Source organism: Podarcis pityusensis, assembly GCF_964106645.2.
Source record: "Podarcis pityusensis genome assembly, chromosome: 10".
In the NCBI taxonomy this organism is placed as follows: domain Eukaryota; kingdom Metazoa; phylum Chordata; class Lepidosauria; order Squamata; family Lacertidae; genus Podarcis; species Podarcis pityusensis.
In genome coordinates this window covers 45445605-45669731 of record NC_138035.1, presented here as the reverse complement: position 1 = coordinate 45669731, position 224127 = coordinate 45445605, and the positions used below count along the sequence as shown (strand labels likewise).

Here is a 224127-nt window from a genome sequence, read left to right as displayed (position 1 = left end):
GACACAAATTTGGAGAAGCGTGACTTTGAAGGACGGCTGTGTTTCAGTTCACATTTTGTTTCAGAAAGTGCAGATTTGGCAGCCTTTAAATGCAAACTGAGTCTCATTTCGCCCCTACCCATGTATAATCCTGAGGTACCTTGCACCCTTGGCTCTAGCTAATTATCTCATCTTTAGCTAATACTACTTTCACATATCTGTAAAGATAGGTGTGTCAATTTCCGTAGCACTCACATCCAGAGGGGAGATTTCTGCACTGCAGGTTGAACACTGAAGTACTCAGCTGAAATGGCAGGAAATGTTTCAGGGAAAGGCCCTATGCACTCACCAATGGCCTCACACCACTTTCTGCCAGCTGAGGAGATGGCCCAGAGCCAGCCCTACCATTAGACAGAGTGGGGAGGGCACCTTTAACAGCTGATGCTGGGTTGGGTACAAGTGGTAAGGTGTTGGAGGATAAAGCTATGTGTGCTGTAATGAGTCCTGTCCTATAGACCGTCGGAAACTAGTCTGCTGCCCCCTGGTGCACTGGAGGGCACGGTAAGGCTCAGATGCCAATGAGATAATTATCTTTTGTACATGGAATTAGGGAGGGGGTCAATTTGTCCTTCACCTCAAGCAGAAAAGACATCTTGGATTAGGCCTAGGTAGACCAGGGGAAGGAGCATATTTCAGGGAACTGCCGGAAGTAAAATGCCCAGGGTGGGGTATTCTGAGATGAGTATCACTTCAACATGAAGCTAAGAGACAGACCTGAGTTTCATGGGCTTGCTGAGGGAGAAAATTGGCTGGTAATCGGTGAAATAACATGAGGAAAATATAGACATCTTTAAATATTTTGTATCAAGTTTATTGGTTGGATGAAGCAAGGGTAACATAACTGCTTTAGAAACTCATTATCAAATCCTATGCTGAGACTCCTCAGTTCTTGCCAAATGGGGGGTTCCAGCGATACTTTTTTGTCTTTACAAACTGATCACTGCGAAGATAAAAAGAAGAAAACACCAAGATCCTCATGGTCCATTCTAGTTTGTGTTCCCCTGAACACCCATCCATCTCATTACAATAAATGGAACTTGTGTTTTGTTTTTTTTAAAAAAAGCTTTCGGTAAAAGACAGGCAAATATTTAAAATTCTTACCATTTAGTATATGTTACAAAGTTTCTCTTTTTTTAAAATGAAAACGACTCACGAGATTTACAAATACACCGGATTCTGTCCAGGAGCAAAAAGCAGCTTCTAAGACAATCGACAGTATCAAATATATACATCAACATTGAAAAAAAGACACTGGGCTCAATCCACTGGAAATGTCACTTGTGCAAGCCCCAATGAAGCGAAAGAGAAGTTCACAAGGGTACAGCAACCTTGAATGAAACACAGGATTTCTTTTATAACGTTTATTTGTTTCAGTCAGGCTCACACAGGAAACACTCCCTTTGTGTGGCCGCCATTGTGTTCCACAATGCTTTACAGAATTTACTATACACACTTAAATATCTAAGAGTACTTGGGAGTTGTCGTATAAGACAACTTAGGAGCTGTCATATAAAATACCTAACTGATTTTGAATAGTTTCAAAAACAATGGGCTTTTCTTCTGAATGCTTTTTAAAAAATATTTGTTTCCATTTGAAGCCAATAATTGACCAAGAATCATAATTGGCAAGAATCATAAAAGGCTCGGAATAAAGTTTACCACATAATAGGTAATAGCACTTAACAGGTACAGTAGAACACCTGACAGCCTATTCACAAGACAGACTTTTTGTTGTTGTTGCAAACGTTAAAGCATTTGTACAGATTTCTTCAGTGGAATTTCCTAGGTCCATCTATCGTAGAACATACAAACATACGTTACATACATTCTGTGTGGCAGATCCCACTAATACAGAAACAAATCCTCCATAAGATATATATGTGAAATCCAAATGTAACATCAGTACATTAACCTTCATTTAAAAACTGGTTCAGGGAACTCACAATACATTCAAGACAAAGGTCTGTCAATCTTGTATGCTTTTGTTTTTAACCATCCACATTCCTTTTACAAGTTGGCTGCAGCACCACTCCTCTTCACGGCTGTAAACTCCTTGAAGAAGTTGCTGGTAGGTAATGAATCAAATTACCCCAAGAGAGATCAACATATTTGCTTCTTCCTTCTTGGTTTCACTGGACAGCTTCAGCAGATGGCCTGCTTTCGTACAGGTTCAGCGCATGATGCACAAATTCATACTGTTCACTGGTTTGGACCATTCCACCTCTGGGGAGAAAAGGGGGGAGGTAGAAAGAGAGTGGCAAGTACCTTTAGTGACAGAATAGTTCCCACCACCCCAGAGAGCTTAAAGAGGTATCACTGCTAATGGCATGGAAATTCAGATGCTATTGAGCTCCAGTTCCCATCAGGTCCAGTCAGCATGGCCAATAAGGATACTGGGAGCATCTCCTGGTATGTCCCACAGAGGAACTTACGGTCTCCAAACAAAAACATCCTGAAGATCCCAGGCCACAGAGAGGTTAGGCTGGCCTCAACTAGAGCCAGGGCTTTTTCGGCTGTGGCTCCAATCTGGTGGAACACTCTGTCACAAGAGACTAGGGCCCTGCAGGATTTGACATCTTTCCACAGGGCCTGCAAGACAGAGCTGTTCCACCAGGCCTTTGGTCAGGGCACAGCCTGACTCCCTCCTTTGGCAATCTTCACAGAACTTTAGCCTAATGGTTGCCATCAATTTGAGTTGAATTAATTTTATAATGAAATGATTTTAGAATGTTGTACTATTTTATTGTTGTTAGCCGCCCTGAGCCCGGCTTCGGCTGGGGAGGGCGGGATATAAATAATAATAATAATAATAATAATAATAATTATTCCAACAAATATTTGGAGAGTCAGAGGTTTCTCATCTCTGGCTTATGGTCTGTAGGTTCACATTACTTTTCATTTCTGTCTAACGAGGTTTCACATGGGGTTCTGTATCAGGCCCAAATACAGTAATGAGCAGAAACTTAATGTTAAAGATGGATGTTTGCAGACAATCTGCTGCATTTTATATTTCACGCTATGAAAATCTAAAATTACACCGTCAGATTTTGCTTCCTCTTTTTGCAACGTGCAGTGCCTCAGCCATCGAACTATTTATTCCAAATTAATTTGGACGGAGCAACGTGCGTCTTAAAATGTAGCAGCAAATCAAACCTGGCTCCCAGTGTCAATGCATTTTCATTCTTACACTAAATATGTGACCTATTGTGACCGTAGGGGCACATGTACAAAGTGCAGGTTTTCCTGTCCTTTTTCTAACGCCTCCCAGACTTCCTGCCTTACCAGCTGACACAGAAGAAATTCTGCAGCAGTGACTCACCGACTGCAGCATTCGGCAGTGCCATTCTTATTTGCTTTTGACCATAAAAGTATAGCGTGTGGACACCTATGACAAATGTGTTAAAAGTCACTGCAAAAGTACCCTGGAGTTTCTGCACCGCTATCAAACAAGGACCCATACTAAAAGGGAAGGCAGGGAAAGAATTAAGTACTACCACCACCACCACCACTTGTCTGCTGAAAATTGTAGTCTGCTGAAGTTGCTTTTTAATATTTTTCTTCAAAAACTCCAAGCTAGGGATGGGTGAATCTGTCCATTTCACTTTGTCTCCATTTCTACTTTTTCCTGCCCTAAGCTCTGTTTGCTGTAGTTATGCATTGGTTTGTGTTAAAAAGCAACAACAGAAAAGACCTCACAAAAATTATTCAGCATTTTAGTGTGCATTTCTACTAATATACATATCTTCGCAGGCTGTTTTGTCTAATAAACACATTTCTGCAAGCAAATTTCCTAATATAATGCATTTTTGTACTTTATATCCATCGGTGCATGCATTTTAAAGCATACTGTCCCCACAAATACCTATTTTTGTACACATATTTTGGTTTGGGAAATGCATCATAAAATTTCAGAGATGTGCAAATTTGGAAGGATATCCAAGTTTTGGCTCACATATCATATCCGAAAGTGTGAATTAGGTATTGCAAAACAAACCAAATTTATCTCCATTCCTACTCCAAATGAATTTATTGAGTCTTTATTATACACAAAAGTGAGTTTGTTCCTAGAATGATTCCCTAAGCGCCAAACTAGATATGATGATGGCAATGCATGAACGAATCTCCATCTCTTTGATGTTTCAGCAAATAGTGTTGGATGGGAGAAATGACCAGGACTGGGACTGCAGATGGATTTTGCATGTGGCGTCATCTTACCTGTCCAAACGAAGTTGGCAGACAATGCTTAATGCGTCAACAACTCCTTCTTCCTTCAGCTGATGACAACCAATTGCTGTAGCAATGAAACATCCAGTCCTTCCTATTCCAGCACTGAAAGTTAAAAAAAGAAAAAAAAGCCACATCAAAAATCAAAGGGACTAAAATGTCAGTCATTATCATCTTCCCATGGAGAAGAAGGAATGGTGAGCCACAGGGTAATCTTACTGGTTCATATTTCACCCCCCCCCGCACCTAGCAGAAAATATTAATGCTTGGTGAATTAGTAGATTGGCATTTTCTGGTTTCTATTCTGTAAAAACACATATGGCCCTGATTATGTTGAGGCAGGGTTTTTCTTTAAAATGGTTCTTTCGTTGGTTTTAATATATCCTTATAAACTCAGTTTGAAATCATCCCCCCCGCCCAATATTATGAGGGATGATCAGGGCCAGATTTAGGTTTGATGAGGTCATAAGCTACTGAAGGTAATGGGGCCCTTTATATGTCCAGCTGTCCTTTGTCAACAATAAATTGCCACTGTTTTTTTGTGTTGAATATATGGTAATTTATGGACCTAATAGGTATCTAAAGCCATTTGCATATGTTGCCATGCAACCAGTCCATGCAGAATGTAGGTACCCTATATATAGAAATGAGCAAACCAGTAATATTTTAGGGAGCAGGCTAGCAGGCGGGGCCCATTACTTACATCATAGGAGCCTACACAACACAAATGCTGTATGTAGGTTTTATTTTATTTGTTTTTATCTTATATTTTGGAAATGTACCTCCAGGTTTTTTCCCCTTTGATTTTTTGGGGGACCCCCAAGAGAATGGGGCCCTAATCTATAGCTTGCTTAGCTTATACGTAAATCTGGCACTGGGATGATCTTGCCTTCTAGTCATACAAGACTATAGCGTTTGAAATCATAAAAAAGAGGAAAATTGTTTTCCAAAAAGAGGAGCAGAATTTAGACACTGTTAATACTGACAAGGAGTGACACATGTGCCATTTCCTCAAAGCATGAAAGGTGTGCTTCAGTCTGCCAATTTCCCTCCTAGTTTTCTAGCTTTGCTTATGTTTCAGTTTGCTCCTTTCATAACTGAGCAGCGATCCACAGCACAAAATTGTAATGGTTTCCTGCCCCAGCATGGTGGGAATGTGCAATTGCACATTTCTCTGCTTTATTAAAAATTAGCATATAGAGATATGCTGAGGGGAAAGTTGAGGCAATACCTTGGCAGAACAGCAACGGTGTAAAGGTAAACACATTTCTGCGACTGCAATTCTAATTCAGTAGAAATGTTGTTAGCTACATTGGGATGGGGATAACCAGTACAAGCTTTCTATCTTCCTATCAAGTGGTATCAGGAAAATGAGAAGATGGCAGCAAACAGTGACTTTACATAGTGATTTGGTTTCTGAATCCCCCCCAGCACCCCTATAGAAATTCTGCTTCACTGAATTTGCAAGAGAAACAACTTTTTAAAAAGAAAGAAAGAAAGAAAGAAAGCAAATTACCTGCAATGCACAATTACAGGTCCTCTACCAACGGATCCCACCCTGTCCTCTTCAACATCCAGCATGAGCTGTAGAAGGGGCTGAGCACTATCTGGAGTTTTGTGGTCTGGCCAGGATGTGTACCAGTAATGTTTGACATGTCTTGAAAGGCTTCCTTGCTGAAAATAAACGTGTACACTGGTGATGAACCACGAATAGTGCTTTCTTAATTGTATTACTCATTAAAAGAAGACACAAGCAGATATGGTAAGAAGAAGAAGAGTTTGAATTTGATATCCCGCCTTTCACTCCCTTTAAGAAGTCTCAAAGTGGCTAACATTCTCCTTTCCCTTCCTCCCCCACAACAAACACTCTGTGAGGTGAGTGGGGCTGAGAGACTTCAGAGAAGTGTGACTTGCCCAAGGTCACCCAGCAGCTGCATGTGGAGGAGCGGAGACGTGAACCCGGTTCCCCAGATTACGAGACTACCGCTCTTAACCATTACACCACACTGGCTCACCACTGGTAGGAGACAATAAATGACCAGAACTTGTATTACCTTTAATGTAAGGTTACGGACAGTGTAATTCTCACATTCTTGCACACTGTTAACAAGAACTTCCACTTTTCCATATATCCCTCTCTTCTCCGGCCAATAGAGCACACATTTCTGGAAAAGAGAAATTTTAAAATGCTTGATTAAAAACAAACAAACCCTGTTTTGCTTGATAGTGGCGATGGAATAATTCCCTTGTTAGAACTGCTAATATTTCAATGTAATTTTTAATATAAATGCCAATATTTCCAATATTGTCCTTATTTCCCATGGGCAGTTCCATTTTCTGGAACCTGACCCTGTTTTGTCCCCTCTTTGCCTTTTGGGGAGATGTTGCAGGTGACTTTTTAAAAATGTCATTTGAGTTCAATGGTACTTACCCTAAGGTAGGGTTTTCTTTGTTTGTTTGTGGTGTGTGTGTATCTTGTCTCCAGCCCACACCTACATAAAATGCATGTGCAGACACACTACAGCACACCTAGAGCACATACTAGCATTTCACACCTTAGTGAGACTCACTTTGAATTTTTGGAAACAGATTTTATGACAATTCATGTTCTCCACCCTCTACACACCTTTAATCGAGACTTTCCCATCCTTTGGTCTCCAGATGTTGTTGACCTACAACTCCCATCATAGCCAGTGCTGAGAGGTGATGGGGGTTGAGGTCCAACAACACCTGGAGGGCAATCCAGTGATCCAAGCCAATGGTTTATGATGCCAGAAAAAATAGTCAATCATGGCCTTTCCCTGTGAACTTTAGATGCAAACCTTGAATTCAAATGCATGTGCATATATTCATAATACATTTTAATTACTTTGCAAATTTATTACAATTGCCTTTACACGCCTTGTTTTGTGAATAGATAACAGAAGGTGTGTGTGGGGGGAACCAACATATAATTTGTGAAAAAGAAATGTTACAGATCAGAAATAGGAGCTCTGCATGTTCAAAATTCATTTAGCTAATACATAGAATATTGCCTGACTTCTTTTCCATTGAGTTTTCATAAACGTCCAGTTTCCCCACACATTCTTCAGCTGTTAGCAGCTTCTTCTTCTTTAACTGCCTACATGTTTTTAAAAGCCCCATTATTATACCAGTGCCTATGAAATTATTTTATTTAAATCTCATGCTGCACATAAATGTCTTGATTAAAAACCAATTGCTATATTAAGGCTGCAATCCTCTCCGCATGGAACTGGAAGTAAGTCCTATTATAAAAAAGAGACTAAGCATGACTCTTTCTAAAAAATAAATTATGTGGCGGGTGGAGCTGTGGGTTAAATCACAGAGCCTAGGGCTTGCCAATCAGAAGGTTGGCGGTTTGAATCCCCGTGACGGGGTGAGCTCCCGTTGCTCGGTCCCTGCTCCTGCCGACCGAGCAGTTTGAAAGCACGTCAAAGTGCAAGCAGATAAATAGGTACCACTCTGGCGAGAAGGTAAACGGTGTTTCCGTGCGCTGCTCTGGTTCGCCAGGAGCGGCTTAGTCATGCTGGCCTCATGACCTGGAAGCTGTATGCCGGCTCCCTTGGCCAATAAAGCGAGATGAGCACCGCAACCCCAGAGTCAGTCATGACTGGACCTAATGGTCAGGGGTCCCTTTACCTTTACAGTGCAATTCTATATTGACTATTTAGAAATAAGTCCTACTGAGTTCAGCTGAGGTTAAAAAGGTAAAGGAAAAGGTACCCCTGCCCGTACAGGCCGGTCTTGACAGACTCTAGGGTTGTGCGCTCATCTCACTCTAGAGGCCGGGAGCCAGTGCTGTCCGCAGACACTTCCGGGTCACGTGGCCAGCGTGACGAAGCTGCTCTAGCGAACCGGCACCAGAGCAGCACACGGAAACGCCGTTTACCTTCCCGCTATAAAGCGGTACCTATTTATCTACTTGCACTTAAGGGTGCTTTCGAACTGCTAGGTGGGCAGGAGCTGGGACCGAACGACGGGAGCTCACCCTGCCGCGGGGATTCGAACCGCCGACCATGCGATCGGCAAGTCCTAGGCGCTGAGGTTTTACCCACAGCGCCACCCGCGTCCTACTCTTAGGTAAATGTGTATAGGATTGCAGCCTAAAAGACTAATTTTTTTAACTTTGTATTCTTATTACAGGTAGGTAGCCGTGTTGGTCTGCCGTAGTTGAAACAAAATAAAAAAATTCCTTCCAGTAGCACCTTAGAGACCAACTAAGTTTGTTATTGGTATGAGCTTTCAGATCTGAAGAAGTGTGCATGCACACGAAAGCTCATACCAATAACAAACTTAGTTGGTCTCTAAGGTGCTACTGGAAGGAATTCTTTTATTTTTTATTCTTATGTGCATGAAAATACTTTTTACCCACTGTTGCTGTATGCACCTCTTTTTTAAAACAAACACACACTTAAGTTTTTGAAAAAGCTGAGAAACTTCTCGCTAATTTTGTGCCTCCTGAGTGTCCCCTGAAAAGATTGTCCTAGGGAACCCCAGTTACCACTTTTCTATTTCTGGAACAGCTTAACAACAAGGAAAAACAACAACAACAAAGCCAACCAACAGACCAAAACAACAGGCGAAACTTTTCTTGCCCCTATGTCTTTGAGCTAGGAAGCCCTCATACAGCTGCTGAAGGTGTAAAAGCCACACCAGAGAGGGGAAAATTTGCAACATTCCTCTTGTGGATTCATTTTGCAAGTTATTTTGGATTGTAATTGCAGATCATTTCTCCATGAAACCTGCAGGTTTGAGAACTAGACTCCGGGCTAGTTTCATTTCATGGCATTGCTTCTGCATTGTTGTACAACTGCAGTAAAAATGGTTAAATTGTTGAACATTTCACTGCTGCCTTTTCCCTTGTCCCCCCCCCCCAACAGCGCCATGATAAATTTCTCATAACCCAGGTACTTTATTCATGGCACTTATCTGTAACTGCAAACATGCATTTCCCCCGCTTTGGGGAAATGAAAACCACAGATATCTGTACATCCCTACGTAATAATTGGCTTGCTATTGAAAACCAAGGCAGGTCCTTTTTATTGGTTTATCCACTTTTTTCCCTTTCTATCTAGTTTTGTACCTAGCATTTAAGGAACATTATTATTATTATTATTATTATTATTATTACAGCAATACTGGTGCACCTGCTAGTGAATAGATTAATCACTAGTGAAAAGCAGGCCTAAGTCCATTAGTAAAAGGTAAGAGTGAAAGTGAATATATATACCGAGGAAATTGTCTCAGTGACAGGATCAGCATTTCTCCCCATAAAGGACAATGGAGTGATTTACAAGTTCAAGAAATACATAGAAAGCAGCCAAATGCATTAGTTCAAAATTGGCTTGAAAAAAAACCTGAGACCGGACTAGAAACAAAAGGCTAAGGGAGGAGTCTTATCTTCAGTCCACAGTAACGAATGTAACCCATCAGGTTCTGGAACTCCAAGATTTGAAAAAGCACGGGAAAACATTCAGGGAAGCCACCCAAGGAGGGGAAAACCTCCACAAAACAACACAACGAGGAATGAGCATGCTCAATAGGCATGGAATGCTGACTAATGGGCAAAGGGAGATTGAAAACCGGGGGGGGGGGGCTGGGTGTGAAATGGAGTGGCTGCCAACTTGAATAGGAGCACCTCACACTGATGGTGATGCTCTTAGGCCTGTTTGGGAGTCCACTGCCGTTACGGCTCTTATGTAAAAACTGCTACTGATAACAACATAATGTTGCTGCTCTTTTGTCTCCCTCTTTCATATAGATATTGTATGCTTTTTGATTCTGTTGTGTTGTGTTGCCTGCCCTGAGTTCTTTGAATGAGAGGCAGACTATTAATGGTCTAAATTAATAAAGAATGCTCCAATTGGCTGCCGTAAAGTCTCATTGAAAGCCACTAGAGATGCGGATGGGGTGCCTGCACTCTCTCCTCTGGCGAATATGGATTTAGCAGTAAGCCACTCAAAATGCTTGGGTTTTGGTTTTTTTGTGGGGAGTGTTGGGGTTTGTACATTTTCATCCATGCCAGTACTTTCCAAATAAAAACAACTCCCCACTCTTCTTTGAAAGTTGATGAGCAAACAAAGATATGAATCCTCATGACTTGCTAGAGTATTTCAGTGAGGCCTGATACCCTCAAGGAAGGGTCAGCTGAAACACTTTAGGCATTATATATTTCTTATTAAAGCTTTTACGCAGCTCAGCACCCTTTCGATGCTTTGTCTCTTCTCTTTTTTATTCATCAGTCCTTTTCCAGCTGCTCCTTCCTTTCTTCCCCTGTTCTCTGAATATTGGACAGACATTTAGATAGCAAAACAACCGTGTGCCCAAACCTCTGTGCTTCCAGTAGCAAATCATTCATCTACCATCGCAACAGTCCTTAATACTCTTGCCAGGGTTTCTCAGCGGAATGTCAGAAGCTCAAGTAAACACAGACTTTCTCCATATAGCCTGGGAACTACTTAAGACGTCTCCCCTTCTTTTATTAGGAGGAAATTGCCACTGTCAGTCCATGACAATGTAGATAAACAATATTGTAAGGAGCCTAGGCAATTCAGGTAAACACAGGGCTTCCTGATATGTTGGAAACCATTGGGTGTTCCTTTCAAGTCATTCTTTTCAAGCAGTGTTAGATGTAAGTGTTCAAAAATTTGGCATTTCCTTTGGGAAAATATTTCTACTTTAGGTCATGTTATAGGTTTAAGAACATAAGAAGAGCCAGCTGGATCAGGCCAGCGGCCCATCTAGTTCAGCATCCTGTTCTCACAGTGGCCAACCAGATGCTGTAGGAAACCCACAAGCAGTACCCAGCACAAGAGTGCTCTGCTTTCCTCTGGCTTCCAGCACCTGGTATCTAGAAACATTAGGCAGAACAGAGCCACCATAGCTAGTATCCACTGATAGCCTTATCCTCCATTAATCTGTCCAATCCTTTTTTAAATCCACCCAAGTTGGTGGCCATAAGCATTCTGATCAGGTCAGACAAGGATCTGTTTAATTCACGATATCTCACATGCCCTTAGAATACAATCTTTTAGATGTCCTGTAAGTATATTTTGGATAGAATAATTAAATAGATAGGTCCTCAATCAATTGCCTAGACCAGGGTTTCCCAAACTTGGGTCTCCTGCTATTTTTGGATTACAACTACCACCATCCCTAGCTATCAGGACCAGTAGTCAGGGATGATGGGAGTTGTAGTCCAAAAACAGCTGGAAACACAAGTTTGGGAAACCTTGACATAGACTCTTTTCCTGATCACAGTACCCACTTCACCCACCCTGCATGCTTCAATACAACCATGCTGTCAAGGTAGGACTTGAAGGCAGAAGTCCAGACACAAGGTATGGAGAATGAGCAGTGTGTATCTGGGTAGTGTGTATGGAGGTCCTGGGCTGCCCAGATGACCAAAAAACAAACAAAACAAAACCCTCTTGGCCTCGCTGATGTGGTCCAAAGGAAAGCAGAGCAATACACTTGGCACCAGCTTGGCTGCAGGAGTTGCCAGAAGGAGGCATAGAAGACACCATCCAACCATCTTAGGGCCTCCACTCTAAATTTGTGTAGGGTTTACGCCTTAGCTTTTTCTTCTCAAATATGTCCCGCATGGCAATGGGTTCCGATTGTATATTGCATTCATCATGATGACGTTTGGGTCTTGATCATTTGATCCCAGCACTGGCTGGTTTCCACATTGTTTTCACAAGTCGCTCATCTGAGAAATTGTACCTCATTTTTCTCCTTCAGCTTCGTGATCATAACAATGACAGGACTGTCCTCTTGCCACACCATCAGCCAGAAATCATTCACTGTATTAATCATCGGGCCCTGGGTTGCGATGAAAGCCTTCTCCTGGCCACCATAACCCTGGTTGAGAAACAAGATACCTTACATTTGAACGATTAAGAGTTAAAGATCTTCATTTGTATAAAAGAATCAGACACCTAAAAAAGAAGAGAGCTAACACTGAAAGCTTTAGCTTAAAGCACCAATAATCTAAATGCGCCCCCAGACAATCTGTTATTGTGCTTTCATTGTGATTTGCTTGCATAAAGCTCACACGAAGGTGAGGTGCTATCTTCTCTTTTCTGGGCATTTGCTCTGATTTGTTTGTGGGGAGGCTATCTGACAATGAGCATTCTTCCTGATTTTATCCTCATTTGCTTGCATGATGGTTATGTGCTTGCTGATTAATCAATCATTTATCCCATTTTTTTTTACTGCATTTCCCCGTCCAATCAGGTCCTACTCAGTGTAGACCCATTGAAATAAATGGGCCTAAGTCAGTCATGCCTGTTCATTTCAATGGGTCTACTTAGAGCAGGACTAGCATTGAATGCAACCCATGGGTTCCTGGGGTAGCCAGAGAGCAGAAGTAAAGAGAAACATGGCGGCCTTTAATTCAGCAAAGCTAGGGAACTAATGTTGGATAGTCTCCTAGGTAAACAAGAATCAAGTATTCCTAAACTGAAGGCACGGAAATGAACTTTAAGAAAGTAAATCCTCACATGATTCACACTGATTTACTTACCCGAATGTAGTTAGCATTTATGTAGGTGCTCAAAGCATCGCTTGGGTTCTTTGGTTTCAAACAGACTCTGCTTACAGGATCTGGGAGGGAAAAAACAAACTTGGAAATCAAAATGAAAATCCATTTACCTTTAAGAGCTACAGAAGCATATGAAAAGGAATAGGTGGTGAGGTGGCCAATGGTCAAGAATGATGGGAATAGCAGTCTCCCCTCTTGTGATTCCCAGCATACAGTGGAGGTAGAACATAAGCATCATGGCTTCTGGCTACCATGTCCATCAACCCCTGGAAGACCACAGGTTTACCACCCCTGATCAATGAATTTAAGTGTGGCTGCTTTCTAGAGGCGGCTGAAAATCTACAGCATCAGTTTCAATACAATTGAAGACAGACATTCAAAAGACATACTGCTAATTGATTGAGTAAATAATAATAATAACCTGTGTGTGGAGGGATTATTGTTTTCACTTATTACTATGGTAAGCATTTTTGTGTTTTTATATTGTGACCCTTGGTTGAAGGGTGGTATAGAAATTTAATGAATAAGAAGAAGAAACCTCAATGAATTTTGAAGAAAATAATGTTGCAATAAGCTATAAATACCGGGGGGGGGGGGAAGGGTCCACAACTCAAAAGAACACATGGTCCTTCCCCCCCCCAAAAAAAAGGTGTGTGTGGGGGGGGGGGGAGAAAATTCTGTCATTGTAAAATTAAGAACCATGCCACATTACGATTAGGTAACTGACCAGCCCAGGAAAGAAAGATCATAATTCAGAAGTACGGAAAACTTTTAACACAAGTCACTGGCGAACTTCACAGCAATGCACAGGGTGGGGTTGTCAGCCTACAGCCCTTTTCAAAGAAAAGCCATCATTTCACACATCCCTTGTCAGGTGCCCTAGTTCAAAAGGCACACCCAGTGTTGGGAATGGAAAGGCTGACATCAGCAAAGGACTGACGATAGGAAAAGGGAGGACTGCACCACTGGATTAAATAGCAGACGGATAAAAACATCAGTTTAAATGGACTTACTCGGAAGAATGGTCTTATAGCGGTTTTTAGTTCCGTGACTAGGGATGTCAATTTCTTTAGGATCCACAAAATTCATGGGGATTTCCTAGAGAGGAAGGAAACACACACACCCATAATCAAGTCACATTAGCCTTTATAAAGTGCCACTTACCACTTGCATGAAAGGAACCACAAAGCAGCCTTGAAAGACTATAATTTGGAGTACAGCAGCAATGGGAGGGAGGCAGGGTGCTTAGTCTTTTTCCCGCTGGCCATTTCTCCGGCTCAAAATGGCCTCTCCAAGGGTGATGGATGTGCACAGTGGAGCTGTGCCACATACTTGTCCTCCCTCTGGCTAAGTAGCTGCTGCAGAAGGGGATGGAAAGTTGCTGGGGCGGTTGGCACGGCGTAAACATGCTGGCAGAGCTAATCTGGTGTTCCTGCTGGTGCATTTGCACCGCACCTACCTTGTTGCCACCTTACTTCGTCCCGTCTCCCTCCCAGTAGGCAGCAATTTGGCCAGAAGGAGGTCAGGTAAACAGCACAGCCCCAGGGCGCTGCCCACTACTGGGTGGCAGGTGTGGAAATGTTACTGAATTCAATTTCCCTTGGGATGACTTAGCTCATCAGGACCAGTTGCATCAAGCTGCGAGAGGCTCTGCTGGCTGTATTGCATTCACAGGTGTCCACCTGGCCATTGTACAGAAGAGAGTCCCTCTGGCAGTAAGCAAGCAGTGGGCACTGATGCTGGATGGTTTCAAACAGAGGGGGGAAATGTACTTCTTGTACTCGCCGCTTTTTTGCTGTTCCAATATTGGTTGTTTGGATTTTTGGTTTTAACAGCTGGGTACGTCGGAGTATATGGTCTTGCATTATATTTAATATGTAAACCACTTTGGTAACTCATAACAGAAGGCAAAAGCAGCACAGAAACTCTCTAAAATAAATATATAAAAATAAGCTAAGTTGTAGAGTAGGGTCACAGATTTGAGCTAGTTGTGACGACAGGCCAACAGACTTACCATAAATTCAGTCTGGAGCAAATGAGAACTTGTCACTGTGTCTTGCAACTGCTGTCTTGTCAGGATCCGGCTGGCTGACTGCAGGTACTCCATGGCAACCTTTTCTCTTGGCGTCGGCACGGCTACAAAAGGTTCGATGCTGCCCAAGCTGCTCATATCCAAGGTGAGCGATACATTGGATCCTCGCCTGCATAACAAAACAAGTGATGTGTAATCAGCTCTTTTTCTCATGAGGACCTTACCTGCTATTTTAAAACTTGATCTAGGTTGCGTGTTTGCATGTGGAGTTTGGGCTGCAATCCTACTTCCTGGGCAGTAGGTCCCATTGGAGTAAACATGCATGGGATTGCACAGTACTTTCTCAGTTCCATGTTATCCAAATAGCCATGTGTGTTCTTCTGATCTCTGCCACTCTGTAAGCTCCTCCCTAAAAGCTTCCTAAGAACATCAGAAGACTGTCCATCAGCCCAGGACCTATGAGGTGCTGCTGTTGTCCTGAAGTCATTGGAAATGCAGGCAAACAAACTGGCATGGTTCTGCTCTCAGTTATCACAGCTGGGAGTCATCATCTACAGTGGTACCTCGGGTTACAGATGCTTCAGGTTACAGGCGCTTCAGGTTACAGACTCCACTAACCCAGAAATAGTACCTCGGGTTAAGAACTTTGCTTCAGGATGAGAACAGAAATTGTGCAGCGGTGGCGGGAGGCCCCATTAGCTAAAGTGGTGCTTCAGGTTAAGAACAGTTTCAGGTTAAGAACGGACCTCCAGAATGAATTAAGTTCTTAACCTGAGGTACCACTGTATTCTTATTATTTCACACTATTCATTTGCTTGTTTTTCTCTGCTATGCGTCAGGCAGATTGAAACCTAATTCACCTTAGAGCACATTGCTCCTTCCACCTAATGGACTTTGGCTCTGGACAGTTCTCTGATCTCAGGAGGTTGTGAACTCTCCTTCCTTGGAGGTTTTTAAGCAGAGGTTGGGTGGCCATCTGTCATGGATGCTTTAGCTGAGATTCCTGCATTGCAGGGGGTTGGACTAGATGACCCTCGGGTCCCTTCCAACTCTATGATTCTATGATCTTCTGGGTAAGATTTGTTTGTCCATGTGCATGTGCATGTACATAGGCAGAGGTAGGAAGAGATAGTTTCAAGTAAAAATTACCAGGGGGCATTTTTGTCACATCAGTTAAAATCATATGAACATATTGTTGGAATTGGGGATGGACAAATCTGTCAATTTTTGTTTCTCTCAATCTTATCCCCCCCCCCCCATTCTTAAATACAGTTCTCTGCTTTTCTACAGAAATTTGCACATTTTTTTTGGTAAAAAAAGTCCACAATTTAGTGTGAATTTCTCCTAATATTTCTATGCAGTTTTGACCAATATACACATATTTCTAAGCAATTCCCCCAAATACAATGCATTTCTGTCTGTTATTTTTACTAATACAGTGGTACCTCGAATGGAATCTGTTCTGGAAGTCCATTCGACTTCCAAAATGTTCATAAACCAAGCAACGGCTTCCAATTGGCTGCAGGAAGCTCTGCAGCCAATCGGAAGCTGTGTTGGACGTCAGGGTTCCAAAGAACAGTAGCAAACCAGAACACTCACTTCCGGGTTTGTGGCATTCAGGAGCCAAAACGTTTGACTCACAAGGCATTCAGAATCCAAGGTACAACTGTATATGTAATCTTCTGGATGAGATCTAAATTGCAATCAAAGTATGGTGTGAAAAGGCATGGGGCCATCACCTTTCTGAAGCTAAGCAGATCTAGGACTGTCCAACCCAGCTGAAAGAGTTCTAGAGAACCACATGTTAACCACCTTGGGAACAATGATATAATATAAATGTAAGAAATAAGTAACTTCAGTAGGTGGATCATGGCCTCACTGCAGGATCACTCCATGTAATATACAATTCTGTCACTGTTAGGTCTGTTAATTCTCATTTTATGGACTTGTCCCCTTGAAAAATATTCTGTTGCTGCCAATGTTGCCCTGCTTTTTCAGCTAATTAGCAGCTTCATGCATTGCAAAACTAACTTAGAAAAAAAAACATTTCCCCTTCTTTATATTCTGGAAACACAATCCTTCATTCTCTCTTATTTGCTGCCAAAGGATCCTTCCAATATACTCAGGTTTGTTTGATTGAATCAGCTCTCTCCTGCCATTTTGCAAGAGTGAAAATGACTTTAATTATTTGGATGTTGCTTGGGAATAATTTATCAAAGAACACTTGCTAAAAATCAGTGAGGCCAACTGAAACACTATTGCTTGCAGGTTTATATCTGTTTTAAATAAGAGCTTTGGAATTATTAATGTATCCACCAAGAAAGAGAGTTCAAAGTTGCTGACAGATGTTTGCCTTCCTCTCATAGCCTCCACACACGGCAGTTTCATAAAGAGCCGGCTGCCTCATTCTGGCACTTTCCCTCAAAGAATCATAGAGTTGTAGAGTTGGAAGGGACCAGAAGGATCGTCCAGTCAAACCTCCTGCAATGCAGGAATCTTTTGCCCAGCGTGGGGCTCAAACCCACAGCCTTGAGTTTAAGAGTCTCATGTTCTAACAGCTGAGCTATTACTTGCCTTTCTAAGGGAAACCACCCACTGATGCTAATCACATGGAACACTCTGCCAATAGAGATTCAGCAGACACCTTCTGTTTCTGTGCCTCCTAGTCTGTCAGGGTTATAGCTATTCTTACAATAGTTAGCCAATTTCTGATTTTAAAATTTTCATGGTTTTTAAGCTGGTTTTATGTGCACTATATACTGATGCCAGTTGCTCTGATATTTTTCATGAATAGAAGCATATAAATATTTTTAATCAATCAATTGTAGTCTGATGATCTGCCTATATGCACTGCTTTTTTCTGGGGGAGTATGCAGGGGGTACGCGTACCCCTAAACATTTCGTGAATCTAAGTTTGGCCTCATTGAGGGGCAGTATTTCCTATGAGTAGGAAAATGAGAGTACCCCTAAACATTTTTTAAAGAAAAAAAAGTACTGCCTACTGTACAATCACTCAGAATGTAGTGGGAGTGCATCAAAGATAAGAGAATCTTCCTTGATTTTATCCTTGCTTTTAGCAAAGTCCAGAGACATACATACATACACATATCCCGATAATACTTTACTGAGGAAACTGAACAAAAACAGTACATAACTAAGGAGAAATAAATAAATAGGTTATATCTTTCTTACTTCAGGCCTTGGACATAGCAGGGAAGCATTCAACCACAGGTACAGAGGAAAAGCTCCCTCAGAACTACACAGCCAGTCAGATTACATGCCTCCTCAGTAGGGATCATGCCACTCTGCCTGGTTGGTAAGCAACATCTTCTTCAACACCGGCTTTTGGTTAGCTGACTTACTGAGAGCAGAATTAACTCTTAGGTTACACACTGAATGATCCCCGCTGTTTCACTCCCAGCAGTTCTCATCCTTGCCGTCTAGTGGAATACAGCTCCTGCTATTTTACATAGAAAAGGGTCCCCATTTCAATACAGTGGTACCTCAGGTTAAGAACTTAATTCATTCTGGAGGTCTGTTCTTAACCTGAAACTGTTCTTAACCTGAGGTACCACTTTAGCTAATGGGGCCTCCCGCTGCCACTGTGCCACCAGAGCACGATTTCTGTTCTCATCCTGAAGCAAAGTTCTTAACCTGAGGTACTATTTCTGGGTTAGCGGAGTCTGTAACCTGAAGCGTCTGTAACCCAAGGTATTACTGTACTCCACTCTCCCAGAGCACTTTGCAAATGGGTGTGAAACTGTTCACAAGGGGGCAAATATCAGGGGGAAGAAGGTGCCCAGGCAACTAGATCCACTGCCCCCTCAGATGGTGTGGAATCTTAACTTTCTAAAAGGGTCTGCGTTTTCTTTTCCCCAGCAAGCAGAGAAAACCCATTTGTTTTGTTTTGTAACAAAGCACAATTGAAATGTTAATATTTTCTTTGGCTTTTACATTGTTATATCTGTCAGTCGTGGCAAAAGGGCTACTTCCTTTTTAGCAACAAAAAAAGAAATGTGGCCAGATCTAATTATAACTTTGAATTTATAGCTTTTTCCAGTTCAAGAGATTGATCAAGAAAACTGTGCAACAGCCCTGGTGGACAGGCGTAAATAAGGCAATTCATTGGAAACAGTTTAAGGAGATGTATGGAAAGAAACACAAGAATTATACATATAAATTTGCTATTCAAATGGTTAGGGAATAACAAAGAATTGTTCCAAATGGTATTTAACGTCAGTGTTAGGGATGCAGGTGGCACTGTGGTCTAAACTACTGAGCTTCTTGGGCTTCTTGATCGGAAGGTCAGCAGTTCGGATCCCCGCGATGGGGTGAGCTCCTGTTGCTCTGTCCCAGCTTCTGCCAACCTAGCAGTTTGAAAGCATACCAGTGCAAGTAGGTAAATAGGTACCACTGTGGTGGGTGTTGGGCATTTCCGTGCGCTCTGGCACTCATCAAGGTCCTCCATGTGCCAGTAGCAGTTTAGTCACACCTTTACCTTTCCCTAATGTCAGTGATAAGAAATGCGTCAAGGCCTTCAGCACCTCTTTGCTAAAGCTAAGCAGGTCTAAGACTGGACAGTTCCTGAATGAATGACCACCTGAGTACATCATGCATGCTGTCTTGGGTTACAGGATGAAAGAAGGATGAGATATAAATGTAAGAAGATTATGAGGCAGTTCTTCTTAGGAAGGCTTTTCTGTAGAAACTCACAAATCCTCCTAAAATTTCAGAATATTTCGCATCCTCCCCAACTGATTCACACAGCAGTTTTGAGCGAGTGAGGCAAGGGTGAATGGAAGAGACATTGAACTAGGAAATATTCTACAAGAAACTCCTCTTCTCCTTCTCGGGGGCATCCATGCTGGTGAAAACCATCAAGCCTTTAAAGGGGTTATTTCCTGCCTGTACTTTACATTTAAATCGCTTCTCTCGTCATACGTGGCTATTTCATTTGGCACCCTGCTCTCTCAATGTAGTTTAAATTTACTGCTTTCTTCCAATGCAAATTGGACTGCCATGCAAATTTTCCTTTCTTCCTTTTTTATTAATTTAAATTACACACTTATACAAAGAATTTACAATCTCATACTACAAAAAGTAAATTAAAGAAAAAACAATTAAGAAAAAAGAAAAGAAAATACAGAACAAAGAAAGAAGAAAAAGCAAATCTACCTACATAAAAAACACTTAATCTTCCTAATTTATACTTAATTAAACACTTAAATAAAAAAGACTTCTGACAAAACAAGTCCTCCAATCATTCTCATTGTACTGTTTATACTTTTTTCGCACTTTACATTTAAATCGCTTCTCTCGTCATACGTGGCTATTTCATTTGGCACCCTGCTCTCTCAATGTAGTTTAAATTCACTGCTTTCTTCCAATGCAAACTGGACTGCCATGCAAATTTTCCTTTCTCCCAATCTGTTCAAGGAATTAAACAAGGCTGACCGATGTCTAAAAGTCTCTGCCTTCTCACTTTGGTATTCCAGACAAAGGGAGGAGCCGCTTCCTTCTGCCCTCCCAGACCTCCAGGACATTTGCCGAGATTCCCCGTTGCTGCTGGGGGCTGTTTGTTAGACAGTGTCAACAGGGCAGGTGGAAGGAAGCCATTCATTAGCTGGCAGGAGGACCGATTACAGAGGAAAGGTGCTTGGCTTTGCATGTTAAGACTGCATCACAACTATGCACATCCTGATCTGGAGATTGCACTGACAGGCAAAGAGAAAGGATGGCCGAAGAGGCAAGTGTGGTGTAATGGTTAGAATGTTGGACTAGGACCTGGGCGAGAGACTTTGGGAATAATATATAGCTTACAGCTTGGGAAAAACTAAGTTTGTTATTGGTATGAGCTTTCGTGTGCATGCACACTTCTTCACATACTGTACCAATATCTGCAGAAGTGTGCATGCACACGAAAGCTCATACCAATAACAAACTTAGTTGGTCTCTAAGGTGCTACTGGAAGGATTTTTTTTCTTTTGTTTCGACTACAGGAGACCAACATGGCTATCTACCTGTAACTAGAGTTTTAAAGTTTGGGATTTAAAGTTCACGGCATGTTGAAAGAAAATTATATGAAAATGATGTGCCGATAGTATTTAACTCCTAGTAAATTAGCAAAAGTGTATAAAACATGCTCAAATGTATGCTGGAAATGCAAGGAAAAAGAAGGCACCTTTTATCATATGTGGTGGAATTGTAAGGCAGTAAAAGGATCTTGGGAAATGATATATAATGAGTTGAAAAAATGTTTAAAATAACCTTTGTTGAAAAGCCTGAAGCCTTCCGTTTAGGAATTCTAGGTGCTGAAATCCCAAAGATGCAGAGAAGACTATTATGTATGTGAGCACGGCTTCACGGATGTTACTGGCCCAGAGATGGAAAGAAGATAAAGTTCCTACCAGAGAAGAATGGCAGGTGAAGTTAATGGACTATGCTGAAATGGTGAAAATGACTGGAAGAGTCAGAAATCAGGAAGACCAAAAGTTTCATAAGGAATGGAGGAAACTTATCTGAAAGACCATTGTAAACAGTTAAAATCGTTAGTAGGATTGGAATATCATTTGTGGTTTAAGGTTGAATTCTGGACATAATGGAAGAGGTAAAGGGCTTGGATTATCATAAGAGGTGTGAGAAGAAAGGATTAATAACAGGGCCCACAAAGGGGAGGATGGAAGTCCAAGAGATTCCTTGGAATCTTGTTTTTCTGATTTATGTTTGATATATCTCTGTAATTTTTTAATTTGAAAAACCAAATCAATAAATTTTCAAGAAAGAAAGAAAGAAAAAAAGAATGTTGGACTAAGACCTGGGAGGCCCGGGTTCAAATCTCCACTTGGCTATGAAGCACACTGTGAAGGTAGAGCACTGTGAGGAAGAGAATTATGTATGCTACCTTGAGTTCTTTCGAGGAAAAGCGGGGTAGAAATGTAATAATAAAATTATTATTATTATTATTATTATTATTATTATTATTATTAAATGCTGCTTGTGCAAGCAAGTTCCAGGTGCATCTAAAAAGCACCACAAGATCCTCAACAATGAATTAAGCTGCCTGGATGTGGACCCTCTAGGTGTGTGTATATCCTGTGAATTCTGCCTTCTGTATATTTGGGGATGAATCCCGAAGGAGGATAGGTTTTTCCACAGTGTTCCCAGGATCCTTGCAATATGCTATAGCCGTTTCCATGCTCATCAGCACAAAGGTGCTAAATTGTTCTTGTTCTTTCAGTACAAGTGTAGTACACTGCCCTGTGGGGTTTGCAACCCTATTTCTGGCTCTAGGGCTCTCTGGTTCTCTCTTTCCAAACAGACTTTTAGAGAGCCTGTTTTCTAATATCAACATCATACAATGAAGCAAAGTACTTAGATATTTTGTCCTTTGCTTTCAACTGAAAATCTGTAAAATAAAAACCAAACACATTGGAATTAGCACCACAAAGGGGTTGGTGGGAGAGCAAGCGATCAGGCAAATTATCCCATTTGGGTGCGGTGGGGACACACAGAAAAAGCATGCATGCTGCACTTTAGTTTGATAGGAACAGCTCCCTAGGGCTTCTTTGTGTGTGACGTTTGTAAAGAAGAAAGCACACAGAGCATCATGTACAGAGTGTGGCATGAACATGCTTTAAAGACCGGGTAGCCAGTCTATGAACAGCGATCACAGAGAGCAGAAAGTGAAAAGCACACTGTGCAAGCACTTGTGTGCCTAGGGTGGCATGTGCCAGCTGCTGCTGAGATATGCCAGGTGGTTGTTTTTAATTAACCACCCCATTAATTCAGATGGCATGAATACATAAAACGCCAACTGGCTTAACCCTAGCAATGTCCATGCATACACTATTCACAACCACTGCACTTTTTTCAGACCAACAGCTCTGTCTTGGAAGACAGCCGAACACATTTAGGACATCATACAGGCATCTTTAAACACCCCTGACATGTGTAGGACAACTGCGATAAATTCCGTGATATACATGCATATGTGAATCCACCTGGAAGGGAGACCATTTGAGAACCGCTTTGGGTTCCATGATGGAAGAAAGGTGGGAAATGGATGGATGGATGGCCTTGCTTGTACTTAAAAAATTATCTTGAAACCGATTGTTAATTGGGACAGGACGCAGGATTTAGTGCTGACTGCTTAAGCTACTTGTTGCATTTATGGGCAAAAGACTGTGTGAAAATCGACAATTATAGGGCTATTCTAAAATTAAATAAACCACTCTTTATGGGACTTTGTTGACCAGTTAGTTAAATGTGTGAGCAGAGGGACAGGATATTATTCAAGGTATGTGTCCCTGTTAGCCTATGCCAGGGGACAATCCTTCATACAAACAGCTAACAGTGGCACATCTCCATGGACCCTGCTTCCTGATAGCAAGCCACGGAATCAGGATAGCATCTAAACAAGCTGTGTGTCTGTTGTCCCCAAGTTTTCTGACACAACTTTGGTCTTCCTTGGTTCTCCTTTCTGCTTATTGTATCTTTGCGTCTACAGCATTCTAAAACCAATTCATTATAAAATCAGTTCAAATCAAATTAATGGTAACCATTGGGCTAGAGTTCTGTGAAGATTGCCAAAGAAGGGAGTCAGGCTGTGCCCTGGCCAAAGGCCTGGTGGAACAGCTCTGTCTTGCAGGCCCTGTGGAAGGGTGTCAAGTCCCGCAGGGCCCTAGTCTCTTGTGAGAAAGTGTTCCACCAGATCGGGGCCACAGCCGAAAAAGCCCTGGCTCTGGTTGAGGCCAGCCTATCCTCTCTGTGGCCGGGACCTCCAAGGTGTTTTTGTTTGAAGACCGTAAGGTCCTCTGGGGGACATACTAGGAGAGGTGGTCCTGTAGGTGTGAGGGTCCTAGGCCGTATAGGGCTTTAAAGGTTAAAAAGGTTAAGGGAAGTGGGACCACATTACTTAGGCACCTGTATTACTTGGGCCACACAGACTGCCTTGGTTTAAAGCTGTGGCTCAATGGTCACCCACCAGGGATGTGGCAGTTGTGGGTTTCTTGCACTGGCAGAGGAGTCAACTGGATGATCTTTGTGGCTCCCTTTCAACCCTGTTGATTCTATGTCTCATGAACTGCCCAGCATCTTCAATGCCCAACTTCACACTCCAAGTCACTCATTCAGACTTCTATCATCTCAAAAAAAATAAAAATAAAAAAAAATGAAGGAAATGATTTCGACAAGTACTTCTAGACTTAAGTTTTAAGCAATCAGTATCTGGTTGGGACAGGAATCGCTCAACATCCTGTGCAGGGAAACAGCTGACATGAGAGCAATTTCAGCTTTCCCTCTTTTAATCAGGCTTTCTAAAGTACTGCCAATTCACTCCTGTACTTCCCTCGATAAGGCTGTGCTGCTGAGCAACGGGAACAACTGAACGCTTAGACAGCCTCCCATCTTTTCCTGTCAATTAGTTCTACCATCAAACTGGAATGTTATCATGTAAACCATACTTTCAGATGAAACATTGACAATAAACCCTCCCCCCAAGATTCATGCCTCTCGCTGTGTGTGTGTGTGTGTGTGTGTGTGTACACACACAACCACACCCACACCCTCACATCCGTATCAACTTCCCAACATTTTGTACTGCTCTCCTGCTGGTCCATCACTCTCTAGCATAGGGACTGGGAATCTATAGCCCTCCAGATAGTTATCCCATCAGCACCAATCAGTGTGGCCCAATAGTCAGGGATGCTGAGAGTTGGAGGGTTCCCCATCTATTGTGAACAAGAAACACAAATCAGATGGTCTGTGTGGTTAGGAGAGGACTTGATTCTCAACGACTGGAGTCACCACATTAGCAGTGGCCCTGAGTGCATGCTTTTACTTTCCCCTTGTATTAAGTGACTGGTTGCTGTTCATTCCTACATGGAAAGGTAAAGCACCGGAACAGTGCTCTCAGATGCAGCAAGGACAAAAGTATCCTTTGCTGACAGTGATTCCACAAGGAATCAGGTCTTTGTATGCAGAACACACCGGTATGCAATGTATCTGCTGAGGTGCATAGTCAGGCTTGCCCTCCCCATACAGTCTGCCATCAAGGCTGGCGTTAGCCTGGTTGATGAAGAACCAGGGGTGCTGCTGTCTACCAAGTCAGATCCATCATCTAGCTAGCTCAGCAGTGTCTACACTCTGAGGCTCCCTAGGGTTTCAGACAAGGGACAGTCCCAGTCTTGCCTGGAGATGCTGGGAAAATCCTGGAAAATCCCAGGGCTGTACCTGGGATTTTCTGCATTCAAAAGCTGATGAGACCATTATTTGCTGTGGGGAGGGTTAGGGTGGGGCTTCAGAGGAACAATTGGGAGCTTAAAGTGAGCAAGGCAGACCAATACAGACTGAACAATTATTTAATTTGTACATGCATTTAACTGCATTCACACACCCTGGTTTTCTTAATGCTGCATAGCCACAGATTGACACTATTCATCCTCCTAAAATGTTGGGGGAACGGAAAATTCTAAACTCTTTGAAAACGATTTTAGTGCTCTCGTGTCAGAAATAAGACTTATTGAGTTCAATGGGGCTTTCTCCTAGATAAGTGGGCCCTACGTTGCAGTCTAAGCTATTGCTCCTTCCCTTCCTCTCACCCCCAGCCACTTATAAATACAAGGAACCTTTTAACAAGCCACTGAGACAAATCACTGACAAGCTACCAAAACTGTCTGCCAGATGTCAGCCAGTGATTAATCTGTCTTAAGTTCAGCCAAAGGGAATAAATGCAATGGGTGGTGCAGCAAAGACAAGCGCAATCAACAACTGACTGAAGAAGGTTTCCTGTCACCTTGGGAATGATATTGATTGGCACTGCAGTTTCCTGTGTACAAGCTAAAACCAGTAGCAACGACTGTAACAAGAATCAGGTCATGATAAGAACTGTGAGCCTGCAATATGCTTACGCTTCTCTTAGGAAAAAAAGCAAAACAAAACACTGGCCTAATTTACATAAAAGGCTTTGTATTAGTGTGGTGGCAACTGCAGATTTATTTGACTCTGGAGATGCTGATGCTGTAAGTAGAATTGTCATAAAAACGAAGTGTCTCTTGGGAGTTGTCTAATCCAAAATATAACCACAGTTTATGAGCTCTTTTGAACATTGTTTCTTAGGAAAGGTGGAAGATCTCCTTTGGTATAGGACACAGCGTACAACAAAAAAGGCAATGCTCTGTGTTCAGCGGAAAGAGCTTCCTGTTGTAAATATATGAAGTCTCTGTTGTGAATATTTACTGCAGGGGTGGGGCCCTCTAGACAACCACTCTCATCATCCCTGACCATTGGCCATGCTGGCTGCAGCTGATGGGAGTTGTAGTCCAACAAAACACCTCCAGAGCCTCAAGTTCCCTGTTCCTGATTTACTGTCACAAACAGCTGTATTTCGGCCCTGAAGATACTAACCTGATGTTTTTTCTCCATTTCCCCTCAGACTGAAATAGCTGCATTGTGAATCAGTAAGAGAAAATGCCTACTTAAAACTTTAGCTTCGTTTAAATTCACTTCCCTAAATTACGATATTTCAAATTACTTTGTCTTAAGGTCTTTCGTGTGCTGAAAACATGTGCGAGGGGCTTGTGGAGTTGTGGTAGTTAGCATGACCCCTGCTGATGTCATGCGTGTCAGCCACATGCATCCACTGGCCTCACATCTGGCTGTTCCATGAGAGGAGGAATCCTAGACTAGTCAGGAGACTCCCCTTGCATGGAGGAGCCCTAGGCATGGACATCTCTTTGCACATGGGGCATTTCATAAGGCCACCAAATGCACAAACTGTAGAGAGTGGGGCCAGTACACGTGTTGCCTATTCATGCTTTCAATACTCAAGAGGAATGATCTAAAACTGGGGTTTCCCAACCTTGGGTCTCCAGCTGTTTTTGGACTACAATTCCCATCCTCCCTGACCACTGCTCCTGCTAGCTAGGGATGATGGGAGTTGTAGTCCAACAACAGCTGGAGACCCAAGATTGGGAAACCCTGATCTAATCCATAAGAACAGGGTACCTTAAGGACTGCCTGAACCCTTAAATCCCAGCTCAATCACCACCATCTGCAAAAGCATTGTGGGTTGCCCCCCATCTTGGTGAGGCTCATTTGACATCAACAGGAAACCAAGCCTTCTGCGTTACTGACCCATTCCTGTGGAATCCTCTTCCAAAAGAGATTCAGCAAATGCATTCTACAGTAACTCTGGAATGTTTGCTGGAAATGTTTCTTCGCTGCCTGACGTATGCAGATGATGAACCCCCACCCCAATAACAGTTAGCTGGTGATACAGTTTAATTTTTGTTTTTTTAATGGTATTATAATTGCCAGCACAGGTGCATAATGGTTATGGCAGGAGAAGGGAGGGCTACAATAATGTCATAGAAGACTGGTACTGGGTTGAATTAACTTTATTGATTACAGGAAAGAATAGGCTTGGCTAAGGCATTGGGCATTGATAGGAACCTGGTGGGGTTGCTTTTGTGCTGCTTTTTATGGTATTATAATTGTTGCATACTATGTTGAAATTTTCAAATGAAACTGTGGTATACAAACATTTTTATAAATAACTAAACCACAGCACTCTCCCCTCCATTGTGTCCAATCTTTGAAATACTCTTCTGAAACAACTTTTTTTGGGGGGGTTATCCCAAGCTTCTGGTTTAAACAATTGTTACTGACATTTCCCTGAAAGCAAATGCCTAAGGGTTATATTAAGCACAAAGAAAAGCATATTCATCTCAACACAATGGAGTAAATTTATCCTCCAAATCTATGCAAAGCTGTGTATTTCGGCCAGGAAATTCCAGATCCCTTCCTGTAAATATATATTAGGTTCTCATGCTTGTGAAACCATCCACAAACACTGGCTCGGTTTCATTATTCAAATTGCAGAGAGCTACACAATGCCCGAAAGTCCGTTAACAGAATGCTGAACCATAAAGGCAGGAAATGTTTAATAATAATTAGCTTATAAATAGCACAAGCAGCGATACTTAAGCCAGCAATTCTGCTCAATTAATTAAATATTAGAAAGGAAGGAATTTATCAGTACCTAAAAGGTATGAGAGCGGAAGAAACACTTGAGGCCCTGCTTTTTTCCCACAGAAGTATTTGACAAAGCAGATAGCTTGTCACAGGTGAATGGTGGCCTTTTCCAGCCTAGTCTATACCTGCTGAACTGAATGCGTTTAGAGGCTGCGCATGCCTGCGCATTAATAGGGCTCCCCACCAGGGCTGGATTTAGGTTGGATGAGGCCCTAAGCTACTGAAGGTAATGCGGCCCTTTCTATGTCCAGCTGTCCTTTGTCAACAACAAATTGTCGTTGTTTTTTTGTGTTGAATATATTCTATATGGTAATTTATGGACCTAATGGGTATCTAAAGCCATTTGCACACCACAAATAGGTGCCTACACAACACAAAACACTGTTGCTGTAGGTAGGTTTTACTTTATTTGTTTTTTATCTTATATTTTGGAAATGTACATCTAGGTTGTTTTTTCCCTTTATTTTTTTGCCCCCCCCAAAAGAGTGCGGCCCTAAGCTATAGCTTGTTTAGCTTATACGTAAATCCAGCACTGCTCCCCACATTGTAACATATAAAGGTAAAGGTAAAGCGTGTTCTCATAAAAGAGAGAGCACGTGTTGCGGATGGGGCCAGACAAAACCCCCAGTTAGTAGCCAGGCCATTGATGGCAATGGGCTGGAGCAGATTGGATGATTGTGTTACTGGGGTAAATTTGATGTTGCCAATTTAGGGGTGGGATTAATGGCTTTATATAAGCAGGGTCCACAGCTTTCTCTTTCTCTTTCGCTGTGGACATCGGATCTCCCGCCCGCCCTCCCTTGTTTGGGCTTGCGCTTTGACCTTGCTCTGCCTGTCATGGGGTCGTTCGCATTGGTGCGGGGGCCCAGTAGGAATTTTTCCAATTGGCTGATTAGTGCGTGCCTTTTGGGTTTTGCCTACTGCTTAGCAAATCGTCACAACTTGTAAGGTTGGCGGTTAGGCATTGGTTAAAATTGGTTGGTGGAGGGGTATGGATTGGCTGTGCCTGCCCCTCCAATGCTGCTGCTGACGGGTATTCCGTTAAAGGAATTCTGAAGCTTACCATCCCCTTCGTCCAAACCCTGACGGCAGGGTGCGGGCCGCGTAAGCTTCAAGGAGCATGCGCGGAGTAGCTGAGGGCCTGTGTCGCAGCTCCAGCTGACTCTGACCTTGTTCCTCCGGGACTGACTAGGGAGTCAGTGCTGTCCCCCAAGGCGGGAGAGGGACAGCTAGTCATAACCAATGCCTAAGCAACCACTCTCAATTTGTATGAAAATAAAGTTGTGGCCAAAATTATGCCAAAAACCTTAAACAAAAATTATGTGTGATGTCTGAGTTATTGGGGTAGGGGTTTTGGGGGACCTCAGCACGCAAAGGGACCCCTGACAGTTAGGTCCAGTATAGATTTCCCCAAATTGCAGGGCAATCCTCATAATGGGTTGCAGCCAACTAAGTTCTACTGAGAGTAGATCAATTGAAATTAACAGACCTAAGTTAGTCATGTCCATTAATTCCAATGGGTCCACTAACCTTGGATACAATCCCATGTCTATTCGAAGTCCTACTGAGCAATGAAGCTTACTCCCAGATAAGTGGGGTTAAGATTGCAGCCTCCGCCATTAACATCTGTGTTTGAAAAATAAAAACACGTGAAACGTGATAGGATAAACCCATAAATGACACCAGTCTGTGGTATTTAGATAATCTAATTAGAATTACAAGGAAGAGTGCTGCATGCTGGTCTCCTGGGATCAGTAGGCCTAGACAGGCATTGGGGACGGGGCTGACTTGAGGCCTGCAGTATCTATAGTCACTTTCTCCAGTGGGAAGTTGATCTTTGATCCTGAAAAGGTTGCTGTTATGTACTGAGCTGAATAGGATCCAAAATGCAGCAGTCTGATTGGTCCTGGAACAATAGGTTCCAAAATGCAGCAGTCTGATTGGTCCTAGAACAATAGGATTCAGAATGCAGCAGTATGATTGGTCCTAGAACAATGCAGCAGTATGACTGGTCCGCAGGAGCCACCCAATCCAGCTCCAGGTGGAAGTGAATCCACAACCTGATTGGCCTACAGGAGAATCCCGGAATTAGCCAATCACATGCAGCCCATTGTGTAAATAATGTATTTAAAGCAGATATTTTGGGGGAACTTCCATTCCCCCTCACCGCTATGAGCTGAATAAAGAGTATGAAATCCACTCTCGACTCTGAGTATATTTCAGTTGCCCACCTCTTTAACTGCTGCGGCACTCTCTCTCTCTCTCTCTACCCCAAGATATATGAACAAGGGTAAGCTAGCTGAGGCCCAAGGGAACAGATGAAGTAAAGGCAAGTCTAAGAAGGGGGAATGACCCCAGTCAATGCTGTATCTTGCTTTGTGCCAGTGTAATGGGCTGCTTCCTGATTTGTAGCCAATGGAATCCACAGAGATCAGTTGGTACCACTTAGGAATGGTTGCTGAAGGCATGCATCCTATTATCCGCTCTCTTTTTCACTGTGTAGAGATCAATATTGCCAATGCCAGATTTCCTCTGTGAACACTAGAGAATAAAATTATCACTACCCCCAATCAGCCCTGAGTGCTCACTGGAAGGACAGATCCTGAAGCTGAGACTCCAATCTTTTGGCCACCTCATGAGAAGAGAAGACTCCCTGGAAAAGACCCTGATGTTGGGAAAGATGGAGGGCACAAGGAGAAGGGGACGACAGAGGACGAGATGATTGGATAGTGTTCTCGAAGCTACCAGCATGAGTTTGACCAAACTGCGGGAGGCAGTGGAAGACAGGAGTGCCTGGCGTGCTCTGGTCCATGGGGTCACGAAGAGTCGGACATGACTAAACGACTAAACAACAACACCCCCAAACACATACACATACATGGGGGAAACAGACCTTCCCTCAGATTGCTACTACCTAGTAACTTCTCTTATGATAGTAATATTAGGCCACACTATAGTGAAAGAGAAATACAAATGGACTACTGAGCTGGTTAAAGCAGAAAGATTGCCACCAGGGGGCACGTTCTAATTTCTCGAATGAACTCTTACAAGAATTTGTAACAGATGGAACAGAAGATCCACTGACAATATTATCTTCTTCCGCTAGATGTCACTATCCACCAAGCAACAGCATCACGCCTACACCAAGGAGAACTCTATGGCAAGTTCTCAGCCCACACCATATGCACGTAAATAATACTCCGGAGTGAATTTAGTGAACTCACAAAATATTGCTAATAATCTGGAAGCTTCTAGAAGAACTAATGCCTGGTAGTATAATGAAAGATGTGGCACAATCCTGATTAATTATGTTTTCGCCACTGTACACGGTGCTTCACGGTGGCATTTTGCACAGCATTGAAGCGTCTTAAAAATAGTTAGGATAATGTGTTGGGACTGTGATTGTCCATCAGATTATATCCACTTGATATTTCCTACTTTCAATTTTTCAGACATCAGTATTTGTCTGGTTGTCTCACACACTGTCTGAGAAGGTGAATTTCAGAGCAAGATGTTCCTGGTTCAAACTTTAGGTTGGTGATGAATGACAATTCCCATCACACTGACCAGGGAGTCGAACCCATTGATCTCCATGGGGCTTACTTTTGAGTAAACATGTGTAGGACTGCACTGTGAGAAGCCTTAGGCAAGTCGCCATCACCTTAGCCTGCATCTTCAATATGTGGGATGCTAAAACTGTCCTACCTTGAAGAGTTACTATAAGGATAACTTACAATAATCTAAACCTCTGCACCTCATCCATGAGAATTTCACCCCCCCCCCCCAAATCTCTCCTTCTCAATGCTATTTATTTTCTTGTTCACTGATGGAGAATGGTTGAGAGAGATGTTGGGAGGAAACATAGTACACATTTGGGGGGGGGGGGCAGACATGCCCTTTTCTCTTCACCACACAGACAATGTCGCGTATGAGGAAACTATTTCACACGGACACCTGATTCACTTAGTTCTCTCTGCTGCACCCCACCCAATTCAGGTATGAATTGTTCAACAATGCAGTAGAGATCTGTCTGCTCATATCATATATCCCATATTAGCTAGAATTTTGTACACCTGTTTCAGACTTTGCCAGAGTGCTATTTCATATTGAAGTGTGTTAAGGGGAGCAAAATGTTCTGTAAGGATCAAAAGCCCACCCTAAGCTATATTTTAAGACTGATCTGGGGTGGAGAGGCAGGAAGCAGGGCACTTTGAAGAACACTTTATGTTGTTACTTTTTATGAACATGATAATAACAGCAATGTTTTCAACAAATGTCAAAGGGGCCACCTTTATAAGCAAAAGGATTTATGTCTCTAGCATGTATACCTAGGGCAGGGGCCTGCTAATAATCCCTCTCCAGTTTGTAAAAATAATGACTTGGCCAGAACTGTAGTTGCTCCAGAGGAAGAAAACCACATGATGTCTGAAAGGGGTGCGGGGAGCGATCTTACTCTGTTCTCTTTAAATAAAATTTGTGTCTATCTGCAGCTCAGTAATCCAGAGAGATTGTGATAGACTACTACATTTATGTGCAGATTTCAAGATCTCAAAAGAAGCTTTGGGATCACTAAATACATAATGGTTCTAATCCAACTGAGCAGATCTCCATTTACTATCTCTTTGGCAGGGAAAGGAGAGGCAGTTGTGATGGGGTACCAAAGCCAGCTCCCCATCTTTCTCCTGATTGATTGGGTCTCTCTCCAAAACGGCTGATTGGTGGAAGCTGTTATGGTTCCCCATCCAGGTACAGATATCCATGCAACCTGGGCAATATCTGTAGAATTTCCATTTCCCTCTAGAGAACCAATGGCCTTTCTTCATTGTTGACTATTTTATTGCACAGAGAAACCAGCAGGACTCCTTTATTTGAACAAAAGGGAAGCCCTTTTAAGTATTCAGAACACATCTTGTACACTGTTGCAATTTCTGACATACCTTTGATGAAAATGCATCTATTGGGGAGATGCTATTGTTTAAAAGGAATCTGTTCTTCCTAAACAGCAATGCTCTTAAATAACAATATTTTTGAGCACCCACCCACCCTCCCACCTCGCTTCTGTTGCCTGCATGCTCTTTGCATCTTTCTTTTGTCTGCTAGCTGGGCTTAGGCACTTTAGCCAACAAGAGTCACTGTGCAGCATATTGATGATTTATGAAAAGTGCTTGCACTAGAAGGTATGTTTCTAATTGATGGCTTTCCAGCAGATGTGCTGCAACCGAGGCCAGGACATAAACACAGGAAAGCAAAATGATGAAATTAACCACTCAATCCATAAAGATCACATTGCGGATTCAAAGCATGTTTGTTTTCCTCTTTGGAAGCTTCCAACCTTTTTTTTTTTACCTTTACTGATTCCAAACATTATTTCAATACTTGGCAGTTTAAGTGCAAATTATAATCTCCAAAGTACTCAAAAAATAACTTCCTTTATAGCAGGGGTGGGCAACCTGTGGCCTTCTACATCTTGCTGGAGCACAAGTCCCAGAGCGTTTGGGTAGATGGACAGCATACAAATTGAATGAATGAATAAGCTCCCATCATCTCTGCTCCTGCTTGGCTGGGACTGATGGCAAGAGGAGCACAACAACATTTGCAGGGCCACATCACTTGTCTCACCTGCTTATAACCGCAAAGGGGAACAATGGCAAACTGCATCTGGAGAGGTGTAATCCTACCTTTCTTGAAGCCCCACTGACTTGATCTTGAAAGGTGATGGGCTGGTTGAAAGGGTGGGCTTGATCTCAGGAGCACATTGCCCTTGTGGATCTACTATGACATTCACAGCTTTAGGAGCCGGTTCGGGTTGGACCATTCTGTTTGCTGCCTTGTACTCAGACGGAGTTCTCTGCAGTGGGATGGATGAAAGGTGTATTTCCTGTTTCTTGTTCTTATCTTGTCTCACCGAAAATTGTATTTTCTCTTTCAGTCGGTACAGCACCTATTGAAAACAGAGAGAAGAGCTGATTTTATCTTAAATTGGGGGGGGGGGGGAGAGAGACAAACTGGATTAAACAAGGCATCAGTCAACGGCAAAGAATGTCAGTGGCAATGTTTTAAAATGAGCATTTTGTGCTACAGATTCTTTTCAAAAGAGGTCACACCCACATTTAAAGCACATAGTCCCCCCCCCCAAGTATCATGGAAATTGTAGTTTGTTTAAAGTGCTAATAAATGTAGCTCTGTGAAGGGTAAACTGCATTTCCCAGGATCCTTTGGGATGAAGCCACGTGTTTAAAATGTGCATGCAATGTGCTTTAAATGTATGGTAGGGATGAGACCAGAATACTCAGCACTTCCTGTAAATAAACCTCAGTTTGTATTGTCTGCAGCTGAGGGTTCTTTGGGAATCATCTTCATGCCAATATCTGTCATTTCAGTTGCTTTTTGAAAAAGATAAATGAGATACAGAGGGAAGTAACTGAACCAGAATTATTGCAAAGAAAAGAAACATTGGGGCAGAATGTATAAAACATATCAAAAGATTGATCCTTTCCTTCAAACAGCAATCTTGAACAGTGCCCCATACCTCTCAATGGTGCAATCTTATGCTTGTCTATTCAGTAGTAAGCCCCATTCAGTTCAATGGACCTTACTCCCACACCAGGACCCACAGAATCTATAGATTTATTACAATCTAGGTTCCCATTTAACTCTTAAATACTCCTAGCATACACTTCAAAAAATGTAACCACTCCAATCCATCTAAGGGACATATATACAAAGGATTCTGCACGAATACCCCCCAGCTCTGGAGTCAGCAGATTTCAGGCATGTGGAATCTACATTGCTTTTTTTAGTAGTAGAACCTCAAGATCCATCAACCAGAACGGGATGCAAAAAAATAGACATTTTCAATTAAGAATTATTAGCCCGGGATTTTGTTTGGAGTATGAGAACTGCATGATCCTTGCACAGAAAAATCTACTTCTGCTCCCTGCTCCCTGCTCCCTGCCCCCAACTTCCTTTATTTCATGAGCATAAATGAAAAGGTGGGGGCATTTTTGGTGTCTAGCAGTTGGGAATAATAAACATTTGACGATATACTTCATTACTATTATTTATTATATACTTATTATATTTGCTAATTCACTTTAATTGCCCAAAAGAACCTGCAACCAACCATAACAAAGCTCTGATGCTACTTTGAACCAGTAGATCCAAAATAATAATAATAATAATAATAAAATAATAATAATAATAATAATAATAATAATAATAATACTTATACCCCACCCATCTGGCCGGGCCTCCCCAGCCACTCTGGGCGGCTTCCAACAGAATATTAAAAACACAGTAAAACATCAAACATCAAAAACTTCCATTCAAAGGGCTCCTAATCTACCCTCTGCCCTCTCCCCCCTCCAAGCTGAATGAAGAATGGTCTATGCAAAGTGTGCTGCATACATAGGGTGGTGTTCAGCATGTCCTAGTCAGAGTAGAGCCTTTGAATCTAATTAACAACTAACTTCAATAGCTCTACTCTGAGTGGGAAAATATCACCCATGGTTTCTCGCCACCAGTCGAGCTGCATAGCCATCATCTGTGAAGCCCTCTTCAAAAAGGAGTAAGTACACACAAATCAGCTGTTTAGTAGAAGGACCGATGGGCTGGATGTCATCTGTTCTACTCTTTCTCCCCATAGAGAAGAATGCTTACTGATTTTTGAGGAGGGCTCCTCATGCTCAGCAACTCTGGCTGTAAGTAAGCACACGTGCTTTGAGTTGGGCTCTACCCCTTACAAAATAAATGTGAGGCGTAAGCTGTTTTCGAGTCAGCTGCAGAAAAGCTTTAGTCGTTCCAGATGCAAACACCCAGCTTACATCAAGTCTGGCTGTGCATAATTTTTTATTGCTTTTTGTTAGTGGTTAAAGAGTGGACTGCATTATGTAAATACTTCTGGCACAAATCTGCCGGTTGGGCTTTTGAGACAAGCATGAGCTAAAGAAAATGTAAAGAAACAGACTTACCATCAGACATGTCACAATGATAACAAAGATGCTCAGAAATATGATGACAGCATAAAATCCTTCTTTGCTCCAGAGTTTACCCGATTCGTGCTTGCCTTGCAAGACGTTTTTCTTTGATTTTATAAAAACACAAAAGCAAAACAAAATGTAATTACACTGTTCTGGTTGCACACTTGAGAGCCCTTGTCAGGTAGATATGAAGGTTTTTTTAAAAAAAAACCTTTGCTGTGTTTTTCTATAATATAAAATGCTTGGATGAATCAGTTCCAATCACACTTCTAACAAATACGATACAAAAACCACCCTAACCTGTCTAAGAAGGAGACTTTATACCTTCCTTAGTGAGCACTGGAAAAGTCTTTCTACCCATGAATCGAACTGTGTCAAGTTATATAGCCAAGTCTAATTCCTTCTTGGAAATCACCAGGTTCAGCAGGTGAGAAGGTAACTGGAATTGCTTAAACTTTCGGTCGACTTGTTTTGTATCTCCGCCCACAACTCCTTCAATAGCTATATAAGGCAACCTTAATCTGTGAACCATATAGAGAACTGAAAGCAGGTGCAAATGAAATCTTAGGAGGCAGCTGATAAGCAAAGAAAGATAAGTTATAAAAATCCTGACTTAGTCTGCATCTAACCCAACTTTTCTATTATGCTGCTTCACAAGGCACTCAGTTTTCAGTAGTCAAGGCTCTTCTCTGTTGATATATCCTCAAATGGAGTGGAACTAAATTTTTGCTCAAGCTAAATTGCATTTTTCAATTGCAGTGTATGCATGCGTATTTGGGTAGTCAAAACGATGTACACTTTGTTTCAAATAAGCTAAAATTTTAATCACAAGCCTTGAAAATCTCGTGTCAAAACAAAACAGCTAAGCTTTAAGGTGCCACGAAGTTCTGTGTTAATGTTTTGATTACCTTCTGGCTGAGCCTTTGGTCTTTTCCCCATAATACGTACATTAGAAGCCCTATTCATGTATTTGGTACCTGTGGTTACCAAACACACCAAGAACATGTGTGCGGCTGCTATGACTCCTTAATGCTGCTGTGTACATCAACCACACACCATGACATGCAATTAACATCAGTCTGAAGGAGGCTGGTTAATGCCAGCTATGTGTCAGCTGGAGGAAGTGGCCAATGAACAGTTTCAGGTAGCAGGGCTCGCTCCTCACCTTCTTACTGACCTTTTCATAGGTGGGGATGGAAGAGAAATTTGATTCAGATTGCATTTAAATGCAAACTTGCCTCATTCTCATTTGCTGAAACAATACGTAGCCAACCTTCACAATTTTCTGAATTTTGCAATGCAGTTTGCAAGTGTACAGAACAAAATGCATATGCTAGGGTAATGTATGCATATAAATGCATATGTTAATGAAAATAACCCACAAAAATACATTACAGTGGTACCTTGGTTCCCGAACGGCTTAGTTGATGAACAAATCGACTCCCAAACGCAGCAAACCCAGAAGTAAGGGTCAGTTTGCGAACATTTTTCAGAAGCCGAACATCCATTTCGGCTGTCAATATTATTTCCGGGGCCAATCAGCCAATCAGAATCCATGCCTTGGTTTTCAAATGTTTTGGAAGTCAAATGGACTTTCAGAATGGATTGAGTTTGAGAACCAAGGTACCACTGTATATTACAAAACTGCTTTGCAAAAATGTGTATGTTGGGAGAAATTTGCAGTGACAAATTTTCATGAGGACTTTTTTAAAAATTGCAAACTGATGTGAAAATGTGAAAAACCAAACTTCAGACTGAAAAAGTTAGAAGCTGAGAACTGAAATTGACATATCTGTCATCGCTGCCTAATGGATAGGAAACATCTGACTAAGGCTAGAATCTAGGCATGACTAGGAGCATATGCACTATATTACTACCTTTTGAAATGGGAGTGCTTAATAAGAACACACTTGAGATACATGTTGAATAATGAGATGCAGCATGATATACTCATGATTGCTTACCTCTGGAGAGACTTCGGTAATTCCAAACTGGGATAAACTGTGGTGTAGCACATTGATATTAAGAGATCTCAAGACTTCTTCAGACGGTAGTGTTTCAGAAACGCCTTTTCTGTTTACTGGTGATACAAAGAGCTCAACACAGTTCTTCTTGCCCTAGCAGAATTAGAGAACATAAATATGAGCAGGATGCGGACCTCTAAAAAATCTCTACTAATAACAAAACATGGTTTGATTCTATGATTTGCTCTTCTTACAAGTGTTCATGAGAGACCAGAGCTGGGTGAATTCCCCTCAGTTCAAATCAGAATTATTGTATTAAGTAGAATATCTACCAAACTGAGTCCAGTTGGTATTTAGAACATCCAAATGGTACTTCAGATGTTTTAAATTTCCTCTTCCTTATACTGTGCTTAAAAGTCTCAAAATCTGGGCGCATAGTGATGATGTCATTGCTGCGCACCAGGGCAAAGGAGCCTATGGAAAAACCTAGAGTTCTCATGGGGACTTATCTGGGTCTATTTTAAAGCAGACAGATTCCTGAGGATCTAGAATTTAAATCCCATATGGATCCAAGAGAATCAAATACCCCAAATCTACTACTAGATTCACATGAATACTGGAATATGGTGCAGAGTGTGTCCATGCAGTGTCTGTGATATTAATCTGGGGTTGCAGCATCTATTAAGTGATGTTACAGTCAGTTATGTGTATGCAAATGTTTAGGAGTGAGGTGCAAGCCATCAGTGTGAAGATAAAAACCCCAAGGGCTGAATATAGAGGGTTTGAAATTCATGGATTAAATTTGGTGATTCACCTCCTTTCCTGATAATAGCTACTTATTTACAGTTTTCTAATGTGTCATGTTACCCTTAAGCAAATAATCCGAACTTGAATTCACACCATCAGAAAGACGCTACATCATACATTTGGACAACTTCAACTTCATTTAGTTTGCTCCAGCAAATTCTGACTGCCATGAAAACAGATGTTTCATCTCCCTCATAGGGGCACACATGACATGCTGTCAACCAACCACAAGTCAGTCCAGCCAGTGACAGGACCATGAACTCTCAAAGGCCAAAGTAGAACGTGGAAAACTGATCTAGTCATAATTGTAAAGTTAATAAATCTAAAGGTGAAGCTCTCACATTTGTGATTCACGTAACATTCCACGTGACATTTCTTCCGAGTCAGAAGTGGGATTGTGTTTTGCCAAATTCAGCCATGGCTCCTCCTCAGGCCATGTATGAGCTGTGCACATCCATCTTGTAGTGTTAAGAGGAGCATGTTGACTGTGTCTTATAATCCACACAACTAAATTTGGTTTTAAAATGAATCATCCCTGACTGAGGCGATATACTGCGTGTTGTACATGTGGAACACAATATAATGTCTATCACTGCCAACCTATTTCTGTGTTAAAGTGCAAGGAAAATCTCCCCATCGGACCAGTTTCACCAGGTAAGTTCTGCAGAAACGAACTGGTTAAGAACAGATGCAAAAATAACCAGAACTTTGTATATGCACTTTGAATATGTTGTGTATAACATTATATAGAGCAGGGCTGGAAAACTCCCTTTCAGCCCAAGGGCCACATTTTTAACTCCTGAGTGTCACCTGCCAATGTTGGGTGAGGCCACAGGCAAAGGCAGCCAGAGCAATTAACACTGATTTTTATTTTTGTATGGTAGGCTAGTTTCTACACATACTTTCACATCCCTCTCTATCCTTCATTCAGACAAGCAAGAGATGTTATCAGAGTTGCAGGACACATTCCAGCCAGGTGACACTTCTGAGGGCTAGATGGAGAGTTCTGGGGGGCCATATTCAGCCTCTGGAACTGAGGCTCCCCACACCTCATATACAGAGAAAAGAAGCTCAGAAATGACCCTGCATGATCCTCCTTAAATTGGTGGGTAGATGTTCTCTTCCCAAAAATCTGGAGCAAACTGCAACTGCTCATTCATAATTTGATCATTGTTTTGCTAGATGTCTGCCACATGCCTGCTAACTACACAAGGAACCAGGATGGAATCAACTGAAGAGCTGTAGCTCAGCGGTGGATTACATGCCTTTATGCAAACAAAGGCCGGGTTCAACCCCTGGCCATATTTAAGAGAAAGTCTCCTCTCTGAAAACATGGAAAGTTGTTGCCATTCAGTGGTGACAAAAACTGAACTAGGTGAGCCAGTGGTCTCACTAGAATTTGGCAGATTCTTACGAGCATTGGTGGGATACTTTTCCAGCCCAAATAGGAATTTGCCCAGGGGGGAGGTGTTGGGTGTGGTACTTCTCAACTCCATCATAGCCTCTCTGGGCATGGTGTCACTGAACCCACCCCTGGAAGATTGGCTACGTCCTACGGAAGATCTTGCACCATATCCAATGGGAGTTCAAGATGCAAATTAAAGAAAGCTGGTTGGCCATGTGGAATGTGATCATGTGACTTGACCTTCTGACTCTACAGTGGTCAGGTTCTGGGGTAATTTTGGTGCTCAGGACAATATTAGAGAAAAAAATTGTCTGTTTTCACAGTCATGCAACCTTGGTGGTATATATAAACTGGGACTCTCTAGAGAAGAATGAGCTATATGAAAGAGCTTCAGTGGCCATCAGAAGTCACCCTTGCAGTCAGCAGTTAAGGGAAATCTTTTCACTGTTTAAAGCTGTGCTGGGTTTTTATTCCCAGGACATGAAAGCTAAGAAATGCAAATTGTCACACAAAATGCTCACCACTTACAATGAGTCTGTTGATGTGCACTTGCTGCGGCAGCAGTCCTAAAGCAGCAGCTACTCCTTGGCGGAAAATCCGAAGCAATGTGATATTCAGCTTGTTTACATCCATTTGCAGAGTCTGCAAAACAAACCCCAAACAGACAAATGCTAATCTTGCTCGGCATACACAGTTCCCTGCTAATGAATGACTTTGGTGAATTGTGCAAATGCTTTTTCCCAGGACGATGACAAAGCTGCACTTTACCCAGAGGCAGAGGAGTTTAGGAGGGTCATGAAATGGCAGCAAATTGTTTAGTTATTTAATTTGTTATCATGAAGGACCTTGTGGGGGTTTCTGTTCAGGTGACCAAATAACATGACGGTCCTGCGGTCCATTGTGCCTTGACCAGAGGAGGAGGCACCATTTGCTGTCCTGCCCACAATTAGCAAAACATGGCCCTGAAATCTGTGAAGCCAATGTGTGTTTTAAATCAAGAACAAGGGGGGCTGTTGTCATTTTTCAGTGCGGGCAGATTCCAGTGTGTTGAAGGCTGCTAATTTAAAGTGTGTAACATCTCGTCTTCTCCCAACCTTCAGTTCAAGGTGAGGTCACGGAACGTTAGAAGGCTTCTTTGGCTGCAATCTTAAAAGCTTTACTCAGGAGTAAATCTCCCACAAGTCAATCAGAACAAAAGCAGCAGGGTAGTAACCCCTCTAAACAAAACAGCATTACATAAAATAAGCAAAGGTTTGTTTTTGATTACCATTTCACTTCCGAGGCATAAAGCAACTGGGTACAAAATCTGATGGCTTTACATGCTTGTTTCCTGAGCTGTGGTCCTTATGCTGAACATCCTTTTTACTGCCACTTACCACCTTCCTGAACTGAGCCCTGATATGCCTAGCATGTTCTCTGGCTGATCCTTGATGCCAATTAAGCCTTGCTGACTGCTCATTTGCCAGCTTCGACTATTCCCATCAGCTACTACTCTAAATGGCTCCCTAGAAAGAATCATCTGTTTTCTTAGGACTATAATGCACCCTTCTTGTTGTGGAAGAACTCATCCTACTTTGTAAAACGTGCAACAGATTACATCCCCCTAATCCAGCTGATCTTAATCAGGGCACATGCCGTAAGTCACCTGACATACATCATGCCCTCTTTTTGTCTGGAACAACCAGGCCTTGCCACGTGGAACCAGGCCTTCGCATGGGAAGTCAGAAATGTCTACCCCTTGGTATAGATTCTTGTAACTGAGCTTAAGTTGGTGAGACAGCAGCAGAAGGGAGAGGGCTGCAGCTTGTAGGAGTCTGGTTGTCTCTGCTGCATTTTTGCATTTTGAATCTGCTTGTAGTTATTATAGTCCCCATATGTTTCAGTTTATAGTTGTGTTCAAGAATATAGCTTATCTAATTATTCTCTGCACTGCTCTAAAACATATAATTTTTTAATAACTTTTTTGCAGTTGATTTGTGATATTTTGGGGACATCGTAAACTGCTTAAGAGTTTTCCTTTGAAATGCAAAGTGGTATATAAATTACCTAAATAAAAAAATGACCTAAATAACAACAATGCAAACTGCCCTTTACATCATGGAATAGAAAAGCAGATCACGGGCACCGAGTTCACTCTGATTTATTTATTTTTTTAAGTCACCAAAGTATTGCAGACACTTTTAATTCAACAGAGGAAGTGTTGAACTGTCCAGAGTCAGCTGACACTAATTAATCATATTATTCCTTGCTGATCTGTACTGTTTATCATTTACGGCACTTGTTCCCTAAGGGGAATACAGTTTTGAATGTGTGGTACGTGCTGTCAGCCGTGACTTTGTATGCCTAAAGGAGCGGAAGGTAAGTCACCTTGGAGGGAACACGTTCCCAATGCAATCTATTAATCTAGCTACTGCAACTGTTAGCAACAGTTTCCAGGTTGCTCTGCTTCAGGCTATAAATGCAATGGTGTTATACTGTCAAGAGGGGCCTGGAAAGGTGGAGTTAAAAACAAAGACGAACCCGTCAAGGTAAAAATCAGTGGCACCATGGAATCTGGCTGGAGTTTCTATAGAAGGGACAGGAGGACAATTAGGTGATCTGAGAAAAGGAGGGAATGCACCATCCAAACTACAAGGCATATCTCTTATATGCAGGGGCATACCTAGAGGTTAGGGACGCGGGTGGCGCTGTGGTCTAAATCACTGAGCCTCTTGGGCTTGCCAATCAGAAGGTCAGCGGTTCAAATCCCTACGATGGGGTGAGCTCCTGTTGCTCTGTCCCAACTCCTGCCTATCTAGCAGTTCGAAAGCACACGTGCAAGTAGATAAATAGATACCGCTGCGCCAGGAATGCAAACAGCGTTTCTGTTTGCTCTGGTTTCTGTCACAGTGTTCTGTTGTGCCAGAAGTGGTTTAGTCATGCTGGCCACATGAACCAGAAAGCTGTCTGTGGACAAACGCCGGCTCCCTCGACCTGAAAGCAAGATGAGTGCTTCAACCCCATAGTTGCCTTTGACTGGGCTTGACCATCTAGGGATCCTTTATCTTTTACCTTTCTACCTAGAGGTTGCTCAGGTAGGCCTCTGCCAAGGATGGAGACCCAGGGAGGGCACAAAAATTGTGCCTCTCCACTCTGGCTCCAAGTGCATGCACAGACAGATGGACTGAAGGAATTGGAGGAGGAGGAGGAGGAGGGGAGATGGAGCTGAGCAGGCCTGACCCCAGTGGCTGTGGAAGAAGTCACTGGCAGAGCACAAAAGGTGCTCCTTGCTAAGGGCGCAAGGGATGGGGGAACTGCGGATATATCTCCTTGCTAAGGGTACAAGGGAGCCTAAGTACTTTCTATGAAAGTTAATGGAAGCAATCTCAGTCGGTCTAGCATAACAGGGGAATCCACCGACCAGGTGAATTGGAAAGAATAGGGAGGTTCCCCACTTCAGACTTGGCCCTCCAACTCAAGCAGGATGACAGGGATAGTGGTGGATGTCTGTGTTTGTGCATGCTTAGCATGCTTGTCCCTGCTTACATGTAGGATTTTGAGGTAAAGTGGCCAGACTGTTGTATCGTCTCCCAACATCGCTCCTCCACAAGGGGATAATTATGGAATGAAGGAGATCTCCCCTCCCCGCTGCCAGGAGCTCTAACACAATTCAAATAAGGAACGGCTCCTTAAAAATGGCGCTTATGTTCAGCCATGAGATAAAAATGCCCTCTGTTCAGCCATGAGATAAGGACAATGGACAATGGACAACAACAGCAGGGCAGCCACTGGCTGAGCAGAGTCAAGCAGCAAGGAGACAGAGGTGCCTGTGGCCTGCCTTCATCCGCCACTGCCTCAGAGAAGAAGCAGCACCGCCTAGCTGGCTACTACCACCACTTCCTATGGTGGGTGCCTGGCAGCAAGCAGCAGGTGTGTTGCAGGCAAGCAGTGGCAGAAGCACCCCCAGGAACTGCTGCCTGAGGCAACTGCCCCACCCTGCCTCACAGACAGCCCGGCCCTGATGGCTCTCATAGCTGTTGATAAAGAAGAATTCCAATACATAAAGACAGACATTTCCCTTATCTGAATAAAAGCCTTCACTTCCTTTTTTTGAAAATGGCCATTTTGACAAGCTAACCCCTTTATCCTTCCAGGCTTTGGCATTCTAGGCTAAGTCACAGAGGAGGGAAGAAAATATCCCAGAGATGATTTCTTTAGATACAGCTTGATTTCAATACTTATGCCCAACTCTGCCTTGAAAAGTTTGCTCAGATCCCGCCATCGTTTGATTTGACATTTCCTTCTGGGAGTGCAAACTAATTGAGCACAAAGTGGTGGGAAGCTGCTTGAAAGAACAGTCTGAGACATATTTCAAAGCCTGTTTTAAAAAGTTTCCACTCTTGCTGGGCGATTTTGGTTTCTCTTTTAAGCAACATGAAGTAATTGGCAAGCGTGGTCTCCCATAGAAGCAGATTGCTTATGATAAAGAGAAACATGAAGGGCATTGAGCCCAACTGTACGTTTAGGCGGCCATTCTTCACATGCTGAATGTGTAGGTATTAGGAGTACTTTACAAACACTGTGAAATCTCGCTTCGACTTCTGAAAGATGCCTGCAGTCCTCGGAATAATGTCATCTTACAAGTGTGTTTAGCACAGTAGCGTCTATTTAAAGTAAAGGTAAAGGTACCCCTGCCCGTACGGGCCAGTCTTGACAGACTCTAGGGTTGTGCGCTCATCTCACTCTAGAGGCCGGGAGCCAGCGCTGTCCGCAGACACTTCCGGGTCACGTGGCCAGCGTGACAAGCTGCATCTGGCGAGCCAGCGCAGCACACGGAACGCCGTTTACCTTCCCGCTAGTAAGCGGTCCCTATTTATCTACTTGCACCCGGGGGTGCTTTCAAACTGCTAGGTTGGCAGGCGCTGGGACCGAACGACGGGAGCGCACCCCGCCGCGTCTATTTAGATCACTTTAATTCCCCCACCCCCAACAAATTATTTGAGTATTAAAATAGGAGGAAACTATTGCTGTGGCTACATTTATAAGCCTCAGCTCAATAACCCAAGGGATGCAGATGAACTTAATGCACCCATCCAGAGCCTCTCTGCTCCTGCATTGCTTCTCCTTTTGTACAAAACGATGAACAAGCCAAGAAGCCAAAGTTTCCCATAGCTTTGAGGGATGACGAAATCAGGAACTATAGCAAATGGCTTCCAAGCAATTCAGGGTCTGGAATCCAGCTTTAGATCATGCCTTCATGTTCCAGTTTGTTTGGAAGCCATTAACCATAGCTTCCCAGTTTGGGTATTAACAAGGAACTGCGGCTTCCTGACTTCCTTTGTCACTCACATGAACGGGGAAATGTAGTAGCTGCACATGGGCATTTAAGAACATATAATCATAGAACTGTAGAGTTGGGAGGGACTCTGAGGGTCATCTAGTCCAACTGCCTGCTGGCTTAGTCAGTATTCTAATGGGAAGCTACTAATTTGCACTTTCCAAAACAAAAACAATATAAAAAGCAAGTATGGTGCTTGAGTAACCTCTACTCACGTATATGGGGCACATTCATGGAGAATAAGGCTAATAATAAGAATAAGAATAAGAATAATTTATTTATACCCCACCCACTCTTGGCGACTCCCAACAGAATATTAAAAACATGATAAAACATCAAACACTAAAACTTCCCTAAACAGGGCTGCCTCCAGATGTCTTCTAAAAGTCAGATAGTTGTTTATTTCCTTGACATCTGATGCAAAGGTGTTCCATAGGGCGGGCACCACTACCGAGAAGGCCCTCTCTGCCTGGTTCCCTGTAGCTTCACTTCTCACAGTGAGGGAACTGCCAGAAGGCCCTTGGAGCTTTACCTCAGTGCTTTAGCTCAACAATGAGGGTGGAGGCTACTAGCCACAATGGCTATGTTCTACCTTCGCCAACACAGTCAGTGTGCCTCGGAATGCCATTGGCTAGGAATCACAAGCGCTGCTGCACTCCGGTCCTGCTTTGGGGCTTCCTGCATACACCTGGTTGGCCACTCTGAGAGCAGGAGGCTGGACTAAACGGGTCTTTGGCCTAATCCAGCTGGTTCTTCTGACTGCTGTCACGACACATGCAAGAACCCCCACTAAAATGAAAGGAGGCTTTCAGCAACCTCCGCTACCCAGAGATGGTGGGTGGACCCTGATGGCTCACAAACCCCAGGGTTTTATTTGGGACTTGAAATCCGCATTTCAATTTTTCAAGGAATGACCTTGAAAGCATTGTCTTCTGCTCCGCGAAAACAGCAAAGCAACAGTATCCATTTCTGTTTAAAACAGTTCTGAGCAGAAAGCAGATGGGATGCTTCCTTCCATGTAGCACTAAAGAGCGTAAACAGAGCCAAGGCATTATTCATTCATTATGGTTTGCACGCTCCCCATGCTAGTCTGGAATCGGGCTGGTCTGCACCCTGACAGAGAAACTTAGATATTAAGGTAGCTATTGCAGAACCCCCAAAGAAGTGGTGTTCAGGGGCCACCATGTCTTTGGCATAACCTTCGTAGGTCTCAAGGTGAATGAGTTTTTAACCAGTGGCCCAGAACCCACCACCAGGGTTGGCATCACTTAAACCTAGAGGACATGGCACAGTTGGCACGTTAGTACTGAGAACCCCCTCTCGCATGCTTCCACACAGCAGATGCTTGGCAGATGTGGGCATCTTGGCTCGATTGGAACATCTGGGCTGGGTATAGGAGCAGGTATTCCACATAGAGCTTGACAGGTCCAAACAAGTACCTTGGACTTGGCTTGGCCACTGCAAACTGGCAGCCACTGCAGCTTGTTCAGAATGAGTGTAATACGTACTTGGCAAGCTGTCCTGGTGAATTTGCTGCAGTTTCCAAATGAATCCCAAAGGTGGTTCCATATAGAGTGCATTGCAATAACCCAGCTTTGAGGCTATATAGAACACCTCTTTCCAGGATTGGAAATCCTGCTCTTGCAGGATTCCTGACCATGGGGAAAGGAGGGATGTTTGCCTATGCCTGTATCTTTATGTCTCTAAGGGAGTGCCAGCCTCACTCAAGCTGCCTACACCTTTCAGATAGGACACCCAGACATGATCACACCCAGAAGCTCTACAAGAGTCAGAAGTAAATATTTTGACACAAATTAATGAAATTAAAAATGGCTCTGTAAATCATGGTCTTTCCTTTTAACAACAACAACAACCCAGTTTGAAAGTTCAATTTCATGCAACACTTTAAAAAACGCTGGGAAAGAAATTCAAATTCAAGACTGCTGTCGCCACCATTTACTTTGGTGAACCTCCTTCCTCTTTCAACATAATGAATCACAGACCAGGCTAAACTTTATATTAGGCTTAGAGGCTGGAAGCCATGTGCAAACATGAGCTAATTAACTTCCTTCTAGTTGGGGTTGTTTACCTTGTACTTTGCCCCTCTGTTTGTCTTGTTTCATGAACTCTGCAGATAAGAAAGTGAATGGAAAAGCAGGCACTTCATTTAGCAGAGAGGAAGTGTTGCTTTTGGAGTTGCTGAATGCCTCTATTTTTCTTTCTGGGTACATTTGACAGGTGGCCTTTCTCTGTCTCCTTGGTTATCCTCAAGAAAGGTACCCAAACACCTGCTTTGCTTCAGAGGTAACAGGTTGAGCCCAATGCTGTACAAGCAGAGCTTCACTCACGCAACAGAACTTCCATTTTCTCTCCTCACCATGCATAGCCCACAAAATATGCTTTGGAGGGTCCTCCTCCAACCTTCCAGAGCATATTTTGAGGGCGTGCAGAGGGCTGGAAGGGACAGAAGAGAAAATGAAAGCTCCATTGCATACTCGAAAGTTGTGCACACTGACCAATTTTTCCATTTCCTCTTTTGCAGTCTCTGAAGGAAGATGAGAGGCTGCCAATCCATGCTGGCAGTCCTGCTGTGGCTGGCACATCACATTTACCACAGATTTGTCAAATAGCAATTCATTACCCAAACTACCAAGGATTTTTTTTCTCATCCCTTAAAAAAAAACTTCCCACAAATTTTCAAGCAGAGCTAGGATTGTGTGGAATTTTCATTAAAGTGAAAAGTGCCATCCCAAGAGATCGAAAGCAGTCTGAGGAAAGCAAAGTCTCAAAGGAATTCCAAACAAAATCCCTTGTCTTCTGTTTTATCTGCTGTGGCTTTGGTTTGGAACTATATTTCCACTTAGGAACTAACTCATTTCCTGGTTTTTGAACTCCACTTACCTGGTCTTCCAAATTACCTCACGATACATGCATGACAACATAGTGTAGAACACCATTAGGGAAGTTTTTAATATTTAATGCTGTATTGTTTTTAACACTTGATTGGAAGCTGCCCAGAGTGGCTGGGGAAACTCAGGCAGATGGGCGGGGTATAAATAAGTTATTATTATTATTATTATTATTATTATTATTATTATTATTATTATTAATATTATTATTATCATTAACCTACAGTAACACAAGTCGGGTGGGGAATAATGGAGATTGTATGTATATGCCATCATGCTATTATTTGGTGACACTAGACTGCTTTGCCAGCCATGGAAATAAAATATCTGGCTGGAGTGGGGGTGGCTGAAAATAACAAGAAATTATGGACCCCTTCAGGTTATCTGTTTGTTGAGATTTCATCCTGATCTGCTTGCACAAAGCATTTGCAGAGGTTAGGCTATGTCTAGTCTTAATTGAGCATTGGTGCTAAATAGGGTGGTTATATGACTATGAGTATTCAAGCCGATTTGCTTGTGGCTATTCAGACATCTTCCCATTAATATAATTTGACCATCTCATTCTTTTCAGTGCATTTCCCTACTACTTTTTTAACTTCAAAAACCCCCACCCCATCTTGTCACCCCTCCCACAGTGGCACCCCGGGAGACCCACCCCCTCCGCCCCCCTTCCTACGTCTCTGTATACAGTGTCAGGATTTCAGCAGGAAGTTATGGGACATGCTCTGATTGGTGACAAAGCAGTATGTCCTCCTCAAAACCTTTGCAGGCCCAAAGAGTATTGAAAGCTGCCTTGATAGAATCTTTATGAGTGCACACAAAACACATGTGGAGGGGTGATCTCCCCTTCCTTGCTAATTTATAATCAATAATCAATAATTTATAATTTATAGACAATACCAAGACAAAGGCATGTAAAGCAACAAGTGTTTTGTTTGTAGACTTTTAAACTACCAATGGTTGGAGGGATGTACGAACGTTGGATGGATTTGCCCCTCTGTGAAACAATTTCCAAACAGAATATTAAACCCTACTTCATTTTGTTTGAATACATTAGAAGCACTCCACAAAACAAAGTTTCTCAGCACAATACTTTGGAATTCCCCAGATGCTAAGGATATTAGATTATCCCTGAAAATACGGCATGCCATTGCAGAAGATGGTCATTGGAGACAGGATAATGAATTACAGGGAATGGGGGATCATTTTATTTCAGACCATTTTTTAAAAATACATATAAACCATAATATTTAATAGAAATTTTTGATTTTTTCATTTATATGTCAAATTAGCCTTTCTCAGTAACAACGTTTAATTCTATTGAGGTATGGAAAAAGTAGTTATCTATATTGTAAAGGGTAAATGGGAAACGTTCTGTGTCACTCCAATTTGTTTAATAGCCTGACTGAAATCCTGGAGCCACACACAATACAAGAAAAATGCCTTAGTTGAGCTACAAATGACAGCATATGCTTGCTTTACATGTTTTAAAGTTTTTAAAGTTTTATTTTTTAATTGCATTGTTTTTATGCTCACGTTTATTTTTAACTGTATTGTTTGCCACCCTAGCCTTCTTTGAGATAAAGATTTACTAAAATAAATAATACATTTTTGGGGGTGCAAACAGGAGCAGCAGCATAAATTAAATCATTTGAACATATTATGGAACACATGGAACACATTATGGAACACAGACTGAAAATTGCATACAAATCCAAATCAAAATGCAACATTCAGATACAGAGTCTGCCTACTTCTGAGAGTTGAAGAAAATGCTTTCCCCACTTTTGAGTGAAACCGTTTTTCAACTATAGGATTTATTTGAATGAAACAATAGCAAGGCTATGAAGGGAACCATGAACCAATAGCTTCTTGAAAACACCTTGAGTATTTTGTAGGGCACTCAGGGGTCAGATGAAATGGCTTTGGGGGGGGGGCTACACCAGGGCCACTGGACTACCCATAAATGAACCAGGTAAAGTGAAAGTAAAATTTAATCCCCCCCCCCGTCAGGTTAATTTGCTTTCCTGTTATTAACACCATAGCAAACTCTAAACCACAGCTGATTCGAAGAGAACATTAAAGTGGAAAAACAATTATGCTCTTATTAAATTAGATACCTAAGAACTGGAAAATAGCACCTTTTAATCACTTGTGGTCATTTATCATCCTGGAGGCTAAAATGTAGCATTAACCACCACTGTATCAAAAATGCCCGAAGGCTGTATCTAGTAAATAAGCATTATTGCAAGTAAATCCACCGACAGGGGTGGTTCACATGAAAAGATGGCTTTGATTGAGGTACCAAAAACAGAACTCTTTCAAAAGGAGGTGGCAAGGAAGTTTAGTTGAATGAAATGGTAAAAACTGGGAGATATACCTGCACCCAGCTTGCAATATCTCGTTCAGATTATTATTATTATTTTAGTTTAATAAACTAATGCAATCAAGCTACATGGTACGCTAAACTTTTTTAAAAAATGGGTTGCCCAAATATAAAATCAAATACTATATAAAACCAGGTTTGAAGCCACTATAGTTGTGATCCTTTGCACACTTACCAGAGAGCAAGTCTCATTGAAGTAAATTGTGCTTGCTTCTGAGTAGATATGGATAGGATTGAACTGTAAAACCCGTGATATTGCAGACACCGTAATTCTTAGCCTTACTTAATATACAATTTGTTCTATTTTGTGTTATTGTTTTTTAAGGGGCAGGGAGGTTGGGGGGGGGGGGAGAGAAAAAATACAACATTGTACCTTGGATAATTTCCTGGCTTCTCTATTTTTTTCAGATCTGGCTGATGCCTCCACCTCCATGTGCAAGACACTGATTGTCTCATTTTCTCGTCAGGGTGTGATTCACTCTAACCACCCTGGTTTCTAAGCCAACAGAGAAATACAGAGCAATTCCCATTCAGTCCCTGTAAGCTCACTGCCTGCATAACTGGTCCCAGAACTGCTGAGACCGGCTCCTTTGGGATGCTGCTCAGGTGCCTGCTCCTGCTCCTGCAGTTTATCGGAACTGAAACACACAGAGACTTTTCACAAGACGAAGATCTGGGGAAGGCACAGTGTTGAATAGTCTTCATGGTGTCTTTGATGAGACAGAAGCAACAACAGAACTAAAGATTCTGGACGGAGAAAATAAAGCACAGCCCGTCATTAACCTGCGGGAATTACTGCCACAATTTAGATTCTCAGGGCTCATCCAGACTTCCTTTTGTGCCATGTTTCCAGGTACAGGTCTGTGTTTTAAAGTGGCATGTCCAAGTGTTCGGGTTTGTTGCTTGCTTTTTGCCCTGGCATTTTCCCCACGAAAACCTGCTCTTTACCACTGGATTGCAGGAAACGACAGTTCGCAGAAAACCCAAATTGCCGTTCGTTCCAATTCAATGTTAAAGGCAGTGCTTTTTTTTCCTGGGGGGATGCAGGGGTAGGTACGCATACCCCTAAACATTTTGTGAATCTAAGTTTGGCCTCATTGAGTGGTAGTATTTCTATATGAGTAGGAAAACGCATACCCCTGAACATATTTTTTTATAGAAAAAAAGCACTGGTTAAAGATAAGGGCGAATGAGCCCTCAGAGTTGCTCAAGCCCATGTGGCAAGGACAATGCCTCTCTGAAACACATGTTTGTACAATGTTCTTTACTTAACAAGTTTTGGGAGAAAGTGTTGGACTGTGTAACTATGACTGCAGAAAAAGTTAAATCTCTCAGCGGAGGATATCTTATTGAATTTTTAAATAATAATAATAATAATAAATTTTATTCATACCCTGCCCTTCCTGGCCAGAACTGGGCTCAGGACAGCTAACACCAATAAAATCATGGTAAAAACATAATAAGGGAAGGGAAAAAAAATTAAAATACAGGTTAAAACGCAATTTAAAATGCAGCCTCATTTTAAAAGTAGTCGATAGATCAAGACCATAAGGGGAGGGCAACATAAGGGTCAGACTGAATCCAAACCAAAGGCCAGGCAAAACAGCTCTGTCTTGCAGGCCCTGTGGAAAGATGTCAAGTCCCGCAGGGCCCTAGTCTCTTGTGACAGAGTGTTCCACCAAGTCGGGGACAGTACTGAAAAAGCCCTGGTCCTAGTTAAGACCAATCTAACCACCTTGCGACCTGGGACCTCCAAAATGTTGTCATTTGTGGACCTTAAGGTCCTCCGCGGGGCATACCAGGAGAGGCGGTTCCTGCAGTATGGAAATTATCAATGGGACAACGGAAATAGATTTTCCATGCCCTAATGGCAGCCAAGAGATTGATATTGAGGAACTGGAAAAAATAAAGATATGATACCCTTCAGTCAATGGACTTATGATACGACATCTCTGGCAAGTTATGAATGGACTGCTTACAGGCACAGACTCTGTATGGATAAATATGATAACATTTGGAATGCGTTTATACAAAATGTAGTAGGCTATTAGCACTTACATAAGCATTAGGACGGGACGTGGGTGGCTCTCTGGGTTAAACCACAGAGCCTAGGACTTGCCGATCAGAAGGTCGGTGGTTCGAATCCCCGCGACGGGGTGAGCTTCCGTTGCTCGGTCCCTGCTCCTGCCAACCTAGTAGTTCAAAAGCACGTCAAAGTGCAAGTAGATAAATAGGTACCACTCCAACGGGAAGGTAAATGGCGTTTCCGTGCGTTGCTCTGGTTTGCCAGAAGCAGCTTAGTCATGCTGGCCACATGACCCGGAAGCTGTACGCCGGCTCCCTCGGCCAATAAAGCGAGATGAGCGTCGCAACCCCAGAGTCGGTCACAACTGGATCTAATGGTCAGGGGTCCCTTTACCTTTACCTTTTTAAGCATTAGGACAATAACACTATACCAATTTATACAAGAATGTATGGGAATATTGTATATTGCTCTCTCTTTTTTTCTATATTTTCATTTTTATATTTATCTTTGTGGTTGTTGTTTTTCTCCCTCTCACTTTTCCTTCTTTTTTCCATATCACTTTATTTCTTTTAAATGAAATCACCTTAATAAAATATAAATATTTAAAAAAGAGTTACTCAAGTACATTTATTTCAATAGGTCTGTTCTAAGCATGTCTAATGTTGGACATCACCGAGGATGTCTGTCAAATCTCTAGCGGAGAATTGTCTACCACATGGGACTAAGTGCTCAATTTCCAGTTTGAGGCAACTTGGTTCTGTGTAGCAGTCCATCCAACCTCTTCATCCTCTGCTTTTGGGCTTCCCAGAAGCAGGCAGTTGTCCGATATAGTGGACAAAAAGAGCCCTTTTTCTATGCTAGCAGGACTCTTCTTATGAGTGGAGAGAGCCAGGTTCAAATCCTATATCAATCACTCAGCTCACTGGGTGATGCTGGGCTTGTCACTCTCTCATTTTATTCAGCATTGCTGTGAAGGTCAGATGGAGAGACCATAACCATGTGTGGTGCTCTGAGCACTTCAGAAGCCAAGGTGCAATAAAAAGTTCATAAATACATAATAATAAATATGATTCATAAGTTAAACTATTTGCAAAACATTTTGGTCTTGGTTGTATTTTGCCTTTTTTGCTGGATATATTCAAATTCTCTAAGGCACACAGCTGTGTAACTGCGTAGATTTGTGAAACCTCATTATCATAAATAGGGCTAATTTAAAATGTCCTATAAGATTTGGAAGACAATGGCTAAAAACAAATGTCTTGAATGATCAACGAAAGTCAACGCTGGACTGAGGGGGGTCATGTGAACATTTCATTGAGAATGCCAGCAGAAGTCTGGGAATTGGATCAAATGTTAAGGTATTATCGTGTTTCCTCCACTGGGAATTTTTCACTCCTTTTTTTCTACATTCAGATGCTATTCACCTGTTCTAATTAATGAGGTGATTCCACACCTCAGTTGTTGCTGCTATCATAAGTTTTTGTCTAATGTTTCTGCCTTTGTGGTGAAATGCCAAAGTAACTATGTCTGTAACAGAAAAGGGGGGAAAATATACCGGTAGATTAATAATATTCTTTCCTGAAAGGAGAAAAATATAATCCAGTTTGAAAACTGTTGTAGCCTGAAGAGACTACAGTCATGCCTCAGAAGTCAAACAGAATCCGTTTTGGAAGTCTCTTCGACTTCCGAAACATTCAACTTCCAAAGCACAGCTTCTGATTGGCTGCAGGAAGCTCCTGCAGCCAATCGGAGGCAGCGGAAGACCCATCAGACATTCGACTTCCTATATAACGTTTGAAAACTGGAACAGTCGCTTGCGGGTTTTGATCGTTCGGGAGCTAGAACGTTCAGCTCCCAAGGCGTTCAGGAGCCGAGGTACAACTGTATGGCTTGAATCTAACAGCATGAAAGTCAGTGGGCCAGTGTGTTGTGTGTTTGTGTGTGTGTGTGGTGGTCCAAGCTTTCACTCACCCCATTCCTCCTTCAGTGTCATAACCACCTCTACATTTTACCTCCCAGGCAATATTTAGGATCTTCTAAAGATTTTCATGGGTGCGGGAGACTGCGGAGGGAATTTTGTTCTATTCATAGACTTCAAGTTTGGGTCCAAGCCTAGTACTTTTATTCTGAGCGCACTGAAATAAAATTCCACTGAAAATATCCATTTCTGTGTACTGTGCCTTCTTAGGATCAGGGTGCGTGATTGTGACTACTTTACCAGGATCACGCTCAACCAACATCATCCAACAGTGATTTGGCTTTTATAGTGGATGAAGTGAAAGCTCTGTGTGTCTCGTATGCACAATATACCTCTCTGGAGTTTGTTGTTTTAGTTTCTCTAGCAAATTGGGTTAAAAATGCAAAAGTTATTGTCGCAAATCGGACATTTATTTACTATTCTCTATCACATACTCACATATATGCCCATGCAGGCTGCGTCGGCTACAAACAGCAACTCAGAGAGGAGGGGGAAGGGCGATATTCCAGCTGCTTCTAGCTTTGTAAACACATATTGACTTTATTATGGCTAATGAGCTGAATGTTAGCAATTGACACACAGCACCTGAGGAGTAGCTTGCACAGAATGCAATTTGCTCCTGGTTCCTGTAGGTGTTATTTAATTAGCACAACATCAATTTAAACCACTGAATAAGCCCCACAAAGAAAACACAGGAAATTACCAACAGTAAGACATTATCTTTCACAATTTCGTATGTTCAGAACAATCCCATATATGTTTACTGTGTTCCACCAGCTAACTCCTGGAAAAAGCGTACAAAAAATTTCAGCCAAATTGCATACTTACGTGGGGGAAAAGTGTATTGAACACAGTGGGGTTTACTTCTGAGTCTACAGAAGATAGCACTGTTAGTGTACCAAAATACGTTTCTTCACATTAGCCTCATGCCTCACCAAAAACATAGAAAAGCCAGAGAAGTATATCAGATGCAGGTAAAGGTAAAGGGACCCCTGACCATTAGGTCCAGTCGTGACCACCTCTGGGGTTGTGGCGCTCATCTCGCTTTATTGGCCAAGGGAGCCGGTGTACAGCTTCTGGGTCATGTGGCCAGCATGACTAAGCCGCTTCTGGCGAACCAGAGCAGTGCACGGAAACGCCGTTTAGCTTCCCGCCAGAGCGGTACCTATTTATCTACTTGCACTTTGACGTGCTTTCGAACTGCTAGGTTGGCAGGAGCCGGGACCGAGCAACGGGAGCTCACCCCGTTGCGGGGATTTGACCCGTCAACCTTCTGATCGGCAAGTCCTAGGCTCTGTGGTTTAACCCACAGCACCACCCGCTGTCAGATGCAGCAAACTCCAAATCCCAAGACAAAAAGGAATGCCTTGAAGAGATTTGAGAATTTCCCGAGATGAAAAGGGATTTGTATCAGGCTGCCCTAAGATTTCCCTGAAGTGTTTCCTGGTGCTTCAGGAATGTTAAGAACATAAGAAATGCCCTGCTGGATCATGTCAATAGCCCATCTAGTCCATTCAGTCTAGATTTTTTTTTTTAATTATGATTTTATGCATACCCTTATCAATTTTATTATATTTGCGTCCCAATATATGACATTGCGAAAGGATTGGAAATTTGCCACAGGGACACCAATTCCAATTGCGAATGCAATAACTAAAGTGGTTCAAATCATTAAAGGAAAAGGGGGTTAGTTGTACTGTCTGGGTACACTTTCTGACCCTGTTACATCATCCATTTTAGCAGCTGCAGCTGCTCCTAACGCTGCCCTCCTTGCTGAACATGAGCACAAACAACTCGGCAAAGATGCTTTGAGTGCAGTAGGCACGAGAGTGGTTTCCGAGAATCATTGGATACCATATGAGTTCACATGTACATATTTATCAACCAAAGGAGCATCGGTTGAAGACTTGCATGAGTAAGCACAGCCATCCCCAGTCAAATACCAAGATGACCAAGGGTTTGTATATCTCCCAATAATAGCTCAAACAAAGGGCTTTTTATTTATTCATTCCATTTATATCTCACCGTTCCTCCCAAAGGAACCAGGGAAGGTCACATGATGAGCTGTGAGAAATCAAATTATCAAGTGTGAATCAGCCTAAAGCTATGGGCAAATCTAAAGGGACTCAAGTTAAGAAACAGATTCTATGCAAGGGTAACAAGGAGACAGGAATCGTCCAAACGTCAACTCAACAATGAATGAAACTGAAGTGTGCCATCCATTAGTCAACTTTGGCTTCAACAGAACTCCTGTCTTTTCAGGAAGCCAGCCTAATGTTCCCTTGCATTTCCCCCTAAGGGCTCATTTGTGAATTTGGTGTAGTTTTGGATGCCAGCCTGCCTCCCCTGAAATACGATACATGTTATACCCTCTTGGTAGCTATGGATTACTCTTATTCATTCCCTTGCCATCTGCCACCACCCTTCTGCTCATGAAATTCATCCAAATCATTTCACAAGCACAAAAGAAAAAGTTAAAAATGGAACTCTTTAACCACACCCTGAAGAGGAGGTTGCAGAAAAGCCACCCGTGGGAGGAATTTTGGTCATTTCAGGAATCAGGGTGAACGGAAATATTATTGGGATTAGCTCTTGCCATCATTTTAGAATTTGTGGGCTCACACATTTCAGGCTATGTAGCTGCCTACCTATAGTTGTGGTAAGTCCAGCTCAGATATCCCAGTACAATTTCTTGGTGGAATTGGAGTCCTCTTCCTTACACCAGATGCCAAAAGTTTGCTGTTGCCCCAGGTTTTATGACTCACACTTACTCCCAGAGCCACTGCTGCACAGGCACACCAACTAGTGCTCTTCATTTGGGTGGGTGTACACACACACACACACACACACACACACACTCTATAACAATCCATCTATTTTCATCTACACTAACTTTTAAACTTTTGTTTTGAGTTACATGTTTTGAGGCTCCTGTCCAAAGCGAAAATATAGAGGCATTTAACAGTTTGCAGAAAAGCACCACCTTGAATAAATAATATATTAAATCCAATGAAAATAGATACCGTATTTTCCGGCGTATAAGATGACTGGGTGTATAAGATGACCCGCCAACTTTTCCAGTTAAAATATAGAGTTTGGGATATACTTGCCGTATAAGACTACCCCTCTTCCAATGCACACCAAATAAAAATTTAAAAAACCAGTCTCCAGTCTGGCTCGGAAATCCGCTCCACTTCCCAGTGGGCGGGGGCTTCTGGGGCCAATTTTCAAGCGTATTTCTGCTTCATCTAGAGAGCTTGGTGTCCTCTGAGATAATTTGCTGTTGTTTTATCCTTTGGTGGGGAGTTGCTGCAGGAGCTGCTGCTGTAGCCGGCGCATAAGACGACCCCCGACTTTTGAGAAGATTTTCCTGGGTTAAAAAGTAGTCTTATACGCCAGAAAATACAGTAATTGAGATAAACACAAAGAAATACATTTTAAGAACCTAAGTGTGCTTTCAATTCACTAGAATCCCTTTTTTAAAAAACCCCCACTTATGCCTGCTCTTCAATATCATACTTTGTTAATAGAAGAATGCATGCAAGTTTATCCTACTGGCCCAGGGATGAAATGTAAGAATGCTTTTGAATGCAACTGGATTAAGCCTTTGATTCCACATTAAGTGTAATATCTGCACAATTTAAATCACACTCATAACAGTGTGATAACATTTACAAAGTCTCATCAAAACAAAACTGCAATATTTGGGGGGATATCTTAGCAAACATTAAAAGTAACAGGGGGTGAATTACTGAGTTTGGTTGTTTTTTGAAAAGTGCTGCGAGTCTCTTTTCTTTTTAATTCTTTCGTTATGAATCAAGAAACAAGAAGTCATGCACATTTTCCCTAAGTGGTCACAGAATTAGGGGTAGAATGTAATAAATAAAAGCAGGAAAAATACAATATAATTGCAAATCTCACCACTTTAGGAAATCAAAAGCCTAAGCAAATACTGAGCTAACCAGAACATGCTTATGATTCAATCCTATGGCTAGCTGGGCAAAAAATTAAATTAGGTCAGCATCACCGGCCGAGATCTCAGCAATGAGCCGGGCTGGGGTGCTAATACGCTTGCATGCTTGATGATTAGTTACTTCTGCTCTCTGATTACATTCTGTATTCATTATTTCCAAAGAAAGATTGTACACTTTCCTGCTTGTCCATGAGGTTTTCCTGCTACCTTATATGGGTCACTCCTTAAGGGGAACTGGATTACTGACAGTTGCAATGTTAGGATATAGTTACTGTTGCATAAACCTGTCAAAGCCAATTAGTTTCTGAATTTTCTGAATGAACAGGGTTCTTTTGATGTTCTATTTTGGTTTGTGGTGTCCTCTTTTAAACCAAGTGAAATCACATTTGTATAATAGGACGTTACATATGGACCTGCTATGACAACAACAGCCATTTCTAATAGACGCTTCTCTGGTTAGTTAGTAAAGCAAATAAACACGGACAACGAAATTTTGCTTCTGGACAAGCACCACAGCAATAATAGGTAATGTATGAAAGCTGAAAATTAGAATTAAAAGCAACATTGGCAAAAAAATATTGTTACACACTAAAAGGTAAAAAGGTAAAGGACCCCTGGACGGTGATCATCTTGCTTTTAGGCCAAGGGAGCCGGCATTTGTCCACAGACAGCTTTCCAGGTCCTGTGGCCAGCATGACAAAACCGCTTCTGGCACAATGGAACACTGTGACGGAAACCAGAGCGCACAGAAACGCTGTTTACCTTCCCGCCGCAGTGGTATCTATTTATCTGCTTGCACAGGTATGCTTTCGAACTGCTAGGTTGGCAGGAGCTGGGACAGAGTGACAGGAGCTCACCCCATCACGGGAATTCGAACCATCAATCTTCTGATTGGTAAGCCCAAGAGGCTCAATGGTTTAGACCACAGCACTACCCAAATCTCCAAGCACTGCAAGATTCCAGGGGCACCAGGTGCCTGGATGGCGAGATATGGGGATGGATGTAGAAACCCCTGGCTTTTGCATAGCTACAAAACGCAAACACACAGAGATCTGCACTCTTCTGCCTCAGGATCTGCCCACCGCTAGCATGTGACCTTTGGAAGGACAACCACAAGGGAATGTGGTACTTGCATGGAAAAAGCTTATTCAGCGTACCGTATTTTTCACTCTATAGGGTGTACCGACCATAGGGCGCACCTAGTTTTTTGGGGGGGAAATGAAGGGGGAAAATTTATTTTCCCCCCCAGCCCCAAAGAGCAAAGAAGCCAAGACAGCCAGCGGGATCCATCCTGCTGGCTGTCTTGGCTTCCTCTTTAGCCACACACAATCTCTCCAGCCGAGAGAGGCTGCGCGCGGCTTTGTTTTTAGCCGCGGGGCTGGGGCGGGGGAAGCCCGAGGTTCCACCGACCCCAGCCCCCAGAGCAGGTCTGGGAGCGGCGGCAAGCGCTGCGGATAGCTGCCCAAAGCCCGGGGAGTACAGCGCTCCCCGGGCTTCGGGCTGCAGGCTGCTATCCGCAAGCCTTCGGAGCCTGGCGGGCACTCCCGCTGCGCTCCGAAGGCTTGCGGATAGCTTCCTGAAGCCTGCATTCACTCCATAGGACGCACACACATTTCTCCTTCATTTTTGGAGTGGGAAAAGTGCGTCCTATAGAGCGAAAAATACGGTATTCAGGATGGCAGCACCAGTGTTAGGGAATTCCCTCCCCATCCATATTAAACCAGCTCCCTCCAATTTAGCTTTAGAATGTTCTTGTTCAACCAGTCCTTCAAATTGTAACCAGTGTTTTTCATTATTACTTATCTGATTATTGAATTTCAAAAAATAAAAAAGTCATAACAGTGAGAAAACCTAAGGATTTTAGAGTGAGCCATTCTGTGAAACTGTTGCTTCTGCTCAATGAATGGGCAGCGCTATTTATTTTTAGTTCAAACTGAGTGCCAGAGGCTGCTTATGAGGCTAATGCCAATTTATGCACCCCAAGGGCTGCTTGCAACAGTATAAAATATATATACTGTATATACTGTAAATGAAATAATACTGAAGTAAAAGCAAATGCCTAAGGCCACAATCCTGCACACACTTACTTAGGGAGTAAACAGCAAAGTACCTGTGATGTTAAAGGTATCCTTAGAAACAAGGGCATCTTTAAAAAATAATAATAACAGGTGTGGGAGATACATTTTATTGTGATGGCAGTGTGATGGGATGGATGGCTAAGTCCTTTCTCCCTAGCCATGTTTCCTCCATGCTGCTATTAGGCTTAGGAAGTGGGATAGGGGTGAGGAACACCCTATTACTGATATATATTGCTATAGATTTTGGGAGGGGTACCTCCCTAAACCCTAGGAATTAATAAATGGTAGGTTTTTTATTATTTGGAATGTGAAAGGAGAAATGCAAGCTGCCGACGAATTCCTAAACTAGCCTATGCAAAATGACCTGGCCAAGCTAGGGCCATTAAGAAACAATACAGCGTCACTGAGAGCCAATGGCGATGCAAGAAGACTGCCCTCCCTCTTTGCTCTGAGGTGTGAACAGGGGATTTGGAAGGTTGCCAGGGTAACTGGGTGTGAGGTGACAGGAAAAGAGAGTTTTTAGCAGGGTGTTCTAGGAAAAAGAAGAAGAACAAGAACAAGAAGAAGAAGAAGAAGAAAGAAAGAAAACTGGGATCCATCTTGAGCAGGCTGGCTGAAGGCTACCTGCATGGCTGTGGGGGACAAGCCCTTCTTGAAATGACCATGTTGTAAGATCTGGTCTCCCTCCATGCAGACTGAAGGTGTAAATAGGTGAATAAACCATATTTCTTAAAGCTACAACAGTCTTCACTATATCTCAATTCACCAAGAGAACACGGACCCTGGGTAAGTGCCTGGAACCCTCAGTAATCTTGCAGAGATTGGGGGCAGCACACAACTTTTGTAACAATATATAGATTAGGCTTAGGTTTGTACCCTGTCAACTCCTCAAGGAGAGCATACACACTGCGTTGTTCTTAGATACCACAGTATCACTTCCTTACATCCCTTCTGCTGGTTTAGCATATGACAGCACCTGCTGGCAAAATGGATCCCAGCATGGGAGAATCTCTGCACTTGAGCCATATCTATCTCACTCCCTTCTCCTCCTTGCTTTTAAAATGACACATTCTTGTCCTGTGCCAAAGCACCATGTAACACGATCCCCTTACCCTTTTAGAGGCACTCCTTAGCGACTGCAAAGTTGCGTGAGTCCCATGCGTTCCCTCTCCCCAGCCCCTCGGATAATCGTGTCTCCCTCTGCGATGGGGAGACAAAGGCACTCTGTGGCAATTAGCTTTTAAGACCTTTTAGGTAAGGAAATCAAACCTAATTGAAATGCACTGTGACAGTTCTCTTGCTGCAAGTCATGTCAACATTAAAGAGGATCAGATTTAACTGATTAGTTTTCCAAAGGGCAAAGCACATTACCGAGAGCATAGACAAGGCGTCTTTGAAGTAGCGTCGTGGTGCTGGTGAAGGTCTTCAGTAAGTGGATCCCTAATGCAAATATCAAAGCCGGTTCTTAGAAAACTGGCAAAGCAATTATTCTGCATCAACACTTGGCATCGCATACTTGCATTGAAAGAAAAGAGCATCTGAATGCATGATGGAGAGCGGGGAAGGGAGGAGAAAATAGGAAGTCTCTGGCTGCGTTTACTCTGGCTCCAGCATGCTCCCACCAGCAAAGTTTGAAGCCATGCACACTTGATGGTAGCCACAATCCATATATATATCCCAATATTGCTGGTTTGTGCATTTTCTCTCAAAGCAGTGTGCAAGCACATGGCAGCTTCATGAATAGGAACAGAACGGGTGTGGCATGCATGAGGTCACGCAATTCAGGGGAAGATATCCCTGCCCTCTCTCTGCTGTGCACCAGAACATGAAAATGTGCCTTGAAACACAGAGGGGGCGGGAAATGACCTCGCAAAATTTTAAGCCACTCCATAGCCTCTGTCTTTGCACCAGTGTGATGGGGTATAATTTCAGAAACATTCTGGCTTGTTCAGAATGTAGCATTAAGTAGCTGTCCCACCAGTGCAAGGATTTCTGCTTGCACAAAGGGACTTCCCCACCCTCGAAATCCATTCTGGGGGTCTTCCCAACCATCTTGGGGAGAGTGTGGGGTGCAAGGGGGGAAGGAGATGTGGAAGTCCCATCACACAATTGGAAATCCTTGCTCTGATGAGACAGTTACTTAGCACCTTTGCAACGACACAGTGATGATCCTTTGTAGAATCACTACATTTTTATGCAGCAAAAACAGCACCACCCAGATGGAGAGAAGTATCAGCAGGCATGGGGGAGTCCCAATCTTTGCAGTCAGTGCCGGATTTACGTATAAGCTAAACAAGCTATAGCTTAGGGCCCCACTCTCTTGGGGAGGGGGGCCCAAAAAGGGGGAAAAAAAACCTGGATGTACATTTCCAAAATATAAGGTAAAAAAACAAATAAAATAAAACCTATATACAGCAACAATGGTTTGTGTTGTGTAGGGTCCTATCATGTAAGTAATGGGCCCCACCTGCTAGCCTGCTCCCTAAAATATCACATATAAAGGGCCCCATTACTTTTAGTAGCTTAGGGCCTCATCAAACCTAAATCCGGCCCTGTTTGCAGTAATACTATTTTTTAATTTTATTTTTATTTTTAAAGTATGGGGGAAATACCAAACCAGGACAAAAAACAACAGACAATGAGAACTGAAAATGCTCAGAGGCCAGGTAATGTTAACTGACTATGGGAAACAGAAAACCTGGAGTTGAGAATAGAATGGGAAATGGTGTGGCTATGAATGAGAGCACTCCACAGTATAATTTAGTGTTGCAGGTCCCACTTATTTATATCTGGCCAGGAAGGACCAAGAAATTGTGGCCAGCTTTGGAGCTGGGCATTAAGGGTTCTCCATTGGCCATTTAATTGCTCTAGATTCTTGCAATGTTTGGCTGACCCCTGTTATTGGGAAGACATTGTGTTCTGGTTCCTCCTTGCTCCTTGTCAAAGCACACCTGTCACCCCCCAATTCTCCTCCCATCATTCTTGAGCGAAATAAAACAGACAGGCAACATTTCAAATTCTACGACAAGTCCCCCTGCCAAATTGTTCTGGTCTAACAAACAATGCCTATTAAGGACCATTGTGTAAATATGATTGATCTCCAAGCATACATTTCTTGGCTTTCTTATTGCCTGCCCACCTCCGTTTTTCAATCACAGAAGCCACTTCGTATTTCAACTTCAGAGGAAGACAATGTTAAGTGTTACTGGGAGACAGTGACCTACATTTCTCAATGAATTGCAAGTTCCTGCCAGCCATTCAGGCTTGCAATGAGCAAAAATGGAATTGATTCACTAACTCAAAAAGCATTAGGATGTGTCGCTGCAGAATTATCTACCAGGCAGAAGGAGAATCCCAGACACAGGAAACACTAGCCTTCCAATAGGAGGTGTGATCTTATTCCTATGAAGCATTAGCATGGATTTGCAGTCCATTGTTCGAACCTTAAATATTTTCAAAAAAGTTCTTGGTCACTTTAAGTCTTATTAGTGCCCTGCTTTTCTTCTGTTTTACCATGCTGGGTTTGTCCTACATAGGACAATAACAGAACCTTTGGGGTGAGTGGGAAAAAGATTAATCCAATATGTGTCTCCAGGACAGAATATGAACTGTTGATGGAGACACAGAGGCAGATCTTCATGGTTCTCATTGGGTTAGCAAGCTAGAACCTGTACTTTTGTGTGTGTGTGTGTGTGTGTTTAAAGCTAGTGAGGGCCAAATTCCCTTCTGGGCAACATTCCAGAGGCCACATGCCAATGGTGGGAAAGGCCAAGGCGTGACTGGTGAGGGTGTATGGTATGGGTAGAAGACTCACTACACACTGTAAGGGTAATTTATCTATGTTAAAATTGGATCATCGGTCCCTCCTCTACTGTAGCCTAAGGCATCATTTCACATGAAAAAGGTAGCTGAAACACTATGGAATCTCTGTGGTTAAAACGAACTTTTTTGTACTTTGCACTGGGATCGGAAGTGCAAAAATTATAGATACAGTAAGCCCACAATTTGCATGGAGGTTATGTTCCACGGATCATGCCTAAAGCCAGAATCATGTACAGTCAAAATGCACTGGGTTCAACGGCAGGTGGGACTGCCAATGTCATCTTTCCCAGAACCCTACCCACTTTTTACAAACATTTTGCCACACATATAAAGCTGAATGCATACAAGTTAAATGTGCATAAATTGTGGGCTTACTGCATAGAAAAGATTGGAGCAGGCATAGGCAAACTCGGCCCTCCAGATGTTTTGGGACGACAACTCCCATCATCCCTCGCTAACAGGACCAGTGGTCAGGGAAGATGGGAGTTGTAGTCCCAAAACAGCTGGAGGGTGAGTTTGCCTATGCCTACACCACCACAGGCACTTCCACTTTCAAAATGAAGGGGCTTTCCATCTCTCTTCCACTGCCAAGCATAGAGGAGTTTCATCACAGAGATGCCAAGGGATAGAGTTACACCACTCTGTGGCCATGTGATCTTATCCTCTTAGCTTCTGAGCCATCAGCCATGTAAATTTCAACACTAGCAAAGGAGCCTTTCCCCTTCTGGATGATTTATGTGTTGTTGCCCCCTGCTGGGGAAGGAAAAAGAGGCAATGAGTGAGTTGGATAATGTGATACAGGGTAATCACTTTGTCCTGTACACCCCAAGTCAATTGCTGAGATCATTGGGGGCGACTGGACAGGGTTCCTGACACTAGATCTGAGGCTAGCGATTAGAAGCCAGCAGAATCTGTGCCGGGACTCCCATGGATGCCTTTCCCCAGGTGCGATTTACCTGAGTTAAGTGCCTTCTATTTCACTGTGCCTGCCCAATAGCACCATAGAAAGAAGCAGCAATGCGATGGGAGCTTACTCTTTTAAGGATTCACCCTCCTCAGGAAAGCGGGTGAAGCTAAGGGTGAATAGGCTGGACCCAAAGACTCTTAGGTTCACCTCTAGCCTTTGTTGGAAGACATTGCTCACTAGGAGCTTTCCATGGTGCTGAAAACACTGCCCTGCCTTGTTTCCTCCTGGTACAAGCTCCAGGTGGCTCCTGACAAAAGATTAGATTTCCAGCTTCACTCATGCAACCCTACCCACCCACCCCAATGGAGGAGTGCACTCAATGGTTAATGGAGACCTTATTAAGCACTGGGTATACTTTACAAGGAATTAGGTTTGCTAACCTCCAAGCTTTCAGAGTAAAGCCTGATATGTATAAAGGGGGGAGGGACATCAATACAAGATTTATAGAAATGGGTTTTTAGTAGGACCTCCTGCTGACTGTCACTTTGGATTACACTGACCACTCACTTGTGACTAATTTGGCTTCAATGGACTTTTCCAAGCAATATCACCCTAATGTACTTAACAGTGTCTAGAAAGGTCTAGGTGGGCAGCTTTCATCTTTCTATAATTGTGCATTACAACAATTATCCTTTAGACTCATTGCTCTGCTCGTCCACAAGACAAGGCTGTTTAACTATTATTTTTATTGTGATCCATTTAAGCAACAAATGATTAAAGAAGGTAACTATCCTCAAAAGGATCACAGATGTTTACAAGCAGCAATTACTGCCTCAGAAGGAATGATGACTATCTGGAAAATGAGTGGCCTTTGGACAGGTGAGGGCAAAAACCCCTTGGCACATTTATTATGCACAGCAACAGATATGTCATTAAGAATGCTGCCTCTGGAATTCCAGAAGCATTCTGGGATTGGAGAAACATGGAGGCAGCTGGAGTTCTTGTTCCAGTGGCCTTGAATTTAATTGTAAACATGGGAGGAGAGGTGGAGGAAGAGGAGAGGAACCCACTGCCCAACCACCAGTGGTCTCAATTCAGCAACTTTTTGAATGTTTAAAACAGGGGTTGCAAACCGAGTACCTCTTATGCAGCCTGTGAAAGGTACATATATTCTCATAATAATCCACAATGCACAAGAGGCTGCTTGACCTTGCTTCTCAGTCTTTGCACTGCTTCGGCCTCTCTGCCCTGGAATGCTCACATTTCATTGGATGCCAGGATTGGAAGTGGCTTGGTTATGTGTATTTTTTCATGGTCGGGGAGGGACAGGCATGCCCACACTTCTTGTGGTTTTGGTCTCTTTTTCAGGTCTTTTACATGTGGTAGTCATTCTGTGTTAAGCAACATCACCATGGTAGTTATTTCATGACTTGCGCCCATTGCGCTTCCTCAGAATTCCAAAATGTGCCCACTGGTATAACAACAAAAAAAGAGGTCGGTGACCCACAGTTTCAAATTTTTTAAAAAAGAAGCCACTGTTACAGAAGGATTCCTCATCCAAACTGGACCAACTAGTTTAGGGCCTTACCCTTGAAATAGCTGCCCCTATTTCACGGTGGTGTAATTGTGTAGAGAGTGCTCATCTGAAGATTTGGAGGGGCCAGAATTCACTTTAAAGGGTTGTTAAAACTATTTCCTTTTCACTAATTATCCCCTGGAGGTTCCTGTACATTTACATATATTTTTTTTAACCGTGGGTATGCCAATACTAATGTTATTAAAGTATTGATCTTGGCAGCTTGTGTCTTAATCATGAAAATCTAAGGAAACTGAGTTCAAAGAGAGGGACCGAGACCTTAAAGTGGCCACCAGTACTTGGAAGAAGAGGCTGACAAAAAGTAGAAGTTGGGAACAAGCGTGAGATCAGCAAAGTCTAACAACAGACATTTCCTGAACCTCACCAGAATCTTCATATCCGCTGGCCTTACTAGCCTAATTTGCAATGGTGCTGGTGGGGAAATCATTTGCTGAATGGATCAGCTACCCCAAGTGATCCACACTGATGTCTGTGTGCTTGGCCTTGTGCCCCTGCCCATTTCCCCCATTCTCACTCACTCTTTGCAATGAGTGGGGAGGGGATGAGTGTAATTTAATATCTCTCCTTGAAATGCCCTTGCACTTTCCATTCCCTCGCCATGTGTTTTGAAAGCATGGAAGAGAACCTAATGGCCTTAGGGGACTATTCTATCTCCTTGATGCCTGTGGCTTTCTCCCGTTAATGTTAATGGGAATTGAAAGTTGCATCCAGGAAAGAATACACCATTGCTTTTAACATGAAAAAGCAATACAGAAAAACAAGGAGTAAATGTAGTGTGTGCATAGTGTGGATATAAACCACAATAAGCTAAGAACACACTTCATATAACATGGACATTGAGATTTTAATCATAGTAAAATGACAAAACTCATGACTAGAAATAATTGCAATGCTCCAATTTCTTGCCAATGATACTTAGGAGACCAGAAAAAAAGGTTGAGTTATGTACCAGCCAAAATACATGCGAAAAGTGAAAGAAGCTTCCCAGTGAATTAATTTCTGATTTTCATTATCTCTCTTTCTGCATTATTGTATCCGCAAAAGTCAAATATTATGAACTCTAGAGACCAAGCTCATTAGTGATATATTATTTAGCATTTTAATATGCTGGAATTGTGGAAAGTACTCAACATGGCAAAAGAGAAACTCAGCTAAGGAAACGAGACTCCACAGATATTAGTAAAGCCTGTTAAGATACCTGCATATATTTAATAACTGATCATTTGCAGCACATTCCAAAATGATCAAACTATCATCACATAATGATGTGGATATTCTGCAAGTCACAATGAGGTAGAATGCACAATGAACTAGAATCGACAAAATGCAGCTTTTACAAATGTTCAGGTGTGATTAACAATAATAATAATAATAATTTTTATTTATACCCCGCCCTCCCCAGCCAAGGCTGGGCTCAGGGCGGCTAACAAGCAATAATAAAAACACGTTGAATGAATACAACTTAAAAAATTGCATTGATAAAGCCTGGAATGTAAACAACCCATTCTCGAAAAATAACTATGTTTCTAAACAATTAAAAGAAACTTAAATGAAATTTGTGTATGAGGTGTGAACATAAAGCAGCATACCAGGCTTTTTTATACTTTTCCAAAAGAGAGGTGAAATATGCTACCTGGGATGCTACTAGCTGTGCATCTTCACAATGTAGCTGCATAAATTGCTAATGGAGAGAACGCCACAAGTCAAGCTTAAAATTGGGTGGGAGGGGGGAATACAATTTGGGGGGGTAGAGGGGCTACGGAAATAACTGCAATCCTAGCTCCAGTTATCTGGGAGCATCACTGAATTTAACAGGACTGACTTCTGAGCAGACATGGCTGGGATTGTGCAGTCCATTTATTCTGAGCCAATTCAGACTCTGTCGCTAACTGACCCACTTGCCTGCATCTCTCCAAGCCCTGTATTTGACTTGCTCACCGAGAGCTGGAAAACTACATTTCCCTACACTCCTTGCACCTGATACATAACCGCAGCAGTGACCCAGACATCAGAGGCTGGAGTGAAAAGTGGTACCTCCCTTCGTTCTACCAACCTGGATAGGTTTATAAAGGGATTAGAGAAATACCTGGAAGATAAGGCTGTCCGTGGGGACTAGCCACAATGGCTATGTTCTCCCTGTACTGTTGGAGACAGCAATCCTCTCTATACCAGTCGCTGGAAACTACAAGTGTGGCGAATGCTGTCACACTCACGGACTTCCCGCAGGCATCTGCTTGACCACTGTAAGAACAGAATGCTGGCCATCAGTCCAGCAGGCCCTTCTTATGTTCTTATGTCTTCTTATTGGACTATATTAGAAGGTTGCTTATTTCCCAGCTGAGGGAGGTGCAGAACTGTCCTTTAGTATCTGACGGAGATGCAGAAAAGAACAAGAAGCTTCCCTTTCTGCCCCCTGCATAGTCATACGACGCACCTGAAGCCACTTCTTTGCTTGCTTTTACCTTATTCGCGGCACGGTTGCCTGAGCCATGGCTTTCTGTGCCTGTTGACTGAAGAAATTAATACCTGCTGTTGGAGCATCTCACTGGCTCTTTAGTGCACACAGACTTCGGGGAGATTCCTGCCCTCATTTCGAGTCCTATTGACACTCATTTTGAAGTGCACGCCGAAGAGCTCTCCAAAACTCCAGCTCTGCATGCTCAATATCTCTGCTGTTTCTCTTGGATCTCATTCTTCCCCAGTGCCAAGAGCTCACCACTGATTTTTTTAAAAAAGCATATTAACACATGCGTTTAGAAAAGAGGAAACAAGAGGTGGAGGAAAGTCAATTAAACTGGAGACCTAAAGCATCCTTGCAGCCTATCGCTGGGCTGTTGCTTTGGTTAAAGCGTGGCACAGCCTCTTCTTACCTTGCCTCCTTCCTCAGTGGTAGCAGACACTACCATGCTCAGGAGAAAAAGGAATGCAGAGGCAATAACAATAGGCAAGATCTAGAGCATGTAGCAAACTCCAGCCATCGAGATTTTGCATTTAAACGAGAAGCTATCTAATTTGCACTTCTCAAACCAATGTGCAAATGAAAACACAGCTATCCTCTGAAAACCACACTTTTCCAAATTTTATGATGTTGTTCTACAAGTCAACTGTATGGACAAAATGCACATATTAGGGGAAAATAACATACAAAAATGCATTAGAGATTGCTTGCAAGGATGTATGTGTTGGTTAAAACTGCACACAAACTTGTGTCTATTAGGAGGAATTAAAATGCTCGTGAATTTCAGGAGGGTTCTTCTGTTTGAAAAATCAAAAATTGCTGTGTGAAGAACTGAATTTAAGACTAGAAAAATGAGAAACTTAAAGAAGCAAAACTGGCAGATTCATCCATCCCTCAAAAGGCAAATTAATCGGGATACAGATTTAGACTGCCCAACACGCAATCTCAGTTGTGGACATCCCTTAAAATCTTTGCAATTTTAAGTTGTTGTCCCCAGGTAGAAGTTTAGCCATACAAGAGAGGGAACCTAAAATAAGAGGGAGTTAATTTTCTATCACCTGAAGATGGTATTGCTTTACTTTGGGGGGTGGGGTGGGAGGCGACATGCTTTCTGACCACTAAGTAATGCTTCCAAAATCGGCTTCCCTTGACTTCTTATCTTAGCAATCAGCTGAAATGAGCTTTGCTAATATAATGACCACCACATTTTTCTTTGCTTCTGTTCTGTGCTTCTCGGGGGACTGATATGCTTCAATTAAGGATTAAGAGAGATGCAAGCAAAGTGCTGGATGTTATGTTTTCAAAAAATAGGGGATCAGTCATTTTGGTTTCTTAGTCACAACTGCCCTCTGTGCAACTTAAAAGCTCTTTAGTACCAGGCAGAGACTAATCTCAATTAAGTCTGCACAACTCCTCATTAAACCCATTTTAAACTGCAGAAATTCTGGCTTAACACTGTTCTCTCTCACACACACATAATAGCAGTTGACAGGGCTTACCTGACCTCCTGTCTACCAGTCGCAGCTGGTAGGCGGAATAGGTCTCAAACTTTCTGCTGGGTTTCCCCACCCAATGCCTGCAACTCTTTCCTTCCTGATGCCTTGCCTCCCTGACAGCCCTGGAGTGTCCTGGGCCATCCAACCCCACATGAGACCATCTGCACCCAATTCGTCCAATGCCTGACTCACCCCGAGTAAGCCTGATTTGGCTCAGTACTTGGGCCTCAGCCAAATCTGGTGCACAGCCCTAATAGAAAGTTGCATTAAAGAGCGTATTTCACAGAATGCACCACTTCATATAAATAAAGCTTTTTCTGAAGCCAGGTACTATAGTCCCAAATATATAATAAACTGGAATTACATATAGAAAAATATCAGAGTTTGTGTTTCCGGTTTTTAAATGTTCAGGACAAACCTATTTCTGTCTTCTGCAGAATGTTTCCCGTAAGGCTAAAAGGCAAGAACAGTTGTGTCATCTGTGTGATTTGCTGACTGAGCCCAGTAATAGAGTGCCTATTATGAAGGTAAATTTAGTCATTCCTATAATTATGGGCTGCAGCCAGACTTTTACCACTGGGCTTATCTCTCTTGCTCCTTTTATTTTCTGTTTCTATTTACTCCAGCAACAGAGCAGCACATCTTTCTGGCCAAATGAGTGAGGATGAGTTATACCAAAAGAAGCCATATGCAAACAGTCCAAAATTCAAAAAGTGAAAATCCAGCTGCTTTTTTTTTTTTTTTTTTAGAGGGCTGAATACCAGCTATACCCGGGAAATTCCAGACATTTTGCAACCCTACCAAAATTTTGATTGCTTCGGTGACAAGGTTTGGTTTAGCATTGTTATCGCAGACAAATATCAATTCCTTAGCCTTACAAGCCAAAGTTTTCATTGTATCCCTAAATTCTAAACTTGAGCTTGGCAAATCAGATTTAAGTCTATCTCTTTATTAAGGACTAGTAAACTACTTTTTAAAAGGCTGATAGATATTCTAGAGGCTTCCAGTATGAACATAAAGGCTTTATGATGTCTAAGCTAATCTTAATCCATTTTTGTTTACCGGGCCTATATGCAAATTGCTAATGTTTAAAGACAGTCCAATTATTCAAAGCAAATTATTTTTCAAAGGCTATTTGACTTGACTTGCAACGAAACCCCTGCTATACAATTTGAAACTCTGGCTAGCTGTATAATTTCAGTGAGTGGGATGCTCAAGTATTTCTTTCCCCTCTTTATGATTTATTATTATTGCATCTCCATTTTCTTCATGAACACACAGGAAAATTGCATGTTAAACGCCACAGTTAAATTGCACCTTCTCCCCAATGTGTCTGAGTACTGGATTAGAAACTCTGGTTTTACAGATGTTTAAGATTTATATGGCCCCGACCCTGTGCTAGGCACAAACACTGAAAAGGAACGAAAACCACTCCAGGTGTTGATGTTTTCAAATGGCAACTGGAAAAATGAAGTAAATGAACAAATGTTCGCTAGAATCTAATAAGGTCAATCTATATAGGAGACGGAGAAATAAAAGTTACGTTACTATCTCAGTTCATCTGAGAATAATATCTAAAAGCAGAGATGCAAATCACATTAATCAAATCACATAAACCATATTTACCAAAATCTATCAATAGATAAATTTCTAACTACTGATTCCCTCTTAATGTTAATGACACCTTAAACCCCCAGGCTCTTTAATAATCAGTACTTACATAGTCACTCTTCATTTTTTAATGTACTTGTAGCTGGTGCTTGCCAGTATGTTCAAAGCAGTACATTAATTTGAGAGTCTTTCTTAAACTTTCAAGTTGCCTCCATACATGGTACAAAGCATGCAAAGCATCATATGCTACGAGATTACGCCACTACGGATATTCCTGGAAGCCTCAAATAGGATGATAGGATTAAAATATATAGTTAGCTCCCTGTAAATGTAAACGCATCAGCTTCATTTACATCCTATAAACCAAGGGTGACTCATTTTCCGAGGGTAGATCCTTATAGCCAAGATGACACCCTTCACACGCAAAGGGGGTGGAGATCAAGAAGCTGAGGAACCCCAAAGTTTGCCAAACGGTAGTTTACAAATTAAAACAAAGCCTAAGGAGAATAAAAAAATAAAATAAAAATCCAAATAGCCAGCAAGGATTGGACATGCTCAATTGCTATGGATTGCTGGCAGTCAAAGTAGGAAATGGAAAACTGGGGAGGCGATAGTGGAAGGGAGTGTCCTGGAAAAGGTGTATGGCACTGAATAGGAGCCCTTTACATCGCAATGTTTTGCTGCTGTTCCCACTTATTGTTGTTCTAGTAGCACATCTGTAGTAAAGTATCTGAAAGCTATTTTATTGTCATCAACGAACTGCCTATAAAAGTGCCTCCTTTTTAAAATTGTGGATTTCAGTCACTCTAAATATGCATTCTTACAGCTATGAAAATCACTGCCTTCAGTGGCACACGGATTGCATTTAAAGCCTTTTTAAAAAATGAAAACTGCATCTTCCATTCTTTTTAAAATAAAAGCATTTAAAAGAAAAAAAAAAACATTTTTGTTATTGTATGAATCAGGAGGCATGGGTAATGTTCTATCGCACTCTTCTTTTTGCTCAAGGAAAAGAGTATGCCATTTCCTTTACTCTGAAGTTAAGGTTTCCTTTTATCTCCTCGTGTTGTTATATTCTCTTTGGTCCAGCTGTCTCTTTGCAGGAAAATGTGAACCGCCGATGATTTCGTGGAAAGCAGAACGGTACAGATCTCCTGCTTATGAACAGAACGTGGTTGTCAGGAGCTGAATTAAAAAGATCCTACACTATTCACCCTCATATATTTCAGGAAAGGTCGTTTGCACAAAAGGTAATGACATCTGGAGTCCCAGAATATATATAGATTTTTCATTCTGCAAAATACTTAAGATCCCACGCTTGTTCCAAAGGAACAAACAGACTTCTTACACATCTTTTCATGGTGTGTGCTTTCACAGGGCAGGGCATCATGATGTACTGTGCACTTGAACACCTATATCTCCCATTCAATTCACCTCAGCTGGGTCATCCCTATACTACACTCACAGTACAATCCTGTAATCTCATTCAGCCAGAGCACCTCTTGACATCTTTGCAAGACGGACGGTCAAAGTCATGCATATGGTCTCTGGCTGCTGATGAGAGTTGGGTGATCTCTTGCTCTTTGTAAATCTACCCTGACTGGTACCCTACAAGTTCATGTCCAAAAGCCATTCTCTACTACTGATCTGTATAATAATAATAATAATAATAATAATAATAATAATAATACACCAGCTGAGACTGTCTCACCAGAGTGGTGCATGCTCTAGTTATCTCCCGCTTGGACTACTGCAATTCGTGCTACGTGGGGCTACCTTTCAAGGTGACCCGGAAACTGCAACTAATCCAGAATGCGGCAACAAGACTGGTGACTGGGAGTGGCCGCCGAGACCACATAACACCAGTCCTGAAAGACCTTCATTGGCTTCCAGTTCATTTCCGAGCCCAATTCAAAGTGTTGGTGTTGACCTTTAAAGCCCTAAATGGCTCCAGCCCAGTATGCCTGAAGGAGCGTCTCCACCCCCATCATCCAGCCCGGACACTGAGGTCCAGTGCCGAGGGCCTTCTGGCAGTTCCTTCACTGTGAGAAGTGAGGGAACCAGGCAGAGGGCCTTCTTGGTAGTGGCGCCCACCCTGTGGAATGTCCTCCCATCAGATGTCAAGGAAATAAACAACTATCTGACTTTTAGAAGACATCTGAAGGGAGCCCTGTTTAGGGAAGTTTTTAATGTTTGATGTTTTATCGCATTTTTAATATACTGTTGGGAGCTGCCCAAAATAATAATAATAATAATTAATAATAATAATAATAATAATTTAGAAACACATTACAGAACATTAACGATGAAGACATAATAAAAGCATACTGACAGCCTAATATTAAAATAGTCATCCTAATAACAGTCTTCTCCCCCACAGGCCATAATTTAATAGCCATAGGCTATTACCATAGGGTAAAGAGGAATGTTTTTGCCTGGTGCCTAAAGGCAAGTAATGATGGTGCCAGGTGAGCTTTAAATGTCTGGTGTGGATCTGCCCAAAGTGGAAGAGCTCAGGGACACATTTCAGCCAGGCAAAGGAGGCTGCAAAAGCAAGGGTTGTGAGGTAGCATAAGAGTCAACTCCTAGGGGTCCGAGTTCCCCTCAGCCCCCATAATAAAATATTTGAGGAGGCTGCCCCCCTCCAAGTTGATTGGCATTGCCATTCAAATGGGATGTGCACGCCATGTCTTGTGATCAATTATATGGCACGGGGCTTACCTGGGGCTCCCTAATATTTTATCCAAGTTGGCAACCCTGTGAGTTGGTGCAGTTCAGGAGGGGTGTGGCCTGGGAAGGGCCAGCTGGGGTCACATTTGTCCCTGGATGTTCCCTATCCCTAACACAGGGAATAAACAGCACCAGCACATTATTTGAATATTTGTTCTAAAAGCAATTTTCAATACAGAGCTCAAGACTTCCAATGCTGAATGCTTTCACACTTGGCAGCACAAAGCATTTATGTCAAACCGTTAGGGGTTGTTGGGGTTTTTATTTTGCTTCTCATATTCTTCACATGCCTTTAACTGGGTATTATAATCACCTATGTGTCCCTGCAGTTCTTGTATAAGCCAAGAACCACAATAAAGAGGCAATTTCTTTGGGTGGGTGCTAATGTATTTGATTTAAAATGACTTCAGGGGTAGGCTTTTAAGAGATTGCTTTGAACTAAAGGAACAAACTGCCTGGGAAACTGAGCAAAGCCCTCTCGTCACTTGTTGCCTGTCATCCCACGTAGACACGTTGCAACAATCTCCCATGGATATCTTCTGTTAAAAGGACAAAAATAGGGAGCAAATTGACAAGACCAGTGGGGCTGTGTTGGGGGAATGTGGAGGAGTGCAGCCCTGGAACTTTTTCCAGAGCAGCAAACACACTGCTCTGCTTTCCTTTGGACCACATCAGAGAGGCTATAGGGGGTGGTGGTCTTGTTGTCTGGGCAGTCCAGGACCCCCCATACACACTGCCCAGGCTTGCACACCCTGGAAAGTTGCTTCAGTGCTGCTAGTGCAGCCGCTTGACTTCACCCCTGGAGGCACACTCCATTGTCTCTTGAGACAGCCGGATGCCGCCAAGAACCCTGCTTGGAAGGATTAAGATGTCCATTTGTACATACAGCATTTTTTTGCACATTTGATCCTATGCCAGATTGCTGGACAAAAGTTGGGTCTATGCGACTCATTTACACTGACTGAATAAAGAAAGTGATTAAAGTGAAGGACACTAGACAAAGTCTAGTCCTGGTCTGTAAGTATGTTGAATATAATTAGATTTTAGACTGCAATAATTAATTAATACATTAATGGAAGTTGTCTGGCATGCTGCTAATGAATCTGCTTTCTCTCTTGTGTCGCTGTCTTGGCTTTCCCTTAAGATTCAAAAAATCCATGAGCCTTTGCACTGGACGTACATTAGCTATGATTTCCTATAAGTGTTGAGAATAAAACTGAACAGGCAATCAATAAGGATGGCTCGTAAAAAGACAAGACACATTGGTCACATTAGGACGGCACAAATGAGTCCATTACATGCAGGTTTTGCCCTGTATGGAAGAAGTTAGGAATTGCCAGCAAAGCAGGGCTTGTGTTCATTAGCCTGGGGGACTGTTCTGTTATCGGTCAAAGTCATATTATATGCAGCACAATGTAAATTGTGCCAGAAGCCATTTGCCCAAATAATTCATAATTACAAAAATACTAACAGATCACAGAAAGACCAAAGCAAGCAAACAAAAACCACTTGTACCATTCTTGGGCAAAAAGACAGCGTAGCCAATACAATTTCAAAACTGAAATCTCTGTATAATGTTGTTTTCATCTGGCATTCTTTAATTTGGCTGGTTCATACTGTATTGCTCAACTGTGTTATTTGGACCAGTTGGAAAAAAATTTGCACCCCCAAAACAGTATATTAATTCCCAAAATAATAAATAATTATGGGAGAAGGATAACTGGGGAGGGGAGAAAAGGAAAACAACTACCCAAACTGTTAATCTGAATTGAAATTTAACACAACATAGATGCATTTATGGACTAGATGAATCTCAGAGTCCCTTCCAACTCAACAGTTTGATGAGTTCCATACCATCCTCTCTCAAGTATATATCACCCAAGACTGTGGAGAATATATTCTCAAAATATTCTCCAAGAACTGATAAAGGACACAAAAGTCTATTTCAAACCCATGAGGGTAACACATATATTTATCATATATCTTCTTGACCATAGCCAATACTAATGCCTAATTATAATGTTTTATTGCATATATATTCTTAGCTCTAGTTTTCCCCATAAGGCTTCCACCATGCAGTGAACAGGACATGCATTAACTCAACCTTCGATTTCTGAAAACCTTTCACCCATCTCTTTCTGGAACACAGCCAAATAAGAATTAAGCTCCATTACCAGTTGTCAGTTAGGAGTGACCTTGAAGCAAAGGACAACAGAAGGATGATACAACATTTGTTATGGGAACCATAATATAGTACTAATAATGATAATAGAGATTCCAGCTTGGCCCCATTTGCGAAACTTGCTAACAGTCCACTAGTTTTTTTTTAAAAGGCAAGGTTTCCTTGTGCATTTACAGCCTACCAAGCTATAGGCCATTAATCATCCACAAAGTCACATCATCAGGAAGATGGTCCCCATTTTGGTCCAGATGGAACAGAAGGATCAATGTGGGGGCAGGGGCAGGGGGGACAGGGGGCAGATGATTTTGAGGGGACGTGAACCACATGCCTCAACATAGGGATTCCCATTCCATTCCCACCCTGCCTGCTGCTGCTGATCTCTGGGTCCCAGAGTCCAGCCTGGCCTTGCTGTAGTACCACAGTGCCCCTCGCTGAATGGATGCCTGACCAACATTGGGGTGATGCACCCGCCTAGGGCTGCATCGGTTGGCTGGGCTCCCCGCTGTGCAGGCTGGCGGGCAGGTGGCGCAGTGCAGCCCTGTGAGCCATCTGTGCCCCGTGCCCATCCCGCAACAGCAGCGGTGAGGGCTGGGCTGTCACAGTGGGTTTTGTATACGTGGTATGCGACACTAGTCCTTCTCAGAAAAGACCCCTTGAAGTTAATGGGCATGATTAACATGTTCATTCATTTCAATGGGTCGGATTTCAGTAGGATTTAGTTGAATACAGTCCTACGGCTCCAATCCTATGCCCACTTAGCCGGGAGCAATGCCCATTTAATCCAGTGAGGCTTGCTTCCAAGTATATGTGCATAGGACTGCACTGCACTCCACACATGATAAATTAAGAATATATTGTACTCTTATTTTTCCTCTTCATTTTATATGGAACAAGACAAAAATAAAAATAAAAATATGCCTTTGGGATGTTCTAGTGTACATTAGACTCTAAACACAATCCTTTTTGCCCTCTCTACAAAGACTGACAGCAAGCACAATGCCAGCATAATAGTTCGTCCCACAATTATCCCTGCTGAAGTGCACCGAAGGAAGCAAAAAGGAAATGAGGCCAGCAAACTTCTTTGTGCAAACAAAATACAGAACGACAGAGCTGGAGGCTCCTGGAGGTTCCTTGGATGCCATTTGGAACACGTGCCGTGCCAATTAGAATTATTCACAAAATAAAGGGAACGAGGCATCTTTCCCTAAGAAGGAAATCTGGGATCTACATGGCTTGAAGGAATCATGTTGCCATAAAATGGTCCAAACCATAAAAAGAAAATGAAGGTTTTGGGTGTTGTTGTTTTTTTTGGGGGGGGAACAATCATAGGAAGGTGAAGTTAAATGATAAGAGACATGCATGTAATGACCTACTTCCACACTGCAAGCTGCCAGAGGATATCCCTTGGTACCAGTGTGCAGTCCCAGCCCTAGCATTAGACAGAGTGAAGCAGCTGCCTCAGGTGGCAGCTGCCAAAGGTCACAGCAGCCCTTTTACTGTTCTCCCTAAATCTACAGTGCTAGCCTGTTCTATGCCCCCCTGAACTACCCTGCAACCCTCGGGTACAGTGTTGTTCTGTCACAAGTACTAAAGAAAGATTCAACTGCTAGTCCAGTTGAAGGGTGGGTGCTATCATCTTCTTCGCCTCAGGCAGCAAAACGTCTTGGGCCAGCCCTGCTAAGTGGTGTTTCTTAGCTCTGCAGGGCTATATTAAGACATGCTGAGGCTCTAAGCTTTGCCAAGTTTAGGAGGCCGCGTCATGTTAGAAATATACACATGTTTTTCGGTGACACAAAGTACGATGAAAACAGAAATATTAAACTTTTAAATTTTCATATATGAGGATTCAGTGAAAGCCAACCACCTAACAAACATAAACAACTTGCCATCAGCCTATTTGCATATAAAATACCTTTAAATGAAAACAGCTTATGAATGGCATATACAAAACTACATTATAGTTATTTATGCACAGATTTATCAACATTATATGACAAGGAATTATGTAGGAATTAAGTACATTTTTGCCATCTCACCATACCCCCCAAGTGCCCTGGAAAAAAGGGACATCCCGGTTTTCTTGTGTGAACATGGAAACCATTTTTGGTGCTGTGATCTCATGCAATTTTGCATCAGGATCTCACCCTGAAAAAGCACTTCTTGGGAGGCCACAGCTTTGGGCACCCTGCGAGCATGGCCCTGAAAAGAGGCAAATATTTTGGGCTTCGTGATCTTGTGTGGGTCATGTGACTCGAATGGGAGCACAGGTGGGAAAACCCAACATACTGGTTTAGGGACTCAAGATGTTGGAGGATATGCCTCAAAACAACATCCATTTTATAGTCTGTTTATCCTGTTTCCTTTATTAACCAATTATTTAAAACTTGAAATCTAGTTTTTTAAAATTGACTTTAGAGGCCCCTCATGATCTGAGGCTCTGAGTTGTAGTTTGCTTAGCTTACGCATAAAGCTGGCCCTGCACATGAGTCAATGAGCTATCACACAGTTCATTGGCAACAGGTGTTTTTGGCATTTTGATGAAATCGCCATTGTGTGGGAGTTGCAAAAAACTTCCACACTGAGGAGCATCTATTCCACAATAATCACCTGCCTGCAAGAGTCCTAGGGCAAAGGCCAGGCCAGAAGATCACATTTCAAAGTGCAAATAATAACACCTTTTATTTTCACTTTCTAATTTATTTTTCAAATTGCACCAGACAGTTCCCATTCAAACAGGGCAAGTTGTCAGTTTTGATTGGATTCTTCTGTTTTCAGTTCAGCCAGTTCTGTGAACATCAAATCTTCTGGGAAACTAGGAAAGCCACATTCGATCTTATATTTTATTTCAAGTGCTTCTTTTTTAAAAAAACAACAACAAAAACCTAAGGCAGTCGACTGTGAACATTTGAAAAAAAGGCACAGTTAAAGCCCAAACTTAAAGAGGAACAGTCAGTCTGAATCTGTGGGGCCTACTTATGGTATAATCAAATTCTGCTTAGGGCACTTAGAAATTGCATTGCAATTTCCTGTTGCTCCTTAATAGAAAAGGCTAAAAACATCAGATAAGAACAACATTGTCTTGCAGTAGGAAGCCCCTCAAGGTTATATGAAATTATGCCTGGGAGGGGAAAAAATCCCTCTACCTCCTATTCATACAAATAAAATGATCAGGTTTACACCAAGATGTATCCTCAGATTATCCATTAGCATAATTCCTTTATTGAGAGATTCACAAAGCAATTTTCTTTTTCTTTTTCCTTAGCTACATCCAGTTCTCAGCATCTGCAATCTGTTTCAAGGAAATGGTAATAGGGTAGCAATACAGCTTTTGGTGTTTTGTTTTTTCGTTCAGATTCTCATTTTCTAATGCAAAATTTTCACTCATAATAAGGAGGGTTGATAGCACATTCACCCACCCACCATTCCTGCTTCTACTTTGCAAATACACAAAACTGGATTGCGCTCAGAACCTTCTTGTTCTGCTGCAAGCGCTGGCAGCATTTAAAAGGAAAAAATAAGCTCGCTTTCCAGACTTTCCTACTCCATCATAATGCACTCAAAAGAAGCAATTGGATTGCAGGAGATATTATGACCTGCAATTGCTCTCATGAGTTCAAGAACCAGGAGCACTGCTAAAGTCAGGATCTAAAGGTCAGGTTTCCTTGGCAAAACCCACTCAAAGAAATGGGATCTGTAAAATAACAATTGCTGATCTGGTGGCGGGAGGGGAGAGGGGGTATCTTAGGCAACCATATTCTTTATAATAACTAGTCCCCATGCTTTAAACTCTTTCCTCCCACCCCCTTTCCCTCACATGCCATGTATTCTTAGATTGTAAACCTGAGAGCAGAGATTCCTGGATTTTTGTAAGCCACCCTAGCAAGATTGAGTAAATTGTTGAAATAAATATCATTTTATTTCAAACATTATTCCACCCTTTCCCCAATGAGCCAAGGCATCCTACACTGATCTTACCTCATTTTTCTCTCTCCTCATAATAACCTTATGAGAAGTACTATTTTTCTAGAAAAAGAGGTGCTAGAACTCACCATGAACACCTCCCTTGCTGTCTTATAATGGCGCCTGAGAGGTGCTGGAACTGAGCTCTATTGAGTTCCAGTTGAGAAAAAGCCCTGCCTATGAGGTAGGCTGGCATGAGATAGAGCAGCTGGCCCAAGTCAGGGGCGTGGGAAGTGAGTTGCGGGGGTTGCGTTCTACCCTGGGTGTCACCCTGACGGGGGGGGTGACAAAATGGCGGGTGGCACTCGTCACAGAGGGGCCTGCAGCACACACCAGAAATTCGTCTCAGTGCCCGCAGGCTCCGTGCTGTCCGCCCGCTGCCTCCCCCCCCCCCGTTGTAGGTCGGCTGAGGCCCCGCTGCACGCCCTGTCCCTATGGGTGCCACGCGTCCTGTATGGGAGCCACACACCCCATCCCTATGGTTGCTGCATGCCCTGTGGCGCCCATAGGGGCAGCACAGGGTGGCATGGGGCGCCGGGCACCCATAGGGGCAGCACAGGATGCCGAGCGCCCCGTTCTGTCCCTGTGGGCACCGCGCCCCCCGCCCCTATGGGCGGTTTGCCCTGCTCCTGGGCACGCCCCCCCAGGTGCCTGAGAGGCTTCCTCCACCACTGGCCCAAGTCACCAGCTGCAGATCTGAACCATTATCGGAGTAGGTGTGTTAATATTGTCAACCTGCCTCAGTGGCATTTTGGGTGATCAAATGGTGGTGCAACCGGGGGTTAATAAGTGAATAAATATAATGGATTCAGATAAAGACCGCCTGAGAGAACACAGGAGAAGCCCTACTATCAAAGCCTTCACTAAGATTTCCAAAAAGCAAAACTGGGTGGGGAAGCTGTGACCACCACACCCCCTGGTTGTTGTTGGATTCCAGCTCCCATCAGCCCCAGCCAGTATGGCCAATGGTCAGGCCTGATGAAAGTTGTAGTCCCAAAAAACCGCTGAAGGCCGCCAGTTCCCCAACCCTGACATAACCTCATTTCTTTGAAGGTGACTAAGGCACAGGGGAGTGTCTTTGCATATTAGTGTTACTGAAAAGGTCAGCAAGATGACAAAAAATGCTCCTGAAAAGTTCAAAGAAAAAAAGGGGGGAGAGCAAAAGAAGCAAGCAAACAAAGAGGAAAAGTGCACAGCAATAAAATGCAAATCATTTAAAAACTGCTTTGAGAGAGGAATGACTCTCTGCGGGGAAGAACCTTCAGATTCTTAAACCCAAATCTCTCCTAACCGCTCGCTGGCCCACAGCTTTCCTGGAACACGGGAGAACCCCAACTGTCAAGGCTTCCCCAAAGACATTCCTGAGGGAAATTTATTTGCGAATGATTATTCAGTTTGGCAGTTGACTCTCCTCTCCATAATTGTGCACTGAAACACTTCTCTGCCCACCCCAACGAAGCAATACTATAAGTAGAAAGTCCTCAGATATCCTCACAGAAGGGCTTGTACTCTAAATAGAGGCTAACCGGGTGCTTAATTCACACTGTTGTGCTCCAGCCATTGCTGCCCATATGGCTCTCAGTCAGGCCGGCACTCGCAGGAGAGCAGCCTTTGCTCTGCACAAATGCATTAAGTAGAGGAAGTCAGGACTCTCACTAGGCAGCTAATGGAGATTTAATAGGGCAGTTATGTAAGAGTGACCAACTGCAAATGTGCTTAATTCAGGCTTCAGGTATTTATGTAAAAAAAACAAAAACCCAAACCCCCACACAGTAGAAGAATTCAGGCCAAATCAAGGGAGCTTTCACATTCTGTTCTTCACATGTGGGGTTGCCATATAATTCATGCAAATTGCAACACATTTTCCTTTTAAAAAGCAGCTGCTGCTATGTTTATGGTAGCTGCGTTAAGCGTGCGCCTGCCTCCCACCTGCACGGCTCAGCTTTATCCACATGCGGGAAAAGAAAGGAAGTTTGGCAATTCTTTTCGTCTTTGCCAATCTGGTGCTTTGGATGCAACTCCCATCAATCTCAGTCAGCATGGATGGCCAAGGCTGATGGGAGTTGTAGTCCAAAACATCTGGAAGGCACAAGGTTGGCCAAGATTGTATCAGAGGATTTTCCACCTTATTTTCATTGACACTGGTGCTGTATCTCTAACAACTACACACAAGAGAGGCAGATGTCCTCATCACTGCATCTCCTCAGCGGCATTTCCTATAGCCTCCATATATTGCTAGGCTTCAACTCCCATAAGCCCACTCAGTGTGCCCAGTGGTCAGGGATGACCTCTCTTGGAAATGTGATAGTTTGTCCTGTATATGCTGTCTCTAGTACACCCAGGGCAACCAATGGCAAAAAAGCTTGGTCTTGAGTTGGTGGTCGTCAATTTTTTGTTTTGTTTTACACTAGGAAAGTTTGTAAATTCAAATTCATTCATCATTTTGCTCTTCGTTTCCTAGCAAGCCTTCAAGGCTTCTTACACTTCATCACCTTCTATGTAGAACAGGGTATAGCTAGGTTTGTCTAGTTTATCAGCAAGTGCAACAAAGCAGATGTTCCCAAGTTATCCTGCAGCATCGGAACAGTTTTGGTTTTGCTGAGGATCATTCAATCACACTTAACCCCTAACTTCTAAAACTTACATGGCCTCTGCCTTTTGTGCCACCAGCAGCCTAAAAACCAACAACAGGCTACACCAGGAGTAGATAACACATTGCCCTGAGGTGTGGTGAGTTACAACTCTCATTATCCCCACCAACTGTCTATGCCAGCTTGGACTGATGGGAGTTGGACTTCAATGACACCTGGATGGACACAGGTTGCTCACCTCTGGAGTAGATGGTTCTCAGCTATGATTCCAGAACTTAGAGCGAGAAAACTTACCACAGTTATCACATTAGCTGCTGGAATAGGCAGGTTTTCCACTTCCTGGTCCTCATCACCAGTCATAGCTAATAGGTTGAGAGAGGGTTCGTACGCTGGCTTAACTATGACAGCAGGGTGCAGCTTGCTTATTTTTCCATGGGAAGATAAGTGGGAATTGTGCCCATAATCCTTCCGATCACTTGTATCCAAACTTTTCTCGACACTTTGCACATGGTGGTAAATGAATATTGGCTTCCTGCTCATTCTCTGATGAATTGCCAAGAAGTGATCATTGTCTCCTGAAAAGCATCCTGTTAAAAAAAAGAAGAAGAGGAAGATAAGTCATTATTTCCCCTTACTATTTCTTGATTTAGGATGATTTAAAACAAAAACAGAAACAAGACTCTTTCAAAAAGGAAAATAGAGTAATTTTTGGTTATGCCCATTTCCTTACCACCTTGAAGTAATGAACCATATTGGGGAAATGTAGAGAAACACATTTGAATGTGGTATGCTGCGTGCCTGAAATGTTTTGTGGAGCTGTATTTGTTGCCATTGTCATTTAAACGCTCACACTATACAGCTCATAAGAAACCTTATTCTTCACTCTTTGCAAATTTGTTACATTTGCCACCATACACACTATGTGCACACTGCCTAAATCTTTGACTGGATTTGCTAAGCTCTTTCCCATCTATATGACAAGATGCATTTTTAAAAATAAAAAATCCACTTTACATACATGATGCTCTCTTCAAAATATGTTCCCAACAGCTGCAGTTAAGGAAGAGGTTTGCTCCTATCTCTGATGTAATTAACGTAATTTGTACCTTGTCTGTCGATTAAGGGGGAAACAATTATTGTTGATCAAAAACAGCCCCACACTCTTGTCTCCAGATATCAGATTTCACGGAGAGAACAAAACCAGATGGGGACTGGGAATTTAAAAAGCAAGGCAGGACTCCCACCTGGCAGTATTAGGCTCAGAGAAGGATGGATATATGGTACATCTTGTTGGAAGTGGAGGGGAAGTCAAAGGCATCGAGTTCTTGCGTTTGAGCTTTGTGAGCATCAGAAGATTTTCCAGGTCTGCCTTATTACAAGGAATTTATGCAGAAATGTAATGTAGAAGTCATGTAGCCCTTGGCAAGGAGCTATACTGGTGCCCCCCCCCATCCATTGTACCCTTGGCAAAAAGATGTTGGCTGCCCAGATCAACAAAGGAGCATCCCAGAGAGTGTGCAGGCAGGTGGGCTCCAAGCCACTCTGAGCCAAAGTGGGGAGGTGCAATTTTTGTGCCTCCCTGGGCCTGCACCCTTGGTGGGGGCAAACCTAACCAACCCCTAGGTATGTCCCTGTAGACACAAGATTGGAAAGGATTTAACACATCCAATATCATGTATGTGCTTTGCCAGATTTTACATGCAACATCTAAAGGGCATTTTCACATTAGAAATGCCTTTTAATCTAGGAAGTGTCACTGGTGAATATTGTTAAGAAAAATATCTCTGTTCCATTTTCTTTAGCATTTCACTGAAGGTAGACATTTACTGTATTGGTTTAGAGGCACAGGAAGTGCCCAAAAAAAACCCTTATTGTATTTTTAATACCAGTGATGCTTCAAACAAACCCCTTGGACACATTTATTTGGGAGCATAATGCTCGCAATGGAATGGGCTATGAAATCTGGGTGAAACTAATCCAGGTTGCCTGTGATAACAGGGAAATCCAAGAATGTTATTAAACACAGTTCCCCAATTGGGTTGGCAATTGATTTGTGGAAGTGGATGCACCAATGGCAAATTTCATTAGGTGTTACATTCCAGATGACACTGGGAGTTATGAGTTACCTCATATCAGTCTGAAAAATCAAGGAAAGGAGGTTCTAAGACCATAAACATAAGAAGAGCCCTGCTGGATCAGAACAAAAGCCTATCTAGTTTGGTTTCCTGTTCTCAGGGTGGTCAACACAGTACCTATTTTGAAGCCTGTAAATAGGACCTGAGTGCAATTGTACTCCATTTGTGATTCCAAGCAACAGGTATGCAAGACGCATGGTGCCTCCAACAGCAGAGACAGAACAGAGCCATCATGAATAGTGACCACCGAAGATCAGAGATGATGGAAGTTGTAATCCAACAACATCTGGGTGGCACAAGTTCTCCTTCTTAGCTCTTTGCCCGGGTTTTCCAAACTTGGATCTCCAGCTGTTTTTGGACTACAACTCCCATTATCCCTAGCTAGCAGGACCAGTGGCCAGGGATGGTGGGAACTGTAGTCCAAAAACAGCTGAAGATCCAAGTTTGGGAAACCCTGCTCTACACTGTGAAACAGCCCTTGTCCTACATCCACATCAGCACATAAGAAGAACCTGCTGAATCGTGCCAATGGGGTCCATCTATTCCAGCATCCTGTTCTCACAGTGGCCGCCCTGATGTCTACAGAAAGCCCAAAACCAGAACCTGAGGATTCGCAGCAACTGGCCTTCGGAAACCTACCGCTTCTGACAGTAGAGGCAGAACACAGCCACAGCAGGGGAGACAGAAGGATTGCAAAGGACTGTGAATAGATTAACCAAAAAGGAGGATGGTGTAGTCAGTGTGGTGCCCTCCTGATGGGCTGCCCTCCCATCATCCAGTGACTATGCTGGCTGGGGCTGATAGGGGATGGAGTTAATCAACCTCCGAATGGTATCATATTGGTGGCATAACAGGATGGGGTGGGTTGTGGTTTTTTGGCAATATTTTACTTTGCATATCAGCATAGACCTGTCCTTGAAAAAGACATCTCTAAATAGTGATGGGATCTCCAATAACCAAAATGGTATTTATGATATCAGGTGAAGAGTCAGAGAACTAACAGGCTGTTGCAGCTCGGGGGGTATAATCTTACGGTCTTTACCATCAGACATCAATGACATCAAATAACCCTGTGAGTTTGCTACATCGAAAAGTAACATGAGACAGAGCAATATGAACTTGCAGAAAGATCCTGCAATCTGTTTTCAGGCTGTGACTAATTAAAATCAGGATCTTACACCTACGATTTCAGTTTATAACCCCAAAATTGTATCTTCTTGAAAGGAGTGTACGGCCATTTCAGTTGCATACTCATTTACATGTACAGAATCCAAGAACTGCCAAGGAATCCTGGGATACTGAGTGTGGCCCAGGTGCCGAGAATGCTGTGTTAGAGATCCCAACCATTCCTTGCATATCTACAATTCCCAGAATTCCCTGGGGGAGGGAATGTCTCTGACACCAGCCCATAGAACAGAGATGCTCTGTGTGTGTTGAAGAATGAATTCTAGAGGGGGGGGGGAATGGTTGGCATGTCTGTAATGCTTGGCCAGTGGCTTGTGCGCATAGTGTTTAACCAGCTTTATTGGGAGCAGACCTTGAGTTGATGTAATTGTATCAGTACAAGATTTCCCAAGTATATCGTGACAATCCTGAAATGGTTACAAGATTATCCCAGAAATATTCAATTGTTTCATATCTCCCTGCTTTCAATAAAAGACAAAAGTCCATACTGTACCGTTAACTTCAGATACGGAACTGATAGGTAACAAGCAATGTAGCTTACCAGTTATTTTGTCTTTTATTCTAGATAATGAGAGGATAAGGATTTGATTACTCAACATGATTCGGAAACAAACTACACCAGGAGAGCAATTTTTGCAGTCTTTGAAGTTTTTTTTTTAATCGTTGATCAAAATATGTTTCATAAGCAACTTTTTGAGCCAGCATCCACTCTTTGAAAATATGAGCAACCCCATTGATGTAAGTGGCCTTTAAGGGCTTGAATCAAAGTCAAATGAAGTCAGTGGGAAGTCTCCCTTTGATATTAGTGGTCTTTGGATCCGGTCATATCGGTGAGATCAGAATTTGGCCTCAGAATGGCAACCCACACAAAAATCTCCTGCTTCATGAAAGGACTTGACTAATCGCTGAATGTTGCCTGCACTTTAAAAAGCACAAAACATGCTCATAATCGTTGGCTTGCACTGAGGACACAGAGTGAATGGAAGCTGTTAAGGCTTGCTTAATGTGATTCCTGTTTGTCATTATTAAGTGTGCGTGAAAAACAAAAACAAAGCAACGGAGCAGACTTTTGACTCTCGGTGTATCAGTCTGTGCTGGTGCGTGACAGAAACACAGCGTCGTGCTCCAACACCACAAGGGATGGTCCCTCAGGGCAACACAAAACTTCCTGTGGAAAACAATCACGGAAAAGAGGAAGCCACAGCTATTCTGTGCATGTGGCGTTTAAGAGGTTTTGTACAGGGCAGAATCAGCTCCAGGAGTTGGTGGATCCATGAGCCAAGCAAGTTCACTGTGTGTCCCTTTAACCTAGAAGAGGCACGGCATTCTTTCATTCTCTCTCCAGTCCTCTTTGATGGACACTGAAGCTAGTTTGTGACCCTTTTGGCCTTGGGAGCCCTAGCAATAGTCTCATCTTGCTACCCTCTTGGGCTGGCTATTTAGGGTGGGCTCCCTCTCCTATTTTACAGGAGTGTACAGAGGGAAGGTGCTTCCAAACAAACATATAGAGGAAAGATTTCAGGAGTTCCTTTCTTTTAGAATTCTTAGCTTCTCAGATTTGTACTCCACCCTAGCCAGGGCTAAAGGTAAAACTAGATATGAAGCTAAATGCATCCCTTGTTGCTGTGTCCTTAAAACAAGAAGCAGCAGAGAGCAGGGGTGGATTTTATTGGGACTATGAAACACATGGAAAGGAGTGTAACCAGGGCTTTATTTCCAGCAATAACTCACCAGAACCGAGTTTTGGCACCTCTCATGTGGGCACCATTGCCGTTATAAGAAAACAAGGGAGGTGTTCATGGTGAGTTCCAACACCTCTTTTTCTAGAAAAATAGCATTGGGTGCAACACCCTCCACTGCAGACTCTATTAGCTCTAGGAAGGAAGCTCTGTTTAGGCAAATTTTGATATCTCCCTATTTTAAGAACACATTATATGGGAAGAGGGCAGAATTATTAGACAATTTCAGACAAGTTTTTACAGTAAAAAACACTTTTGACTTGTCTTAATTTTCGGTTGCTGAGTGGAGGATGAATCATGTGAATTCAGTAACACAAAAGGAAAACTGAACATTATCATTCTCCATGTGTATGAGATCATATGGAAACACTCTCACATGCACAGACTTCAAGAATATTAAGTCTCCTGATGTAGAGTGAATTGCAGTCTGTCACTTCACTTTGGTAAGTGATGGAAAAGGCAAAATAAAACAGAGTTAAATAGCCAGAAAGTAGTTCAGTAACCTAAGAGAGGGGGTAAGGATGAATGGGTAGATGGAAGACCATGTGCAGTAGCAGCATCTGAACTTTGGTAAGTGATGGACAAGGCTGAGTATAGCAGAGTTAGTAGTGAGAAAAAATTCAGTAACCTGAGAGAGGGGGAAAGGATAGATGGATGGATGCCCAGTGCAATTGTAGCATATGAACTTTAGAACTATGATGTAAAAATAAAGGAAGCTGAAGTTCCATGGAAGAAGAAAAAAACCCCAAGAACTATGCAGTGTTTTCTGGATGCTCAAGGAGATTCCAAAACTCAGATCTTGCAAACAGCTGCAACACTCTGATCTATGGGACAGTTATGCAGGTGAGTGCTTTTCTAGTTGTGCTCAGGTGACATTTAATTCTGTGCTTTTGTAGAAAGAGAACCAGACAACAGGTTTACAACTATGTGAGCAAGCTAGGAAAAACAAAAAGAGAAACCTGTAACGAAAAAAAAATCAAGCCAAGAGTGATTGACATTTATATATATTTCAGTAGCCATTAGATATTAGATTCAGGCTTGCAGTCTAGGCACCAAACGGGCAGGTGTTCACATCAAAGAAATCTGAGTTGACACCTGTCAAGATAATTATACATAAGCATAACAATGCACCGACACTACCTCTATAGCAGCGTTAACCTCTGGAAACATACACAGCCCGTTTCAGCTGCCTAATATTCCAGGTCCTTGAGCAGCTACAAAAGGCCATCAGTTAATATTTATAACATAATTTGTTTCCCACAGAAATAATTCTTCCAGAAATGGAATTCTTCTTCCAGACTCCCAACATCCTCTCCCTTTGTTGCAAAAGTGGTCAGTTCTATTTTAGAACAGTAACCATTTTGAGTCAGTGCCATGAAAACATAGAGCCAACCAACATTTTTTGATCCCTTTGTTATACTTCCCCGATATCTTGGAAGGACTGATGTTTTCACCTCCCAGCTCAAGCCTGCCCCAAAGGGGAACAAATATTTAGTGTTGGCGCTAAGGGGCTTGCAGCTTAATTTCCCCCTGTCCCCCCCCCCCCGACAAAATCATATTGAAGTAACTGGGCAATTGCTCATGCCCTTTTGTCATTTTAGAGCAGAGCTTCTCAGCTGTTTTTGGACTACAACTCCCATCATCCCTAGCTAGCAGAACCAGCAGCCAGGGATTATGGGAATTGTAGTCCAAAAGCAGCTGGAGACCCAAGTTTGGGAAACCCTGTTTTAGAGCAAGCAATGACAACGTATACTTTGAAAAACAATCTACACCATGACTCCGACATGGTGGGAATGTGGACTGATGAAATTGTGTGTTTTGCTTGTACAGAAGGAGTATCACAGGGGTGGGGAAAATTTTTCAGTCTGAACGCCATGTCACTGCCCCATCACTTCTGGGCAGCCTTTTGAATGCTGCTTGCTGGTGGTGTGGAGGTCATAGGCAGAAGTGGGTGAAGCAACAAATACAACGTTTAGCTTTGTACACTAGTCTAGTTTTTACACACATTCAAACACTCCGTACCTTCAATCCAGACACACAAGAGGCATTGTCAGAGTTAAAATCCTAGAACTGTAGAATTGGAAGGACACCCAAGAATATTGTAGTTCAACCCCCTGTAATGCAGGAATATTTTTGCCCAAAATGAGGCTTGAACCCACAACCCTCAGATTAAGAGTCCCATGCTCTATCAACTGAGCCAGGGCATCAAGGACGCATTTTAGCCAGGCAAAAGCACTTGGATCAGTGATAGATGTGGCCTAGGGAGAAAGGCTAGACAGAGAGGCCTAAATTGTCACATTCAGCTCCCAGGATGAAGGTTTCCCACCCCTGGGGTAATATGACTGCTTCGTCACTCACTACTCAGTGAGCATCCTGGTTTTTCATTCAGCTAACTTTCAGTAGCTTCACAACATTAAATACAGGTTGACTTGGGAATTACAGTCAGGGTGAAGAATCGCACAATCCTTTCATCACACACCTCACCCCACATTCCCACTGGGACAATTTGGTCATATGAATTTTGACCTCACAGGGATGGCTTATTCCTCTTAGTGAGAGGCAAAGACACATGGTATCTGCCATTCTGTTGGCATGAATAAAATCCAGTGAATTATAATTAGTCAGCTTAATGGCAGGTTATTTCACTTTTATCCTCTGGTAATTATCTTGGGTCTATGGGGATGTTCAGGAATGGGAAACTACTTCACACCCGAGTTTCCCAACCTTGAGGAATTTCTTTTTCAGAGCCTATCTGAATGGTAGGCTCTGAAAAATAGAGGGGGGGGGGAATCAGAACCTGTCCCCTAATATGTTTTGTCTTTCTCTAAAATGAAAAAGAGAAAGAATTTCCTGTTTCCACTGAATAAAAAGATAAAATCCTTCTCATACAATCACCTGATCTCAGTGTAGTGATGGAAAAAAATCTGAGAGTATTGGCTCCTTTTGTGATTGGGTAGTCATTCTAATTGAAAGTGGGTTTCTTTTGTTTACTGTTGAAAACTGGAAAAGATTTATTTTTCTTAAGGCAGGTTCTGTCTCTTATCACCATTGTCGCTTTCCTGGTTTCTTTTCTCAATCTAGATCTGACCTACCATTCAGACCTCTGTTTCAGGTATTTTTTATGCCCTCATTCCTCAACACACACACACACACACACACACACACACACACACACTATAGCTATCAATAAAATCCATTCAATGCTCTATATAGGTTTTGAATTGACCTGACATCCCACTCGCCACCTCTTCACAGCAGATGGTGCTTCCTACTGAGAGAACAGGCTGCCTCTTCTATCCTCCTATTCAATGCACTTAACAACGAAGACTACTCCTAATAAATCAGGACTGCAAGTTTTAATCAGATTAATCAACTGGACCATTAATTGACAGTTGGAAGCAAATCTAACAAGTGAGAACTCGTGACAGAGTTGTTAATCTTTCGGTGGCTATTTTTGTCTTAGTGTCCTACTGCAATAAGGAAGAAAAAATAAAAATCTTTAAGATGCCATCTCCTCCTAACAAGGAGTGCTAACTTTTGTTTCTGAAACTACAGGTTCCCATGCCCTTTCTTCAACAGTGGGGAAAAAAGGACAGCTGGTGGGGCAGCTGAGTGGGGCTGCTTTCCTCTCCCACCTTTCAAACACCGTTCAGCACCAGGAGGAGGAAGAGGGCTACTTATAGCTCCTTCTATAAGTAAGGAGCTTGGCAGGGGCAGCCATGGCAGCAGAGCCATTTCAATGCTTCTGCAGCTGTGTCCGCACCATGCCAGGCTCACTGCTGCCTTTCCCCTCCCTCCCAAATTGGCTGCAATTTTATAGGAGCATACAGTTTCCATGTTAAACACTGGAAAAGCATGAACCTGTGGTCAACTTCCTTATTGCTGTCTTTGTGCAGAGTGTGTTCTAGTGTTTATCTTACACGTGGCATGAGGCGAAGCATGTTTACTCAGAAGAAAGTCCAGCTGAGTTCAACTGACCATGCCAGTTTGCATAAGATTGCGCCTGTAGTTTCCTGCACACCCTGCAAGGAACACCACTGTTGTTACCGCTGAACAGCCTTAGAGGACTTATACTCCAAACTCTCCCAGTCAGGGTTCAGATCCAGATTCCTCATCTTTCAAGCCTTCTCTCACATCCCTAGATCACACTGATTCTCATGAAGACAACCAAATTACTACTGTATTTACATGAATCTAATGCACCATCGAATCTAATGCAAACCTCAATTTTCAAAACCTTGAAACCAAAAAAGTATTTGCTGGCGCCATCAAATCTAATGTGTACCCTAATTTCTGTAATGTAATTTGGCCAAAAAAGATGTGTGTTACATTTGAGTAAATACAGTACATCTAACCCCAACTTCAGCTGTACAGTGGTACCTCAGGTTACATATGCTTCAGGTTACAGACTCCGCTAACCCAAAAATAGTGCTTCAGGTTAAGATCTTTGCTTCAGGATGAGAACAGAAATTGTGCTCCGGCGGCGCGGCGGCAGCAGGAGGCCCCATTAAAGTGGTACTTCAGGTTAAGAACAGTTTCAGGTTAAGAACGGACCTCCGGAACGAATTAAGTACTTAACCCGAGGTATCACTGTACTCAGCCCCACCACATAACTTGTATTCTTAAAATCTACACAGAAAGCGTACATGCATCCAGCTTTGGACTATTATGGACTTGGGTTTGGAAATTCATAGATTTCAACTGACTTCAAAGAAGAGATTCTGTGCTTCATGGTGATGTTGTTCTCTATATTCCTTCAGCATCCCATGTACCTGTTTAACCATTCCAGCTATCATTTTTAATCTTACAAGTATGAGTCAGCCACGACTGGACCTAATGGTCAGGGGTCCCTTTACCCTTTACCTTTATGTGTGCACTGATGATAATCATTATCACATCACCTGCTCCACAGGTGGGGAAGCTTTGGGCCTCTAGATGTTGCTGAACTACAGTTCCCATCATCCCAGGCCATTTTCCATGCTTGTCGGGGGTGGTGGTAATGGGAGTTACAGTTCAGCAATATCTACAGGGCCAAAAGTTCTGTTCACCTGGCCTACTCTTATGGTTTAAAACAAGGGCTGGAAACCTGTGACCCTCCACATGTTGCTAGACTGCAACTCCCATAATCCCTGAGCATTTTTACCATGCCTGCTGGGAGTTGGAGTCTATCAGCATTCAGAGGGCCACAGGTCTTCCACCCCTAGTTAAAAAGAGACATGGATAGAAGAAGTCATTTATTTACAGTGTTTTTATTCAGTCTTATTCAGGGAACCTAACCATTAAAGCAATCAATTAAAACAACAGTCATCAATAGCAAAATATACCGAGTAAATTAAAAGCATTAAAAAAAGAAGTCTTAAAAACCACAGAAACCCAGAGCCAGGAAGGGTAAAAAACAACCCTATTATAATAATCGCTATTAATCCTAAATAAATACAAATACATCTTCAGTTGGTGCCAAAAAGATAACAAACCTGGTGCCACTTGGAGGACTGAATTCTAAAGCCTACTTAGAGTTACGTCTGCTTGCAATATTTTGCTGATAATTGATGGCAGAGGAAGCAGTGCGAGTATAAAGAATGTGTACTCCCCATCTCAAACCCCATAAGTAAACGCACATATCTGATTCCATGGACAACTCTACTAAAAACTGCTTAGACAAATAGCTTGCTTTAATTATATCCCTTTTCCCAATTAAACAAACCAAAGCATAGAACATATTTACCCAAAGGATGCTTTCAAATGATGTTCAATGTCCAACTGAGTACAGAGCCATCTGGAGCTAGCATCCCTGGCATCTGTAATATCTGCTTAACAAATCCATCTCAAATGACCAGGAGGTCACATGCCAGTTGCGACAGACTCATTGCCTGCATTTCCCCTCCCCTAAATCCATTGCATCCAGAGCAAAGCTCTTCCTTGATTTTGCATATTTTAACATGCATTAAAAATATACTTTGTGAAATAATTAAATACTGCTCGGTACACTTTTAAGCAAAAATCTGACAGGCTAGAAGTCACTGAGAATAAATCACCCATATGTGTTTAACTCATGACCAAGGCAGCATTTTAGGGCTCAAAACCAAAAAGGGCTTATTTGAGCTTCTGACTATAGAGATGTATTTCACGATCAACTTTTAGGTGAAGTGGAAATCTGATATTGTGGGCAATTGGATTTCTGTGGTACACTCATGTGAATTAAGAGTTGATGGATTGGTCCCTAATGTATTCACAATCCTGACTCACTCATACACAGAATATTGATTCATTTAATGTTGCGCAAAACTTGGACATTTTCCAGAAGGTGCCTTTTTTCATCGTCCCTGAGATTCCATTGAACAGAATGGATAATCTCACTTTACAAGGAATGAATTTGGGATTATTTTCATGCATCCAAGGCTGTGTTCATGTGTTAGATATTCCGGAGCATCTGCCTTCTGCATTAACCACACTTGTTTTTGAATATAAATTTATTTTTTGCTTGTTCTTCACATGGCATTAAGTAAAATCAATGAAGCTATCGGAAGTACCATTTACTCCTATATGTACAATCCCATTAAAGGTAAAGGTAAAGGGACCCCTGACCATTAGGTCCAGTCGTGACCAACTCTGGGGTTGCAGCGCTCATCTCGTTTTATTGGCCGAGGGAGCCGGCATACAGCTTCCAGGTCATGTGGCCAGCATGACTAAGCCGCTTCTGGCGAACCAGAGCAGCGCATGGAAACGCCATTTACCTTCCCGCCGGAGTGGTACCTATTTATCTACTTGCACTTTGATGTGCTTTTGAACTGCTAGGTTGGCAGGAGCAGGGACCGAGCAACGGGAGCTCACCCCGTCACAGGGATTCGAACCGCTGACCTTCTTGATCGGCAAGTCCTAGGCTTTGTGGTTTAACCCACAGTGTCACCCCCATCCCATTAGCAATGTACAAAGCTGCCTTATACTGAATCAGACCATTGGTCCATCTACTTGAGTAGATGGACCACACTTACTGGGAGCAGCTTTCTCAAGTTTCATGTACAATGGGAAGAAATCTCCAAATATATCCCATTTCATCACTCTTCTCAGTTGACAGATAAAGATTTCCTTAGGATGATACTAAGATCTGCAGGACATGTGGAACCCAGGCCTCCTCAATCTCAGTCTCAAATCTCTGTCTGCTGGATTACAGTGGTGCTGACAGGCTATGGTCTGAAGACACATAAAGCTAGCACCTTGCTGATGCTAATCAGGTCTGGGTTTGGGTCAATGCCCTGATGGGCAACTGCTGAGGAACCTTGAGTTTCACAACAGAACAAAGGCAGGGTAGAAATGTCAGGAAATCAATCAGTGTGACTTGCACCATGCAGTGCTCATTTGATTGCTTTACCATGTGCATAAAGGCAGATTTCAACGTGCCACTGTATTGGTTTCCAACAGGGGTATGGTGGCAGCATAATAAAATATAGGTATGCTTTGAAACAACAACAACAATTATGCAACCACTCCATAGCATTTCTAAAGTGAGATTGAGTCCACTCAGCCCATATATTACCACACAAATCCCGGATTGGTCAGAATCTTCTCTACCAATATTCTTCCATCCTACAGATTTGAAGATATTTTTCAATGTAATAACACATACACCCCCCCCAATGCAGAACCACCAAGCTATTTCACATGCACACACCCTAACTAGCTTCTTCTGAAACAAAGCAAAAAATAACTTTGTAATATGTCTGCTGAGCTTTCACATAGAAAAAAAAGATAATCGTCTACATCCAGGACACTGACAAACTGGAACGTGTCCAGAGGAGGGCAACCAAAATGGTCAAAGGCCTGGAAACGATGCCTTATGAGGAATGGCTAAGGGAGCTGGGCATGTTTAGCCTGGAGAAGAGGAGGTTAATGGGTGATATGATAGCCATGTTCAAATATATAAAAGGATGTCACATAGAGGAGGGAGAAAGGTTGTTTTCTGCTGCTCCAGAGAAGCGGACACGGAGCAATGGATCCAAACTACAAGAAAGAAGATTCCACCTAAACATTAGGAAGAACTTCCTGACAGTAAGAGCTGTTCGACAGTGGAATTTGCTGCCAAGGGGTGTGGTGGAGTCTCCTTCTTTGGAGGTCTTTAAGCAGAGGCTTGACAACCATATGTCAGGAGTGCTCTGATGGTGTTTCCTGCTTGGCAGGGGGTTGGACTCGATGGCCTTTGTGGTCTCTTCCAACTCTATGATTCTATGATTCCTCCTAGCATAGATTACGTCCTAATAAAATTTCAGCAGGGAACCTTCTGCAGCAGAACAAATTTAAGGGATAATGGCTGGAAAGTGTTTAAATTAATTAATGCCGTGAAGCAGAATTCTAAACACGTTTCAAAGCAGAGTCGGCTACGCTCATTCTAAATATTCTTTTCATATGCATAGTAGACTTGCAATGTACATAGCAGTGCAAGTCCTCCTTCCCCCTAAAATAATTCTGCACTTGGAAATTGCATTCCCATAGAATGTAGTTGGCTCACACTGAGCAGTCCACCTCCGTGGTGACAAGCTCTTCTCTCAAGATAATACATTTAGTTCTTCTCTGCTTCAGTTTAGGCAGAGCTCCTGGAGCATGGTATGTAGGCAAAAGAAGATCAGCCTTCATCAAGCAGGCACTCTCCAGGCATTGTTGGACTACAGCTCCCATCAGGCCCCAGCCAGCATGGCCAACAGTCGAGGATGGTGGGAGCTGGAGTCCTGCAGCATCTGGAAGGCACCAGGATGATAAAGACTGATTAAGAAGGTGCATTTTTTTACGGCTTCTCATGCAGCTCAGGGATGGTGAACCTGCACCTCACAAACACCTTGATGTTTCTGGACTCCTGTCATTTCTGATTACGTTCGCTGGGGCCAATAGGAATTGGAGTCCAATAACATTTGGAGAACCACAGATTCCCCATCCCTGCTTTAGTTAAACCAGAAAGGGTCAGTAGAGCATATGCCAGGCATAGGCAAACTCGGCCCTCCAGATGTTTGGGGACTACAACTCCCATCATCCTTAGCTAATAGGACCAGTGGTCAGGGATGATAGGAGTTGTAGTTCCAAAACACCTGGAGGGCCAAGTTTGCCTATGCCTGGCATATGCTCTATTGCGCGGGGACTCCCTGGTCCTGAATGGGGTAACTGTGCCCCTGAAGGACCAGGTGTGCAGCCTGGCAGTCATTTTAGATTCACGGCTGTCCATGGAGGCACAGGTCAATTCTGTGTCTACCAGATCCATCTGGTATGCTGAGCCCTACCTGCCCACAGACAGTCTCTCCAGAGTGGTGCATGCTCTAGTTAGCTCCCGCTTGGACTACTGCAATGTGCTCTACATGGGGCTACCTTTGAAGGTGACTTGGAAACTACAACTAATCCAGAATGTGGCAGCTAGACTGGTGACTTCGAGTAGCCCCCGGGACCATAAAACACCGATCCAAAAGAATCTTCACTGGCTCCCAGTACGTTTCCGAGCACAATTCAAAGTGTTGGTGCTGACCTTTAAAGTCCCAAATGACCTCAGCCCAGTATACCTGAAGGAGCATCTCCACCCCCGGGACACTGAGGTCCTTCTCTGAGGGTCTCCTGGTAGTTCCCTCACTGCAAGAAGTGAAGTTACAGGGAGCCAGACAGAGGGCCTTCTCAATAGTGGCACCCTCCCTGCGGAACGCCCTCTCATCAGATGTCAAGGAAATAAAGACCTACACAACTTTTAGAAGACATCTGAAGGCAGCCCTGTATTGGGATGCTTTTAATATTTGATGATTTACCATGTTTTTATACGTACTATAAGCTGCCCAGAGTGGCTGGGGAAACCCAGGCAGATGAGCAGGGTATAAATAATAAAATTATTATGATTATTAAAAGGTCACAGATTCAATCCATCCATTTCCTGATAATGCTGGAAAGACTGCTTTCTGAAAGCCAGGAGAGCAACTTTCAGTCAGTACCAACCAGCCTGAGCCAGATAAACCACTGGCCTGAATCCATATAAGGTGGTTTCCTATGTTCCAAACCTATCTGAGCCTACTTGGGTTTTTAGATCTTCAGCAGACACTTTTCTCTGTCCTGTCACCCTCACCACACATTTGGTGAGGATATGTGAGAAGGTCTTGTCGATTGTGATTCCCAGATTGTGAAACTCCCTTCCATGGGAGTCCAGGCTGGCCCCCTCTCTGGTTTTCTTTCACCAGCAAGCAATGACTTTTTTGTTCAGAAGGGTCTTCGGCCATTAACTGACTGTTGTGACAAGATCCTTTAATGGTGGGTGTTGTACATTTTCTTCTCCTCTTGTGCTTTTGGATGCTTTCAACTTGTTTTGATTCAGTGTTGGTTTTAATATGCTACCATTTGTTTTGTGTTTTTAAGATTCCTAGCTGTTCTATGCATGTTCTTAGCTGCATCTGTTTTTTATTCTTGTTGTGAACTGCCTTGGGTCCTGCACCGATTAAAATATAGGATATAAAATAAAGTAAACTAAAACAAATCGTTGTTGGCTAGTGCTGTGCTGAAACCTGTCCCCCCAATTTCTAAAAGTTATCTTCACCTGTGAAAGAGCCTTCTGTTTTTCTACCTCACTTGCAGATTGGGTGGAGTATTGGGATTGCTTTATTCCTGTGAGGTCGATGTAGGTAGTGTGGGTGTTTTTTCATCTCGTAAAACATTTCTTCAGGGTTCTGCAGCCTACAGAGTTGCCTGTGCTTCCTGTTCTGGGGAGGAAAATAACTCAAGGGAGGAGTTCTCATGATGTATTCCCCTGGGTTTTGATTGAAGCATGGGAAGTAGGAAGGGTGGCTGCTGAGCCCCTAAGATTGGTTCACTCACTGGTTTTGTTTTTAAGGGAAGTGCTTCCTTTATTTATTTCTGTGCTGGTTTCTATAAAAGCAAACTGACTAAACAACAACAACAACAATGCACAGCTGTCAGGCACATGGTAGGCAGGGTGCTTGAACTTATGAAAAGCCTAAGCTAGGACAACATAGAGTTTTCTGGTAGCATGGCCATCTGAGGAAAGGTCATAGCCCAGTCAGTGGCAGACAATCTGCTTCTCGTGCAAAAGGTCCCAGGTTCAATTCCTGTCTGAACTCTGAAGAACTGCTGTCAGTCAGTGTCAACAATTCTGAGCCCGATGGACCAACAGCCTGGCTTCATATAAGGCAGCTTCCTCTGTCCCAAGTGTGCAGAACTTGTGGATTTGTAGAATGAAAGGACACTCACAAGCATCCTTTGGCCATGCCAGAGGTAAGGTAAGTCCTGAATTCCACTCATGAGACTTTTGCAGAAATTTGTGGTAGAATGGCTGAAAAATTCAGGATAATTTGTCAGCATAGCATTATTGTCGAGAGCTTTAATGTGACTCAATAGATTTGTTTTAGAGGCTTACCGTACATAAAGATCTTCTGAATCAATCATCTCCTAGTGGTGGTGACCAAGTTCTGATGCTGAACAAAACTACCCAAAACCTTCCCCAAATGTCCAGGGTTCAGTAAAGGACAGGGACAGATCTGCCCTATAGATGTGATTCATTGGCTGCAATCCAGCAGTTACGCAGCTTATGCCAATTCATTTTAATGAGCTGAATGGCACTCATAGCCTTTAAATAAATACTCTAATGTAAATAAATACTCCAAGGTAGGTGTTTGGCACAGTACTTGATATATCTAACAGTCTTAGATATCATTACTGCCTTCCTTAAGATCCAGCTGGTGGCGGAGATCAATGCAGGGGCAGAGGGCGGGGGCGGGGTCCCACCATTGGGCGGGAGCCCACCAGCTAATCAGTGCTGGAGGGAGGCATAGCCAAAGGAGATTTAAACCACAGCACAGCTGGGGGCCGTCCTCTCGCGCCCAAAGCTCAGTCACTTTGTTTCAATCAGCTTTCTTCTATTGCTGTTGCAATAAACCAAATGATATGGTTCTTGGATCTCTCCCATACAACAACAACAACAGGAATCAAACTTCTGGCCAATGGCATCCTGGAGCTCATCTAATCAAAGCCCACAAACCTATTTTCCTTCCTAACTTAGTGAACGCTAGAGATTTTTAAAATGTGTTGCTTATTGTTAACTCCACACTGAAAAAGTCTCCGCTTGTACCACAGAATGGGAGCCATACTGAGAACCAGAGATGTTTCAGCCGCATCTCACAGAGGGGATATAATGAGAGACTCACAGCAGCGCTAAGTGCAATGCAGCTGATGGCTATAGATGGAAACCACCATGTATAATTCATAACTGTAGTCCATGATTAGATGAATTTCACAATCTTGTTGGCCAGATTCCTCCTTTGCTGTATGCAAGAGATCCAGGAATCGTAGTTAGGTGTATCACAAGAGCAATATGGGGAAGCCCATCAAAATTTGTGTGCATAATTTCAAGCCATGCATCAGGGAGGTACAGTTTTAGACAGCACACAAGGGCTCTCTGGAGTGAAAATTACTCCATTAAAAATAATAATCCTCTCACTTAGAAAACCAGAATGTCTTGGAGAAGGCTAAGCTAGAACTCTTCCCTGACACCAAGTATTTTATGTGCAAAGTTGTTGTTGTTTTTAATAGAGAAGCATTATGAGTGCAGCTTAGACACAGGCTTACTTCCACCATGAGAACTAAAAGACACAGGATCAGAGAACTGGAAGGGACTGCAAGGGTCATGTAGTCTAACCCTCTGCAATGCATGGGGCTTGAACCCATGACCTTGAAATTAAGAGTCTCATGCTCTACCAATCCTTTGCCTAGTGGGATGTGATCCTAAACCCATTTACTTGTGGCTTACTCCAGCTAGATGGCTTATAGGGCATGACCTTAAGCACAAGACTTCATTCTTAAGAATACTGATTCATGAAATAAGATTCAAATGAAATAAATAGGACTGGGTTTCCATTGGAGTGGGCTGCACAGATCCAATCCTAAGCAAATCAAATGGCTCTTCGATTGTTACGCCTACACACTCAAAGTACGTAGATGTGCTTGTCCATGAGGAGGTGCGACTGCTCATTAAAACACACCTCCATGCCCATATATTCAGCAGACCACCAAAAAGGGCAACCTATGTGCCTATAAGCAGAGCCTATCCACCTGATGTAAAGTTCCTGACGGTGGGGAGAGCCTACACACAGGCTCTCCTTTCCTATAGTCCAGGCATGTTCAACTCCCAAGAGACTGTGATCTACTCCCACTAAAAAAAAAAAGTGGCAGTGATCTACCTACCCTCTTCTGGATTGAGCTTCAGGGGTCTTATTCTAAATATTAGCTTCCAATTTGATCTCCAAAGTAATTTTAGCCACTAAAATTTTATTTAAAAATAAAGGGCAATAGTCAGCTAAGTTTTACTCAGAGTAGACCCACTGAAATTAATAGACTTAGTCATATGCTGTCATTTCAATGGGTCTACTCTGAGTAAACTTTAGGTGACTACCATCCAAAGACATGCAAGTTTAGAATGTCCCAGCCATGGTGGAAGATCAGTTGAGGGGCATAAAAAAGGGACTTTCTCTGTGGCCACACTTAAACTCTGGAAGTATTTGCCCTGTGAGGCTCAGTTGGCACCTTCTCTTATGCCATAGGGTAGGCTTTAGGTTTATCTGATCCACAATTTGTATTATATGCTGCACCAGTCTCTGTTTCCACTATATTGTAGCTCTGAAATATTTTGCATTGTATAGTTGGTTTTAGGGTGCAACGTTGCAGTCCCCAAAAGTACATCCCAGGGGCCAGAGGTTATTGTGGAGAGAAAGGTCCACCTGTGAAGATGGAGGTCCACAGGTGGAAGCCCTCCAGGGGCAAACCATCCATACGAATGCAGAGATACAGAAAGCACTCAGGGCCTTAAGGGTTCTCACTGAACAGTCTTATAATATGTACTCAGATGTAAGTTTCACTGTTGTTCAGTGGAACTTACTCCCAGGTAAGTAGATACAGGCTTGCAGCCTCCATCATCCAACACTAACTAGATACAATTAGAGATTATAAAAATGTTGCATTAAACTAGCAGGAGTGAGAGACGGTACATCATTCCAGTATTAGACAGATGACTCAAAACTGCAATCCTAAAGGAGTTATTCCCATTGAATGCAACAGTATTTGCTTCTGAAAAGGCATGTTAAACACCTGAGTTTTATGCAATACCTGAGTTTTATGCAACAAAATGTGACCAGCTGGGGGAGGGATGCCCAACTCCAAATCAGTGTGAGCCTGTGATTAGTGAGGTATTGAGTCCGCAAGATTTTTCTTTCTTCGATTTTTCCAAACAAACCCCTTGGGCAACTAACATCTCCCCACCACACCACCACCACCAAACTGTAGCCATGTAAGACCACTCAGACAAACTGGGAGGGAAGCTCCTTAGCAGACGACATCCATTTTCATTGCAGGAAGAACTTAACAGCAATGTTTGCTGAAATGAGGTGATGCTGTGGTTTTATTAACAGAGAGTTATCTTTAAGTAATGGTCCTTCTGTTTAAAATGAGGACATTGCACTTTAAATGACGGGGATCAGTAGCCCAAGACGATTGCGATATTCTTTGAACCATCTTTCTCTTTCTGTGCAGAAATTCAAGCATATAATAACTAGTCTAAAACCGATGGCCAAGATTGAAAAGGTGTTCACGGAGTGGGGCTGTAATGCTTTAATTGCAGCGTTTTCCCGAAGGCGGCAAAGCTTTTGCTAGGTAAGCAGAGAGGGGATTTATTATCCCCGCTGTACGGCTATTGCACAAGAGAGAGCTGTCGCAGCAGGATTTCACCTTTCCTAAAATGCTACTTCCACATCCCAGCACGCATTTAAAGCGCAGCCTCCATCATGACTTGTGCGATCGCCCCTGCAAACAAACAAACAAGCCAAAAACGTGCACAGGCATAAACCTCTAGTCCTTCGATCTCTTGTTACCTGGAAGGGCAGCAGCTGAGCGTTTGCAATGCTGTGTTGTTTTGAACTACCGTATTTCTTATTAACAGAGCTCAGGACAGCGGGGACCGTATGATTGCAAGATGTAGAATTGTCTGGCCCGGTTCCCCGCTGCTTCGCATTTCTAGGTATTTCGGCTTGTCGCTGACCCTGGTGCTGAAACCCGAAAACATGCACTGTACACAGACGGACAGAGGCGCCCACACCAGACAACACCGACAGAAAACAGCCCCACCCGCTCTCCCCAAACTGCTCCTGTCTGGGCAGAAAACAGACACTTTTCCCGAACAAAAGAGGGATCTTCAGCTTTCGAGAGAAGCAGCTCCGGGCTCCTGGGGGAGAGCTCGAGGCGAATCTAGCCCAGATTACGGCGGGGCTAAGACACGTCGCCGGAGCTGCAAACCAGATGGTCTGCCTCTGCTAAAGCGAACAAGCTATTGCTCCAAATCCACCCTTTGGAACGCGCAAAAGCAAATGACCCACAAAAACGCGCAGATGAACAGCGGGGATGATCCAACGCCTCTTTGCTCGTTTTTCAGCCCCAAAACCCTTCCTGGGACGCCAATAAAGGATGGTGGCCCCGCACCCAAGGAGGGGGACCACCCAACAGGTGGTTTAATGGCCCCGATTCTCCCTCCCTCTCTCGCTCTCAAGGTGCCCGGGCGCTCAGAGAGACCCCTTCCAACCCTCCTAGCCCAAGCCTCGGCTGCTCTGCACGCCATCCTAGCACGGCCAGATTGGGTCCTCTTGCGTGTTTACCTGCAGCCTGGAGCTGGAGCAAGAGGCACGCCACGGGCAGGCAGGCTGCTGTGGTCCACATGGTGCGCGCCTGCGGCTGGGAGAGCGCCGATCTCCGCCTCGCTCGCTCTGGCCGCGCTCGGGGTTTTGCTTCCCATCAGGTTTTCCTCCTTCCTGGTTAATGAGCACGCTGGGGGAAACGGCGCGTGCGCAGCTGCGGCGAGCCTAGAGACGGCCCTCTTCGGCCGCCCGAGCCGGCTGCCAGAGGAAGGGGCTGCCCGGAGGGGCGCTTGGATGATGGCAGGCAGGCATCCAAGTGGATAGGCTCGGGGAGCTGGGAGGAGAGGGGGCATCCCTGGGTCTGGAAAGGCAGTTGAGGACAGGGAGGAAGGAGCAATGGAAGAGCCTAGAGAACAGCTCTCTCAGTCAGCTGCCACAGCTGAAGGGACCACGAGGGTCATCCAGCCCAACCCCCTGCAATGTGGAGGGATCTTATGGGACTCAAAGCCACGACCTTGAGATTTAGAGCCTCATGCTTACCCACTGAGCTATTCCACCACCCCTTATTTTCACCCATCCAGCCACCTTACATACTGTGATACACAGACAGTTGGGTTAACTCTCTGCAGTTGCCCAAGCAGTGACCACCATATTTTCCCACTCTGCCTCCGACTCCATAAAAACTGTTTCAGCCAGCTGAGCCAGCCCCACCATGAGGCAAAGTGAGAGGGCCATGTTGCAGCCACCTCAGACAGTTGAATTTGAGTGCCATGAAAGTTCAGCATATTACTACTTTACATGTAATATTATATAAAGGGGGAGAGAGGCATGTGTGGGATTTTTCTGCTTCAGTCTGTCTGTCGGTCAGGTGCATTTGTTAGAAACCACTGGCTGCTGCAGAAATGAAGTACAGTGGTACCTCGGGTTATATACGCTTCAGGTTACACATGCTTCAGGTTACAGACTCCGCTAACCCAGAAATAGTACCTCGGGTTAAGAACTTTGCTTCAGGATTAGAACAGAAATTGTGCTCCGGTGGTGCGGCGGCAGCAAGAGTCCCCATAGCTAAAGTGGTGCTTCAGGTTAAAAACAGTTTCAGGTTAAGAACGGACCTCCGGAACGAATTAAGTACTTAACCCGAGGTACCACTGTACGGTACATTTTAGCAGAGGTGGTCATCAGCACATGGCTCCCCATGTGGTAAAATTATATTTTGTCTGAGCTGTTGGGCTGCTAAGGCAAACAGCAAATGTGTCATGCATTTATTCCCATCCATGAACAAATAACAGATTTCCCCATATAATTCAAAAAGGAAATGCTGGAGAATTTCTGACTGAATTTGACTGAGTGTGCCAACATCAGAAGTAGTGGTTAAAGTGTTGTACTAGGAGCTGGGAGATCGGGGTTCATAGCCATGTTAAGTCTGGAAGCTCACTGGGTGACATTTTGGGCCAGTTGTTATATCTCAGCCTAACCTACGTCACAAGGTTTTTGTGAAGATAAAATTTGGGGATTGAGGACCATGTATGCCATCAGGAGATCCTGGGAGGAAAAGTGGCATATAAATGGAGCATCACCAGCATCATTTTCACCTTGACTAGGAGGGAGGGAATGTGTGCTAATTGCACAGTCAACCCATATCAAATGTGTTTTAAGAGTCACATGTGAGTGCACACACACACACAAAGTTGTTAGAGACATGCATAATAGCACATGCTCACTGATGGCAGGGAAGGGCTACTGCAAGACTTGCCACAGGTCCATCAGGTCCAGCACCTTTCTAGTTGCGCCCAACTCAAACTGGGTTTTGCATCTCACCTGTGTTGCCATCTCTTGTGCCAATTCCCACGCCTTCCCCAGTCAATAAACAACAACCACCTTAACTTGGGGAAAGGAGAGGCAATTACAGACAGCAGAGTCAGTCTTCACTTTCAGAAAGCCCCATAATTCCTTTCCTCATCCATAAATGACATGCAGAGCATCATTTCCAAGATTCCGAGACTACTGAGAAAGAAATTGCTTGTTGCTTCAAAAAGAGAGAGAGAGAGAGAGAGAGAGAGAGAAGAGAAGAACTTCGTTCCTCTTCTTCTTCTTCTTCTTCTTAAAAAAAAAAAAAGAAATCAGAGCAGCTGACAACATAAAATAAAATCCAATTTGCAACAATAAAATCATACCTTCAAAGGATAAAAACAAAAACGACAACATTTATTTATTTATTTATTTGACACATTTCTAGTCTGCACTTTTAACACACGGTGTTAAATCCAGGTAAAATACAAAGCTAAAAAATCTTTTTCATGAAAACAATAGAGCACCAGATGGGGGGACGACGACAGCAACAACAATTTTAATTCAAAACCAGAAAAGGATACAAACAACAACTGACCTAAAAATGTTTAATGTCAGGGGTAGCTGGGTCAGGAAGTAAGGAACCCCACAGGGTTGGCATCCCGATTGAAAAAGTCCTGCTCCGTATTTTGTCCACAAGATAGCAGGCACCTATAAGGAAATGTGCAACATTTACAGCCAAGAAAAGGCCTTGCGCGGCTTTGTTTGGAAGGGAGTAGTCTGCTGATATCTCCTCCTCATATCCCAAAGTAGAACGTTGTTGGTTATTGTTTATTATTTAGAGACCTTCAAAGTCCTCAGATCAAGCACACTGCTCAGTATATGAATCTTGTGACTACAGAGCCTTTGAGATATGTCTATCCACTTTTTGCTTAAATACCTCCGGTGAAGAAGTTCCTTATAATGCTGGGCCCCAAACCTTGCCATTTCCACCCATTTGTTCTAGTTTTGCCCTCTAAAGAAAGTCTAAAGAGAGCAGGTCTGCTTAATCTTCTATGTGACAGCACTTCAGACCCTTGAAGAGATGCCTCATGCCTCCCCTTAATTTCTCTCCTCCAAGATAAACATACCCAGGACTTCTCAACCATTCTTCGTGAGACTTGGGCCTCATCTGCACTATACATTTAAAGTGGTATCATACCACCTTAAACCATCGTGGCTTCCTGCAAAGAATCCTGGGAAGTGTGGTTGTTAATGGCGCTGAGAGATGTTAGAATACCCCTGTTCCCCTCACAGAGCTACAGTTTCCAGAGGGGTTAACAATCATTCCCTCTTCCCAAGGATGGGGAACCTGTGACCTTCTATATGTTGTTGGAATTCATTAGTATGGCTGGTAGTCAGGGCTGATGAGAGCCCAACAACAATAAGGGGAGCTACAAGTTGCTTGTCCCATATTTACTCTACCTGGCAACACCCTCCAAGGTCTCAGGGAGAAGTTTTTTCTCACTGAACGATATCTGATGCTTTTTACTAGCCTTGGGTCTTCTGCATTCAAGACATGAGGTATGGCCCCTCACCTATTTAAGATATTAGTAACTGAGAAGGATAATTACCCTTTTAAATGTTAAATATCTGATAAGAGCAGCATCTTAAAGAGCAGGTTTTATTAATGCTAGTCAATGCACCATATTTTTAAAAAAGAATATTTTCCTCAGTTATGTTCAACTCCTCTTCCTCCACTCCATAATTTGAAACCTATTCGCTTACTGCAGTGTTTTTAAAAAAAAAAAAAAAAAAACTTATGTCAAGATAAGCAGAAGCAGACGAGATAATTTCAAACTGGATTTGCAAGCTGTTGTCTGAGAAACACTTTGCAATGGTCTGTGGGAACCTGCCTGGTTAAATTCGTGCCCACTCAGTTCCTTGTTCGCCTCAGTTAAGTAACGTTCAAAGCTGTGTGACATACATTCGTTATGACTTTTTCGTATGTTCAACCACAAAGTTAACATTTGGTTGCCCATGGGAAAGAGAGTGGGCCACATACCAAAGGGCTGTCTAAATTCTCGTAAAATGCGTTTAATGTATGCATCTACATAATAAAGGACACCTGACATATGGTTTACAAATAAAGGATAGAAGTGCTAAATCTCTCCAGGAAACCACACCACAGACTTAAAACTGGTTTAACAATTCTTTCCCTATAGCAAAGCTAGGGCTAGAGATCTCAGCATATTACAGTTCCCAGAATGCTTTGTCAAGAAGCCATGGTGGTCAGAACTGTCTTAGCTCTGATGGTTGTGCCCATACAATTGTATGTCCCCAAAGTAAGGAAGTTCACAAGTGATTCGATTTATTAGACTTGTATATTGCTTTATACAAAAAAAAGTCTCAACACTAGAAGAAGAAGAGTTTGGATTTGATATCCCGCTTTATCACTACCCAAAGGAGTCTCAAAGCAGCTAACATTCTCCTTTCCCTTCCTCCCCCACAACAAACACTCTGTGAGGTGTGTGGGGCTGAGAGACTTCAGAGAAGTGTGACTGGCCCAAGGTCACCCAGCAGCTGCATGTGGAGGAGCAGGGAAGTGAACCCGGTTCCCCAGATTACAAGTCTACCTCTCTTAACCACTACACCACACTGGCTCTATAGAATACAATGGGGAAAATATTAAATGGCACAATGGTGGTACAATAACAATTGTGGAAAATGCACGCAACATAGTGACCTGGCTAACCTGTCATACTGAGCCAAATCATGTTCCTGCAGAGGAGCTCACAGCTGCTTTGCCCCCTCCCTCCCTCCTTTTTGCTACCACACTAAGCTAAGCCAAAGTTAGGCTCAACATGTCATCTGACCCTTGGCTCATGGTTAAGCTCTCTCCAGATGTGCATTGAGCTGTCACCAAGGCCTGCTCTTGATTTACCATGTGTGGTTAGTCTGGGAGAGACTTAGATCACGAGCTCAGATTTGGACAACATGCTAAACCAATCCTTGACTCGACTCAGTGTGGGAGCCATGAAGTCATGGCAAAGGCTTGTAGCGCCACCTGGTGCCTCGCTGACCTCGGTGACCTGCATGTCCGTGCCTTGCAGTGTATTAAGTGCATAACCTTATATGGCGATGGGTGGGTTAAAGCCATGACCGGATGCAGGTAACGTGAGACATTGGCAGACGGCCATGCAACAGGAGAGAACAAAGGATAATAAAAGATACCGGAGAGGAGAGAAGTTCGAAAGGAGCTGCTCATACCATCCTGAAAATATTGCTGGCTCTCTGTCTTTATTTTATGCTAAACTGCGCCATTTGTGACGGCTGGCTTCCGTCAACTCAGTGCAGTGCAACAGTACAAAGGACCTGGGAGCAGCAAGGCTTCTTTCCAAGAGATGCCCACTCATATGTTCACGCTAAACCATGGTTTGGCTTTGTGTGCCATGTGAACCAAGCCACTATTACAATAATATCATGAGAGCTCCCCACATGTGCAGCAGGATAAAAACTGCCACTGAAATGATAGTGAAGTTGGTTCCACACATGCCTTGCTGTGAAGTGTGTTGCAACAAGGGAAGTGGGTGGGATCTCAATCTTGTGAGATTTCAGTTGGAAGACTTAAAGAGGAGTTTCTGCTCTCCAGTATTGCTGCTGATCTCCTTGCCTCGTGTGCCTTTATTGTCCTATTAGCTGTGGTGCTTTATCACCAGGGATATTACTTTCTCACAGTATCAAACCTGAGAAACTCGTGGGTTGGATTATGGTGGGTTAGTGTCTTTACTGCATCGCAGGAGTAAACTCCATATCTGATGTGTCTGGTTTCCCTAGCAACTGAGCATATGAAGTTGTCTTCCCAACTAGAATTTACTTCAGTCTCCTAACTCAACGCAGCAGTTTACCTTTCTCTTGGTAATAGAGATAATCAAAAATTATAGGTCTTCTGTAATTTTCTTTAAACTGTTTGGAGAAAGGGTGGCTGGTCTTGATGAGTGGGTTCTAAGAACCTAGGACAACAAAGAAGACATGTGAAGATACATATTTTTTTTCCCACCTGCAAGTTGAAAACAGCGACATTTTCTGAGACCCTGAGCAACAGATTGATAGAGATAAGTGCATTTAGGAATCTGTCTGGTGATGATTTTGCCAGTAATTGTGTCATCCTATGCATGTTTGAGAAGTAAGCATCACTGAGTTCAATGGGACTCCCTCTTGAAAGTGCATAGTTGATTGCAACCTAAATGTGGTTTTTGGGACTATATTTAACCATGATAGGAAAACAGAATCTGTATTCAGAGGTAGTATACCTCCAAATACCTTATGTTAGAAACAAACTAGTGGGTAGGACTTCTGTCTTCATCTCCTCCTTGTCTGTTTCTCATAGCGTTCTATGGGAAACATAGTGTGTGAACATTATCCACATTGTACATCCTAGGAACTGGAGTTTACCTCTCACTGAGCTACAGTTCAAATTGTTTCATCATCTTCATCATTACAAACAAAAACCCCATCCTGCCATCTTGGTACATATATATTGACCTTGAATTACCAGTTCTCTTGGAAAGCAAACACTTAGGGGTCTGTTTCTTGAAAGCAATTTTCAGGAGTTTTACTGGTTGCAGTGATGCCTGTTTCCAGTAAGTGGCAGTAAAAGATTCATGCTCAAGTCTGTGCCATCATGAAATCCTTCAAAAAGCTGAAGGGGGGGAAAGCAGAAGTATGGCATGGACAAAGTATCTCTGCTTCTATTTGGCGCTTTTTCCCTAGAGTGAACAACCTGCTTGGAGTCAGTATGACACAAGAAAGGGCATCATAGAAGGCTTAGAGGACACACCAGTTAGGAAGCTTGACAAGCACGTCAATTGTCTCTCTCCAACAAGAACAGAACAGTCACAGGAAACTCCAGACTGTTCGGAATACAGATACAACTAATGCCAGTACCAACCAGCTACTAAACTGTGTAATGACATTATCCACACAGATGACCAGCCATCTTCAAATCTCACCCTAAAGCGCTTTAAAGAGGTGTGCTAACACTGGTGGTGATGGTGATCCTGTACTCTGATTTTATGTACCTGTCCAAGGATTTGACCCCAAGTGCAGCTAGTCCAAACCTAGCCCTCTTATTTGCTTCCCCACACTGGCTCTCCAAGTTCTCCAGTTATGGCCCAATCCACACTATACATTTAAAGCATGCGGTGTCCCCTGAAGAACCCTGGGAGCTGTAGTTTGTTAAGGGTACTGGGAATTAATCTACAGTTCCCAGAATTCTTTGGGGGGAGTCATGTGCTTTAAAAGTGTGTTGCATAGCTGTCAACTTACAGATTTGAAAATAAGGGACCAGCAGCCTTGAAAATAAGGGACCAGCAGCCAAAATAAGGGACCTGCAGCCTCACTTGTTCCAGGCACTCCAGTCTTTCTGTCCTCCTGCAGTCTGGTCAAACTCATGCTGGTAGCTTCGAGAACACTGTCCAACCAACTTTGTAACCAGAGGTTCAACTGAATAGAATCTGAATCACATGCACCACAAGGCCTATGCAGCCTCAACTTAAGATGGCTCCCCGGCCTGGCTTTGCACTGCAAAGTTTGCAGCAGCACATGCAACAAAATGGCGTCCAGCATTCAAAAAACCCCTCAGCTTGCATTAACTAGCCACACACACACAGCCTCCCCCCCCCCAAGATCTCCTTTCTTTTCCCCCCACCATGTGCCCCCGCTCCAGACAGGCCTTTTCGCTGGCAAGGGTGAGTGGGCCGTTGATGACATATCCATCCGATTCTGATCTGAGCACTCAGCACAGGTATGTTCAACTTCTGAGCCCCTCTGAGCCAAAGGCAGAAAGCCCAGCCAGCAGCCAAACGAAGCCTCAAGGAAAACCACCATCACCTCTCCACTGGGAAGCGCTGAGCAAAGGCGAGTCCCCAGGGAACGCAGCTGATTTGATCAGCACAAGGCATGCAAGCTCCACCCCCCAGTCGTTCTTAGACTTCTTATTGGGTGAGCAACACAGCCAAGCAACACAGTTGGAGCCTCCCTCCTCCCTGGCCGGCAGGGAGGGAGGGAGAGGAGCTGCTTCCTTTGAAATTTAAGGGACATCATTTAAGGGACATTTAAGGGACATCCATCAATAAGGGACAGCAGCGGGACATGGCGCTGGAATAAGGGACTGTCCCTTCAAATAAGGGACACTTGACAGCTATGGTGTGTTGGGTGTGCTTTAAATACATGGTGTGGATCTGCCGCATCTTTCACTGAGTATCAGTTTAATTTCATTACGAAAGGCATAAATATCAATCTTATTATTCTTTAAAATAAGCTGGGTATAAATAGGACAAAGATTAATGTGTATGCCAAGATGGAGTTGCTTGTTGCAATTTAGCTCATTTGATTTTCAGTAGAAACTAGTCTTAAGTGCTCCCATTACTGGGATTTTCTTCCATTCCGTCTAAATATGTTGACTACACAATTTCACAAGATTTCTTCTTGAAAAGTACAGATTTGGTCAGCTGCGAGGATGACTTAGAATGACAGCATAGCAGCCAGAGGGTGAGCGCTTTCCAACATGTCAACTTCAATGCTGTTCTGGGATTTCTGGGATTGTTCATGACAGTTTTTTGATCAAATGGTTGCGTAGGAGAACTACACAGTGTACTTAAATCCTGGAAATATGAATTGGACAAGATAATATGAACACCCATGCATTAATGGACTGGGGGAAATGGCTGCTGATTTCTACCTTATAAGAGTTGCATTCTGAAGTTGCTTTGGGGTCACAGAGGTAATTTCTCTGAATAATGACAATTATATCTGTGTGGATAATGTCATTATGCTGCTTATTACATATTTTGTCAAGAACATATACTCTCAATGAGTTCTTAGTCTTTCTCATTAATGTAGAAAAAACACATGGAAGGTGGATCAATCTAAGACAGTCTTAGTTCTTGCTTTTTTCATATTGCATTGCTACATCAGAGAAAATGTAATATTGGATTCCAGGCATTCATTAACCTTCTTTGTTAATATATGTCTTCTGGGTGGAATGCCACCTTACACAGACTCATACATCACTGAAACAGAAAGCGTTGACTATCAACAGAGAGCAGTTTCCCCCTTTGGTAAGTGTTTGGCAAAACATGTTCGTTGTTCTCTCCCGAAAGTTGGACATAAGATTCTTTAAGGTGGCATAGGCCAACTGATGGCAATTAACATGATTAATTGGACTCTCCAGATTCTCAGGCAGTTCTCTAAGAGTGCCAACAAGCATTCAGACAGAGGCGATCCAGTCAGCAGAGTGTACTTAGACTTTCAAAACTATTTCAACAAAGTACCTCACCAAAGACTCCTGAGTTAGCTTAGCAGTCATGGAGAGGTTCTCTTCTGGGTAAGGAACTGGTTAAGTAGCAGGAAGCAGGGAGTTTACATTGAATTGTATTCAACATTTTACTTCCCATTCCCTCAGTTTGGAGAAATCCTTTTTGGAGCTCTTTGTAATCTCTTTCCGTTTTAATGACCCTGAACAATTTAGTATTGTCAGCAAACCTGGCCACCTCACTGCCTACTCCTAACTCTAGATCAAGTTAAAAAGCACAGGTTCAAATTCTGATCCTTGGGGTAGACTCCACTTTCTTCTTCTCTCCATCTAGAGAACCATCCATTTATTCCTACTGTTTGCTTGCTGCAGCTTAACCAATTTCTGACCTCTCTTCCTATTCTTTGACTACTAAGTTTACTCAGGAGTCTGTGGTGAGGTATTTTGTTGAAAGTCAAAGAACTCCGTGGACAACCTTCCGGGAGCCACATGGCAGTGGTTGGTGGGACCAGAGGCAAAAGTAGGTGGAGCAATTAATGTACATTTTCCCTTTGTACAGGTGCCTAAGTTTCTACAAATACTCACACATCCTTCTCTGTCCTGCATCCAGGCAAGCAAAAAGCATTACCAGAATTCAACGAAGCTTTCCAGTCAGGGGAAAACATTCATGGAGGTTAGCAAGCTGTGCCAGTAGGGGTGTGTGGCAGTGAAGGGGTGTTGCCAGGGGGGAGTCCTGAGGCCCAGACAGAGAGGCATTGAAGACTACATTTGACCCCCCAGGCCTGAGGTTCTCCACCCTGAAACAGACCCTTACCTGGATCCCAGATGGCTCTTATGTTCTCTGCATCTCTGATTTGCAGGAAAAGCATGACTGACTTTCGTCAGGGAGTGGATACAAAAATATAGACGCTGTACTTTTTATATGGAGAATGAGACATATGTCCACATTTTTATTCTTGGCACAAACAAGCTGACATTTTCTGGCAGGTGTGAAGGCTGCATCATTCAAGGAAGCAATGCACATATCTTTAAAATGACAGCTTCCAAGCTCTCCAGTTTGCAAAAAAAGCTGACAGTTGGCAGATATCTTTGTAACTTGCCAAAATCCAAACAGATCCCCTGTGAAACATTTCATTTTTGGGGGGGAAGGGGAATGACAGATCCTGGCCTTAATGCCTCCTGGATTACTGGAGTAAACACCGTCCAAACTTTATAGCAGCCTTCTTGTTCTTCTTAATGAAAGCCAAGAAGAATCCTGAAATGATTCATAATGAAGAATGAGGTGTTTAATCCTCAATTTCAGCTCAAGGCAACTGGGAGCTCCTTCTCCAAAACAACAACAAAAAACCTCCTAGGTTTCAAAACTGCAAAGAGCTGTTGTTCCTTGGAGCAAGAAAAGGAAGCACAGAAACTGCTGGTAGTTTAGGTCAGATAAACTGATCCTGGTTACATATTGATAACAAGTCAACAGTTTATCTTCCTCTGCCACATAGAAAATCTTGAATTGGTCAGCAAATGCTGGTGTGCTGCTTGATGCAATGTTATATGTTCTTGGGAAACTCTTTAGTAAAACAGGACTCTTGTATGTTGTGTTTGCATGGTCTACTTCAGAAGGTCCAATGCAAGAGAACAGAGTGCACCTCTTTAGTCAAGAACAGCGTGATCCTGAAAGTCCTTGAGACCCATCATGCTTCTTTTAATCATTCTCGTCCAGTCCATAGGCAGAGGGTTTGGTTTAGGATAGTGCTCAGGGCCAGCCCAAGGCATTTTGGCACCTGAGGTGAACCACAAAATGGCGCCCCCTCCTTTCCAAGGTAGAAGCAAAGTTCTACATCAAAAGCAGGCAGGGGAATAAAGATCTACATTGGGATTCTGCTGCCTCTGTGGATCCTGCCACCTGAGGCAGTTGCCTCACCTTGCCTCATGGGTGCGCCAGCTCCTGATAGTGCTGTATGTTATTGCAGGAAGCATTATGCACACATGCCCACCAACACTTCATGCACACATCATTTTATTTCCTCCAGTTGTGCAGTTTTTATCCATCTCTGAGACTGTGAATTCTGTGGCTATGCGTTTCACTTTTTAATTAAGGAATATTTGGTTCCTTATAACATGGAGATTCATTACACACAAGCACATATGTGGAGTGTGACAGTGGGCTGTGGCAATGGATTATCCACCAGTGAACTAGATATAGCAACAAAAGACATGTTTCTTGGCAGCTATGCATAATGACTGGGAAATGTGTATATTGCCAAAGAGCATACAAAATGCAGTTGAGATGTATAAATTCCCCAAGGCTGGTTGGAGATTATGCACATTGCCTGGAGGATGTACAAAACCCTGTTAAGTTATGGACACTCCTCAAGGCCTTATTGGGGAGTATGCAGAGTGCCCAGGGAATATCCAAAAAGCAGCCAAGATATGCCATAGCTGTCAACGTTTCCCTTTTTTAAAGTAAAATTCCCTTATTCCAAATAGGATTCCTCGCAAGAAAAGGGAAACGTTGACAGCTATGAGATATGCACATTCCTCAAAGTGTATACGTATGCCTGGGAATTGTGTACAGTTTCTTCTTCATGGACAGATAACGTGAACATTCTTCATGAGATATAGTAAATGTGCACAATGGCTGGTTTTTATGGACATTAACCACTTAACTCATATTATCTCTAACACATACACTTACAGTTCTAGGGTTTTTTCAGGGCTTTTTTCCCTAGAAAAATAGGTGCCGGTACCCTTGAGTACCCCCTGAGGGGGGGAGAACTGGCAGTAATACAGACTTTTATAATACAGACTTTTGCCTAAAAGTCAAATTACACATTCAGAACGCCACACATTCTGTGTTATAGGAAGGCTTTCCTAAGAAGTCTTTCCAATGCATAGAAAAACTATGAGTCTGGTTGACAGCTGAGAGGAAATGCATAGCAGAGCATTTTTGCCATTGATGCAATGGTCTATATGTCATACCTTGGGTTTTGTACGATAGCCCAGAAATTCCTCACAAGGCTATTTGCCTCAAAGCATTTCTAGGCTCCCTATCTAAGGAATAATTTAGTGTCTTAGAAACATGTCACAGTGTTGGCAAGGATTTTAATATGAAGATTAGTGCTTATACTGGCACCTCTCTGACCTCGAGTGAAAGGAAAAAATGGTCCACCGCAACAGCAATGATAGCAAAGGCATCTGTGTAAAAGACAAATGGAGTCAAAGCAAGACTGCCTGACTGCCATTATATAAGCCAGGCTGTTAAAAAAAACCCAGAAGCCTTTTTGATAGGTATTTTAGGTTAAAAATTACCAAAAGGGAAATGCAAGTTATTTATGTATGTGACCACTGCGGCAAGAATTTTAATAGCTCAAAACTGGAAATCTGAAGAAATACCAACAAAAGAACAATGGCAAGAAAGATTGATGGACTATGCAGAGTTAGCAAAGTTAACTGACAAACTACATGAAAAAGATAACAGTGACTTTAGGAACCATTTACAATTTATCTGCAGAAACAACAAAAAGAAATGGACTCATTGGCAGGATTTGAATAAACTTTCACAACTTTACTGAATACAGAAATAGAGGATGACAATGCAATAACATTTAATAGTATATATACATGCAGAATGGGACGCGGGTGGCGCTGTGGGTTAAACCACAGAGCCTAGGACTTGCCGATCAGAAGGTCGGCGGTTCGAATCCCCATGACGGGGTGAGCTCCCGTTTCTCGGTCCCGGCTCCTGCCAACCTAGCAGTTTGAAAGCAGGTCAAAGTGCAAGTAGATAAATAGGTACTGCTCCAGCGGGAAGGTAAATGGCATTTCCGTGCACTGCTCTGGTTCGCCAGAAGCGGCTTAGTCAGGCTGGCCACATGACCCAGAAGCTGTATGCCGGCTCCCTTGGCCAATAAAGCGAGATGAATGCTGCAACCCCAAAGTCGGTCATGACTGGACCTAATGGTCAGGGGTCCCTTTACCTTTTATACATGCAGAATACAACAAACAATGTAACAAACCAGAAGGGGAAGATGAGGGATGTCAGGGAGGGGATTGTAAATGTAATGGTAAGGTAGGATTGGATAATGGCATATGATATTTGATATTTGCAATTACAAAATCTCAATAAAAATATTTTTTAAAAAATTATATAAGCCAGGCTGAATGAGCTACAAGTCACCAGTATACTAATATACTATTACTTGGTTATTCCTCCTAAGCAGCTTTGGATTTCCCACCCCTAATTGCACATTTATTCCAATTTGCTAGGAATCTAATTCCTAGAGAGACAGATGAGCAGATGGTGGTCCATGAGGAGGAAGGAAACTGGGAGCCAGGCATCCATCTTCAATCGAATGTCAATATGCTGAGCAAGCTTCTTGGATCTGTTACTTAAATGAAGGAATTGTTTTGTCTACATACCCTCGTAACTGAATGTGGATACCATTGTCAAAAGGAGAGGCAGAAATAACTGAAGTGAGAAAATGCAGCTTTAAGACCCAAATATTCTTCTGACGTGTTTAGGGAGTTATTTCCCTGCCTCTCTTTCCTATCTTGTATGGAATGGTTTCCCCATGTCTCAAAAGTATGTTAAAGGAAGATCTGGCAAAAAAGAAGAGATTTAAGCAGCATTTCTCAGTCATATCTGATAAAGTTATTTTTTTTCTGTCTCAGAGCTCTGCACATGTCTAAGTAATTCATAAGTGCCTCTTCGTATTAAACAATTATTATTACAGTGGTACCTCTACCACTGTAATAGTGGTAGGAAAAAAGCCCTTAATTCGTTCCGGAGGTCCGTTCTTAACCTGAAACTGTTCTTAACCTGAAGCACCACTTTAGCTAATGGGGCCTCCCACTGCTGCCACGCCGCCGCTGCACAATTTCTGTTCTCATCCTGAAGCAAAGTTCTTAACCCGAGGTACTATTTCTGGGTTAGCTGAGTCTGTAACCTGAAGCGTATGTAACCTGAAATGTATGTAACCCAAGGTACCACTGTATTTTATTAAGGAGTCCACCTTTCCACTCCATTTGATAACATGCAAATCCAAAAGAGGTCAAGGTATCACCTTCTGTTTAATCTGGGGCCAGCATCAGAGCAGCATGGATTGTCTTTGTGAAGCTTACTTTATTTAACTTTCATCTGCTCAGTTGTTGTCGCTGCATTCCTAAAATCTCTTGATCAAAGGCGTCGAAGATTTCAGCCAGCAGAAACTTTCACAAGCGCCACTTGAAGCAGTTGCACTTCCCGTCGCTGAAACTCAAATCTAAATTCGACATTGGCTATCTTTGATTTTAAAAAGTCTCCGACTCATTTTCCATCTTAACATTTGTGCATCTGAAATGCATTGCAGTATCATGTGTAAAATGTCCTCAGTCTGACTCTGGGTAGTTTATGCAGTTCCCGTAAGACCTCTGGGTGAACTTCAGAAGATATATGGATGCCACTTAAAGGAGAACATAAGCAGTCCCTCCCCCTTCCCCTTGCAAGATCATGTTATGCATAATCATATCTTGGTCTATGCTGTGAAGCAAACATTTATACTGGTCTCCTTACTGCAGCCAAAATTTTGTGCATTAGCTGTATCCTCTGCAACTGGAAGGAAACTAAACCTCATTGATCCTTCACCCTCACTGCGATACCTCCATATCTTAGGTTCCTCAAAATAAATATTAAGCTTCGTCCTGCTGCCATCTTTGAGAAATCAAATAAATCAAAAGGAATGAATTAATTTGGAATGCCGCAAAAGCAGTCGTGTTCATGTTCTAAGAATACCACACAAACAATTATAAGCTCAAGTAACACAGGCAAGAGCCTGATCTAACTAATATGATGAGCCTGTCTGGCGCCAGCCGTAGTTTTGGCGAGATGCCAGCCAGTGGCCCAACATTCTAGTCTTGCACTTCGAGTTGAAATGGTCAGAGATAAGCTGCAAAGTATTTCCTTTTGGAATAACCTCCCTGTTGGAAAGGCCAGGATTCACAAGTCACATTTTCCATACCAACCTTGTGGCACTGTCGGTGGCAAACACTGGCGGAGGAAGAGGGGTGGGGGGGAAGCGCATCGCCCCCGGCAGCACGATCCCAGTGGGATGCCATCGCGGTCCCCCCCCCCCGCTGGGCACCACGCCCCCGCAGGCAGCATGCCACGCCCCCAGGACACGCATCACACCCCTGTGGCAGTGCACCATGCCCCCCGGACATGCGCCTGCCCTGCCCCCACCTGGTCTCCGCCACTGGTGGCAAAGGATCCTTACAGGCAGGAATCTTGATGTTCACTCTGTAGTGATGTACTCCAGCATGGTTTTTAAAGAAAAACATGGAATTTTAAGTGTGAGAGGTCTCTTACAAGGTACCCAACAGCCTGGTCTAGCACTTCCTTGGTTTGCAAGAGATATTTGCTTCTGGTTACTTCGTCACATGGGACACAGGTGGCGCTATGGGTTAAACCACAGAGCCTAAGACTTGCCGATCAGAAGGTCAGCGGTTCGAATCCCCACAACAGGGTGAGCTCCCATTGCTCGGTCCCTGCTCCTGCCAACCTAGCAGTTCGAAAGCACGTCAAAGTGCAAGTAGATAAATAGGTACCGCTCCGGCGGGAAGGTAAACAGCGTTTCCGTGTGCTGCTCTGGTTCGCCAGAAGCGGCTTAGTCATGCTGGCCACATGACCTGGAAGCTATACACCAGCTCCCTCGGCCAATAAAGTGAGATGAGCGCCGCAACCCCAGAGTCAGCCACGACTGGACCTAATGGTCAGGGGTCCCTTTACCTTTACCTTACTTCATCACATCTTAGATGGTCCTTCTTCACTATCCAGCAGTGGCCTTTGCCAATCTCATGCCCTCCAGTCTTGGACTGCAGTTCCCATAGAACCAGACTGGCCAAGGGCACCAGACTGACAAAGGCTACCCTATAGTCATCTGACTGATATTTGCTAGAAACACAGAGACAAAGCATGGGCCTCATCCTGACCCCAAAAACATTTTTATCCACTGTATTTTTGTTGTTTCCCCATATTTTATTTTATTGTATTTGTATTACTCTTGTTAGCAGCTTTTAGTTGCAGTTACATCATATGGATTTGAGGAGGAGATAAATTATACACTGAATTCTCCATTAAAATCAAGTAGTCCATTTTTGTGCCTTTTTCAGAGTGCTGGCATTAACCTAGAAATACCTGAACACTTTGAGGCCAGGTTACCTCAGGTACTACCTTCTCCCATATATTCCTGCCCTAGCAGTTAGATCTTCAACAAGGACACTTCTCTGGATTCCTGCACCTAATAAAGTGAGACAGGGGGCTACTGGGGACATGGTCTTTTTGGTGGTGGCACCTCCATTCTTAAATCTCCTTCACAGAGAGGCTTGCCTGGTGCCTACATTGTGGTTCTTTCAGCACCACGTGAATACCTTTTTTATCCCCCCCCCCGGCATTTTAATGATATGCTTTAGTGCATTTTAGATCTTTAGCATTTCATACTTTTAAATTTCATTTTAAGTTTGTAGACCACCCAGAGGACATGGCTGAGGGATGGTGTATAGAAATGCCACCACCTTGAAGGGAGGGGGGAAGACAGTAAAACAATCTGTATTGATTTTAGAGTCATTATGTTCTCAGATTAGCAGAAAGGAGTTGCTAGTTGTTCTTTCTCAAAATTTCTCTTGCTAAATTATATATATATAATTAAATAATCTTTATTAATTTAAATTACACACATATAGAAAGAATTTACAAAGAATTTACAATCTCATACTACAAAAAGAAAATTAAAGAAAAACAATTAAGAAGAAAAGAAGAAAATACAGAAAAAAGAAAGAAGAAAAAGCAGATTTATGTGCATAAAAAAAACTTAATCTTCCTAATTAATACTTAAATAAACACTTAAATAAAAAATACTTCTGACAAAATGAGTCTTCCATTCGTTCTCATTGTACTGTTTATACTGTTGTTTTTTCCGCACAGTTTAGTATTATTTAATATTGTTCCCGTCTACTCCACAAACTGTATTTGTTGTGTTTACAAGTATGCTAAATGATATAGCCAAGCAAAGACTGCTACAGTTTTCAGTGAAGGAAAAGGTGGGCACATCTGGCTTGTGGTTTTTTTATTATTTGGCCCCACAAGCCTGGCTACTCGGTGAAGCATTCAAGCTGGGAGAGGACCATAGCTCAGTGATAGAGCATTTCCTTTGCATGCAGAAGGTCCCTGGTCAATCCCTGGTGTCTGCAGACAGGGCTGCCTGTCAGTGCAGACAATTCTCAACAAGATGGATGAGTGGTCTGACTCAGTATAAGGCAGCTTCCTATGTTCCTCTGCACCTTAAGCAATATTCGGTAATGTCAGATTGCTATTGCTTGTCTTCTGTTGCATCAAGCAGTGTGAGTTGATTGCTGCCTTTTCATCTCCAGATCCTGATCTCAGCCCCACGTTCTCCACTTGGAAGACACAGTGGTGGAGACAGAGGTCTCACAAACATTGAACATATATCCAAGTACTGTTATTCTTCATTAAGGACTGGTTCTCTCTGTCTCTGTCTCTCTCGCTGAGTGCATGCGTTTAAAGGCCAATACATTTCCCCTCCAGCTACATAATGAAAGTCTTGAGTTCGCATTGAAATGTAAGAATCTATTATTTCTGGGGAAGGAGAGGTTAAGTTATTCATTTGTGTCTCACAAGTATATTAGCGTCATTCCACTCCCACCTCAAATTGCGTTCGCTCACCTTTTGCGACTTCTCTCCATGGGAGCTGAAAGAGCTCTTTTAGTGGGTGGAAGATGTCTTAAAATGACACTTTCCCTATTCAGTCAGCTGACTCAGCTGTGGGTGTTTGTCAGAGTAGAAGAAGCTACAGCAGAAATTACATTTTTGTGTGTGTGTGTGTGTGTGTGTGTGTGTGTGTTGGTCTGGATATCCAGGAAAGGCCACAGGGAGGTGAATCAACCTGTAAATTTATCTGAATACATGCCCTTTTAAGGGTTCAAATGTGCCCAGGGTCACTCTGTTACCTTTTATGTAGCCTATGTGCAGGTGGTTTAGTTTGAGAGTGGGGAAAGCCTGGCTTCTTGTCCTCCTTTCAGAGCATGCCCACAGGTGCTGTGGCTGTTTGCATTGATTGCTCTTTGCACCTACCTGCAGGGTTATTTTTAGTTAATTGACAAGAGCATGTGGGCATGACCTTGGATGTGTCACAATAAATAGTTGCCTAAAAGCTAGATTGTGGAGGGCATGTTTGTGACATATCGACTCTTGCTCAGGAGGGAAAACATGCTGATCTGGAAGCAAGCATTATTTGCAGCCAGTGGTATGGCACAAATAGGTGCTTGGCACATCCTTTATCACATGTGAATGCAGGGAGTCTAAAATAAAATAAAATAGTATTGCTTACTGATTGATGCACATAATTTATATCCAGGGATATAATTTATATCCACATAATTTATATGCAGGGAGTCTAAAAAAAAATAAAAAATAGTATTGCTTACTGATTGATGCACATAATTTATATCCACCTACCTTCAACATCTATTTATAAGGTGGCTAGCCGGTAGTTAAAAAAACCACAAAACAACCAAATTACAATATAAATAATTTGCAATCCAGAATTCCTTGGAGAGATTAGCAAGTGCATAAAACTCAGCTTTTTGAAAATAAAATATCACCAAGTTAACTCACCCGACTTTTTTGCTCCTCCAGAGAACCTTTCTAGTCTTCGAATTTGTCTGCATTTCCATTTGATGTATTAGACCAGGAGTGAATCCATTGTGGGCTGGATCTGGCCCACAATGCTACTTCTGGTAGCCCACAATCAGGTGCATTTTTTGTAGTTGAAAAAAACAACAACCCATTTGATCTTCAATGAGTGGGAATATATCTATATGTGGAATTACCCATTGAGGACCAGTTATGTGAATGCTGGGAGAGGTCAGAGCTGAAACGAGACCACAGTTCATCCCTTGCTTCAGGCTGCCCTTCCCCCAAAAAAATTTCAGAGTGAGACAAGCTGTGATCGCTCAACGTAGATAACTTTCTGCTCTGGAGTGGCATACAGATACTTGACTATAATGAATTGTAGTATAAACATGACTAGACACTACTACTACTAGTAATAATAATAATAATAATAATAATAATAATAATAATGCCCTGCCCATCTGACTGGGTTGCCCCAGCACTCTGAACAGCTTCCAACATATATAAAAACATAACAAAACATTACACATTAAAAGCTTCCCTACACAGGGCTGCCTTCAGATGTCTTCCAAAGGTTATCCAGTTACTCATCTCCTTGACATCTGATGGGAGGGTGTTCCACAGGGTGGGCACCACTACTGATAAGGTCCTCTGCCTGGTTCCCTGTAGCTTCGCTTCTTGCTGTTAGGGAACTGCCAGAAGGCCCTCAGAGCTAGACCTCAGTGTCCAGGCTGAATGATGGGGGTAGAGATGCTCCTTCGGGTAGTTATTGGCTTCAGTCCCCTATTTGTTAATAGGAAGGCACTGATTATCTTACATCCATTTGCACAGCCATCTACCTCAGCGTTAAGGCAAGATGGTCTCTGTTGACAGACCCATGTAAAGGTGATTCCCCCTCCTTCTAGTTTATGGAACTAGAATTGGCCACTTACAGTTTTGTCATTTCCGCTGATAAATGAATCCTCAACTGTGGCAGCCCAGCATCAAAGTACCTCACCACCAGATGTTGCCCTTCAAGCCTGATGCTACGGAAGGCCTAGTATGGTGAAGCAGAACAAAACTCAACCGCCATTGCCCCAGTGACTTAGTCAAGCTGTGTCTGTCTCTGTATGTAAAAGTGTACATAAAGGAAAGGTTATCCGCAGTTCATTATTTCAAGGTTCATTAATGCCGGCTGGCTTCTTACATTAGTTGTTAACTTGGATACACAAAGATGGCCGAGGTGTTTTGACTAATTTTAGCCAGCACAAATCAGAGCAACCGACTCTTTGCAAACCTTGTAAAAGCTAGACAAGAGGTTATCTGCCAACACACAGCCTATTCAGTCCTTCACAGTGTTTGCTGTTTACTTTGACTATATATCAAATGAACATAAATCACAGCCTGCGACTCAGATGCCTGGTATAGGATCTCCTTGTAAACGACAGGAAATCATTCGCTGCTCTATAAACATAGGTCTTTTTTCCCATTCCAGTTATTGTAAAAGAAGAAGAATAAAAAGATATCTGAGCACTGGCATTAAAAACCAAGTAACAGCAAACAATCAGACCTGTGACTCCCAGTCATTTGTTTGTCAGCAAGAGAGTTCAATATTTGACGAATGAAAGTAGCCTTGAAGTTAAGTTGATAAGATGCACTTGAAAGCATTGAATAACCTCATACAGATTTTTTTTCGTTCTTTGAAAGAACTCATCTCATTTCATAAATAATGCATGATATTTCGATTTTGACTAATAGGTCCTGGTAAGACTCAGTTGCACTTTAAGGAATCCATTAGCAACTGTGTGCTGTTGACTATGCTATGCTGATTTTTTTAAATTTGGTGTGTACAAGATACAGCTGTGTTCTTTTTTAATTTACACACACACACACACACACACACACACACACACACACATAGACAGAGGAACTAGACATAAAAATGCAACTCATATGAGTCTGAGACTGTTATCACATTATATCCAGATTCCGTTGCAAGAGATCAATCAATCAATCAATCAATCAATCTTTATTGCGGTCAAAGACCAGATAGCAATGCTAACAGCAACAACATATGCCACAGATATGTTATAATATAGTGATGTTATTAGGAATGGGTCAGAAATTCAACTCAGCTCACAGTGTCCTGCCTGGCATCCATCTGCCTCGGGAAGCAACAGAGGAGTGTGCCTTTGGAAGTGAAGTCAAGCAGTTGGACAGTTGCAGTGCCTGCTGTGGCTGTAGAGACCGATATAGGAGAGACATGTTTTGTTGCAGCTGGGGCAGAGGAAGGCATCCAGTTGTGCTGCTGCAGATGCGCCATGGCGTTTCTTCTCTCTGCGCTCCTCCCAGAGGTCAGTCCTCCTCTGGTCACTACTATGGATGCACAACTTGTCTGTTTATAGGCACGGTGGCCATCTGCAAGGGATTCCCACATGGGATTCCCACATGGTGGCGAAACTTTCCCCACATTTAAAGGCAAAACTACCTAATTCACACTTTCTCAAGCAATACACAAATCAAAACCTTTCAAAATTCTCTCTTCTCCAAATTTTGCAATGCAGTTCTCCAGACAAGTAATGTGTACAAAAAGCCCTACACTAGTTTAAAGTGTGCATTAAACATGTATATACTGGTGAAAATAGCATACAAAGATGCATTATATAAGGGGAAATTGCTTTCAAAAACATATACAAAACTGCATACAAAATGGATATATTAGAAGAAGTCTACACCACACTGCTGAAAAAATTTCATGAGGATTTTTCTTAAAAGAAAAAAACACACACGAATGGATGTGGAAATGTGAATAAATGAATTGAAAGAGAAACAATGAGAAACGGAGAGCAACAGAAATGGATACAGTTGCCCATCCCTAGTTATTTAGACAGTAGTTGTTAGGAATTGTTTCCTGAAGAAAAGTGCATCTTCAAACATAATAAAAGTAAAATAAGTCAGGGGGGACACACAATTCTGCCTCGCCTCCTTTGACAAATGTTGATCACAAGGACTGTAACAGTCACACACACCCTTCCCCAAAAAAGAAACAAGTTTTTTTTTAAGCATTCAAGTGGTTTGTTTTTAGTACTGGTCCCGAGTTAGCTTGCCAACCCTCACAGATTTTGAGTTGCCACTTTGATAGGCTACCATTTGCTTCTGTTCAACATGTGGTTTTCTCCGGCATATGGAAATAATATTTCGCTACACTTCATACTCCTTGTTAAACCCCAGTTTCATTGCAGATTAAGCTTCTCGCTTGGTTCTCCTATTCGCTTAAACCCACTCTGACCCTGTTAGGGCACATACCAAGGGCTGCCCGCAGAAAATTCCTCCAGAGCCTTGTGCCCGGCGCAGTGGGATTCTGCTTCACAGGTCTGCGCATTGTCTACAGTGTGGGTGGGAGAACATTTGCTGCCTTGAGCTTTTAAAACTAGGTTTGCTTACAAGAGGAACTATTTGAATGACTGAATCATTTTAGTTAGAAGGGGTAACTTTGGGATATTTGGGGTGGATGGATAGATAGATAGATAGAGATAGATAGATAGATAGATAGATAGATAGATAGATAGATAGATGATAGATGATAGATGATAGATGATAGATGATAGATGATAGATGATAGATGATAGATGATAGATGATAGATAGATAGATAGATGATAGATAGATAGATAGATAGATAGATAGATAGATAGATAGATGATAGATAGATAGATAGATGATAGATACAGTGGTACCCCAGGTTAAGAACTTAATTTGATCTGGAGCTCCGTTCTTAACCTGAAACTGTTCTTAACCTGAGGTACCACTTTAGCTAATGGGGCCTCCCGCTGCCGCCGTGCGATTTCTGTTCTCATACTGAAGCAAAGTTCTTAACCCGAGGTACTATTTCTGGGTTAGCGGAGTCTGTAACCTGAAGCGTCTGCAACCCGAGGTACCACTGTAGATAGATAGATAGATAGATAGATAGATAGACAGACAGAGACAGACAGACAGACAGATAGATGATAGATAGATATTTGCCCTTGCACAAGCAGTGCTTTGAAATGTCTTTGACCAGTTCTGAAATAAAGTTTGGGGCTCCATGGGAAAGATTCCAAAAACTGGCCCAAGGATACAACACATCACTTAGAAGAAGGTGGAGGAACTGTAATTCTCTAGATATTGCTGGACAACAACTCCCATCATCCCTAACCAATGGCCATGTTGGCTGGGGCTGATGGGAACTGGAGTTCAACATCTAAGTGGCCTTAGGTTCCTCACTCCTGACTTAGAAGATATCTCCTGACTGAAGCCTGATCAGTTAACGTTGGCTTTATAGCACCATACATTTAAAGCACCTTCTTTTCCCCAAGAATCCTCAGAACTATTGTCCCCCTTCACACAGCTTCAATTCCCAGGATTCCTGGGGGCGGGGGGAGAAGTAATGTGCTTTAAACGTATTATTTTTGGTGAATTTATTGTTGTTTGCTTCATTTATGTGTTAGATATTATAGTGTTTACAATGGTTCACTTGTCCAATGCTGTTGGGATTCTTGTGAGTTGCTTTGAGATCAACATTTGTTGCTGGAAAAGCAAAACACAAATACAGTGGTGCCTCGGTTTTCGAACGTAATTCATTCTGGAAGACCATTCGACTTCCAAAACGTTCGAAAACCAAGGTACCACTGTATCAAATCAAAGAAAGAAAGAAAGAAAGAAAGAAAGAAAGAAAGAAAGAAAGAAAGGCAGGCACAGGTGGTTTTGCAGGTATGTGTGTGCAAGTAAATACATTTATTAGGAAGGTCTCAGGATTCATGGAACCAAAAATTTAGGAAGAGAAGCATACAGGCAGGAATGCCCTGACCTAAAATCTCCAGTTTTCAGTTCAGCTTTTCTATCTCTGAGTATACAGGTGCTTGTGTGTTAATTTTTGGCAGTTTCCCTTGCCAAGTCCTGTTGGGAACTTAATTCCTGACACATTGTGGATCCCTTGTATTTTAAAAGGCTGAGTGGAAATGACATACATTGTAACTAGCAAAGGTAAGATTTGTAAAATTTTGACGTTGGCAGTGCTGACCTAAACACTCCTTTATTGCCCTGAAAACACACCTGTGTTTTTATACTTAAGCATCTTGAAACAAGCTGTGCAGAAACTGAACTTGGCAGGTTTAGCACATCAAGAACAGGGTGGCTGTTATGGGTGCCTACTGGCTATTGCCTATGCCATCACCCACCCACCCACCTTCCTCCCCCACTCCACTGCCAATTCCCCGAGTGATTTTGAAACTATTCTTTCATTTTTTCAATATCTGTTTTAGTTGATAAGCAATGAAAATACGTTCAATTGTTTTTACTGAATACTTCTTCCCTAGATTTTTAGCTGTTCTTATTTTTTATCTGTAAGCTGTCTTTAGCCCCTGTCAGGGGGAAAAGGCAGGATATAAATATATACTGCTCCCACAGCATCTGTTTAGGTTTTCCCTCATGAGTCACTGCAAGCAGCAAGAGGCTGAACATATAGGCAGACATGTACACACCAAGAGAAAGAGCTGGCTTCACTTTTGTCACCTTGCTCAGTGCATGTTGGGAACTTTGGGCAAGCATTGCTTCTTCCAAGTTTTGATCCACCAAAGTGATCCCGAAGAAGAGTTCAATAAAAGGGGAACAGCTTGGCGAACTACTACAGAACTGCAAGGCACATCTGTCAGGATCTATGATGAGTTGATCACATAAGCCAGAGAAGAAATAAGATGTCTTAAATGGTCTGTGGTGGCTGGCTATACATAACTGATACCTGCAGAGCCAGTGGGGTTTTGGGTACAGAAACTGCAGTTCCCAAACCTGGCCCTAGAGGTCAGTGACACATAAGCTGTAATCCTTGTGTGGTTTAGAAACACGGTGAGCTTTGAGGGCCATTTTCTAAGGTCCATATCACAATACCTTTGAGAATTTGTTTGTTTTTTCGTACGGGTGTCTTGCTCTTTTGATTAGCTGGTCCAGGGATAGTGCATGCAGTACAGTGGTACCTCCGGTTATGAACATAATTCGTCCCGGAGGTCCATTTGCAACCCGAAACCACTCGTAACATGAGGCATGCTTTCACTAATGGTGCCTCCCACTGCTGCCGGCGCTCAACTTCTGCTTGCATCCCAGAGCAAAGTTCGCAACAAGGGGCATCTACTTCTGGGTTACCAGAGCTCACAACCTGCAGCGTTCGCAAGGAGGACGGTACGTAACACGAGGTTCCACTGTACATGACTAGTGCTACAGTTGCGCATTGGCAAACGGCTTGCGGCAGAAAGCGGCTTGCCTCTTCTGCAAAGAGGAAATGTGTTTCCATCTCTGACTTATGTAGAGATCAAAGATTCAAGATGCCTATGTGTTGTTGTTGTTTAGTCGTTTAGTCGTGTCTGACTCTTCGTGACCCCATGGACCAGAGCACGCCAGGCACTTCTGTCTTCCACTGCCTCCCGCAGTTTGGTCAAACTCATGCTGGTAGCTTCAAAGACACTATCCAACCATCTCGTCCTCTGTCCTCCCCTGCCCCTTGTGCCCTCCATCTTTCCCAACATCAGGGTCTTTTCCAGGGAGTCTTCTCTTCTCATGAGGTGGCCAAAGTCTTGGAGCCTCAGCTTCAGGATCTGTCCTTCCAGTGAGCACTCAGGGCTGATTTCCTTCAGAATGGATAGGTTTGATCTTCTTGCAGTCCATGGGACTCTCAACACACCCCCAGTTTGTGACTGACGTAATGAAACCTCTACAGATTTAAAATATCATTGATCAAGAGGTACAAACATTGTCTGGTGGTGAGTTGCAGCGGGTTGCTCTTGCCCTCTGTCTTGGCAAGCCAGCTGATGTCTACTTGATTGATGAACCTTCTGCATACCTAGACTCAGAACAACGTCTGATGGCAGCTAGAGTTGTCAAATGTTTCATTCTCCATGCTAAAAAAAACTGCCTTTGTGGTAGAGCACAACTTCATCATGACTACCCACCTTGCAGATTGTGTCATTGTCTTTGATGGCATTCCATCCAGGTGCACAGTGGCAAACAGTCCTCAAACTCTTTTGGCTGGCATGAATAAGTTCTTGTCTCAGCTTGAGATTACTTTCAGAAGAGATCCAAACAATTACAGACCAAGAATAAACAAACTCAATTCAATCAAGGATATGGAACAGAAGAAAAGTGGAAATTACTTTTTCTTGGATGATTAAATGAAAAGTTGATCATCACTTTATAAAAATGAAAACTTTGGTATATGAAAATATGTAGAGATCCTCATCAGCACACTAGGCTGGGCGGATGTGGCCCCGAACTAAACGCTCAATCCAGTCGCATCCAGTTACTGAGAAAGGTGGATATTTTTTTTTGCTGGGAGAGGACACCATATTTTTCCTTCATCCATGGGGGTATTTCTGTTGCTGTATGGAAGTGTTGCATCACATGTGCAAACCCCCTGCTTTATTGGAAAATGTTGCATCATTAGGTGAGGACCATCCCATTTTCCTCCAACCATTGGCTGCTCTCTGTGATAAGAGTTCATGTCACTTTAACATCATCATCCAGATTTGTCTGGTCTCTAGGAGAGAGGGAGGCACCGGAAGCAGGATCACTCTGTTGTCTCTGCTTGGAGACCAGTTTCATCCGGCCTTTCCTCCCTCAACTGTTCTCTGAGAGCAGCCATTCCACGAGGCTGCGGCAGAAGGCTTTGCTGGAAGACCCATTACATTTGACGCCTGAACTCCTTCCATTCTAGTAGGTTGATGCTGGCAGAATGACAATGTAACTTGACATACTGGAGTTTGCTTTTCCCTCTGCCCTCCTACTCCCTTTTCCCTTTTGTATCATGTCTTTTAGATTGTAAGCCTGTGGGCAGTGACACATCTTATCTTTATTGATTGTATCTAAGCTAAGCTGCTCTTAAGAGCCTTTTTTTTTTTTTTTGCCGAAAAAGTGGTATAAAAAACATGCTTTCAATAAATCGATATCTTATTAGTTGCAGGATATTGTCAAGGAGTCCAGTGCAGTGAATAAAGTGGGCAAACACTTTGCACCACAGCATAGGCAGGAGTTCTTGCTCTGCATTTTAGATGTTAGTATGGCCTTAACCTGTACAATAACATTGTCTATTGGCCTTATGAAAAACACCCTTGAATGCCATTCCCTGCAATCCAAAGGGAACAACATACCAAACACATTTCAGTTCCTAGGGACAGCCGTGCACTTATCAATATTCAGTTTAAATACTCTGTTTCTAAAATTTAGATAGGGTGGGGAAAGCTATCTGCACTTTTAGAGAAGCGTTTTGTAAGCAGAGTTGTTTAAGCTGCAAAAAATGCTTTCATCATTATTCATGGCATCATGTTCCCCGGTTCCTTTTGTTTTGGATCTATGATTTTTAGGTGCGGCATTCAAGCGTGAAAACCCGTTGACTCATTTCTTTGCCTCTCTTCTAAATGCTGTCAGCTTGGCAAAAAGATAGCTCGACGGAGTGATTTCCATTATGTACTTTAGTTTCATAAAGCCAAACATGTCACCAACAACCTCCCCGTTATACATCTTTATATTCTGTTGGATAATTCAGATCACGCTCTTCTTCCTTGATCGTTTTGATTTCAGATTTCACTGCACATAAAAATATTATCTTATTTATTTTATAACGCAGGAACGTTATCTGGACACCATCATCCAGGTGACAAGAGATGGATGAAATTACCTTGTGACATTCGGATTCACAGGCAAAGCAACAAAGGAAAAAGAGGGTATATTTTGATCCAACCTGAAAGGAAATGTAAAAAGCTCTTCAACTTGTGTGCTATGAGTCATGGATGGGAACCAAGTATGGAAAAGTTTAACACTGGGAACTGAGAGGAAAGGCAATATCAACTATTTTTTAAAAAACAACAACACCCCATATGTAGGGTACTGACTTGCCAACCTCTAACACATTCTCTACGTGGCCCTCTAATAAAATGAATTATCAGAGGCAGGAGAATGCAGCTTGCTCGTGCCTTGTCTCCTCTTGTATGCAGTCTCCCCCCCCCCCCCTGTTTCAGGGCAATATATTGCTGACAATAGGATGGACCACACTAAGCCCTTAAAACAAAGATGGAGGACCAAGGTCCCTCCAGAGGCCCTTGAGCTTCAACTCCCATCAGCCCCTGCCAGTGTGGCTAATGGTCGGGGACGATGGAAACTATAGATGAGGAGCGACACGTCTCCTCCTGTCAGTCATTATAAGTACAATGACGCACCTCTTTGCTCTGGTTTTTGACTCTTGAAGTGTATAGTTTCAGGACCCACCTTATTTATGTGATTCTAAGTTGCTTCAAACTGTTTTTCTTTAATATTGCACTTTAATGTTGTAGCCTGTCCTGGGCCCTTCGTAGGAAGAACAAGTAAATCATTGCCATCATCATCATCACCACCACCACAAAAGGGCATGAAAGGATTCAGAGCTGAGACATTTATTTGTAACAGGATTAGAATCCTCGGCAGTTTTCCAGTTCAAAAATCCCAGATGTGATCACTGTGCTGAGTCTCCTGACAAAGAACACTTCAAGAGCTGGCTAAATGAACTCAATGAAATAGCCCAAGGAACAGAAACACTAGGATAGGATAGGGCAGGATGGGATAGGATAGGATAGGACAGGACAGGATGGGATACACACACACACACACACACACACACACACACACACACAGTAGAGTTGGAAGGGACCCTGAGGATCATCTGATCCAACCCCCTGCAATGCAAGAATCTCAGCTAAAGCACCCATGGCAGATGGCCACCCAACCTCTGCTTAAAAACCTCCAAGGAAGGAGACTCCATCACCTCCCTAGAGAGTCCGTTCCACTGTTGAACAGCTCTTACTGCCAGAAAGTTCTGCCATGAATGGCATGCTAAAGCTTGCCATGTATGAGCTAAATGAAATATCTAGCAGTTTCTCTCCATTCTGAAACTGCTATCAACAGTCTGATATTTGATACTTAGAAGCATATCCCTTTTACTAACATCAACTCTTTCTTCAATGAAGCGACATTGGTCCTTGGAAAAATCCAACTCAGGAACTCCTTAGCCGTGCAGGACCTACTGGCTTCAATCTTGGCGCAAGTTAAAAAATCTTTGTAGTTTGGGTTTACGGGGAGGCATATTTTACTGCCTTGACCATGTTGTAAATCACTGAAGACATTTATTAGTTTTGAATGTTCGCTCCATACCATCCAGTAAAGCAGTTAATGAAAACGCTATTGCCTGAGCCAACAGTAGCTGCAGGTGTTGTCACACAGCCAGCAAAACAGCAAGCAGAAGGTGTGCATCTCACATCTCTACTAATACCTTCAAGAGGCACATGGGAAGAGCAGGGTGCAGCAATTCAAAGCCCACTGAAGGAGGAGTTCAGAAATGCAGAAATTCAAAATCGATTCAGATCCCTTAACCCACTGTACCTTTGCCATAGAATCAAGTCTAGTTCATCAAATCCAGACATCAGGGACATATTTGGACGTCTCCTAAGAGATGCTCCACCTGTATAGATCTAGTTACAGGTAGGTAGCCGTGTTGGTCTGCTAAAGTGCTACTGGAAGGAATTTTTAAATTTTGTTTCACCTGTATAGAGTTCATCTCCTACCGCAGCACCATGGAGTAAATCTGAGCAGCAGCTTCTGGCAAGTGTGAGGCTTGACCTTCTGTATAAAGGTGAACAGTCTGAACACCTGTCTGTGGTTTAGCAGTCAGAAGAGGCTCTATGACTGCCACCTGCTGGACAACGAAGTAATCATAGAGCTTATCACGGCTACTTAGCCTAGTTTTCAAAAAAACAAACAAAACAAAAACCTACAAAATCTATAGCACCATTTCTACCCTTTCTACAAAATAGCCTCTGGGGGCAATCTGAGATATCTCCTGAAAACAGCTGAGTCTGAATGGAACACTACCTCCTTCAGCCGTTATTCAATTTATAGAATTCTTTTTCAAAAAGGAAGAATAGGATCCCAGGAACAAAATAGTAACAAAACCCAATTCCTCCCCGTCCTGCACTCAGTTTCAGCAAGAAGCATTCGTTCCTGCAGCTTCCAGCTTCAACATTTTCAGCACGCTAGAATGGCAGCTAATACAAACACCATTTGGATGGTTTGCACCACACCTGGGCAGTTTTCAACCAGCAGAAACTTCCCTGCTGCATGGCCTGTGTAGAGACAATCTGTTTACAGAAAAGCAGGGTGTGTAAACAAAATGCATTTTGGACAGCCAGTCAGCTGTGGGGTCAGGAGCATTGCATAAATATATCTGCTTGGCTGTTGCTTCACTCTCTTTCAGTCCAACACGTTGCACTAATGCCGCCTTTTTAATCTGTCTCATGTTTTTTGTTTTTTTAAAAATATGTTTTTAATCTGATACTGCGTGTACTGTTTGTTACTTTGCTATTTATTTTTTTAAAAACTGTTCAATTGTGATTCCACTCTGTCCTTTGGTGAGTCATCTTGGAAAAATGGTATTTTTAAAGGAAGGATAAAAATTTCTTAAGTAACTAAAACAAATAAATGAAACCAAACTCACACACACAGAAACACAGACACTTTCCCTATCTTTCAAATGTGGTCCGTGCCACACATGAAAACCATAAGCACATAGTTTGTAAAGTTGTTAATGAGAAACACACACACACACCCTTATATTCTAGAACAGACAAATGACGAGGCAACATTAGACTGTGTTGGTGTGTGATCTGCCAAAAAAGCTGAAAAACATCTTCATGTATGCGACAACGGCCGCGAGAGTTCTAATAGCACAAGGATGGAAGACTGAAGAAACCCCAACTAAAGAATCATGGCAAGAAAAATTGAAGGACTATGCAGAACTGGCCAAACTGACATATAAGCTACAGGACAAGGATAACTGCGACTTTAAAGATGAATGGGAACCCTTTACAGGTATTTGAAGACGCAACAAAGAGAACTGGACTCCTTGGCTGGCTTTGAATAAACATTCACAAACTTTTTATTGATAATAATCAGCTAAACAGTTTGAGGATCTATACAACTTTGTAACATGCAGAAAACAGCATTTTCAGAGAAATCAAAGACAGAGGGAAGCGAGGGGGTGGGGATGGGTGGGTTTTGTGTGGGAGGGTGGGGGGGAGGGAGGAAAAATGGGGGGGGGATAAGGATGATATGTTTTTGGATAATATGTTTTGTTTTAATTTTGGGAAAAAAATATAAAATATAGACTGTGCTGGTGTGTATTCTAAAATTCTACACTGCCATTAAAACACAATGCAGAATATTCAAGATGGCATTTCTTATGAGAAGCACTGCCCACCAACATAGAGAAAATGTTTCTTCACAAATACTCAACATCACTGCAATTATAAGGTACATAGGAGCCAACTCCTAGGGGCTGAGGGGTCTTCAGCTCCCCCCCCCAATAAAATATTTGAGAGGTCGCCCCTCCCAAAGTTGATGGGCATTGCCAATCAAATGGTGTGTGTGTGTGTGTGTGTGTGTGTGTGTGTGTGTGGCATCATGTGATCAACTATGCAGGGCGGGGCTTACCTCCCCCCCCCCCCCAATATTTTATTCAAGTTGGCATCCCTGATAAGGTAGTTTCGAAGATATTTCACTGATTCACTACTAGACAGAGATATCCAAAATATTTAGGCTGATTTTTCAAAGAGTGTTAGTCTTAGATGAATGGACTAAGGATGCAATTCTAAATAATAATAATAATAATAATAATAATAATAATAATAATAATAATAATTTATTATTATTATTAAACATAGTTACAAATGGCCCAATTAGTTCAATGGGGCTTCTTCTCAACTGAGGCTGCAACCCAATGTCCAGCTGAAAAGAGATGGGGCTTGATGGGAAGAAGTGGTGCTTAGTGGGGAGAGGGAGGTCTTAATGGAGCAGCAGAATCACCACTGTATCTGCAGCCCTTTTCCTCACACCTGCCAGGGTGGAAGATGGAGGCAGGCAGGGAAAGAACAGGACTGGCAGCTGAGTCTTACTTCAGCGCAGGACGCAAGGCATCACTCTCCACTTCCATGGCCCATTTAGCTCTTTTCTCTACACCTCACGGCTGCTTCTTGCTACCCAATATCTGTGGTGGGATCCTCATTTTGCCTAATAACAGGGCCGCTGGTACAGCTATAAAACATGAGAATGCCTCAGGTGAGCATAAGAATAGATCAGAAGCTGAGTTTTCTGTCCAGTCAGCAGAGACTTTTAAAAGCCTTGCAGATGGAATGATGCCTATTTCTATATATATATATATATATATATATATATATATATATATATACACACACGATACACTCTGTCCTTCTCTCTGCCCTTTCGAGAAGGGAAATGTGAGATTGGCAAGTTGCAGTACCAAAAATTCAGTTTTGGGAGGTAGTTGGCAAACAGAAATATATATATATATATTTCAAGTGCACTGTTATGCCAGGTGTCTTAGCTTTGTCTCTGGATCTTTTCTAGTTTTGCTGATATAATCTGGCAGGAGAATAAATGCCAGCAAATAATCAGGTTTGAATTCACAGAGAAAAACAACAACTACATGCATTTGTGTGCCCATACAGTCTGAAACAAGCCGAAAAATTATTTACAATTTTCTGTATCCCAGCATCCTTTGCCAGTACTGCTAACAGAATCTAATGACCAGAATTGCCTTTTCAAATGAGTCAGTTTGATAAATAAAACATCATTTTTACATCTGCCAAAGATTTTGGTCTACGATTAATAATTTGAACATCATGGCTGGTAAACCAATGTGTGTCTGTGATTACAGCAACCTTAAGTATAGTACATTCTGAATAAATATGCCAGAAACGATTATTTAAAAAAACACTTTTTGCAGGCTTAGCGGGGGGAAAGAGTTGTCTTTGGGTCAAGTATGAAAACCTCATTATACTTAAATACCACAGGCACTGGGAGGTAAAATACCAGAATACAGGGTGCCACTAACTCAAATATTAGTTGTGAGATTTAGATCAGTTCTTGTTCCAAATCTTGTTCTCGTCCCCCTTCCCATCCCCACTGCATGCAATTCACTTTTGCTGATCTTCTACATATGGTGTTTAAGGCAACCTTTAGGCTGCCAAGTACGCCATTATCAGAAAACTAGAAACCTAAAGCCAAAGAATGGGCTGGTTAATTCAAATAAATATGTGGAAAATTCTAAAATTATATATATAAAAAACCCCATCCATTCCAGAAAAGAGTTAGGCCCGCTTACAAATTTTCTCAAGGGCCAAAAAGTATTGTAATTGTGAGTTAAGGCACTTATCTTTAACCCCTGTCACATATAAGCAGCAAATATTGTTACAGATCTGGGGTAACAGAGTTTGGAGGTGTAAGGGCACACATAACTGCTAAACTCAATGAATGTTAGAAATTAATGAATGGTAGAATGTGGATAATATTTAGAGTATTGAAGGGAAGACGCCAGACATTATATTTAAATAAAGGCTGAGGCAATTCTTCTGTTCAGGAGATCGCTGATATAATGCCAACACAAGGAGAACTAAGTTGTCATTGTTGGCACCCATCTGTCTTGAGAAATAATGGAGTGTGCCTCCAGGGGTGAAGACAAACTGCTGCATGAGTAGCACCAAACTGACCTCCCCATGGCATAAGGCTGGGCTGCCCAAATGACAATACCCCTGCCCTCGGCCTCACTGATGTTGTCCAAAGGAAAGCAGGGCAATACGCTTGGCACCAGCTGGGCTGCAGGAGTTGCCAAACCCACATTAGCAAAATCCAGGTTCTCATCATGTATTACTTGGAAAATAAATACAACCCAGGTGGTTAAGAAAGCCCAACAGAGACTCCATCTCCCCAGAGTATTGCAGAAGAATGATGTCAATCAACAATAGAAAGTGTCCTTTCATACTGCATCACGGTGTGGTACACTGGTTTGACACCATCTGATAGGAAATGCCTACAGAGGGTGGTGAACACAGCACAAGATATTATGGGCTGTCCCGTGAATCTGCTGGATGAAATAGCGGAAGAACGTTGCCTCAGGAGAGTGAGGAAAATTCTCAGGGATGATTCACACCCTGGCCGGCACTTTCTTGATCTCCTGCCCTCAGGCAGAAGATATAGAAGCATGATTAGTCGCACCAACAGGGTAAAGAACAGCTTCTATCCGTGGGCTGTTAGGCTGCTGAATGAAAAGATAACAACAGAGCAACTGACTTTTGGGTTTGGTGGGTGTGCGTCAGTAAACGAGGGGAAATAAGACTAAGAGAGCTGAGTGGGGGAGGGGTGCTTGTGTAATCTCACTGTATACAAGTTATACAAGTGACAATAAAGTATTTCAATTATTTCAATGTATGAATTGTACTTCAGACATTATTACTTTCATTAAGACAGTCGTGGGAGCAATCATTACACTAAAATGGGTGGAAAACTTTATTACTGACTTCAGTGGTTCCAGACTCTCTCAGTTTTTTCCCCATGCATAGGATCCAGTGTTTAAATTAAGTACTATTGACATCCAGTGGAGAGTTAGAATAATCGCAGGCACATACGGTAAATTGATCATATAAAGATAATCTTTCAGGCAGGATGCATGTATATGAGAGCAAGAGAGAGGATTGAAACGCATCTAAATTGCTAAACAACCTTAAATAGCATTTGTGTCCATTTTTAATGGACAAAATACAGCACTTTTTTACTGGTGGCAGTAAGGCAGATTATAACAAAGTATTGGAAAACAGAAGAAGGAGGTACTCTGAAGGAGTGTGACTCTATCAGAGATATTTAGTTATAAACCAAAGCAACAAGACATATAGGATGACTTTAAAGCTCAGTGCTTTGGCTTTTTGCTATGGGCAAGGGATCAATTTGTTGCCGCCATCTACTGCTGTGGAAAGATCTGCTGGGATACAAGGGAAATATTATTTTGCTCAAATGACAGGAAAAGTAGTTATTTATTTACCTTTACCTCAGCTGCAGCTCTGATGTATCATGTATTGTTGATGTTACTGTTAAAAGCTAAACAAAAATACACACATGCGCGTGTATACACACACACACACACACATTTCTGAGGAAATCTGGGAATAAATAGAAATGCAAACTCCCTTCTTCCAAAGAATTTATTGCTTTGAACACTTAGATTGTTTTCAAAACCATGTCGGAGACAAGGACTCTAGAACAATTGCTTTCTTGAGTATTTGCCATCCCTTCTTTTCTACAGGGAATCCTAAAATTATGATAGATAGCTGGTGATGTTCCTAAAACAAGTTCTGTCTTGATATCTTCCCCTCAAAAGAAGATCACGAGGAAAGATGGCCCCATACAGAGAGATCCTTATTTTATTTATGCTAAGGTTTCATGCTGAACGAGGGGCTGATGGGACCACATGTCAAAGAATGCAAGCAATAAAGGGGGAGATGTTTAAGTAAACTATCATACCCCTCAATTTTTATTAAATGAAATTTATTTGAATATATGTACCACTAGCAGTCCTTATGTAGTCAAAATGGCACCATCCGTGTAAAAAGAGAGAGGCATGAGCAGGCATTTACTGGTGGATTAGCAGCCTTTACTGGTGGAAAGTGGGGAAGATATAGTTGTTTCTGGACTTTCAGGAAATCCATCTAAGGTTGTCAGCATTCCCATATGAATGTTGACGTTCACCAGATTTGGGAGATTCCATACAACTTGTATATTCCACATGTATTGAGCTTGCTAAATGGGATGCTTATTATGATGAAATTATGCACGATACATGATTCATCCATCACTCACATCACCTATCAAATCATAATGATGCTTATATGGGCTGCCTCACACACTCCATATGATATACATCACATCACCACCTTAGAACATCTGCTCTTGCCTGGACTTAAGCGCCTCACCTTCAAAAGATGCTGGCAAGTGACTCATCTTGGGTATGTTTCAAAATGATCAAGTCCCTGCGAGAATGATTGATTATTTCCAATTTCCATCTGTCTCCAGGTGTAATGTTCACGGATTCAAGAAGCTGGCGCAGTCCAGGTATGAAGCAAGTAGCCCACCTGGCTCTGTTTATACGTTTTCTTCTTCTTCTTCTCCCTCCCTCTTTCTCTCTCTTTGAATTAACGGCTGTGTAACCTAAAACCTCTATCTTCTGCTTTTTAACATTTCACACAAGGCCATTTGGGAAATTTATGGTGGTTTTTAAAAGATCGGACTTTTTCATTTGGTGTGTCACACTACAAACACAATACAGTACCTGCTAACCAGATGGTTTGGGAATTACCGGCCAAAAAAAAAAAGCAGGCAGAAGAGAGGGGGAAAGTACAATATCTCCTATATAGAAGTTGCTGCATGCCATACGCATGGGGTTCAGGTGATATTAATGGGGGGGTGTCCTGAAAAAATTGCAAGGCATTATTTTAAACACAAACAGCATTCCGCCTCCCCGTTTTACAAGTACACACAATCTAAATAAGCTTTGAACTTCCAGATCTGAGCGTTTGCAGGGGTTGACTTGTAGCAGTCGCTCAGCCAATATGACGGCAACGTTGGAATGGCTCCAGGTATTTTTAATCAGGGAAACTGCACTGCGCTGCATGAAACAGATGGGTCACGTTTGCCTTTTACATGGCTAACATTTTCTTTAACTTAATAGAAAAATCAGTACAAACCATACACTGAGTTCCAGAAGGATTTACAGCTTCCCGGCAGCACATATAGTACTGCCGTCATAACTGCAAGGCCTAATAGGATCTTGTAACGTTTTTATAGAACACAATTTATTTTTAGAGATTGTAAATGATACAATGACTGTGTCAGTATAGGGCCAATCAAACCGGTTTACTATCATATCAAAATTAATTCTGCGTTTTCTTTTCTTCCCCCCATCCCCACCCCAAGCTGGCATTAAAGCAAACCAGATGTTTCCCATGAGTAGTTAAGTATTGTTAACCACGACAAAGCAGAAAGCAAGCTTTGCAGGGACAGTCCCAGCTCTCAAATTCTCAGAGAAATGGAGGAAGGTGGTAGATTTTTACTTTCACTGCAATGTAAGGATCAGGCCCCATCTGCACTATACTGTACACTGAAAGCAACATCATACCACTTTAAACAATCATGGCTTGCTTCCCCCAAAGAATCCTGGGAAACGTAGTTGGTTAAAGAGGCTGAGAGTCGTTAGGAGACCTCCTATTCCCCTCACAGAGCTGGCCGAAGAAAAGTCTATTAAAAACACAGAATACTTTGTAGAGAGCAAACTGAAGCCTCTTGATGAGAGCATCACATTCAATGAGAGATTTTTGTAAAAAATATATTTATCGGACAAGATTTAAATACAGCTCAATCCACAAAAACCTCTAAGCAGTTTCATATCCATTGCAAATACCAATAAAATCAAAGATTGACAGCAAATGGGCATAAACATAATCAAAATATAAATAAGAGCAGAAGATTTAAAAAACATATTTAGAATAAAATGGCAGGCATATATAGAATAATATTGGCATGCCCAGTAGTTTTCAGTACCTATTTTGCCAGGCTTTCGAAGATTACTGAGATGTAGCCTGTCTTACGGGACATGGGTAGTGCTGTGGGTTAAACCCCAGGACCTAGGACTTGCCGATCAGAAGGTCGGTGGTTCGAATCCCCGCGACGGGGTGAGCTCCCGTTGTTCAGTCCCTGCTCCTGCCAACCTAGCAGTTCGAAAGCACGTCAAAGTGCAAGTAGATAAATAGGTACCACTCCGGCGGGAAGGTAAACGGCATTTCCGTGCGCTGCTCTGGTTCGCCAGAAGCAACTTAGTTATGCTGGCCACATGACCTGGAAGCTGTACGCCGATCTCCCTCGGCCAATAAAGCGAGATGAGCGCCGCAACCCCAGAGTAGGCCACAACTGGACCTAATGGTCAGGGGTCCCTTTACCTTTACCTTTTAGCCTGTCTTATTGTGGTTCTTGGTGCATCTTAATCTGTTTTTATTGTGACGTGTTTTTACTTACTTTGGTTTATTGTATTGCCTTTTAAAGCTGTGTTCTTACTGTTGTAAACCACTTTAGGATTTATATGAAGTTTTAACATCAATCAATATGCCAAGACTGCCTTTTAACAAGTCAGATAATTGGTGCACTTAGCTCAATAATGTCTTCTCTGACTGGCAGTTCTGCTGCAGAGTTTTCCCGCCCTGCCTGGAGGTGCCAAGAATTCAACCTGAACCCTTTGGTGTGGAGAGTGTATGCTCTTCAGAGCTACTAGAGCTCTTCACCAGGATTCAAAATAAAAATCTACTCCAAGACTCAAATCGGATTGAGAACTAGCTGTTAGTGAAAAAATAACAACTGTAGAATGAATTCAGGTGCTAATTTTCTTTCTAGACTAAATATGAGGAAATGGTTCCATAAGCATAACCTTCAGAGATGTTTAATGATTGTTTACAACCTACAATTAAGGGATTTACTGACGTATATATTTCTTAAATTTCTATCCTGCCCTTTCTCCCAAAGGAGACCAGAGCAGCAAACAACCAAGCATCAAAACAATACAAATAAAACAAACATTAAAAAACACCTAGAAACTTGTTAAGAACGCTGTTGAAATATAAACACTAAAATAAATTTGCATAACTTCCTCAAATTCAGAATAAGATCTTTGTTCTTTGTACTTTGTACTTTGTACTTTGTACTTTGTACTTACTTACGCGGGTGGCACTGTGGGCTAAACCACAGAGCCTAGGACTTGCCGATCAGAAGGTTGGTGGTTCGGATCCCCGCGACAGAGTGAGCTCCTGTTGCTCGGTCCCTGCTCCTGCCAACCTAGCAGTTTGAAAGCACGTCAAAGGGCAAGTAGATAAATAGGTACCGCTCCGGCGGGAAGGTAAACGGCGTTTCCGTGCGCGCTCTGGTTCACCAGAAGTGGCTTAGTCATGCTGGCCACATGACCCAGAAGCTGTACACCGGCTTCCTCAGCCAATAAAGCGAGATGAGCACCGCAACCCCAGAGTTGGTCATGATTGGACCTAATGGTCAGGGGTCCCTTTACCTTTACCTTTTTACTTACTTAGTCATTCTTCCCTTAATATTTTCCCCACTCATTCCCCCCATTTTTTAAAAATTAACACTCACCCTTCTTCCTCTTCTTCTTCACCTGCCCCTGAGCCTTTCTCTTTTACAGCTGTAGTGTTCTTTGTGTATGTGTTCAATTTTAGAATCAATTCCTAAAATATTCATCAGAAATGTAATTTAATTATGCTAGAAGTGTAATCATCATCATATTTCTTACCCACCCTTCACTGTAAGTTCATGGGATGGCATCCTTAAAATACAACATTAACAACTTTTTAAAATAATTGTATTGCTAATAATTGCTGCTGCATTCTCTCCCAGTGGTTAACATCCAATAGTTGTAGAGGTACAATTACTTGTGTGTTCTTCTATACTGTTGTGTGACTTTTCCTCTGTATGCCACTCTAATTTTATAGACATCCCAAACCACAAGATGCAGAGCACTAATAACGTCACAGGCATTAGCACAGTAGATGGTGATGGGTATGGTCAAACTAGAACCCAGCTCAGAGGACTTACCATTTTGCATCACAAGATGTCACGGAATGGTAGGGATGCCGGGGCTGGCAGGATGAGGACGACCCGGAGGAAGGCATCAGGTCAGGAGACCTCAACAGCCTCGTAGAACATGAAGATGTGACAGAAGGGCTGGGGGTCAAGGGGTCAATGGGAGAGCAGGAAGACAGCATGCAATGCTAGGAACACAGGGAAGAAGAGATCACACAGTCCTCCATCTCAGAGGGAACCAGGACGCTGGGGGAACATGACTCCTTCCAAGAGCCAGGAGGAGGATTAGGAGGTAGGAACAGCTGGAGCAGTGGTAGGAAGGAGCACCAGATTGAAAGCACATGACTCACCCCCACCTGAAGCCAATTAAGAGTCAGGCCAACAGCTGGAGCCATTGAAGCCAAGGCACACACACACATGGTGGTGAGTCTTTCCCCAGCAACTAAGGGCTATATAAGTAGAGACGTAGCAGGCACTTGGATGTTCACTTGATGTGAGAGATGCATGGGAGGAGGGACATCAGACACCGACAGAGGCAACAATGATGGAGGCAAATGAGGAGAAAATCATCTGAACGATGGAGAAGCACATGGGTTGGGCCAGGGAGCTGCTGTGTCGCTGGGTGACAGGAAAAGGCCAAGGCCATGGGTGCTTTGGGAGAACCATCGTTGCCAACATTCAGGAGCCACCTGGGATGGAAGACTGCAGCACAGCTAGCCAATACATAGGAGCCTCAGTCCTGGTGTTGGGACTGAGAAATACATCTGGGGCCAGTTTGGCATGTGGTCCACTGACCTCAGCACTTAGTAGAAGAAAGTTGTTCATGTTTGAGTTTACTTGAAGTGCCTAGAGTCAGCTTTTAAGAAAGTCAGCCCTGCTGTAGAACATGTAGCTCCAGTGGCATAGTGTGTGTGGGGGGGGGGGGACATATGGGCAGTTGCTGTTGCCCTGGGCTCAAAATTCTTAGGGGCACAGAATTTCAACACCTGGTGCTGCCTCAATACATCTGTGTGCTTCTGTCCCTGGGCTCCGTTGAAAATGCTTTCTCCATTCGAACCAGGAAGTGACCTCTCCAGACACCAGAAGGACTCTTCTCTTCTTATCTCTGTGGCTGCAATCTCCTGGGTGATGCAGATGCTGTTAGGCAGTTGAATGTGCATGTGAACTCTGTCCATCCCTCCCTCCCACCCCCCTTTGCTCAGGGCACTGACAACCCACACTGCACCTCTGTGTAGCTCCCCTCCCCTCCAAAAAAACCTCTGCCCACGAATACGTTAGAGAATTTTGAGAGTCCATTTGGACACAGCCCTATGACAAACCTACTCACCCTCTGAAGACTCGGGGCTGGCTGCAGGTTTCCCAGTTCGGTATACAGTGGTCCCTCGGGTTAAGTACTTAATTCGTTCCAGAGGTCTGTTCTTAACCTGAAACTGTTCTTAACCTGAAGCACCACTTTAGCTAATGGGGCCTCCTGCTGCTGTCGCACCACCAGAGCACGATTTCTGTTCTCATCCTGAAGCAAAGTTCTTAACCCGAGCTACTATTTCTGGGTTAGCAGAGTCTGTAATCTGAAGCATATGTAACCCGAGGTACCACTGTATACCAGCAGTGCAGAAAATCTTCACTACAATGTCCTTTTTCATGAGGGGTCGTGCGTCCCTAGAGAGTACTACTTTCAGCTCTCCTCCTGCAGTTATTGCCACACCTTACAATTATATGCTCACAATCAAATAAGTAGTGTAGCAAATGAGCCTTTTTCTGTAGCACTTGTAAGCTCACATGCTGGCAGCCAGAGCTGCTAGAGAAAGCCATGGAACGCTTTAAAACAAACGTTTAGAACTATTATTAGCGCCTGCGTTATATGGCTATTGGCTTTTTCTGCAGAGTTCTGTTCCAGAATAATTCTCAGCAATATCCATCCCAGGCTACATAAATAAGCAAACTCGAGAGGATTTGTAACCATAAAAATCTATACCACCTATGGTTTCAAAATAATATGAATGCTTGCCATATAGCAGAACACATGCCAGCTGTCTCCCTCGGAAGATTTAAAATGCATTCTTCCTCATCACCAGGTTCTCTCCAGCAGCATGAAATCCATGACAATTGAGGTCCTTCCCCCATAACTTTGTTGCAGTTGTTATAGCTAGAAAAGAAGTTTATTAAAATCAACTTGCAGTTACCTCCATCCAAAAGCTGAGCTCGGCTTTTGGGAACTCTAACAGTGAAGCCAAGTTGCACTCTGAGAAACTTATTTTTGTACATTTTTAGTTCATGGTTCCCCCCTGCCCCCCCCCCAAACCCCTCCTGAAGTGAATATTCTCAACCAAAGGCAGAGATTAATGGAACGTTTATGCCTTGTCATACATTCCAAATTTATGAACTCATAATTTAGCAACATGACTGGAGTGTCAGTCACAATATTTACAATCCTGTAAAACTGCTTACAGTGGGGAAGATTTTGTATCCCTTAAAAGAGAGATTGGTAAGCACTGGCTATGTTGTTGAAAGGGCTGCAGAAGAGTAATTAATTGAAAATTATCCACTTCAGAAAGGCACCAGGCAACCTAGATTCATTCTCATGTGGTACATATTTAAGATGCTGCACAACTCCAAAGAGTAAGTCTTTTTGCTAACATTTTGTGCTAATGAATAACACATATGATCTGTTTCCTACAGAACTCGAAGACTCTGGAATTCATATTTCACTCCTTGACATTGATGTAGGGCAAGTAATGTGTATTAACTATAAACAGAAAGAAGCTGGATGATATTGTTTTCATCTGTAACATGTAAAGTATCCAGTCTGCTCTCCTTATTACTGTCCAGCTACCTAGCAGAGATGAGCCCAGTGGGTGTGAAGACAAGATGAATTTAGCCCCACTGGGTTACAGTGTATGGTTACCAGATTTTTTTCAATGAATCTGGGGACACTTTAAAAAATAAATAAATTACATGCTTTAATATCCCTAATTACATCTATACTTCAGCTGTTTTGCTGTCTTGAGAAGTCCAGAGGAGGAGAGAAACCTGGGGGGGTGGAGTTGGAAGCAGAGTTTGAGAATACGACTGTGGAATGATCACAGAATCGCAGATTTGGAAAGGATCTCTGAGGGGCACCTAGGCCAACCCCCTGCAATGGAGGTACCTCAACACAAGCAGCCTCAACGTAAAAGAACACAAGACTTCCCTGCTCCAATTTGACTTCTGCAGTTCCCGGCCATCAGGGACACGCTCTCTCTCACGCTCAGCTGCCTGGCTCCATGCCATCTCCAGTTGGCCAAAAGGATCAAAGTCATCTCACCCCTCCGTGCCTTGCCCAGCAGAGAAACCGTGCACCTTGCGCACCCTCCTGGACAACAGTGCACTGTCCACCCATGACTCCTGAGCCTCTCTGTTCTCCTGCCTCCTTCCCCCTTCCTTTAACAGATCAGGGGAGGCTCGGGAGTCGCAGGCAAGCGGCTGTTTCCCGGAAGGGGCGCAAGGCAACTCCCGAGCCTCGCCCGATCTCCTGCCCCTTTCCCCCTTTGTTTTGAGAGTTTCACAGGGTGCGAAAGAAGAGCTTTGCACCTTGCCCAGCAGAGAAACCACACGGTACGGTCCTGGGCAACGGCCGCCCACCTGCAATCTCTCAAAATGAAGGTGGAAGGGGGCAGGAGATCGGGCGAGGCTCTGGAGTCACAGGTGTGTGGTGCGCTGTTGCCCAGGAGGAGCGTAAGGTGCACGGTTTCTCTGCTGGGCAAGGTGCAAAGCCCTTCTTTCACACTCTTCAATCCCCCCACCCACCTCTGCCTCTGCCTGTGCAAAAACTATCTTCCCACCCCTCCAGCTGCATATTACTCCAGGAGAGCAGGGTGTCACATTTCCTGGGGACATTTAATGAAATCCGGGGACATTCCGGGGACGGAATTTGTCCAGGGACAGATTTGTAAATCCGGAGACTGTCCCCGGGAAATGGGGATGTCTGGTAACCCTATTATAGTGTCACAATGGTGATTTCTATTTGGTTTGTTAGGATTCTGGGGCTTTTTAATGCTCCAAAGCATGTGAAAAAAATGACTCTGATAATCTGAAGTTCTGTTTCTCATTCTGAAATAAGAAAGAATCTTGTAGCATCTTAAAGACTAACAAATCAATTATGGCATAAACTTTTCTGGGATAGACTGTGCTTCCTGACTTGGCTCCGCTTGATGCATCTGATGAAATGGAATCTAGTCTGCAAAATTACTTTCAAAGGAAGCTGAGTACCTCTGTGCATGTTCATTCTGAAAGGTTCTTGCTGCTTATCATGGGCTTATCATGCTTTGAAGAATACTTTCTGTTTGTGCCACATTGTACTGGATTGTGCAAATTGATCTGTGAGGGATTAGACATGTAGACATGCAGTGCTGTGAGTTTGTGTTGCACTTGATTTGTTCACAGTCAGGTGCCAAATTCAAAGTGTCTATAGGCTAATTTAAATTTAAATTGGGGCTCTGGGACTGTCATTTTCTTCTTCATTGCCATCAGAATCATCTAATATAGTATATTATTACAGAAAATGTAATATAGCATCACAGGGATTACCAGGCCTTTTTTGAGCTGGAACTCACTGAAACTCAGTTCCAGCACCTCTCAGGTGAGAGTCATTGCCATTGTAAGAGAACAGGGGAGGTGTTCATGGTGAGTTCCGGCACTTCTTTTTCAAGAAAAACGGCACTGATCATTACTATTAACAGCATCTGCATGCTGCTTTCTTGTCTGAACCCCCCTCCCTATTGTGGGTAACAGATCAGATTACAATGCAATGCAATACAATACAATACAATACAATACAATACAATACAATACAATACAATACAATACACACATTTTCATGGAAGAAACCCCATTGAATGCATTGGGATCTCTTTCCCCTTACTATTTCCCTTACTTTCCCTTATTTCTAAGGGCTAACAATTATTAGGGCCGGCTCTCACATGCCTCGGTCTCTCACAGCTAAATTATAAGTCAGCACATGCAAAATTGCATTGAACATTTTGTATTGAAAAGGATTGTGTTGTGAGATTATGTAGGGTGGTAGGAAATTATTGCTGTTGGTATTAGATCAGGGATGCCTCATTCACACATGCAATCATTACTTGTCCACTACATCAAGTAGTACACATGCATGCGTGATCTGGTCCCATCAGTGCTTATCATCTGCTATCTTTCTGCTGAGCAGTTCTGACTTTTTAGATGTTTTCCCTCTTCATCTACAAAACTATTCACAATTATGTGCTTCAATGTAAATTTTTCTGACTCTGCTTTTCCACCTTGGAGTTTGCTTTGTTATGCCTCCAAATAAGAATCCCTTAGAGATCAACCTTTCCTGGTACAATCCTTTTAAGTGATGTTACAAATTGTTCTTTGGAGAGAGTCTGACCTAAGTATAGTGTCATCTTGGTCGGGATTCAATATTGAGACATAAATCAACAGCTTGCAGCAAAAATAAAATAAAATACAAGCATGATTTTAATTTGGGTCTCACCTCTTCTGGCAAAGGGAAATGCAGGTTGTTGGCTTTACTGTTCGTTTCCTTATGGTCTAATATTGTAACGATTTGCATCTATGATTTCTGCTATTGTAAATATCTAATTTCTTGGCCTCACATCTCTTCCATCTGTTTGATTTAACTGGCTTACATGAGAGCTCAGCCTAACCTTGGCTATAATCATTGTGGTGTAAAAAAACAGTGCATAGATTTATCATTCCATTGAGGATTTACTGTCAAATTCCATTTTTAGCTGTTCCAGACATTAACATTAAGCAGTGAACGTGGTTGAAGAAATTGGCCTCTTGGCACTTTAAAAATAAGTTAATTGGTAATGCAACTGTTCCCTTTCATATGCATATTGAAAGTTCATTTTTTTGGAAATTTGCTGTGCTACATTTGTTCTAATAACGTGCTGACATCTACGTTTTGATGGACTGGCTTTCTCATATGCAGCATAGCATAATGAATGCCATTCATTGATGCTGCTGCTGTAGGATGATCTCCAAGGATATGATTTTTTTGTGGCACATACTGTACTATACCTTTAATCGCAAGAACAGGGAGCTGATATTGCATCAGACCAACTATCCATTTAGCCCATCATTCTGTCTCCAAGTGTGGTAGTACGGCACCATTTCTATTTATCAATCCCTCAATTATGAAAGGATCCAACATCTTCTTCCCTGTCTCACATTGAGATAGAATGTCCTTTTTGATCATTTCCATAGGGGAAGTCATGGCAGTCCATTACAGCAGAAACTTGTGGTGCCCTAGAGTCTTAAGAAATACATTGTGTCGTGAGCTTTTGTTGATGAGATTCTGCTTCATACATCTGGTGGAGCTGATTCTGGTCCATGAAAGCAAAGGCTATGATAAATTGGTCAAGTCTTTAAAGCTGCCACTCTTCGTTCGTCTTTCTTATTATATAAACTTCATTGATTACACTTACAGTAAGAAACAATTCCCATGTCCCATCATCCAGCTGTTGTGTTCCGTCCTTCCCACGTTGCAATGAATAATTACATAAAATGAGCAGGCATCACAAGTGATAACTGGACAATATGAAGACACAGAGAGGGGTGGGGTGAGGGGAGAAATAGAAACAAGTTGTCTCTGTAAGCACAGAGCACACCTGTCTTCCACTGCCTCCCGCAGTTTGGTCAAACTCATGCTGGTAGCTTCGAGAATACTGGCCAACCATCTCATCCTCTGTCATCCCCTTCTCCTTGTGCCCTCAATCTTTCCCAGCATCAGGGTCTTTTCCAGGGAGTCTTCTCTTCTCATGAAGTGGCCAAAGTATTGGAGCCTCAACTTCAGGATCTGTCCTTCCAGTGAGCACTCAGGGCTGATTTCCTTCAGTGTGGAGAGCCAGTGTGGTGTAGTGGTTAAGAGCGGTAGTCTCGTAATCTGGGGAACCGGGTTCGTGTCTCCGCTTCTCCAAATGCAGTTGCTGGGTGACCTTGGCTAGTCACACTTCTTTGAAGTTTCTCAGCCCCACTCACCTCACAGAGTGTTTGTTGTGGGGGAGGAAGGGAAAGGAGAATGTTAGCCGCTTTGAGACTCCTTAAAGGGAGTGAAAGGTGGGATATCAAATTCAAACTCTTCTTCTTCTTCTTCTTCTTCAGAATGGATAGGTTTGATCTTCTTACAGTCCATGGGACTCTCAAGAGTCTCCTCCAGCACCATAATTCAAAAGCATCAATTCTTCAGCGATCAGCCTTCTTTATGGTCCAGCTCTCACTTCCATACATCACTACTGGGAAAACCAGGCTTGCCCTACCACCCACGAAAAGGGAGCCTTCCCTCTACTCTCCCACCACAGCTCATAGGGAAAGCCTGCTGGATCAGGCCAGTGGCCCATCTAGTCCAGCATCCTGTACTCATAATGGGCAACCAGATGAGAAACCAGCAAGTGGAACCCAAGCACAAGACCACTCTCCTGTGGTTTCCAGCAACTGGTGATATTCAGAAGCATACTGGTACTTACTTCAATCACTGCCCTATTGCCAGGCTTGGCTCTGCTCCTGTCCTGGAAAGCAAGGGTAGGTCAGAACTGTGAGGTACCTGCAGAGGAGAGAGAGGGTAGCAAAAAAGTCAGACCTGTTAATGCTGTCTCCTCTTTCCCCACGCTGAAAGGATAGTGTGGCTGTGAGATGCACAGAGCCCCCCCCCCTTTTTTAATAGTGTGTGAAGAACTCAAAGAAGGCTGTGCATCCTTACCTATGAATAAGCCACATTGAAAACTATTGGGCTTCCTTCCAGGTAAACAGAAAAGAAAACTGTACTGTTGATGTCTCAAAAACATGGAGTTTGCAGATTCCTCCGTTGCCGCTGCCCTACAACAGAGCATTATATAAATGGCCTTGTGCTGTGATTCTGTCTCTTTTCTTTGCAGCCAGCTAAGCTGCTTTTGGAGGCAGAATCTGATAATACTTAGCACCCACATCAGCAACTTCTTCTCCATCTGAAGCAATAGTCTCCAATATTTTCTATAGGGAATAGCACAATACCACTGATGTCAGTAAGTATGCAATTGGCAAGCCTCTAAGGGTAACCACAGTCCGTTTCTTTGGCAGATGAATAACCAATTGAATCTTTTCTTGGATTCATACCAATTAAATATCATAGCAACATAATCAAAACAGAGCAGCTTGAAGGCTGTGTACTCAACACAGCACAAAGGATATTTTTTGGCAAATAACTACCCTGACTTCAAAACTGGAGATACTTACCTTAGCTCTTCAGACAATTGCCATATTAGTATTGTATTAAAAATGCCAGTCCTGACTCCCTCTGAAGTGCCTTCCATTCAGTTGCTGAGTTTGATAGAAACTGTCCAATGTCTCCAATCCTGATTCTAACAGAGGAATAGGGAACTCTTTTAGATCTTGAAGGGCCTGGAAAAAGTGTGTCTTCCTCAGAGATGCCACACAAATATGGCTGTTCAGCAGTGGATGGACCCAGAATGTAGGTCTCTTGTCTTGCAAGAGGTGGGAATGGATAATTGTCATAAAAAGACTATGTCATTCCTTGACAGAGTATAGTATGAGTGGCAGAGACCCAGTTGACTGTTGTGATTCAAAGAGATTGGCAATGAGAAATGGTCTAGGAGACTTTAATGTTTAGAAATCCACTCCATGTTCTTCTAATGTTTCTTGCATATCAGAATCTGAAGCCCCTCCAGCTCAGGCTTTAGTTAGGGTTCTCTCTCTCTCTCTCTCTCTCTCTCTCTCTCCAACATCAACCTGGTGCACCTTCAAGATGTTTTGAACTACAACTCTCATCAACTCCATGCAGCATGGCTGGTGGCAATGGCACTCCTAAACATCTGAAGGGCACTAGGTTGATGGAGGATGCACTGCACAATCTCGATTCAGTCAGGCAGCCATGAAAGACTCTAGTTACATTGGCTTCAATCTAAAGAATACTTGTTTGATACTGAATTTGTTGCCATAAAACCAAGTTCTCCTTAGACCTTGTTTCTCTGTTTTCCTGGATCCCTGAATAATCTTATACATACTTTCGCCAAACCATTTCCGAAAAGGCAGCAATTGAAATAAATCTGCCCTATGTGTCCCCCTGACACACAGTGGAATTAATAGAATGCTTGACTAGTTAAAATATCAGATAAGAAGTGAAAGTTACCTTGGGTCACATCTTCAAAAGTGCTTTGACTCCCAGCACCTTTAATTTTGAATTGCTTAACCTGAGGCTTTTAAAACTGAGCCAAGTACACACAGAGTTTTGAAAACCAGTTACACAAATGTGTGTTATTCCCTTTTTTGGGTAATCTAATATCAGGGCCAAATGAAAATATCAGATTCTATCTATCTGAAATTAACCAGAAGTAACTGCAAGGGTGGCTGAGTTTTTGTCAATAGTATCTCTTAGAGTGGTGAATAGCACTATTTAGCAGGAAGAAATCCCAATGAAAATCCTCATTATTATATATTTTACATGGCTGTTTATTTGTATATATTTTAAATTTTTATATATGGATGTTTAATGATGTTTTTACGGTGGCCCACACCTGTAACGCCTAACAAAGGTTTGGTGAAGTAAGAAGTAAAAATTAGATTTGGCAAATATTTGATAGCATCATTCCTTCTTTTTCAAGAACCTTTAGAAACAAATTAGTTAGTGGAGAGGAGGAAAAGGGATAGGAACGCTGGGCTTGATTTTTTTGGAGGGGGGGTTGGAAATGGGAAATTTTTGGGAAACTTAACAGGGCTTGTTGAAAATAACAAAAAATCTCATGTGATCCCAAAATACGCATCCATCTATTCATTCTACACGATTCTAGTGTTGCATGCTTTCAATCTGATCTCTGGTGGGCCAAATAATTTGGCTGCATGGGGTATGACTTTAAAATACAGTCATTGGAAAGATACTGAAGACTAAAATACCCTCGCAGAAGATATTTACTGAAGAAGGAGCACCACACATGTGGGATGACTCCTCTGAGCTGGGTAATTTTGCTTTCATCGCTGAGTGGACTAACCTAGCATCTCCCAATGTTCCTGAACTACAGCTCCCATTATGTCTCAGCATTGGCCTTGTATTAAGAGTTCAACAACATTCAGAGGAGCACAGCCCCACCCCCTGTCCCTGTTATAAGTAAAGCATTTCCAGTTGTGAAGCTGAAGTGTGTGTGTCCAGTTTTAATTCCGAACAAAAAAGGATTCCTTGCTTATTAGAAGTCCGGAAAACAGTGCGCTGCGACAACACAATATGTGTCAAGTCAATATGCTTCATTTTGTTGACAAGTCATCTTCAAATTAAAAAAAGGTGGCAGAAGTGTACACATAGGTATGTATTGCATTACAAAGAAACCAGTGACTGATCATTAGTTTCTCTAATTTTAAACAGATTTTATTTCATAAGTCATGAAGAGTATTTATCCATTGGTGCTTCGGCTGTTATCATCACAGCTGCTTCTGGCATTTATTTGCGGGTGCCAAACCAAACATCCATCTCTCAATCTACAAAGGTTTCTCATTTGGCTGGTGGCATATTTCTGACACTTCCATGGTTTCATTTTCTCTGGATTTGGCAGTAAAGGCTCATTGAAAACACCAGACCAAGAACCTGGAAAAGAAAGATGTTTATGGTATGATTTGGCAGCTTCAGAATATCCCCCACATACAGGCAAATGCACAGCAAGAACATTTTGTTTGCAAATTTCTTGGATTTACATACAGATGAAATGTGCTATGCTGAAGACCATTTCCAAAGTAATTTTTAGAAGTATGACTTGAGAATAGTGGGATTTTAATTAAACCCTTATATACCACACTATGGGAAACTTAAATTTATTCTGAAAGATGGATTGCTTTAATGGGTGAAGACATTGCCTTCTATGGAATTTGTACTGCTGTTTTTTGCTGTAACGTAGGGAGGGAATCAAATCTCATAGTAGCTAATAAAGGTTTTTCATGCTACTTCTCTCTCAGAGAGAACCGTCCCAGAATGAAGCCCTTCGGTTCATCAGAAATGAATCACGATGTTATTCTAATGACTTGTTTAATAGTGACTTTGCCATAGAGGAAAGCTCTCACACTGAGGCAGGATGGGGGCACTCAATTTTAGCAGATCAGCCCCTTACCTAATGCATCCCTCTTCACCATTCTCCATACCATTCCAGGGAGTCCCCTTACTTCTTATGAAAGCCATTCAGCAAATACAAATATACAAAACAGACTTTTTTTAAAAAAAGAAACATACTATTTCCCTTTAAGACACACACTTTCAGGTTCAGCATGCATATGGATAAGGGGTCATCTCAGGATCAGTTTTAATTAGAAACCTGTAATTCTTTTCAATTAAAAAGAATTTAATTAGAAACCTGTAATTCTTTTCAATTATTTAATTTAATAATTTAATTAGAAACCTGTAATTCTTTTCAAGGGACGCGGGTGGCGCTGTGGGTAAAACCTCAGCGCCTAGGACTTGCCGATCGCATGGTCGGCGGTTCGAATCCCCGCGGCAGGGTGCGCTCCCGTCGTTCGGTCCCAGCGCCTGCCAACCTAGCAGTTCAAAAGCACCTCCGGGTGCAAGTAGATAAATAGGGACCGCTTACCAGCGGGAAGGTAAACGGCGTTCCGTGTGCTGCGCTGGCTCGCCAGATGCAGCTTGTCACGCTGGCCACGTGACCCGGAAGTGTCTGCGGACAGCGCTGGCTCCCGGCCTATAGAGTGAGATGAGCGCACAACCCTAGAGTCTGTCAAGACTGGCCCGTACGGGCAGGGGTACCTTTACCTTTACCTTTAATGCTTTTCAAACCTAGCTAGTAAGAAAAAGGCTGTGTGTCTGACTCCTCTAGTAGCGAAGCAAATGGGCAGCCGTGTAATTCCTCACCTCCCAGCCCACATATTTCCCACATCATTAATTACCACACAATTATCACATGATTTGTCATCAGCTCATTTTGTTAAACATTTGTTATTCCTTTTTATTAGCAGCCATTTATATTATTACATTTCACGGCTCCTTCCAGCTCCAGATGAAATTTAGTAGCAGTGGTTTAAGTGACAATACAGCTGATTTGCAGCAGTGTTTGGATACTGACAAAGGGGGAGTTGGCCATGGGCTCACAACATGCACAGGACCACATCTGGGCTAAGAGTGGAAATTGCTGGGCACCATGCATTGCATAGTGACCAGATTAAACCGGTCTGTGTGGCTCCATGAGACAGCAAGGTCACTCTTCCAAAAGAAGACCATCTGTTGTGGCTGCTGATGCTGGTGGAATTCACAGATCAAGGGCCACCAATTCGCGCCAGTCAGGAATGGCAAAAATACAAACTGATGCAGAAATGTGGTAAACTGTGTTTAAGGTGGGCAGGAAATACTAAGTGGGAGAAACTGAAATCAACAGATTGGTTCATCTCTAGCTGAGACAAACTGTTCTTTGGCTCCTCCTCTCCCAGAGGAGTCTTCTTCAGGTCAAAGGTTGGGAGTGGAGGCAGCAGGCACCAGGATGCCCCTCCTCATTTTAAACCCACACACATTTACACAAATGCCATTCTAGGGCTTCTTAGTCAGCCTAAAGTGCTGCACAAAAGTGGGGCATTTCCCCAGAGCTCCTTGGAGAAAGAGTGAGACAGAAAGAGCAAGAACAGCTGTAGATATACCTCAATGAATGCCAGCCCAAATGCTATCCCCATAACAATGACCATGTTATTCTTGAAGAACTCCATTATTACTTCTCTGCAAGGCTGAAGGATAAAAGAGACAAAAATTAATGCAAGTGAAATGTTCACTAGTAATTCATAGGCTTCTAACATGAACACTTAATGGGAATGAACCGAACTAGTGGAATCTCCCATCTTGTGCCAAATATAAGCCATTTGCGGCTTGGCACCAGAAAGGCAAAACAGTGCACAACAAATATCTATTGTCTTAAAACATATATGCAAGTTTAATCTTAATTGAATGGTTAATATGCAAAACAAGCTACCCCTGTGCACATTCATCAGGCCTTATGGAGAAAGTGAACATAATCCTTCCAGGAAGAGGGAACTATATATACACAATTTTCAACAGGCCTTGAGGAATATGCATATCTCATGTGAATTTTCAGCATTCTCTGGCTATTATATGTACATAATCTCCAAACAGGTGTTGGGAATGCATATGTGTTGATGGAGGTGACTCAGCTGGGTTCCTCTTTCCTCCTTTTTAAAGCTGGCAGTGCCGGGGGGGACAGGACCCAGAGAGGTCTGATGCTCTTCTCTGTGAAACTCATGCTATCATACCCTCCAATATCCCACTGATCAAAATCTTGTTTTTTGGTCCCAAACTCTCACGGGAGCCAGCTGATGTGCAGAAGAGTGTGAGACCACAAAAAAGCATCTTTTGGTCCAGCGTTCTGGCATGACCTAGCTGACTCACGTTAGAGCACCGGACCAAAAAATGGGACATTCCAGGATCCAATCAGAAGCCAGGATGGCTTCTGTAACTGTGATGTCCCACTCAAATCAGGATGATTGAGGAGTATGAAACCAATATCTGTTCAAGTTAATGCAGTGAAACTTCATACTAAGCCCATACGGACACACATATACGTTCATGTGTGTGTAAATAGACCATATATCACAGAAATGCCAGAAGTCTTTGACCTTCATTCCAGGGAAAGTACCTGAGTTTATAACTGATACTGGAGTTCTCAACATTCAGAAAATGGAGGTATTGGGAATTCCATCAATGAAGAAATGCAGCATACAAGCAAAATGCAACAAACACATCACATTTGTTGAAAACTGTACACTGAATGTGAAGCCATGTACAACTTAGAATTTTAAATAGCTTGTGGTATTTTCATTCTCAATTTTTTGCAGACTTTGTTTCTTCTTCTCAGCCTTCCATTAACGCATCAGGTTCTGGATAGCACGCTGTGTGCTATAGTACAGGGGAGATGCTACAGTACTGTATGTTTATATTTAATTCTGGAATGCAATACATGACTTGTTGTAATGCATAATACAGCAGCAATGATTAGGAGGAGAATTCCAAATGCGCACGCCAGAAGCAACCCATTCCAAGGTAGACAGAACACAATGTGCAATGCGCATACATTTTGTGGTGGGGCCATTACTCTTCTTCAGATATGTCACATGGCCTCTAACTAGTTCAATAAATAGGAAAATAGGACTGCAAGAAAGGCAACAGAAACATAAGTTTTCACCTTTCGAGGTAAGAGGTGACAAGTGTTTGAGGCAAGTAATACAGCAACCCTTTACCACTATGTAATTTGCCATGTTGCCATGAATATTCAAGCAGTCCAAACAACAATAACCCTCAAAGGAAAATTATGAAACACGTTTTCATTCTTCTTACCGTTGTATACTTATCTCCTTTGCAAACTGATGTCCCTGCGTCTTTAGTGTCACATTGACAGCCATTATATGTGGACTGTGCCTTTCCCCAGTCACTCTCTCCCTTAAGCAAACCACAGCATTTGTTCTATAGGAGAGGAGAAAATAAAGAGACAATGAAAGTTCCAAACTAGGCTGGATAGATAGATAGATAGATAAATAAATAAATATATTATTATTATTATTATTATTATTATTATTATTAATACCCCTCCCATCTGGCTGGATTTCCCCAGCCACTCTGGGCAGCTTCCAACAGAATATTAAAATACAATAGTCTATTAAACATTAAAAGCTTCCCTAAACAGGGCTGCCTTCAGATGTCTTCTAAAAGTCTGGTAGTTGTTTTTCTCTTTGACATCTGGTGGGAGGGTGTTCCACAGGGCGTGTGCCACTACCGATAAATGGCATGTGTCAAGATCTCAGAGAACTATTTTAAAAAACCAAACCATGTGACTAAACTTGCATATAGGGGGGAAAAGGAGAAACAATAATAATGGTACCGCGTTGAATGGCTGTTCTTCTTGCTGTTGCAGTTAAATGATACTCACCAAAAATCAATGGGAAGCAGGGAGGACTAAGTGCAACAAATAAACAGAAATTCTCAAGAGAAGCAACTTTCTCAGAATACTAACTATCCTTTTATAAGATATGTGTGAGCCAGAGAAATCACATTTTTCTTTCAGTTATCAAAATTAAAGCAGATTTCTTTTAGAATTTTGGTCCCATTTTATCCAAATGTCCACTTTTCATGAGGAGAGAAAGGTTTTGACTTTGAACTTTATTTTAAAAAAATCAGCTGGTGCCATTCTTTACAAGAATCAAGGCTCACAGCTGTTGTAGTCAATTTAATGGGGTGTTTATGTAGGGATGGGTGAATCTGCCAATTTAATCTTCTGTAATTTTCTAATTTTTCCAGTCTTTAGCTCAGTTCATCACATGTTCAAACAAACTTTTTTTTTAAGTCCTCATGAAAATTCACCAGCCTTTCAGTGCAACACAGCGAAGTTTGCAATAAAAGTTCTCAACTTAGGAAAACCCAAGAGTCCTGTGTTGCTCCCTGAGTTTTCCACAATTTCTGACCATTTGTGTATATCTGTGATGTGTATAATAATGCTTTAATCGTGTTTGTTTTAATACGTTTCTGAGACCTGTCTGCTGTGTGTGTGTGTGTGTGTGTGTGTGTGTGTTTGTTTGTTTGTTTTTGGCTATACAGTGGTACCTTGGGTTACATACGCTTCAGGTTACATACGCTTCAGGTTACAGACTCTGCTAACCCAGAAATAGTGCTTCAGGTTAAGAACTTTGCTTCAGGATAAGAACAGAAATCGTGCTCCGGCAGCTCGGTGGCAGCAGGAGGCCCCATTAGCTAAAGTGGTGCTTCAGGTTAAGAACAGTTTCAGGTTAAGAACAGACCTCCGGAACTAATTAAGTACTTAACCTGAGGTACCACTGTAACCTGTATTTAGTTGGTCAATAAAATCTAATGCATGCAACTATACACATTTGCAAAACATTTTTTCCCTAACATTATGTGCTTTTGTTTGTTGTTTCTACTTATATATGAATTTTCATGCACACCTTCTCACAGTATATGTAGCTTGTATACATTTTTCGGCTGTACAACTGTATGACAAAATTTGGAGAACCGTGAATTTTGCAGGAAAGGTGTGCTTTTGTTTGGGTATTGTTTGGGGAACTGCAAATTAGTCTGAAGCAAATTTCTCTCCCCAACTATATTTTTTATAAACTATGGGTCGTATCTAGCAGAGCCCTCCACCTGTGCAACAGAACTTCCTCCCACTCTTTTCTCTGCATGCACCTCTCCAAAAACTGAACCATAGAATCATATAATTGTACAGTTGAACGTGACCCCGAGGGTAATCTAGTCCAACTCCCTGCAATGCAGGAATCTCAACTAGATTATACATGACAGGTTGCCATCCAACCTCTGCTTTAAAATCTGGAGGATTAGGGAAACTCCTGGAGTATTTGGGAGGGCACAGAGGGAGAGAAGTGAAAAAGGAAATATCAAATATCAAAAGTCCTTGCACTAAGGAGATGACTTTTTTTTTTTTTTTATAATGATACACTAAGGAGATGACTTTCCTAGATGCAGCCCTATTTCTAGTGAATGTCTGAAGGCAGCTCCTTATAATTTCATGCACTGGTGACTGATTAAGAAGTAGAGGGCAACTAAGAGGTAATCATTTCTTTTCAACCCCAGCGTAGCTACTGCTTTAGGAATACAACCCTTATTACTAGATTAAGATGGCTTATTCCCAACATTTCTATATTGGTTTGACATTGGCTTACTATCCTTCCTCGTTTTGAAGCCATTGGCCATAGTTTCCTAGTTCAGATGAAATGGGAAACTAATTAACGGAAGGCTTCCAATTGATTTACTTGTTTGTGCAAAGAGAAGAGAGAAGGGGCTGTGTGCACACCCCAAAGTCTTGCTGGTATCTTGGCTTATTAAACCAAGATATTATCATCCAAACATGGCCATTAGGAAATACCATTTTGAAATACCAAATACCATTGCCATTTTCTTTGAAGTAGAAGGGATACCAGCCAGCAGTGGAGGAAACAGTTTAACTAAACGAGGTTAAGAGTCTGCATTCTGTAACTCTGCATTCTTCCATTCTTGTCCCCCCCCTTTCATAGTTTTGTTCAGTAGAAAGTTGGTTCCTTCAGCAGAAAGCAAAACTGAGATGTTTCAGGCACCACATAAACAAGAAGAGGAACAGTCATCCCAGCATAAACTGAAACAGATGCTTGCCATAAGTTCTTACAAAGACACTGTGATAGTTTCAAAGCCTATGTATTTGCTGCATTCAGTTCTCTAATGTGAGAAACCCAGGTCTCTCTTATGATAGGCACCTTGAAGCACTTTGGCCATGAGGAGCAATGGGTGTCTCCTAGCCACCTGCCCCTTGAGCCAGTCACTCAGTAGAAGCCCCTCTCTTACCCACCTCCCAACTTTGAACTGGCCTTGGGTGAGAGTAAGAATGAGTGAGATTTCTAAAGGCCCAAACACACTTGGGTTTAATGAACGTTTATCCTAATTCGTTTGCACAAAGTTTGTGAACAGGAGATACAAGGTTGGCTGTTTATCAAGCATTCCTTCTGATTTGTTTGCGGGGAGGTTTTACGCACAACAAGGGAGTATTACTCTACTCTATCTACTGCCTTTCCCCCATCACTTTGATTGCCACAAAAAGTCTGATTAATTTACTTATATTTAGGAAGCAGGCTTCTTGTGCACCAAATCCACTTTATTTTTACAATCTGAATGTGCTGACACATGACTGATTCCCACCTACAAAATAGCCACAGTGTGGAAGTGGTCTGACTTAATGCATGAAACTGGTCCAGATTTCAGATCCAAGGCTTGTAACAAACATAGATTTAACCATTAAACAGCTTGGTTCCCCAAGAATTAAGGGTCTAGACATATCTTGAGTCCAAGCACCAATGAGTAAGAATTTCAGCTTTTAGCATTTTTTAAAAAATGTTAATATCATGTTTGTTTTTATTTTGTCTTTAAAGTTTAAATATCTATTTAATGCATATATTTAATGCAATTAATTAAAAATAGCATATGGCTGCATTTACACTTATTGGGTTAGATTTATCGGGTGGGTTTACTTGTATTCCGAAATAAGTTAATATGACTATTGTCACAACCGACCAACCTTTTTCAATCTATTCACAAAGAGTAGAGGTTGTGTTCTTTTTCCAATTTCTTGCTATCACTATTCTTGTAACAGTTTAAAAAAACAACAACCCTCATTTGCCTTTATCTCAAATAAATCAGTAATATCATTTACCGCTTGCTCAAATTTGTGAAAACCGGCCTGGAAGTCTTGATTGTTGCCTGTAGTATCCTGCAACATTTGAACCTCCTCAGTTAAGGTCTTGTTAACAACTTCTTCAACCTAGAAAAAGGAACACAATATCAATCAGCATGTTTGATATACTTTCTTCGAAACAATTAAGCATGACTAAAAAAATGTGGTACCTTAGATTTATACACTCCTCCCAAAATACCAGCTACGATTTGAAGAAGCAGGATTATTAGTAGTCCAATGAAAAACTGTTGAGGGGAGAAACAAAAAAAGAGAACAATTAATTATCTAAAAGCAGGGTAAAGGTAAAGGTAAAGGACCCCTGACAGTTAAGTTCAGTCGTGAACGACTCTGGGGTTGCGGCGTTCATCTCGCTTTACTGGCCAAGGGAACCAATGTTTGTCTGCAGACAGTTTTTCCTGGTCATGTCAGGGTAAAGTAGATTTCTGGTAATCTGGCCATTGTATGACATATTTTGAAGTGAGGTGCAAATGTAATTAAATATATATATATTTATTAGTTGCTTGTAGGCTCCATTTTACAGTTGGCTAAGCTATTCCAAATTTTGTCATTGTTCCTTTTGCAGTTCTCCTCTTCCTAGAATTTATATATATATATAGTTTTATGATGTTGGTCTATTTGGTGACTGATCAATGCATTTATTGATTTGGTTCAAGCATATGTATAGTTTACTGTTGTCAGTCATTTGTGGGGGGGGGGTGGTGAGCAAGTGAGATACAAGCCTTTAACATAAATAAAATGGCACATAGATCTTGGTCTACCATTCTGAGTGTTATCATGATGCACCCTCCAGAATAAACACCACTGCTGATTCTGTACTTGTCGCCAGATTTGTCCTATTATACCTGTACCTAGCACTGTTCATGTGTTCAAATGTGTAGAAATGAAAGCATTAAGAGAAGACTGATGGTACTACATGTTGACTCCAGTCATCATTCATTTGCACAGCACCTGCATGCGTAGGCACCCATATGTGGAATCCATACTCTAGAAAAATGGAAGGTATGGCCTGGCACCAATTGATGGATGGTTTGAGTTTACTTATATGTCGCTTTCCCCCATAATGAGCTGTGCCCAAATCTGCTTTCAGGAAACATTCAAAAACATCCAAATACAGGAAAATGGAAAGACACATGAAAGGAACACAGAACATGTCAGTAAATTCAGAAGTGTCAAAAAGCAATAAAATAAAAGCCAAACAGAATAAATTCAGTACAGTGGTACCTCGGGTTACAGACGCTTCAGGTTACAGATGCTTCAGGTTACAGACTTTACCTCAGGATGAGAACAGAAATCGTGCAGCAGCAGCGGGAGGCCCCATTAGCTAAAGTGGTACCTCAGGTTAAGAACAGTTTCAGGTTAAGAACGGACCTCCAGAACAAATTAAGTTCTTAACCTGAGGTACCACTGTATTACAAAACAACAACAACAACAACAACAACAACAACAACAACAACAACAACCCACCTAGGCTTAAGTACATAAATACTTAAGCAAAACAAAAGTTAACCAACCAAGTTTCTGGTATTGGTCTTGCTGCACTCCAGGGAGTCTGACTTGAATTCAGTTCAGAAGGGAGGGATAGATGACATGCAACTGGCTCCCATAGTTTTACTCCAGAAGAGGCTGACAACAGGCTGTGTATGCTTCCAAGTTGTATATGCTCTGGCTGTGTCCAAACTGGGCCCTTGAAAGTGTGGTAATCAGGAGTGGTGGAGTCATTGGGTGTGACCCCAATTCATCGCCTCTGTGTAAACACTTCTGAACAGGGATTCAGAAATGTAAAAACTTCCCAGCCTTTTATTGATTCAAGAGGTACTCTTTATACATTATCCCTAATATAATGGCTTGTGAATTATGCACGCTAAACTATATATTTTTATTGTATTGTGTATATTTGTTCATTTAGATGGTACGTCTCTTGGGGTATAATTTCATGTTTTAATTGTATAGAGTCATGTGTGCTAATGGTGCTATATAAATAAATGATGATGATAATTCAATTAATAACAATAATAATCCGAGTCAAATTCCTTTACTGTATCCTTCTGTCTCATGTTTCCTTCATAGTCCACAGCTGCAAAGAAGGGAATTCTTGCCTGTCGCTTTGGAACTTTTTAGAAACACTAAATCATTTCATTGAATATACAGTGGTACCTCGGTTTTTTAACATCTCCGTTGACGAACGTTTCGGAACTCAAACGCCGAAAACCTGGAAGGAAATGCTTCCATTTTTGAACATGCCTCAGCGGTCAAATGGCTTCCGCTGAGGTACCACTAAGTTTTTCTCAAATTTCTCTGTAAACTTGCAGGCTGCCCTTTGCACCTCAGTTTTCAAACATTTTGGAAGTCCAGAACAGATTACGTTCGAAAACCGAGGTTCCACTGTAGAATGTTCCACTGTAAAATGCTCCAAATCACAGACAAAGAAAGGAGACAAGAAGTGAGCACACCTATGTAAACATTGGTGTGGAGAGGCTAGTGTTGAAGTTCCCGTTATTGAATCTCTTACCAGGAGGAGCATGCATTGGCTTTCTTTCATGGCACCACAGCAGCCGAGGAAACCCATCACCATGATGATAGCGCCCACGGCAATGAGGAGGTCAATCCCGGCAAACATGCCACTGCCTTTGTTGAATGACTGTGGAGACAGAAGCAAATATGGTAAACAGAGAAAGGACATTCTTCTTCAAAAGCAATGTGAAAGGTAATCAACAACTCTTTCCTCTAGTCTACTGTGGATGGGAACAGCGGGAAAAGGCATTTGCACCAGTGCAATTTCATGAGTTGAGCCACAGCATATATCTTACACCCAAATACCCAAAGGGCACTGCAGTATTGTTGCAGTTTAGGGCAAAGCAACTGCTACAATGCACTGTTTTGCATTGCTCAGGTATGAGTGGAGAAGGGGCACAAAGCAGCACAGGGGGCGTGGAACATTTTTCATGGCCCTATTGGCTTCAAAAAGCAGAGACACCATGTTGCCAACAAAGGTCCGTATAGATAAAGCCATGGTTTTCCCAGTAGTGATGTATGGAGGTGAGAGCTGGACCATAAAGAAGGCTGATCGCTGAAGAATTGATGCTTTTGGATTATGGTGCTGGAAGAGACTCTTGAGAGTCCCATGGACTGCAAGAAGACCAAACCTATCCATTCTGAAGGAAATAAGCCCTGAAAGCTCACTGGAAGAACAGATCCTGAAGCTGAGGGTCCAATACTTTGGCCACCTCATGAGAAGAGAAGAGAAGACTCCCTGGAAAAGACCCTGATGTTGGGAAAGATTGAGGGCACGAGGAGAAGGGGACGCAGAGGATGAGATGGTTGGACAGTGTTCTCAAAGCTACCAGCATGAGTTTGACCAAACTGCGGGAGGCAGTGGAAGACAGGAGTGCCTGGTGTGCTCTGGTCCATGGAGTCACGAAGAGTTGGACACGACTAAACGATTAAACAACAACAACAACAAATCGGCTTCAAAGGCCTGTTCACATGGGATATCCCCTCAATATGTACACATGGCTAATGGGGAATAGGAAGGTGCTTGCTCATTGCATGCCTGACTTCCATACATTCCGTGGAAGGTTGAACAGAACCTATGAATGTACGTGTGTGTGTGTGTGTGTGTGTGTGTGGGATTGTAGACTCTGCCTTTGCTGGGTCTCTCACTGCAAGAAGTGTGCCTGAATGCAAATGTGGGGCTTCTCTCGATCTGGAAGCTGAAGTTAGTGAAGATTCCTGCAGCCTGATTGCTGACAGGAGTGAGACCCTATTAAAAGTGAGATAAATTGTTGCAAAAGTAACAAAAAGTTGCAGAAAAAGAGGATAACTAAAAGAGGGAGCAGAGGGTAACTACTTTGTGACTTTAAAAGGTCTTTGATACAACGAACGGTCTGAGCGAAGTTATAAAGAAAGAAAGTCACTTCTTGGTACTTTCGGTTTTGGAAAAAACTGCGCAATGAAATAGAACTTTTGTTTCTCCATTTTAAGTTGAAGGAAGTCATCCAGCGACAAAAAATATAATAAAGGGATGGAAAGACAATATTGAACAGTAAAAAATTTTCTTATATCATTGGATACCTCTGCATTTAATTTAATTAAATTTGAACGCTTAAATATAAAAGGAAAGAAAAAAGGAGTATGTTGGAATGAGGCTATCTACCCAAGTTGTTTTTGCTTTTTTTAGTTTTTTTGTGTGAGTCCGCGGAATGAACTGAGAAAGAACAGCTTAGCTATCTGTCTTCAGTACTATATTTTTATTTGGAGCTAAGGAAAATTGGAGCTGAACTAATCACTCCTCCGTGTTTCATTTTCATTTTCATTTTTCATTTCCCATTATCGGATTAGTCTGGACTGTCAAACTAAAGATCACTCCTCTTTTTCTCTTCTCCCTCTGTTTTTACATCTGAACTTAAAAATATTACTGTTTTCACATTTGAACTCAAATATCACTCCAAAATAAGGAGACTGGCAGCCTTTATAATTATTGGTGGTCAGACTCCTTTAGATACTTCTTATTTATTTCCTACCTCTGGATACACCTGGTGCCCCTTGGACATTTCTGGATATAATTGGAACACCTATCAGCATTTTTAATAACTTTGGCCACATAATTGGATTATAATTTTGGGAATACAATATATAACCATTGGATTACAAAAATTTAGACAGTACAGCAGCATTATACGGAGGGTATTTCTTCAATAAGAAGTAGGTATGGATATAGCCTAAGTGGTGGCAAGAAGAAAGAAGAAAGGAAGTTAATTTCTTTTTGGCAGTGGGAGATTGATCTTTTAAAAGTGTGAATCTTAAAAATTTATTGGTGTTCCACCCTATAAGTATATATTTGTGAAAACTATTTTGGAAAAACTGATATACATAAATTGAGTAATATTTAGGTTTAAGTGCATGAGAATTGAGAAGGGTAAAAATTCTTATTTTTTTCTTTCGACGCCTTTTTTTTGAAAAGAAGTGATTTTATGATTTATATTCAGATTGAATATTGATTGTTATTGATCGTATATATATTGATTGTCTTTGACTGTATATCATATCAGGTGTTCGGAAATTAATTACAATGTCTCATACACAAAAGAAAGGGGGGGGAGGGAGGAACACCGGTAGAGAGGAGAGGATCAAAACAAGAAGCGGATTTTAAAGGAGAGATTTTGAAAATGTTTGCAGAGATCAATTCCAATATTAAGCAGAGTGAAAAAAATATAGAAGCAAAATTAGAGCAAATGGACAAGAGAATGGGCCAAATGGACAAAAAAAATGATGTTACAGTTAATGAACTGAAAGGGCAATTGAAGGATGTGAGTAAGTAGACACAGAATTTGGAAGATGGATTGAAAAAGACAAGATTGGAAATGAGGGAAGTGAAGAAGGAGGAAGAAAAAATAAGGACGGGAATGTCGGAAATTAATAAAACACAAGAGGAAGTCTGGGATGCGATTTCTATGAACAAACTCAGGCAGAGAGAAGTGAATTTAAGATTGAGGATGGTTCCAGAGGTGCAAAGAGAAAATATTAAAGAGAAGTTAATAAAAGAGATTGCACAATGGATGGAGATGAATGTAGATGAGGTGGCAAGATCGGTGCAAAGTGCTTTTCGAATGAAGATAAGATCGGCTAAGGCAAGAAAATTTCCGGGGGACTGCCTGATTACCTTTAAGGACAGAGAGATGAGAAATTTGATACTCCAGAAAAATAGAGAGAACAGGCTGAACATTGAAGGAAACTACATAATCATTTTGAAAGACATCCCGATCAGGCTACTTAAACGGAGAGACCCATATAAACCAACAGTTCAGATTTTAAGGAAGAATAATATAGAATTCAGATGGGAATACCCGGAAGGAATCTCTTTTATTTACAAAAGTAAAAGACATAGACTCATGAGCCCGGAAGAAATAGGAAAATTTTTAAGAAAATATAAAGAGCTGCGAAGTGATGAGGAAGAAACAAGAGAAGTGGAACCAGGAATGGAGGCGGCAGGAGGAGTGGACCCGGATGAATTAGAGGAAGAAAGAAAGAGGGAAGAAGAAGAGAAAGAAGAAGAGGTAGACGAATTATAAAATTTGTAATAAAGAATTCAAAATGGTGAAAACGGAGCTAAAGTTATGGACTTGGAATATTAATGGGATTAACGATAAAAAACGAAATAAAGTCGAACAACATTCAAAAAAGAAAAATTTGGATATCATTTGTCTACAAGAAGCTCACGTGGCAAGAAGACATAAAAAAATTTTAATTAATAAAAGACAGGGAAATGAATTTATATCTTCTGATAGGAGTAAAAAAAGAGGAGTAGTTTTGTACATCAGGAAAAAAATTGAAGCTCAACAAATTTTTAAAGATGAAGAAGGCAGAGTTATGGCAGTTCAAATTAAGTGGCAAGGAGAAAAAATTCAACCAAGAGTGATTTCGGACCATAGTGCAATAAAATTTGAACTAAAGGGTTTTGAAGAAAGAACGTTTAGATGGAGAATAAACGACTATCTTCTAGATGATCAGAAAGTAGTAGAAAATGCTCAAAAGAACCTGTCGGAATATTTTGTAAATAACTGTAATAAGGGAAGTGATGAGTGTGAAAAAGATAAACATGAGGGGGAGGTGGATAACTTATGGAGAATTGATAGTAAGGGGGGGGGGTGGAAAATGAAGACTTATGAAGAGGTGAAAGAATTTGTTTATGATTGGTTGCACTACTACCAGATTAGTGAAATGTTTAAAAAAGACTGTAAAATGTGTGGATATGAAGGAAAAGAATCAAAATTTCAAATAAGGGTATTGAATAATGAGTATAAAAATTTGTCTAAAATGTATAGAATGTTGTTGGAATGGCATACAAAAGATGAAGAGGTGAAATCAGTAATGATACACTGGGCCAGAGACTTTGGTTATAATATACAATATGATGATTGGACGAAATGATGGAATGAAAGGTTAAAATTTACGGCATGTACCGCGTTGAAGGAAAATGTAATGAAAATGGTATATAGATGGTACATAACACCAGTTAAATTAGCTAAAATGTATAAAACATGTAACAAGTGTTGGAAATGTAAAGAAAAAGAAGGAACTTTCTATCATATGTGGTGGGAATGCAAAAAGGTGAAAGGCTTCTGGGAAACGATATATAAGGAATTGAAAAAGATGTTGAGATATACATTTGTTAGAAAACCAGAAGCCTTCTTACTAGGATTGGTAGGTAATGAAATTAATAGAAAAGATTGTAAACTTTTCCAATACGCTGTAACAGCTGCAAGAATACTTCTGGCGCAAAGATGGAAGCAGGAAGAAATTCCAACTGTGGAAGAATGGAGAATGAAACTGACTGAATATGCGGAATTGGATAAACTGACTGGGAAGATTCGATATCAGAAAGACCAAAAGTTTATCGAGGACTGGGGGAAATTTACAGATTATCTGAAAAGCATATGTGATGCACAGACAACACTTGTTGGTTTTGAAGAGTCTCTGTGAAAAATTAAGAAATACTGTAAAAAAGAAAGTAGGAGAAAGGAAGAGGTTAAAGGCAATAATAAGTTCAGAAATGCGTTAACAATAGAAACAATAGAAATTTTATAAATAGAAATAATAAGTTCAGAAATGCGTTAACAATAGAAATTTTAACGAAAGATTGGCAGAGAAACTGAGGGAAGTCAAAAATTGATGAATGTGAGAGTTAATATGAGTTGATTGTATAAAAATGTTTGGAAAATGAATAAAAAATTATTATATTAAAAAAAAAGGAGTGAGACCCTGTCAGCATACGACACCACTGGTCAGAGGCTTGCACTGGTTGCCCATTTGCTACCAGGTCACATTCAAATTATTACTATCAGTTTATAAAATCCTTAACAACTTGGGACCAGTTTACCTGCGAGGTCACCTTGCTCCGTATATGCCCACTTGACCGCTTCAATTCGTGGAATGGGCACTGTTACAGAGACCACATAATACTCGTTCTGCTTTTGTAAGAAATTAATCTTTTAGTGCAGCAGAGCTCACACATTGGAACTCCCTGCCCATTGATATCACTGTATTCTTTCTGGCAGATGCTAAAAACATTTTTATTTAGACAACATATGCCTACCTAGATATCTCGATGTGTGTTTTAATCTATTTTTAGCTCATCATTGATTTTAATTATTTGGGAATGCTTTTAAAAAAGCTGCTTTCAGTGACAATATTATTGTTTTATTATTCTTTTTGGAAACAGCTTTGAGATTATTATTATTATTTCTTACAATCAAGCAGCGTAGAAATGTTCTGATGTAAATAAATATAGGGATAACGGTGCAGATTTTGGGCACCTCCAAATATCCTTTTTTTATTGCGCACGGTGATTTGTGCTCATGATGGTGTCACTGTAGTTGCAACTCTACTTCCAGGATTGCCTCTCCAGTGACTTCAGTTAGTGGAGGCACCCAAAGAAAGGTTTCAGATGATGGTGTTGGAGGATGGACAGGTTTTTAGAGGAGAAGATGACTGCATTGACTCCAGCAGCAGGCCAGTCATAGCCCTGTTTAGGGAAGTTTTTTATGTTTTATGTTTTATCGTGTTTTTAATATTCTGTTGGGAGCTGCCCAGAGTGGCTGGGGAAACCCAGCCCGATGGGTGGGGTATAAATAAGAAATATATTATTATTATTATTATTATTATTATTATTATTATTATTATTGGATTTGGCTTAAAATGTATACAGTGGTGCCTCGCAAGACGAAAAACTCGCTAGACGAAAGGGTGTTTCGTTTTTTTAGCTGCTTCGCAAGACGATTTTCCCTATGGGCTTGCTTCGCAAGACGGAAACGTCTTGCAAGTTTGTTTCCTTTTTCTTAACACCGTTAATACAGTTGCGACTTGACTTTGAGGAGCAACTCATAGAACGCGGTGTGGTAGCCTTTTTTGAGGTTTTTAAAGACTTTGGTGATTTTTGAAGCTTTTCCAAAACTTTCCTGACACCGTGCTTCGCAAGACAAAAAAAATCACAAGACGACAAAACTCGCGGAATGAATTAATTTCGTCTTGCAAGGCACCACTGTATGTATATTACTTAAAATGTAGCATGCATTCATATACTCATCTACATTCCTTATATTATGTTTAAAGTGGAAATCAGGTATCTTGTCCTTGATCACATAAATAAACTGTCTTCAGCACAGCTCTTTTTCTCTCTCTCTTCAAAAGAGCATTCAAATTAATACAACTCGAGTGCATCTCTGGATTATTCAAGATTTTAAACCTGCAATCCTATGCACAGTTGTTTGAGAGTAAATCCCAATGAACATAGTGGTACTACTTACATCCCTACCTCCCACCCCCCAAAAATCAATTGAATGATGTTTTTCATTATGTTTCTAAGAATGAAATATATTTTTGAAGCAGTGGGTAGCTGAGATAAGGCTCACACTTTAAATGAAGGAGGTTTCTCTTCACAGGAGCCCAACACATGGGACCAAGCTTTCTTCTTTCTCAAATGTGTCTTGAATCAAAAGGAGGTCAAGGCAAATTATGGATTTCTAAAATTATATTTCTAAAATTTAAAAAATGATAATTTAAAAAAACACCCATTATTTCTTGGAAAGCACAAGACTGGATGCCCAGACCATTTTGGGATCAACAAATTATGGAGAAATAATATAGAAAAATAAGGATAAATAATATGGTGAAAAACAAACTTACTTCTTGAGCATCTTTGTTCACACGCATGTAAATAGAGGCTGCCAGAATAGCACATCCACACATCTGTTTATGGAAAGACATTGATCAGCAGTGTAAACAGAATGTAAAACAATTACTTTTCAACAGATGCCTGCTTGCAAGTTCAGTGCATACAATCACATGGAGTAGATATAATAATATCATGTGTTCCAGCTCTCCAGTCTCAGTTTGCCAGGAACTGTCCCTGACTGGTGTTTTGCTCCTAATTTTCCTTTAGAGGAGGAGGAGGAGGAGGAGGAGGAGGAGGAGGAGGAGGAGAAGAAGAAGGGGAGGAGGAGGAGGAGGAGTTTGGATTTGATATCCCACTTTATCACTACCCGAAGGAGTCTCAAAGCGGCTAACAATCTCCTTCCCTTCCTCCCCCACAACAAACACTCTGTGTGGTGAGTGGGGCTGAGAAGAAGTGTGACTAGCCCAAGGCCACTCAGCAGCTGCATGTGGAAGAGCAGGGACGCGAACCCGGTTCACCAGATTACGAGCTTACCGCTCTTAACCACTACACCACACTGGCTCTTTAGAGGATGATTTGGTCAAAAATCTGACAGCATGGACCATGGACACACAGAGTCAAGTTTCCCAGGTTTCAGCCCTCTTCCAGGTGTCCAGTTAACATCTTCCTCTGGGCTTAGAGCACATGCATAGATGCAACCAGGGTGATGGGGTAGGACCTAATGGCCCCTCTCCCAACAGCAGTGCTACTGTCGCTTACCGTGACGGTCTGGTATGGGGCAGGACAGCAGAGAGGAGCAAAACTAGTGCTCCCAACAGTTTGCCCACAGTCCCAAATTTGCACCATCCCAGTAAGTGGCAGCAACACTGCTGTTGGGAGACCACTGCCACCCGACCGCATGGCCACTCCACTGTGCCGCCCATCAGCACACCGCTTCTCTTCCATCTCAGGGTCACTCCCCACCAATAACTACTTATTCACATACAGCAGGTGGATAAAAACCCTCAGCTATGTGTGGCGCGGGTTCCAGCACTGATCCTTGGTCTGAAACCATACAGTGCTTCACAAGACATGCAAACTCTGAAACGTAACGGCAGTCTGCTCCATGTGTTAGCCCAAAAGTTGATAAGTAGATCAATTCAAAATGGCAACTATGTAGTGCTGAGGTGGCAGCTCCCAGGCCTCAACCTCGGGTTGTCCTTCAGCAGCAGTGAGGAACCTGTCTAAATGTGGTCCCCTAGGCATCTCTGTTTAGCTCTCAGGACTCCCCCTGAGGCCACAGCCCTATCCAGTCCTGTTCCATGTTGTCCTCAGGTGCTTTCATCTAGATAGAATATGATTCTGAACTATCCAATGCCTCTTGCCTGTCTGGTTAGAGTGTGTGTATCTGTGTGTGGAAACCTCTGGCTTTTGTGTGGCTAGAATGCAGCCTAGAATACACAGGTACAAGTCATAGCTGTTGCTCCACCCACTTTTACAGAGGGGCTGCACAAAATCTTGGTGTGCAGATATGGCTTAAAGACTGCAGGTTGTGTGTGTGTGTGTGATTGAGTGAGTGAGAGATCATATGGTAGATAAATTCTGTACTTCTAGAGGTATCCTCATGCTTTGACAACTTACAATATGCAGGCAGCTCAAGGGCAGATTTCCACAAGCAAGACTGGATCATTAACTGTGCTTAAGTGCAGACTAACCAGAAGCCCCAGTCTGTGCAGTTGTTTGAATGGCTGATCAACAGATACCTTTCATCAGGTTCTATTAAAATTATCTGCAGCTGAGAACACAGCGGCTGTTGCCTTATCACATAGTGGAAAGGCTGTGGCTGTCTTTATTTAAAATATTGCTAACCTGCCCATCAGCATAACAGAGTTCAAGATGGATTAGAAGCATAAGGTGTGCATGGACCTCTTGCTGTCTGTCTGTCTGTCTGTCTGTCTCTCTTTGTGTGTGTGTATATATTAGTCCCTCTGAATGATTCAAAGCTGGCTCCAGATTTTGGTGGGTCCTGGCCAAGTGATTTGTAGTAGGCCCCGTACCCACCACACGGACAGGGGCCTAAACACACAACTTGCCTAAGCCTCTGATTCTTGTGGGCAGCAGAAGCGAGAGGCTAGTGCTGCAGGATGATGGGATGGCATGTATCTAGAAAAAGTGGAACCGACAAAGCTGAACGGAAAATGCAAGCTACATTCTTTTGTCCCCCAGTCAAGCTTTTCTTTTATTTACTATTCATAGAAAAGCTAGGTGCTATGGCTTGAACTTGGGACCTTTTCTGCATGCAAAGCTACAGTTCTTCTCCACAACCGTAAGTGGGGAAACAATGAGTGTGAAGAAAATAGATATAAGTTTCTGCTGGAAGGCAAGAAGTACGATGAACTAACATTGCATATACTAGAAAGCAGGTCTGTATGACAATCAGTAGGGGGGATGCATCCTGTTTTGCCTTGCCCTGCCGCCACCACATCCCTTGCCTAGGTTGTGTGGTGGCAATATGAAGCAGTGGGGCACCCGTGGGGGTGTTGCCTGAGGCGGCTGGTTCACCCTGCCTCATGGGTGGGACGGCGCTGAGAATCAGTAGAGTTCATAGATTTAAAAGAATGAATTTTGGAGATGTTATAGATGGAAAGCCAGTAGGCCATGACTAAAACAGAGATATAAGCAGGCAGAGAGAGAGAGAGAGTAGGAGAAGGATGAAGGATTATGTGTGTTGAAAGCGAGGGCTTAGGCCAAAATAAAACAAAACATTATAGTTTCAATCTGAGGAGGAAGTTACATGATAAATGTTTTAGACATAGGAATATCTCTAAATGATTTTTGTGACTGGGTACATATTGCAATATGTCTTGCTAAGAATTTGGGAATGGGATTTACTCCCAAAAGTTCATACAAGTAACAGCTCTGACCTGAAGGGTTTTAGTTCACAAATGCCTCCAGGGATATCATGAATGCATTTGCATTCTCTCATTGAAGTAACTTGAAAAGAATGAGGAAGTCATTGATTCTGAGGAAGACATTATGGGTTTTTCCAGTATGCACCAGTCATAGCTGTCAACTTTTCCCTTTTCTTGTGAGGAATCCTATTCGGAATGAGGGAATTTCCCTTAAAAAAGGGGAAACGTTGACAGCTATGGCACCAGTCAATAGACCATGGGCATTGCCAAGGGGGCAATTGCCCCCCCAATCAATAAAAATACTTAACCACCTGAGGGTTCTGCCCTCCCCTAACATAAAGCATGCCCCCCAATATAAATCCTGGCTATGCCCATGCAATAGACATACAAAATACTGAAGTTTCAACTCTGTGCCTTTCCATTCCCAAGCCACTATTACAATTAGTCCTAATTTTGGTCAAGATCTTCAGAAATCTGAGCACTAATCATCTAGAAATATCAGGAGAGATAGAAGTTTCACGCTCCTTTGGGTTGGTGGCAGATGGCTGACTGCATGCAGGTACCCAACTGGTGGTCAGTGTATTATTAGCAACATTAAAACAATGCCTTTCTTTCCCCAACACCCTTTTAATGTGCTGTCCGACCCATGTGCTTCAGTTATACCAAACTACTGAAATATAAGTCATTTTGGCCACATGAATTTAGGGGGCATTAGAAAGGCCTGGGTTCTGAGCTTGCCCTTGGAATTTCACCCTACTCCCCCACCCAATTGTGGTTTTTTAAAAGTTATGAATTGCCTTTCACCTGTATCTCAGGGTGATTTACAAACATTTTTTTAAAAAAAACAACAACAACACTAAACTAATTAATGAATTGCCTTTCACATGAGTCTCAATGCAATCTACTAACATACAACAGAAACATACAATAATAGTTTTTAAAGCACTGCCAAAGGATAGATTTAAAAACAATACAAAATGAACACCTTTACATCTTGCTAGAAAAGCATGTTGAAATGAAAGAGTCTCCAACTGTTTCCAGATAGCAAGCACCTGTTAAATATCAGCAATAATGCTGTTCTACAAATACCTCGTTATTGTTTAACTGCTGTTTCAGTATCCCTTGAATTCGCTTTGTTTCGCATGACAATCATTTTGAACAATTCAGACTTACCCAGAACAAAAAGTTGAAGATGAACATAGAGTACTTCATGCAGCTGCTGACACCAGCCATTTTTAATTTTTTAAGAAAAATTCAGCAAGATCAAGGGTGGTTATATAAAAGTAGCACTTCTTAGAACAGTTCCCCACGCTGAACTATTTCTGATCCGCGCTCTTTGAGTAATCGGCTAGACCACTTCCTTACTTTCGAAAGCAGAAAAGGAAGTTCTGAGGAGAAAAGAAGTTCAATTAGTCAAGCCGTGCATATCTTGTAGCTAAATATTAACCAGGCAATTTTAAAAAGCACCAGTCAGAGCTATCTCCAACGCCTGTGTGTGTGTGTTTTCGGTTTACAGCAGCAACATACATCACAGCTACGTATAGTCTTACTAGTCCAACGCCTGAAAAGTAAATGTACTTATTGGAGCCTGGTGAAGGTGGTGGTGGGAAAATCAGAGTGCAGAACTTTAAAGGGCTAGTGTGTTAAGACCAGATTTGAAAAATAAAAACTTAAAAGAACATGTAACAGTTTAAAGATTTTACCTTTCACCCACCTTTTGGCATAGAAGCCATATTTACTATTAGAAATGGGATACATGAAAGACATCTATATGTAACAATATTCCAAGGGGAGAACTTGGAGGTGTTTGCAGAATACAACCCCCATGCTTTTCATTCCCATTTTATGGTTTCAACTCTCTTGAAGACTTTCTTTTTTCACACAAAGGTAGGAGTTGTTTCTGAATGAACACCAGGTTTTTGCTACGGCTGTTTATTTCATATACAGTACCTCCAAAATTAACATCAAATTAAGATGGCCAGGGGTCCGGGAGCAAATCCTTAAACAATGTCCCTTTCTTCCAAAAAGGAACACATGAAATAAGGAACCACAAAATAGGGTATCTTACGTATTAAGGCACAAGTTATGTGGACTACAAAAAATAAGCTGAGCATGTGCAGTTTCACATTTTAAACTCATCACTATTTTTCTTCACATCCTGCCTTGGACCACTCACCAACTCTCAGTCCAACCTTTCTCATGTGGCTGTTGTGAAGATATATAATGAAATATAAAATGGCTGCAAAGTTATACTTAGTGCTTGTATCATGGGGATCAAATTTTGGTTCCTTTAACCAGAGCGATACATCTTTGTACTATATAGGGCATGTTTTTCTACCCTCCCCCACCTAATTTAGTACACCTCCAATGCTTCAACCAATCTTAAACTGATCTAACTGTTGCATGTTTTAGATACCTAAGTCCTGCTTGTGTTCAACTGAACTTACTCCCAGGTTAGTGTGCAGAGGGAACCACTTCCTTCAGCCTGTAGTTATTGGGAGTCTGAAGAAAGCAGAAGGAACTGCTTTCATTTTTTAAAAATGATTTGTTTCTATTTTACTTTTACAGGTAAAATAATACATCCCAGTCCAATTCCTTAAATCAAGGGGCACAGAAAAGTAGTGTACAGGCACCCCAACAGGAAATGAACCTGCTGAGCATGTTCAGGAGTGTCCAAGCTAGTTTTTACAGGTCTCTCCTGTTTTAAGTGATCCCTTCCTGCTCCCAGTTCCACTCCTGTCCATTCTTCACAAGGTCAAGCTTGCTTGAAATGGGAGGACTGGTAGGGAGAGCTGGGGAATGATTCTGCTTTTGGAAGGAGGGGTGGAAGCAATCTTCCTAGTGCTTGGCTTTTCTCAGCTTTTATGGAGAATGTTGGAAAAGCCTGCTCTCTTTTCTCAATAATTATCTTGGGATAACCTGAAAGCATTCGAAGGTGGAGCCAGAGAGGAACTCACCCATTTACAGGTAGGCTACAACTTTGACTCTTTCAGAGAAAACAAAGCCTCTCAGCTAAATGATTAACCTGAACCTGTTCAACTGTCATACAAAAGACACAGTAACCATTCTTATAAGGGACAGAGGGTACCACGCCCTTCAACGCCAAAAAAAATTCCAATCCTCTGCTAGTTTCAGTTGAGTTACGTATTTACTTTCACACCCTATTGTAAAGCCCCATTGTTTTGGTTTTTTAAATTAAAGAAAAAACTCGGCATGCCTTACGGTCCTCAGGAGCTATTCACAAGACGCTTGCTACATAAAAAGCAAAGGTGTTGGTTCGTAAGGGGGGGAAGCATCAACATTCATTTAGGCAATTTTTTAAAAATAGGGCTAACCAAAATTTCACACAAATGTGGCAAGCTTTCAAGTTCTCCAGAACTTTTCATCAGGCAAGATGCGTGCAAGGAGAAGAATGAGGAAGAAACAAAGAAAAACAAAAGCAGGCGGAATCTTGTAGCCGCGGGGTCAGCCTGTAGACTCAGTTCCAAGACTGAATAAACTCCTCCCTGGTTGGGGTGGGGGTGCCCTCATCTAATAGTAAGTGATGTGTCAAAGATAAAGGTTCATAGGGCACCTTTCTCGAATGCCGCTGAGAAAACAAAATGTGGTATACTGAATACTCCAAGTGGCTAAAACTAATCAAACTCACGATCTTGTTTTGTAAGGAAGTTGTGTCTGAATAGAGGTAACGTTCATGTTCAAAGTCTAAGAACTTCCTTGTTCTGGGCTTCCCACCCATATGACTCATATTCCTTTGTCTCTTATAGGTACAGTCAGTCACTAGATAAAGGTGTGAGGCAGCCTGCTAACCTCATAAAGATTTGGTGAGGATTTTTTTTTTACTTTCCCAAGAAAGGGCTGAGGATGTACTGCCAACCGACTGAATCTCAATCCAGATAAGACTGAGGCACTGTTAGTGGGTGGTTCCCTAGACCAGATGGGTGGGAGGTTGCCTGCTCTTGATGGGGTTACCCTTACCCTGAAGGAGCGGGTTCATAGCTTGGGGGTACTCCTGGATCCTTTGCTGTCTCTCAAGGCTCAGGTGGCCTCAGTGGCCCAGAGTGCCTTCCATCAGCTTTGGCTGGTGGCCCAGCTATGCTCCTATCTGGACAGGGATAGCCTAACTACTGCTGTCTATGCTCTGGTAACCTCAAGGTTAGATTACTGCAATGCGTTATACATAGGGCTGCCCCGAAGACAGTTCAGAAACTTCGGCGGATGAAGAATTCAGTGGCCAGGTTGCTCACCAGAGCAAGACAGTTTAAGCATATTACACTGATCCCAGTCCAACTATAAAAGGTAAAGGTACCCCTGCCCGTACGGGCCAGTCTTGCCAGACTCTAGGGTTGTGCGCTCATCTCACTCTATAGGCCGGGAGCCAGCGCTGTCCGCAGACACTTCCGGGTCACGTGGCCAGCGTGACAAGCTGCATCTGGCGAGCCAGCGCAGCACACGGAACGCCGTTTACCTTCCCGCTGGTAAGCGGTCCCTATTTATCTACTTGCACCCGGGGGTGCTTTTGAACTGCTAGGTTGGCAGGCGCTGGGACTGAACGACGGGAGCTCACCCTGCCGCGGGGATTCGAACCGCCGACCATGCGATCGGCAAGTCCTAGGCGCTGAGGTTTTACCCACCCGCGTCCCATCTAGTCCAACTATACTGGCTACCAATTAGTTTCCAGGCCCAATTCAAAGTGCTAGTTTTGACTTATAAAGCTTTAAATGGATCAGGACTGCAATACCTCAAGGACTGCCTCTTTCCATATGAACCTACCCAGATCCTGAGATCATCTTCTGAGGCCCTCCGTCATGTACCCCCTCCTCGAGAGGTTTGGAGGGTGGCAACACGAGAATGGGCCTTCTCAGCAGTGGTCCCTCATGTGTGGAATGCTCTCCCCAGGGAAGTTCACCTGGCACCTTCATTATACACCTGTAGGCCCCACGCAAAAATGTTCCTTTTTAACCAGGCCTTTGGTTGATCCGATTTACATCTTATGCCCTTTTAAAAATGTGGTTTTTTGGGGGGGGGGGTAATTGGGTTGTTGTTTTTATTTGTATTCTATATTTTGTGGTTTTATATCTTGATTTTATTAAGTGAACCGTCCTGAGACCCCCGGATATAGGGCGGTATATTATTATTATTATTATTATTAATAATAATAAATATAATAATTAATACTGAATAGCCTAATTCTGTCCCATTTCAGTCTCCCTGGCACTCAGTCATGGGCCTCTTCTGCCCTGTTTTGTGCAGTTCTTTTTAAAGAACACATGAAAAGTGTGTATTTAAATTGTACACATTTTCCATCCTTTTTTAAAAAATAATTTTAACTACAATTGCCAAAACAGTAGAGCAGCTAGAATTAATTTTTATTGAACCTTTTATTGTAAACAAAACCATAAAGGGAACATTTCCTCCCAATTCCTCCCATGGACACACTCCACACACAAACAGCTATTTCTTTCCCCTCACAAAGAGTAGCCAGCCAGCCAGATGCCAAGACAAAATTCAAGTTTTTATCACAAGTAGTGGAAGTAGGACAGCAATAGGAAATGAGCAAAGGAAATAAAATGTGCATGTGCTCATCCCTGTTACCCAGAAATATTAAAGCACGATTAGTCAATGTGGTGCCCTGGATGTTGCCAGTCTACAGGTCTCATCATCTCTGGCCATTAGCCATTCTGGTTGGGGCTGATGGAAGTTGTAACCCAACAACACTTAGAGGACACCATGTTGTCTACCCCTGCATTAAAATATAGTGTTGTTAGGGCAGTACGTTTTATGAGAAATGGTTGAAATATATGAGTTTAGCATGAAGAAGAGAGAAAAAAGGCATACACGATAACTGTCTTCAATAATTTGAAGGCCTGTAGCACAGAAGATGGAGCAGATTATTCTATATTAGTCATCTAGTGTGGGTTCTAGGGAAACCTCTGCAGGAAAACATTTGGTTAAACATGAGGATAGTAGTGGACAGCTTGGAGGGGTGGCGGCACGTACCTGACCTCCCAACAGCTGAGTTGCTGCTGCTTACTAGGAAGGACAACAGGAGGTGTAAAGTGACAGGGAGGTTGCTACCTAGTGCAAACACACCAGCAGAGCCAATTCAGTGCTCTTGCCAATGTGTTAGCACGGTGCCAACCTCCCTGCTTTCTCATCCCACCTTCCTGGTAAGCAGCAGTGACTCAGTTCTTGGAATGTAAGGTGAGAGCCATCACTTCATCATGACACCGGCTACTGCATTAGGAGAAACATCCTACTGCCAAGTGCTGTTCAATGGCGCTTCAGGAAGTGGTGGAATCTCTTTTGCTGGAGGTATTTAAGCAGAGGCTGTCAGGAATACTGTAGTTGGTGTTGTTCAGGAAGTGAGACTAGATAACTTGCAAGGTGAATCCTAAGTCAAAAATTCTATCATTCTAATATTACCACTGTTAATGGAGATATATAGAAAGTGTAATATAGCGCAGTGATTGTGAATCAGAAGAGAAGGGGTTTTGTTTAGAATTATGGTGCTGGAGGAGACTCTTGAGAGTCCCAAGGCCTTCAAGAAGATCAAACCTCTCCATTCCTAAGGAAATCAGCCCTGAGTGCTCACTGGAAGGATAGATCCTGAAACTGAGGCTCCATTATTTTGGCCACCTCATGAGAAGAGAAGACTCCCTGGAAAAGACCCTGATGTTGGGAAAGATGGAGGGCACAAGGAGAAGGGGACGACAGAGGACGAGGTGGTTGGACAGTGTTCTCAAAGCTACCAGCATGAGTTTGACCAAACTGCGGGAGGCAGTGGAGGACAGGAGTGCCTGGTGTGCTCTGGTCCAAGGGGTCACGAAGAGTCGAACACGACTAAACGACTAAACAACAGTCTGGAGAGCTTGATGAAAGGAAACACTAGGGGAGGCACAAGGGATATTTAACCACACACAGACACATCTTAGGAATGTTTGAAAGGAGTGTTAATGAATTTCCTGGGGATAATGAAGACTGGTTCTGGCGCTGCATTTCTGTACATGGAGATTTTGATCAATTGTTGTTTTGCAGAACCTTTACTTACAGTGGTGTTGCATCTTATCTGCAAGCACACCTCAAGAAACTTAATAATGAATGGGTGGCCTTCAGTACTTGGTACAGAACTGATAAGGAAATAAGGTTCACTACTGTGACTCTTCCCAGGAGAGATGAGAAATTAAGTTTTAGCACTTGGAAAGCCAACACCCTGGATACTTGGCTGGCAGCCATAGCAGTATGCTAGGTGCAGGAATAGGTAAAGGCAGAGACACCTTCCCCCTTTCATTGTTGTTTGTGGAAGGAAGTAGGCGAGGGGTTCAGTGGTTTATTGAGGGAGAGATCGGACAGCATTCAGTTGTCAGTTATATGATCAGGTGTGTAACAACCACAGTTTAAACTATAGCTCAATTTTCAAAGCCCATTTATAAGCCTGAAAATAATTCATCCCTTCACTAAGAGCAATGGATGCAGCTTCCTGGTCTGCATAGAGTGATTCATGGGTACAGAGAAGACTGCAAAAACTACCGACTGACCCTGGAGGCTCTTTGTAGAGGGCATGCCCACTATGTTCCTTCAGCACTTTGTCCTCCCAAAGGTGCACAATGACATAGTGCTGCTGAGATAGCAGCAAGAAACAATAACAAGAAAAATCAGCAGACCAGCCTGATTCAGGAAGCAATGAGTCACTGGATTTAAATCTGGAGCTGCTTAGAGTCCCGTCCCCCCCTAAAAATAGCAGTTACTAATAAATAATCTAGGATCTGGCTCACACCTTAGGGAAACTGGCAGTCTTATATGTTACATGAAGAGCTGGTTCTTGCACTATGCACCATATAGATGAAGTAGTATGTGACGCAAGGGCAGGCGTCACAATAATGGGACATGTGGGTGTACAGGCACACTGCCTGTGCCCCAACTCACAGAATCGTAGAGTAGGAAGGGGCCCTGAGGATCATCTAGTCCAACCGCCTACAATGCAGGAATATGCAGCTGTCCTTTACGGGGATCAAAATGTCAACATTGGCATTATCAGCATCATACTGAGCTATGTATGTACAGTGATGGCTACATCCATACTTAAGGTAAAAAGGTGAAGGGACCCCTGACCATTAGGTCCAGTCATGGCCGACTCTGGGGTTGCAGCGCTCATCTTGCTTTACTGGCCGAGGGAGCCAGCGTACAGCTTCCGGGTCATGTGGCCAGCATGACTAAGCCGCTTCTGGCGGACCAGAGCAGCGCACGGAAATGCCGTTTACCTTCCCGCCGGAGCGGTACCTATTTATCTATTTGCACTTTGATGTGCTTTCGAACTGCTAGGTTGACAGGAGCAGGGACTGAGCAACGGGAGCTCACCCCGTCGTGGGGATTCGAACCGCCGACCTTCTGATCGGCAAGTCCTAGGCTCTGTGGTTTAACCCACAGTGCCACCTGCATCCCTTTCGCAGCTGTCCTTTACGGGGATCAAAATGTCAACCTTGGCATTATCAGCATCATACTGAGCTATGTATGTACAGTGATGGCTATGTCCATACTTAACCACGCATGTAAAAATGAGTTTCCCAAAGGAGTGAACTGGCCCTAAGTCACTACACAGTGAAATTACTCCATCTTAACTCACTTGTGAATTGCAAGCAGCGCAGTCGGGCCTAGGAGCAAAATAGTGGCAAGCACCTTATAAACAAAGGTGGGTGGTGAGTGAAGGAAAAACCTCACAAGTTGCGAATGTTCGAGTAATGGGGAAAGAAATAATTGCCATTCAAAATAAACGTGCATAAATGACATTCTGTCCAGCCACACACACTTTGTTTAGTCAATGATTGATTATTTAGTTTGTCTGGTCTCCATATTTATGACAGGAAGAGCTTTGCCAACTGGAGCTGTTGATTAGGTATGTGCAACAACAAATAAAAATAATACGAAGTCAGCTGGAAAAATGTGTTTCTCACTTAGCTAAACTATTGTGGCCAGAGTAAAAAGCTGAGGCATTTGATGGAAAACTTTTATCGCTATAAAAAATCTCCCATAGATGCACTGCACACACTGTGCAGCCCACATTCCTTCCTCGAGCCTCCAAAAAGTAAACTAATTGGAATTGGAGAGTGCTAATCTTGGGGAATTAAACAAAGAGTTGGCTCTTGCAAGTGGTGAATAAACCTGTGAGAGAGCAAGAACACAGAAATAAAGAAGAATCATCAATCACGTCGGTGTAAGGCAGAGAGAAGCGTTTTGAAAGGGGCAGGAGAATCTGGAAAATGTTATGAGGAAAGTGAATGCAAGAAAGTGCTCAAGAACTGTGCTCATAACCAGCACTGGTTATGGTGGAAGGATCCAAGCACCCCACAGCAAAGTGGGCTCCCTCATACGTCGCAACCACACATAGTCACCTGCCTATTCACTTCCCTTGGCTTATCTGGAAGCAGCAGCTGTAACAGGGAAATAGGGATGTGCATATATGTCCAATTTTGGTTTCTTTCAGTTCCATTTTTTTTTCTAATCTCAAGTCCCCTTCACATTTCCCCATCAGTTTGCTTTTTCTAAAGTCCTCATGAAAATTAATCAACCTTGTGATTCTAATACCTTCTCATATATATCTATATTTATGTTCCCTTTTGCCTAATACACAAATTTTCACAAGCAGTCTTCCCATATATGGTACCTATTATATTATTTTCAGTAATATATGCATTTATCAGCACGCTTCACACACAAACATATGCATTTTTGTACATCTAACTTGGCTGGAAAACTGCATTGCAAAATTCAGAGATGGCAGAATTTCAAAGAATGACCCTGTTTCAGTTTGCGTTTTGTTTCAGAATTAGATAGGTTTGCCTTTAAATGTGAATTGAATTCCTTTCCCATCCCTGCTGGGAAGGTACCCACCATTTATATTTCCCATAATTCAGTAGTACACTGGGAGATTTAAAATGGCAGGCAGTTTGGCATTGGTGCCATCCCTGACAAGAACAGACAAGAAGGGATCAAGAACTGAACTGTTAATTATTATCAAATATCCTCTCCTGGATGAGGGTGGAGCTCTGAAATTTGTTTTGAATATTTGGCATTAGGCCTGCCATGTAAAGTCACAATAAATAAGAAAATGCCTCTGAGCATGTATAGATTAGTAATTTCCCTTCGTGTCAGGCTCCACACAGCTCATCTGAGCTTGTGGGGGAAGTAATGTAAGCAAAGGAACCCATGAAGTCTAGAAGTTAACTAATATCAATATGGCACAATTGCAAACATCCTCATGGTGAGAAACATGTGTCAATCATGGACATAGAAAGTTCACAAATGTCACATTTACAATGTATGCAGATACATCAAGCCCTTCAGCCTTTCATAAGCACTTGTCACAATCGATTTTTAAAAGCATCTGTTTTAATAATCATATTGCGAAAGAATGAGAGCGTTTGAGCTTATATGCCAAGGCAGAGCAGGCCTTTTGTCCCTCTGAGAGCTCTGAGGGATGGCAACATTCAGAAGGTGCCTTGCTCCCATTATTTCACACTATGACAGAAGCCCTTAAGCTATCTTAAAGGGACAGAAGCTCTGCCGCTCTTAGCATACAGGCTTCTAGGCTCTGCCAGCCACTCTGAAAGGTTTGAATGCAAGGGCTATAATCATGGCTGATGTGACTGGATGGCAGTGGAAGTAAACTTTTTTTTAAAGCCAGATCACAGTACTACTAAGATGCAGTAGATGGCAGAATAAAACACAAAAAGGGTACTAATGGAACAGGTATTTGGTGACTGCGAAAAAGCACGGTAACGAAAAAAGAGAAGCGGAGGCTACTCCACATCTGGTCCTTCAAAGCAACATTCAACAACATGGGGTCCTCCAATTTAAGCATGAATCCAGAAACTATAATCTCCTAAATTGTAAAATACATGTTAAAAGGGGGGGGGGGGTGTAAGTCTTATATAGTGTTCATATATATAAAGATTATATCTTATGTGGAAGGATGTGTGGATCCAGAATTGGCCTCCACAGTCACTTATGGACTCACTGTTAAGACTATGTTCATGGAAGTCAATCTTACTCGGCTATGAGTGATTGCCAGAGAGGAAGAAGAAGATATATACATATATGGCACTTTTTGTTGTAATTTGTTACACACCCTTTACCCCAAGGTCCCAGGCTGGGTTGCAACAATTAAAACACAATATTAATACTTCAACACTATTTGCTACGATGCCCTTTATATACTGTATATATATATACAGTGGTGCCCCGCAAGACGAATGCCTCGCAAGACGGAAAACCCGCTAGATGAAAGGGTTTTCCGTTTTCAATGCACTTCGCAGGACGAATTTCCCTATGGGCTTGCTTCGCAAGACGAAAATGTCTTGCGAGTCTTGAGATTTTTTTTTCGCTTCCCCCCCCTTTTCTAAGCCGCTAAGCCTTTAATAGCCTTTTAGCAGCTAATACGCTAATCCGCTAAGCCTTTAATAGCCGCTAAACCGCTAATAGCGCTAAGCCGCTAATAGGGTTGCTTCGAAGACGAAAAAACCGCTAGACGAAGATACTCGCGGAATGGATTAATTTCGTCTTGCGAGGCACCACTGTACTATCCCCTAATAAAAAAATCCCTTGATTACATCCTTCATTCTCTTTCCAGCTGACCTCCGCTTGAGCAAATCTCTATTTTGCTGGCTGGCAATAATGTATCTATTACTGCACTGACTGCAAAATTTGCCTTGGCTGCAAGTAAGTTGAGAGCCAGGCACCAAGACAAGTACCAAAATGGGGAGTATGAGTTGTGGGGGTCACGAAGAGTCGGACACGACTAAATGACCAAACAACAACAACAAACTTACGCAGGTGTGATTTTTTGCAGTTTTGTGTGTCTGTTCCTCTGTTGTTGCAGTGCAGTTTTAAACCAATTATTTGTATTCTATACATTGTGGCTTGTGTCGATTTGTGATGGGTTATAGCTTTTAGCCATAAATATTATGCATTCATTCATTCAATATTAATACTGAAACACAATATAACATAATAACAGATTTAAATAACTTAAAATTACAAAATTTAAGGTGGGTCCCTATCCTAAAAATATACACTTCAAGTGCCAACAGCCATGTACATCTTCAGCATCCAGCGAAAGTGTATAGTAAAGGTCCCATGTGTACCTCTGTGTGAATGGGAGTTCTGCAGCTTACAGGCCACCACAGATAATGCTCTATCGGAGGGTGGTGTAACAACCAAGCGGGCTCCCTCAGCTGATCCTAGCACCCAAGAGGGAAGGAGGCAGTCTTTCAGATATTTGGGGCCTGGTATATTTAAGGTGGGACGCGGGTGGCGCTGTGGGTAAAACCTCAGCGCCTAGGACTTGCCGATTGCATGCTCAGCGGTTCGAATCCCCGCGGCGGGGTGTGCTCCCGTCGTTCGGTCCCAGCGCCTGCCAACCTAGCAGTTCGAAAGCACCCCTAAGTGCAAGTAGATAAATAGGGACTGCTTACCAGCGGGAAGGTAAACGGCGTTCCATGTGCTGTGCTGGCTCGCCAGATGCAGCTTGTCACGCTGGCCACGTGACCCGGAAGTGTCTGCGGACAGCGCTGGCTCCCGGCCTATAGAGTGAGATGAGCGCACAACCCTAGAGTCTGTCAAGACTGGCCCGTATGGGCAGGGGTACCTTTACCTTTATCTTTATATTTAAGGTAGGGACGTGGGTGGCGCTGTGGGTTAAACCACAGAGCCTAGGGCTTGCCGATCAGAAGATCGGTGGTTCGAATCCCCGCAATGGGGTGAGCTCCCGTTGCTCGGTCCTTGTTCCTGCCAACCTAGCAGTTCAAAAGCACATCAAAGTGCAAGTAGATAAATAGGTACCGCTCCGGCAGGAAGGTAAATGGCGTTTCTGTGCACTGCTCTGGTTCGCCAGAAGCGGCTTAGTCATGCTGGCCACATGACCCGGAAGCTGTACGCCGGCTCCCTTGGCCAATAAAGCAAGATGAGTACTGCAACCCCAGAGTCGGCCACGACTGGACCTAACGGTCAGGGGTCCCTTTACCTTTACTATATTTAAGGTATTTAAATAGTAACTTGAAATGGGCCCAGAAATGAACTGGCACCTGTTTTAAAAGAGCTTACATGTTTACATGGGAACCCCAACTAGCAATGTGGGTGCTGCATTTTGGACCAACTCAGGTTTTTGAGTCATCTTCAAGTGCGTTACAATAATCCAATCTACGGTTCAAGAATCCAGAGCGTGGAGTTCAGTGGACAAGTCATCTTTCTCCAATAGGAACCGTAGCTGGTGAACCAACCAGAATTGGGGAAAAAGCATCCCTAGCCACTTGAGCCTCCAGTGAAAGGACTGAATCCAGGAGCACCTCCAAACTATGGACCTGATCCTTCAAAATGAGACCAATCCCATCCGGAGAAGGCCTTCTCCCTACCTCCTGGACAGGAAGACTTGGGACGCATAACACCTCTGTCTTTTCCACATACAGCTTCAGTTTATTGCCCAACATTGTGAAGCTCATACATACCTTCAGGATTCATGCCTCAGTCTGTGGTTCAGAATTCAAAGTCAGCTTGTTTTTCCTCATCTGTCTCACCGCTGCGTCTGAGGACAGGTCCAAGAACTGCATGACTTTTCCCAATTCACATGTTATGGAAAAATAGAGCTGAGTGTCACCAGCAGATCAATGTCGCCTTGCCCCCAAATCCTAAAAACCTATTCTAGCGGCTTGTAAAGAAAGCAGGGAAGATCTGTGGCTGAGTCCTGGATTCAGGGCATAAGTGGTGTTAGGGACACATTGTGCCCAACTCATCCCTGACTGAGCAAATAACTTCAGACAACTCTGTCTTCATACAGATATTAAATAGGATTGAAGACAAGATAGTGTCTCTTCATATAAAACTGGCACAATTTTATATGAATGTAAAATGAGAAACTCTATTTATAGTTGTGCAGTGACGTATGAGTAGCTCATGTTCTGTCAGACAACTATGCTGGATGTTAATTTTACTTTCAGTTGAAGAGCTCTCAACAGTGGCGTTTTGAAAAGTTTGCTCCTTTAATCAGCTAAGGGGTTGTTCATTTTGCTTCCCTTTGAAAGCCTTTCAGGAGAAAGGGTTTGAAAGAATACGAAGGAAAATGAAGAAGGGAAAGTATTTTTAACTTTCCAAAGGAGTATTAACTAGTAGAGATTAAAGAACAGAAGATCTGAAACAACTTGATGGTGTCTTTTCAAGTGAATGTGAGTAGGTTTTACACATTCACATATGCCCTACAGGTGCACTCGTCCGCTGAACCCAAACCAAAATACAAAGTGTGTCGTTTACTATAAAATGAATTGAACAAGTTCAGTCTCTTGTAATCATAGAGGTACCACAAGGGTCATCTAGTCCAACCCTCTTAGTAACGTACAGTACTCATAATAAAAAGGTAAAGGTAAAGGGACCCCTGACCATTAGGTCCAGTCGTGATCAACTCTGGGGCTGCGGTACTCATCTCGCTTTATTGGCCAAGGGAGCCGTCGTACAGATTCCGAGTCATGTGGCCAGCATGACTAAGCCACTTCTGGCGAACCAGAGCAGCGCACGGAAACGCCGTTTACCTTCCCGCTGGAGCGGTACCTATTTATGTACTTGAACTTTGCTGTGCTTTCGAACTGCTAGGTGGGCAGGGGCAGGGACCGAGCAATGGGAGCTCACCCCGTCGCGGGGATTCGAACTGCCAATCTTCTGATTGGCAAGTCCTAGGCTCTGTGGTTTAACCCACAGCACCACCCGTGTCCCTGTACTCATAATACTTGCTGCAATTGTTTTGCCACTGGAGCAAACTGAGATGCAAAATGCTTGATATTTACCACTGGCATTCCTGGAGCAACCATCACCATACCTTGCCCAGAACCGTGAAAAATAACTTATAGTTTAATATAAATCCATCTTTTCTTGCTTCTGGGCAGATATTGGCTAGCAGCACTTGAGAAGTTGTTGACCAATGATGAGATAAATAGTAAGAACATAAAATCATAAGGGGGAAATAATTGTGCAGGGGAATGAACGAGGGAACTGTGTTTCTTATGTGTCAAAAACCAGCACAACAGGTATCCTGGTATAATTTCCATGCAACAAAGGGTTAAAACCTAAATAAAGGATTTTTACCTCTCATTGTGGACTGTTTGTCTGGAATTCATTGTTGCCTCAAACTGCAATAGTCTGAATTGATTATTTATTGATGACTAGTGAAATTGGGCAATTTTTGAAGGTTGTGGGGTTCTTGAAATGTACCAGTAAATGTCCAAATTTCTTTGGGGTACTTGCCAACTTTAATAGCATTGTTGACTTCATAGAAATGAGGATGAAGTTTGTACATTAGTTATGCCAAAAATATCTGCTTGGCCTTGACAAATGGAAGATTTTTTTTTAAATCTCACTCTCTGGCCTAGTAATGACAAGAACTACCAGTAATATCAATATTTGAGTTTCTGACATTTATTGTAACTTATAGTCGAGCACAGTTTAAATCACAGCTGAGAACATTCAAGAACTTATTATGACAAGATCTTTAATTTACTGGCCAGTTTTTTTGAGGGAAAGGTGTGTGTGCCAGAGATCCACATTTAAACTTTGGATTGTTTTGCATTTTCAGTTCAAGTCACAAATACCTCCCACTTCTGTCTCCATTTTGTTCTTTTGTGAGGACCTTGTTAACTTTTATAAAGAGAAAGCTCGCCAGATCATCCTGACCTTTCCAAATCTACCTCTCCCTCCTATTCTTTCTCTCTTTTATTTTTCTCCCCCACTCCCACTACCTTTCTTAGACCTTTGCCTTGACCCCAGTACGCCCAGCTCGTAAATGCTATCAGAACCTTCTCAAGACTTCTTCAAAGGATGTAAATTACTTCCTTTTCTCACCATTCATCAGTGCTTTGAAATATATTGAAACCACTAACCACTAACCACAACCCCTCACATGTTATCTTCTTCTTCTTTATTTGTCAATATAGCTTTCAGAGTTATGAATTTCACGTTGCTTAATAAAAACCATATGTAACATTTGTACTATGCAGTGCTGCATCTTAGGGCCAAACTACACGTGAAATGGAAGATCTGGGATTAGGTCTCCCAGTATTTTCTTCTTTACTGGATTTTTTTTTTTAAAGTTCTGGAGGAAAAGGGGTGGTTTGGACTGAGAACATAAGGTAGGGGAAAGAGGTCCCAAGCCAGTGCAAACTATCCCCTGGTGGCACTATTCACTGCAGAGGGGGAAATATACAGGTTCTGTCTATCCCACACCACTCTGGCTGCAAGTAGCCGCTCAGGAGGCTAATTTGCATCAGATAATGGGAATGGTGGGGGGTGAACTCTCCTCCCTGCCACCACAGCTCCAATGTGATTGAGTCCTACTCAGAAATAGTGAGTGTCTGGAAGCACTCTCAGAATCCTGTTATGGATGCAGGGCAAATAACATCTCAGGAAGAATATTCATTTCTACGCTTCACTTTCACTTTAGAGACTATGAACATTTGAAGTCAGACTATTGGTACATCTTTCTGACTGACAGTGGGTCTCCAAGGTCTCAGACAGAGGTCTTTTCCAGGTCTGCGAGCTGAGCGGCTGTGATATGGAGTTGCCAGTTACTGAACTTAGAACCTGGTGTGTGCAAAACATGTATCTTGCCAATGACCCACAGGCCTTCCCCCAAACTACAAGAGAATTAGAGCCCATGGAGTTAACAACAGCAGAGAAGGCAATAGCAGCTACTTTGTCCCCTCAGCAACTCAACTCAAAGTCAGGTCTGGAGAACCTGTGGCCCTCCAGATTTTGCTGGACTCCAGCTTCTATCAGTCCCAGCCAACTTGGTCAATGGTGTGGGATGATGGGAGCTGTGGTCCATCAACAAAGACCACAAGTTCCCCATCGCTGCTGTGGCATAAGTGAAAGCAACTGCAGTGTCCATGAGGTTAGACTTGCCCTTTGTGGCTAGTCATAAATGAGATCACCATTGACTCATGCGCCAACCTTACTATTACAGAGAATGGGGTAAGAAAATAGTTCAGGATTTTTACATGGTTCAGTGGGTGTCTATTTATAGCAAGAATGGTGCAGTGGGCTTTGCCATAAAACATAGCCATAACATATAGATGGATCAGCTGAATCCATGTGGTAGTAAAGCGGGGAAATACCTTTTAAAAGTTGGACTATTGTTTCGGAAAGATATCTAAATCTATGTCAACCTTTTGGCTCTTGAGATATCTGGAAAACTTGCAAAATTAAGTTCTCCCATGAGAAACATAATCCTTCTTTGATTCAGAGAGGCCAATAAAAATACCACAAAGCAGTCTGTTTTGCTTTCTTCTCCTAACTGAAAGTACAAAATGAATTAAAACTTCCAAAGTGTTTAGCTCTTTCTTTTTTTCAACTATCCCAAACTCTACCCATATTTAGAACTCCATGTTTGATCTAGGCAGCTGACATCATGAGAAGATGATTCCCATTAATGTCAAACACCAGATCATGATATATATCCTCACCAACCTCAATATTTACAATATCAAGCAGGGGGGAAATAGATCACCCTAATCAGAGAGAATATCACCCTAAGCCATTTGCTGGCACCCACAGTCCTTTTATCAATATATGAGTATCAGCACTTTGGTTTGGAAAATATGCATGCACACACACACATAGCCAGCCAGAACAAATTCTTGCCATTGGCGCTTTTGGTGTGGAGTTTCCTCCGTTTCCCTGGGCACATTTGATCTTGGCTGTAATACTGGTCTGAGTTCAGAAAAGTCTGTTGTTCAGCTTTCCCTCGCAGCTCCTGCCATTGTGCCATCTGTTTAGTTTTAAAGCAGAGGTAAAAAATCACAAAGCGAGATCCTTTGTGCATCATTATAGCCAAGTGGCTTGATATCTTGGCAGCCTGGTTAGCCAGACTTTCATCCCACTGTACCCAGGGATCCAGCAATGTGATAGTCTTTTGAATATAGGATTTCCACTTTCCTGTCAGAGAGAAAAAGACAACAGATAAAGGTGGATTGAACCTGATTAAAACCAAAGCTAGGAAGTCAGTGTGTTTCTGTTGAAACTATAATGGATTTTTTTTTCCAGAATCAAGAATTTTACTGAATTCTGGATCCCCTAAAATTGTAAAAATATATTATTATTCATACTGATTATTTAGAAGGGAAATTCCTGTCCTGCACAGTGCTGTGACCTGGAACCTTCTGTAAAAAAATGTAATTGTGGTTTGAGAAAACAGTTATAGGTACCAGAAAGCAGATGTCAAGACCTGTGGAAAGTGAGTCATGAAGCAGAAATACAGGAACTGTACAGGCTGAGGGGAAGCTGTGGCAGCCTAGATATGGCTAACAGAAGTTAGGTTTCTACCTCTGCTAAAGCCGAGTTTACTGGGACCTATACAGTGTTGATGATAAGAAAAACCCCGAGGTAAGAGACACCACCTTGCCCTACTGTCTCAGAGAAATCATTAGTGTTTCAGGGTCATTATAAAGACATATTAGCTGCAAAGCAACTGTGTTTTGTTGCTGAATTAGACCCAGTACATGTGATCTCAAGACATCCGAAGGGTGGCAACACGAGAACAGGCCTTCTCTGCAGTGGCTCCCCATCTGTGGAATGCTCTCCCCAGAGAGGTTCGTCTGGCGCCTTCATGATACAACTTTAGGTGCCAGGCAAAAATTTTCCTTTTTAAACAGGCCTTGGGTTGATTTGATTGACATCCTATGCCCTTTTTAAAATGTAGTTTGGGGGTTTTGGGGGGGGGAGGAAGGGGTTGTTGTTTTTATTTTGATTATATATTTTGTGGTTTTATATTTTGATTTTGTTCTGCGAACCACTCTGAGACCTCCAGGTATAGGGTGGTATATAAATTCAGTAAATAATAATAATAATAATAATAATCTCAAAGCGCTGCTTTGGCACAAAGTGCAGTCCTTGTCAGTGGTAGTGAGCTGCAAGCTTTCTTTCTTCTTGACTATCCTGCATTAAGAAACAGGTGGTTTTTTATTTTCATATGTACAAAACAAAACAAAAGAATAAAACGAAGTCCAGGTGCAAGAAATGTTTTTTTTTTATAATAAACTGAATTTCTAATAGGCAAAATTTCTAAAACCTGGAGTTCTTCTTCCTCGTTTTTTTGACTCTTAGTGGTGCTATCCCAGTTTGGTGGTTGCTTTTTTGTTATGTGGCCATGGATTGCTTGCTTACTGTTGGGGAAAACATTTCATCGTAATTATTAAATAGAATAAGAAAAGGGAATTTACTGGGAGCAGGACAACCTTGCATAGCTGTCTGGATACACTAGCAAAGCCAATGCACAATTTCAACCTTAGCCCTGCTCTGCTGTCACCCTGCCCAGGTTAGCGTTAGGGTTACCAATATCAGGAGAGAGGCTCCTGAGCTCTGCCCTGCTACCCAGGCTGCCTCTGCTTCTGCACAGACATGCCTAAGATGGATACGGGAGGATTAACATTCCGCAACATTCCTCTTGTGTTATTTTCTTTTTAAATTGCCACAGATCTCTGGCAATCTCTAGCACGGATTCAAACATCTCTGTCAGGGAACTGACATCGGAGCTAGAGGTAGAGGGAAGGCTCTCTGATGATGCTGGAGAAGGGCCCAGCAGGGAGAGAGGCAGCTCAGCAGATGGGGAAGCAATTCAGTGCAACACCAGGAATAAGGAGGGGCAGATGGGGGAATCGGCGAGAGGGCTCCCAGACTCTTCACCGGACACCAGCGGGGAGAGCACTGGTCCTTCGCTACCCACGCCCTCCCTGCGCAGAAGACTTCCGCGCAGAAAAAGTAGGAGGAGACTGGGTGTCAAACAACTTTTATGTTGGAAAAGGTTTAAGAAACGCCCACTGACGGATTCCGCTAGCGACTGAGGCAGCCACGAATTGAAGGGCTGTCCAGACAGAAAGGTTTAACAAGGCAACATAGCCAGGAGAGGCGGCAACTTACGCACGAGCAACCCCATACCATTATAATCTCTTACATCTCTGGTCACAATTAGTTTTTTGTTTTTTGGTTTTTTTGTTTTGCTTTTTCCTCATGAGTTTAGTAAGGATGCCAGATTTACAAAGTGTCTTGTTTTAAAGAAAGTACCACCTGGACTTCAAGAGTGGAAATATTACCACAATATCACATCTTAAAGGAGGGGGCAACTTCTGAGGGTGCTCTCACCGCTGGTGTTTGAAGCTGAGTATGCACGACATTAGCCACATCTGTATTTATTCTATTGTTTCATAAAGAATAGTGCTAATCAGGGCTTTTTTCCAGCTGGAACTCACCAGAACTCAGTTCTGGCACTTCTCATGTGGGCACCACTGTGATTATAAGAGAACAAGGAAGGCATTCATGGTGTGTTCTGTCACCTTTATTTTTCTAGAATAACTGCACTGCTGCTAGTTGATGCGTTTTGAAAAGACACATTCCCTTTGCAGTTAAGCTGAGGTGTGTATAGGGAAATCAAACAGGCAATGCACACCAGGTAAAACTATCCCTACCCCTCTCTGGCATGAACAGCAATATGCAAACCTTACTTGAAACACAGCAGGGGGAAATAACCTCACTGCAATTTAAGCTGATAATGGGTGCCTAGCCTGAGTCAGAGATTTGTCACCGATATCTTTTACCTGTTCAGACAGTCTCATTTGTGTGCCAGGGATTATTGTTGCCCGGGGAAGAGGAAAAGATTGACAATTGTGGCAATTTCTTCTTAGCCCAACTCTCATCGCCATTCACCACTGGCCATGCTTGTCCAACCCCAGCTAGAGGACCATCCATGCTTCAGTCCAATAGTTATCTATCATGGATATAGCACAGGCCTTGAAATCCATCATTTCATCGTCTGGCAAAAGGGTGTGATGTTCTTGACATCCCACACACAGAAAGAGGCTGTTGAAACTGTGCGGCTGCCAGCAAGAATTTTGGAAGGAATCCTGTCCCCACTCAATTGTTTCCACTGACTTCACTGAAGCATGATTTCTTTCATTGTGTTCGCTCCGTGCAACTCTCACTGAGCCATCCATGGAAGTCTCTGCAAGTCAACCTGGGAAGGGGAGGTGGTCCTGAACACAAAGAGGCTAGTATGAAGTTATTTGTGCAAATCAGTGATTAGAAAGAAACTTCTCCAGTCTCTGAAGTCCCATATGATTCGTCTCTCACAGCAGCTTTTCATCACCCTGCAATTTTTATATTGTTTTTAGAGAGGTTTGGCTTTTAAATCGATGGTTCTGCTAACCGGGTGGAAGAAGGCAGGCCAGCATCCACAGCTTGCACACACGAGAGCTTTTTTCTGTGTTCAAATCCTAAAGGATGAAAAAATGCTCAAGATGCACATTTTTGCAGCATCTAAACATTCTGTACAACTCCAGCACGAATCAGAAGGATACATGTCTTCAGCCCCACATAGACTCTCTGGCTTTGACAAAGGTGTGTATAAGGTGAGTTTTTCCTTCAAGTTCCTTCCCCAAGTCTTTAGGAAGCAACAGTAGTGTAGTGGTACCAGGCAGAGGGCCTTCTCAGTAGTGGCACCTGCCCTGTGGAATGACCTCTCCCCGCTTAAAATGGGGGGCGCCCTGTGCAGCCCCTAGATCTGGAGCGGCTCCATCAGCATAGGCTTGGCTTTGCCTTCCCTCAGGTGGGATACCTGGAGGTCTCCGCCTACCTCAGTCAGTTGTCCAATCCCACCTGGGGGAAGCATTGCCAAGGAGACCAGGCCAGGTAGGGGAGGGATTACCTGCCCACACAATAGAGGGAGGATCTTACCTGGGAATCCTCACTTGGCTCCAGAGCTTCTCCCACCCTACCCACCCTCAGTTAATGTCTTATTTTGCAGGTTAACTTTTCTTCACAGGTATGCGGGCGCTGCTACGTTGAGGTCGCTGTTAAAGGGCCGGAAAGGAATTTCCCTGCATTGGCAGGTTTCGCCTTTCCCGTAGCAAAACGTCACAACTTTGGCGGTATCAGGCCTTGGGCGGAATCCTTTAGTCCATCTTCCTCTTTGTGGCGGCGATACCAGGGTTCCCCATTAAAGGGGTTTCTGAAGGGAGGCTTTGACCGTATGCCGAAAGGTCATCATTGCTCTCCCCTGTGGCGGCGGCGTAACGGGGGCGGCTATCTCTGCTTGAACATATGTTCTCCAGAGCCGGCCCATCCCCCCCCCCCACTGGATAACCCTGATGCTCCCTAGGTCCCCGGCTGGGGACTGGGGAGGGAGAACGCCCAATGCCTGAGCCAAGGTCTACCCACATTTCAAATTTAATAAAGTTGTGGCCAATTTAATCCCATAGCACGTTGTCTTGAGTCGTTATTCCACATGACGGGGGGGACCACTCGGGATCTGGGGACTCCGCCTGTCCACGCAACACCCTCCCAACAGATGTCAAGGAAATAAACAACTACCTGACTTTTAGAAAACATCTGAAGGCAGCCTTATTTAAGGAAGTTTTTAATGTTTGATGTTTTATCATGTTTTTAATATTCTGTTGGGAGCCGCCCAAATGGGTGGGGTCTAAATATTATTATTATTATTATTATTATTATCATCATCATCATTTACAAGAGCTCATCATGACAGCTCCACAGTGCCACCTCCAAGAACAGTTCAAAAGTGCAGGCAGTTGTGTGTGTGTGTGTGTGTGTATATGTGTGTATATATATATATATATATATGTATATCCAAAAATATTGTTGCCTGCAGTTAAAAGTTACCACTGTTGTTTCTTAAAAGATTTATATGTGCACTCTTCCTCTGCGCTAAACTGCCACAAACAACAGTAAAACATGAAAGCCTCATCATCTCACATCACTAACAAGGAGGGATCTTCAGGTACAGTGGTACCTCGGGTTACAGACGCTTCAGGTTACAGACGCTTCAGGTTACAGACTCTGCTAGCCCAGAAATAGTACCTTGGGTTAAGAACTTTGCTTCAGGATGAGAGCAGAAATCGCACGGTGGCAGCACAGCGGCAGCGGGAGGCCCCATTAGCTAAAGTGGTACCTCAGGTTAAGAACAGTTTCAGGTTAAGAATGGACCTCCAGAACGAATTAAGTTCTTAACCCGAGGTACCACTGTACCTTGGTGCTCTGACACAGGAAATCATCGCTTCTGCTCTGAGAAAAGTTCCCAGTGCTGCACTTTTCCACATTCCCCGTCCACGACTCCACCAACAAACAACTAAAAACTGTAATATTGAAAGAAGCCCTCAGCAAACTAGGTTTTCTCACCTAGGCTGAAACTTCAATCAGCTGAGGGTGGTCCTAAACATGCCTGTCTCTACTACTTTGCTGTATAGGATGAAGGTGAGGTGAGGATTTGCTGCCCGCAGCCTTTGAATTAGATCAGTAAGGAAACCAGCATTCTGGGACATACCGGTACCTGAATTTCACTGCAAGCACACAGTGGACACTGGTGCAGTCCTATGAATGCAAATTTGCCACACAGTGGCCCTGTCTGGAATGCAGCAGCTTTTAACACCATAATTTAGGGCTAGCCCTTCGAACGTAACAACCAGACTTATAAGCCCCCAGTGTATCAAGTGCACTCAGATTGTTCTACTTTCAGCCTTTATTGGTTTGGGATTTTCCAAAGCTCTAAGCTGCTTGATCAAGACCACATGAGACTGCCGAAGTGTCAAAGGATATCACTGGCAACATCCCAGTAACAAATTTTTCCTCCTTTCTTGCATGGTCCATTTAATTGAACACCCCTATCAGTGGCAGATGCATTGCAAAACACATTTTTCACTTTTATGTCTCTCTCTCTCATGTCCCTTTTATGAAAGTTGTAAAGTTATATGCTTAAGAGACTTTGGCTAAAATGTTTTATTGTGAAAATTGATAACATTTACTTTGCTGGAGCTGGGGCAAAATGTTCATATTGTGGACAGACTCTCACGTTATGACTTTTTTATTATTAATGTTCCTATTGTTTACAAGCTATAGCCAGATGCTGATTTGAAAGGCACTCTTGGAAGATGAAAGGCTTTCTACTGACACATGCATATGCGTTCTGCTCACTTCAGCGCCACATAGCAGGTACCTGTTCAATACTTGGCAAGGCTATTCCATCTATGAAATCAGACGCTCCCCCTCCCCCATTTTACACCAAATATGCTGGATTCCAGCATTTTGAAAGGCTTGGTCTGAACCTCCAAAGTTCATTTGGCTATCCTCACTTTCCACAATGTTGGCACCAGCTTGAGAGGACCTCACACTAGGAAAACACAGGTCTGTGTTTGTACGACAGCAACATTCCCATTGACGTCAATAAGAGTTAGGCGTGGCTATGAACATTTGGGACTTGGCCCTATGTGCTCCTTTTGAAGGAGCCTCTGCTTGGAAAACATGGGTGGATTTCATGAGATAGAGAAAGCAAACTAGGAATCCCCATCTTTGTTTGGGCTAACTTCTGGATCTTTGTGCAAGAATAAGAGTGAGGCTCAAGGTTGGAAGTAAGTCAAAGGCAGAAACACACAATTCCTTTCTATACAATCTACAGCAACATAATGTGTTCAGTCGCAGTTTGGATATTTCCTACCCTGCTGTCATTATTTATTCCGCAGCTCGGTAGTAGAAAGTGGGTGTTGTGGTTTGGGGGCACTGAGGGTAGGAACTCAAACCACATCACATTCCTAGTGATGGGAGCATGCATGGGCCAAACAGAGCTCCCAAGTGCATTTGGAATAAACCAGGCTATTTTCTGCTTGTTTGAGGGAATTGCTTGATTTGTTCAGCCCAATTCTAAACCAAAATAAATCACTAATCTTATAGTAGGAAGCTTGCCTGTTGGAATTACCCAGGCTTTTAAACCGGAGGGTTGAGTGTGGGGAATGGTGGAGTCTTCACAGAAACATGGGGAAATATATAAGCAATCTTTTCCATATGGGGGAATAAAAATAAGTCTGTGAGTAAAGCAATCAGAACTCCAGCATCAATCTGCAGTCACCCAACTGGACTGCATGGTTTACAGGTTTATTCTCTCACAATAAATTCCTGGTGTTCTTTTTTTAAAGAAGATAAAAAGCGCATTCATTTCTATGACTTTTTGCAACACAGGAGAAATCTCTTCCTGCCTTCCACCCCAATAGTATTCAGTTATTCTTTGGATAGGGAATGAATGAATGAAACTTTATTTGTGTCAGCCATCGGCCATAGCAACAAAAGAACATTGCAATATACACAGAACAAAATAAAAAGTCGATTATATAAAACACAGTTTAGGGTCCTGAATCAGCAGTCAAATAGTGGGCCTTATTCTGATTGCCCCAGCTAGAAACCTTGCATCCTTTGCAGCCATCTGCTCCTCTTGATCTGCCAGGAGAAAAGACACTGTGGCAGTGGTTGGGCACCCCAGAAGAGACAATAAAAGAGGTGTAATAATCTCATTCCTCAGATCTTTATAAAGAGTGCACGTCAGGAGGACATGCGCCACTGATTCGGTGCTGTCATCTCTGCAAGGACATAGGCGATTTTTGTGTGGAATCTGTTGGAATCGTCCCTCAAGTACAGCTGAGGGCAATACATTCAGTCTTGCGAGGGTAAAGGCACATCTATATTTTGAAGTTGCTAGATTACACAGATAGGGTGCCAGAGAATCAAAGTGGGAGGATGGGAAATGGTCATACCATGGGCAAAATTTCCTTGTTGTGACCATTTGTTCTGACGCTGGAGATCATTTAGGCGTTGGCAAATAAAACTGTTTGCTTTACTATGACCCACGGTGAGTAGCTGCTGTGGGGATAAACCTCAAGAGTGAAGTTTTTGATAGACAATTTTAGACCAGGCACTCTTGTGACAGTCTTGTTGCACTAGGGATAGTAGAATCATAGAATCATAGAATCATAGAGTTGGAAGAGACCACAAGGGCCATCGAGGACTGGGAGGATTTGAGATTAGGCGAAGCCAGAAGTTAAGTGTCCTGCGCCAGATCCGTAATTCTACCAAGGGGAGATTGGCTTCTAGGTGCAATGATGTGTTTGGGACACAGGGTGGTACAAAAAAATTTTCCTTAAGAACTTTGATTGGACAGCTTCCATAGATCCATGGTAAGTGCCAGTCCAAATCTGAGCCCCATATAATAGCTGTGCTAGGGGTTTAGCTGTGGATAGGGACTTGCATGGCAAGGCCCTGGGCCCCACAGTTCCCTTAGATAATAAGCACACGGACATGAATGTTTAGGTTAATGGGATAAAATAGGCCACAACTTTATTGGCCACGCCCCCAGCTATCCTGATTGGTCAGCCAGGGGGGCGTGACGCAGCTGGGGGTCCCTATGATGCGGGCAGCATCCCTCCACCCACAGCTAGGTCACTGGGAGGTCCCGGATGCCCTCCCGCAATGCCGCCCCCTCGGGGAAGGGCAGTGGACGTATTTGTTAATGAGGTGACCTTTTCAAGATGAATCCACAGCTGGACAGGTAACTGGAGACCCACATCATTTTATTGTCTCACTCATTTGTAACATGCAGCACCCAGGACTAATATACGTATGTTGAGATACGTATCTTGGAAAGAATTTCTTGTACTGTGTGTTAATCCCATCCTCACAGTACACGATGTATCCACAGCCTTCTGCCAAGGAAAATAAAATGCACAACATTCTTAGGCTAAGCTCCATTTCCAAAGCAATTAAACTGGCTGTTGCTAATTAATACAAATGTCCTTAATACATACGAGACCCCTGACATACATCTTAGCTCAGGAAACAAAGGTGCGGGGGAGGGAAAACCTCATCTCATGAAGACTCCACAAATACAAAATATTTTCAGAGCATACTATCCATTTATCTCATCCTCTCGGGGGGGGGGCGCTTTTAAAACAAACTCTCTTTATTTCATCTGCTTCTTTTGGCTTTTAACCTTTAAAGCAGGGACATGGATTGTTGGCTCTCCCAAACCAGAAATGGCGTGGCATGGAAGATCGTCACATTGATGTTGTACCTGCCATTTATAAAATATCCCCTTGATGGTTCTAAAAACAAGCTTATCTCATGCTGTATTTCTTGTCAGAATTATACTGGTCAATCTCTTCAGATGTGAGGGGAGTCGAAAGGACGTCAGTCCCCAGGATTTGGCTACTACAGTAGATGTGTACCTGAGGCTGAAGAGAAAGGGCATTTGCTTCTATTTTTAACAGACCGGCTGAACATATTCTCTGAATACTAATTCAGTATTGAAAAGGCTCATAGGGCAGTCAGTGTACCACCATAATTAGACTCTGAACTGACAACACTAATTGTCTGCTTTGTACATTGCTCTCTTAAGGAAGAGTAAGTTAAGCTACGGCATAACTACTCTAGGAACTCACACAATACTGGATTCGTATTTTCCCTGATACAACCCAAGATGTTGTGGATAATAATAATAATAATAAATAAATTTTATTTATATCCCACCCTCCCCAGCCAAAGCCGGGCTCAGGGCGGTTAACAACAATAAAACAGTACAACAGTAAACACAACACTCTAAAATCATTCATTATAAAAGAAAGGTTGCTTGTTTTTCTAAAGCCAAAGGTTTTGAGCTGTAGAGAGAAAAGCAGACTTTCTATATAAAAAATAATAATCATGTTGCTTTATGCACTAAATAGATGGGCAGATAGAGCAATTCTCTCTTTCAGCAAGCAGCGGCTTTATGTTTAAACTCTGATTGCTTAAAACTTCTTGGTACTGAAACAGGGGCTCTGACTAGCTTTGGGACACATGTTATTGTTGAACTAACTCTGAGGTTATTCGTTTCCTAAATATTGTTTACATGATCTAGCAGCCTTCATTTTAGACCATGAAATATTTTTGACCATGAAATTGTGCTAGCAACAACAGAGACCACATCAGAAACAGATTTGGAACCTCTGCATCTCAGGCTATTCGTTTTGCTTTCAGTTCTGGTTCCATATCTCTATATTCAGTGCAGCCAAGCTGTAGTAGTTAACTTTTGCTGAATTCTACCAACTCATCACACGGGTGAATATGGCACCTTCACTGTACAGCTTTTGTTGAATGCTGAAGACACACCTCTTCAGCCTGACCTTTGACACTTGAGATGTATATTCTTAGGACCCACCCTATTCTTGTGGTTGTAGTTTGCTTTAAACTGTTCGTTAATGTTGCATGTTAAATTGTTGTGACCTGCCTTGGGACCTTGGGGTGAAGGGCAGGTAATAAAATAAAATAATCAGTGTTCCTGTTATTTAAATCTTCAGTGGGATGTTGAAGCTAGCTGCCTGCCCTTAGCTCTATCTGCCTTTTACCTTAAGGTTACCAGATGTCCCCATTTTCCGGGGACAGTCTCCAGATTTACAAGTCAGTCCCCTGACAAAATCCATCTATTTAGTAGGAAGTTGAAAAGTGTCCCCGGATTCATTGAAAAAAATCTGATAACCTTATTTTACCTTCAATCTACAGATTACTTGAAGAACATAAAAAAATATTATGTTTAAGAATGTTTGACCAATACAACCACAAATTCACTTAAACAGGAATCTGGGACAGGAATAGTGCTATCATTAGCTCAACTAGGCAGGCACCTAGGGCGCAGACCTCAGAGGGGCACAGTTTTATACAGATTAGCTTTTGTTATATCTTATATATTTTGGATAATATTTTTCTTCTCTTTTCTTTTTTGAAGAATTTTATCATATTTGAAGTACCGTACTTTTCCATGTATAAGACTAGGGTTTTTTTTTTTTACAAAAAAAATAATGTTAAAAGTCTTATACCATGGGGCAAATCTCTCCCCCCCCCCCATTTTCTTAATTTTGAGTCCCCCAAAATAGGGGACGACTTATACACGGGGGCATGTTATACACAGAAAAATATGGTAATTCATACATTAGACTTGTTTTTTATGTGTACATGAAATAGACCAAGTTGACTGGAGGTTATGTAAAATACACTTAATTTTAAATCTTATAGTCACATCTTAATCTTATGTAGAAAATGTATTCATTTTTCTAGTGAGTGATGGCTGATAAAACAACAACAACCACCCTCTGGAGCCCAGTACCACAAACGAAAGGCAGAAAAAGCTAAGGAGGAAGCAAAGCTAGAGGGGTTCTTCCTGAAAGACCTTTGTACACCGAAAGTAACTGAAGACAAGAATATGACTGAATTTTTCTTGAAGCTAGCACTGAGGGAGTTGAATGTGGTGTGTGGTGCTCCTACTACAAATGATATAAACTCTAAGATAAAAGATTACTGCAAAGTCAGCAAATAAGACGGTATTGTGTCTGACTTGAACTTCAGGGCCCTACTAACTGGCCTAACTGTGGCAGTGATAATTTGTGATAGATTATAATACAACACGGACAACAGCAGATAGCATCACGTGATTTTCCCAAAGATTGAAAACCAGAAGATTTTTGTCCTATACGCTACCATAGGAAACTAGCAAACTGGTTGTTTGTACATCTGGAGACATTTATCTTGCTCTTGTAGGGAGGTAGTATTATAGGGGTTGGGGTGGCGGTTAGGCTGTATCCCTGAGTCCTTCCCAATTCCTGGATCCAACAAGGATTCAATTGCTGGACTAGCCAGACATGTTTCTTGATCATGCCTCCACTCCCCCAGTATGGGTCATGAATGTAACAAAGGAAGTGGCTCTGTACCAGAAGCCAAAAGGGTGGGCTTCCCTCCCTAAACCATCAGTTAGAAAGACAAAGGCCAGAGTTAATGTGTATGCGAAGTTGAAGCGAGAAGCAAGGCTGCAGGTTGGGCAGCTTGGAGACAGAGCCATGCCTAACCTCTGCTTGAATCCAAGGTTGTGGCTATGGGAGAAGCACAACCTTCTTGGGGTGTTAATGCTGTGAGCCCCTCCATCATAGGCTCAGGTTGTATATACAGTGGTACCTCAGGTTAAGTACTTAATTCGTTCCGGAGGTCTGTACTTAACCTGAAACGGTTCTTAATATGAAGCACCACTTTAGCTAATGGGGCCTCCTGCTACTGCCGCGCCACCGGAGCACGATTTCTGTTCTCATCCTGAAGCAAAGTTCTTAACCCGAGGTACTATTTCTGGGTTAGCGGAGTCTGTAACCTGAAGCGTATGTAACCTGAAGCGTATGTAACCTGAAGTGTATGTAACCTGAGGTACCACTGTATGTGCAAATAAACCATGTATCATAATGACACCACAGCCTCTGCTGTGCCTCATTCTGAAGGAAACCAAACCCTAGGTAAACGCCTGGAACCCCTGGAATCTCATATCACGTGGAGATTGGGGTGGCATGCAACAATATACTTCAATTGCTGGCTGCGATCGGAACTTTCACATAAGCAGGATGACCCACTCTCGCTTGTCCTCATAGGCATTCTGCCCCACAGTGATCAGGTGGATTTCAGAAGCAGTCTTTCAACTCTAAAGCTGTCTAGTCACTCTACTTTAGAGAGAGAAAACTCTTTTTCCCACCTAGTTTTTCCATTATCCCTTTCCAAGCATCATTTTCTTCCCTGCCTTCTTGACCCTGGCAACTGTTCCCTGGCACCAATGGCGTAGGAAGGGGGTTGCGGTGGGTGGGGGTTGCCCCGGGTGTCATCACTAAGGGGGTGACAAAGTGACTATGGGCTACGTGAGGGCATTTTTAACTGTCAGGTCAATTCATAGAAGCAATCAGCCCAAAATGAATGCCTAACAGAACAATTAACTATATTGCTGGAATCAATCAAGAGCAAAGGCATAGCTAGGGGGCGGGTGGGCGGGGGACAATGGGTGCCACACCACGGGGGGGGCAGCACTTACCGCGGGGCCTGCAGCATGCCCAAGCCACATGTCTCTCCTGGGAGTAACCTGTGGCTCAGGTAGCTGCAGGCCCCACGCTGCCCAAAATGGCAGCATGGGGTTTGCATCCGCCCGCCACCTCTCCCTCAGCCACCCTACAGCTGGGGGGGGGCAGTGGTGAGGCTTGATGCAGTGCACCCTGCCCCAGCACACCCCGCCCAATGGGTGGCTTGCCCCACCCCTGGGCGGAGGGTACACACGGCACTCTGGGTACCTGAGCAGCTAGCCCCGCCACTGCCTGGCACCTGTTGCCATTTCTCTTTCCCCTTCCCGACTGTTCATTGTCCTGCCTGCTGATATACCAAAAACTTTATATAGTCTGTGTTACAGATGTGTGTTTCCCCCCGGTTATTCATATGAAAAATTCTTCACAGATGCCTAACTACATTGCAACATATAAACAAACACATGGTTGTGAAAGAATATCACAGGATATTATATCGGCCCTTCTTACACTTCTTACACGTGATGGGTTATTTTATTATATAAATTGCACTTCATCAAATCACAGTTTTCCATTTTCCTTCCTTTATGAAAATGAGTATAATTTTAGTGCATGCATAAATTTACTGCATTTTTTTTTAAAAAAAATAATATTTACAACTTAGCGCTTGAGCTAGAGCTGGAGTTCATAAAGTTCATTTGGAAAACAAATTTGTCTAGCTCATAATGCCTGGTTGAATTATAAATTGCCATTTTCTCCAGAAATTCTTCCCCAGCTCAGCATATAAGGTTCCGCACATGTGCTGTCAAGCTGGCCGCACTGCTTTGTAGGCAGATCCACAGAACTTCTTTAATGTTAAGCCTTTGCTCTCAAACAGTCATCGGTTGCCTTGAATTACCGTATTTTTTGCTCTATAAGACTCACTTTTTCCCTCCTAAAAAGTAAGGGGAAATGTGTGTGCGTCTTATGGAGCGAATGCAGGCTGCGCAGCTATCCCAGAAGCCAGAACAGCAAGAGGGATTGCTGCTTTCACTGCTTAGCAATCCCTCTTGCTGTTCTGGCTTCTGGGATTCAGAATACTTTTTTCCTTGTTTTCCTTCTCCAAAAACTAAGTGCGTCTTATGGTCTGGTGCGTCTTATAGAGCGAAAAATACGGTACATGGCCAGACTAATATTGGATACGATGTGGTGTGTTCTGAGCACTCAGCTAGGCTCCAGGAACAAATTTTCAGTCTTCCCACCCCCATGCTTTCCCAGTTGACTTAGAAAACTCCCAAAGCCAAATCACAGAGGTCCTCAGCGAGTTTGTACTACAAGAGGTCCTCCTTTGGGTTTTATACTTCCGGTTCCAAACATACGTCCTCTGCAATAACCACTCTTCTATTACTAGGGACAGAATATCATTATTATTTGTTTCATTTATGAATTGCTTACCATGAAGCATCCCAAAGTGACTTACAATATAATAGCATATATGTGTGTGCTATATCTGCTGTTACATAGATAAAATCAATTTGAACAATTGCATCTATAAAACAGAGAGAGAGAGAGAAAGTTTAAAGCAACGACAGCACATATATCAAATCTATTAAAGTCCAATACAGACAATAACTGGGATAAAGAGCTTCATGTAGAAGGCTTGTTGAAAGAGGAATGTCAGTAGTAGATACAAAACGACAATAGGGAAAGAGCCTCTCCGATATATATAATTGGAGGGAGTTCCAAAAGGTAGGTGCTGTCACACTTAAGATTCCATTCTGACCATACAGAATGGACCTCTGGTAGGATGGTATCTGCAGGATGCTGTCTCCTGTAGAATGTGTTGCTCAGTTGGGTATGTAGGGGATAAGATAATATTTTGGGTGATTTGGTTCCAAGCTCTCTGCTTTTGTATACCGGTATACCTTCTTACACCTTGAATCTCTATCCCAGTAGCTAGTTGGCAGCTGGTGCTATTCTTTCAGCAGCAATAGTCCACCCCAGTGAGTAGTCAAGCCACCACATTTTGCACTAATTGCAGCTTCCAGGTCAGTCTTAAAGGCAGCCCCACTGTTAAGGGTATCAGGTGGTTGGTCGAGAGCAATCAGGCAATATGCCTCACTAGTCTGTTCTAAAGCTTTCTTATTAGTGCAAACAAAACCTTTACAATGCAAAGCGCCTCTATTCCATGTCTTGCTCATTCACTGGCAGAATCTGAGAGTGGGCGGTCCTTAAACCTTCCCCAGCAGAGTAGTTTCTTGACGCCCAGTCTGCGCCTCCCCTCTCTGCGCAAAAGCTTACTGTGCAAGGAAGGCGTGGGTAACGGGGGACCTCTCTCCTCCCCGCTTTGCTCAGGCAAGGTGTCCTGGCACCGCCTTGCCTCCTCCAAGCCCTGCATCTCCTCCCCACTAGAGGCGTGGCTTCTTTCCTCCGCTGAGGAAGTGCTGCTTCCCACAATCTTTGGGGGCTCTCTGTAATCCATCCGCCTTTTCCCCTCTCGCCCCTGAGCCAATGGCAGCTCCCTGACACCCACATACAGCACATTTGACTAATCTAATGTAATTGTTGTATAAATGCTATACAGTCGTACCTCGGAAGTCAAACACATTGCAGGTCGAACGTTTTGGCTCCCGAATGCTGCAAACCCAGAAGTGAGTGTTCTGGTTTGCAAACGTTCTTCGGAACCCGAAGAACGTGGCTTCTGTGGCTTCTGATTGGCTGCAGGAACTTCCAGCAGCCAATCGGAAGCCGCGCCTTGGTTCCCGAACGTTTTGGAAGTCGAAACGACTTCTGGAACGAATTCCATACGACTTCTGAGGTACGACTGTATCTGTGCACTGTGTGACCAAGCAAGTACTAAAAGGTCCTTTTGGTTAGCACTTGTAACATCATTAATGATGAGAAAGAAAGTCTTCTTCCCCATAAGCTGCTCTTTCATTGACCTTTTTTCCTCATAAAAATGTAAGTACTTGATGGCAGTGTGTTATGAGCAACATGTAGTATTATTATTTTTTAATCCTCTGGAAAGTACCTAAAGGGAAAGAGGTCACAAGCTTTCATGATCTTAACACAGAAATTATTTGAATAACAGACACCCATTGTCTTCAAAGTGCTGTAGTTTTAACGCCACACTCATTTTTGTTTGCTCAGTTAAGGTGATTTCATTTGTGGTTTGAAAATATTTGTAATAAGAAGCCAAACCGTACTATGTTGAACAGCACAACTGATAAGGCTGTTGATATCCGTTTCCAAGTTTGGTTTAATTATTCTTTCAGATTCTTTGTTTCTGCTGAAACAGGTAAAGAAATTGAGAGAACTGGAAGTCTTGAACCATGACCAATAACATGATCTCCAGAGCGCTGGCATGGAAGGGAATTTTTGCAGATCACAAATCTGCAAGGCACATGTTGGTGTTTTCCAAAAATATGTCATTAAATAGCTGGAAGAATCCTTATTTATGTTAAGCATGGTGTACTACAAGGCTGAATTATAAAATGGGCACATTTCAAACAACAGTTTTTTTGTTTAAAGAGAAGTGGTAAGCTTATGAGAATGAGAACCTGCTGTTTGGAGATGGGGGAGGAAACCTCCTTAAAACAATTAAATTTCAGATAAAACCAGTTGTCATCTTTCTGTCTTTGCTCATCCATTTGTCATAGAATGCCATCTCAAATCTTCAGCTGGAAATAGCATTATGAACACTAGCTGCTTTTTCCCAGACATACAATTTTAACTCAATCCCTTGCTATGAATTATCTCATAGTTCTCCACTGCGCATTCCACTTGTACTTAAATCAGAGCATAATAACATTTCGACATAGCCAAACTTTGCTCACCTAACGCTCTCTGGTGCTTATATGTTAAAGCGAGGACAGTGCACCTGATCCAACTGAAGCCTGAGTCCCAAACTTAATCGAGCCAATTCAGGGGGAGACCAGGAATTGTTAGAGTCTGGTTTAAATAGCCCCACAGGTTGGGTCAGGCAGCCCAAAGTAATCCAGAGGTGTCTGGGAGTGGCACATTGGTCAGAAAGGAGAGGTAGGTGTTGGACAGGAAGCAGGAGAAGCAACAAAAAGCAAAAGAGTAGTAGAAGCTTACCTGACTGGTTGTGTCATCCCAGGATAAGGTAGAGATGGGGGGGTGCCTTTGGATGTGGACTGTAAGATGCTCCTTTTCCAGCAGTTTCCCCACCTGGCCTCTCTTTCTCTCCTCATGCCCTACCACCTGAAGCAGCACCCCAAAGGACTGGATCCTCAGCACAACAGCTGGTATGTGAAGGTTTTTGATCTTGAAGGCTTCTGTGGGGACTTCCCTGCAAGGAAAGTGCTTGCAATGGAACAGAACCCTGAAGGATTGAACTCTCCTCTGGGTCAGGAATGGGGCAAAGTACCAGAGCATCTCCTTGTCTTACTCTCTTCCTGACCATCTGTTTAACTGGGGTTTTAAAACTTTTTATCACATTCATTTCCTATCTAATATTGTTCATTGGCATTGTTTCCATTTGTTTTTGTTTCCCGCCGATTTCAGTGGGAGATTCAGCTCATCTTCTGCTTCCTCGTTGTTTCTATCCTCTTGGCACTTATTCCACTACCCTTCCATAGTATCAGACCCACCAATATTAAGTGTATACATTATATAGGCAAATTTAAACATTGGCGGATAGTAGTTCACATTTCTACCTTGCAGTTTTGTAGTGAAGGAGATAAACTATTGTTTTTCAGGCCAGTTTTAAAAACACATAACTGATATTCTCCTTGGAGGATTTTCCCCAGCTTAAACATACCGTGACTTCTCCACCCTTTAAAAAAGTAAAGAAACTAAACTGAAAACTTGTTTTGTTTTTTGTTAAATAGGTCAACAGAGTGCAAGGCTTTCTAAAGCTTTGTCATTGCAATGGAAAATATTTGTTAATACTGCAACATTATGGACAGTGGTTGAAATTCAAGATTCTCTTGAATATTTGGGGGAAATGAAAGATGTGCAAAGATTTTTTTTACCAAGGAAAAAGCATCCTTTTAGGGTGGAATTGCAATTTGTTTTTGCTGATGGCAAAGATGCAATGTCTGAAACTGTAACTGATTAGAAGGCAGCACAACAAAGAGCACAGAATTATTTCCTAATAGTTTGGATCACCAGAAAACACTGAAAGCCAATTTAGAGGGGACGGTTTTTAATAAATTAGAGAAAGCATCACTATGATGGCCGTTTCTGAGACACGACTTCCGTTATGAAATAAGTACTATACTTACATAAATGTACTTACAGAAATAACTGGGCTTTTACTTAACTATGAAGTTTTTTCTTACTGGAAATTTTTATTCAGCTGTGGTGAGATCCCCCCCTTTTTTTAGATCTGTGTTTAGTTTGAATATGTTGACAATTTGGGAAGATCTGAGTCAAAATTATTTGGATGAACTTTAGTTTGGTAAACCAAAAACCAACTAAAAGGTTCACAGACCCAGAGTTGGTTTTCCCTAGATGGTCTCAACAACTAGGCTAATTCATATGTGGTCTGGTCCTAGACCTTTTCAAATATATTAATAAGATATTTGAACTCTGCAAGTGGTCACCCTGGAATCTAATGCCTAGATAAGCAATTGAGTACTACATGGTACTTTAAATGTCATTCAGTTTAAACGAATAAATTAAGCAATTTTAAATATACTTGTGCATATATGCTTTTTCACTTGGACTAATTATGTCTGCCCCCAGTGTACCTGTAGCCTCTTGCACCATAACATTTCTGCCAATAGGCCTGTCCTAAACATTTTCAGATGTATTGCAAAATCCCCACCCCAATTTTATTGGCCTGTCTTTTCTTCATTCAAGTTCTTAGGAAATGCAATGTGTCAAAATCTGGTCAAAAAAGCCAAAGATTCTGTATGGTAGCAAAGCCTGAAGTGGCCAGGAAATGTATATTTGGATCATAGTCAATGTCAATACAGGCTGTGGCAGCTATGGGAAGGCAAATTATATGTTAGGGATCATTCGGAAAGGGGTTGAAAATAAAGCTTCCAGTATCATAATGCCATTATACAACCCAATAGGGAAACCACTCAAGCAACTCCTTTCTGGGGAAAGTTTACAACACTTGGGGTGGGGGTTAGTTTGGAAAGAAGTGAATAGGGGGAACATTATAGAAGTGTATACAATTATATATGGTGTAGAGAAAGTGGGCAAAGAGACTCCCCCCCCTTCTCCCATAATACTAGAACCTGGAGGACATCCAATGAAGTTGTATACTGTTCAGGATAGATAAAAAGAAATACCACATTAGCAGTGGCAAAGTTTTTATCGATGGTTGCAAGAACAAAGGATCCCTATATTCTGAACAAAATGTTTGTTTAACCTGGAGGTAGGCTGTATGAATTGTGTATTGCTTTGTAATGATTTGTTGGGTCTCTGGACCATAATAAAGATTGATGATGAAATACCTTGATTCCTGAATGCCTTGGAACTCGTACATTTCAGCTCCAAACAAGCGAAAACCAGAAGTGAGTGTTCCAGTTTTCGAACGGTTTTCAGAAGCCGAACGTCCTGTGCGGCTTCTGCAGCTTCTGATTGGCTGCAGGATGCTCCTGCAACTAATTGGAAGCTGTGCTTTGGTTTTCAAATTGTTTCGGAAGTCGAACAGACTCCCGGAACGCATTCTGTTCAAGAACCAAGGAATGGCTGTACTTCTTGACACAGTGCATAGTTAAAAATACAGTGGTACCTCGGGTTAAGAACTTAATTCGTTCTGGAGGTCCATTCTTAACCTGAAACTGTTCTTAACCTGAGGCACCACTTTAGCTAATGGGGCCTTGCGCCGCCGCCGTGCGATTTCTGTTCTCATCCTGAAGCAAAGTTCTTAACCCGAGGTACTATTTCCGGGTTAGCGGAGTCTGTAACCTGAAGCGTATGTAACCCGAGGTACCACTGTATGGAATTTGGCACCACAGGATATGGTGACGGTCACCAGTCTGGACATCTTTGAAAAGCGTTTAGAAAAATTCAGAGAGGATAAAGGCTGTCAATAGTTACTACTCATGATGCCTTTGTGCTACTACAAATAGGGGAGGCAGTATGCCTCTTAATACTAGTTGCTTGGAAGTGCAACTGGGAAGAGTGCTGTTGTGTTCATGTCCATCTTGCGGGCTTGCCCTGACATCTACTTGGCCACTGTGAGAACAGGATCATGGATTAGATGGACCTTTTATATGATCCACCAGGGCTCGTCTTATGTTCTTCTGAAATGAGGCTGGGCAAGATGGTCTCTGAAGATCATTAGCAAGCAGAGGCCCTTTAGTGCTCAGACCAAAGGAGGAGATCTTGCCTGGAAGTTCTTGTCTTTATCCAAGTAGCACATGACTTTCAGGGACAAAGTAATTCTGGTAGATGTCGCTAGTTATCTTGCAAATCTCAGCATTGACCAAAGCTCAATGGTTGCACACAGGCTGAATTACTGACTGGCATCTTCAAGGTTCAGGCCCTACAGCTGACTTCACCCCAGCAACAAAAGACAAACAATAAGACTAGTTTGATAGCTGCCAACATCTTTAAAGAGTTTGGCAGTACATATGGAGTGAAATGACTTTCCTTTTCTTGATGATTTTCACAGCATGCAAGTATTAGCTTCAATAGCACCTTGGCAATAATCCACAATCATATCTGCGTAATTTTTGTAATAGTCAAGAAGTTGAGCAAGCCTGTTCAGAAAAGATGGATCTTATAAAGTTCAGCATCTCTGGATGGTAACTGGGAAGCAGGGATGGGGAAGAAGTTTAGATTCGCATTCAAAGGTGAATCTATAAAATCCACACTTTATGAAACAATATGCGAATCAGAACAGTTTTGCACTTATCTAATTTTGTGCTTTTGTACTCCAACTGATGTTTACAAAAATGCATATATTAGAGAAAGTGGGGGGGGGAATATACAAGTGCATTGTATATGGGGAAATTGCCTGAAAAAATGTGTAAATCAGTCAAAACTGCATATAAAATGTGTTTATTGGGAGAAATTTGCACTAAAATCCTGATTAAATTTCATAGGGATTTTTAAAAAAATAATAAAAAATGCAAATTGCTGCAGATATGTGGAGAACTGAATATAAGATTGGGAAAATGATAGAGAATCAAAATGGACAAATCCTTTCAGGCCAGCAGCATTCAGTTTAGAAATCCCTTTACTTCACACACATACACTTTACAAAAAATGTGTGTGTGTGGCTAATTAAACAATCTATGGCCTTTTTAAATGGTGGAGATTATTGTTTTTGTTTGTTACTATGGTATGTATTTTTGTGTTTTAATAGTAAAGCACCCTGTGATCCTCGGATGAATGACAGTATGGAAATTTCATTAATAATAATAAATGAGATTTCTAATCCACACCAGAAAATTGCATCATACTCTCAACTGTTTTGAAGTCAGCACTGTATATGCACAAACATTATTGCTCATATTTTAAGTAATTTTTAAAATCCACATTACTCAAAGATAATTTATAGTCTTCTAAGGTATACATACATAAAAGAAGTTTGGCTGATATTAATGGAAACCAAGCGAGTATGAGCTATGTATTTTACTTTTATTTTAGACATTTTGTGAGCTAGTTCTCATAAAACTATAGATCAAGGAAATAAATTACCAGTGTATTTTGCTTGTGTAACAGCCGCAGTGAGGCTTTTTACAATACGTCCTAAATCCAGGACTGAGTCATAAACCACCCATGTAGATTCCATTTTCAGTTCCTACTTTTTCTGAGATGTGTGAAAGTAAGTTATAGATATAGGGAAATGTATGTGCTGTTGTGGCTTTCCCCCAAAAAGAATATTTTCCTAGGCACATACTGTCCCGGATCTCTAAAACGCATGTGTAAGAATAAACATTTCCACTGTATATTTAGAACTATCCTTGAAATCACATAATGCATTTGATCATTAGGGAGAAGGCAATTACTTCAGTAGGAAGAGGAAACAAAAGTACAATGAAGACAAGTTATGAAAGTCAAGCTGGGATATTTTACACTCTGGTTTTCTCAGTATACTTTAAATGATTAAACCTGAGGGAAGCATGAAGTCATTTCATTAAAAAAAGAGAGATGTGGAACTGCTTGCTGATGAATAAATTGTGTTTCAGTCAATTGAAAAAATCTCCCTAATAAATATACAATGTTAACTTATCGTCAGCATGATAAAATGCTTCCTTTTTTCCAAAACATTTGTATTTTACTGTTGCTACTTCATAAGCACTTGTCTTATGATTTTGATACTAACCAAATTTCACTTGGGCATTGTGTAAAAGCTACATAAATTGTTTTTCCTAAGTCGAAGTACAGAAAACTATTGAATGGATGTCCTTTTTAATTTATTCATTTTTAGAAGATTTTGTACAAAGCAAATGTAAAGCTTCTTTTTACTGCAGGGATGATTAATGGTTGAATTAGAAGCATTGCAGGAATGGCAGTAGACTTCAGGGAATCGATAAGGCAGTCTCCTAACCTCATGTTTATATCTGATAAGTGCTGAAAGTTATACCATAGGGGCTCTCCCTATTTACTGCAGTGACAGCTTGTTGCTCAGAATAAAGCCAAATCACACACTAAGTTCCAGGGAACGTACAGAGTTCAAGCTGAACAGAGCTTCTCGGAAACACATCCTAACTCCCAGGACTGGGGAAAGGAGCCAGATAGCACCATTTTCCATGATCATTACAGAAGGCTTATTTAACCAATTCAGCTGTTCAGAGAAAACTACTAGTTTATGGGTTCAAAGCTGAAAGATTAGCCCTTGTCCTCAATTTCATCTTCATCATTAAAGTACCTTGCACTTTAATAATTAAATACAACCTCACAGTAATCAACTGTACAAAAAGAAAGAAAGAAAGAAAGAAAGAAAGAAAGATCAGGTTTTTGGTGAGTGAGAACTTACTGCAAGTTGTGATCCAAACAGTGAGACTGAAAATGATGTGTGTGGCTAACAAATGTTAGGATTCCCCACTCATGTAAACAGAGGCTCTTGTTCACCTGCACGCATCCAGAAGTAAAAGTATACAAGCACATCTGGACAAAATTCAGTGACATTATCTTTAATACTATGGCAAAGAAAACAATTGGAATGCAAAAATGCAATGGAAAAATCTATGGAACATTCCTGTACTACTTTCTCTGCCCTTCCTCCGATCATTAAAAACTATTGTTTCCCATGTATATTATGACAGATATTTCCCTGGCAGGAGGAGTACTTTCATAGCGAGGATGTCTAAACTGAATTGCTCTGACAGTGATAAACTGTTTAATACTTTTCTATTTAACATCAGCAATCATTTCCAGAGTATTTTTGGACAGCAGCTAATAATAAATAAGCCAATTTTTAAGTCAAGTGAATATATTTAATTCCTACAGTACCTGGTGCCAGTCAGCCTATTATTTCTAAGTTACATTTTTTTGCTGTATCTGTTTTTCATTTTAAAAGCAGAGGAAACATTTTCCTGGAAGTGGTTTCTTGGAAAAAGAAAGGGCAAGCATTTGGACCATTAGTTATATTACTGAAAGAGAAAGGCTTACCTAACTTCATGTAGTGAATCTCCACAGTGTTCTGCTCAACAAAACCACAGCTGTCTGAACTTGTTACTTACGAATCATGCTATTTCATATGACTGATCAGAGAGAATACTGAAATGAGATCTGTAGTTATTTATTAAACCGCAGATGAATGTAGTACTTTGAATATACATCTACTTAATAGTTTAAAAAATCTTTCCAGTTGATATCTTTGTTTATGCATACAGAAATGGGTTTTCAGAGAGCAAAAAAAAAATCCCATCAACTTAGAACATCTTTGGATCTTGTTACCTTAAGGATTTACCAACTGAATGTTTTGACACATTTTTTAGGTTCCATAAATGAACCCCTGGAGGATATGAGACAGTAATAAAATACTCAGTTCTTCTCTTGCAGAAAAGGGAACTATCTAGAGTAGGTTCCACATCAAATCTGAGACTGATAAATTGTGGGGGACGGGACTCCAAATCCAGCTAGAAACAGATACTTGATATACCTTTACTGACATCATAAGCGTGCTACTTTCTAAAACAGGGGTGGCTGATGCAGTCCCTACCAAACGTTGCTGGTCTAAAACTTCCATAGGCGATCATTGTTAGGGATGAATGGAGTTGGAGTTCAAAACATCTGAAGGGTACCACACATGTTGCCACTGTAGCAAAGTATCCCTGCTTGCCAGCGATTCCTCTATTTTAACTCAATGTTTTAAAATGTCCCCATCCCACTTTTCTGTATGTTCTGAAATTCATAGGTTTGCTAGCAAGTGTAAGTGGCCATTGCCCTGTGTCACTTGGCAAGCTAACAGTCAAGAGGTTTTCTTTGTCAATCCTTTGCCACCAAATTCACCTACCATGCAACTGGCCTCAGTCTCACATCAATGTGAATTGACCCGGTGCTGGATTTAAATATAAGCTAAACAAGCTATAGCTTAGGGCCTCACTCTCTTGGGGGCCCCCAAAAAAATTAAAGGAAAAAAAATGGATGTACATTTCCAAAATATGATAAAAAACAAATAAAATAAAACCTACATACAGCAACAGTGTTTTGTGTTGTGTAGGCTCCTATGATGTAAGTAATGGGCCCCGCCTGCTAGCCTGCTCCCTAAAATATCACCGGTTTGCTCATTTCTATATCAATTATTTTGATAAAATACATATTTTGTTATGTGCAAATGGCTTTAGATACCTATTAGGTCCATAAATTACCACATATATTCAACACAAAAAACAGCAACAATTTGTTGCTGAAAAAGGATAGCTGGACATATAAAGGGCCCCATTACCTTCAGTAGCTTAGGGCCTCATCAAATCTAAATCCAGCCCTGAATTGACCCAGTTCCACTTGATATCTACCTCTGTGTACTCAGGAGACAGAGCCCCTTTTCTGTGACACTGCCATTCCTGGAAGACATTCTGATCGCACAGTTCCTGGAAGACTTCCAGGGGACTCCCAGACAACATGAGACTTGAAGCAGGGAATTCTCATGGCAGCTAGCATCCCCCAGCTTTCATGACATTTGGGTCCTAACATAAATGGGGAGGCCTATAGAAGGTCTTGTCAATTGTGGCTCAAGCTCCTTTGGGGTGGTAGCCAGCCTGTGTAGTGGTAGCCAAGGGCATCTAATTGTCTTTTGTATTCGTTTATGAAGGGAAGGTGTTCCTTAGCCTCCAAAGAGTAGCCGTGATAGTGTGTTGTATCAAATACAAGTCTTGTGGTATCTAAGGGGATGAAGATACATGAAGTGGGTAGGTACATGGGTAGGTACAGTATATATGCACTCTGAGTACAGAGTGGTTTGCTTACAAAATGGATCTGGCATTTCAATCAATGCTAGAGATAAACATGGGTGTGCCATAGTACTATGCTGAGCCCGGACAAGCAGAGAATTCAGTCAAACACCAGATCTGCCTAGTCAGGTGTAAGTCACTCTTGCCTAGAGAGTGCTGGTGATTAATGGGCATAGCAAGAATAAAAGTGTAAATAGAGAGACAATTACCTCCTTCAGTGACTTTGGCAAGTCCTAGGATTTGTTGAGACCGATGCCAAGGTGTCAAATTTGCTAATGAATCCCGACTCCATGGGGTTGAAGTCTTTCTCTGGGATCAAACTAGTTATTTAAAATGGCAGTGCCCTGAAAACAATGGGGGAGTGTTTCAATTTCTCAAGACAGTATTATGTAGTAGAGCTTCAAGTCACTATTCACCAAACTCAGTTTTCAAAATACCACTCCTAATGTAGGCAAAATAGCAGTACCCAATGAGGACCAAGCATAGTGCAAGGGCATCAAATGCTAAAGACTGGGGTGGTGGTAATGGAATGGAGTCAATGTGCGTCAGCTTGGATTACTGACAGAAACAGATAAAATTGAATAAACAAAGAAGTCATCCTTAGTTTGTTATTTAGCTTTCTAAGTACTAGCACAAGCTTCATGAGCAAGTGGCATAATGTGCTTACTACTGTGAAGCCTCTAAACTGCCAATCCATTGCTAATGCATCAAGGCTTTCCACATTTCACTAATGCTAGTTACTGTAAGCTATTTCATTCAAAGCCATAAATCTACAAGAACATCCCTGGATAATTGACAAATAAGATTCATCATTCCTCTGAAACTGTTCTGTTTTCTCTTTGCTTTCCCCTCCTGCCCATAAACAAGTCCAGTGGGATACTCAGCAGAGATAGTTAAATTGTTTTTGGTTCATTTGGCAATTTTGCATGTCCTTCAGTCTACTGCAGATGAGAAGTAGCAGAAGAATTGGAGCTGGAGTAATAAAACATTTTATATAGTCAAGCTGGCATAACTAAAGTGTTTGTGTCAAAGTGAATCATTCAACTGGCCGGGCTGAAACAGGGCTGCCCCTTGACCATTTTCATTTTACTTCTAAGGGCATTTTCTTGTTGTATAACTTTGACCACACATGTTACACTATATCACAGTATTGTTTCGCATTGCATTTTATTGTTACATTGTTGGTTTCTGTCTTGGGTGGATTTGGTCCGGGAAAGTGAGTTATAAACATTAAAAATATCAGATTGCTAGCGCAATGCTATCTATATCTACTCTGGTGTAAGCCCCAGTGAGTTCCTACCAGGTAAATAGGCATTCAATTCACCTTCATGTGAAAATTTATCAAATACTGGTGCTGTTTTACTAAATCAGGGCTGGGACATCTGTGGCCCTTCAGTTGTTGTTGGACTACAGTTCCCATCACCCCTAGCTAGCATGGCCAATGATGAGGGAAAGTGGGTGCCTGACAACTTCTGGAGAGCTAAACATACCAAAATATCTTCTAAACACAATGTGATGCCCTGCTAAATACAATAATATTTCCTTTGTTTTGGAAATGAGTGGAAAAAGATCAGATCCTGTTACATTTGTGACCTCTAGAGGCCAACAAGAATTAAATTGATTTTATTTATGCAAAAAAGAATATAAAACTCTCTCTGGAACACCACCATTCTAGATTAGACAAGGCATGCTGAGATACTGCATGCTGCCAAGGTCTTCTGCTATACTAAATGCTGGGGTTGATTAAATTTCCATCTGCTAGCAAATGGCAAACAGGGATTGACTAGAGAGCAAGTGATTAAATTATGTCTTTTTCTAGTTAACAACAATGAAGTTTAAACTACTGCCAGCATCCTGACATATTTTTCCCCCCTATAAGGGTATTCTTAGGCATATTTTTTCCAGCTTGCATTATTCTTGTATAAAAGACACAGGAGTTGTGGGCATAATATTTTGTAGTCCCTATTGTTATAAAAAGTGAAACTGAGTAGCATACAAAATTTGGCTCTCTGTAGGATTACAAAGGATTAAAATTTCCTGCTTTCAAAAACTTGGATCTTTATATCCATTCCCATTTCTTATGTATGGCTGCAAATCCCATTATCTGACATGAAACTTGAAATGCTTTTTCAAAAGAAGAAGTTGGAAAAATTATACCTATGGAGGAAGCTAGGAGAAATTTCTGGTGGTTAAATCTCTTTGAACTTGTAAATAATGAAGTAATTGTATTTCAAACAGCATCTGCTACATCCTTTGACATTTGGACAATCCATTTTGAGAGGTGGAACAAAACTACTAACAAATCAGGTTGATGTATTTGGTCTTTGAAAATGGAGAAGTAAAGAAAATTTGTCACAATTTAAAGACCAACCAATTTTATTATGGGATAGGCTCTCATGGACTAGAGCCCACTTCAGATGTATGGAGTATGGTCCTCAGTTGTCAGGCATATATGGATATAAAGAGAAAACATATATGTAAAAGGGGAAAACAGGAACAGTAGAATTAAATGGCAATGGAATGTAAAAGAAATGGAAGAAAACAGGGCAGGGAAACCTGTGACTCTCCAGGTCTAGTTGGACTAAAATTCAATTTTTAAAAAAACTCAATTGGTCATGCTGCCTGCTTACTCCATTTGCCTGGGAATAAATCCCATTGAATTCAAAAGGACTTACTTCTGAGTAGACATGGCTAGGATGGCACTGTTAAACCATATAATAAGCATATCGCCACAACCCAGTTAAGCATCTTAGCTGACATTATTTCTAGTGAGAGAATTAAGCACAAGCTCTCTCCTACTGAAATAACTAAGGATGTTTTTTAAATGGCAGCAGCAGCAGCAACTTAAATTTGGCTGAATTGTGCCCCAGGGCAGATGCAAAATGAAAATAAATAATTGAGTTGTGTTTCTCTCCTGCCCCATGTCACATGATAAATCCACTTGTTTCCTCTGTTTTCAAAGTTCAGAAGTGAGCATGGATTCTTACGGAGCCACATGGCACTGCACAGAAGGGGCCTGTCAGCAGACTGGAGGAAATCCTAAAGTTTGCAGTGGTTAAAAAGGGGGAGGGCGGAATGAAAATGGGAAAGTACATCTTTAAAAACCTGTCCAGAGAGGACTGATTGTGCACAGAGGTCACAGAATACTGATTATAGGGGAGGGCGGGGAAATCAGTGGGAGGAGGGATGGAATGGAGTACCACAGAGGAGGCATGGTTGACTCACAGGAACAGTGAACAAGAGCATTCCACACTGCAACCTTTTGTTGTTGCTCCTGTTTAAATATTGATGTGCAAGTGGAAAGCAGGAAGGACAATGGAATGCACTGTGCACAGGGCTGCATCTGAATACAGCAGGAAGAGTGGCTTTTCAGAATGCTCAAGCAAGGTCAAAGCAGTGACGGACCTCGAGGTCTCAGGTTTCAGTGGTGCCCTGTGTGACACCAAAAGTCTTCACCCCCGCCTGTCGCTTTCCATTCTATATCATAGTTGTGGCACCCCCTGCAGTGACCCCCAAGCTCCGCCTAGTGCAACTGAACCAGTTGCTTTCCCCTAAATTGTCGTTGTTGTTTAGTTGTTTAATCGTGTCCGACTCTTCGTGACCCCATGGACCAGAGCACGCCAGGCACTTCTGTCCTCCACTGCCTCCCACAGTTTGATCAAACTCATGCTGGTAGCTTCGAGAACACTGTCCAACCACCTCATCCTCTGTCGTCCCCTTCTCCTTGTGCCCTCCATCTTTCCCAGCATCAGGGTCTTTTCCAGGGAGTCTTCTCTTCTCATGAGGTGGCCAAAATAATGGAGCCTCAGTTTCAGGATCTATCCTTCCAGTGAGCACTCAGGGCTGATTTCCTTAAGAATGGATAGGTTTGATCTTCTTGCAGTCGATGGGACTCTCAAGAGTCTCCTCCAGCACCATCCCCTAAATTAGCCTCTGGTAAAATTCAAACAACCACCCCAGAATTTCCAGTCTGTCTGACTTCAGAGGAAATACCTTCCAAACCAACCGTGTACTAATTACTAGACCCCAGAGCATGCATGTAGGAATTAAGAGCCAATCTCCAAAATATATTTTATAGGATGAAGTTGGACATTAGCTTCTATAATCACATTATGGAAAAGAATGGAGGACTGAGGGAAGGCAAGGGGGGGGAAGCAATGAAATTTATTTTTCCAGTGGTAATTCCCATTTGAGAAGATAAAAACCAACTGGTAATGGAACACACTTAATATCTCTAACCCACTTACCAACTACAAGGCACACACACAAGTCTAAGTACATCTGGTGGAAGAATGCTAGACCAACTGCACCTTGGAAAGTGATCAGTAATGCTTTTAGACTTCTATATCCGTTTGATACTTTTATCAGATTTGGCAATGCACCTTCACTTTGTTTGAATTGTCAGTAAGTTTAGGAAATGTTTTCCAAGGACCTTAGTGCAACACATGTGTTGGGCTGTGAATGTTATCAAATGCATTTCTTAATACTAATATACCCTTTGTCCAGAAATGAAAGCCTCACATCTGAACAGTAATTGTAATGTCCTTTGCTGAACAGGAGCACATTTCGGATAGCTAGCACAGATTTTTGTATTTTTACCCTGTGCTCATACTTATGTTCTGCTTCTTCTTTTCCTTATTTCAACACATTTTTAAAAAAATAAACTGTTGCATCTATAAGCAATGTGCAGTATGACTGTAGGAAGAGCACCTCTACTCTTCAGTTTCCCTTTTGTTTTATAAGTACAATATTAATTCACTATCTGGAGGTCTGTTGTGAGAAAGCCATTTTCTACTGAGAAAACCTATATAATACCTGGCTTTAAGTACTTTCCATCACAGTGCTATGAGCCTTCATCCAGGCAGATATAGCAGCTCACAGAATCAAGCTTATACATCCTAGCATTGGCGGGAGGACATAATATCTTGGGCTAGCCATGAGAACATGTATTCTGAGGGGGGAAACATGCTTAGAGATGCAATGCACAGAAATATAATGGCCTAGAATTGAATGAAAGCTCTGAGAGAAGAAAGATTCCAGATTCAATAACTCAATTTGTTCTCTAGGTAATTCTCTCTGAACATTCAAAAGGCAGAGTAAATTAGAACTTACTCTGCCTTTTAAACATTCGGAGTCAGTTGCCTTGGAAAACAAATTGAGTTATTGAATCTGGAATTTCTGTTCCCATTGAGTTTTCATTCAATTCATCATACTCTAGCTCTCTAGCTCAACATTTACCAGTAACTCTCATTTTCCAAGTGTGCATGGATGTGAATAAGACATTGAAACTCATTCCTGAATAGTGTATAAGGGAAATGTGGCAATCTGTAGTTTTAGCAGTAAAGTCCATCATAGTTTATCTAATATTTTGAGGCCAAAACAATCATTTTTTTAAAAATATCAATGTCTACTTTATGCAAAAGGTGATGGCAACATGTTCCACAAGCAGTAGGTGATATTTTTAAACTTTGTAAAAAAATATAACACACTCTAAGCATTTTCTGCAGGCCTTAATATTACACTACTTAGTAGATGGGGGGGGGGGGAATTCCTCTAGAAAGAAGAAGAAGTTAAAGCATAAATGTTATGGGCAACATTGTCCAAGTGTGACTAAGTGATGAACCAACCTTGTGTATTTTTATTAGTCTTTTCCATAATGAGCATTCGTTTGAAGGTACCACCCCTAAGGAGGTGTTACCCCCAGGACAAATCACACTGTGTGGGTCGCCCCAGTGTCCTCATCTGCCCCCTGCCTCTGCTGCCCCTTCTCCTCTTTGTGGTGCTTCATCGTGGATTACTTCCACAGCAGCAGCACTTTTGGGGCGATGGTGGCCTCTGTCCTCTCTTCCCCTGGCTCCCCAGCTTACTCCCTGCCACTGGTTTAGCAGAGGCAGCAAGGACCTCTGCCTCCTCCCTCCCTGCCTTGCTTTACAATGCAATAAATGAAATCATCATCTTCCATTGGTTCGACCATGCTCACAGTAAAGGTAAAGGTAAAGGGACCCCGGACCATTAGGTACAGTCGTGGCCAACTGGGGTTGCAGTGCTCATCTCGCTTTATTGGCCGAGGGAGCTGGCGTACAGCTTCCGGGTCATATGGCCAGCATGACTAAGCCGCTTCTGGCGAACCAGAGCGGCACACGGAAATGCCGTTTACCTTCCTGCTGGAGTGGTACCTATTTATCTACTTGCACTTTGACATGCTTTCGAACTGCTAGGTTGGCAGGAGCAGGGACTGAGTAACG

The 224127-nt window shown here is 42.4% G+C and overlaps 2 protein-coding genes across 3 annotated transcripts; both read right to left on the bottom strand.

Annotated features, from left to right (window-relative positions):
• Window positions 1-824: 824 nt before the first annotated feature.
• PTPRR (protein tyrosine phosphatase receptor type R) lies at window positions 825-104968 on the bottom strand. Of its 2 annotated transcripts, none has more exons than XM_080971167.1 (14): window positions 104794-104968; window positions 84364-84656; window positions 40577-40690; window positions 37837-37989; window positions 35864-35974; window positions 33572-33834; window positions 14844-15030; window positions 13843-13927; window positions 12812-12891; window positions 12010-12147; window positions 6318-6428; window positions 5780-5937; window positions 4255-4368; window positions 825-2262 (listed from the first exon to the last, which is right to left on the bottom strand). In XM_080971167.1, the coding sequence occupies exons 1-14, from the start codon at window positions 104852-104854 to the stop codon at window positions 2169-2171; spliced, it is 1962 nt and encodes a 653-aa protein (XP_080827293.1). In that variant the 5' UTR covers window positions 104855-104968; the 3' UTR covers window positions 825-2168. The 2 variants fall into 2 exon arrangements, with proteins under 2 accessions (XP_080827293.1, XP_080827294.1); XM_080971168.1 differs by lacking the exon at window positions 104794-104968 and adding an exon at window positions 94854-94931.
• Window positions 104969-154398: 49430 nt separating this feature from the next.
• TSPAN8 (tetraspanin 8) lies at window positions 154399-176251 on the bottom strand. Its single transcript, XM_080971196.1, has 8 exons — window positions 176038-176251; window positions 171985-172047; window positions 164813-164941; window positions 162453-162527; window positions 162262-162369; window positions 158391-158516; window positions 156686-156769; window positions 154399-154640 (listed from the first exon to the last, which is right to left on the bottom strand). The coding sequence occupies exons 1-8, from the start codon at window positions 176095-176097 to the stop codon at window positions 154587-154589; spliced, it is 699 nt and encodes a 232-aa protein (XP_080827322.1). The 5' UTR covers window positions 176098-176251; the 3' UTR covers window positions 154399-154586.
• Window positions 176252-224127: the final 47876 nt, after the last annotated feature.

Coding starts and splice junctions, on each gene's coding strand:
- PTPRR (XM_080971167.1), bottom strand. CDS start 104,854: ATGTGGACCACAGCAGCCTGCCTGCCCGTGGCGTGCCTCTTGCTCCAG. Junction 40,691..84,363: donor CAGCTAATGTGATAACTGTG/GTAAGTTTTCTC, acceptor TTTGTTTTGCAG/ACTCTGCAAATGGATGTAAA. Junction 12,148..12,811: donor TAAATGCTAACTACATTCGG/GTAAGTAAATCA, acceptor TTTCTCAACCAG/GGTTATGGTGGCCAGGAGAA.
- TSPAN8 (XM_080971196.1), bottom strand. CDS start 176,097: ATGGCTGGTGTCAGCAGCTGCATGAAGTACTCTATGTTCATCTTCAAC. Junction 164,942..171,984: donor TGAACAAAGATGCTCAAGAA/GTAAGTTTGTTT, acceptor CTGTCTCCACAG/TCATTCAACAAAGGCAGTGG. Junction 156,770..158,390: donor AAGGAGATAAGTATACAACG/GTAAGAAGAATG, acceptor TTTATCCTTCAG/CCTTGCAGAGAAGTAATAAT.